The 288,358-nt window shown below is 47.1% G+C and overlaps 1 protein-coding gene across 2 annotated transcripts; it reads left to right on the plus strand.

The window, feature by feature from the left end:
• The first annotated feature begins 4,699 nt into the window (after positions 1 to 4,699).
• Positions 4,700 to 214,373, plus strand: PYCR1 (pyrroline-5-carboxylate reductase 1). Of its 2 annotated transcripts, none has more exons than XM_069655308.1 (8): positions 4,700 to 4,738; positions 93,227 to 93,343; positions 121,928 to 121,998; positions 122,328 to 122,507; positions 146,513 to 146,734; positions 195,037 to 195,129; positions 195,225 to 195,388; positions 213,210 to 214,373. In XM_069655308.1, the coding sequence occupies exons 2-8, from the start codon at positions 93,277 to 93,279 to the stop codon at positions 213,370 to 213,372; spliced, it is 960 nt and encodes a 319-aa protein (XP_069511409.1). In that variant the 5' UTR covers positions 4,700 to 4,738; positions 93,227 to 93,276; the 3' UTR covers positions 213,373 to 214,373. The 2 variants fall into 2 exon arrangements, with proteins under 2 accessions (XP_069511409.1, XP_069511408.1); XM_069655307.1 differs by lacking the exon at positions 4,700 to 4,738 and adding an exon at positions 30,469 to 30,597.
• Positions 214,374 to 288,358: the final 73,985 nt, after the last annotated feature.

The following is a 288,358-nucleotide window of genomic DNA, read 5'->3' on the forward strand; positions in this document are numbered from 1 at the left end:
GCGCACAATCAAAGGTCTTCGATGTTGATACAGTAAAGAACGTTTATGGCAAAGTTGATAAATTGGTCCGAGCCTGGCAGAGAGATACTGATTGCAGATTTTGAATTAAAGTGTATATGAGCCTGGCGAAGGGGGATCCGGGGTGAACAGTGAATCACCCGAGAAATTGGATACGTGAAAATCCTGAGAACATTAAGCTAAAGTGGATCTGAACCCGGCGTAGGGGGATCCGAGGTGGATAGTAAGTCACCCAAGAAAATTGTGTATATGTGAAACCTAAGGAGCAAGGAACTTTGTTGTTTGTCGTTTTGCATCAGGCCCTCTGGAAAAGAGACTTTTAATGGCAGAGAGACTTTGGCACAGAAGGCCATGAGGTTGAAGTTTTGAACTGCACTCTCGTGCTAGAGAAGTCAGAGACTGTGCTAAGCTCAAGTGTGCCACCTTGTCCCGTGCTGAAAATGTGGGGAAGAGAAGCCAACAGCTTGAATATCTGACATATCATTTCTTGCATAACATTGTTTGCCACGCTATTTGTATTTAGAGGTAAGGATTGGAAATAGGTTTATTAGTATAGGCCCTTTTCTTTGACAAGACCCCACTAGGACTGTGTTATTATTTGATGATTGTAGCTTGCGCCTATCTTTAGATTTAGGATTAGATAGGTGTTTTTCAAACCCAATTGAAGTTCAATAAACACTATTGAACTGTGGTCACTTGTGGCTGTCTTACTGTTGATACCATGCCTTCCTTGCAGTAAGCAGGACCTAACGCTGGGAAACCAGGAGAGAGTACACAGTGAACTGTAAATGTAACTCCCACATGAGACGTGAACTTTCAGCATCCCCTCAAATTGGACATGGGAAAGGAACAGCCTCAAAAATAGTTTTGAAATCCCTGATTGTGACTCCTAACTATACCTTTAAAATTGCCTCACCTTCATCTACAGCACAATACAGTTGTTTTAAAAAAAAGGCATCCTTAACTTCGGCAAGTCCTGCTACAGATGTCAGGATTTTTGATGGTGCCACTGCTGCTCAAAACTTTGCTGTCCTAGATGGGATGACAGAGACAATTTGTGTTCCTGCAATCGAAAAAGTACCATATAAAATATTATAGACCTACCAAATGGACCTTACCAATATTTGCGCACTACACTCCGCCAGTCCACGCACATCCTCCCCTGCACACAAAAGGGACCTAGGGTGCATAGTCGTACAGGCAAATCTCCAAAGTTCACTATAGGCCTGGCCCCCCCAGCTGGCAGAGAGAACATAGAGCAGTCAGAGCACATACCTGAAAATGTGACTCATACTCAGTCACAGAGACAAAAAATTATGGAGAGAGCTAGAGAGAGGGAGAGCATCAGCTTTTTATATTTTACCTTTTCTATTCCCTGCCTACAATAGTTGAGAATTCCAGCCTACTGGCCTTCCTATCATTCATCTACATATCTTACATAGAATCTGAAACGGTTGCTCTTAACCCACCGAGCTAACGTTCATTTACATTGAGCAATAGCCATGCGCTTTTACTGGAGTTCGGCGACCGCGTTGAAGTAGCAACAGACCCTGCCGCGGCTGCCGTGTCAGACATGAGGCCCCTGGCTTCTTTGCAGCATATGGTGCCCCATGCAGGCAAAGGCCTGGCACCCACAGCAGGAAGATATACTGAATTCCACTTTAAATCCCTTCTATGGCAGCGGTGCACCCAAAGTACTGTTGGTAATTCAGGGATTTTTAGTACATCAAGGGATGCATTAACTCGCTCTATAGTAGATGGCTACCGGAGTAGCTCAGCAGATTGATAGACCGTTGCTGAGATGTTATGTGCAAAACTTGTTAATCGAATTACTTTTTGCAATTACTTATAAAAAATAAAGTGATATGAAATGTGTTTGGCCAGCGGATGGGTTGGACTGGGCAATGGATTGGGGTATTTCTGCCTCTGTAGTGAAGGTTTGCACCCGTGAACCCACAGTTTAATTTCGTAGGAACTGCTGTCAGCACAGCAGAAACATTTATTTGTGATGACTAGTTTGACAAACATAACATCTTTATAAATATGACCTGTGATAAAACACAAATCAAGGGACACACAAATTACAGAGTATTGGTGTAGTGTTCCGACAAAAAAAAATAACATTTCAAAGAAAACTAGTGAACTAGTGAATGCAAGTTTCAGCAGCATTTTTGAGTTTGGAATTTACTTTTTTTCCCTATGAACGTGTAAAATGCACATTTGAACAACAATAATGTGCCTGTTTTCGAGAGTGATTCCCCACCCCCCCAGTGATGTTCATGGCCCATTTATTCCCGTGGTTTCCCTTTCAGGACAGAAGAAAACAAACAGGATAAGCAAATAGAGCCAGGCAATGCGCTGGGGAATGGAGCACTTCGAAGATTAGGTCACCAAGTCCCCAGCTTCCTTCGGCGAAGCTAGGGGCTTGGTAAAGTCAGGTCACGGCTGAGGCAGGACGGGTCCCGAGATCCGGCCAGACATCTGATGCCCGTTCTCGGACCCCGGGCCAGTGCCGGCCCATGGACCAGAAGGACAGCGAGGTTGCCCTTACCGGGCAAGAAAACGCTGGTGGCAGCAGCAGGAAGCAACAATGCAGCCTGGACACACGATTACATTACAGGAAAGCGCGCATCCAGACTCCATTTATTTGCTGATTTAAGAGGACACACCCCCATCACGTCGCAATGACTGAGCATGTGCATGGGGGGCCAGTAGCTTGCCATGCACAGTTAAATACTGCAAAAAATGTGTTTCTATTTTCTCGCCATCTTGGATCGCTTACCCCCGCCGAATGAAGACCTCTGCCTAAAGTTTGGCTAGTTTTAAGGCGAAATACTCAATTGTTGTTATCTTGCTGGCAAGACTATGCAGCAGTCTACATTTACACTGTGTACTTGCATAGTATACATGAACATGCAGGCATCTAGTCAGTGAGAAAACACAGGGAAATGAAGGAACTCTGTCCTATACAGAAAGACAGCAGAAGAAATGCCGGGGGGGAATCAAGAAAGACATCTTGTGGTACATACAAACTCTGGGGTATCACTACATATTATCCCCACCAAAAATATTGCTGTATATATGGTCGTCTGGAACGGCCATATGCGATATTTTTTGGGGGTTTGGGTTTGGGAGCGGGGGTGTCCCCGCTCCTTTAAAAATAATGCAGGGGTTGCGGGGGTGTCCCCCGTAGGTTCCATGCCTTAATATCGCCGCAAAAATAGGGCGATATTTATGCGGGGATATTCACACATGGAACCGACTCTGACCGGTACAGCTCAATGCACTGCCTGGCAACACTGAGCGGTAAAGTTAGGCACATCTCTCCCCAATGTTCAAATCAGAACCCCTCAGCTCGTAAAGGCAGTAAAGTTACGGCAATCATGGCAAGGGAACTTCATGCTGTAGCGCATTCCGCCTCCCGCTCCAGCCGTCGCAGCTGCTGCTCTTTATCCAGAGCCCCGGGCTGCCGCCGCACTTTTCCCAGCTCCAGTGGCGGCATATATATCACCCCTGGCGCGGGAGGGCTCGGTAGCCCCGGAGGTATCCAATCCTGCGTGAGCCTGTGCAGCAGTGAAGAAAAAGAAGCAAGCATGCACAAGCAGCTGTGGTAAAAATGGGATCCACATGGGGCTCATACCTGCCTAAACTCCGGGTGTTTATGCTCTTCTCCAGGGGAGAGCATGGAGTCTCCGGGTTTCTGGACATGCAGGACACCACGATATAAATGAGCTGTAAATGAGCCATAAACATTCCTGCATTAGCTGTCTGAGTGCGAACAACATGCAATAATGCACGTTTCTGCGATATGGTTTATGATATTTTGCACTGAACATTTTCCACACACTCGGCCAACATGCCCAGGCACCCTCGCAGACGTGTATTGTTTCTATACATTCTATAACTTGACAGGAAATACCACTGGATTTTCAGGGACAGTCGTGTTAATGTCCCTGAAAATCCAGTGGTCTCTCCTGTCAAGTTATAGAATGTATATAAACAATGCACGTCTGCGAGGGTGCCTGGGTTTGTTGGCAGAGTGTGTGGAAAATTGTGTATAACGTTGCATTCCCCTTTCAGAGGGAAATAAATGCTTTGTGAAGTCTGGCGAGGAAGAAAACAAAAGTTGACTCATTTACCAGGTTTCCCTGCATCTAATGCAATTGTTATCTTCGAGAAAAACTGCCCTGTTTTCTTCGCTTGGTAGTAGTGTTTTTTTTAAAATATATATATATGGTCGTGGGCGGTGGACAGAGCTTTGTTGTGTCGTGGACGTGGCTCGGGTGACGTAATTCTCCAGGGTTTTTGTTTCTCTAATATGTAGGCAGCTGTGATGGGCTTAATTTCCAACTGGGTGAGTTCATTGCTGTTCAAACAGCGAACTCCTCGTTGCACAGACTAGGTTGAAGAACATGGCGTATACATTGTACAGTTTTGTAGAAATCCCGTGATGCAAGCTCGCGAATACAGCAAAAAGCCACTGCCATTTGGCGGTGGAAAACATGCAAGTATGCTTATGCAAATAATAAATCCGCCTTGCTGGCAGCCGATTTAACGGCATTTCAGAAACACGTCATGACGCTTTAAAGGCATTTAATAAAGTGTCGGCAAACTTTAAACCAACACTATGCTATTGGGTCTCATAGAGACTTTAAAATTCTGTTTCAATTGATAATGAAAGCACCATAAGGCCTCTTTTTCAGTTTGCAGGCAGCATCAGGTGAGTGCGTGCGATCCAGCTCCTATAGTGAAATGTATATGAATTTCTTTTAGCATCCATCAACTTAGATCGTTCTGTTATATTGACGTTGAGGTAAGATACTCCAGCTGAAACTGTAATTCGTTGTATTGTACTCATCACATGTTGAAATTAAACATTGTAAGTACATGACTTTCTAAAAATCTGGTTTTGAAATTACACGGGGCAGCCTGGTTTTGTTGTTGGTATTGGTAGACACAGTAGCTGCTCCTGCTCCGAAGCTCATTCACGGTGCAGTTCAGGTTCTGGAATGCTCGCAGACGCAGTAACTGCTGTGCAGCTACTACACAGACCCTACTCTGGTGTAAGTGACTACATATCTAATAATACCTGAAGACTAATGCTCGCAGAGGCAGTAACTGCTGTGCAGCTACTACACAGACCCTGCTCTGGTGTAAGTGACTGCATATCTAATATCTGCAGACTCATAACTGCTGTGCAGCTACTACACAGATCCTGCTCTGTTGTAACTGACTACATATCTAATAATACCTGCAGACTAATGCTCGACGCAGTAACTGCTGTGCAGCTACTACACAGACCCTGCTCTGGTGTAAGTGACTACATATCTAATATCTGCAGACTCATGCTCGCAGACGCAGTAACTGCTGTGCAGCTACTACACAGACCCTGCTCTGGTGTAAGTGACTACATATCTAATATCTGCAGACTAATGCTCGCAGAGGCAGTAACTGCTGTGCAGCTACTACACAGACCCTGCTCTGGTGTAAGTGACTACATATCTAATAATACCTGCTGACGCAGTAACTGCTGTGCAGCTACTACACAGATCCTGCTCTGGTGTAAATGACTACATATCTAATAATACCTGCAGACTCATGCTCGCAGACGCAGTAACTGCTGTGCAGCTACTACACAGATCCTGATCTGGTGTAAGTGACTACATATCTAATAATACCTGCAGACTCCTGCTCGCAGACGCAGTAACTGCTGTGCAGCTACTACACAGACCCTACTCTGGTGTAAGTGACTATATATGCATATACCTGCTGCAGCTAATCATTGCAGACGTGTACTGTCTCCAGTTCCAGTACCTGCTCTGAAAGTAATGATTCCCCTGGGACAATGGGGAATGAGTGCAGACCCAATACCTGCTTTGGAGTTAATGACTAAATACAGTACGTACCTGTTCATCGGCTACATCTGACAATCCCTTCGCTGGGGCAACTAATTATAGACACAGTACTGGATCTGGGATAGTGATTCCAGACAGAGCACCTGCCCTGGAACTAATGACGTTTGATACAGTATCTGCTAGTCCGTTACCTATGACAATACCTGCCCTAGGGCTTACAACCACAGACCCAATACCTAGTCTGCGAGAATGATGTCATGCACAGTACGTACTCAGGCTAACTTCCAGTCACAGTATCTGCTCTGGAGCTAATGGTATTTAACACAATACCTGCTCATGATCAAATCTGGGGTTAATGACTGCAGAAACAGTCATAAAAATCCCATGCACCTTTTCCTTCTGGTGTGTCCTTTCCCATTCTTAATTCCCCTCTAACGCCTCGAACCACACCCTCTGAAATGAACGTACAGCATAAAGAAGTGATCTGTTGGGATAAGCCATCGTGCCACGATTTTCAAAATGTGTTTAGTGCAAATGATGGGGTGCTCATTCACTTGACTTACGCCAAAACGGTGGTGAACCATGCACAAAGTACATTTAAATGTGTGTATCATAGTTGTGCACATTGAGGTGCTCTTTTCCCACCAAATGCACAACTGCACAAGGCAGAGGGTGGAAAGAGTGTTCTGGGCATTTTCAAGTAAATCCCGATTTTCAAAAGAGATGCACTTTTCAAAGCACAGGGAACAAAAAACATTTCCCCATGCCTATTTGGAACAGGTGCAGGGGGGTATCAAATGTATGGGAAGGTCACCTCTGATCCTTCATGAAATGAGTGAGTGAATGTTGAGTCAAAGAATGTGCGTGTGTTGGTGCTGGGCCAGGGAGCTGATTTTAGCTGGTTAAGGCAGCACAGTAACAATGCATTAAAAGATTTTTTTTAATTTCATTTGCATTTTCAACAGTAAGAGCACATCTAACCACCCTCTCCATCTCTTCTCCCCTTCCCCCTGAGTCCATAAACTCTGTAGATGGCTCCCGGTCTCAAGTTTCTGTGAGTGGCCAGCTCTCTTGGCAGCCGGAGGTCAGGCCCTTGCACCATTTGAGAACCCCCCCATAGTCCTCTCCTCCCCTAGAAACTTCAGCCATATCTCCTCCCAACTTCCCGTGAAGACACTCTCCCCAAGTGAAGCGAGTACTCACACCAGCCCCAGCAATCTCATTTTCCTTGGGCACCAAGCAGCCCGCGGGTTTCGCTGCAGGTGATGCAGGACAATGTCCCAGTCCGAGAGAAACTTTTGGTGATCCTCTTGAATCGAATAGGTCCCCCACTCCAGTACCACAAAGTTCCAGATTTTACTAACCCTTCGTGTTCTGTGGGGACAGCTTTTTGTTTCAATTTGCGTGCCACCACAAGCATTGCTGCCACGATCAGGATGACATATGTCTTTCTTTGAACTTTCGAGGGTAGATTTGTCAGAACACGGCCCATTCGCAGGATGGCCATCCCTATGTTGTCCGGCATCTGACTCCCAAATATACAATTCATTGCTGCACGGATCATATCCCAATAAGGCTGTATGACTGGGCATTCCCACCAGATATGCTTCCACAATCCCAGTTCTCCACATCCCTCCAGCAGAGCGCTGACGCAGTTGGGTAGAATTTGTCATTTTTCTGGGGTGAGATGTCATTCGGCAGCTATCTTAACCCACACCTCCTGAATCTGTATGGCCTGCGTGAGCTTGGGGATATCTGCCGATAACTGAGTCTAAAGTTCCCCCTCCAGTGGCTGCCCCACTGCAGTTTCCCACTGCTCCATATAGTGCCATGCCTGGCTCCTTGCCCCTTCTGGTATAATCTCATTTAATGCTCCTACCAAATGCCTGTCTCCTGTGTCCATCGTTGCGAACCGTTCAAAGGTTGTGAGATTCCTGGTGGGCGCTGACCTGACCACTGGGTTCGTAAGCCAGTGCCTCAGTTGTCGGTAGCGATACCTCTGCCCCCTCATTTAGCCTAAAGTCCTACTTGCACTGTGCAAAGGATTTAATGTCTGGACCCGAGAACATGTCATGTAGTTTGTGGCCCACTGCCGCCTCCGACCCATTGAAGGCCCTCCTTTCCATACCCAATGTGAACGGGGATTCCTAAACAGATGTCAACGGGGAGGGGAAGGTGGTCAAGTTCACCCTCTGCACCAGGTCATCCCATGAGTCCCCCACTAGGGTCCCTATTCTGCTACAGTACATGTTTGCAAGTCTATCCCTCTTGGGTCGTCGCAACACCATGTCTAGCGGCGAGCCCACCACCGATTTATCCATTCGACACCAGACCTTTCCGCCATCACCCCTGAACCAATCGCGGATCACTCTGATTTGAGCAGCAAGGAAATGGATGTGGAAGTTTAGTGCTCCCTTGCTTCTGTCAGACATTAGCATCTGGATAGCTACCCTAGGTCTCTTGCGGTTCCAAATAAATTACCCCACATGTTTTTTAAGGGTCCTGAAGAAACCTTGGGGAACCCCCACTGGCAGGGCTGTGAAATAGCACAGGAATTTTGGCAAAATCACCATTTTAAGGGCATTTATCCTCCCCATCCAGGATATTGACAAGGGCACTCATTCCGCCAGCAGCTGGTGCAGCTTTTCCGTTTAAGTCGGGTAGTTAGCACAGTAAAGAGCACCCAGAGAACCAGTAATTTGAACCCCCAAATATCTAATGCCGGATTCCACCCATCTATTAGTGTACCCCGCAATTCCTAAACCTTTTCTGAAGGGGCGGTCATGTTTAATAGCTCTGACTTATTTATTTTTAAACGCTGCCACCTCCCTAAAGAGAAGTTCCCGTGAGATTCCTGGGAATGAGATTAGTGGTTCTGTGATCAAGACGAGCTTGTCATCAGCAAACACTGTGACTCTATGCTCCTCACGCCCAAAGAGAGTTCCCCTAATATCCCGGTGGGCCATAATGCTGGCCAAGCCCGGCTCCAGGTGGATGGTGTATAAGAGTGGGCAACCCTGTTTAGTGCGTCGTGAGACCTTGATCCTCTGGGGAAAGTTGCCCTTTGATTGCCAGGTGCTAGGAGGGAGTTGGGTAGTTAGCTCTTACCATTTAAAGGAATTCTGAATCGAATCCCATAACCTCCATGGTATGGAAGAGGAATGGCCAATCAACCTGGTCCAATGCCTTCTAGACATCCAACGCTAGTATGATTGCAGGGGTTCTAGATTTATTTACCTTTTCAATCAGATGACAAACCCACCAAATGTTATGCATGGTCTGCATATGCCTGATAAATCCTGACTGGTCAGGATCAATCAGTTTGGGGAGGAGCTTATCCAGGCATGAAGCCAGAACCTTGGTGTAGATCTTTGTGTCTAGATTAATAAGGGCAATAGGCCGTTTCGAACCGCATAGATTGACATCCTTACCCCGCTTTGCGAGCAGCACAACCTTGGCTTCTTCCATTGTTGGGGTGATGCATTCTGCACCCCCCTCCCCAAGAGTTGGAGAGCTGGACTAAGAGCAGTAACAGTGCCGCTCTAAAGGTTTTGTAGAAACACGCTGGAAAACCGTCCGGGCCAGGGGCATTTCCTGATGGCAAGGCAGCTATAGCTGTCCTTACTTCTTCAGCTGTAAGGTCTCCCTCAAGTTCCGGGACAGGTATTTCCTTTGGGCTTCATCCTCAAGGGAATCTGATGTGTACAGGGATGAATAATATTCAGAGAAGACCGAAATGATGTCAGGTAAAGCAATACGTTCTTGCCCCCCCTGCCTATATTTTAAGGATTGACCTCAACACTTCTTTTTTCCTAATCAACCTCGCTAACCGTCGATCCGCCTTATTGGCTTTGACATAAGACCTTTGTTGGAGGTAGAGCAATGAACGCTCTGCAGCTCTAGTCTGCAGACTATCTAATTGCCCCCTAATCAACCGAAATGTCCTTTGCAGCATACTCCCCGCATTATTTGCCATTTGAGCCATTATTTGTTTAAGTTAAGCTTCCAGTTCCTCCTGTAAGAGACCTAGTTGTTTGTCTCTCTGGCACTTCATCGCGATAAGCTCCCCCCTCAGTGTACCCTTAAACGTGTCCCACACCACGGGTCGCGTACACCCTCTGATACGTTAAGTGCAAAGTAATCCAAGATGTTATTCTTTATGTCCTCAAATAGGACTCCATCCTTAAGGATGTTGCAAGGCAGCTTCCACCGCCATACACCTGACCTGGTTTGTTCTGCCCCATATTTAAGGTAATCGTTACGGGCGCATGGTCTGTCAGGGTGATCACTCCTAGCTCTATCCCCGTGACCCTACCCAATAGGGACCTCGAAATCCAGGAGTATCTATCCTTGAAGGATCTATGAACGTGGGAATAACAGGTGTAGCCCCCGCCCCCTCAGATTCCATCCAGCCATCTACCATCTTCAATTTGGGCCATGTGTTCGTTCTAGCAGGCAGATGACGTCACCTGGTTTTGGAACACCCTTGCGCTCCATTCTTCTCTTGGGTCCCACGCCAGATTGAAGTCGCCTCCCAATATAATCTGCACTTCGTCAAAAGCCTCCAATTTGGTCATTGTCGCCCGCAAGAACCCATCTTGCCCAGTATTGAGGGCGTTGATTGCTTCCACTGTATATATCCCACTCTCCCATTGTAAAGAGGATGCCAAATAACTACCCTCTGTGTCCCCTTTGTAGCTATGCTATGACGTGGAAGCCTGGGATGTCCCGAATAGCGATTAAACCCCCGTCTTCCTTGGGGCGTTGGATTGGAATAGATGGTGGTACCCATTGATTTTCAGTTTATACCTGTCTCGCCTCTGAACGTGCATCTCTTGGAGGGCTATAGTTCCCGACTTCCACCTGCCCCAAGAACTGTTCCACCTTCCCTGCTCTTAACTGGGGAAATAAGCCCCCTTTTTGTGAGCGGTCACCCGAAGCACTTCCCTCTTTCCCATGGTCTTCTTACCGTGCAGCTGGCACTAATGATGGGTGGCTGCTGTTGGGATCTCCCTCCACCCCCTCCACTCTGGGTGGGCTCAACCAGCCTCTAGCTCCCCTGACCCTTCTTCTCTGGAATTGAGCCCTTGCAACAACCCAGAGTAAACCCGTGCAGGTCCCCCTAGACCCATGTAGAGAAACCAAGACATCCTGTACCACCCACATCCCCCGATACTTGCCCCCCAGGTGGGCTACAACATTAATTCCTGTAACCTCCCTTTTCCCTCAGCGTGGCGCTGATCTGGACTAGGTCCTGGAATAGCTGAAGTTCCGAACTATTGTAGCAGATTGATCTGGCTCTCCAGGCAGCCACATTCCTTCCTGTAACCATTCCTTCCAGCACCTTCTCCTTCTGCCCGTACTTGTGTAAGGCCACCACTACATCTCTAGGTCTGGCCCCTGGCTCTCCCTTCTTTGGCCCCACTCTGTGTATGCGCTCCAGCCCTATTCCTGACCAGTCTTCCACCCCCAGCAGGTCCGCAAACACTTACTGCGCCATCGTGTATAGATCCTTGTCTGCCACCTCATCAACAAGGCCTTTTATTCTGAAGTTAGGTATTCTCGAGCGGTTTTCAAGGTCTTTGCTCTGGGTCTCAAGGTTCTGTATGACCCTTGCTAATTGCTCTGCCATCCTCTTGTATGGTGCGCTCTGCTGCATCAGGCCGTTCCTTTAGTTTCGTTATGTCCCCCTGCACATCTTGCAACTATTGGGACAGTTCCGCTCGCATCATGCTGAACTGCGATTGAATGATGTTCGCTATCTTGCCCCCAAAATCCTGTAAGCATTGGCAAAGGACCTCCTGGGTGACCACTTCATCTTTTGCAGTGCCTGCCAGCTCCCCCAAACCTTGTCCTGCCCGGGCCCCTGACATCCCCCAGCCGGTACCTCTCTGTCTCTGCACCAAAGTCTCTGCAGATTGCCCCCTTGTGGACATAGTGCGCAGGCAGGTCTGATGGGGGAGCCCTGACCCCCTCCTCTTCTCCCTGATATCATGTCGCAACCTTCGTACCTCTTGCCACTTTTTCAGGGTGTAGGAACCTCCTCCCTCTGACGCTTTGTGGGTCCGCCCTTGACTGTGCAGGCAGCGGGGTTGGAACTCCCCTTTAACTGTGCGCTGGTGAGCCACTGTTTGACCTCCTCAGGTTTCAAATGACCCTCCTCCTGGCCCTGGTGCCAGGATCACTCTGCCCTGTGCCCCTCCAAATGGCCTCTCTCTCATTTTTCCTTGCCCACCACGCATGTAGATGGACTCTTTAGCCCTCTATTCGGCTTCCAGATTGGCCCAGGAGGGCCTCACCGGTCACTGTCTCCTATGCGTAGTGCACCTCTTGCTCCATTGCTATGCTTCTGGATGGGGGTGCGCTGGCCCCAAAATCCTAAACTTATCTTAAATGGGCCCCCAGCCGCCCCGGCTATAACACCACAGGGCCTCCCCTGGTCTTCTGCAAAGTACTGGTTTCAAAGCTCTCCCCCACTCCTCACTTTCACTCTGCTCAAAGCTGCTGATCACTGCTTGCACTGGCCACCCACGGCCTGCTTTCACCCATTCCTTGGGCCAGGGCACACGCTGACCTGTGATGGTTGTTCCACAAGGGGTGGAGGGGGGAATCAAGCCCCTCAGGGTCGCCGCCTTTCTGCCTCTTGACTTTAGCTGTGCGGCCCCTCCTGTGCCCCTTGGCTGCTCCGGGTGCTCTTCTCCCCTGCACAGCTCTCAGCAGTGGGTTTATGGGTATGGCCCCTCCAAATCCTCCTGATCTCTACGATGAGACGCTGCTTCTCTGGCGCAGGGTCGGTTCTGTCCCGCCTCAGTCTTTTCACTGGTGCTCTGCGGCAGGGGATCCCCCGCTCCATGAATCCAGGCCCGGTGGGCCTCCAGTATTGCAGGCAGGACCTTCCTGAAAGGTGCCTCTTACGTCTGACAGCGGATGCTTTCGTCCACCCCACTTAACAGCCGCACTGGGTCCTCAGCTGCCCTGGGTCCCCCAAGTAGTTCTTGCTCGCGTTCTGCAAGTGTGTCTCTCAGCTCGGCCTGCACCTGCTGCGGGCACAGTGCCTCCGCACCACAGACAAGGCAGAGATGAAGCCCGCACACCCGCCACTGCTGAAGTCTCCCAGCGATCCGGGCTGCTGCACTCCACTGCAGCCTACATTGATAAATCCCTGTCTGGGCAAGGCTCTTTTAATCTATCTTTATTGTCTTTGGCCCTGGGGTGAGAGCGCCAAAATCACGCTGCTCTCCCCTCGGCAGCCATCTTAGAATCCCATTCGCAATGCACTTTTTAATGGGTATCCATCATAGATGCCAGTACAAAATGCTGTTTTTTTATTTTGTTGAAAGGATGTGATGTGCTTTTATGTGGCTGCACTGGCATTTTGGGGCACTCACTCTACCCATTCTTTGCTGTGGCTTTTACTGGGATTCTATGACAAAGCCAGCATAAGTGTTATTTTGTGTCTAGAATGGCATTTAGGGCAGGCAGCCAGTCAAGCCATTTCTTACTGTGGTGTGGCTTTTTTCACTGGGCATCAAGGGTAAAGCAAACCTGATGAGCATTATTTGGCATCTCATCTCGCCTGCATTGTGCATCCAGTTTGGACATGTTTTCTTGTTGTGACCAGACATTTTTAAATGCAAAGCCAACAGGAGTGTGTGGCAGAGCCATGTTGGGCATATTTTCTTATAGTATCATTACTGGCATTATGTTATGTTAATTTGATTTGTACCACGCACCGCTACCACCAAGGGGCAGTCTTGAGGCGCTCGCATGGCTCTGCAAGAAAAGGAGTGTGGGGGGTTAGTGGGGAAAAGGTTGAGAGGATAAGTTCAGAACCAGGAGGAACTGGCATCTGTGAGTGTTGTTGTGGTCATTTGTGAGCAGCCTTGCGCAATACAACCGTATGGGTGGGATTCCGTGCCTCGGGTGTGTGGTGGTGTTTTGTGTTGGTGTTAGGTTTGTGTGGTTACGATGGGTTGGTTGTGTGCACTGGTTAGATAGTGTCCATAAAGGATCCAGAGTCACAGATGGTCATAGCTGTGAGGTAGTCCGGTATCTTGGTGTTTTGCATTTTAGATGGTATTGTGCTATGTGGGTGGTTCACTCTGGATGTCGGCATAGTAATGGTTCTCTGTATGTTTAGGAGTGTGGCTAGTCCAAGATCTGGTGTTAGAGGTGTCAGTTATGTAGGAGTAGCAGGAAGGGAAGAGGGTTAGTAAAGTCGGTCAGTTCTTTGTGGTCTCTCTCGGGGACGGCCCTTTTGATGCTGCTTGAAGGTATTTAGCCAGGTTCTTGTTTGTGGTTCTTTGACCCCTCTCGTTTCCTCTCTAATTTGTCTGCGGTGTTGTTGTTGCTGGTGTCCATTCCAGGTTGTCATTGTCTGCTGACTAGCCAGGTGTTGAGTAGTTTCCTGTAGGTGATGTGGTCTTCTGTTGTTCTAATTACTTTGGGCATGTTGTTCCAGGTGTTAGCAATTAGATGTGAGAACGCTGTTCCACTGAATTTCCCTTTTTCATAGTGTTTTGCCTCTATTTGTTGATCGTTGCTGGATCTTTGTTCCCTTCCTGGGCGATACTATCTAATCTTGTCTTGGAGGAATTTCGCTCCTAGTCTGTGCAAGGCTTTGCGGGCGATGCATGCTTTGAATTTGATGTGTTTTTTTTTACTGGCAACCAGTGTAGACTTTTCAGTGCTGGGGTGATGTGGTCCCTCTGTTTAGTCCTAGTAGGGCCATTGCTGCTTTGTTTTGCACCCTTTGGAGTTTCTTGGTGAGTCTTTCTGGCATTCATAGGTAGAGGCTGTTTGCGTAGTCAATTCTTGTGAGTATCAGGGATATGATTGTGAGGGTTATGTGGCGGAAGGAGAGGTAGTGGAGCAATCCTCTGAGAAGTCAAAGAAGGAAGAAGCATTTTTTGGCGATTGCGTGAGTTGCGTTTCCATGGTAAGTCTCTGGTTGCGTTCCCATGCCATTTGGTCAATCCAGTTGTGGGTTCCCTCCGTCGAATCCTGCGGGTGAGTTCATTAATTACGTTTTTGCCGGATTCCGTTTGAGGTTGTCTTTTGTCATCTAGTTGTACATGTCTGTAAGGCAGTTGAGGTTGGTATTTTGTTCCTGTGTTCTGTTTGTTTTCACAATCAGTTGTGTGCTGTCTGCGTAGTTTTTAGGTAGTAAGCCCATGGGAGCGAATGATATTCATCAGTGGGCACATGTAATGTTGAAAAGTAGAGGGGAGATGCTGGAACCCTGTGGGACTCTGCAGGTATATTTTTGCTGTTTGAGGTGAACAGTGGTAGGTAGGTTCTTTCAGTTCGGTTTGTTAAGAATGAGGTAAGCCACTTTAGTGCAGATTCTTGTATGCCACATTCAATCAATCTTTTTATTAATGTTGCATGGCTGATTGTGTCAAAAGCCGCTGATATTTCCAATAAAATGAGGGCCAATTGGGTGTCGTCGACTGCGTTTATTTAGAGCTCTATCGATCGTCCCATATCTATAGAAGGGCTCATTCTCTTCCCTTCATCAGTCAGAAGCAACTTGTGATTGGTCAAGTATTCTGTATGTTTCAATGTTCTTATGAAGGATTTTGTAGATGTGGTTCTCCAGAATCTTTCGCTGGGTAGGGCAGGTTGAATATTGGTCTGTAGTTGCTTAGGTCTTCTGTGCTTTCTGATTCCTTTTTTATCATTGGTTTGATGCATGCTGATTTGAAGGAGGATGGTACTATTACTCTTTTGAGTGATAGATTATTTAGGTTCCGGAAGCGTGTCCCTGGGGTTCTGTGGTTGAGGATTCCTTTGAAGATGTCCAGGGGCAGGGTCTGGCCCCCGGAGATCCTGCCCCTGGTTGGTGCCCTTGATCAGTATCGCAAAACTTTCCTCTGTGAATGGTTCTAGGCTTTTCTGTTTTGTTGTAATCTGTACTTCGTCTGGCATCTGTTGTCCGGAGGTCGCAGTTGTATTTGCCCCGCTTAGATTGATTGTCTCCTGAATCGTGTCTATTTTTGCTCTCAGATGGTTGGTGATGTTGTCACAAGGTGTTTGTGGCGGGGTTATGGAATTTTTCCAGGAATAGTTTTTTTTTAAATCTCCGATTTTGAAGAGCTCTTTCTGTGGATTGTTTGCGTATTCTTGACGTAGTTGAGGTTTTATTATTTTTTTTAGTTGTTTTTGCTTTTAGGAGTGTGGCTTTGTAGAGTTTGAGTTGTCTTTGGAATTTAATTTTGTCTTGTCTGGTGTATTGTTCTCTCCATTTTGTTTCCATGTTGTGGTTGTTTTTTGTTGAGGTTTTTCAGTTCTTCTGTGAACCCTTTTGCTGGCAGGTTTTTTTGTGTTTTGGTATTGCTTTGAAATCTTTAGCTGGTGCTATTTGGGCAAGGGCCTTGGTGATCCAATTGTCGAGTGTGCATTCTGTTGTATCTGTTTGTATTGGTGGTATCTCTTTCGCTTGGGACGGTTGCTTCTAGAAGGTTTGTTAGGGCCTATAGGAACAATTATTCACTCAGAGTGGGTACTCTGAATCCAGGCCCAGATCCCTGCCCACCCAGCTGCATACCCGCACTGCCTCCTGGCAACCCTTGCACTTGGGTCTGTATATGCAACTGTACAGTCCCATTACCTGCACTTATTAGACACCCTGCGCTTAATTCTTGTACCTGCCACCTGATGGCCGTGCTACCTGTTGTTGTTTGATCATGTGTTCAGCACTTTCCACTCCTCCCCAGCCCCTTGCACTTTCCCCTTCCCTCTTCCCTGCACTTGCGTGTTCTCAATGGCACCAGGCCTAGTAAGATCGTTGTCCTCCCTTATACCCCTCCCTTGCCTTGAAACACTTGTGTGTGGGTGCGCTATAAATAGAATATCCTATCATAAGTTCTTCCAGTTTCTTTTCTTGCTAGTGTGGAGTAAGCCCGTCCTGGCCGGTAAGCTGGTTTGGGGTGTGATGTAGAATGATATCAAGTAGTGGTCACTCCACACCATTGCTGTAGGTGGCGCTGATGCGCACAGTCCTTCCCTGCATAAAACTGCATCCAGGGTGTGTCCGGAGTCGTGGGTGGATCCATTTACTATTTCCTTGAACTGCAAGGTTTCCAGGAGTTTGCTGTGTACTCGTTTTCTTTTTCGAACCATATGTTGAAATCTCCCAGTATGACTAGGTTGTTGTGGTGGGTATGGCGGCCTTGTCCGCTAGTTTTGTTGCAAAGTTGGAGTTGTAAGAAGGTGATCTGTAGATCAGGAGGAATACTACTTTGGATTGGTCGTTGAGTTCCCTCTTGATGAGGAGGGATTCATAGTCTTCCACATTGGATGTGATGATTCGAGATGCTTGGACGTGTTCTTTGTGTATAATTGCGATTCCGCCTCCTCTTCGGTTTCTTCTGTTGGTGTGTGTTAATTTATAATTGTCGCATATTGCTTAGTTCGCGATGGCTTTATAGTTGTCTTATAGCCAGGTTTCTGTAAGAAAGAGCACGTCTATGCCTCTTTCGATTAATAGGTCATGGATTTCTGTTGAGTGTTTTGCCATGGATCGAACATTGAGGAGGCCGCAGTGTAGCTTGCTTGATTTCCCTTTCGGGTTGCTGTTAGTATTCTTTGTTCTAACCGGTGTGGTGTTGGTTGGGTTTCCGTTCCAGGTGGGTTTTCCCCGGTTGAGTCTGTTGGGTGGAGTGGTTCCTTGTTGGTCAATCTCTTTGTCGAGTAGACCAATAAGGTCTCTTGGGGAGATTGGTTGCTTCCGGTTTGTTCCGGGTGGTAAATAGGATAGCTACCCCTCTGTTGTTCCAGTGTTGGTGATGTATGGGGTGTAGAGTGTGATGGATTTCAACTTGTCCCTTGTTCTGGTTGGGGTATTGTCCATGGTGGAGACTGGGTTGCGATGGTTTATTAGTTGTGTTCAGTTTGGTGTCCTTGATGGGTCTGTATTTGTGACGCTTTGTTGGCCGTCAGCTCGTTGTTGCAATGCAGTTTTTGTTTACCACGTTGTCATACGTGGACAGGTAGCGAGCAGTGTAATATTTTTGCTGTTATTTGTATGTCACTTGGGCCATCTGGGATGTTTATTGTCAGGTTTTGTGAGGTTGTGGGATCATGCTGGTCAGTGCCTTCCCTAGTGGTCTGAGTTTTCTTATTATATCTGTTGTCTGTTCTGACTTCTTTGTCTTTCTTGCGGCGAGGCATGATATGTGTGTTGCGTTCCTTTGAGTGGCCGTCCTCCTCTTTCGATCAGTGTTTTTCCTGGTCTTTTCGCTTTAGTCTTTGCTGTTTGTGGTTTGTATTGGTAGGATGTGGGTAGTTGAAACCTCGGTTGATGGGACTTTGTGGTTCCGTTTGTTTATTGCTTTTTTTATTTTTGATCCTATGTGTCTTTTGGTTTTGTTTTAATCCTGGAGGTTCTTTTGGTTATGTTTGTTGAATTGATTGTTGGATTATGCGCAAAGCAAATATGAATGCTGTGCAAATGAATATATGGGAATACTGGCATATATTGGTGCAGTCAGCAAGGAAATGTATTTATTGTGAGGGTGCTGGGTTCCTGCTTTTGACTGCGATGGCAAATTATTCAAACATAGGGGGTGCATGCTATGTTTAGGCCTCTGTCTTCCACATTAGCCCAACATAGGATCTCAAGCTTTACCCATGCCTCAATGGGGATTGTGAGGGTGCTGGGTGCGTGCCTGTTTTTGGCGGAGATGGCAAATGATTCTCACCCCGGGGTTGCATGCTATGTTTAGGCCTATGACTTCCGCTTTGACCCAAAATAGCTCAAGCTTTACCCTTGCCACATTGGGGGTGATTCAGCGCAAGTGCAACTAAGCAAAAGCGGTATGACAATCTGTATTAACTCTGCATGTCATCCTACAAACTCTGTTCTGAAGTAATCTTCAGGTTATCCCAGAATCAGCCCCAAATCATCAGGAACAAACGTAGAATCTCTTGAAGTGATCAGCAGGTCATCCTAAGCTCATCCCCAAATCATCACCCACCATTCTGAGACGTTTTCACATGACTTTAACAGCGTGATGACGTCTGATGTGGGAATGACTTCTAGTGCAGTTCGATGATCATCAGGTGACTCCAGGATGGTCTCTAAAGTCATCCTTTTAGACCAGGGGCCCTATAAATGTCAGTGAGCAGGAACACTTCAGATTCTGCACAAGAGGAAGCCATTGTCCTAGTGGACCCCGACTGCACTGGGACTTCTGGTTTGGCTTATTATTATTAATATAGTAGTTGAGTGCAGACCTCACTTCAGGAAGCAACAGAACGCTTTATAAGTCATAGGGGCAAGTACACAGTGAGGGAAGCGGAGCTACAAGGGAGCGTGGAGCTAAACAACGGGGGAGGGCGAGCAATTTGTCAGCAAACAAAGGGATGAACCGGGGGGACGTGGGTAGTGGCATATCGGTAAAGGGGGAGTGAAGTGTGTGGGGGTCTAGGTGTTATATCCACTGGAAATGGTGCCATCAATGAACCTGCTAAAAGAAGAAGCTGCCTTTTTGTCCTAACCTGTATGCCCATAGGTGACCAGTCGTTTACTAGACATATGTAATTCATATTCCTATTGTTAGTACAACAGTGCTGCTCACTCTACGTTTAGAAGGTGAAGAGAGTGCCCCCGCGCCCTTACTTGCGCATGAAGGCTGAAAAGTTATTAGTATGACCTCAAACTATGAAAAAAGGGAAATCCCTTTGGTTTAAAACCTAGTTCTGACTAGAAGGGCCTCAGATTTAACTTTAAGGAATGTGCTCCAGCCCCCAATTCTGTGCGTTGACGTAATAGCAAGCAAAATAAAAGTTTTGAAGGTTACATATTTCAGATCTACTGACTTGAGGCACTTGGAGAACCCTCAATACCAATGGAAGATCCCAAAGAGGAAATGGCGACGTGGCTCTAGGCATGAATAAGTGAAAACCTTTTAGCAGCCTGCGCATGCTCCCCGAGGCAGCTGGACACCCACCCTGCCTCCGAGTCCCTGAAATCCAGAATGGCGACCCACTGTGGCTTCTCAGTCTAGAACCTGATCATCCCGTGGTGTAGCCAACTTGTAGGACCAGAAGGATCCTAGAAGTTGGACACTCAGGGCGGGATAGTAGGTAGTGCGGTGAACACCAGGGTGAAAGTGCCATTGAATTCTTAGAATTTGCTTGCAAGGTAGAGGGTTGACTTGATTTTGGCATGGAAGTTGGCTTAGCCGAGAAAACCGGACCTCCTGTCCCAGAACATAACTAAGATCTTTTAGCACTTTTCCTTCCTTGCTAGAAGCTTTTTTGGTATCTTTGGGGAGGTGCGGGGGGGGTGAAGAGCATATAGTGGTTGTTTCAGGCACAGTATCGAATGTGCATCCATCCCCCACACCGGAGAATTGGCATACCGGGAGCAGAATTTGTCAACTGAGGAGGCACCCTTGAGAAAAATAAATTGTAACAGCTGACCAAACTTTATGTATATCATCCTTCTGAGGGGGTGGATGTTCTGAGGAAGAGAATGCTCCGCTCAATTAGTCTGCTCTTGTGTTGTCCATGCCATGGATATTGGAGACTTGCAGTGATAGGAAGTGACAAGTCACCAGTGGTATTTCCAGTTCTGACATGGTGCAATATCTTGTTCTTCAATTGCGTTTATGTAGTCCATGGATTCCTAAGTTTCTGTCCTTACTCAGGTAGTGTGATTATTTGTAGAAAATGAAGACTGTGTCGCAGATCTTTGAGATTTCAGCCAATTCCAGTTTGAGGACATGTTCAGCACTGTTGACCCTGAACATCCAGGTCACCCCACTCAGTCTTTCCTATGGAGCTTGTGTCTCTTGGTATGTGCTGAGGGTTGGTAGGAAGGAAACATGCACCCTTGATTAGATTGGCCTTCTCCATCCAACATTGCAGTGCCATGTGTACCTCCTGTTTTTAGTCGCCTGGTTTTGAATCCCAATGGCTGTGGAAATGTTCATGTAGAAGATAAAGAGGAAATCTGTCGCAGTGGTCTATAAATACACAGCAAGCCACGTGGCCCGGAGCGCTCAACTACTGGCTGCCATGTATTTCCCCAGGAGAAGGTTAAGGCAAAGGGTGACTGGCAGCATCTGTGCTCTGTCCTTCAGCTGCCTCCATTGACTGTGAAGAATCCATGCTTCAGTGAATTGCAAGTCTTGGATCCGGTATAGGTGACATTTAACCCAGTTGATTCTCAGTCTGTGAATAGTCAGTACTTTGCAGACTCGCTGTATTTGTGTGCGGAACACGTTCGCTGATGGCATCCTACTATCAGATTGTCTAGCTATGAGAATACCTCAATCTATTTCTCATGTGTTATTTCTATAATGGGTGCCAGAACCATTCAATTTATGAGAGTACACTCCTCTGTACCTTTGGGGCTCAGGGAGAGAGGAAGTTGTTTTCGTTTAGCAGGACCCTGATGTCCCTTTTGTCTCTTTCTTTGATCCAGAGACCACATGGAAGACCTAATTCTCGAGCCCAGTGTTGAGATTTCCAGTTTGTAGCCTTGTGACCCCACCGCTCTTTCACCCATTTGTCTTTGAGGCTTCCCAGATGTGGGTGAATGTAGCAGGTGGAGTCCCACTGGTACCTCTGGCCTGTTAAAGTGATAATTGGGAGGGAAGGCGTCTTTGGATCTTGGGTCCTACTACCATGTGATTCTTCCCTGGGCTCTGTGAACAGTCTTTTCTGGTATTGCCCTCAGCTGATTTTCTTGTGGAATAGTTTGAAGACTCATCTTTGACGATCATTTTTGGGTTGGATCTCAGTTGTGGCCACTTTCTTTCTTTATACACTGGTCATAGTATGACTTCTCCTCGTTTCCTGAAAGGGTATGTTTCATGGTTTTACCTTCTGGGTAAAATCTGGTTGCCACTCATGAATGTGCCTAACACCGAGCACATTTCTTGTTGTTGTAAATGCTGCTGCCCTTATTATCGTACAAAATGTCAGACAAACATTCAGTTTCTAGGCATTCTGAGCATTCTTCACCCAATTCTCTAGTTTGATCCATCCATGTGCTACTACCTACTTTTGCCTAATGGAAATTGCATCAATTTGTTTTGCTGAATGTTTTACCCAAAACTTAGCGATTGTAAGTTATGTAGTAAGACGGGGTGAAAGAGTGGGGCAGTACTGCCGTTCTCCGCCTACAGTTTGTGGCAAAAAAAAGGCACATTCGGCAAAGGAATTGGATGAAAAAGCCATTCAGCAAAAGAAAATTGACAAACGTTCATAGATCGATCTGTGACTTTACCAGAGAAAGTCTATCTAGTAGTCTGTCTTCATATCTACAAAGTGTGAAGGCATCATGAAGTAGGACACGGACAACAGATTCAATTTTCTAAAATAAAACAGTTGATTTTCTTTGTCAGGATGGAGTACCGCCTAACTTGCCCTATGCTAAGGTGGGATTTCCCTACTTAAAGAAACTATAAGGATAGTCTGTCGTTATGTTCAACTGAAGTCTGTCTGTGTCCAAAACCTATACTTGCCCTCACAGCTAAAGATACACAATGTGTAGGGATGTCAGCAACAAGAATCAGTGTTCCAAATAAAGTTTTGAGCTTCTTCCAGCTCCTGGCTCTCTTTTCAGCTCCCCCTTCCCCAAGTTCAAAACGGTTCCAAAAAGGCCTCTGGTTTCCCTTCCCCCGGATTCTGAACACTGTTTCAAAAGGGCCTTGGGTGTCCTTCCCCAAGTTCTCAACACAGTTCCAAAAGGGCCTCGGGGTCCCTTCCCCAATAAGTCAGCTCTTCCAGCTTCAAAACTACAATCAGTTCAAAGTCTTTTGGCTTTCAATAAGAATTCCAGTTCAGCTTTGTGACCATCCAGGCTTTTAAAAAAAAAAAACTTTCTTTATTGAATTTCAACAAATAAGTACACATAACACCCCATGTAACATATATTAACAAGAGCCCAGTTAACCTCTCACTTAGCCAGGAGGAAAAAAGGAAAACACAATTCTATAAAGAGTAAATACATTTGCATTATTACAATCAGGATCATGCGTGCTCCACAGTTGCCAGCCTGTTTCTCTCTCAGCAGGGGAGAATTCCAAATAGGACCAGTTCAGGTAGTCCTGCTAACCACCACTGAAATACCCGTGGGGCCAAAAAGAATAGTGGCGATCCCTCTTACACACGCTCTGGAGTGGATGTGGGGGTTTGGGAAGTCGAGGCATTGTCTATCAGATATTGTCAGAAAGGAGGCCAGTAGTCGAATGGGCGGCAGATGGGGAGGGGTGGGAGGATAGAGGCAAAATCTAGTTTGTCACTGTTCAGACTGACTCATGACTTCGAGCCACTTTGGCAATGTGGGGGGGTTGGATTTCCCCCATGTTTCGGCTACTAAGTATCTGGCCACTACTGAAGCCATACCCAGCAGCCTTTTCTCAGAACGGTTGCTCCCCTCAGTCAGGGCTAGGAGCCACAGCTTCGGAGAGTATTCCCCCTGCAAGGACAGCATACTTATCATTGCATCTTCCACCCCTTTCCAAAAAGGTCTAATGCGGGGGCAACACCAGGCAACATGATAAAAGGTAGCAGCTCGCATCCCGCACCTCTTACAGCTCGGGGAGCTATCAGGGAAGAATTTACTAAGGGCAGCGGGAGAGTAGTAAATCTGATGAAGAAATTTGTAGTGAATCATCCTATAGCGCGAGTTTATGGATGTGTAGCGAGACTGAATACAAATAGTTTTCCACCGTTTCCCATATTTCTTTATACCTGTGGGTCGGAATACTCTTCCCGTTTCTAAGCAGTTTATAAATTGTGGAAACTAGCTTCCGGGGGGATGGAGGTTGCACAATGTAGCACTTGGCATGGTGGAGGCTGGGAGCACGTGGGAACTCGGGCCATTTATTTTTCAAAATACCCCTTAAGCCTGTAGTAGTACAGTAGAGTCAGGGCATTGTGCTCACCATTTATCCTAAGTTCCTCCCAGGTCACAAAAAGGGGTTATAGCCAATGGTTGAACCTCACCCCTGGGGATGGTCTCGCAAGTACTCCATAACAGGCCCATCAGGTCATCCGGTGCGCTAATAGATCTAGCCAAATGTGAATGAGGCGATTCAGGATTAGGGGCAACCCACCCTGCAATATATTGTGTCTGGGCGGCTAGATAGTAAAGATACATGTCTGGATACTCCAGGCCGCCTTGTTTGTAGGGCTTTATAAGAGTGGTGTAAGCTAGCCTTGGCTGTTTCCCAGCCCAGACCAACCTCGTCAGCATCTTCGGATCCGGGACCAGTATTGCGCAGGGGGCCAGACGGGCACATTGCTGTATATATACAAATGTTTAGGGAGAATTACCATCTTCGCTAATGTGATGCGAGCTGCCTGAGATATAGGGAGTAGTAACCATGCCTTTACCCTCCGCTCTAGAGTCTCCAATACATGCACATAGTTGTCCCTGTACAGGATGTCTTGTATGGTGGATATTATGATACCTAAATATCGTATCTTCTGGGGGCACCAACAGAACTCATCACCTATATCGGCCTGCTGTACACTGAGTTATGCAAAGTACTTCGGACCTGGACCAATTGATCCTGAGTCCCGACAGCTCCCCGAACCTAATCACCTTATGTACCAGGGGAGTGAGATTCTGCCGCGGGTGCTCAACGTACAACAGTATGTTGTCTGCGTATAGGGACACGATGGCGAGGTGGGCACCGAGGCGAACACCTCTATGTGCGTGTAGGTCGCGGTAATGACAAGCAAGGGGCTCCATGGCCAGAGCAAATAAGACTGGGGAGAAGGGACAGCCCTGACGTGTGCCACGGGAGGGATAAATGTGTTCAGACATCACCCCGTTAGTGTATATAGCCACTCTAGGGGCAGTATAAAGGTGTTTAACCCACTGTAAATACGCTAAGCCAAACCCGGATTGCCTAAGGATTTCAAAGAGAAAGGGCCAGTCAACCGAATCAAAGGCCTTCTCCGCATCGAGAGCGGCCACCGCTATTGGTACAGTAGGGTTTTACATTGTGCATGAGGGTGAAGAGATGCCGTAAATTATGTTGGGTAGAACGACCGGGTATGAACCCGTCTTCGTCTGGAAGAACCAGAGCCGACATGTGGGGTAGGATACGTGCAGTGAGAATTATGGCTAATATCGTATTGTAGGTGTTAATGTGGGATAACTGCCTATAAGAGGATAATTGCTAGGGGTCTTTCCCTGGTTTAAGGAGCACAGACACAAGAGCCGATCTGGTAGTCTCTGGGAGAGAGCCGTTGGAGAAGGCATGCTCGCTCATAGCCAGGAGATGGAGTATTACCATTTCCTCATACGCCTTATAGAATTCGGCTGTTATCCCGTCTGGGCCGGGTGCTTTCCCATTGGGGAGCAATTTTATAGCTTCCCTTATTTCCTCTTCAGTGATAGGGACATTCAGGGAGCCTCCCTGGTCCGGGTCCAACCAGCCCAGGGCAACCTCATCAAGGTACTGAATTAATTTGTCGTGTCCAGGGCCGGGGCGGGACGTATACAATCGCCTATAGTATGCTCGGAATTCATCGTTAATCCCCTGCAACTAACTAGGGTCCCATCAGGGCGTTCAATCTCAGCAATGCTCGATGGGTGCTGCTCTTTCTTTATAGCCCATGCTAGGGTTCTGCTTGGGCGGTACCCCTCCCCATATCGCACCGTCACGATTGGGTCTCCCATATATCGCTCCTCACTCATGGCCAATTGATAGAGCTCCGCTCTTAGAGATTGCAATTCGCACCGAAGCGTATCGCTATCAACAGAGCCCTGCTTATTTTCACCGTCCTGGATCTTATCCTCCAGAATGCGCATCGACCTGCGGATAGTTTTAAGCACCCCACCCTCTCTAGAGATACAGCACCCCCTCAGATAGGCCTTAAATGCCTCCCATATCGTGCCCTGGTCTGGAACCGAGTCATCATTGATGTTAAAGTAGGTCTGTATGTCCTGACATATCTCCGACCTAAAGTCCACATCTTCTAGGGCAGCCGCTCTAAATCTCCAGCGGAGAGAAGTTTGAGGGCTTTCCACAGGCATGAATCGGAGGAGAACAGGGGAATGATCTGACAGTGTACGGGGGGGAATATAGTTGTCTCTGTTCCAGCTCGGATTATAGAGGGGACGCCATAATGTAATCAATTCTAGATGAGCTGCCATGTACACCCGAGAAAAAAGTATATTCCCGGACCCCAGGGTGTTGAGAGCGCCATGTATCGCTCAGATCATGATACCGAGATATGGAAGACCAGGCCCTTGCCGCGGCCGGTAAGGATAATTGACAGGTAGTGGATCTGTCCTCATCAAGCGTAAGGGCCATGTTAAAATCCCCGGACCATATAACCCCATACCCGGGGAACGTGTATATGCCTGGCACATTGGTGAAAAAACTCAGGAGAATCGGTGTTGGGAGCATAAACATTTATCAGAAGGAGCTTAGCACCAAGCGGTTCCCCTGCTTGCAGTATGTATCTGCCCTCCCTATCTGCAATTTGTTGGTGCAGTCTGTAGTGTAGAGAGCTATGTATATATGTAGCCACGCCTCTTGAGTGTGAAGTATAAGATGATTCATATCTATGTACCCCCATCCCGCAAGTTTAGGTAAGGCGGCTCCTTTCGCAAGGTGCGTCTCTTGCAAGCATAACATGTTTACCCCATGGTTTCTACAATAATTTGTAATTAGACGTGCTTTCTTGGCATTAGTGAACCCTCTAATGTTCCACGACATTAAAGCTATTGTTTTCCCCCGCTGATCACCTAACTGATGTGCAGTCATGGCATTTGTGATAGTTTAGTGGCAGTGAGAGTATTCAGGTATGTACCAGCACGTGGCAGAGGCTGTGGTGCAACTGTGAGAGTTGGCCAGCTCCCAACTGTGTATATTGACCTGGATTCTTGGGGCATCTGCATAGTAGATAACATCAAACAGAACAACCCCCTACTTAGTAACCCCCCATCCCAAACCCACCCATGCCAGAAACTACAACCTACTGGCTCCCCCAGCCCACCCCCATACCCACCCAGATCCATAACCTCAAGAAAACAATCCGCAACGTCTGAGGAACCAGAGCCGACATGTGGGGTAGGATACGTGCAGTGAGAATTATGGATAGTATCGTATTGTAGGTGTTAATGTGGGATAACTGCCTATAAGAGGATAATTGCTAGGGGTCTTTCCCTGGTTTAAGGAGCACAGACACAAGAGCCGATCTGGTAGTCTCTGGGAGAGAGCCGTTGGAGAAGGCATGCTCGTTCATAGCCAGGAGATGGGGTATTACCATTTCCTCATACGCCTTATAGAATTCGGCTGTTATCCCGTCTGGGCCGGGTGCTTTCCCATTGGGGAGCAATTTTATAGTTTCCCTTATTTCCTCTTCAGTGATAGGGACATTCAGGGAGCCTCCCTGGTCCGGGTCCAACCAGCCCAGTGCAACCTCATCAAGGTACTGAATTAATTTGTCGTGTCCAGGGCCGGGGCGGGACGTATACAATCGCCTATAGTATGCTCGGAATTCGTCGTTAATCCCCTGCAAGTCTCTAACTAGGGTCTCGTCGGGGCGTTCAATCTCAGCAATGCTCGACGGGTGCTACTCTTTCTTTACAGCCCATGCTAGTGGTATTACCATTTCCTCATACGCCTTATAGAATTCGGCTGTTATCCCGTCTGGGCCGGGTGCTTTCCCATTGGGGAGCAATTTTATAGCTTCCCTTATTTCCTCTTCAGTGATAGGGACATTCAGGGAGCCTCCCTGGTCCGGGTCGAACCAGCCCAGTATGTATCTGCCCTCCCTATCTGCAATTTGTTGATGCAGTCTGTAGTGTAGAGATCTATGTATATATGTAGCCACGCCTCTTGAGTGTGAAGTATAAGATGATTCATATCTATGTACCCCCCATCCCGCAAGTTTAGGTAAGGCGGCTCCTTTAGCAAGGTGCGTCTCTTGCAAACATAATATGTTTACCCCATGGTTTCTACAATAATTTGTAATTAGACGTGCTTTCTTGGCATTAGTGAACCCTCTAATGTTCCACGACATTAAAGCTATTGTTTTCCCCCGCTGATCACCTAACTGATGTGCAGTCATGGCATTTGTGATAGTTTAGTGGCAGTGAGAGTATTCAGGTATGTACCAGCACGTGGCAGAGGCTGTGGTGCAACTGTGAGAGTTGGCCAGCTCCCAACTGTGTATATTGACCTGGACTCTTGGGGCATCTGTATAGTAGGTAACATCAAACAGAACAACCCCCTACTTAGTAACCCCCCATCCCAAACCCACCCATGCCAGAAACTACAACCTACTGGCTCCCCCAGCCCACCCCCATACCCAACCAGATCCATAACCTCAAGAAAACAATCTGCAACGTCTGCGGAACCTGGAGCGCTAGCGGCGGCCAGGCTGCTCCTAGTGTTCGAGGCCACATAATATTTTCTCTCTGAAGCACATTCTAAAATCTGGGTTTACTGTCGCAGATTTGCATAATCGTAACCGCTGAGGTTATCAGGCTGCGAGGACTTTAAGGGTGACGCGGTGAGCACCTTTGGGGAGTTCTCAGGATCCGGAAGGTTCGGGACAAAGCCCTCCGCAGCCTCCGGCGAGGTGAAGAAGACAGTGGATACGTTGTGTTGCACTCAGAGCTTGGCCGGATAGAGCATGGCATACTTAACCCCTTTCTTTCTAAGGCTTTGTTTGACAGATTGAAATGTTTTTCGCTGCTCCTGAATTGCTGGGCTGAAGTCGGGGCACAGGCGGGTGATAGAGGATCCCCATCGTAGCCCTCCCCTCTCCCTGACGGCACGGAGAATAGTGCCCCAACCCCGGTAATTAGAAATCTTGGCAATAATCGGGCACTCAGCGGCCCCGGGAGGGGGCCTCGGGCCCAATGCACGATGGGCCCTTTCCACCATAAACATAGCTGTTACTGGAGGTTGTTCCAGGATCAGGAGGGACTTTGTAAACTTCGCCATGTTCTCTATAGCTGTCGATTCCGGAACCCCAAGTATTCGAATATTGTTCCTCCTGGACCACCCCTCCAACTCATCATTTTTAGCCATTACATTTTTCACTGCTTGCTGAAGCTCTGCCATCTCCCGCTGCAATATGGCGACCTTGTTCTCGCCCTCTCCGATTCGCTGCTCCACCTCAGCCATGCGGCCACATAGTTTATCAGTTTGTATAGCTGAGGTGTCAACTTTACATGTCAGTGCATCTATCTTAACCCCGGGGATGTCAGTACTACTTTTTAGGGCTAGTAGCATTTGATTCAGAGCAGCTGCATCAACCTGGACGATCTCTTGGCCAGAAGGAGGGGGTGATGAGGACTGGTCTGTTCGGGCAAATTGATCCATCTTGGCTTGCTTTTTTTGGTTCCCCATGTTGAGGACGATGTGCGAGTAAGGAGCAGCATTACTCGTGTGAGCCAGAGTCAGAGAAGCAGTACACCACTCTGAGGTGAGTCTCGCCAATATAGAAGTTGGCAGGTCTGCGCCCAAAGCCAGACCTGCATGAGAGTTAGCTGAGTAAACCTCCTAGCAGGGGTGGCAGGAATGCCTTTACATTTCGGACCGGTGCCGGCAGCAGCAGGGGCAACGTGGGCCCGGTATAGGATCAGACAAAATGTACTGCAATTGTGAATCATAACAGGTTGGCGGGAGATATTGTGGCATACTGGTGAGTAGTTCAGGCGCATCACATTGATCCAGGGGGAATAAGGAGAACTGAAGTGCAGGCTCAAGAAGGGCTAGGGGTGGTCTCCCACCTACCAGCCCAGGGGTAACAGACAGATCACACCCGTAGTGAAGTTGGGAGTCCCAGCCCGCCGCACCGCCCCTCAGTGGGGACCAGTAAGGCATATATAAGGGACCCTGGATTCGCAATGTCGCGTGGCCACAGAGGAGTATGCAAATGAGCACTGCAGGCAGCAGAAGAGGAGATAATCCGCAGGAGCCTCGAGACTCAGTCCGGGTCCACGACGTGTAGGTCAGCGCAACAATAGCTTATACAGAATGAAGAAAAGAACAATCACTTCAGCACTTGTTCTACAATACTGCTTCTGTATCTTGACTTTCTTTGGATATTTCCAAGTAGGGGTTACTCGGTGTAGGCACAGTTGTCGACCACACGGTCCATCCATCACAGGTCACGCAACCAATAACCCTTAGCACTTTGTTTTCCTTATTTGTTCTCTTTGGACTTTCTTGCCAACACAGGTTTTCTTTCTCTCAACCTGTGTCATAAATCAACTTTCATTGTTGTTTCTCCTTGGCAGTCTCTTGGCTTTGCCACAATTTGTATTTCACACAATTCACTCTGTGGTGTTCCTCCTTTTCCACCATGTTGCTTTCACATTGCCCATTAGTGCTCATCACTTGCTTTTCACTCTGGTCATAAGTATTCTTTTATTTGCTTTCACTCTAACTATAAATGCTCATTGCTTGCTTTCACTTTGTAAGCGCTCATCACTTTGCTTTAATTCGTGCTGTATTGTCATACATTTTTCATAACTTTCTTTCAGTTTGGTATTCAATAGTTTTTGTTGCATTCTTAAAATTACTTTGCAGTTTGTTCAGTATTCAAAATTCCTCAATTCAGTTTCCAAACACCATTAACATCAGTTTCAGTTCATTCCGATAGCACAGCGAGAAGAGCGCTCGCTTTGACATCCATGCAGAGCCTACTGACGCAGGTTCGAATCCCAGCAGGGCCAAACTCAGCCTTTCATCCTTCCGAGGTCGATAAATGAGCACCACACACCGTGAGTAATAATAAGCAGCGCTCAGATACCTGAAGTTTCTCAACGCTATGTAAACGCTAAATTATTATTATTTTTCAGTATTTTCATATGCCCCTTTGCAGCCTCTGGAGCGCCCTGGAATTAGTGTCCACAGTCCTCTTCCTTGTCCCAGTACTAAAGTGGTGTGAGTGAATGGAAGTGTGCACAACTCCCAGTTGCCTCCTCCTTGTCCCAGTCTTAAAGGGAAATTATTGTGGGACAGATTGTATGTATGAAAGGGGTAAAGGCGGATGATAACCTACAAAGGCAGGGGGAAGGTAGGGTAGGGTAGGGTAGGGTGCAGACTAACAAGGGAAAGGGGTATACCATGTCTCGACCAAAGACCGCCTTTCCCCACTCCCAAAGGTACTTCCACAGAGGTGATCCTTCCTCGCATATCTACACCCCAGGGTCAGGGTCCAAGAGCTATGGCCTTTCCCTCACATCAGTTTTTAAAACATTTCCCTTACACCTTTTGGAGCATTAAATGAGAATAATCAAAACAAATTAAACATAAAACCATTTGATGGATACACTCAACAAACTGACATACTTCATTAACGACAAAGAACATAAAACAGATATCTGTAACACTTTTGTTTTTTAACCCCACCCCTTTACGAAACTTGTTAGACACCCCCCTCCCCCCATTCATCTTCACATTCACCCCTTCCTGGGCCGACATCTGAGAAAGTTGTTCATATAAGAAAAAGAGTTTGCTAATATCTCTTGAGTCTACTCAATATACAAGACTCTTACGTATTTCCTTTTTATTTTCACTTCTATCCCTGCACTGGTCGAGACAGTACTACGCGGTGCCGCCTTCCACCCCCTTTCAGAGCTAGTTTCCCATATTCTCCTCTTATTCCGTTATCTCTGTAACAAAATCCTAATGGCCATATAAAGAAAAGAAGAAAAATGCACTAGTCAACACTCACACCAGCCCATGCACCCTTAATCTGACTCCCAGACTGTTAACTCACAGTTACACTTTCTTTTACCCCTTTTACTTGCCCTTTCGATAATTTTCTTGCAACCAATACTCACATGTCCGAGGTGATCCGAGAGCCTCCGTTCACAGTCTATCCGTAATCAGGGTGTTGCCCCCCTCCCCCCAATCAAGCCGTGCCCGACTCCGGCGAGCAGTCGGGTAATTTCAAATGCTGGGACCCTTGGAACCTCTCTGGCGTGTATGCTCTACTGGTCAGCCGTAGATGGTGGTGGTCTTGATGGGAACGTCCCGGATCTCACAGCACGGCACAGGGGTATTTCTCGGGGCACCTGCAATCACGTAGCTGGGGTCACCAAGTGAAGGTGGTCATTCCCAAAAATACAAACATATACTCATAGTAAAATGACACACCCCAGTAGGGAATGAAGCCAAGAGAAAGGTTGCACGTAAAACAAAGATTTATAAAGATAATGCATGCAGAGGACTATGCTGCCTTGAGAGCCGTCTGCCAAACAATACAAGGGCAGTGCATTATAATCTTTGGAAACGTCACTCTTGACGTTTCCCTATAGGTACATCAAGCTGCATTGTTATTGGTGGACAACATAGATACAGTATGGCAGTATATGGGCCGGTTCCACATGATTGGCTGGTGCAGGGCTGTGGCTTCAAGCGGCACGTTGTCAGCTGGGCTCATCTGGGTGGTGTGGAGGTCGGGTCTTTTCCACAAGGAGCATCCGTGAGAAATTAGTCTGGGCGGCACAGACACGGGAGGAGGAGGTGGGGGCTGTCAATGTGCGTGGTGCGTGGCGCTGCAAAGGGGAGAGAAGCTTCCCAGGGCTCGGGATGAGGCCTAGTCCAAAAATGGAGTCTGGGAGTACACAAAATGGAGTCCTAATGTGTCTTGCAGTAGCCCCTCTTCCGCTGTAGGGAAGGGCAAGGAGGACGTCTCCCCAGTATTGCATGAGTATTAGGTTTCCTTTGCTCTGAATGTACGGGGGTGGCAAACAACCTTTCCTCCCTTATACCCTCTTCTTGCTCCTACCTGTGAGGCTAAGAACCTTGGGGTCGTCTTCGACTCCACCCTCTCCTTCTCTCCTCACATCTCTGATGTCTCTAAGAAGTCAACCAATGAACTGCACCTCATCAGAGGTATTCCTCCTTTCCTCACTTTCCCCCAGACGCTCACTGTCTCCAGAGCTCTGGTCCTATCGAGGCTGAATTATTGCAACAGCCTCTTTCTAAATCTTCCTGCCTCTACTCTCCGACCTCTTCAACTTATCCAGAACAGGACTGAGAGACTTGTCCTTGGCCTCAAGCCCAGGGACCGTATCTCTCCAGCTCTGAAATTTCTTTATTGACTCCTAGTGGCAGCAAGGATCAAGTTCAAGACCCTATGCATTGTTCACAAGGCATTCTGGGGTCTGGGACCGCACTACCTCCAACTCTCTCTTCCTAAACATCTCCCTTCTCGAGCTGTCCGCTCATCCACTTCCAACTCTCTGAGGGTCAGTCGCTTTTCCAAGCAGAAAGTTGGGGGCAAATCTCTATCCTCGGCTGGGGCCTCCCTGCCTCTCTCAAACTTGGGCAGAACCATCTCTGGTTCCGTAAGCAACTCAAGACCTTCCTCTTCGCTTCTGCTTTCTCTCTTCCTCTCACTTGCTGATTCCTGACTGCTTCACGCACTGGCCACCTGGCTACCCTCTGAACTTGGGCCCAGGCTCTTGCATGTCCAGTTAAACCTTGCACTGCCTTGCAGCTCCCCTAGCACTTGTGGTCTGTATCTGCAACCCTACTGTCCCTTCTCTCTGCACTTTCGAGCCACACAGTGGCTGCATTTTGGTGTTACGTGCACTTCTCCCCTTCTCCTTCCCTGCTCTTGCGCAATCTGAATGACACCGGGCCTAGTAAGATTGTTGTTTTGCCCTCCCTATGTTTCCCCCTCCTTGTCGTGCCTAGAAACACTGGTTTACAGGCACATTATAAATGCCATATCATATCTCAGAGCTGCCATGTATTTACATTACCTTGAGCCTGGACTGTTGGTTAATGAGTGGTCTAGCAAAGCGCACCACTTCTGTGTCTGTCTGTTTACCTGTATGCATGCTAAGTGTTGGTATAGTATTGAGGATGCTGGGGTCCCTGTGCCTCTTGCGGTTAACCCAGTATCACCATCCGCTTTGTCCCATTGCTTAATTTAGAGGAGGACTCCACAGTGAACAGTTTGCCTAGTTGGTAAGCCAGAAAGGCCACAGGAAGAACCCAGATCCCGGTGTGGAACAGCGCAACCTCAAGCCAGTCAGGGTAGGTGCTTCACCAGTAAATCATCACAGCTCACCGACCCAGAGCAATATGGTTCAACGTGTTTGGTTGAGACAGGAAGGAAAAAGGGCCACCTCTATAGGTATCCCTTATACAGAGAAACGTTTCTGTTTGAAAAGATAGCTTAAAAACTGTTCCTGGGGAGAGGTTGAGCATTATTTAGTTCAGGGCTCAAAATTTGCACTAGCCAATGGTGAGTGATATTGGTTTTTGGTGAGTGGGAAATAGTGCTTGTGGAGACTGGTGGCAAGAGATTTTTCTTTTTTTTACGCCTCGGTAGTGGTTATAGGTGAAATGCTCGAATGCATTTGATCGAATGACAATATGCTCGAGTCAATTTGACAGAAAAAAAGGGTTGAATTATTTATTTATTTATTTTGGGGGGTTACCCCTCAAACTCCCGTTTTTGGTGTTAAAACACCTTTTTTTAACCTATACTAGAGCAAAAAAAAGATATATACTTTAAAAAAAAAAAGCAACCTTTTTGTTTTCGGTCAAATTGACTCGAGCATTTTGTCATTCGATCAAATGCATTTGAACATTTGACCTGACACCCTTGGTAGTGCTTTCCAACTTGGAAAGGAAAGGTTTATCCCCTCCCCCTGACATAGTTTATGCCTTGGAAGAGGAATGTGGGTGCAATAATTGCAACCCAGTTTCTTCAGTATTGGAGCTATCTGTGTGGTAAACTGGAGGCTGTTTGCACGTTTAAAGCTTTCAGTGGTTTCTATGGGTGCCTTCTGTACTGTTGGCTCCCAGGTTTCTCCCTGTGTCCCCCTCTACATGTCCTTTGCATGCACTTTCAGTGGTATAGAATCTCCACCTATCCCATGTGTGATACCTTGCGCATATCAATGAGCCGGATCAGGAAGCTTGCAAGAGAAGAAAGATTGGAGCAGTTACAAGAATCTTTTACTGATTGCTTAAAGAAGTGGTGCCAGTGGCGTTGTGTGTGGATTGGTAGGTCACTGATAATTTTAACATTGAATAAATAATGCTGCAGTTTTAGCGAGGTTGTAGCACCACTGATTTTCTAGAGGCAAGAATGTCCAGTGGAAAACTATATAACTTCCAGACAATTACAATGTATCTTGGGAGACTTAGTTTCTAGCTTCATTGTATCCCCCCCCCAAAGGAAGGGTTGAAGGGTGCTAATTTACTGGTCTATTGCTTCTACTCGTTCAGCATAGTTTCTCGACTCACCCCTAACCACACCAACCCGGTCCCCCATTGGGTGAGGTATTTGGGCCAGTTCCAGTAGAGTTGTAGAAGTACCAACTTGCAGATGGAGGTTGTTCTTGAGGAAGAACCTTACTGCTAACCTAGCTGCTAAGCGACCCCATATCATGTACACGGCCATCAGCCAGTCCTTGCTTTGGCAGCTGAGACCTGCTGGACCATATTTGTAATGGCGGGTGGGGGGGTGGGGGAATGTCCCAAAGTCACTTGCTAGCTGTGTGCTGCCAGCGTGTAACTTCCAAATGTGTAGAACATCTGTTGAAGTATGTGGCAGCGTTTTGGCACTTCCAAGCTCATTGGATGTGTTTTTATTTTTGTTTTCATGTACAGTAGCACTGACATAGAGCAAACATTCTATTCAGATGTAAAACATGGAGTTTATAAAGGCAAAGGAGACGCATTTGCTTTGTTAATTTCTATTTATGTGTTAGGATCTGTTGGAAGGGAACATGTGAGGAAGCCGCAAGCTTATTTGCTTGATGAACCTTCTCTTGTCCTCTACCGTATCTGAGATTTTCATGTCTTCGATAGGGAGGGGGTTTGGGGTGGACAGTGAAATAAAGCTGGTTCCTGGAGGCAGCAGGCAGGTTAATACGCTTCTTTATTAAGTTACAGTAGTAATTGGGTATCATCATGACATTAGGTCATTAGGAGCAGGAGAGCAGATCTTCAGGGAAGCCCACTGGCCTCCACAACCCAGGCTACATAACTCCAACTGCCTGGCGTGGAACACTCACTCCACCACAAACATTCCATGAATTCCAGAACATTCTCTCATGACATCGGACCATTAAGACAGATTTCTGAACTCTGACCTGGTGGGCAGAGGTATCAGAAAACCAGCCTAGTTTCTTGGAACAGGGTAACCTCTGGACAAGCCAGACCAATCAAGGTAGCTAGGGCATGCGGTCAAGTCTAAGTCTCAGGAGGGGTGAGGGTGACTGAAGGACCTCAATGAGCACACAGAGCAAGGACACTTACAAATTACTCCCAACCGCTGTATATATCAAAATTATAAACACATTTATTACATGGCCTTTGTAACTCAACACACAGTAAAAGAATCACAGCAATACTACTAAACCAACACAACACAATCAATACAAAATATATACAAGACCATTGGGGTCTAAAGGATTAAAGGCACGAAATATATTCACAACTTAGAGGGGAAGGAAAATATGCAGTGCAGATAGTCTTTAGTCCCCTTCAACATCAAACACACACCTAACTAAGAGGCAGTCCAAACCCTAAGAAGAGGGGAGCCTTATGCTCAATAGTACATGTAGTGCAGGTGCACGCGGTTGTTCCAATGGGCAAACGGGGTCTCTTCAGGGGTCTCTAGCAGCTCGGGAAGGTGGGTGAGGCGATGAAGAATAGATACCCACTCACTATTCGGCGAGGGCCTCCACTTGAAGGCAGAGGTGATTCCAAGGTTCGGGAATAGGTCGCTAGTTCACACTGGCAGTGGAAAGGAGAGGGACTCCCAGGGGCCACTCGTGCGTTAAAACAGATGGAGGTGCTCGGGGCCACCGGTTAAGGTTAGGGTTACTCACTGGCCGTAGGCGCACTCTGGACCAAACTTGGCCAGTTGACTCCACTGCGGCTGCAGGTTCAAATGCGACAAAGGACGTCTGCGGCTTTCAGTTCCGGCGATACAGTTATGATTCCCAAACGCGACCGTGGTGATTTCTCCGCTCCTGATGGATGGATCAGGCCAGTTTCACTGCAGCAGGATTCAGGGGCAAGAGGGTCACAAATGCAGCACCCCTGAAAAGATAGTTGCTGCGGCTGGGCAACACAGTAACCGCATTTACTCCGGTCCTGGCGCACTCGGCTCACTTCAGACCTGGGAATGCCAAGTTTTCGAAATTCGGTTGGAGGGTGCCGGGGACACAGCTAGCAGTATACCAAGTCTCCTCGAAATGACGGCGGAGATAGAGCAAAGGTCCTGTGTAAGCTGGTGTCAGGGATGGCACTCTATTAAGAGTGGCACAGGACACCCAAAAAGGGTTTGGGTGGTTGTGCCTAAATAAAGTGGACAGAGAAGCACACACACAGCTGAAAGGAAAGAGAATGAAGAGTAGGCAAGAGTAGCAAGGAAAGGTACAGAATGAATTCCCTCTTGGGGTGTATGCAGATATAGGAAAAGAGTATTCCACGAACCTTAGGAAATACTCAAACCTTCTGCACAGTTTGCTATAACAGAGGCCCACGCTGTTTGCTCATGACTTGGAACAGCAGCTATGGGTGTCTGTAATGTAGAAACGAGACAAGGGAAGGGGCAGAGGTTGACTGATGGGAACCAACAGACAAGCTCTGTACAAAAGGGTCTACAAAACAGGACAAGAGAAGATACTTACAGACAAATCCAGGAAAAGGAGGTTGATGGCAAACTAGCAGAAGCAAATGGAGGGAAAGTCGTGTAACAGGATAGGATAGCAGAGGACAGTAAGGAACAAGGTTGAGAGCTCAGAGGAGCAGGAAATCAATGTGCAAGCCCACAGGAGCTAGGCTGTAAGGTAGAGAGCCCAGAGGGAAAGGGCTTAGGGCAGAAGAGTAAAGCAGGCTGCACGGCAAGCAACCCAGAAGGACCGGGCAGCAAGGAGTGAGCCCTGAGGGGCAGGGCCGCTGACCGTAGAAGGTTGCAGAGGACTGTAGAGGGCGCTAGGCCGAGAACCCAGCGGAAAAAAGGTAGGTAGTAAGCAGCGGAGCGTGATCAGCTGCAAAGTAGGAAGCCCAGAGGACAAGAGCTGTAGGCAGCCGGAGTGAGGCAGGCTGCAGAGCAGGGAGCCCAGAGGACAAGGGCTGAGACTGGAAAGCAGCAGAGCGTGATCAGCTGCAATGTATAAAAGCCCGGTAGGGCAAGGGCGGAGGCTGGAAGGCAGCAGAGCGTGATCGGCTGCAATGTGGAGAGCCCGGCAGGGTAAGGGCGGAGGCTGGAAGGCAGCAGAGCGTGATCAGCTGCAATGTAGAAAGCCCGGTAGGGCAAAGGCGGAGGCTGGAAGGCAGCAGAGCGTGATCGGCTGCAATGTGGAGAGCCCGGCAGGGCAAGGGCGGAGGCTGGAAGGCAGCAGAACGTGATCAGCTGCAATGTAGAAAGCCCAGTCAGGCAAGGGCGGAGGCTGGAAGGCAGCAGAGCGTGATTGGCTGCAATGTGGAGAGCCCGGAGGAGCAGGGCTGTGAGGAAGAGAGCCTGGAAGGCTATGGCTGTAGGCAGCGAAGAGTAACAGGCTGCAAGGCAGGAAGCCCAGAGGAGCTGGACTGAGGCAGGGAACCCAGAAGGCTAGGGCTGTAGGCAGCAGGGTGTAGCAATCTGCAAGGCAGGGTCCAAGCAGGAGTGATGGTAAACAGCATACAAAGATCCGTAGAAAGACACGAAAGGTGGAGGAAGGTCTCTCAATGCAAGAGGCTGAGCCACTGCAGGCAGCAGCCTTTTATACTGCCTAGCCCAGCACAGAGGCAGGCTAATTGGTTGCACCTGGCTAAGCACACCTGCAGACAATCGGCCACCTCCTTCTCTGTTCCTGAGTTGGTGGAAGCAGAGCCAATCCCTAGGGCTTCTGAGGGGTGTAGTTCCTTTGATGACCAATAGGAACAGCCAGGAATCGATGCTTATAGCCAAGTGCATTGTGGTATGCGTAGTTTGTTGGAAAAAATAATAAAGCACCAAAGTCTCGCAAATGGGAAATAAAGTCCCCAAAGTAAATATAGATTGATCCAAGAGTCTGTTGTAAATAAATGATAAACAAATAGTCCATATTGAGCGCAAATGGATGCGCCCATGGCGCAGGCATGACAGCTGGTCAGCCCACTGGTTGTTCCAGGGACACTTTGAGAAGGCTTACTTGCAGGTTTTGTTGAAGGTGCCGAGAATAGTTGATCCCACTATTCGAATGGGTCGAGGCATCTTTGCAGACCTTCTAGGACGATCAGATGCAGAGGGGTCCCACGGGACAACAGCGGGCTCAGGGTGCGAAACCTTCCAGCGGTTCCTCGACTCTGCTTCTTAGTTTCAGGATACTTGGATCCTATCCTTCGTTCAGTGAGAACTCCAGAGATCAAAATGGTATGGGTGTTTGGAGCCTCCTCCTATCCAAAGTTCCCTTTGCGCCAAAACGGAGAGGACCCAATGGGAGATCTGCTCAAACACACACTCCATACGTGGACCAATCACGGACGGACCACTGTGGTCACAGGCATTCACAGCACTCTAGACTCTCTGGCACCCAGGATGTGTATTGGTGACAGACACCCCAGCCAACATCCTGGAGGCACACACACAAGGCATGCAGAAGCCTGCGAAAGCTTGGCATTTCGCGGGAAACTGCATGACCAAATAAGGTCTGATCCGGGTCGGCTCACCCTGGGGAAGGCAAAGGGGCAAGATGGCCGAAGGACAGGACAAAGAACCTCGTGGCATGAGCATTTTGGAGCCAGGCCACCTATTCATGCCAAACGCGGTAAGCGCGGTTAAAATGGCAGGAAAGGGTTGAAAATACATGAAAATATAAGCTGCCACCAGCCCTGTCCATGACACATCTGCACATCTCCCAAAAAGTCCTACGTGAGTATCTCTGGTCTTTGGAAATGACTGAGACCCACGTGCACTTATATGTTGCAGAAAAGTTGCAATATTGGAAAAGGAGTAAGGGAAAAACAAGTCTCCCAGTACTGACTGTCTTAAGGGCATGTCAGTTTCCTCATAAAAAGTGAGTGAAAGCCCAGAGGAGTGCAGCAGAAGGCTGTGCTCCCCTGGCAAAGTCAGACTAAGGTGTATAAACAGCAGCAAAATGTTTGGGGGTGTACAACTGGAGGGAAAACAACCATCCATGCAGGAAGGGAGACCTGATATAACACACCCTCCCTCCCTTCCTTCAACATACCACAGAGGAAACACAAACCCACAGGAAGGACGGAACACAACGCACCTCCCAACATACAACCAAAGAGTATACACGCACACGGGGAGGGCAACCACCACACAAACCCATTCACACACCACCACCTGCGGCATCAAGAGATGCAGTGGTCTCAACCATGCATAACTAACTTTCAGCAGAAAGGCTGCATCACAAATCCACATTCACAACTACTAACAAATGCAAGTACATCCTTATATACTCACCATTGCCATCAGTGGGTCTCAAGCCTGCCACGCTTGGGCGCAAACCTGCCCATTTTGGGCCTACAACCTACCACCACAAACCTCCATACGACGACTGAACACCTCCCATTCACCACTGCCTCGCCCGAGAACAGACTGCTCAGCTTGGGCTGGCATGCAAACCTTCTGCAACAGACACGTACGTACTAACATCCAAGGAACTCATCTCATCCTGGAAATCACCAGATGCACGGATGTAACAATTGGCAAAATCATGCCTTCATGCAAACTACAACATAAAATCACTCACTCCACACCATACAGCCACATAGCAACACGGCAAGTAATGGAATCCCACAAAAGATAAACAACTCTACAAGCAACATGCTGGCCAGGCACAGTGGGCACCAACAACCGACTCCGAAGAGGTTACACTTACACCCCAATCCACTGAATCTGCAAGAAGAATGGAGAAAAGTTACCAAATTGACCAACCTTAGCTAGAATCGCAACGATCCAACTTGAAAGAAAAATCATTAGATGTTGAGGTTAGCCAAATGTAAGCACAATCAATGTTGGGACCGGGCTCTCAAACTCCTAACATGGGGCCTCAGCCCACCCATGTATCACACACAAATCCTGGGCCTCCATCATCATCAATACACCTAGCCACAGAACTATCAGGTCAGCCATGACCACTAGCTAAGGTGTAGTTCTACCAGATATATATTACAGACCACCTGTCCCCATCATCACAGTACCAATCCAAATCATGTGATCAGAAAACAATAACAACGGACAAAACCATCAAACTGTGATAATGAATGGGACCGCCTTTCACACAATTGACAACCAATTGAAATCTCTTCACACCACTACACAACTTTAACCTCACTATATACCACTGCTGAGGGCAGGCGTCCCCATCTGACCCAGCAGGGACATCATCACTGGCATGTTAGGAGTGCCTCACCCCCCACCTGCCCCCCAGCAACATCACACATTGCCAACACATACATTTTTCATCCACACTGCTGACAACAATAAAGCCTCAATGGCAATACAGTCATTACATATAGTGCCTAGCCTATGTTGTGGTCCGGGTTAACCACTACTACACATCAAAACTCAGACCTGAGAGTAAAATCACTGTACTCAAATTAACAGCAACACACTTCACCAGCAAACTTGATCACATTGCCATTTGTTTTAACAGCAAAGTAGATTAGTAAAGCTAAAAGCCTGCGCTGCTTATCTGCAGGTATAACCTTGAAAATCCGCCAAGATTTTAAACATTTTTCTTATTGATATAGTTGTTACACAACTTTTCAATATAATTATTATAAAAAGAGAAAAACAGTTCATTATATACAATTTAGATGGAAAAGGGAACGTCATTTAAGTGCTTGAATCTCAAATACAAATACGAATAAGCATCATTCATTTGCGAGACTCCTGTTACAACTTTTCTCTAAATAGGGCAACCCGATTTTAGGACTGGTAAATGTTACAATATTGGAGATCTCTCAAACAATGTTACAAGTTACTCAAATAAATCAGAAAGAAACAGACAAACTATACCATACTTGGAGAAGGAACCGCATCTCATAATTACATTTGGGTTTAGTCATTAACCCACCCTACACAAGACAATACTAGTGTCTATGACAAGTTCACGAGATGGATTTCCTTGATTTCTTGGCCTTTCATTACATAGGAGTTATGCCGACCATAGGGATCACATATTAAGCACTAGTATCTATGTAATGTTTCAACTCTACTTTTATTGTCACAAAAGCAATTCTGCTTCTAAGTCGAGTAGCTGTATATATTTTACAATTGCTATTTGCAAGCGGGCTGAATTTGCATGGAAAAGTCTCTTGCATAATTCCTCAGAAGTGAGGATTGTCTGATCTTGAAGATGTGGTTTGAGTAGAAGAATTCACTGGTTTAGTAAGGCCGGGCATTCGCTCACAAGATGTTGCATAGTTTCATTAATCAAACTATTAGAGCAGAATCTACAGAAATTCTCTTGACTATCCAACAGTTTTCTAGAAGCCCAAAGGTCTCTGGTTAGACACAAATTTAATCGAAATCGTAAGAAAGTATTTCGTAGCTTTGGTTGTGGGAATTTTAATAGATATGTTTCAGTTGTTTTAAGTTTCCATCCTCCAAACGGATTTTCTCGAAAGATTTTATAATTTTATAGTAAGCCATGTTGGTACTCCAATCTAGCCACCATAGCTTTCATTTTGCATGGGTAGGATTTTGTTTCAAGAGAGTTTCTGAGATATTTGCTGAAACCATCAGTGAGTTTACAAGACTACGCCATGATCGTGGTCATATATGAGAAGACTCCAGCATGTACTTCGCAAGTTTTGACTGTAATGCTCACCTGACTCCCACGGAGGCGCTGGTCTAGTCTGGGTTGCTGTGGCCTCTTCGAGCGTGATGCGCAGAACTCGGAACACCGACTGAACAGGACCCTTAAATCTTGCTTGTCTGGCCCGTAGGAATATCCTTCTGCAGATGAGAAAGGGGATTAACAGTCTGCAGAATAGTGTGCTTGCTCCCCCCTTCCCTCCTTCGTTCTTCTCTAACTTCCCCCGAAATCCCCGGTTGAAACTCACCTTATGGTTTGAAAGGATGAACTCTCATTCCTGCTTCTGGTGCAGGGGCGCGTGTTTGTCCAGTTACTTCACTGGTTTTCAGAATGGCGCTGGCAAAATCCACTTGACTTTTCCAAGCGGAATGCCGTAAGTATGAAGATTACAAAAGTTCAAGTGTTGAGCCTCCTTTTCTGTTGCCTTCCTAACCTGTGATCTGTCCTTTATTTCAGGTGCAGAATGAAGGCGATGCGTTGAGGGATTGACTTGCCGATGGTAAACTCAGGTGAGTTAGCGATGGGGGCGATCCCTCTTAATGTCTTTATATTCCTCCAATAATGTCTTTTGTCCTTTCCCCATAGGGGCCGGGGTACAGTACCTGCCAACGTAGCGGCGCCGACCCGAAATGAGGTAATATCCACCAACAGAAGACCGGTAAGTGTTATGGCAGAAAATTAGGCTTTCCTCATATGTTCCTTCTGCTCACCTTTTGTCTCTTCTTCTCTCCCCTCGGCGCAGAGATGTGGCGACCGGTGCAGACAGTCGCGGTGGAGCCAGAAGAACTCCCGAGGACAGGTGAGTGAAGCGCGGCGCTGCAGAGAGCAACGCAGTGCTTTTAAATGAAAGTCTTTTCTCAGGAACGCTGGCGTGAAGGTTCCGGATGCAGGTAAGAAGTTTGATAAAATTCTTGGTTTTCACCTTTCTCATCTCTTCTTTCCTTACAGGTTTTCCAGGATCAAGGCGGGCGTGGCTGGAGACCAGATGCTGGAGCATACACGGTGAGCATTCAGCTGCTTGGATGCAGAACAACGCGAAGCGTGAGCTACTGTCTGGGCGTGGCTTAAATAGCCCCCAAAGTAGTTCCAGGTAAGTATCCTTCCCTGGCCACGCCCGAGTGGTAAAATAGTCCCAATGAAAAAATAGTCCCTTTCAGGTCTCAGGGAGGCCTGAATCTTGCAGCATGATTTGCATCAGGTAAGTGCACAAAACACCTTCCTTTATGAGCCTGGCGCCTATGGCGCCAGGACTGATGTCCAACATGAGCCTGGCGCCAAAGGCGCCAGGACAGAGTCCAAAGAGCCCCTATAAGGGGCCGCTGGGCTTTTACCCGGGGGCATGATGCCTGCTCCCGGGGGTGCTGGGCCTGGCCTGGTGCTCCGGGGGTAGGCATCATGACAGCGACATTATAGAAACAGGGTTAAGGTCAGGTAAGACGATAAACTTGCAATATAGCGCAAGTAATTTCCAATTGGCCATAACATGTAATGATGGAAGGCCTAATTCGTGTCTTAAGAGACACGTTGGTAAACTAATCGGCAGATTTAATACTCTCTTCCAGTAAAGACCTTCAAGTTTGGTCCAAAAAGTAAAGTTCTTTATTGGTTTAGTTTTGCTTCCGTACAAAATTATGGCAGACACCTTTTGCATATAAAAGGTGATAGCTGGTTGGCAAGAAAATTTCCCACGTTTTCCCTGTATATGAATCGCTTGCGAAGCACATGCAAACGTTCTTCTTTTTAGCTCAGAGACATATGGGTCGTCCTTCGGGTCATTGTTGATACTTACGCCTAGATATCTATATTAATTTATGGTCTCCAATATGTTAGTGTCTAGGTGCCATTTGAAACTAGTAGATCTAGATGTTTTTTTTATTTTGTAAGCATAGTACCTTAGTTTTATTTGTATTGATTTCTAAGTCATTTATGCGGGCGTATTGCTCTAAAGTAGTCAGTAATTTTTGAAGGCCAACCAGTGTCTTGTATAGCAGGACGAGATTGTCCATGTAAAGGAGCCAAGAAACACCCTTGTTACCTAAACGCGGGGGATCAGTAATTGGATCTGAAAAATTCTTTCGTAAATCATGGATAAAAAAATGAAATAAAATTGCCGCCAAGATGCAGCCTTGTTTAAGGGCGCGGAATGTCCAGATAGGGGCGGACAGAAGGCCTTGCATATTCAGTCTTACACAAATTGACGTATCAAAATGAAATTGGGAGATTAGGTTGACCAGAGATAGCGGACATTGCGCCGCTAAAAGCTTATTCAGCAAAAGTTTGCGACTGACTAAGGCAAACACGGATTTAAAATCCACAAAGGCAAGGTATATGTTCTGTTTCGAGGACTGAGCCTGCTGAAGTATTGCAGTTATTGATGTTAAGTTTATAGCAGTCCCACCTGTTTGATGTGGATCGTTCAATTCGTTTTGCACTAACCACTGAGTAAAGTCCCGTAGAATAAGTCTAGAGAATAGCATCCCTGGTACGTCCAACAGCGTAATTGGGCGATAACTATGAGGTTGCTTTCGATCCCCTTTTCTAAAAATGGGGACAAACACCGATTTTCGCCAAGATGGGGGATTTTACAAGAATTAAGGACATCGTTAAAGATGATGGACAGAATCTGAGCCCACAGTTTAGGAGTTTATTTAATTATTAATTTTGACAGGCCATCAGGGCCCGGGGCCCTTGATCTTTTAAGCTTAGATATATGGAATTCAATTTCTTCTTGGTCAAATTTTAAATCTAAACTGGGTGTGGGAATCCACCTCTCCTTTATTGATGCGAGAGTAGTATTGGGATACGCATATAGTTTTAGAAGATGGGCTATCCATTTTTGCTCGCTTACCGGGTTAATTTGTAAGGCAATCTGAGAAGGGTGAGTAGGTTTGTTTAGAAGCAACCATATACCTCATAGGTTTTTAGAAGAGAGTGTTCTGAGCATATCTTCACTATCTTTTTGGAAGAGGAAGGATTTCCTCGCAATTATCCAGTTTGTATATGTTGTTCCTAAAAGTGTGATCTTATTCTGCTACCCAAATAATTTGGACTTTTGATGGATTCTTATTTCCTTCCGCAGAATGGACTTTCACAATTTCAACTCGTGGTCAAAGACGTGTTTGTGTTGGAAATATATTTTATTTTTACAATTGTCAATTTCTGAAAATAAATAATTGGAGTGCATCAACATACGAGCCCTCCGCTGCCATTATAAGTCGAGATTGCGCAACGTTAAATTTCAAACAATACAGAAGACTATGTAAGGAGTCCTCTTTTAAGAGTATAGCATATGACGTTTTAGATATTCAGATTGCATGACAGGAATGTCGTGAGACCATGTAAAAATCAGTCGGTTGTGGTCACTTACATTTTGTGCTTGTAATTCAAGCTTTTTCTCCCACTACCAAGGTTTAGCATATTGTATTATCCAAGGCAATCAAATTGAGGAGGAGCTCAATATCAGCAAGGAAGTCAATAGGTCGCACTGCAGCCCAGGTGCAATAGTATGTGAACTAGTGTGTATTTTGACTAAGTGCATATAATCATTGGTAGTAGCCCATTCAGTAATTGCAAGGCCAGATGACTTCCTTACTGCTATGAGCAGGCCAGCCTTAGGTCTACCTTTGGCTTGTTTAATTGCCTTCAGTAATACAAGTTAAAAATTGTCCCAAACAGGGTTGTCTGTTAGCCAAGTCTCCTGAATAGCTATAATATTGTAAAGATGTAGACTAGATAGCTGATTGTTTAAAAGGGAGGCAAAGCCTTGTGAATTCCAACTAAGTCGGATACAGTTTCAGGGTGTAGCAATCATGATCATGGCTCGTTACAGGATTTCCTAGAGGTCATTTCGGCTGAACCCATAGGTTTAGGGTGTCTTTGATACAAATTTGAATGTGATTTCTGACTTGCCAGTTCTTTCTGAAAGGTTTCATACATCATTGTAAAACCCAGGTCAAAGATGTCATGTCTTGTTTGCCAGATCAGATTTAAAATTACCCCTGATATGATCCACAACCTTGCACTAGTGATTGTTGATTCATCTTGAAATTCCACTCTGTCAATATCAAGCGAGGTCAAATCTTCAAGTGAGGGAATGTCCGCAAAATTATTCAGAACAGATGAATGGTTGAAGTCAAAGATATCATACGGACCAGGTCTGCACTTCATAATCGGGGTGTGATAGCTAGGTCCAGTAGCTGCGGCCTTGCCCTTTGTAGAAGTTATAAACTTGTTGTTGTTATTTGAGAGGGATTGAGAGGGTGTTTCGTTGTGTGAAGGTGGTTTTACTTGAGGTTGCTGTGTCGAGATAGTTTGAAACTTCAATCGATTCTCTATCTGTAGTAGCCTATTGTGTAAGGACTGATCCTCAGGCAAATCTGATGGTAAGTGTGGCAGTACCTGTGCATTCGCGCCATAGGACATTTGGGTTTGTGGTATTTCAAATGATCTTGTGTCAGTGACCCTAGGGTGGGTTTGCTGAAGACCTGCTGTACAAGTTGAATGAGCAGTCTTGGAGTGCAAAGGTAGAAAGAGAGATTGGTTTGGAGATTTGTGATATCATCGATTTTTCTAATTGCGTGAGAAGTCTTTTCTATGTCAGACGGAGTATTATTTAATGTTCCGTTTATTGATGTTTGTGGTAGTGCATGAGAGGAAGGTGCAGAATATTTATCTAGTATATGTGCATCGATTTCGTTCACAAGATCATCTAATGGTTGATGGTTAGTCACACATTTCGCTTTCTGAATTAGGCTTCTCGAAATAGCAGGTACTTTAGTTAACTTAGCGTATTTCTTTGAGATAGCAGCCAATATTTCTTGTAAGCCTTTGTTTGATTTGTTAGTTTTTTTAAAAAATGTTTTTGTAGCAGCTTGCTCAGTTGATTTATTGTTTTTCAGGTTTAGATTTTTTTTTTGCTGCATAATTGTTGCAAAAGATACTGTTTTTTTTAACAACTGGCTTACAGAATTTGGCAATGTCCTGCACCAAGATTGGTTCATCAGAGTTTTTTTTCCTTTATTTTGAATTTGCTTGGGATTTCTTTTCTTTTTCTGGCACAGTGAGATCAATTACCACTTTTTCGATCAACAGGTCATCAGTCACAGGGTTTTGGTGTGAGATGGCGTTTACAGTCTTGTCAGGGTGCCTGGCAGAACTGCATCTAGTGGGAGCTGTAAATGTAATTTTAGCTCCATTAAAATCTCAGACACACAAGTTTGAACTAAAGAGGGATGCAAGGAACTATTGGACATAGGCGCTAATTGATCCCAAGGTAACTGATGTCTATTTAGTAAAAGAGAAGCTAGCGAGTCAGAACTCAACGATTGTTGATGCAGTAAGTTACTTATAAGATCATTTTGGCGTTTTAAGCGCGCATCTAATGTTTCATATAGTTTCAGTAACATTGAAGTTGCCAGATTTAAGGAGTCCAATGTAGTTTGTAGTAAAGGGGGTATTACCAGTGTTGGAGGTACTGGTACAGTTAAAGGTGATAAAGTTGAATTCGGGGTGCAGGGACAAGGAGAGCCGAGGCAAGAGGGTAAGCAGGGTTGAGTTGGATTTGAAAACCACCCAGGAGATTGGGATAGATCGAAAGGAGGGACCTCTTGATTTTTAAAGCTTCTTTTCTGAGGATTGCTTTGGGTAGAAGCTTGGAAAGAGGAGCCCGCCTGCATTGAAATTTTAGCATAGTGTATGTCCTCAGCTAAGGCATCAAAACGTTTTGCTTTTTCAGAGGGTCAATGTTTATTTGGGATAAAGTAGGGTTACTTGGCATGTCAATATCGCAGCTAACAAGGACTTCAGATGCAGATTTTTCTTGACCTGAGATGTCTTGCATGGCATAAATTACTTACCAAAAATTGATTAGTAGAGTTTGCTAATTAAATCTTTTTTGAATAGCAAACAGACCCATCTGATTAGCAATTTTGTACCAGTAGTTATTTGCACCCAAGACATGAAATGAACAACAATAAAGCAGTTTTGAGTACCGCTGAAATAAGACATCAGTGAGAGGAGTTAGGCATTGCAAATTCTTTAAACTTCAGCTAGACCTGCAGCTTGAGTAATTTAGTTTACATATTCAACCTAAGAGAAATGCACTCTACCCATAGCAATGGAGGACAACTTTAAAATGAGATTTCTGTAAAATGGTGCAAGTCACTACACACCCACTTGATGTTTGGAACACTGCTGCCACCCAGAGGGCAGCCATGCACAGTAAAACTTGTATTTGACATTTAATGCAAAGTAAATGTTAAATAAAAGTTTCAAACATCTCTTGCAAATGCTACTTACCCTTCATAAAATCTACTCTGTGAGTGGGCGAAAAGTCTTGGCGAGCCATTGATGATTGTCTGTAAAATGTAGAAGGTTAGCTACATGAATGGACACAAATGCATAAGATAAAAAGGCTTTGAACACAGTTTGGCCAGCTGTCTCCTGCAGGTGGTAATGTATAATCCAATCACAATCATAGAGCAAAGCGAGCTCTGGAGGTTAACTACAGTGTTCAGTATTACAGTAGTTGTACAGACTGGATGGTACTATTGATCACTACTTTGCATAAGCATCTAGTTCGCTTTGTGTATTCGTTATGTAAAAGGCAAGAAAGAGACTAAGCAGAGTGGATTGCGTAGCAGGCAGAGAACTGGGCAAACTAGGTAGATTATTGTAGTTTGTGATCATCTCACTTTCAGAGTACATGGTATAAAGCAACAGGGTGATAATATAGAATATCAAGGAGTATGGGTTTGCTCATGGGAGCACCAGTTGCAAGATGTATGCAACCTGTAAATTACAGAACTAGTTTGCCATCAAAAGCATTTGATCATGTGATCATGTACATATTAAAAAGTGTTCACTCGTCAATATGATGCATCTTCCTCAACAAAATGAAATTTAGTTGACACTATGAAATGTAGACACACTAACCTAAACTTAACTGTAAAGCATGGAGGTGATGCAGTGTTTTACAGTATCAATACTGTAATTATGCATTATGTAAAAGCTTACATTTTAGTAATGGAACTGTATGATTGTCTTTTAAAAAAAATATAAAGTTGACACATAGTGGTGTTTGCCAGACAGGATATTGAAAGTTTAATAAAAACATCATCCCGATTACTTTTGGTTTGCCGTTATTTGAATAGGAAATCCTTGCCTAGCACTCCCACACATGCCTTTGGCACTTAAGAGTGGAGGAGGTAATTACTGCTGCACTTTCTCACCTTTAGCCCTTGAAGTGAACAGAGAAAAGAGGGTGAAGAGAGCACCGAGGACACGAGAGGAATGTAGGGCGAGCAGTGCTTTAATTGAAGAGGGCAACTTAAATAGATAACGTTGCTACAGAAGTGCCCATTTGATTAGCAAACCTACGGAATTGCATGGCAAATTGCTATGCGACACTGCTTATTTTATGCCTTGTCTTGTAATTTATTTAGTTGTGAAATGCTATGAGACGCTATCAGTGAATCACTAATAGGCGGAACAGAAGCCATCCTAGTATCACTGATAAAGGAAATTAGAGGGGCAACAGGGAGCGCCTGGCAGGACGCCATTGCAGAGTCGCTGGCTTCGTTGGTTGAGGTTGCTACCACAACTGCTACGGGGGCATAAAGCGTGCAAATGTCAACCGGACAAGGATGTCCACGGGAGCGTTCTGATACTGACACGATTTTATGTGAAGATAATGATTTATTTTGGCTGCCGTGTTCTTAAGGCGTTGCACAAGTTTCAAAATTTGGCATTTAGGTGGCATATCAGTAGTTAACCTGTACGGTTCCATGAAGTTAAGTACTTAAATACAATATTCAGTATTACTCGGGGTTAATAAATAAATAATAAATACTGTATTTTCGGAGTACGATAGGATCCTGTAGATAAAAGATAAGCGTGTATCCTGAGGGTAAAAGTACAAAATGCTTGGACAGTAGGGCCTACACAGCCCACAGCTCTTGTAAAAAAAAGCTCTTCGCTGAAAAAGCATGCCCGCAAAAGCGCATGTCCCGTGAGGATATTGGTATGTGGTAATGAGGGAGGGGCTTCAAGAAACGCATACAAGTTCAACGTTTCTTGCGCCCTACCAAAGTTTTCTTTCGCCAAGTCCTTCCACACACGTAGCGTAGGTCTGGGAGCGGTACAGCCACAACAGCTCTTGTCAAAAAAGTTCTTCGCTGAAAAAGCGTGGCAAAATTGTTTACTCTAGCCTAATGTATCTTACAGGTCATACCACAGTCACAACAAACCTACACGCATCTGTTGAACAATCCGGGTGGTAGCAAATACTAAATGTCCATGTTGCTTAAGAACATTACTTACTGCATCCCGTACACACACACCATATTACTGCACTGCTAAAAAAGTACAAAACATGCCAGATCTACACAATCGCCACTACCAACACTTCGCCCTCTTAAAAAACTCTAAAATTCTAAGTAATACGCTACGAATAAGTGCTGGTGCGACACAACTCTTCCACTACATGTTCTGAAAAAAAACATTCAGCATTAACTTTGCATGGTACAGCTGTAAAATATAATGCCAAAACTTGGCAAGGCTACACAGCAAGCCAACAAAATAGCACAGCTCATATATCCCTTTGCACCCTCTGGTGACAGCAGGTCAGCCTCCCACCCAGAAGAGAGCACAATAGCACTGACACTGTTTGAGCAATAATTAGGACCTTATGTGCTCCGTCCCACATTGCTGTCGCACCAATGCTGCTCCTGTTGCGCTAACACCATTTTGGCCCTTAGAGCTCTGAAAAGGTTCATGACGGACACAGGAGCTGACAGATGTCCTCCTTTTGGGTAATCACGAATTGCACACCTCATTAGAACGTAAGGACAAGTCCAAAGGTCCTTTCTTTTAATGTTGCACTTGTCTGTCGAAGTCCTCATGGAAACTCCAACTTCACTGAAGCAGCATTCTATGCTTCGCCTACTCCCTGGTGAAATCAGTGAGGTCACCATTTGCTCTCAGAGTGGATAGCTGAAATAAGCGCAGCACAACGGCCGCCTTCCATCAGCGGCACTCGGACCCAGGTAAGTGCAGTCAGCCGCTCGGCACACAGTGCCTGACAGAATACTCGGCTCTGCTTGGCCAACTGCACAGGTGCCTCTCTTCTTCACAGGGTGTTCTCAAGGGCTAAGCAAGCTCGGTTAATGCTGTACATGACAAGTACCCATGTTGGCGGAGTAGCTGGTCTCCGGCTCCTAATGACCTAATGTCATGATACCCGATTACTCCTGTAACTTAATAAAGAAGCTTATTAGCCTACCTACTGCCTCCAGGAACCTGCTTTATTTCACTCAACCACTAACATTCCATGCACTCCAGAACTTTCTCTCATGACACACCATCCATGCAGGAAGTGAGACCGGATAGAACAGATATCCATGATTTAAACCGAGGAACATTTCATTTTTGTTTGTCTCTGGGTTTCTCCTGTGTTTCCACTGTGGGACCTGCTAAATGCCATTGTTTTTTCCTTTGTTTGATCCATTGGTATATTCTGTCTGGGAGTCAACGTCTTGAGTGGAACTGGTTCCATCTGTGTGAGACATTCCTTGTGGAAGACCTGTTTTTTTAAAAGCTCTGCCAACAATGCTAGTGAATCTATGACTTACACAAAGCATTATTGAAACACTTCTATCAGAAAGGCTGAGATTTAAAGACCTTTAGGCTATATCCTCTGTTTGCTGTTGGTGGTGTGGTTTACAGTATTCAGTGTTTCGGCATAATAGCATAATCACTTATTGCCTTCTTAGTGTGTCTGTGTTGTGATTATAAACAAGCTTCATTTCTGTGTTTACTCCCCTAGTGGTTCTGGGTTTGGGAGTGCTGTAAGCTTGGTTGGTAAGGTTTAAGTTTCAATCAAATAATTATGTCTTATAAATGAGGTCTGTGATTGTTTTTTTTTATAAATTAGGCCCCTTTTCTTCCCTGTTGGGCCTATTAACAGCGCGTAAGGTATTCTAGTCGTGAGCTACTGTCTGTGCCATCTTGGAATCGGGGAAACACACCTTTATAGCGCTGCAGTAACCTGAAGATTGCAGGCTAATGAGGGAAGCTTTTCCATCCAGCCGTGCAGTAAGTGAGCAGCGTGTTTTCTTGCAGCTTTGACGTGATCGAGCTGGTGGGTGACCAGTCTTTCAGCGATACTCTTGGAAAAGTTGTCTCTACCACAGTTTTCTGGTCTCTGCTCTCCCATGAATGTGGGATATGATATAATACAGGGTTGTTGGTAAGATGTGCTTGAAAACATCTGGAATCCAGTGCCATGCACCCTCAGGTGGGCAATTTGGATAGCACCCCCCACCTTCCCCAGTTCACTAGAGCGCTAGCCCATCACACAAGGATGGGGAGTGGCTTCAACTTGTCACAGCGCCAAGCCAACGTAGGGTGGAAAAGTCTAATACAAGACAACTCCCAACAGAGCCAAAGGAGCCTCCAGCATGCCTGCAACACTGCCGTGCAGGAGAGCTGATGTGGGCAGGAATATGCATTATAAGGCTATCCACTGTGTTACTTCACCAGGCACGCTGCTCCTATGGCTCGCTACCTCAAAGGCCCAGGTAGTAGTGTCACCCATTCACCTGTGTTGGATATTACTTCTCCCCATCATGGTGCACCACGGCAGAACTTCCTTGATCTCCCTGGCCGTTCCATCATGCTCTTAATGTTGCTTCCAGTAGATCCACCTCCAATCTCGGTCTACTGCTTTCTGCTTAGCACCTTCATTTCGACAGGGTTCATTGATTCAATACATCTTTGCCGCTATATACATGCCTGGAGATATGATGCTCACATGGACTGGCAACAATAGCCAACGTCACCCAAGAGGTCACGCTGTTTCTGGGCATCTAGTACTGGACCTCTGTTTGGGATGGTGCAGTAGCACAATGGGCACAGTGCACATTGGTGTACTTGTGGAATATAGTTAGAGTGTCACTATATATATGCATGGTTTTGTTAATGGTACACTAGATTTGTTTGTTCAAAAGATGCTGAGTGTTGGGGGATCACTCATCACGCGAAAGCATTTTCATTATAGTTGATGCACCCTCTCCATATTCTTCTTAAACTTTGGTTGACGGGAAGGGAACAAACTGGCCTCTGTGCTCCAATGTTAAGTGTAGGAGTTGGAGGCAGTTAAGAACCTGACTAGATGAAAGATAGTACGCCAAAGTGATTGCGCCGTGGGGACGGTATGTTTCCATGTAGTTGGCGCATAATGTGCAATGGCCTGTTTGCTGGTCTTGGCTTATTTCTTCATGATTGTTCACTGACCCCAGTGCTGTGGAGGGTTTGCCTGAGAGGGGTAGTCTCGCCTCTAGATTTAGGTGTAAAAGTAGCAGGGATTGGATGGCTCCCATAAAGTCAGAGGGTGGTTAGGGAATATATTCTTCCCGCAACAACGCTGATTGGTTCCACAAGGGTGCACACCTTTTTTGAAATAAAATGCTTAGCTGGATCCTCGAAAAAAGGTATGTTGTATGTCTGGAGTTATAAAAATCGACAGTTGAGTCCAAGGATGCTGTGTGGTAGCTGAGAAGTGAGCTGGTCAGTCCACCTTGTGGTACAGGGACACTTCTGAAGGCTCAGCAGACATGAATCCCTGAGCAGGAGCCAAGCTTTCCAGGGGTTGTAGCTCCAAAAAGGGCCTTCTTGAGATCAGGACAGAGGAGCAGAGCTTTACCTGAACTGAACTGGACTGGAGTTGATGCTGCTCAGATGCAACTGTCGTCTTTGGCTCTTCAGCAGACTGCACCTCGTTGTAGGGGTATTTTTTCTCCAATGATCTGGCGAATGGCTGCAGGAAACCTCAGTTCTTCCAAGAGCTGGACTGGAAGCGCGCCCGGATTCACTAATGGCAAGGCTCTGCGCCATTCAAACTGGCAGTGGCTATTGTGGTGACTCACAGAATTCAGTCACTTCTCTCCAGGTGGGGTGGGATTCTTTCCGTATGAGGCTAGGGAGGTGAACCAGCTGTGTGATACCCTCACTAGGGGTAGAGGCAAGCGGGACCTCACTGGTAGAGACACCCCCCCCACAGTGCCCCTGGGGACAAGGACACCATTAACAGCTACAACAAAAAGGAGATAAGATTAATGCACTACTGTTTGTTACAGTGCTATAGAACCATTGTTTCACCATGAGGAGCAGTACTCTTGTACTGCTCCTGATGCAGGCTCGGCTGGGGAAGACCCAGCAATGCGTCGTAAAAGCAGAATGAGGAGTCCTATTGGAGAGAGAAGCCCAGGAGTTTACAGTCAGCTGTGCAGCAAGAGCTGAGAGTGACCAGGACACCTAGTGTTTGAACCTGGATAATGGCTGATGTGTGAAGCTGAGAAAAGATGAGCTGTAAGCGGAAGAAGCTGGGGAAAGAGAACCCCAATGAATATACCAATCCTTAAGTGGTGGTGTGATTGAGAGTCTGTGCACTAAGTTATGCATAGACTGCCACTTTGCCTGAAAAGCTGAAGGTTTTCCTGCGAAAGGGCACCCAATGTATGCCAATTTGAGACCCAAGAGGACAGGAAAACATGGCCATTAAGCACTATGCTCCGGAATGTTCACCTCAGGTATCGCACTACACCCCTACCTGTCCATGAAAACTACGAACCAACATCTACCCACGACATCAGTTCCAACACACAACAGAACCAGATCCATGGTGTCCTGCTCAATGCCAGACCTGTTGTTGCTCATGCCTCAGATATTCTAGACCTCCCCACACTCAATAAACTTGACATCCTTGCAATCACTGAAACCTGGCTAACGCCTTCATCCGGGTCGGCATTATCCATCGCTGTTCCCACTGGCTTCTCCATCCTCTGCAATGATAGACTAGACCGAAAAGGTGGAGGCATAGCCCTCATCTACAAAGATAAGTTTCCATTGTTCCCAACTAGCCCTCCCGAGCTTCCTCACTGCGAAGCACTCTCTGCCAAACTGACCTGTATATCACCCTCAACCTAATTTACTGCCCACCAGGCCCCACCATCAACTCCGAAGACCACGTAAGCCAACTAATCTCTACCAACCTTAAACCTACCTCTTAGCTCATCACTTTAGGGGACTTCAATCTTGGCTTTGGTGACCAATCTGACAGTGATGCTTGTACACTCCCGAAATCCACAGCAGACTTAAGCTGTACAAGCATTCTCCAATCCACGCACACCCAAGTGCGTATTCTTGATTGGGTCCTAGATCACAGATGTAATATATCCTCTCTCTCTCTCATGTGCCGGTCTGACCACCACATCATCACCTTCACCATTCCTTTTCCTAGCAATAAACACAACGCTGACAAAACTGCCAACCAGGCCTCTGGTCCGACCTACTGGGTGCGCAGCATCCGTAACCTTACCAGTGCTCTGGTCCTCCTCATGCTCAGCATACCTTCTGCCCCCCCCTCCACCCAGGACGCAGACCACCAAGTTGACCACTACAACACTATCCTAACCAACACTATGGATACCCCAGCACCCATCAAAGCCGCCAAGATCATACCCCCCAAAACTCCTGGTACACCTCAGACCTCCGCGTCCCTCTCACCCTGAAAAGAGCAGCTGAAGCTGCCTGGTCAAAAATGCCAACTAACACCCATAAAGCTGCATTCTCTAAGGCTGTAGAGGAGCAGCTGGACGCCTCTGCAGGACATCCTGCCACCCCCCTACTTCCTATATGTTGGAAGCCTGAAACTGCACCATGCTTGACACCAGTAGTTATGACCATACAGCGACGAGTGTTCGAGAAAAGGTATCCATTTAGAAAGCCATACCAGATGTATGCACGAAAAGATGGAAGAGGTCCCTGAAGGAATATGAAAAGAGAGAGAAGCTGGTGACTTCCCAAGAAGTGAGGGTGACACACTAAGAAGAAGAGGAGAAGAGGAACGCACTGCAGAAAATGCAAATCGTTCAATGAATGTAGAAACGCAGCAACTAAGTAGACCAAGTGATCATAGAAGCTGGATATATGTAGTGAATAGACTGCAGGCGAAGCCGCCATTGTATAGTGTCTGGACATCGGTGCCACACAATTTAGGGAGTTCAAACCCATGGAGAAAGAAGATCAAGACCTGTGTGTGTCACAGCAAAGAATTAGCTGGAGATCACAGACTTGGAGGCCAAAGCTGTTTGGCCTGGTATCAAAACTGGAGCAAGCCAAGGCCGAGTATCTATCCATGAACAGTGAACACGAGAAGCTGAAGTATCCCTCATTAAGGTGCAAGGAAGGAACACCACGAGTGCCAAGTTTATTAATTCAAGACAATTAAATGCTATAAATAGGTCGAATTGCGGTCTCCTGTCCCGTGAGCCAAGGATGGAAATAGGAGTTGGGCATGCAGACCAGAACTGTGATAAGCGTGTACCCATACTCCCTTTTATTCCTAAGAGAATCTACTGCAAGGCCAAGTTCAAAGACGTTCTGCATGGCAGAAAGCATGAGAGATGTGGGGCTAATTGGGTAGGAAGCAAAGTCATGTCAACCTCCTGGCACCTGAGTATGAGCTTACGTGCTGCTAAGGAGCTGAATGTTCCAGACAAGGCACAAATGTGCCAACCAATTGTGGAGGGCCATATAACAAAGGGCATTATGGTTTAAGAACCAATAGTATTTTGTGTACACAATAAGTGTTGAGGATGACTTGCACTAGAGGCATGCTCAAGTTGTCCACCTGACAGTAGAAGCTCTATCACAACCCGCCCTAGTATAGAACATTTCTGCTTGTTGTTAATCTGCTTGGAATCACATGCTGTGCATATGGTCCGACATCCAGTGGTAACCGCAGAGTATTGCATCTTGTCTTTCGGGGACTGAAAGGGGACGTTGGCACAGGCGTGTCTGTAACACTATCCCTATCGTGACGTGTAGTGTACCCAAAATCCCTCACACGCCGATGTCCCTCAGATTGTTTTTTTCCGACCAGATACCCAGTCTCCCTATAGCAGAGCTCTTTATAAGGGACATTGGTTATCTTTATACAGACTTTGTCGGTTATTTCTCCATAAGTCATTTCAACAGCGATTCAAGCAACTTCGACGACTGCGGGAAGTTTCTACAGCGGTGGATTTCGACGCCTAAAATCCGGCGGCTGAGCCATCCACGTGGCCGGGCCCTCTGGCCGGCCTACACAGTAAAGAGAGTGGGGTTGGGGTGGCCATATCTTACGTTGTCTCACCTCTTTCCCCTTCTTTGCCCTTTAAGTCTGGTCATCTTTGTCTATACCTTTCGCTATGGGAAGGACACCATTTAGGTTCTGCCCTAAGTGTAGGGTCAGGTACCCGTGGAAAGACGAACACAGGACGTGTAATTCTTGTCTACCCCTAGATCACTACGAGAAGCGGTGTGCGGCTTGTAGGCTCTTTTGGCCTAAGACCCTTAAGGAGCGCCGTGTAAAGCGGTGGGCCGCGTATGGTATATCGCGTGCTGAACCCTCTTCACCCACCGCCACACCAGCCGTAAGTGACGGGGCACTGATGATGACCTGACATGCGTGTCGGATGTCATTGACCTTGAGGCGGACGCTTCTAGGTTCGCCATGCCTGTCGCCGACCCCTCTAGGCCTGACGTAAGTCTTGCTTCGGGGACAACACCCAGTGACAAGGGCATGCAGAAACCAAAACGCACTAAGCACACAACCCCACCTCCGATTTCGACGGTTCTGTTGAAAAAGGTGAAAGCGGCAACAGGATCGCCGAAAATTTCGACGGAATCCTCTGATCTGGTAGATCAGCAGCCTTCCCCGCATCCGCAGCAGCGTCTTGCGACTGGGCACTCCAAAGCTAAGGTTGCTGCCTCTAAATCTGGTTTGGATGCCGAAGCACGATCATCCGGCATCCCTTATGCCCCGGTTGGCCCGAAACCTACTCCTAGGCCTCATAGCCTTTCCGCAGGTGAAAAATCTACCGCTAGGCCCTCTGGCGCCGTGGTAGGCGGTGGATCTACCGCTCACCCGCTAACTCACGCCGATTCGGCAGAGATTGAGGACGTATCTCGAGGATTACTTTGGTGGTTGGGCTCACGTCTAAGACACAGTCGAAACGCATGGATCATGCCGCAGACAAGTCTAAAGACACGCCCTGGTGCCCCAGTACTCGCAAAACCTACGAGGACAGTCAGGAGCCTCTGTCCAACACCTTTGGACAAATTTCAACGCCAACGAGAAGAAGGCGACGCTTTTGCGCCTTCTGGTTCATTTAAGTGGACCAGGGAAAAGTTCGAAGGATGCATGGACGGTCTAGAAAGGATTCAGAGCATCCTTCCCCTAAGAGATCTCGTATAGACCCTCTTTTGGTGTCAGCTTCACATTTTCATGAAGGTCTTGACTCTCAAGACCCTTCTGCTTCTGTCCACCATGAAGATGTGGTCCAAATGGACACTTACCTAGACATCTGTGATGAGGAAGAAGAACCTTCCTTCCTGCAAGACTACCCTGATGACCAGGCGGTGGAGAGCCAGCAAGTGGAGATGGAGCCATGGACGCTCCCTATGCAAGATCAGGACACTGATGTCCTATGCCTGTATTCCCCTCCCATCACTCCTGCCTGTCAGGCCTCGCCTGTGGACGATCAAATGGCTTTTCAAAGCCATCTTAAGAAAGGCAGCAGAGCACTTTTAAGATCACCACCCAGGAGGTGGTACCCGAACAAGATTTTGTGGAGGACATTCTCAAAGAGAAACCCCCCTCAAGCCAAGCCATTCCTCTCCTAAACTCTGTTAAAAGAAGGTTGGCCCCCTCCCTGGCCATGCCAGCACAGACCCGGGAAGTGAATCCAAGAGTGGAGAAACTATTTTGGCCATCACCCACTGACCCTCAATATATTAAAGGCCACGCTACCCCCGACTCCTTGGTAGTCACTACCACCCGGAAATGGGCAGGGGTACCCATTGCTACGGGGGACGCCCCTCCGGATAAGGAATCTAAAAGGTTGTACGCCTTAGGTAAATATGTTACCTCGGCAGCTGCATACACCACATGCATAGCGAATAACACTACGCTGCCTGCCAGTTATGCAGACGAACAATGGAACCTTGTACAAGAAGGTCTCCAGGAGGTTCCTGAACCAGCTAGGTCCAGACTACTCCCCATTGTGGCCCAGGGCAGGCAGGTCAATCAAAATATAATTAAAAACACTCTGGACACTGCTGAGACGGCAGGCAGGTCCCTGGCCTAGGGCACATTACTTGAGCGGCACACTTGGCTCTGCAACTCGGGTTCAAGCCTGAAACACAGGCCACTCTTATTAACAAACGCATAGAAGAGAACAGTCTCTTCGGTAAAGACTCTTAGGTTCTTACAACAAATAACTCAGAAGCCTCCCCCCGCCCCAGTGGGGAGGCGGTTCTCGTCGGTCCTTTTGAGGCCAATCCTGTTCCAAGTCAAAATAACTACAATACGGGAAACTGGAACTCTGGACAAGAATCCTGAAGCCCCACCAACTACCCACCTACGGGTCAATGACGCAACAAAGGCAGAGACCCCAACCCCAGAGGAGCCGCAGCCTCTGCTCAGAAATGAGAGAGGGTTCAGAACATGCTTTTTCAGATACCTCAATATGTAGCCCGTCGGGAGGTGATGGTACGCAAAGCCATGCGGCTGCTAGGTATGATGGCGTCATGTATATACTTGGTTCCACACGCGCGCCTGTGCATGCTTCCCATGCAAGAGTGGCTCAACAGCCAGTGGTGTCAGGCCAGCGGACAATGGCAAGATCTCGCCAGCCCTCATTCTTTCTCTGCAGTGGCGTAGCCACTCTCACGACAGATGCATCTCTCACAGGGTGGGGGTGTTTGGGGCGGCGCCTCACCTGCTTCAGCAGACAGCGCATGGAGTGTGGTCCCCACAAGTAGCTTCCAGCCATATAAATCTGCTAGAGCTATTAGCAGTGTTCAAGGCACTAAAAGACTTTCAAACTCAATTACAAGGGAAGACAGTTCTGGTTCTGAAAGTCAGCACCACAGCCATGTATTACCTAAACAAACAAGGGGGCACACACTCTCCAGGGCTATCCAAGCTGTCCCAAAACATTTGGGTGTGGGCTCTCAAACACAAAATGTTTCTGTTGTCCCAACACATTCCAGGGGAACTCAATCTTCTGGCTGATGTGCTCAGCAGAGATTTCCCACTGCCCGTAGAATACGAATGGCGTCTGCATGAAGACATCGCTGTCACGACCCTCGCCCAAAACCCCCTTTGGCAAACCCATTGGCCAGGTGGAGTCAAGACTCGGGCCTCTAGAGCCTGGCATCCTCTTCAAAAGCCCTCATGGGGCCAGTCCTAGCGCCTATGGCGCCAGGCTCATACACTATGAACAACAATGTGCTTGGGAACTACTTTATTGTATTGTCAGCCAACATGTAGGCATCCACATAGCTTGGTGCCTAAGAACCAAGCTATGCAGTCTAGTGTTTTGGGTGTGGCAGGCCTGGAACTACTTTCCCTGGTACTACTTTACCTGGGCTATATAAACCACACCCTGACTGCAGAACATGCTTCGTGTTACTTTTCAGCTTGCAACTTGACGCTCACCGTGTCCAGCTAGTCCCTCGAACCTCGGAGAAGCAGAACCTGCAAGGAGACAAAAGGAACATCATTAGCAGCAGCATCTTACCTGCAGTCTTCATCTTTAAACACTTGCAGCTACTGAGAACAGCTTCCTCGAATCTGCACGCCTCCTGGACAGAACGACCTGAAAGAGGAAGATAGAGGCATCATTAAAGAAAGCTGTAGAGACATTTACAAATTACGAACTGCTCAAAAGGCTTACCTGGCTGGTCGCCTCTCGGCTGGCACCACTCCGGACATTCCACTCGCGCTGAAGAACAACGCGACCTGCAAGGAAGGAAACCACAGGTTAGCAAAGGCAAGACTTTGCAGCGCTGCGCATAGTGCTTACTTACTGCATCTTAATGCGCCATCATTTACCAGCGGGGCTCAACAAAGCCAGTTCGCCGCGCTGAAGCTCTGCATACCTAAGGGCAAAAAAGAGACATAAAAACAAAGAAAGGCATGCAGGATAGCAACAAAACTAAAGAACAGCAATAAGACCTACCTGAACAATATCAAACGGGCCGGCGTCAGTGAAGTAACTGGACCGCACTCACCCATGAAAGTCAACGCGCCCCTGCAAAGAAGGCAGGACGGAGAGCACGCCTAATTGTACCACAAGGCAGAACTTTCCCCGCAGACCATATCGGGGCAAAGCTGAGAAGCATACCAGCGAGTACCCCAGCTGGGTGACGTCCCTGTGGATACCAGGTGAGCGTAACAATCATCTCCAACGTCTTCGCAGAATGGGGCTTCCCAGAGATCGACCTGTTCACAACTCAGGAGAACGCCCAATGCTAAGACTACGCCTCCAAATACCTCCAGAACTAATACCTCCAGAACCGCTCCAAGGGGAACGGACTCTGGATAACAGGGTCAGGAAATTTGTCTATGCTTTTCCCCCGAATCCCCTACTCAACAAGATAGTGCACAAGATGCACCAGGAACCAGTCACCATGATATTGGTGGCCCCCATGTGGGCCCCCCAACCCTGGTTCGCTCATCTAATGGAAATGTCTCTCTCCACACCAGTAAAACTACCTTGCCCGTACAACATGTTGTCTCAGGACAGGGGGGGGTGGAGACCCTACACCCATGCCCACAAATTCTGAACTTAGCAGCCTGGCTCCTGAGGTCATAGAGTTTGGACACCTACAACTCCCTCAGAGATGCATGGACATACTCAGGGAAGCTAGGAAACCGAACACCCGAAATTGCTATTCCAGTAAATGGAAACGCTTTGTCATCTGGTGTAATACCAAGGGTGTCAATCCATTGCTTGCTCACCCACACACACACATTGTGCTGTACCTAACCCATTTGTTAGACGCAGGACTGGTCTTCAAGTCCCTAAAGGTTGATCTTGCTGCTTTCTCAATCTACACCACGTCACAACAGAAAGTGTCATGGTGGAAAATACTGGTTATCCCAGCTCCTGGGTGGGATCTAAATGTGGTTTTAACCAGCCTCATGGGATCTCCCTTTGAGCCAATGCATAAAGTAAGTCTAAAAGATCTTACAAGACGGCCTTCTTAGTGGCTATCACTTCTAATAGAAGGGTTAGCGAACTACAGGCCCCCTCTGTCCTAGACCCCTTTGTTACAGTCCACAGGGATAAGGTAGTTCTGCGCACTCATCCCAGATTTGTGCCTAAATTCATCTCGACGTTCCATGTGAACCAATCGATCGAACTACCCACTTTCTTCCAGAATCCCACGAGCATGTCCGAAAGAAGCCTGCACACACTAGATGTGCGCAGGGCAGTCATGTTCTACCTGGAAAGAACGAAACCACTGAGCAAAACAAACCAATTTTTCATTTCAGTGGCAGCTAGCAGAGAAGGGGATCCTGTCTCTAAATCGGCTATCTCAAGGTGGATTTTCAAATGCATCACACTGTGTTACACTCTTGCTAAAAGAGTACTGCCCTTCAAGCCTAGAGCACACTCAACCTGGGGCACTGGGGCTTCCATAGCATTCATTTCAAATGTTCCCCTCGAGTCCATTTGCAAAGCGGCAACCTGGAGTTCGGTACACACCTTTTTTAATACACTATTGCCAAGACACTCATTCTAAATCTGACTGTCAGGTGGGACAAGCAGTATTAAAACATAGTTTCTCTAGTGTTCCTTCTCATAACCCGCCTCCAACTCCGGGTACTGCTCGCTAGTGTATGAACAGCATGTGATTCTAAGCAGATTAACAAGCATCAGAAGACATGCATTACTCACCGTAATAGCATTTCTGATGATTGTATCTGCTTCCATTCACATGCGTCCTCCCTGCCTCCCCGCTCGGGGTGGAAGGAACATAGACGTCTTACTACTTTCTCTCTTAAAGTACTCGCTCACAATAGCCTGGGGCTCCCTCATAGCAGAAAAAATACAATCGGAGGGACCTCGGCGCGTGAGGGATTTTGGGTACATTACACGTCACGATAGGGATAGTGTTACAGACACGCCTATGCTGAGGTCCCCTTTCGGTCCCCGAAAGACAAGATGCAATACTCAGCGGTTACCACTGGATGTCAGACCATATGCACAGCATGTGACTCTAAGCAGATAAAATCATCAGAAATGCTATTACGGTGAGTAATGCATGTCATACTTGGATGTTCCCCTTCATCCCGATTCCCCTTGTAGGTTTTTCTTATTCATCATGTATGACGAATATGTGCTATATAAATGTGTTTTTACGTGATTTGCACTGAGAGCACGATCAAACGTCCTTTGATGTCTGTTATAACTCCCTGCATAGAGTAATTGATTAGAGGCAAAGAGAAGAATTGGTGATCACAGGATATTTTTTAAGTATATGTGCAAAGTCGACTAGTTTGTCTGTTGAAGTAGAAATATTGAAGAGGCAGTAGAAGCTGTGAAATTATGTTGAGAAGAATTGAGAAGTTATAAGCAGATACTGTAGTGGAGAAATTGGTACCAATTTAGAGACAGACAGATATTATTGAAAAAGAGTAGAGGTTTGAGCAGCGATTGTTGGAGCGTGCTCATATTTGTTGTGAAAGCTGTGATGAGTCAATACTTAAGTCAATTGAGACTCGTCACAATGGGAGATGTCACCCCTCTGATGTATTTATGTAAAACATTGCCAAAGCACATGCCCATGCTCAAACAGTATAGTGCGGAATGGGTGAAAGGCATGGCAGATAAGATGTTCATGCCGCGGTTACCAGGGGATCACTGTCAAAAGCGGCATTGCAACACATGACCACATACTTGCACGCTGCTTACAAGAGGAAGAAATTAGAGAAGAGGCTAACTATTTTAGAGCTTTGGGAGATGTACCGGAAGAGATGGAAGATCCGCCACCCGAGGAGTGGATGCTTAAACAGCATAAGGAAGAAGGTGTCGAGCCTTCTGCTCCCCTTGCCTCGCCTAAAGTGAAAGGCATTGATATAGAAGGCATAGGGTTGTATCTGTTAAAGGAACTGAAGGCGGCGCAGGGTATAGTAATCTGATATACGAACTGCCCCCTTGTAGCAGTGATGATAGTCCAGAAGAGAGTAAGAGAAAAGAGGAGATCTTTAAGATCATACAAGATAAAGAAGAGAAGAGTGAGCAATCGAATATATCGACAGAAATGGAACGAGAGATTAAGAGATGGAAAGTAGAAAAGATGAAGCTGACGAGAACACTTGTGCAGAAAGAATGGATGGGAGGACAGATATTACTCAAGCTAGATGGGGAGAAGCATCGAGGAAGTAAGGCAAAGATGAACAGGATAGAAAATACAGGAAATGTGAAAAAAGATTAAAGGAGGACGAACACAAAAGAAAGCAAAGCGTGGCGAGAACAGATGTATCGGGAGGAGCAACACAAGAAAGAAGGGCAGAAGAGCAAAGAAAATATGATAATAGAGAGGGTGATGGAAGAGAAGGATAGAAGAGAGAAGAGAAACGAGTGCAGAAATTAAGGGATAAAAGAATACAGAGATGAAGAAATGAGTGAGGAGAGAAGAGATAAGACGAGAGGAGGAGAGAATCAGACGGGAGGCAAGAAAAAGAGCATTAGATGAAGAATTAGGACGAAAAAGGAGACAGCGGGATTCTGAATCTAGCTTTGCTCAACAGGAGCCATTAGGGCCAAGTCCAGCAATGGGATAGAACAGGATAGAACATTTTCTTCCGATGAAGGAAGTAACGCCAGGGGCATCTAGAGTTGCATTAGAAGAAGAAAACTTTGACATATGAAGTTTTGCGATAGGATTGATAAGGCCTATCAGGAATTAAAGGGAAATAGCAGTTATGAAAGTCAAGGCAAAGGGGGTGCATCCCCAGAATTTAAACCACAAAACGAAGAAGAAAATGTGTTTCATTTTGTGCATAGAGCCTTGTTCTTTAGACTGAACCTAGAACAGGGTGAAGGGGCGAGTAGTCATATTTCTTGGGGACAAGATATGTCAGACGAAGGAAGAGAATGTCTCCTTTGGGAGGAGGAAGGAAGTGCATGTGCCCCAGAAAATAGTCTGCAGACAGACCAGGAAGTAAGATGGTCAGATCTGGAACAACCTAAGGATTGGACGCCAGATCCCATACCATATCCAGAACGTCCCAGAGGACGATCATATAGTGAGAAGGGAGAATCACTGCCATATGTGAGCAGGTTAAGATCGTTACCAGATAGAAGACAGTCAGGAATGGTCGTCCCTGCCATGGATAGGCAGACGATGGGAGCTGACTGCAAGTTAGGGTTTACGCAGTTTCCCTTATTGGAAAAAGGGGAGCAAAACCACAGTATATTCCATGGCCGCAGATGGACATTGATAATTTAAGGTGTAAGCTTCTGAGTTTGACATTGGGTGCTGGGAAATGGATATATGAGTTAGTAAAAATGACAGAGGGAAATACGTTGGCCGTAGGGGACATTAAGGGTCTCTTGGCAGCCATTATTGGAGAGAGAGAGGACATTTGGAAGAGAGCAGGATATGCAAGTGTGACAGCACAAAATACAGCGCATGATGGAGCGCCGTTTACTAATTGCAGAGCAGACGTGTGGAGGGCTCTCAGGGTGCAGATTCTGACACATCAGATATGGGTGCAATTATGACACGTAAAATGAAAGAAGATGAAGACCCTATTGCATACATTCAGGATATTCAAGAGCGGTGGCAAATTGAAACGAAAGTGCCATGGGAAAAAAAGATGGCATTATTTTACCACATTTTATGTCCAGGGTTGCCTAAGCCAGTTCAGAGACAAATTAAGAAATTGGTGGGAAGGGCAGCCAAACCATAGGCTGGAATACAGTTGACAATAGTGCATCATGTCGGCTATTACAGGAGAAAAATGAGAAGGATGAGACTAGGAAAACTGAGGAAACTAAATTAGTTCAGAAGAAAATGTCAAAATACACCATAGAAGGGGCAGTATTGACAAGCGGAGAAGGATTCGGAGCGCAGCAACCAGTGGGTGCATCGCAGGCAAATGGTCCACGCCCGATGGACCAAGGAGGGAATGGGTTCATGCCACAAGGCAGAAGTATGGGATATAGAGGAAGGGGTGGATTCCAAAACAATCAAGGTGGGTTCAGAATGCGCAAATTGAGAATAAAAATGTGCAAGGAGGATTCAATGAAGGGGGACTAATTAGACTATCTCCCCCGTATGTTGGACTTGTGGGATGATGGGACACATTGCGCGATTATGTGGGAACCAAGGGAATGTACACATTCACAAGTGGGAGCAGTGGGCGGGCATCTTATCCTCCACCATATAGCACACAACCTAGGAAAGGGTGTGCCCAAGATCAGACAGTATATCGGATGCAAGTGCCACGAATGCAACAGACACCACTTCCAGTCAAGTACAAGAATCCACCATAAGGGCAAAATGCAACATGCCCCCATGCAGACACAGCAGTATGCAAACACAGGACAATTATTGACGCCTCAATAGGAGGTGCCACTGGGGTGGGAGGGAATCCTTTCACAGGTACAGGTGTATGCATATACCCACAATAGGACAGCTCCCAGGGAGACTTAATGTGTTCAGTACTATCTGTGACACCAGACCCCCAAGAGGAACCAAGGGTCGATGTGACAATAGGAAGCAAATCTTTTTAGTAGACACAGGGGCTACTCGTTTGTGTATACGAGAAGGAAACTATCCAATGTCGGAAATTGCCATAAATGCTCAAGGGTTCTCTGGAGCTACAAGTAGAGTTCCTTTTACTGATAAATTACCAGTCTCTATAGGAGAGTGATATGTCTGATTCGTTGTTGTATTCACGACAGACACCAGTTAACATTTTGGGAAGAGATTTGATGACAAAACTTGACGGTTTCATTTACTGATGAAGGAATAGTGTTCCACTCCTGATATACACTATATAAACGTGGGTGAGTTTATACTGACGTTCACAGGGCAAGTGGCTCTGCAAGGCGTTCCAGTTGAGCGAGAGGTTTTCCTTTTATGGGGTGAGCATTCTATTAACATGGCTACCTGGCTTAGTGGGGAAGACTGTGAGAATACCTGACCAATTCTTGTTTAGACCACAGATACCTATGGGCGAATAGAGGTGGGGGACAGACTATCCGTATAGAGTTAGAAGCAGCCACCGTACGAAGGGAAATGGCAACGCTCAAAGGAACTGATGACAAGGGTAGACCATGGAGGACAGTGATGGCTCTCGAAGAAGGGTACAGGTTGACTGGCATTACTGACTATGACCTGTTTAGCGATGACCCAATATACGATGAAGTAGGGTTCTTTGTGAGCGTTTACTGGATAAGAATAGAGAAAAGGGAAGTCCCAGAGCGAATGGCAATAATGCGGCAGCGTTCAGAATTTTTTGAAGAAGACTTGGTCAAGGTGCCAAGCATCCTTTGGACTCCAGGCCCCTATGACGTTGGTCTGTTGAAGGGGATAGGGGAAGTCCAAATAAAGTTGAAGCCAGGGGCAATTTTACCTCGAGCAAAACAGTATCCCATGTCTCGAGAGGCCGATGAGGGTATATTTAAGGCCATTTCAGCACTGATGGAACAAGGCATTCTGGTACCCTCTGAATCATTGTGTAATATTGCAGGGTATTGTGAAAAAAATCAAAGGGAGGGTGTCATGATGCCCGCTCCCAGGAAGCCGGTTCAAGCCCTGCGTCCCCGAAAGCGGACATCCAGTCACCAAGGAAGGACCCAGCAACCCCATATAGGGGCCCTTTGGACAGTGTCCTGGCGCCTATGGCGCCAGGCTCATAAAAGACATCAGTCCTGGCGCCATAGGCGCCAGGCTCATTATGGGAGTGCTTGGGTGCACTTACCTGATGCAGACCATGCTGCAGGATCCCGGCCTCCTTGAGGCCTGAAAGGCACTACTTTACCTGTGGGACTAATTTACCATCCAGGCGTGGTCGGGGAAGGATACATACCTGATTGGAGGAAGGATACATACCTGGAACTTCTTCCAAGGCTATTTAAACCCCACCCGAACAGCCACACGTGCTTCGCGTTGTTCTGCATCTAGCAGCTGGACGCTCACCGTGTCTGCTCCTGCATCCTGACTTCTGCCACGCCTGCCAGCATCCTGGATCACCTGCAAAGGAAGAGAAGAAGAGAACAGAAGAAGGAAAAGTCCTTACCTGCTAAATCCGCATCCCGGAGACATCTCGCCGACAATCCTGAAAAGGAAAACTTTTATTTAAAAGCTCATTGCGTCGATCGCTGCAGCGCCGCATTCCACTCACCTTTACAGGGCGCCTCCATGTTCAGCAGCGATCATCCGGATTCGCAGTCACGCCCCAGCGCCTAGGGAGAAAAAGACCAGAACAAAAGGTGAGAGAGAGAAGGGAATAAGGAAAGCTAAATCTCCATGTTAAGACTTACCTGTTGATTCATTCCCTCTTCATTTCGGGTCCGCGCCGCATCCTGGCATTTCCGGACCCCGGCCCCTAAGGGGAAAAAGAGACATCAGCGTTAATGAGCGAATGAAAAGACATTACCAAAAAAAACTCATTAAAGACTTACCTGATTTCTACAAGGATTTCACCTCTCATCTCGGGTCGGTGCCTGTTCCCCGGCACTCCGTACCCCGGCCCCTATGGGGAAAAAGACACTAGCATTAGTACATTAATGCATGGACACAAGGGGAACCTCTTATCAAAAAACTTACCTGGAAGCCAAGCAAGTTTGGTTCTCACCAATCCGAAAATCCAGTGAAGTAACTGGATACCAACGCGCCCCTGCATCAGAAGCAGGATGGAGAGCTCGTCCTTCCAGACCCTAAGGTGAGACGCTACGAGGAATCACAGAAGGGTTTCGAGGAGGGTGAGAGGGGAAAGTGGGAGGCCGATTGCATTACCCCGCAGACAGTTAATCCCCTATTTTCGCCTACAGAAGGATACTTCTGCGAGCCAGACAAGCCAGATTTGGGGGCCCGGTCCAGTCCGTCTTCCGAACCCTGCGCATCACCTTAGAAGAGGTCACAGCAGCGCGAACCAGGCCAGCGCCTCTGTGGGAGTCAGGTGAGCGTAACAGAGGGTCATGGAGATTTATGCAAGACATGAGACCGATTAACCAGATTGTAGACACTGAGTTTCCTATAGTTCCTAACCCGGCAACAATACTATACAGTATTGCAGTAGAAGCATATTTCACAGTGGTTGATTTTTGAAAAAGGCATTTTTCTCAATCCCATTGCACAAGGACTCACAAGACTTCACTTAATTTACGTTTCGCCAGACTCGTCTGAAACATACATGACTGGCCCAAAGGTATTGTGAGTCTCCATCGATCTTTAACAGGGTCCTCCAGATGGACCTAGGCAATATTGATTGGAAAAGTACGGTGATGCAATACTTAGTCGATATTTTAATTTGTAGCCCTACAGAAGAAGAGTGCAGACAAGACTCGATTCAGTTGAGGATTATCCTAGAAGACAAGGGCTACAAAGTGGACAAGGAAAAATGTCAGTATTTCCAAGAAGAGGTGTTCTACATAGGACAGATGATTTCACATGAGGGAAAGAAGGTGACGCCTGAAAGGGCTGAGGCAATTTTGAAAACTGCAGAACCGCAGACAGTAAAACAGATGCAGCAGTTTTTGGGACTATGTAATTATGTTAGAGCCTGGGTGTTTGATTACAGTTCATACACAAGACCCCTTTTGCAGGCTTTAAAAAAGGCACAAGTGGACAAAGTTACAATAGAATGGATTGAGGAGATGGAGGAGGGATTTGAGGAGTTGATAAAAGCAATTTGCACAGCTCCTGTTTTGGGGATTCCCAATTATGCTGAGGAATTGTATTTATTCTCGCATACAAATGGGACAGCCATGACTGCAGTGCTTGGAGGACCCCACTGGGGTACAAGCCTTTAGCATATTATAGTGGGATTTTAGACCCAGCTATGAAAGGACACTTTCCTTGCGAACAGTCATTGGCAGCCGGCAGGTTCGCAATTGACAAGTCTTCAAGCATTCACCATCTTAGAGAAACCTAAGGGCACATTGATATCTCGGAGAGCTTCTGTCTATTAAGTTATCATTTCAAACCTAGCGATCAAAACTGTCAGGTGTAAAATAGTGAACCTTGCCACATTTATAGCTGAGCCAGTGACAGAGGGTGACCATGTAAACGACTGTGCAAAATATGTTGAATTTTATTATATACCCTGCGTAAAAGAAAATGCATTGCCAGGTGGGGAAATTCTCTTTATTGATGGTTCTTCGAAAATGTATCAAACAAGTGGAAAGGCATTCTGGCGCAGCTGTACTGAGGCATACAGCAAATTGAGAATTTGAAGTGGTAGCAAGTGTAAGACTACCGTCTCACTTTTTGGCGCAAGCAGCAGAATTGGTAGCACTCATTGTCGCGCTCGAGAAACACGAAGGGCAGGAAGTGACGGTGTACATTGACTCCGCCTATGTGATGTCAACTGTACATGCAGGGCTAGCGCGTTGGCAAAGGAGGGGCTACCTCCGTACAGACGGCAGTCCAGTGCAGCACGCATCTTTATTGGACAGGCTTATCAAGACACTACAACTCCCAGTAGCCATAGCGGTCGTTAAATGCGCCGCTCACACTAAGCAAACAGACTTTATTGATTGCGGGAACAAAGCCGCAGATGTAGAAGCCAAGAGGGTTGCATATTTTCCAGAAAAAGTTTTAATACACCGAATGTCAAAGAAAAAATGGTCACGGCTATGGTGATGCAAGGAGGGTTTAATAAATTACTGTTGACCCAATTAATAGAGATTCAAGGAAGTGCACCACAGGAAGAGCAAGAATTATGGAAGCGAAGGGGGTGTTCCTTATCCAGCACTGGAAAGACAGTGATGCCAGTAGCATTATTAAAGGTCACGCTTGAACAGCTGCATTACCCTGCGCATGTAACTAGAGAAAGTCTTGCTGCAACAATTTTGGAATACTGGTTTATTCCAAATATGTTAGAACATGCTGCATTTTATGCAGTATACTACAATGCATGTCAGGTTTACAGCTGGGCATACACTGAGAACAATTAGAGGAGTAATTCCTCGACCGGATGGTCCTTTTCAGCATTTACGCATTGACTATGTTGATATGCTGCAGGCGTGTAGTGGATACATGTATCTGGTAGTGGTTGTTTCCCTTCTGCAGGTGTATCGAGCCAGGTCCATGTACACACCCTAACGCCAATTGCGCAGCAAAGATTTTAGTACACAAAGTCTTTCAAAGATGGAAGGTGTGTGAAGTGCTGAGATCCGACAATCGGCCACATTTTGTCAATTAAGTATTTGAAAGGTGTTTATTAAATAGTAAGCATACTTTTTCTTCTGATTATCACCCGCAAGCGAATGGAATATGTGAGAGACTCAACAAGCCTCCTTAAAGGATTGCCAAGATCAAGCTAACTTTGAAAAAGGGAATGCTATATTGCCCGTCCTTAGCTCTGTATGCTCTAAGGAATCAGCCTGGTTCGGACCATCACCTCACCCCCCATGAACTAGTAACAGGTAGGTGAATAAGAACGCCTCTTACACCTCCATCGAGGAGTAGAACTGATGCCCAGAGGACAGCAAAAATGTTAGGAAATCAATTAAAGGAATATTTGACATGTATGACGTCTAGCATCGCTCTCATTTCAGATCAACTCAAGTGCCAGCGGGTTTGGTCTCAGAACACAGATGAAAACCTTTTAGCAACCGGATCAATTGAACTATTATTGGCACGTAAACTATTTGTTGGTGATAGTGTTAATCAGAAATGTTACCAGAAAGTGGCACGAGTCACAATTTAATTGTGTTGAAAATGCCACTCGCTCAGCAGTAAAGGTCCAAGGCAGACAAGCTTGGCTTCAATTGAATGATGTAAAATTGTATACCGGCGAGACTTAACCACCCCCAGCTGCCAGTTTAGAAGCAAGACAAGAAGAAGAATGTCAGCGTGTGCAGACTCGATCGATGGCAAAAGGACGATAAAGCTAGTAGCTGATGAATGCAGATTTGAATTTGGACTGTGACATCCCTTGGACACTCCTTATGGATATTATAGCATAACAAGATGGAAGACGAGACAGAGGATGTTGCAGACGACAGTTGGTTTGCATCCATCTTCTCATGGGCCCCACAGTGAATGGCGAATATCTTCAAGCTTCTTGGAGCAATATTGGTGTTGATGATATTCGGATTCTGTGTGATCAGGATAATAATTGCACAGTGCAAGAAAACATCCAAGAAAGCAGTAGGAATGAGAATCGTGATTGATGTTGAATCAGGATTTGAACCTAAGTCATTGACTGATGAAGAAATCAGAGGATACATAAAGGCCAGCATTGTAGCACCTGAGGGAACAAAGTTCCTGTATCCAAAGTATCACAAGAAGTACGTGGGATGATGGGTCTATTTTAATCCAAATGGACAGTGCAGTTACATGACCTGGAGTGTGGAATGCCGGTTCCTTGAAGGGAGTGATGAAGATCTGGACTTCTTCAAGAAAAAGTATCAAGATGTGGAGACTGATGAAGGTGTGGTCGATGACTCGACCAGAGGGGGATTGTAGAGGAGCAGCCGAATGCCTGTGCAGGAAATCCCACCCCCTATTGCTTATATATTGAAATCCTGAAACTGCACCATGCTTGATACCAGTAGTTGTGACCATACCGCGACGAGTGTTCGAGAAAAGGTATCCATTAAGAAAGCCACATCAGATGTATGCACAAAGAAATGATGGTCTCTTGGAAGAGGTCCACGAAGGAATATGAAAACAAGAGAAATATAAGCTTTTGACCTCACAAGAATGGAGGGTGACGCACGAAAGAGATAAGATGATGTATGGACCTTATAGAAACTGATGACGAAATAAGGAATCAAGCAAACATCCTTATGAAGTGTGTGTGTGTGACGCACTACAGAAAATGCAAACATCGTTCAATGAATGTACAGACGCAGCAATGAAGTAGACCAAGGGATCATAGAAGCTGGCTATACGTAGTGAATAGACTTCAGGCGAAGCCGCCATTGTATAGTGTCTGGACATCGGTGCCACACATTTTAGTGAGTTCAAACTCACGGAGAAAGAAGGATCAAGAGCTGTGTGTGCCGCAGCAAAGAATTAGCTGGATATCACATGCTTGGAGGGCAAAGCTGTTTGGCTTGGTATCAAAGCTGGAGCAAGCCAAGGCCGGTTATCTATCTACGAAGAACAGTGAACGTGAGAAGCTGAATTATACCTCTTTAAGGTGCAAGGAAGGAACACCATGTGTGCCAAGTTTATTAATTCAAGACATATTAATGCTATAAAATGGGTGAAATTGCACTCTCCTGTCATGTAAGCCAAGGATGAAAATAGGAGTTGGGCATGCAGACCAGAACTGTGATAAGAGTGTACCCATACTCCCTTTTATTCCCAATAGAAGATAATCTACTGCAAGGCCAGGTTCAATGGCAGTCTGCATGGCAGAAGGCATGGGCAATGAGAGATGTGGGGTTAATTGGTTGGGAAGCAAAGTCATGTCCACTTCCTGGCACCTGGGTATGAGCTTACGTGCTGCTAAGGAGCCGAATGTTCCAGACAAGGCACGAGTGTGCCAACCAATTGTGGAGGGCTATACAACGAAGGGGCTAATAGTTTAAGAACCAATAGTGTTTTATCTACTTAAAAGGTGTTGAGGATGACTTGCACCCGAGGCAGGCTTAAGTTGTCCACCTGACAGTAGATGTCCTATCAAAACCCACCCCAGTATGGAAAATATACTTTGATGTTCCCCTTAATACAATCCCGATTCCCCCGTAGGTTTTTCTTATTTGCCACGTAGTATGACGTCATGTATGACACATTTTTGCTATATAAATGTATTTTTATTTGCTTTGCCCTGAGCGCACAAGCTAATGTCCGTTGTAACTCCCTGTTTGAGACAATTGATATTAAAACAGTTGGATGAGGCTTTGCCAACTTCCTGAGTCGGTCTGATTATTTTATGTAAGAGTTACTTTGCATCCCATCCTTTCCATGACATGTTACTGATTAAGGACGCAGTCAAAGCAGCTAGTCTTAACAAAAGAATAACCAAAGCCTCGTCCAGTACATGTGAACTTTTCTGCATCTTGAGATAACTAGAAATGGCTAACCTTCCACCGGTACTAATAACTAAGGACTGTGCCTGGTGTGACAGTGTCCAAAACACTCTCATTGGTAAGATCATCCAACTCCATAACAAAATCAACTCCAAGCGCTCTCTCATAACAGCTCTGGCACACTCTCCCACACTCACAGAACCAAACCTGAACATCACTCACTTCAAATTCAAATCTGTTTCGGTCACTGACCTAGATACATCATCAAAGTCCTTACACCTGATTCCAAGATGGCGGCCGAGCCGGGTAGACGTGCGCGAGTGTAGCTCTGTCTCCCAGTTCCGGGCCGCGACCCTGGAGGCCATCACTAAAGCAGATAATCGGCTCAGATTCAGGCCCAGATCCCCTTAGAGGGTAATATCAGAGATGCAGCGGGGCAGTTAACAATCAGCAGGGAGAGCCCGGAGAAGAACGCCAACTACATAGCCAGGTGACGTGGGAATCCCTTGTGGGGACAGGCAACAGCAGCAGCGTCTGGGCAGGCGTGGGGCGCTATCGGCAACTGACTCTGCAGTCCGCTGTCCGTTGCGGAGTCGGGACTCCAGCAGAGGGGGAGAACACACACATGAGTGAACTCGAATACCAGCGGGAGACCCTTCCGGCTGGTGGGGAGAAGCGAGACCTAGTGGGGAAGCGCCGCGAGGGCCGATCCGAAGACAGGGAGATAAGACTGCCTCCAAAAGCCCAGCACCCACGTTCATAGTACCCAACATAAGAGGGCGAGTATAGGGTTGTACAGGAAGCAAAGCGCATCCGGCCGGGAGACCCAGTGCTCCGCCCGTGAGACAGCACAGCACCGGATCCGTCACAACAGAGGGAGGAGTGGACCTCAGACCCAGACAGGGAGGGCAGGACGCAAACGCCACCGTCAACATTGCAGGCATAGAAGCTCAACCAGCGACACTACCATCCCCCCCACCGGGGAGAGGCGTGGAGCAGTCGGAGAGGACCGTAACGTAATGCACCCATAGCCCAGCCGGGATAACTCCAACTGAGGACAAAGCAAGCAATCACAGGCCGAGGGACCCCCCGGCATAGCACGAACCCGCCCACGGTCCCCTTCTACGCTGACGCCACGGCCGCACGGTGTGGACGTAGAGCAGGAACAGAGGTCGGAGGCCTGAATGACCGCTCCCCCAGAGGCGCCGGTCGGCCAAAGGAGTTGGAGGATATCCGCACAGCGAGGATTGAAGCGAGCCCTCTTCCCCAAAGGCTCCTGAAAATCCAGCGGGGAGAAACTCACAGCCTGCCCAATCACTGCTACAAGATAATCTCGACCGGTAAGAAGGCCTCACAAAGGGAGTAGATCCTCCTCCCCTCCCAGCAATAACTGCTTCCCACACCTCGAGAGGCAGCTCAGATACCAACCCGGCAGGGGGAACAACCCAGATCCAAATGCATATACGGGGACATAACCACGGCCTACTAACAGCAGGGAGATACCATTTGGAAGCCCCAACGGAGAAGAGAAACACTGCATGGCTATCCCTACTGGTGCCCCACGCACGTAGGCTACGCCAATAGTGGGGGGCAAACCGGCCGCATAGAGGATGAAAGAAGCAATGAACAAATAGGTATGCCAAGGGACCCCCACAGGAGATATACACAACTGGCACCACACTGGAACATAGAAGATCACTAGGATTCCACTGACCCCTAGGACAAACAGCAAAATCGGGTGAAGGGGAAGCCGATAAGAGACGACGAAATCGGGAGCAGATGACACCTCACGGCCCCGACACAAATGGTTGTACCACTCCCAGGCAGACGAGAACCCGGAGATCCTGCACCCCTCCAAAACTTTATACATCGACTGGCCAAACCAGAGAGGCACACACGTCAAAATCTACGGGACGACAAACACAGACAGTGACACAAGCATCAAACCAAAAGCAAAACATGACCAGAACCTGGTGCAACTCTGGGGAACAGACATTCCGACTTCCACAAAGGGCAAAACGCAGAAGGATAAAGATGCAAAGACTAGCCCGGTATAGAGAGGGCAGAGATGGCCACAAAAGAGAATATGAAAACCTGGTTCTGTGAATTCCAAGAACAGTTCGTGGCCTCCATGCACACATTATTTGAAACGATGAAGGGCAAGATGAAACGGGCAGTAGATGAGCTGAAAACGGAAATAGGAGAAAGAACCAACACCCTAGAAGAAATCTTCCAAAGCCTGGATGAGGAAGCGCAGCAATACGCAGAGTCCCAGAAAAGGTTGGTCCGCCTTACCCACAACGTAGAGCTCCAATGTGAGGACTCCCGGATATCAAATATAAGGATAAAAAATATGGTGCAATCTGTCGAAGAAAAAGACCTCAAAACCACAGTACAGCAAGTCTTCAAGGACCTCCTCGCAGACGAAGAGGACACGGAGGTCCCAATAGACAGAATACACAGGGTAGGCCCACGTAGGACCGGGGAGCTGGGTGCTCGTTCAAGGGATGTTCTAGTAGCAATGACATCATATACACAGAAGGAGCAGATACTCTTCAAAGCCAGAACGATGGATCATATCAGGATGAACGGGGTGGACATATACCTCTATCAAGACCTAGCACAATCAATGCTCAAAAACGCCTGGAAATGGCCCCCATAATAATAGAACTTGTCTCATAGCAAATCAGATCTAAGTGGACATTTCCATTTGGATTGCTCTTTACTTGAGAAGGGAAGCAACAGAGAATTACCACATGAGAGGAGGTCTGCGCATAATGAACCTACAAGACCAGGAAAGCGACCAAGGTAACAGCAGAGGGAACCACCCCCCCTGACCCCCCCGGGCGGAGTACTCCTTGGGAATGGACAATCATAAACAAGAGGCCCAGATACTCCACAAAGAAGTACAAGAGAACACTGCTACCAGCCCAGATTGCCTCGTTAAGAACTACGGATGAACCCTCCAGGGACGAAAGCATGAAACTAATGGGTAACGGACCAGGACCGATGATGCTACACTCGGGTACGGCTGGCGCTAGGGGTCAGACTGGGAATCTACCGTGGAATCCAAGTGGGGTTTAGGACTCTCTACAAAGTTACTAACCCGGAGTATATTGAGGGCATGGTGCAGAAGGCTACACGCCCGAGCGATCATCTGGCCCAGAGCCCTCCTCGGGGCAGTTATGGGGGAGGGAGGGAGAGGGTGGCAAGTTGGGGGGTGCCAAAAGAACATTTGGAGGGGGAAAGTGGGAGGGAGGGGAGATGGAACAGGAAAGAGGGTCCGAGAGAGACAATCAATGTCTGACCCGTCCATGAAAGAATGTGGCTGAAACTACTAACATTTAACGTCAGAGGGCTGAATTCCCCGGTTAAAAAAAAAAGGTGGAACACTTTCTTCATACAGGGAAATATAACATAATAATGTTACAGGAAACCCATATAAAAAGGCAAGACTGTGGAAGGCTGCGATTGAAAGGATACAACCCACTCCTCCAAGCAAACGAGTGGGAGAAAAAGGGGGGAATTCTAATAGCATTCCACAAATCACTCAACCCGCAAATCCATGACGTCCAAGCGGACAAACAAGGGAGATACCTATTTGTAAACACTCATATAGACGGGTACCCTCTAACTCTAGCAACGATCTACTCCCCGAACACGGGGCAAGACGGCTTCATAAAGGACTACCTGAATAAGCTGCAAACCATTGCGGAAATGGTGCTAGGTGGGGATTTCAACATGGCTTTGGACCCCAAAGTAGACCGCTCAAACACCAGACCATCTGGCCAAGGAACGCTGTTCGAAAGCCCTGAAGCAGATCATGGAGAGGATGGCGATGGAAGATACCTTGTGGAGGGTCTGGCGGCAGACCCCGGTGTTTACTCACTTCTTGCATGTTCACAAATCCAGATCCAGAATCGACTACATCTGGGCCTCCTCAGGCCTCCTAGGGAAGATTCAACAAGCAGAATCTGGTCCAATCTCACTTTCCGACCACGCTCCGCTGTGGGTGTCCATCCTCTTGACCCTCTGTCAGACGGGGCTGTGGCTATGGAGACTACCGGTGGAAATTATACAGGACCCAGTAATGCGGGAATCGATCAGAGCTCACATAGCAGACTAGTTTGCGAACAACAACTCACCAGAGATCTCATAGGCTATCCTCTGGGAGGCCTTTAAGGCAGTGACACGCAGACACCTCATAGCACTTAAGGCACAGAGGGAGAAATCGCCAATGGGAAGCAGAGCTGGAATCCAAGCTGGAAGAGATACAAGCGGATATGACCTGAAACCAGTTGTCGAAACTGAAGAGAGCCTAAAGGCATGTTCAGGGGCAATTGGAATACATCCGCACCAAGCGGGCGGAGAAGAGCCTACTCCATATGAAACATTGGTACTTTATGAAAGTGAATAAGGCGGACAAACAGAACCAAACCGTCAAAGCATTGAAGGACGAGCATGGACAAGCAAGGACATTAACGACGGAAATCGGGGACGTATTTGAAGACTTTTACCAAAACCTTTAAACCTCAGACAACCCCAGGGAGGTGGAACAAACCAGCTACCTGGATGGAGTCACGCTCCCTTCAATCACGGAAGAAGAAGAAACACCAGCTAGACTGCCCAATCACTGTCGGAGGTATCTAGAGTAATCCAAGAACTCCCCAACAACAAAGCCCCAGGCCCAGATGGCTACACTGCAATATTCTACAAAATATATAAAGGAAGCTTGGCCCCAATCCTGGCAGAACTTTTCAACACGTTTAAGGACGCAGCTAACATAACAGTCCATAAATGAGGTGAAGATCCTCTTTTTCCACAAACGGGGGGGAAAGACCCAAAGCTCCTGAGCTCATACCGCCCTATCGCATTGATAAATCTGGATGCAGAATTGTACACCAAAATCTTAGTAAACAGACTTTCACAGGTCTTCCCAAAATTGATCCACCAAGACCAGTCAGGGTTTATCCCCAACAGACAGACCCACAACAACACAAGAAGGATAATCCACCTGATCAAAAAATAGGGATTACACACACACCGGCTATATTAGCGCTACACGCGGAAAAAGCGTTTTACCGTGTAGAGTGGTCCCTGCTATTCCGCATCCTGGAGAAAATGGGTTTAGGAGAGGAATTTATCAACATGATACGGGCCAACTATAACTCACCGAATGCTCGGATAGCTGTAAACGGCGAGCTGTCGGGCACAATCAAGATTGGAAGGGGCACCAAACAGGGGTGCCCTCTCTCGCTGCTCTTATACACAATATTCCTAGAACCCCTCCTGGTGTGAATCAGAGGTGCCCCAGACATTAATGGCATAGACATGGGAGGGAAATCGCCGCTTACGCAGACGATATGCTGTTGGCCCTTTCTTACCCGCTGAGGTCAATGCCGCTTCTTCTACATGAAATAGAGGCCTATGGTACCGTCTCGGGACTGAAAATCAACAGACAAAAGTCTGAAATGTTGATACTGGCAGGAAACAGAGACGACATCCAAAGGCAAGCAGTGGAGCTACAACCGAGAGTGGCAGCATGTGGGGTCAAATACATCGGAGTCACACTGACCAGCAGTATAAAGGAGTTCTATGCTGGGAACTACCCCCAACTTCTTGAAAGGACCAAAAGAGACCTGGAAAAGTGGAACCCTCTGTCAATCTCATGGTGGGGCCGGATTACGCTGATAAAGATGACCGTACTGCCCAGAATTATGTACACTTTTCAGGCGCTCCCCATCAGGCTTCCCACCTCCTTTTTCAAAACACTAACCAAAACAGTTTCAGCATATGTCTGGCATAAAAAGCCCCCTAGACTCTCCAACATGGTCCTTACATCGCAGAGAAAAAAAAGGGGGTCTGGCCCTCCCCCACTTCCGGAAATACTATGAGGCTGCCCAGCTGTGGGTCCTGAAGCAGTGGATCCCGGATACTTCCCAGAAATTATGGGTAGCCCAAAATAAGGCAGTGGCCACGACCCGACACCTCCTATGGACAAAAATTGAACACGGTCACCTGAATGTACAAATAAGCGAAGTCATGAAAGCAACACTGGAGATATAGAACAGAGCAACCAGAGAAGACATGCTGCCAATGGACCCGGCCCCCTTCATACCATTGTTTAAAAACCCGGAATTCCAGCAGGGCAAGGAGAAAGGTGCATTTCAAAAATGGGAAGAGGCGGGCTGTACAAAGATGGGGTGACATGTTCCAGGGCCAGCAGATCAGAACCTTCGCTGAGTGCCAAGCTCAATTCGGCCTCACTGCCAAAGACAGATTCAAATATGAACAACTCTATCACTGGCTGTCCTCCCCATGCAACACATAGGCGGCGTCCAGATCACTAACCCTGTTTGAAACATATATCACGACACATGCCGGGATGAAGAGGTTTGTCTCAGACATCTACCAATTCCTCAACGCCCAAACCGAAGAGACCAAATGGCAATACATGAAGAGATGGAATATTATGCTGAGGGGGCAGGGTCACAAAAGAACACTGGGAATACATATGGCGTGCCATCCCCAAATTAATGAGAGCAGTCCAGACAAGGGAAATGTGGATGAAGATCCTGGTTCAATTGCACTACACACCAGAAAGACTAAATACAATGTACAAAACCGCCCAAAACCAGTGCGGGAGGGAGTGTGGGGCAGAGGACAACTGGAGACCTGTCTGGTGGGACTGCCCGAAACTCCACCAGTTCTGGAAAGACGTGAAAACCCAAATGCAGCTAATGTTCAGGGGAACAGAAGACCCAGGGGAGGAGGTATGGATGTGCAGCCTGTGGAACCCCTGTGATAAAACACTGACAACGATACAGAAAAGAAACTTCATGGAGCTTCTAACTAATGGGATAAACCATCTAAGACCTTCATCTATACCTGATTTCCCTCCTATTATTTTTTCTGGCGTCTAACTGCAGCCTGGTTAGCCATAGCTCATAAATGGAAGCAGAAAACCCCACTGACAAATTTTGAATGGCTGCAAAGGGTTTGGTCTAACATTCAAGGAGACCGCCAGAAATGTAAAACTGACTGGGCGGCGACCCTGGAATATCTTCAGAACGACTATATGGAACAATGGTGGCCTCACAAAATAAGAATCTTGGACATGTTCGCTTAGCTCTAATAACGCACCTAAGCATATACGGACACGATAACTGAGACCTTCCGGTGGGGGGGGTGACGGGGTGGGGAGGGAGGGAATTGGAATGGGGTTGGGACCGGGCATCCCTGTGTTGTTGTTTAATAAAAATGCAATAAGCAAGTTTTAAAAAAAAAAAAGTCCTTACACCCTCCTGCTGTAAAGGAGACATTTGCCCTGCCTCCATCATCAAAAACTGTGCAGAACCTCTAATCCCACTCATCGCAGCCATCAACTCGTCCTGTGCTCACCACCCTTAAAGAATCGTGGATTTCCCCCTTTCTAAAAAGAACATCATTGGACCCCACCATTCCCACCAACTACCAACCCATCACAACCGTCCCCTTCCTACTGAAAATCATCAACGGCGTTGCCTACCTTCAGATCCGTGACTTCCTTGAATCCAATAATATCCTAGGATTCTGTCAATCAGGTTTCCGCCCCAGACATGGCACCGAGACAGCCCTCCTTGACCTAAAAACCAACTGTACAAGGCCATTGACTCTGGCATGCTCTTTTTCCTCCTCCTACTTGACTTTTCTGCAGCCTTCACCTGGTCGACCACACCATGCTTGTCATCACCTCACTGCTTCAGCGCATTTCACCCCAGAAGCATCTACATGGATTCATCCTTCCTGTCCAACAGAACTTCGAGAGTATTCGCAGATGACCCAGCAGCCACCCCATCTAGCAGCCACCCCATCTCCCATCACGTGTGGTGTACCCCAAGGCTCCTGCATCTCTCCAACCTTGTACACCATCTACACCAAGCCTCTCTTTGACCACCTTGACTCCATCGGCACCTCTTACACTAACTACGCCCAAATCCTCATCCCTCTATCTGGTAACCACTCCCATGACTCAGCCAAAGTTAGTCCCATCTAGAAAATCATTCAAATATGGATGGCTAAACCCAGCCTTTGTTTGAACGATGATAAGACTGAACTTCTAATCATTGGCTCCGCAGCATCCCTTGCCAAACTTGACAATTCCTTCAAGTCTTTCACCATTGACGGCCAAAACATCCCTGTTCCTTCTGCAGTAAAAACTCTGGTAGTCTACTTTGATGCCACCCTCAATATGTTCAGGGAAGAGAACCACATTGCATCCACCTCCGCTTACGCCACTAAGTTGATCAATGCCACCAAACCCTTCCTTTCCTCTGATAACCAAACCAATATCGACCATGCACTCATCTGATCCAAATTGGACTTTCGTAACTCTCTACGGTGTGGCATCTCCGAGAAAAATTTAAATAAGCTGCAAGTTGTTCAAGTAATACCCTCCGAGCAGCCACTGACCTGGGGAAGCAACACCACATCTCAGAAACAAGGAGAGCTCTCCACTGGCTCCCCATCAGGGAAAGAATAAAATTCAAATTTCTGTCAATCAGGCATCAATGTCTCACCAGCTATGCACCTACTTGCCTCATCCAAAAGATTAAAAGGCAGGCCCCTAGGAGACCACAGCCTTCGGCTTACACACACTGCCTGGCGCCTCCCAGATACCACTGTGAAAGAGCGGGGGAGCAGTTTCTCAGTCCGTGCTGCCACCTTTTGGAACATGCTCCCACGCCACCTGCGGGCCGAGCCCTCCTACTAGTTCTTCAGAAAGAAGCTGAAAAGCCACCTGGTCACCTGGCTGTGTCTTTACCAACATCATTCTGTATCTGCTTGTCTGTAACTAGTGCATAGATGCCCCAGGGCTATGTATGCTGCTATAAATGCATAAATACATGTATTTGAAGAGGTTGCATTGCAGTAGCAATTAACTGTGCATGTACTCTGCAGGTCGTGCTCCCACTGTTATGCTATTCCTTTTCCATGTGAGAGGAGATTGATTTGCTTAGCCCCTGTTGGGCAAGTGCATTTGTGATGGGGAATCTTGGACTGCTGATGCCTATGCTGTTCCATTTTCTATGCAAGTGTAGCATGCATTGCTGTGTTAAGTGTGGAGGTGCTTGCACTGCTCCCATCCCATGCAGTCCCTTCTCTATGCACATGGAAATTGTAATGCTGTGACCTGCGACTTCTCTGTGATCATTTTGTACTGTTGGGACCTAGAACGTTCCTGTTCCATGTGAGGAAAGAATGGTCAACCGAGGTCTATGGCATGCCTTTCTATATTAGGAGGGAAGTGTGCATTTCTGAAGCCTATGTTACATCTGTTCTGTGAGGGGAGCGTCTGCTGAGACCCATTCCTTATCTGTTCTCTGTGTGGGTATCCTCTAACTATGATTTAACTCACTGAGCCACTCCACTTGTTATATATGATGAAGGCTTGTATTGTTGCTGCCTTGATTTGCCTTTTTTGTGTGTTTGAGGGAAACCTGAACAGCTCCTATATTAGCTGACCTGTTCTGCATGAGCTCAGTGTTTAACAGCTTATGCTGCTGTTGTACCTATTTTTTGCATGCAGAGAAAGCTCAAAGTGTCGGAACATTATATGTTCATTGTGAGAGTGATATCCGTTGTAGTTTTAACTTTTGCATGCATCGGTTGAATGACACAGACCTATTGCTCTTGTGAAGGAGAAAACTCATTTGCCCTCCTTTGAAATCATGTATACTCTCAAAGTAAAAAAATGAGGAGTATAATACTTCCACATCAAATTCTGATTTGGAGCACTACTGTTCCCTGTTGTAATTATTTCCTTAATACTCTAGTGATTCTACTACACTCTCATCGCACGAATGAGCTGATAATATCATTGTACCTCGCAGAAGGATGCATGTTTATTATATTCTTGCTCTTGCGGTTGGTGACCTAGTAACAGATTTCATCACTCTTACAGGGAGTTAAGTACATATTTACCAATTGCTGGTTCTAAGGTCACTCATAGTCTTGCGTTTCTGTGGATACAGAGTATGAAATAGAATGCACCCATTTGCCTGCCTACCAAATGATTTTACATGCAGAATTCCTGCACAATTTGTGCAGATAATTGGAGGTGAGACAGTATGACTGGACTTTCTTCTAAAATCGTGACCTGAATGCACAATATGTGGCGACACACTTTTGTTTCTCACCCTGACTGGTCTCTGTTGACAACCAGCCCTGACGCCTGTTAGAACGTTGTGGAACAGATCATCTCTGAGCGGTAAGCAAGCTAAAATGGGTGTATATGCACACCCTAAAGGCAAAGCCAGCAACTCCTCCGGTGCCACTCAACTGGTCACACAGGAGCCTCTCCTGTTCTGGGCGTCGGACATGATCTTAATGCTGAGATCTTTAACCTGCTGGACCGGAACTAGGACAGAACACAGAGGCTGGCCAGAATTCCGAAGTGAAGGGGGGGCCAATCCCCAACACCTCTTTCTTATCCCAATGAAGTATAAGCCCATTCACTCATCAGCGGCTTCCAGGTAAGCCCTAAGGCGAGCAGCACTTCCCTTGTGCTCCAGGTCGAGCCTAAAAAGCAGGTGGGTGTCATCATATGAATAGAAACAGAAACCATGGGAATGGATCAGGCCGACCAGAGGCTGAATATTGATATTAAAAACCAATGGGAAGAGAGCCAATCCTTGTGGGATCCCACAGGCAATGGGAACAGGGGGTAGATTTAAAAGGAAATGGGGAAACAGATTGGGAACGAAATGCAAGGAATGCATGAAAAAAGTCTAATACAGAGCCTGAGGTACCGGCCTCCCACATCCTGGCCATGAGGGTGGTGTGGTCGATGGTATCAAAAGCAGTGTAGAGATCCAGCTAGATTAGGCCAGCCACCCCACCCTGATCCCGGATAGTGGTGAGGTCATTAATCACTGTCACCATGTCTGATTCCGTGCCCTTTTGAGGACGAAAAAATCAAATTGTAATGGGTCCAGAATATTTGAAGCTACCTTAACTGAGGTGTGACCAGGGCCTCCAAAAGCTTCATAGGAAACTGGAGAAGAGAGAGAAGACGGTGATTTGAAGGAAGAGAAGCCTTGAGTGAAGATTTTTCTTTTTTTTGGAGCAGGACACCAATGCACCTTTTAATGAATCTGGAATCTGACCAGAAACCAGAGAATTTTTTATTGCCTGAACAAGAATCTCGTCAATGCGGCCAACATCGATTTGAGATGACAAAGTGGAACTGCACACATAGGAGAGGCTGATTTAAGACCGAGTTGCCTGCGTGACTTCCAGGCAGTCAACGAGCTAAAAAGTTTTAAAGTAACTTCAGGGTGGGTGAGGCATACAATATTGGCTCTTATAAATTAGAAAATGTGAGAGGCCTGAAGTGAGAGTGGAAGTCTGGGAGAGCGAAGATCTCTCACAGTCTGAAATAAAATGTGGGTGTATTTGCGGCTGACAAGATCATCTCTGTGTAATGAGCGTTTGACTGCTTTTATAGCTTCATGGTAGGTGGACTGCTTTAAAAAAAAATGACCTTAGACAAAGGACCATAATTTAAATGCCATTTTCGTTCACATTGGTTTAATTGTGATCGAAAAATAGAATGATGTGATGTAAACCATGGAGCTGAAGGGCAGGACGGTTTCCGCACCACTTTCAGTAGTGCTGAAGTGTCAGCAGCTTCCAAAAAGGCTTTGACCAGGCTAGTCAAAGCTGAGGATGGAGAATTTACCAAAGAATGCGAGTAATTGTCTCAGCCAGAGTTGAGGAGTCAGCAGACTTCCAATCTCTCCAGCGATTTAGGTTGAAAGAGTGGAGTACCTGGTGCTTGTAAAATCATTTCAAAATGGATCAAAAAAGGATCAGACCAGGTCACAGGCAAAGCAGGGAACACATGTACCAATGAAAGTGGGGTACATATAAGACCCAGAGTATGCCCCTATAATAATGCGAAGTAACGCTTCTTTATTCTGAAATAACACGCTGTACCCAAGTCGTCTGAAGAGTAAACCCAGACATTAAAATCACCTACAATACACAGATTAATAGGTTGAAGCCAAATCAGAAATAAGAGAAGAGAAGGATTTTAGAAATGGAGAATCAGATGGCAGGGAACGAAAAGCTTTTCGTAAATGGAGTGTAAAAGATGGTGAAACATTCCACCAGACTAATAAGGCTTCAATTTTTGCATCAGATTTAAATGGGGGGGAAGTAAGCAAAGCAAATTAGCTTTTATATATTATTGCCACACCCCGTAAGGGAGAAACCATATCCCGATCGACATGCAAGATGGAATAGTCAGCTGGCAAAATGTGACCTATGTCTAGGGTGAATGCAGCAGAGAGCTAGGGCTCAGTAACGTAGATCAGGGTCATGCTCTTGAAGAATATAGAACATGTCAAATTTATGTGCCGCTAGGGAACAAGTGTTAATCAGGATTGCACGTAAACAGGTGATACTGATGAAGTTTGAGGGGGTGGGGTATAGGCGGCACAGAGGAGGAAACCTAACCATTGGGATAAATTGGTATCCGAAGCAGCAAGAGAAAGTAGGGTAGCACGGGAAAGAGACAATGAAATGTAGGGTAGTGCTCAAAGTGCAGACAGGCTTGACTTTGCCGTGACTCAGGCTTGACTTTGGCATGACTTTGGCATATGCTTGTCCATTGCACGCCCAAAAGCGATGTCCTGTATACCTGCAAATCCTATTGCCTAAAACTAATCTGAGTACAAGCTCTGTGTAGAGAGCGAGAAAAGACTCTCCGCTCCAGCCAGGTGATCGCTTGTGGGTGAGAAAGGAAACTGAGCGGAACAACCCTCAGGCACGAGCCACTAGATGTCCTACCTGAGGCCAGGCACCCTCAGCGCCATCAAGTGGTTAGAAGGAAAAGATATAATAATTAAAATAAAAATTTAAAACTGGACTTAAAAGTGACAAACGGATTGTAAGAGAAGAGGGAGCTGTATGCAGGGGAAGCCCTCTGACGTAGGTACGTCTTCGAGGGACGGAGCAGTGTGGAGCTGCGGACCCGGGGCAGCCTGCAAGAGTGTGAACGGCAGAAGAGGATGCTGATGGCCCGGCCTAGCAAACGGTGGGGAAGCCACAGTAAGGACAGAGTGCCAGAAGCCATCCAGCTTGGTGGCGTGGCCAAGGAAAAGGCGTGGCAGGCCTGGGACCCGATCAACAATGCTAAAACCAGAAATACAGGGAGGAACAAAACCTCCCGTCGGCAGGCCTGTACCTATAGTTTGTCTCACTATATGAGAGAGGATATGCCCAGATGTCGGTCTATTGCTTGCTGTGCCATAGGGAACCAAGCTACACCTCACTGTGGAGGACCAGAAAGGCCGAAACATGTCTGGGGTAGCTTGTGTTTCTGTGATGAGGGGTGCTGACCTAGCAGTTGGGGCTGGGCTGCTACCATTGGTGGCAGTACCTGACAGATTTGCATATGACTGAACCCCTTCTGCAATGGCGCAGACAGGCTAAAGAACAGTGGTGTGGAAGGCTGCCCAGAGCATTGCCAGTGGCTCAGATTCATTCAAAACCTTCCACCCATTACTTGTTTGGTTATAGTCCTATCAGTCCTGCACACTTGGACTTGCTGGTACAATTCAACCATTCAGGCTTGGCCTTCAAGCTTCTGGTAGTTCAATCACTTCCTTAGGCTTCATTCGCCTTGGCAACAATTCTACTTTTGACCTTTACTTTCCCACAATTAAACACAAGCTTCCCTCTGCTGGGTTCGAGCCTGCCTCTTTTCACATTCACTTTCTCACTTTATCACAGTTCAGCACAGGCTTCCACTTGTCTTTCTTCGTGGGGGTTCCTTTCCCCACGTTTTGTTTTATGTGTCTTTGCAATGTTGCAGACTTTCGAAACAGCAAGGATTTTACGTAGACCTCTGCATGACTACGATCTCTCTTTAACCCCTTAAGTGCCAAGGACAAGGTAGCTCGTCCTTGGGATTACCTCCAGGTTGCCAAGGACGAGATAGCTCGTCCTTTTAGGCACTGTGATTTGTGTGATCCCTGCAAAGCAGGGATCACACAACTGTAATCCAACCCCCGGGTTATGTGAGGGGGAGGTCCCTCCTCACGGCGCAGGGGCTGAATTACCTTCAGTTTCACGTCGGCGTGTGTAATGCATGCCGACATGAAAGTAATTTCACTACGCCAGCCATTTCGGGCTGCCGCAGTGAAAGAGATAAGGTGAGTGCCCTTCTCCCTCGATCTCCAGCTGTATTTCAAGCCGGAGATCGAGGGAGGTGTCATCGGAAAGGGAGATTATCCCCTTTCCAACTACACCTTTTGTGAAAGCATTGCCGGGCGCGGAGGGAGCGCAGAGCGCTCTATCTGCGCCCAGCAATGCCCACTAGACCACCAGGGATTTGTTTTGAAAGCGGGGGGAGTAAGCAGCCTTCTCCTCCCTCAACCCCTCAGCCCCCAAAGCATGGGGGCACATATATGGATAACCCTGGGGGCAGATGGCTGATCATCTGCCCCCAGGGAAGGAGACAAATTGAAAAAAACAAAGAATAATTAAAAAAAAAGCAAAGGGAGATTTGGGTGGGGGGCCACTAGCCACCAGGGATTCATTTTACATAAAAGGGGGTGGCCCTCACCCCAAGGGGAAATGGGGGCAGCCCTTGTAGCCCTCCCTGGGGGCAGTGTCTGCCCCCAGGCAGGATTACATGAGGTGCCTCAGCCTCCAATTTCCCACCAGGAAAGTGTGGGCAGGCTCCCAAAGGATAGGGCCTGCCGGTTAGGGCCCCCCTGGGGCAGATGGGTGACCATCCGCTGTAGGGAATGGGCCCAAGGGGGGACAAAAAATAAAAATATGAATTGATGGTTTTGGGCGGAGTACCCCCCACTCACCCATTAGACCACCAGGGAATTGGGTGGGGGTGTCCCTTCCACCCCCACCCAAAATGGACTGGGGGCCATGTTATGCAGCCTTCGCTGGGGGCAGTTATCTGCTCCTAGGAAGGGGCATCTGACCCCAGGGAGGGCTGCATGAGATACCCCCCTTGCATTTGGTGTTGGGGGGAGGGTCACCCCCTTTACACCTCCCCTGAGGTTTAGGGTGCCTCTCAGCCCCCACTAAAGTGTAGTGTACCATTTTCAGTTTTGTTCTTTGTTTACCAAACTTCCCTTGGCACAGATGGGCACATTGGTGTGCCAATCTGCCCCCAGGATGCCCAAACCTTACAAACCTTACTGCCCCACCCACGGGGGTGCCTGTTCAATGTTTTTTGGTGGGTAGGTGCACCCACACATGTGAGGTACTGTTTCGTTGGGACACCTGTGGGAACGCAGGACGGTAGGCCATGTGTTGTTGGTGGTGTGTTTCGGTGGGTGACCAGAGTAAAATGTGCGGAAATTGTGTTTTTTTTTGCGCAAGTCAGACTTCTGTGGATTCCCACGGGTGTCCTCTTTTGGGAAATGCATTGGGTTCCCTGTTTTCCTTGCTGGCTTTGACACCCTAGGCCTAAATCTGTAGGTTACCCACATGAACAAAATGTGCTGTGCCGAAAGGCTTGGGGTTACCAGTGGTTTAGCCTTTTCCTTTTGTGCCCAGGAAGGTGCACCCACACATGTAAGGTACCGTTTCGTTGGGACACCTGTGGGAACGTGGGAAGGTATGACACCTGTTGTTGGCAACGTGTTTTGGTGAGTGGACAGAGGGAAATGTCTCTGGGCCGATTTGCGCAAGTCAGACCTCTGCGGATTCCCACGGGTGTCCTCTTTTTGGAAATGCATGGTTTTCTTTGGTGGCTTGGACACCTTAGGCCCATATCTGTATGGTGTGTGTTTGACCAGAATTCCACAAATTCTGCTGTCCGAAAAGACTTGGGGTTGGCTGCGTTTTTTCTGGCTTTCCCAATAGTGCCCAGGTAGCTGCACCCACACATGTGAGGTAGGGTTTTTCTCGGGACACCTGTGGGAACGTAGGATGGTATGACATTTGTTGTGTTTGCGTTGTTTTCATAACGTTTCGACCCATTTGCTGGTGCCCTTTGTCACACAACCCTTTCATTCCCCAAATGTGCCCTACATTTAGTCGCTGCTTTAGGCACCATACACTTTTGTAACCTGCACAAGTCACCTACCCTTGAAAAGGGCTGCCTGTGCCCTTTCAAAAAATGTATGCTTGCCGTTCCTCACCACATTGGTTTTCCTGATTTACACATGCTAAGTACGTCTGGTCAGGCCGTAAGCATAAAACTCCTGTGTACCATGGCTCAGTGTTTGGTTTGTGGTATTGCTTGTTTTGGGAAACACTACAAAAAATGTGTGATTTCCTAACTGCAAGAATCGGGAATGTAGCGAAGCATTGTTTTTCTCAAAATTCATAGAAGCCATTGCCGTACCAAGCCAACCATGTCCACCCCATACCTTTTTTTTCTGTCATTTTCCTGTTTTTTTCCCCCAAACTATGGAATTTTCCCATACGTAGTTGTTGCCTGACCTGTACAAATCACCCCTTCCTAAACTTGGAATTTTGTCTACTTTTCAGAAATGTATGCCTTTCTGTCCTCGAATTCGGCTTTTATTCCATTCTGTCCACGCATGTCCAATTGGCAAAAATTGCCAAAATCGCCTACCTCTCACAAAACGGTTGATAACCACAATAAAATATTATTTTTTTCGTTTCCAATCAACCTGTTCTTGAAAGCCAGGAAATTGGGGAATTCAGCACAGCAAACCGTTTGGTCCTAGCTCGTACAAGGAAAAAAACCACAGGCTTCTTTGTACATCATTTTATTGGCATTTTTTTTTAAAAAACCCAACATTTTCGCCCTTTTTGGTTATTTTCTCTCACCCCCCCCTACAGCAACCTAGGATTCCTGGGTGGCGTTACAACCGCCTACATGTGGGGGAAAAAAAGTGGCCAAATTTGGCAGAGGTATCTCATGTAACAAAAAGGTTAAAAGGCATTGAATGGCAACATACCAAAATCACCAAAAAAGGCCATGACACTTAAAGGGTTAAACAATTCCACAATCTTCCTCATTTTGCAACACTTGGTACTTGTAGTTTCATATTCTCTTTACTTTGCCCTCTTGGCCTCTTTCACGGTTAATATAATTTGCCCTCTTGGCATATTCAGAGTTCAAATACTTTTGCTTTTTGATTATTCAATTTTCTTTCGGGATCGCAGTTACCTTCTTGCCTTTGTTTCCCGTTGTAATACACTTCAACTCAGAAAATTTCACAGAGACTTTTGAATGTGCAATTTCGTCTGGCAGGACCACTCTGTTACTTCGTATCCTTTCCTTTTACAATTCTGTAATTGTCCTTTCCATTACGCGTTTACCGGCACACGCGCAGCTTTCAACTTTTGGGTTACTTTTACTTTTGCTTTTAACACAAACCAGGCTTTTGTTGCCTTCGATAACTCACTGGCCGTGTTAATTGTTCTTCTTTCATCAACGTTCTTCATGCAGCAGATAAGGCTGTTACCAACACCTCCTCTGCTCCTCCCTAACTCTGCCGTTCTCCAGGTTGCGGGCCGCTTCCAAGTACCTTGAAGGTTTATCTCTTCCATTCACTTGGTTTCAATCTTGGAATGGCTATGGCTTCCCGAAATTGTGGAATTCTCACCTGGCTCTCTCTCTCGTTCTTTGCAACTGCCGATCAGACCCGTTGCCTTCCAACTTTCATAGCCTGGTTCGCATCAGCCCTGAAAGAGCTGTTCCTGCTCGTTCCCAGCCCCGCTCTCAGTGTAATTGCATGCCACCTTTTATCCTGACGGGGAGTGTTAACAAGTGGCAGGTGTGTATAGTTCGGATTACGTGCCTGACTTTGCCTGGCCTCATTACAGGGACAGAGCCTTTGCGAGTCAGTAAAGGTAATCTTTCGGGCCTCATTCCTCATCTTCCTCGGCTCAGTATTGTTGTCAATGTAAAGTGGGGAGGAGGAATTATGGGAGCTGTGGTTTCCCATAAAATAAGCCGGTATATGGGTTGTGGAAAAAGGGATTCCGTGTCTCACCATCGGGTGCTTCTCCCTCATTCCTTGAATACCCTCTACCCAGGGGATCCTCCCTCACTTGTCCATCCCCAGGGTCGGGGTCCAAAAGCGATGGCATTTGCCTGGCCACCTTAGTACATGATCCCCAGAGACTAGGTTGTGAAACACCCTCTAGTTTTTCAGTCCCTTTTTGCTACGTCAGAGGCCATCTTTTTTTCTTTTTTGTTTATTCCCTCAGGACTTTGGATGAACCCCTGGGTGCGAATGGCTCTCACCATATTCCACCCCCGGCAAAGTTATCCTTTACTGTTTTCCATGCAAAAGCTTGCAATAAACTGCTGGGCCGTAAATAAAAGCTGTGTTAAGATGCTGTCTTTTCTTGTGAGCTGCCGCCTTATGCTGCAGTGCTTTGAAGCTGAAGCCATGGGTGGACATTCCGACTGGTTGAACTCTATATCTATGATACCTAAAGTAAGGACAGCAGATGTAAATAATCAATTTAGTAATTGTGATTAAATAATCCTTTTAGTAGTACGAATGACTTGCTCCATGCTCACCTCTTGCTGTGTTGTCCCTTTGCAGTGCAGCTGTTTTATTGCGGTTTGAAACTACCCTGTACCTATCTGCTCACCATGAGTGTCGGCTTTATCGGAGCAGGACAGCTGACTTATGCCCTTGTGAGGGGCTTCACTGCCGCAGGTATTTCTATTACTTATTCTAGCCAAGCGTTTCTCTTACAAACCACGCCTAGAGGTGTCTGAAAAAAGTAATGCTTTTTAACCATGGGGGTAATGAAACAATACTACATGTTAATATAAATTAGTGGTTTTGTGTTGATGAGACATTCACTACAAACTACTTCATAATTTGTTTAACTCAGAAAAAAGCATGGGACCCGTTAGGACCATTTTTTAATAAATGTTTGTGGTTAGGCTGTTTTACCGTAAAGTATGATGTGTATTGTCTTTTTATATTTTGACACTGTTCTGCCCTAATATGTATACGTGGGTGGTTACTCCCCCCCACTCTTTTAAATCCTGCCGCTACAAATTATTAGCATTCCTATAGGCGTCAATTTTTGTTGGCCTTGGAAATAGTTGGCCCTATGCAAATGATGTGCAATCTGAAGGGCTGGAAATCACGTGGATACGCTTACAGCAGCTGTTGGCTTCTGCTGGCTGATTATTTTTAACATTTTGACTTGGCAACTGTTATACGATATGACATTTATAACGCGCCTGTACACGAGTGTTTCTAGGCGCAACAAGGGAGGGAAGACAGAGGGAGAACAAGACCAAACGATCTTACTAGGCCGTGTGACATTTCCAATATATAAGGGGTGAGGGCCCTCTTTTTGTATATGAGGGGCCTATGTCATGAGGGTATACAACAATGTATAGAACACGAGGACATAGGCTACCCCACATGTAGTGTTTATAGCACAAAATAACCGATCATAGCATTTGATCTGTACACAAATTAGAGAGCACCAAATTTAGATTTGCACATTTAACAAATTTTATTACCTAGTGTGGCATAAAAAGGCCTAATGAGGCCGTTATACATACATGATCATTTTCAACCCCATCTTTTATGGGAGTTTGTACAAATTATATCATATTAAATATGCATATAATATACAATTTGCAATTGATATTTTGTACTGTGGGGGTTAGTACAGGTTGTGACTTAGAATGTGGTTGTTATAACCAAAACATCTGTCTAGTCCCGGTGCCAGACAGGCGGCGTAGCCTATGTCCCTGTGTTCTGTAAGTAGGCCTTACGACATTCAGATTGTGCAAGGGGAGAGCGAGGGGGGGGCAGTGCAAGGGAAGAGCGAGGGGGGTCAGTGCAAAGAGAGGGGAATAAAGGGCAGCGTGGCTCTGGGTAGTGCAGGAGCGAGGGACTGTACGATTACAGTTACAGCCTGTAAGTGCATGGTAGGCCCAGAGGAAGTGCAATGGTGACTGATCAAGAAGAGCCTGGTACCCAGTGAGACTCTGAGGGTAGCCAAGCAACCAATCGGAACAGCAGACAGGTAGGTCAGGTAGGTAATTAGGGGAGGAAGAGAGAAAGCAGAGAAGAGGAACGTTTTTGAGTTGCTTCTGGAACTTCAGGTGGTCCAGCTCTTGAGAGGGGCAGGGAGGCCATTCCAGAGGCAGGCACCTGCAGAGCAGAGAGATCTACTCCCCCACCCCTACTCTCTGCCTGGTGAAGCGTCTAACCCTTAGAGAGGTGAAGGTAGCTGAGCGAAGAACTTGAGAAGGAAGGTATTTTGGAAGAGAGCGTTGGATGTAGTAAAGGCCCCGGCCCCAGAAAGCCTTGTTCACAATGTAAAGGGTCTTGAACTCGATTCTTGCAGCAACCAGGAGACAGTGGAGAGATTTCAAGACGGGAGAGATAGAGTCCCTGGGCTTGAGGCCAAGGATAAGTCTTACAGTCCTGTTCCGGATTAGTTGCAGAAGGGCAGAGAGTAGAGGAAGGCAGATTGAGAAGGAGGCTGTTGCAGTAGTCCAGCCTCGAGAGAACCAGGGCTCTGGAGACAGTGAGCTTCTGGGGGAAAGTGAGAAAGGGAAGAGTCCCTTTGAGGAGGTGCAGTCCCACTTCGAAGATGACACCAAGGTTTTTTTGCATCACAGGAAGGAAGAGGGCGCAAGGCGTGCGGCCAGAATGAGAGAGGGAAAGCAGGTGCATTGGTCCCAATGAGAAGGATCTCCGTCTTACTGGCATTAAGGCAGAGATCGTTGGAGGTGCAACAATCCTGATAGACCGTCAGGAATGAGAGAGAGGAGAGGAGGCTGAGAGGAGCCTACAAGGGAGTGGAGTCATCTGCATAGCACAAAGTTAGAGAAGGTAGGGACCAGGTAGGCAAAAGGGCCAAGTAGAGGTTGAAAAACCAGGGCGAGAGGATAGAGCCCTGGGTGACACCACAGGCAGAGAGAGAGGTGGCGGGGTGAAAGGGACCAAGTTGGACCTAGTATGGGCGGTCCATCCAAAAGGAAGGAGTTCAACCACTCAGGGCCTGATCAGTGATGCCCAGGTTTACACTGAGTTGATGATCAGGGTGGCATGGTTGACCATGTCGAAAGCAGACGAAAGATCAAGGAGCATGAGGAAAGAAGGAATGCTGGAATCAGGGTTGGAGAGCAGATCTTTACTGGTGTTCAGGAGAGCAGTTTCCGTGCCTCTGGAAGCTCTGAAGCCAGACTGATGGTCATGGAGACAACCAACAGATTTAGTGTGGAGTGTGAGCTGGGAGATGGCCAGCTTTTCCAAGAGTTGCCAGGGACAGGGGTGATGGAGATCGGGCGATTTTGCCGGGCAGGTCGGATCGGCAGACCGCTTCTTGAGTAGGGGGTGTACAAGGGAGTTCTTAAGAGGAGAGGGGAAAGTTCCAGTGATGAAAGAGTGATTACAGAAATTGGCCAAGGCTGTCAATATAGTCCTTAATGGTTCTGGAGGAGCAGTGTAGCACCTGTTAAGATGACACGTTCATAGATCAGACTTGTCTATAAACCTCGTCAGGTGATGTCAGAGAGAAAGAGGAGAAAGGAGAATGAGAGGGAGAGATGAACAAAGTGGGGCCTAGAGGGGAAGAGGAAGAGGGCGAGGAGATAGAGGACAGGATGTCCTGAGTTTTAGTGGCAAAGTGAGAGGCCAGCAAGAAGGGGAGAAGGATGGGTGCACACCACTATTAATCAATATTTTGAGGATATAATCTTACAAAAACCAGAAGCCTGGTGTTGATGGATTCAAGGTGTGGGGAAGGAATGAAGGTCTTGGCACAAAACCCTATTGTATAAACGAAAAAAAGAAAGGACCCATAGTTGGGGTCCCACCGTCCCCTGCACACTTTGAGAACGCCACAAGGGAGTTAAATGATCTTGAGTAATCAATAGTTATTCAATAAGTGTTTTCAAAGTTCATTGTTTCTTCAAGTAGAGCACATCAACAAGTAATTCTAAAAGAAAACAACAATGATTTAATCATGAACAGTTATTGAAGCAAAAATACACATCAAATAGTTCAATATTGTAGGCTGACGCATTCCGAGGGTGTTCCTCTTCTTCCAGAGCCTAATAGGACTGTAGTTGCGTCACATATATAGAAAAAGAAAAAAGAAAAACATAGTAGATTCTGTTATAAAGCCCGCTCAAAAAAGCTGCTGAGTCAATACAATCTACATATAGTCGTGCAAGAGATCATCACGTGGTTAAGTAGACCAAGACATGAGCATCAGACATGAAGTTCCCAAAAGCAACCATGAAGGGATGTAAATAATGGTATGCACATGTAAGTGAGAGGCCAGCGCCATACAGAGGGCCTGGGAGGGAACAGGAAAGGTAGAGACTGCAACATGATTGTCCAATTCCTTGCAGATCTTAAACAATTCAGCCATGTTGTTAAAGGCCGCAGAGGCGCAGGCTTGAATGTGTGCTCTCTTCTTGGACAGGACAGAGTCTGTATTGTCTTTAGAGCAGGCGGCTGGCCCGTTTTTCCGAGGATGCGCCCAATGCGATCCACTTCTTCTCAGCAACCCTGCACTTACTTTTTCAGGACGGCGAGGTCGTAATCTTACCAAGAGTTGCACTTGGATTCTCATGACGGGGGCACAGATGTCCAGGGTGTTGGAAATAGAAAGATGCAGATTAGAAAGGGCTGTGTCAATAGTGTGAGTCAGCCGCAGGAGTAAGAGGCTCAGAGAAAGTAGAGGCATCCACTGACACACGCTACATGGGCTGAATGACCGAGAAGGTAGGTGGCAATGCTAGGGAGTGGGGAGGGGCTTTGCCTGAGAGTTAGAGTTTCAGATGAGTGGAGAGTAGAAAGTGGTCAGTTCTAGATGGAGAAGGGGTTAGAGGGGGGGATGTCTGAGGTAATGAGAACATCCAGAGTATGTCAGACAGAGTGTGTCAGGCCAGAGGGCAGAACGGAAAGAGAGAGAGGTTGCGGAAAAGCCCAGAGGAGGGATTGGAAGCATAAAGGTGGAGGTTGAGATCTCAGAGGAGAAGCTGAGAGGTAGAGCTAATGAGAGAAGGGGAGAGGTTAGCCCATTCAGATAGGAAGAGGGCGACCTGGCCAGGTGCCCTGTAGATGGTGGCCACAGTTGGAGAGAGCCAGAAGAGAAAGAGACCCTGCAGAGCAGGCATTCAAAGGGGGAGTAGGCCTGCGTAGGGATGAGAGGGCCGGGACCCACTCTGGTAAGATCAGGGCTACCCCACCTCCCGGACGGTTGGTTCTGGGTTCGGAGAGGATCTTGTAGCCCACAGGAAGGAGAGTGTCACTCTCATGACGGAACTGGCCGTAAACCATGTCTTGGTGAGGTGCAAGGATATCTAGGTTGAGTTCTTCGAGGAGGTGACAGATGTCAGAGCAGTGAGTTCAGGGTAGCAGAACGAGAGTTGAGAGTAGCGACGTGGAGCTGGTTGCCACATTTGAAAGACTTCTGTAGAGGGGTGCAGGCTTGAGGTACACCCTGGGGAGGTGGTAGAGGGGCCAGAGGGTGGGCAGAGGAGGAAAAGGAGGGTGCCAGAGAGGTGGCTGAAGGGGTAACCAGAGAAGGGAGGACGTTGATGAGATGTGGGAAGCGCCTATTGAAAAGGAAGAGATTGGGCAGAGGGCACTGATCCAAGACAGTGCCATTCCAATAGACATTAATGATGATCTTGGAGGAGTGGAAGGGGGCCCAAGCGGACCTCCCCACCTAATGCCACCATTAATGGGAGAGGAAGAGAATGGAGAGAGAACAGAGACCATATGAAGGGTCCATGGGTCTGGAGAGGGGATGGCAGTGACAGTTTGTCTGGAGGAAGCACTGGTGTAGGTATCGGCGATCAGAAGGCCTGGGTTGGGAGACCAGGATGTCCCTCTTGAACTTCTTCCTTCCAGTGGGATAGGGTAGGAGCTAGAGTAGCAGTTAGAGTATATTGGAGGTACATAGAGTACCATAGGGGGTGCGAAAGCGATAGGTGGAGGAGAAAGACGTGAGAGAAGGGACGGACGCACAACCCTGTGCCACACAAACTCTAAGCGCAGGGGGAGTAGGAAGAAGGAGTGGCCGGGGTCACAATAGAAGACACAGGAGGCAAACACATAACTCGCAACAATTCGACTTTCCTAGAAGGGGGGGAAAAAGATTTTGGAGCACAGCACAAAGTACAACACTCTGATTTAATTTATCAGGACATTTGCAGCAGTTTGACAGCTGTAGGCCTAAATGCTACCACGGTGGACACTGGCAGACACCACTGGAGCTGCAGGCACTGGAGCTTCCCTTAGGCTAAGGCCCTTCGCCGTAGTAATGCAATGGGCAGTGGGGTGCCCTAGGAACAGGAAACGAGAAGGGCCTAGTGCCAAATCAGGGCTGGGGGAGAGAGGAGGAGGAGGAGGAGGAGGAGGACTGACGAGGGAAGGGGAAGGAAGGAGAGCAGGGCTGCGAGGCAGCAAGGGGGACAGTCTTCAAATGAATGCAATTTAGGTTGTAATTATGCTGTTTTTTTATATTTAAAAGGACATAGAACAAATCATGGAGTAATATATCCCCAGCACTCTCGAGGAGAAATGCTCCACCAACACCTCACTGTACGCCAGCCAGCAGATTGGAAATGACACAAAGCCTGCACATTGCACTACCTACTGCAGAGGTGCATAAAATGCTTTTGATTTCTGTACAATCCAGCATGGTATCAGTATTCTATGCCCGAATTACCCATGGACTCTCTCTTGCTGCGTGATCTTCGAGAGGGGCAGTGGGACAAGTAAGCAGACAGACTTTTCCCCAGAAGGAGAGTCTGAGGAGTACAAGGCGGAATTGGACTCCGTGAACTCCGTAAGTATATCAGATGTAGCTACACTGTATTCCCCTGATGCCTTCCTCATTCTAAGTATTGTCCTTCATTCCTCCTTCTTTCTAACCTGATGAGCTAGGAGGCAGTGTGCCTTGTTTGCCTTTACTTCTGTTGGAGGTATAATAATTCCCGTTCTGCCTCTCTGGTTTTTAGGACGTCAAGCTGGCCTCTCAGCTGCCTGTATTCCTTCATCAGCCCACTTCCTGCTTGTTCTACCATTAAGTCTGGGTTCCAGTTCCTTCTGCATTTGGCCCATCTGTTTGTCCCTTTGGGATTTCCTAGCGATCAGCTCCCCCCACATAGTTGCCTCTCAATCCCCTCCAGCAATCTAGCAGAGCAAGATGGGCCATTCGCTCCTTTAACTTTCCCGACTGCGTCCGCTGGTTGTGGTATCTCCTTGCACTCCGGTCAACCCTTGGGTCCCTTGCCAAATTGAAGTCCCCTAATAGGATTACCTGCCCATGACAATCCTCTCTAATTTGGTCAGTCCAGACTGCAAAAACCCATCTTGACCTGTTAGGGGCGTATACAGTTGCCATAGTGTAGGACCCTCCCTCCCACTGAGATCTACCTGCATCGTCCCATTTGTGGCCGTCACCCTGAAGCCCGGCATATCCTTGTCAGCTATTGGAAGCCCCCACTCCCACCCCACGTCTTAACTTGGGTGTTAGCTTGGTGTAAGTGGCTGTAACCATTACTTTTTACTTTGTGCCTATTCCTCCAGGATGTGTATTTCCTGGAAGGCCACAATCCCGGGGTTCTCTATCCCCAAGAACTTCTCCACCTTCCTCTTAATTGGGGAACTAAGCCCCCTGACGTTGAGGTCGAGGATGCAGAGCTACACCTCTCTATCCATGGACTTTGTAATTGGAAATGCCTCGCCAGCCCGAAGAATCCCTGTAGCTGTCCTTCACCCTTCCGACCTGCATCCCTCCATTGTCTCCCCATGCCCCTCCACTCTGGTCAGGCTCAACCTGCCTCTAGCCCCCCAGCCTTTCTTCCTGGGTGTTGAGCCCTGTTATTAAACCAGAGTTAACAAGAGCGGGTCTCTCCCAACCCATCTGAGTAACCAAGATGGTAACAGCCCCCACCCACACCACTTGTGCTTCCTCCAAAATCCCCCTTCCCAGGCGGACAGTTTCATAAGGTTAAATGAGGCCCCCCGGCCCCTCAGGTAGCCAGAACAGTGTTAGCAGCCGAAAGCGAGTCTTCGGGACCACCCCCCCAAGTCTGGGGCTCTGTTTGGGCCTTTTGTTCTTCGCTTTTTGGGAACCTTTGTCCATTCACACACCTTCCGTTTGATGGCTTCTCTCACTGGTCTTTGTTCCTGCCGGGCGTTTTCCTCCTCTTCGATCTTGAGTACCCTCGACCGTCTTCGCAGGGCTGCAACCCAATGTTGCCTCCCTTCCCATTTGAATAAGAGGCGGACGGGCAAGGTCCACTTGTATCGCACCTCAGCTTTTGTCACTGCCTACACCACTGGGCCCATCAGCCACTGCTTCTCCAGGGTTGTCTGAGCCAGGTCCTGAAAAAGCTGCAGCTCTGAGCCATTGTATTTGATCGACTTGGCCTTTCTTGCGTCCGCTAGTACCCTCTCCTTTTGGCTGTATTGATGCAAGGCCCCGGCTCTCCCCTCCGCGGACTTGCTCTGTGAATGCAGTCCAATTGAATCCTGGCCCAGTCCTCTACTTCCAGCAGATCTGCAAACACATGTTGCGCCATTTCTCAGAGATCCTTGTCTGCTACTGCTTCCGCCAAACCTTTTTTCCTAATGTAGAAACTCCTTGATCGATTTTCCAAATCTTTGCTTTGGATTTCAAGGTTCTGGGTCATCGCCGCCAACAGATCCACCAGTACGTCTCTTTTCCTGGTGTCTTCTGAAATTTTTTGGATGGCATTCTCCGCCGTGTCAGTTAGTTCCTCGAGGTTGGCTATGTCCCCTTTCACCTCCTGTAAGGACTGGGCGAGCTCCGATCATATCAGGCTCAGCTATGATTTTATGGTCGCTGAGATATTTTCCCCCAAGTCATGAAAACATTGGCGAAGAACCTCTTTGGTTACCACCTGGTCATTCCTCGGGCTCTCTGAGTCGTCTGCTTCACACTCTGATGCTGGGTCCAGCTCATTGTCAGCAGCGTTGTCATCCCCTGTCCGCCACATTTTTTGGAGGGTACTCTCCTGGGCCTTCTGGGCTGACTTTGCAGTTACTTGCATGTCCTTATTCTTGTGCTTAGACGTTGGTAATTCTGTAGTCTGCAGGCAAGGGCCAATAACCCTCCACTCTTGTGTCTCCCTGCCGCTTCTTTCAACAGGGCCTTCAGGAAGGGGTTGTGGGAAGGGGGCTGTCTTCCTGATATAATTGCACCTGCACTGTGCTTGTACGCATGGTGTAAGAAAAGCAGATGGAAAGGCGGGAGTCACTGTCTGTTATTTGCAGGCTGTAAAGAAAAGAAAACCGACCATGATTAAAACCATGTATCCCTCACTCTTCTCCCCCCGAATCTGACATCTTACTGGAAAAGAGATGAGCTTGAGCGAAGAACCTGCATGGTTTCTCCTACCACCAATATACCAATATTTCATTCCATAGGTCAGAACACCGACCAAGGTTGGTTACCAAGATGCAAAGTCCATATAACAAAGTTTGCAAAGGACCTGACCCGGGCGGCACATGGATGCAAAACTGAGGTAGAACATTGCGAAAGAATAATATAAGAAGGAAGAACACCCACAATCCTGGGGTCCAAATCACCAATTGCCAAGGAGAAAAGAGGGCCCAAAACCAAATTCCAAGTAGGACACAAAAGAGCAAGCGGCGCAGTACTTCCAGAGAGCACCAAGGTCCAGGAAAATCCCAGCACAGCAAATCCAGAAAAACCATAGCAAAGAAAGTAGAAAAGCATGATCCATGTAGAAAATAAACAAGTCAGACGGGATAATGCAAGAATGAGTTCAGAAGGAAAAGGCCAAGGGTCAAAAAAGTCAATCGAATCCAAGAATGGAGCCAAAGAAGCCAGTGTGAAGTTTCAGGAAGGAGACTTGGACACAGGGGATTCATGGTTTCAGCCATAGAGTTTTATTCAACACAAAAGGGTTGGAAAATGCCTATGTCCCTGCTCTAAGAGGTATTTCCCTACATAAAGCAAAACTAATGGGTATGTCCTTTGTCAAGATGCTGAAAGCAAACTGTCCTGTGTCCAAAGTACTGTTCTGACCCTCACGTTCTAAAACCTAACTCTAAGCTAAAAAAGGGCAATGTCTTTGGCCTTGAAGTGTTCACATTTTCAAAAAGTAAAATGTGTAATTTCATAATAAGTTTCAAAGGTTCACAATTCCAAGGGGGGGCATCCCTTCCCCTTGAATTCTACTCACTCCGCTTAATATCAGTTCTTTGAATCTGTCATATCAAACGCAACTGGTATGCACAATATCTTGGATGGCAGTCTGAACCTTGATGGAATACCGGCATTCTCTACTGCCAGGTTCCTTTCGCTCCTTGATATATATCAACACAGTCTATGATATGATGTGTTATTTATAACGCACCTGTACACAAGTGTTTCTAGGTGAGACAAGACAAGGTAGGGAGACATAAGGAGGACGAAAACAAACTATCTTACTAGGCCTTGTGTCATGCAGATTGTGGAAGTGCCAGGGGGAGGGGAAGGAGGAGGAGAGGTTCCAGGGGGAGGGAGAAGGGGGAAGTGCGGTCAGGCAGGACAGCAATTGCTCTGAGTAAGTGCAGCCAGGGGAGCCAGCTATGGGAAGTGCAAAAAAGGGTGGAGGGACCTGTAGGGTTACAGGGACAGCCCCTACGTGCGCAGATGCCCGGGGGCAGTGCAGGTGCTTGCAGGTTGTGTAGGAAGCCTGGTACTCGTTGAGGGTAGCCAGGTGACCAGATAGCGTGGCAGACAGGATGGCAAGGGAGAGAAAGCAAAAGCGAAAAGGAAGGTCTTGAGCTGCTTCTGGAACCTGAGGCGACCCTGCTCGAGTTTGAGAGGGGAGGGCAGGCCATTCCAGAGGGAGGCCCCTACAGAGGAGAGATATCTCCCTCCAACTCTCTGCCTGGAGAAGTGAGGGTCTTGAACTGGATCCTTGCGACCACTGGGAGCCAGTGGAGAGATTTCAGGGCTGGAGAGATACGAGTCCTATTCTGGATTAGTTGCAGAGTGCAGAGGGTAGAGGAAGGCAGGTTGAGGTAGAGGCTGTTGCAGTAGTCCAGCCTAGAGTGAACCCGAGCTCTAGAGACATTCAGCTTCTGGGGAAAGTGAGAAAAGGAAGAATACCTCTGAAAAGGTGCAGCCGATAGTGGGACTTCTTCAAGATGTCTGTGATGTGATGTGAGCAGAGGAGAGAGTGGAGTTGAAGATGACCCCATGTTTTTTGCCTCAAGGGGAGGTTGCATGGAGGGCACCAAAGTGAAAGGCAGAAAGCGGGGGCAGGGGCCTCAATGAGCAGGATCTGTCTTTGCTGGCACTGAGGCAGGGAACGGTGCAGGCGCACCATTCCTGAATCGCGGATAGCCAGGCAGGAATGAGCAAGAGAGGAGAGCCTAAAGGAGAGCTGAGTGTCATCCACATAACACTGAAAGTTAAAGGAGAAGGAAGAGAAAAGGTTGGCCAAAGGGGCCACAGAGAGGTTGAAAAGCAAGGGAGCAAGGTTGTAGCCCTGGGGGACACCACATGTGGAGAGAGAGAGGTGGTGGAGAGAAATGACCACAGTTGGACCTAAGAGGGACTGGACTGGCCAGGAGGAAGGAAGTCTACCAGACGAGTGCCTGATCCTTGATGCCCAGGTTCTCACAGAGACCATTGATCACGATGGCATGGTTGACCATGTCGAAAGCAGAGGAAAGGTCAAGTAGGACGAGGACAGAAGGAAGACTAGAATCAAGATTAGTGAGCAGGTCTTCACGGGTGTACAGGAGAGCAGTTTCTGTACCTCTGGCTGCTGTGTATCCAGACTGATGGTCATGGAGATTCAATGTGGAAAGTGAGCTGGGAGATGGCCAGCTTTGCCAAGTGTTTGCCCAATAAGGGAGTGATAGAGATCAGGCGGTAGTTACCCAGACAGGAAAGATTAGCAGAAGGTTTCTTCAAGAGGGGGGATGCACAAGGGAGTGCTTAAGCGGAAGGGGAAAGTTCCAGAGGCAAAAGAATGATTGCAGACATCAGTCAAGGCTGAAGCAAGGGTGTCAATGTGGTCCTTGATGGTTCTGGAGGAGCAGGGGAGCACCTGCCTGGATGATACTTCATAGATCGGACTTGTCTAGAGAAGTCATCAGGAGTGATCACAGAGAAAGAGAAGAAGGGAGGCGGTGGGGGAGAGGCAGCCAGAGAAGGGCCAGGGGAGGGAGAGGGAAGAATAGGAGAGGGAGAGAGTGAGGACAGAATGTCCTAGGTTTTAGTAGAGAAGTCATATCCGTGCAGAGGGCCTGGGAGGGAACAGGCGAGGTGGAGACTGCAGCAGGATTGGCCAGTTTGACCGCGTTGGAGGCCGCAGAGATGCGGCCTTGGATGCAGGCTATCTTCTTGAACAGCAGTGTCTGTATTGCCTTTGGAGCAGACGACAGGCCGGTTTGTCAGAGGATGTGCCAGATTCCCTAGACTTCCTCTCAGCCACCCTACACTTGTGTTTAGGGTGGCGAGGTCGGAGTCATACCAAGAGTTGCACTTGGAGGTAGGCTTCAGGTGTATTCTCATGACAGGAGCAAGGACATAGAGAGTGTTGGTAATAGGAAGATGCAAGCTAGAGAGGGCTGTGTCAGAGTGGGAGTCGGAGGAGGAGGAGAGAAAGTAGCAGCAAAAGCCTCCACTGACACACGCTTCATGGGCTGGATGATAGAGAAGGTTGGTGGCAGTGCTGGGCTAGGCTTCACCTGGGGGAAAGATGGTTGGATGGGAGGAGAGCAGAAAGTGGTCAGTCCAAGAGAGGAGTGGTGAGAGGGTTGGAGAGGGGGATGTCAGGAGAGGAGGACATCCAAGGTGTGCCCAGGAGAGGAGAGGAGAGGAGAGGAGAGGAGATGAGAGGAGAGGTCCGCCCATTCAGAAAGGAAGAGGGTGACCTGGCCAGGTGGCCTGTAGATGGTGGCCATAGTTGGAGAGAGGCCCAGAGAGATGGAGAGCCTGCATACCAGGCATTCAAAAGGAGGAGTAGGCCTGCGTAGGGATGACCCTGAGGGAGCCTTTCCGGATCGATAAGGGCTACTCCACCTCCAGGATGGTTGGTTCTGTGTTCGTAGAGGATGCAAAATAACGTGCACACAATTTGATTACGTCCTGATATAGCCTGATCAGGACACTTTCATATAATGTACTTTGTATGCTCTCCAACTTGACTTTGCCTGGTCCTCTCCTGCCAGGGCTTTTCTCATAAACTTGGATCTTGGGTCCGCCTGGCATTTCTCATATGCGTACTGTGCACACTTGCAAACTTGCCAGTCTTACATTTATTCTGGTTTGTTCTTTTAAGGAATATTTTCTTTTTTTCCTTCTAACTGACTTGGTTTACTTCTTCTTACTGACTTGGTTTACTTCTGTTTTGCTTCAATACTGCTGATGTAATGCCCCGGCTTCCCCGCTTCTCTTAGGTGGACTCACTGGTTCTATGTGGCTGGGATTGCTTCTCTTGCAGCAGACCTGTAGAAACTCCTCAGTGTCCTGCTTCCTTTCTCTGAGTTCTCCGCCTCGAGGCTTCTGGGCTTCCCACTGCGCTCGCTCTGCATTCATCTTGGCTTAAGGGGAGTGGGAGCTGCTTTCTGGTGTAACTGAACGCGGAGGCCGTCCTTCTCATTTTGGCTTTTGCGCGCTGTTCCGTTCTCTGCAGCCTGCCTCCCTCGGTTTCTCCTGTGAGCGTGTTGGTTCCCTCGGCTGGCACAGAGAGGACAAGACTTCTCCATCCCGCTTCCTTCTGTTAGCAGACAGTTTAAATGACACGCTGCCCGTTAAATACTTACAACCCGAGTGTGTCTTGCATTCCTGTTCTTCATTGATCCTCATCACCTGGCTCGGCTTCCTCGTTGCAGTATTTTAATTGTTATGAAAAGAGAAGTTGGTTCTTGATAATTTGTAGGTGGAGTTTGAAAAAGTATTCTTAATGGTCTTGGAAGGCAGGTTAGCTTTTGAATAACTTGGAGGAAATGGTACTGAGTTCCTCAGGGAGTGATCTTCACTATTCCCTGCTTCTTCCTCGTCTCAGTTTCTAGTACATTATTTCTAATGGGAGTTTGGCAATTGGATACACCAACTTTAGAAAAAGATGTGGAATGGGAGTACCAATATGCCATTAAGGCAAGTGAAATGAAAGGAGTATCCTCAGCAAGAAAATGGGATACCATGTCTCGTCCGATGGCAAGACATTCCCCTGTGGGTTGCCTCCCCCAATGTGTCACTTCCTCATATAGCTGCCCCCCAGGGTCAAGATCAGTTAGCGGCTAACGTCACCTGGCCAAATGGGGAGAAGTCACCACGGGGAAGGAGTGATGACACCATCGTTTTCATCAGACTGCTCACCATTGGGGAAAAATGGAATGCATGTTTAAGAAGCAGTCCCTGATGGTTCATTCCAGGCAGCGTGACGTCATTCTGAAATGTTTCCTTGCCTGGTAACCTGTGCAACGCTATGCTGCCACCACCACCAAGGGAGACGCCAGCCTACACACTGTTCCTGAGCGCAGAATCTGACAACGGAGGAGGATGGAGGACTGAGTACTGTGGGGCTAGGAAGAGAAGGAGGGAAATGGGGATTACTGGGACAGTGGAGGACTGGGACAAACAGGAGAGAACTGGGACAATTGATAATTGGATCATTAGGATGACTGGGATGAGGTAGTGGTGGTGAGGGACTGAAGTGGACCAAAGAGGAAGAGGAAACTGGGATAGATGATGAGGAGGAGGTGGTGGCGGGATGGACAAGGGGGCAGTATTGGCGATGGAGGAGAAAGGTGATTGAATTGGTGAGTGGAAATACCACAAAAAATAACAAACCTCTGTAGCTAGTCTATGCCGATAGCTTTGCAAGTTGACACGCTAACAAAATATTCTGCTTCTCAAAACATTTTCTGTTCTTTTGTCCCTCTAGAGCAATGTTTCGGCAGCACCTTCTTATGTGGCAAACTCAAGAAAGTAAACAAACCAGTAAGGATGTCCTTGCTAAGTCAAGTTATAAAAAGCATTGCCCTTTTGAAAGCATTTTTTGCCAACAACATAAGAGGAGGCATAAAGTGGTCTTAAAGAGCTCTATGCAGTCAGTGACACTAAAATAAAATAAAGCTTTAAATGGTATTGTGGCAAGTTCACTGGAGTGTTGTGTATTTTTTTTAAATGCAGTGCAATGCCTGGGGTTTCCACATATTGGTCTGTAGTAGGAAGAAGAGGAAAAGGGGTAGAAAGTGCAGGGATGTGATAGCGGAAACCTGCAAACCCCAAGGAGAGGTATTTGTGTAGTATTGGGGAACTGGAGAGGTTAGTGAATGACTCTGCTGTAGTTCATGCGCTCTCGACCTTCCTGGTTTGAGCCAGAGATAGGCTGTAGATGGGAGGCTGAGGCATAAAGTTAAAGGGATATGTTCTTGGTAGTTTATGTTCTTACTTGTAAATGGGTCTGCTTGGTATGTACTGAATCAGTCCTATGTGGGTTTGGATGTATTATTTATGTCTACCTCTATTTTGTATGCTTAAACTTCAAATCGGGCCCAATATGTGAGGTCCTCCTGGCACTCCTGAGGCTCATGTTTTCTTCAGTCAAAAGCCAGGGAGAAAGCCTCCGCACTGGGAGACCATTGTGGTGTCAATGGGTGCAGTATAAACTACCTGTTATACTATATTGCTATGTTTTGAATGGTGTATGCTGGGTCCAATGTTGCATTGCCAAAGGCAAGCTGAACCGATGTGGGCTGGGTGTAGGCGTATTGTGCATGTCTGTGTGCGACTGACCTGCCAGCAGCACTAGTTGCAGTGAAAGAAACAGCGCAAATGCATGTTAAATGTTGCATACAAATGCCACTAAAATAAATACTCCACATAGGTACTTGCCAGCAGGAGGAATTGTTCTGTTCTTGGGTTTGGTTTTTTTTAAATAATTTTTATTGGTTTTCCACAAAAGTCAACTTTTCCAAAACCAAGCAACATAGCCCCCCACCCGTGCCAAGCCCCTGCCCAATTCCCTCCCCGTCTCCCTTTCCCCAACAACCCACTCCACCCTCCTCATCTTCACAATATCCCATTGTCTGCAGATGCTCTACCATTCCTCCAGGCGAGTTACATGTCACTGTGTGCTTTCCATTATTTAATTATTTAAGACTCCTATCCATTTCCCTTCCATTCCAGTTCACAGGGCTTTCAAGTCCTCTGTGGAAGCCAAATTGTTCAATTATTTCCAGGTCCTTCTCCCCCTCAGGGTCCCTATATTTGCATAGTTGTTCCACTTCTGCCCACCCCCACTTGTGTATATCCTATATCCAGTGTTTCGACAGCGGGCCCAACGCCCCTTTCCATGTCATTGCTATCCGTCTTTTAGCTAGGACTAATAGGAACTTGGTAATTTTATACCTTACTCTGTATTTCTTCGTCCCCAGCAGAAGTCCCCACAAACACACCCCATGTCCGCTCTCATAATTACTCTCGAGCAGCATTTTACTGCTTCCTAACTCCTCTCCCCAATATCGCACAATCACTTGGCAGCTCCACAACATACACCAGAAATCGGCATGACCTTGCCTGCTTCGTGGGCACTCATGAGTCACTGAGTCTATAGCATGCATCCTATCTGGCGTCATATACGCCCTATGCAAGTAGAAGAACTGAACAAGTTGGAAGTGTGCATTCCTGGAGGTTTTTCGCACCTGCGCCCTTATCTTCGTCCATGTTTTATCTTGATGGATAGCCCTATATCCCTCTCCCACTTTGCCTTCACTGCTAATGTCCTGCCCACCCTTACTGCCTGCAGTGCCGCATACACCCCTGATATTCGCCCCTTGCTCCCTACACGTCTTGGCAGCATTCGCATGAGTGGGCTCGCTCCAGTATGTCAACCCACAGTTCCGCTTTGTTCTATTCTGGTTGATTCGACTTTCTACCTCGAAGCATCTTCTGTTAGGGTCGTGCCACAAGAGCCCCACAGCGACTATTCATCTGTGTCTCTGCAGCAACTGGCTTTGCTCAAAATTGGGCAAGTCCCTCCTTGCCCTCACTAACCCAATACCGTCATCCAACGTGGGGACCCATCTGAAATTACACCCATTTACACTTGCCTCCCCCATCTCTGTATGCCAATGAAGAGTGTGGTCCCAGCCTCTACTATAATTGTGAGGGGTCGGAAATGTGAGGTGGACAACTTTTGGATGATTTTTCAAAATATGCCATTTTATTAAATCCTAGGTTTCAACAAACGCCTCACTATCCCTACTCTGAGGATTTCCCTATGTATCAAAAACTAAAGGAAACACTCTAACAAAGGATATCTGGCCCTCACACTTGAGCATAAACTACACAAGAACATATATGGCAATTCACAACAAACATTAACACCAGTATTTCTCATATGCTCAGTTTCTCTTTGTTACCTGGCTGAGCTCCCCTTCCCCAGGTTTCAAGTTGGGTTCAAGTCCAATGGTCAACATAAAGAAACCAGGAAATCCGGCTTTACAGCAAAGTTTCAATTCAGTTCTTGGCTCCTTCACTGTGTCACAAAGTCGAATGTTCAACCAACAAAGAATTCTGTTTCCTTAATTTGCACTTCATCAAATAGCATCAATTATGTTCTGGGCCACAATGCTTTACCACAACTTTGGAAATGTCAAGCGGAAATACAGTTCTGATGTTTGTCAATCTGCTTAGAATCATATGCTGGGCATAGTCTGACATCCAGTGGTAACCGCAGAGTATTGTATCTTGTCTATCGAGAATTGAAAGGGGACGTTGACATGGGCGTGCCTGTAACACTATCCCTATGTGACGTGTAGTGTACCCAAGAACCCTCGTGTATCAAGGTCCCTCAGATTTGTTTTTTTCCGCCCAGATAACTGGTCGCCATTATGCATAGTTCGTAAAGAACGTTGCTATTGTCAAATGACCTTTGGTCGATTTATTCTATAGAAATATTCAATTTCACCCCTTCCATCCCTTGTCTCGGCGGCTGTTCTAGTTTCCGCCGAAGACCTGAGAGATTCGACAGAAGGTGATCCTGTCGGCGCTGCCGACAACGTGGCCGGGCCTTCGCCGGCCTATACAGTAGGGAGAGTGGAGTCGGGGTGGACATTTCGTTTCAAAACTGAAAATGCCTTTTGTTAGGGAGAATTCTCTGTTTAGGCTGAATTTCCTAACCTAGTGAGTCCCCCAGCAGCTTTTCTGGATTTCTGGAGTTTTTTTTTTTTTCCTCCTGCCAAGAGTGAGACTCTTTTTCTCCCACTCTTGGACATGATTTATGGTATTCCTTTGACTGGTAATGTGTTTTATGGGCTATGGGGTCCTTTACTCCATAGGGTCTCATGTGTTTTTCCTATGTGTGTTAAACAGCACCCTCCGTGCAGTGACACAGGGGTGTCATAGTGACACCTCACCATAGACTCCATACCCTGGGACTGACTACTGTCTCCCAGGAGGGCATGTAAAGTCACCATTGGCTTTACTAGTCCCAAATTATTAACAGAAACCAGTACAAACCATCATATTGTGGACGTACTGGTCGGGACAATTCGATTGCCCCGGGGTCTGTTAGTCGAGGGGGCACGTCTCCGTCCCCCCTGATCAAGTTTTGGCTGGTGGCAGTGGAAACTACTTTTTATATTCGACCGCAAATATTTTCCTATGGGATTTTCCCATTGTTCGAGGCTACCAACTTTAATGATTTAATTCTCATAGCCTCGAACATACCGCCGGTTTATTTAATTAATATTAATTTGCCGGTTGGTATTTTTTGCCAAGACTCGATTCTAAAATGGAGTTTGTGTTCTCTTCTGTGACTCCAACCCAAGTAGAGCCCTTTGTTCCACTTTTTGGCGGGCTTCTCCACAGAAGCCTCCAAAAGTGGTGCCACTCTGTCTGGGTACCACAGGGGGTGTGGGAGGGGGTTTAGGCACCCTGGACCGAGTTAACTTGGTAACTCAGGTCGCACTCTTGTGTGATTGGCCCAAGTGGTGAGTCGGCCGGCTCACCACTTAGCATGTTTGAGTGACAGCTAGGCTGAGTGAATGGGGGTTTTCTGCATAAAAGCAGGGCTTTGGGGACTGGAACTTCAGAAGTCGCCACAGGACCTGAGAATCCGACGAGGGAGAAGCTGAGCCTACCTACCACGACAACACCACCGGTGGAGCCCTGCAGAACCGACTCACCACTTCCCGACGACAGAGAAGATCTCCCGGCGGGAGAGGCTTCTTCCCCTGACTGGTGGGCACAACCAGTTTTCCTTTCTTTCTTCGCACCCCAGCCCGGTTTGTGGTCGAACTGCCCGTGCCAAGCACCCCGGCAGCCGGATAGCCACTCCCCACTGAACCGCGAATCACCAGACCGCTCCTTGTACCTGAGAAACTGCACGGCTGGTTTCTTCCCTGGCAATGCAACAGACTCCTGTCTTCTTCCATGACAAGATCCTCTCTTCCCCCGGACGAAGCACCGACTTGCACCCGCTGCCAGGAACAACTGCCCCCGCTGGAGCGTTCTCACCACTTTAAGGTACCGTGTCCGCTAGGCCTCCCTTTCTAAAGATTGCTACAAGGTAATAATAACCCCTTAACCTTCTGGACTGGGCTGGCCGCCTTGACCCTCTAACTGGTCCCTTTCTTTGGTCCAACTCCTTTTTGAACCGTTGCAAGACTTTTGTGCACTGCAACCGTGTGACCTTGGACACATTTCGTTTTGATACTCTTAAAGCGGATCCGGCCTACTGACTCTGAATTCACGGTGTTACTTTGCCTTCCTTTCTTGTTGTGTTTGTGAAAAAGTGTTGGGATCTGTTTCAATTTATTCTCTGTTTTCCTCTCCCTTTTAAACCGAATTATTAGAGTGCCATCTACGTTAAGCGCTCACCGCTGTCTGAAAATAAGTGGGGCTTTACTTAAGACTTGTCTAATATCCTTTTAAGGGAGTGTATATCTTTTAGTGACCGTGTTTTTGAATTGCTTACTATTAGTGCCTGTGTGTTTTTCTAGATTGTTGATGGTTTTAAATAAATAATTATATCTTTTTTACACCGAGCCCTGGTCAGTGTTTACTTGTTCTATTGTGTTCTCTTGACCTATTGTGAATACTCTGTATACTGCCTAACTCTTCTTGAGGGAAGACTGACTGCTCAGCCACAGCTACCAAGTGAATCTGTGTGGTACAGACTGCTACCAAGTGGATTTACTGCCAAACACCTGTAGTCTTAAATCTTTTGCAGTGGTCCCAGAGGGAACTGCACAGGTTTCTGCCTAACACCTTTCCCTTTCTTCCATCTTTCCCAGTTGGTCTTAGTCACTCTGTGTTACCTCAGCTATGGAGAGGACTCAATTTAGATTTTGCCCTATTTGTAAGGGCAAATTCCCATGGAAGGACAAGCACAGACTGTGTAACCGGTGCTTGCCGCTCGATCATAAAGAGGAAGGGTGTGCGGCCTGTAAGCTCCTCCGACCCAAGACTTTGAAGGAGCGTAGAGTAAAACGGTGGACGGCCTACGGTATGTCCAAGGCCGGGACTTCTCCCACTGCTGCTACCACTGAATGTGACGACGGCGAGAGTGACTATCAGCCCTCCGAATCAGAGGTTGTGTACCTTTCCTTTTGAAGGAACCCTTGCGTTCCGTATCGTCTGTCCCTGGCCCCGCTAAGCACGGTGTAAGCTCTGCTATGGGGAAGTCACAACCCGGCGACAAAGACAGACATGTGCATGACACTAAGCACACACTAAGCACACAACCCCTAGCCTATTTCGACTACGTCAAAAAATACTTTGGCGCCAGCGGGTGCGCCGGTCCTTCCAGTGATACCCGCCGATCAACGATTTCGGCAGCCCTCCCGTAGCCGCATGCATACCTAGCGACTGGCAATCCAAGACAAAGAGCGCTACCCCCAAAACACATAGTTCTGTCAACACGCATCATGGGAAAGCGTACATCGATGAAAAACCTAAGACGCCAAAAGTTACGCCAAAAGGCAGCCGATAAATTCTGCCGTAACAGACTCCCTTACAACCATCAGATGTACCTGCGCATCTCCCAACGGGTGAGGACGTCTAGGTAAGCCTGGCATGGATTGTGGCCGCCGATTCCCATAAACGGCAGGCTAGGCACTCTCAGAAAGTCTCAGAAAGATCCACCAAGATCTAAGGATAGTGTTCAGAAGTCGAGGGAAGGGCACAGGGATACCCCACCTTCGTTGGTCCCACCAGAGGATTTCTCTGAGGGAGAGGAAGGACTTTCTTTGACGCTAAGGCACAGAGCTCTGTTGTTCAACGGAAGAGGGTGCTGGGGGCACTTTTTCAACGGAAGACTATGAGAGACACCTTTCCACCCCTAGACCATTCTAGATTGTCAGTCTGGACTAGGGAAATGTTTGAGAACTGTTTCACGTGCAGAACAACCTACACCACGAAGGCTAAGGGATGAAAGCCCTGCTAACCCAAGATCTAAATTTCCAAGGCTTTTTGACCCCTCTTTAGAAGAGGACATATATAATTATGACCTTACTGAAGAAAACATTCTACCAGTTAAGGTACAGGATGATGCTTTTTATGAGGAGGAACATGAGCCCATTGGAGATGAGCCCATTGAGGATGATCCTATTGAAGGCTGGGGGGAGGAGCCATATGTGGGTGACCATCAACCATGGCAATCCCCAGAGCCACAAGAGCCAGACCCAGTTATTCTGGCCTTGGACTCTCCTCAGAATACCCCTACGAGGAATCCTTCTCCTATTGATGATCAACTAACATTTAATGTAATGCTACGTAAAGCGGCTGATCACTTTAGAATTGCCAAGGAAGAGGCAGCACCTGAAGCCGACTTTGTTGAGGATATACTCAAAGAGAAGCCGCGACCCAGCCAAGCCATCCATCTACTCAATTAGATTAAAAAACTTCTTGCTCCATCTTTGTCTACTCCGGTTCTTCCGAGGGGTGTAAACCCAAGAATTGAAAAACTCTTCCGCCCCTCTCCGTCAGACCCTCTATATATTAGAGGTAATTCCACTCCAGATTCTTTGGTAGTCAATGCCACAAGGAAAAGAGCAGGGGTCCCTTTTTCAACAGGCAAGGCTCCCTCTGACAAAGAAGGGATAAATACTTTATTCCCTGGGTAAGAGGGTTACCACAGCGGCAGCAGTACTCCACGCATATCGCCAATAACACCACTCTATTGGCTAGTTACGCAGATGCGCAATCAGCTTTAATACAAGAAGGCCTACAGAGGAGGCTCCAGAACCTCTATGGACCCGCCTACTTTCCACAGTCTCTGAAGGTAAGCAGGTTAACCAAAGTATTGTAAAGAACACTTTGTATTCTTCCGAGACAGCCAGCCGAGCCTTCACTCAAGGCATTCTCCTCAAAAGACACTCGTGGCTTCGTAATTCAGGGTTTAAACCTGAAACACAAGCGTCTCTTCTAAACAAACCAGTGGAGGAATCCAATTTGTTTGGGAAGGCAGTCGATGAAGCCTTAGAGACCGCGAAAAAACATGAAACCCTAAAGAGCTTGGACCAAAGAGACCTGCCACAAGGCGAGGATTTGGAAACAGAAGGTTTTTTTCATGGCCCACGCTCCACTCACCAACAATACCCTTCACAGGGAGCCAATACATGCAATAACCCGTACCCACAAAGGGGACAGCGGTGTGGTAAGGGAAGAGGCAGGAACCCGACCCCGAGAGGTTCTCCTGCCTCAGGCTCCAAATGACTCAAAGATTCGGGTCCCCTCCCGTGCCTCTCCGGTCAGGGGCCGGTTGACATCATTCCTGAAAGCATGGGAGGGAATAACCACGGACCAGTGGGTGCTAAAGACCATAGCCCACGGGTACTATGCAGAGTTCAACCAATTCCCAAAATACAGACCTCCATGTCAATGAAGACTAACACCAGAACATCTTTGCATACTTCTTCAAGAAGTCGAGATACTGGAACAAAAAGGAACCATAGAGATCGCACCTCTATCACAGGTAAAGGAGGGTATTTATTCAGTGTACTTCCTTGTACCCAAAAAGGATCTAACCATGCGCCCTGTTCTAGATTTGCGCCCAGCGAACAAGTTTGTAAAACCACAGAAATTTCACATGGTTACCCTGCAGGAAGTAATTCCTCTGCTCACACAGGGAGATTACATGGCAACTCCGGAATACTTTAATATTTCGATGTTGCCAGCGCACAGAAAGTACCTCAGGTTTATGATAGAGAACAAACATTATCAGTTCAAGGTACTACCCTTCGGCATAGCATCTGCGCCAAGGGTATTTACAAAGGTACTAGCAGTAGCGAAAGCACACCTGCGCAGGCAGTCCATTCCAGTTTATCCTTACCTAGACGACTGGCTCATAACAGGGGACTCCTACGAAACATGCCTGTCAAATACCTAAAAGACGATGTATCTTTTATTCAACATGGGCTTCTCCATCAATGAGAAAAATCCAGCTTAGACCCCAGTCAAGTCAAACAATTCCTAGGGGCTCTAATTCGAACAAAGGACAGCCTCGTCTCCCTCATTCTCCAGGGCTGTCCAAACTGTCCCAGAACATTTGGAAGTGGGCTCTCAAACGCAACATGTTCCTGTTATCACAACATGTTCCAGGGGAACTCAATCTTCTGACAGACGTACTCAGCAGAGACTTTCCGTTGCACAGGGAGTATGAATGGCGACATTGTTGTCAACGTTTTCGCACAATGGGGTTTTCCAGAGATCTATCTGTTTGCGACCCTGGAAAACGCCTAATGCCAGGATTACGCCTCCAGATACCCCCAGAACGGATCCAAGGGGAACGGACTCTGGATAACATGGTCAGGGAAATGTGTCTACGCTCCCCCCCCCCCGACTCTCCTCCTCAACAAGATCATGCACAAGATGCACCAGGCAGTTACAATGATATTGGTAGCTCCCATGTGGGCCGGCCAACCCTGTTTCGCTCATTTGATGGAGATGTCCCTATCTCCTCCAGTCAAACTGCCTTGCCCTGTACAACATGTTGTTGCAAGACAAAGAGGAGACGCTTCACCCATGCCCGCAGACATTGAACTTGGTTGCCTGGCTCCTGAGGTCATAGAATTCGGACACCTGCAGTTCACTCAAAGATGTATGGACATCCTCAGGGAGGCAAGGAAACCTAACACTAGATATTGCTATTCTAGTAAATGGAAACGGTTTGTCATCTGGTGTAACTCAAAAAGCATCAACCCAATCGACTGCTCTCCCACTCACATTGTCCTATACCTAACTCACTTACTTGATTCAGGTCTTCAACTCAATAAAGGTGCACCTAGCGGCACTTTCAGCATATACAACATCACAACAGAAGGTGTCGTGGTGGAAAATACCAGTGATTAAGGCTTTCATGGAAGGGGTAAAAAGAATTCACCCTCCCATTTCTAACCCGGCTTCCGGATGGGACCTAAATGTGGTGTTAACTAGGCTTATAGGAGCTCCTTTCGAGCCCATGCACAAAGCAAGTCTTAAGAACCTAACCCTCAAGACTGCTTTTTTAATAGCAATCACCTCCATTAGGAGGGTAAGTGAACTGCAGGCACTCTATTCTAGATCCCTTTGTAACAGTTCACAAAGACAAGGTGGTTTTGCGCACTCACCCTAGATTTGCGCCTAAATTCATTTACAAGTTCCATGTGAACCAGTCAATAGAGCTACCAACGTTCTTTCAAAATCCCTCAAGCCTGGGGGAAAGAACCCTGCACACACTGGATGTACGCAGAGCTATCATGTTCTATATGGAAAGAACTCACCCACTAAGGAAGACTAATCTGTTTTTCGTGTCTGTGGCCACAGGAAAAGGAGATTCAGTCTCCAAATCCACTATTTCTAGATGGATGGTCAATTGTATTACACTCTGCTAGTACCTTGCAAAGAGAGAACTGCCCTTCAAGCCTAGAGCACATTCCACTCGAGGCACTGGGGCGTCCATAGCATTCATTGCAAATGTTCCCCTTGAGTCCATTTGCAAAGCAGCAACCTGGACTTCTGTACACACCTTTACAAAACACTATTGCCTAGACACTCATTCTAGGTCTGATTCTCAGGTGGGACAGGCAGTACTAAGACATCTTTTCACTACTGTTCCTTCTCACAACCCACCTCCAACTCCGGGTACTGCTTGCTAGTCTATGTGCACAATGTGATTCTAAGCAGATTGACACACATCAGAAGACATGCATTACTTACTGTAAAAGCATTTCTGATGGTTGTATCTGCTTAGATTATCATGCGCCCACCCTTCCTCCCCGCTCGGATGGAAGGAACATAGACGTCTTACTACTTTCTCTCTTTTCTGTACTCACTCGCCATAGTCATAAGGCCCCTCTTGGCAGAGAAAATACAATCGGAGGGACCTCGACGCGTGAGGGATCTTGGGTACACTACACTACACGTCACGTAGGGATAGTGTTACAGGCACGCCCATGTCGACGTCCCCTTTCGATTCTCGAAAGACAAGATTCAATACTCTGCGGTTACCACTGGATGTCGGACTATGCACAGCATGTGAATCTAAGCAGATACAACCATCAGAAATGCTTTTTCGGTAAGTAATGCATGTCTTTCTTGTCAGATTCACACAAAAAAACACACTGCTTGCCAAGGCAAAAGGACACAGATTCTTGATCTTTTCACAGCATTAAGTAGCATAGTTTATAACTGTCAGGATGACTTCACAGCACCACTGCTTTTACCTGGGTAACTCTCATGCCAGGTTAGATTCACCAGATAGGTCTGCTCTCCTGCCCCACGGTGTTCTGCATTCAACTGGGCTTTGAAGTTTCAAATTTACTGACAACCAAAGGTTTTAACCACTGCTTTAACAGTTTAAAACTTTATGACTAGTAGCATTTTTCAATAAAAGACACTGTTCACATTAGTGCTCCTGAGCTTCTTCATGTTGGCAAGGCACTCTTCCTCTGAACATTCACCTTTCAGAAGGAACAACTCTTTGCCACTCTCGTCTTTCTGCCAGATCAACATATACTACAGCTTCAATAGTTTTGGTGCCTTTTGAACAACTTTACAAAGAAGACAAGATCCAAATGTCCAAATGTAGGTTTCAAATGTAGTAGGCTTCATCATATAATGGACAAAGAAGGAGGCTAAACCTAGATTTGAGAATCTTGCATGGTGGGAGGGAGGCCTAGGCTTCACAGGGCTGTATTTTAGAGCATGTAATACAGTGGGTTTCCGCAATGTCGCAGTCATCGATGGTTTGTTATACCTAGTTTGGGACTACATCTGTAGTGGGAGACTGCTATTATTTAGAATTCCCTGAGTGAGGGATGCAGATTAGCAATTGCAATGATTCCTTAGTGAGGAGATTGTGCTTCCCTGGGCTACTTATCTCATTGTTTGTGGTCTCTCATTTGGACTGGCGGGCGTGGGGCGCGGTGAGAGTTGAGAGTGTTGTGGGTGTGCCACAGTGAAGGCTGCTGGTTTAACTTGAGTGCTTGTAAGCAAGACACTCTTCCTCTGAACATTCGCCTTTTACAGGGGCAGCCTCGTTGCCACTCTAGTCTTCCTGCTGCATTAACAACCAAAATGCCCTTAAGACCATCAAATGGAGAAGAGCGTTTTTAGGTCCTCTATTAAAACCCTTTTCACAGTATGATGAAGAAGTGTGGTGGTCCCGTTTAATGAGTGGCTCACGGACCACGTGGTCTATAGCAACAGCCAAAATTCTTAATGCCGCGCTGGACGAATGCGCAAAGAAAGGTTTGGTCAACGTCAGTGAATAGTACTGAATCGAACTGAAACGAACTGTTAACTGAAAATACCCACAAACGGACGGGCTAACAAGAAATAAACAATCGAAAAAAAGGAAATTAAGTGAAAAGAAATGAAACGTAACAACAATTTTGCAAAATCATAAAAATGATAAAAGCAAAAAACAAAAAAAAATGCCCTTAAGGATATAATTGCAGCTATTCCTTATTGCTTTAGCAATGTGAGTTACACCAACCTTAAGGGAAAAATCTTTGACCAGTTCTTGCCTCTGGCAATGCTTGCACCACTCTTTGGGTTTGGGAAATACTCTCTACACTCTTGAATGGGCAATGCTTGTTCCCTGAATTTACAATTAATAATGTTCAGTCACTTAACTTCAGTGCAACATTGTTTTCTACTACTTGACAATTGATTCTCTGCCTTTAACTTGGAATCACTTTTAGGCACACGCAACCATTCTTTTGTCTTTTTTCAAGAGTTTTAGTATTCAATCAACATATTCAAACGCTTTTTACTCTTACGCAAGTGAATTAAATGTTTGCTTATACGCGAATGCTACTTATCAGGCTTCTCATTGTCTGCCAATCAACGGTCGCTTGAATACATGCATACAAGTGCTTTTTCTTGGATACAGCTGCCTGCCTTTGTTCGCGCAAAGGGATCAGAACGCTTGGTAACACTCACCAGCTTCTTTTTTCCTTCCTTTGCATGCTGCTTGGCTTGGACTACTTCAGGTCTCGTCTGGGCACATACCCTTCCTCGATGAAGGTGTCTTCCATCCTGCCACGCAGTCAAGGAGCTCCTCTCGCTCCTGGTACCCTCGGCTGCACAACACTCTCCAGCCACGATCTCCGGCACGCCTCTTACTGCGCAATCACTGCAGATAGGTTCACATGTGGAAAAGCAGTCTTCCTTCACGCCTTCCCTCGTGCAACCTCTGCACCTCAGATTTTGGGGAAACGTGAGTCTCTCAGGATTCGCATCTGAAATCTGAAATCAGCTTGATCAAAGTCCCAGCGTCCCTCTGTCTCACCCAATTCTGCCTAGATTGACAACACCATTGTCTGCTTCTGCTACTGCTGCAACCACTCTTGCTGCCTTCTTGTCATCTTTTTAATTTGTACGGTAGATTTATTTATTTTATATACTTATTTTTATGAAAACCTCACAGGAGTTTAATTGAAAAGGACCAGGCTGTTCACTCAAGCCATTATGTATTTGCTACATGTCATAGTAGAGACAAAGAGGGATTTTTTAACCTTGGAAGGCACCAATGGTCTTTCCTTCCTTGGTGTTTTTAAAAATGTCACACCCGTTTGCCCACATCAAAAGGCTTAATGTGGGGTTCAACTACATCATAACGACAATAAGCCATTACATGTCTTGATACCTCTTAAAAGGTTGGTTCTTCCCTTCCAAGGATAAATACTGTGTCTCATCCCATGGAATCTCCTCACCACCCTGGGCCCTGTCTCCTTCAAGGTGATCTTCCCGCAGTACACCACCCCCAAGGTCAGGGATCAGGAAACGTCTGCCTTTCCCTGGCCACCTAGAAGGGTTTCAGTGAGGGATCTGCAGGATTCATCACAAAACCCTAAGCTATGTTATTGTTCATTCTTCAGCCATCTGTCCCACCCCTCCTTACTCCACTGTAGGGTCGGGTGAAGGGTTGCTCAAGTGCGGAGCCTGATGTGACTCCATTCTTAGTGAATGATCAGTTCCTTGCCCCTACCCATGCCACGATACTCTTGTTTAGCACCTTCCTAAATGGCGCGTTCACTAGCGGTTCTACTTTGGAATGAACAAGTGAACTTTTTTTTGGGCCTCAGCCTTTGGTTTCCGATAGGACACCATGAACCTTGCTACTTGACAGCCCATCTGAGTACATCTACAATCCTTAAGGGGATTGCTACATGCTGTGGTGCATGAGCCTTACACAGGCCCTGCTGTGCCTTTAAGACAACCCTCTGCGCAGCCCACTTTTTCCTTTCTGGTTCAGTTCCATAATCTATATGCACAAGGCCATGAATATCTCAATATTGGGATATACTCTAGACATAGTAGTACTTTATTTATTTATTCATTCTAGTATAGGGACAGACCCAACTGGCTGCTTTTGAGAATTTGAGTGCAGGGTACTGATTTTGGTATGCCGTTGTTTCATCGTCAGGCATGTTTTTGATTGCCTTTTTTATGTGGACATTATTTTGAAAAACTCATCAACATTTTTGGGGAGGTGGGAAAGGCCAGATAAGGGGTTGGGGGGGGGGTCAGAGGGACAATTCCCCCTGAGCCCTCCAGCCCCCACCCCAAGAAGATAATACAAATTTGATGTCTTTTTTTCGTAATAGTACATGTAGAAAAAGGCAGTCGTAAAAATGCCTGTCATCGAAATCACATGGAACCCTGGTTGTATTCAGGGTGCACATCACTGGATTATGTTGCCATTGGATGATCTGTAGTGGGTCCAGAGATGACGTGAAGACCTATGTCAGTCTGTAAATTCAAGCATGAGGGAATGTCTCATATCAAATTCATTTTCTTCCTAGGGGTCCTCGCATCGCACAAGATTCTGGCAAGTTCTCCAGATACAGATCTCCCCACTGTGACAGGTCTCCGGGTAAGAAAGCTAGCTACTGGTTGTTGTGAGTAAGATGGGGCTACTTCAAACATGCATTAATATCTTGGTTACCTGGACAAGGCAGAATAGTACAAAAGATTAGCTTCGGAAAGATGAGCTGAGTGGATGCAGAAAAGGGCAGAACACTGCATCACAGTTTAGGGAGAATGCAAAGATGCAGAGCTGGAACATTTGCTAATGCTGGAGGGAAAGCAAGAGTGGGAGTTTATGGGTACTTATCAAATGCTGGATTTGGGGGAGGTGACGGAAAGCTGTTTTTTTTTGTCTTTTTTTTTAATGCCTTATTTCATTTTTCTCTTCCTTCTCAGAAAATTGGTATAAACTTTACCACAAGCAACAAGGACACTGTGAAAAACAGCGATGTGCTCTTCCTGGCAGTGAAACCTCACATTATCCCCTTTGTGCTGGATGAGATCGGCTCTGACATTGAGGACCGGCACGTGGTGGTGTCCTGTGCAGCTGGAGTCACTATAGGCTCCATAGAAAAGGTACCGCAAAACATGGCTGGCGACTTGGGCAGAAGGAGGGACTATGGGATTTCACTGATATGTCACTTGCTGTGCTAAGTTATATCTTCAATAAGAATTTACTTGTGCAACACAAATATTCCCAGAGACAAAATAAAGGCCGGGTGAGGGTGGTAATTCGCAGTGACTGCTGAATTATTTTTTTAAACTTTATTTCAGCGTGGTAGACAATACAACACATTGACATACATATTCCAGTCTTGATATGGTCATACATCACAGCAACTTGACTCTTCCGAACTCACCTTACAGCCAATTCTAATTACCCTTTAGTTACCCTCTGTCTTTTCTCCTGAGTTAGGCCCCTTTTCAGCTTCTCTCACTGCTCCCCCATCAGATGCCATATAGGCACGTGGTGGGCTACAAATATCTTTAGGTCTACATGTAGTGTTCACACTGGCAATGCAGGTTTCTCCCTATTGTTGGTATACACCAACTCCATTCACTCAGCGTGGGGGCAGTTTTAGACTTCCAGTACTTTAGTATCCATTTTTCTGATGCTTGTTAATCTGCTTAGAATCACATGCTGTGCATAGGTCCGACATCCAGTGGTCACTGCGGAGTATTGCATTTTGTTTTTCGTAGTCGAAAAGGGACGTCGACAAGGCGTGTCTGAAATACTATCCCTATAGTGACGTGTGTTGTACCCACAATCCCTCACGCGTCGAGGTCCCTCCGATTGTTTTTTTCCGCCCAGCTACTGGTCGCCTTTACGCCAAGCTCCTCGAGAGACATTGCAGATTCCATCTCCTCGACCTTTGGTCGTTTTTTCCTGTTTAAGGATTTAATATATCGATCCCTCCCTTGACGCAGTTGTGAAGCCTATCTCCGCCAAGCAAGATCTTCGACGGAGGCGACGAGCGGAGGAGATCCTTCGGCGTTGCCGAACACGTGGCCTGGCCTCGCAGGCCTAATACAGTAGGGAGAGTGGGGTCGTGGGACATCTCAGATTCTTTTTCTGAGAATGCCTTTCCTTTTCCCCTTCCTTTCCCTGGGGGTAGTTATCACGGTTTATTGCCTCGGCTATGGAGAGGACACCCTTTAGGTTTTGCCCACTTTGTAAGGGCAAGTTTACTTGGAAGGACAAGCATTCACGGTGTAACCGCTGCTTGCCCCTCGATCACAAAGAGGAGGGTTGCTCGGCTTGTCGGCTTCTAAAGCCAAAGACTCTAAAAGACTGTAGGGTCAAGAGGTGGGCGGCCTACGCGATGTCGAAGGCCGGGTCTTCACCCGCCGCTGCTACCACCGACAGTGACGAGGAACGTGATAACACGACCTCCGCTTCGGAAGTCGTACACCCCTCTAAAGAGCGCTCGCGCTCTTCGTCGTCTGTCCCCGGCCCCGACGGGCTCGGCTCACGCTCTGCTTATGGGGATGAACACCCCGGCGACACTGACGCACACGATACAACACATAAACACACAACCCATAGCTCTTCTTCGTCGAAGACGAAGAAAGCATCAGCGCCCAAGGAGACGCAGGTTACACCGGCGGCCTCCTCGGACCGTTCGGGTTCGAAGCCCCTCTCGCAACCGCAGCCGCGACCAGCGACTGGGCTTTCGGCAAATAAGGGCGCCGCCCCCAAACCATCAGCCGGCGCGCACCAGCAGAGAGCGCACGCCGCCGTAGAACGATCGACACCCGTAACGTCGAAAACACAGCCCTCCGCTGACAAACGAGTCACAGAGAGCTTGGCGAGGATCGTTGTAGCCGACGCCCAGAAGCGTACGCCGAAAGACTCGTCGAGCGCTACGCAAAGGTCGAAAGACACGCCGAAAAAGCCCGAAGAAAGGCAGGGACTACCCCCTTCAGTCGGGGGGACCCCCAGCACACCGGAAGGCTTTTCGGAAGGCGACGGGACACTTTCCTCGACGTTGTGGGAGAGGTCGAGCCCTTTTCAGCAAGATGACACTAATTTTCCCCCGCTAGACCGCTCAGGGGTACCCCATGAAACCATGGAAAGGCTCCATCTCTGCATGGAGAGAATGGAGAGGTTTATGAACACCCAGAACCCTCCCACTCTCAAGAGAATAAGAGAAGGGCCTCAGGAGGACCCCAGGGCCAAATACCCGAGGCAGGACACAGCCCTAGACTTCCATAATGTGTATGACCTCACTGGTGAGGAACAATACTTAGAAGAGGAGGATGATTTTGTGGACAATGAAGAGGGACAGAACCAAGAGGAAGGTCTGGAAGACAGCCCAGACATGGTAGGAGAAGGCTTCGGAGAAAATCCAGAAGAAGGACCTTCTCATCCCTGGCAATCCCCATCAGTATATTCGGACACTGACGTCCTGAACCTAAATCCTCCTGACAGTTCACCTGTTAGAAACACGTCTCCCATTGACGATCAGCCCACATTCAATGCCCTGTTGCGCAGAGCAGCAGCACATTTTGAACTGGACACTGGGGAGATCTCTCCGGAATTAGACTTTGTGGAAAGAGTAATTAAGGAGAAACCCCCAGTCAGCCAGACCATTCCCCTCCTCGCTTCAGTGAAGAGAAGAATCATCCCTTCGCTATCCACACCCGCACTAATCAGAGGAGTTAATCCAAGGATTGAAAAACTTTTCACTCCTTCACTCTCAGACCCGCTGTACATCAGGGGACATTCCATTCCGGATTCCCTTGTAGTAACTAATACAAGGAAGAGGGCAGGGGTGCCGCTGTCCACCAGTGAGGCACCACCTGACAAGGAGGGCAAGAGGTTATATGCCCTTGCTAAAAGAGTAACATCCTCGGCTGCCTTTTCGGCAAGAATTGCGAACAACAATTCTTTGCTAGCTAGCTACGCAGACGCGCAGTGGGCCAAACTGCGCAAGGACGCCGAAGAAGCGCCGGAACCACTACGTACACGCCTGCTATCAACTATTGGCGAAGGAACCCAGGTCAACCAGAGTATTGTAAAGAACTCTCTGGATGCTGCTGAGACAGCGGGACGTTCTCTGGTTCAGGGAATACTCCTAAAACGCCATGTATGGCTGCGCAACTCAGGGTTCAAACCGGAGACACAGGCGTCTTTAATAAATAAACCTGTTGATGACTCAAACCTCTTCGGGAAAGCGGTGGATGAGGCTCTGGAAATGGCTGAAAAAGAGTTTGATACTATCAAAACTCTGACCAGATCTCTAAGCCCACTACCAGACGCGGCTATGGCAACAAACGCGTTTTTCATGGCCAACGCCAACAGCAGAATCAGCAGCAACAGTACCCTGCCACCAGTTACCAGACCAATAGTGGGCAGTACAGCCAAAGAGGCCAGCGCAGGGGCAAAGGGAGAGGTCGGGGGTCCACCCCTAGAGGCTCCCAAGCCCCCAGCAACACCAAGTGACGCGAAGATTCGCGTCCCCTCCCATGCAACACCGGTCGGGGGCCGGATAACATCCTTTCTTCCAGCATGGGAGGGAATAACGTCAGACCGCTGGGTACTTTCCACCGTAGCCCACGGATACTGCATCGAATTCAACAGTTCCCCAACATACAGACCCCCGAGGGGACGACGCATGACACCGGAACACCTTGCCATCCTTCTCCAAGAAGTACAACAACTACTGGAAAAAGGAGCCATAGAGGTCGTGCCTCTATCTCAGGTAACGGAAGGTATTTATTCAGTGTACTTCCTTTTACCCAAAAAAGATCTAACCATGCGCCCTGTATTAGATCTGCGCCCAGCGAACAAGTTTATCAAACCCCAGAAGTTTCGTATGGTGACCTTACAGGAAGTGATCCCACTGCTATCACAGGGAGATTACATGACAACATTGGACATGAAAGATGCATACTTCCATATTTTAATGTTGCCAGCGCACAGAAGATACCTCAGGTTCATGATAGAGGCCAAACACTACCAGTTCAGAGTGCTACCCTTCGGCATAGCATCAGCACCAAGGGTATTCACGAAGGTACTGGCAGTGGCAGCGGCCCACCTGCGCAGGTTGTCCATCCCACGGTAGACCTTTTGTTCCAGTTGGGCTTCTCCATCAACGAAAAGAAGTCCAGCCTAGACCCCAGCCAAATCAAACAATTCCTAGGGGCTCTAATTCAAACAAAGGACGGCCTCGTCTTCCCCTCAAGCGAGAGGGTCCAAAACATGCTGTTTCAGATCCCTCAATATGTGACCGGTCGAGAGGTGACGGTACGCAAAGCAATGCGCTTGCTAGGCATGATGGCGTCGTGTATTTATTTGGTACCTCACGCGCGCCTGCGCATGCGCCCTATGCAAGAGTGGCTCAACAGCCAGTGGTGTCAGGCCAGCGGATTATGGGACGATCCATTGGTGGTCTCGCAGGCCTTGGTTCTCTCGCTACGATGGTGGACAAAGGAAAACCTGGAAAAAGGGAAACCCTTTGCCACACCCGCGGCAGAAGCCACTCTAACCACAGACGCATCCCTAACAGGATGGGGGGCCCACCTATCCCATCAGACTGCTCACGGAGTGTGGACTCCGAACGTAGCATCCAAACACATAAATCTACTAGAGCTACTAGCTGTGTTCAAGGCGCTAAAAGCCTTCCAGGAACACCTACAAGGCAAAACTGTGTTGGTCCATACAGACAGCACCAAAGCCATGTACTACATCAACAAGCAGGGGGGCACCCACTCTCCAGGACTGTCCAAACTGGCCCAAAATATATGGAAGTGGGCTCTCAAACAAAACATGTTCCTACTGTCAGAACATGTACCAGGGGAACTCAATCTGCTGGCAGACAAACTCAGCAGAGATTTCCCCCTGCCCGAAGAGTACGAATGGCGACTGCACGAAGACATCGTCTTCGACGTCTTCACACAATGGGGATTCCCAGAAATAGACCTATTCGCAACCCTGGAGAACTCACAATGCCTAAGTTACGCCTCCAGATACCCCCAGAACCAATCCAAGGGGAACGGTCTGTCGATGCAATGGTCAGGGAAATTTGTTTATGCTTTTCCCCCCGACTCCCCTTCTCAACAAGGTGGTGCACAAGATGCACCAGGAACAAGTAACCATGATACTGGTGGCCCCAATGTGGGCCCGACAGCCATGGTTCGCTCACTTGATGGAGATGTCTCTATCTCCCCCAGTGAAACTCCCCTGCCCGTACAACATGCTGTCACAAGACAAGGGCAGGACTCTGCATCCATGCCCCCAGAACATGAACTTAGCAGCTTGGCTCCTGAGATCATAGAATTCGGACATCTACTGCTTCCGCAGAGATGTATGGACATTCTCAGGGAAGCCAGAAAACCTAACACTCGCCACTGCTACTCTAGCAAGTGGAAGAGATTTGTCATCTGGTGCAGAGGGAAAGGCATCAACCCAATTGACTGCTCTCCCACACATATTGTTCTATACCTGACCCACTTATTGGATTCAGGTCTAGTGTTCAATTCCATTAAGGTCCACCTAGCGGCACTTTCTGCATACACCACTTCCCAACTCAAGGTGTCGTGGTGGAAGATCCCTGTTATAAAGGCCTTCATGGAGGGAATAAAGAGAACACACCCCCCGATAGCTGACCCAGCTCCCGGATGGGACCTTAACGTGGTACTTACCAGACTCATGGGCTCACCTTTCGAACCCATGCACAAAGCATCTCTTAAAGACCTCACTCTTAAGACTGCTTTTTTAATAGCTATTACCTCCATCAGGAGGGTAAGTGAACTACAGGCTCTTTCTGTTCTAGACCCCTTTGTTACAGTTCACAAAGATAAGGTGGTTCTACGCACGCACCCAAGGTTTGCTCCGAAGTTCATATCGAAATTCCACGTAAACCAGTCTATAGAACTGCCAACGTTCTTTCAAAATCCTTCCAACTTGGGAGAAAAAACTCTGCACACACTAGATGTGCGCAGAGCGGTCATGTTCTACATGGAAAGAACCAGACCACTGAGGAAGACTAATCAGTTCTTCGTCTCGGTGGCAGCAGGAAGAGAAGGGGATGCAGTTTCAAAGTCCACTATTTCTAGATGGATTGTTCAATGCATCACTCTCTGCTATACTCTTGCTAAGAGAGAACTGCCCTTTAAGCCTAGAGCACACTCTACTCGAGGCACGGGGGCGTCCATAGCATTCATTGCAAATGTTCCCCTTGAGTCCATCTGCAAAGCGGCTACCTGGAGTTCTGTGCACACCTTTACAAAACACTACTGTCTAGATGCATACTCGAGATCTGACTCCCAGGTGGGTCAGGCAGTATTAAGACATCTTTTCTCTACTGTTCCTTCTCATAACCCACCGCCAACTCCGGGTCCTGCTCGCTAGTCTATGCACAGCATGTGATTCTAAGCAGATTAACAAGCATCAGAAGACAATGCATTACTTACCGTAAAAGCATTTCTGATGATTGTATCTGCTTAGATTCACATGCGCCCACCCTTCCTCCCCGCTCGGATGTAAGGAACATAGACTTCCTTTTATATCTCTCTTTTCTGTACTCACTCACGTCTAGAAGGCTCCCTCAGGGCAGAAAAATACAAACAGAGGGACCTCGACGCGTGAGGGATTGTGGGTACAACACACGTCACTATAGGGATAGTATTTCAGACACGCCTTGTCGACGTCCCTTTTCGACTACGAAAAACAAAATGCAATACTCCGCAGTGACCACTGGATGTCGGACCTATGCACAGCATGTGAATCTAAGCAGATACAATCATCAGAAATGCTTTTACGGTAAGTAATGCATTGTCATACTCCACTATAAACACTACGTTGAAAGTCTACGAGTGACAATGGAAGTTTTGCCTATATCCCCAAGTAGATATTCGATCGGGACCAAGGAGGACGGAATATTGTTACTTTCTGCAAGTATTCCTGCAACCTCCGACAGAAGCGTGCAATGTGCGGACATAACAAAATCATATGTATGAAATCTGCTAGCGATGCCCCACATTTCAAACCACTGTCGCTTGAGTCCGGTGCCAATCTTGCTATATTAGTCGGGGTATAGTGTAGTCGGTTTAGAATCTTAAATTGAATCAACCTTTACCAAGTGTTCAGGGACACCTCTTTAGTAAGGTGACGGCATTTCCTTCTGACGGCTCGAATGCCAGATCCCACTCCCACTTGGAACAAACTTGGCTAGTGGTGGGCTGATGTCTCTGGGAGAGATTATAGAGTTTTGAGACCATTCTAATGCATTCCCCCGCTGAGGCAATTAGATCAATACATGTATAGGAGTCCGGTCCATAGGCAAAGGACAGCCATCTTTGCCTGAACGCCACTCTCATCCACAAGGCCATATCTGTCACTGACGATGACGGATTTCAAGTCGTATGGCGCTGCACCATACCTTTCCAGTCACATGCACTTCAGGCCCGGAGGAATTATACCAACACCCTGCAATCTCTGCTTGGGCAATGTGATGAATCCAGCAATGTCATAAATCCATCTCCGGGTAAACTCTTCCCATATGGCATTAGAAGGGCAGCCGCTACCTGATCCTGACCCAGACGGTGGCTGCACGAGTGAGAATCGTTGGTAGAATTATGGTATCCCCCTTTCCCCTCTGGGTATGACAACTCATTGACTTCCCAAACATCTATGGTCCATTGTAATATAGATCCTGTCCAACCACTTTATACTGACTATCTGGCTCTACTGAAACCGGTTTGTGAAACTACTGGAACGAGGAAGAGCCAAGGAGTAATGCAGAGCACTGGAACTGTCGAGCTAGATGCGTGCTCTAGTGGTTGGCCGAAACAAAAGGATGCAGGGTCATTTAAATTCCTGGCACCGCCAAGGAGAGCGAGAGACTACTTCCTCCTACCCGTGGCTGGGAGTTTGGCGAATGGTGAGAGCACTGCAGCGGCCCTGGCGAGAGCAGCAGGTGGAGAGAAATCGGTGTAGAGACCCGCAATGTGTCACTGAGAGCTCCGAGGCCGTGGCAGAAGGTGGGCCGACTAGGGGAGCCAGTGCAGGTGTTACCTGCACGGGCAGCTGGAGAGGCAAGAAGACACTGATGGGCTGCTGAGACGCCCTGCTGGTGAAGCACCAAGCCGTAAGAACTGGTAGGAGACCCACAGATGAGCAGGGGGAGGCGAGAAAAGTTGCATGACTGGTGAGCCAACTGTGAAGGGTTTGGGATGCCTGGCGAAGTGCCGGACAGTTTGAAAGGGAACAGGCGGGAGAATGAGAGCCCTTTGCCGTGCTGCAAGCTATAAAGTCCCAATGATGTGTTGGATGGGAAAGTAACAAATGAACATTACAAACTTTGGTGTGACACTATAAGGCAAGTACAATACCCCTTTATGGTGCAGTTGTATGTTGAAGGAGAAGTATACTATGCAGTGTAATAGCTAGTCAGAGACCTGCACCCTGAAGACAAAGTGAATTGTACGAAAGACTTTGCAGGAGATTACACCAGGCAATTTGCTGCGAGCCTGGACCCTCACCCAAATCTTTAAGTGACCTTTGGCAACGTCCTGGCAGAATACTATACCAGGCAAGGTAGTTGCAAGAAGGGGACTGCAAAGCTTGTATGCAGTACCCTTTGGGTGCATTATATCAACCCTGACCTCCTGGCAATAGGAACTCAACCTTTGGTATAAGCTTGTACTAAACAGGTTGGTAGCTCTTAGGAAAGATTTCATATTGTATGTCATTTTCCCTCCATGTGTCTACCCCTCCAATCGTTTTGCTGCTGTTTAAACATCATTGACTGACTTTGCCAGAGGAGCACAGCCGTCAGCTGCACTCTTCTGGCCTTTGGTTCACGTTTTATGGGGAAACTGACATGCCCTTAAGACAGTCGGTATTGGGAGACTTTGTTTCCATTAGTCCTTTCCTCATGTTGCAAATTTTGTGCAACATGTATCTTACCATACAACACACTTGGGTCTATAGTCATTCCCAAAGGCCCTAGATACTCTCGCTGGACTTTTTATGAACTGTGCAGATGTGTCATGGACAGGACTGGTGGCAGCTATCGTTTCGCATTCTTTTTAACCCTTTCCTGCCATGTTAACCGCGTTAACGGCGTTTGGCACAAATAGGTGGCCTGGCTCCAAAATGGCCATGCCACGAGGTTCTTTGTCCTGTCCTTTGGCCATCTTGCCCCTCACCTTCCCCAGGTCGAGTTGACCCAGGCCAGTCCTTAATTGGTCATGCAGTTTCCTGCGAAACCCAATGCTTTAGCTGGCTTCTGCATGCCTTGTGTGTGTGCCTCCAGGGTGTGTGCTGGAACGTCTGGTTTCAATACACATCCTGGGTGCCAGAGAGTCTGGAATGCCATGAATGACTGGGACCACCGTGGTCCATGATTGGTCCACGTATGGAGTGAGTGTTTGTCAGCAGATCTCCCATTGGGTCCCCTTCGTTTTGGCGCGAAGGGAACTTTATAAGAGGAGGCCAAAAACACCCATACCATGTCGATCTCCTGAGTTCTCACTGAACAACGGATAGGATCCAAGTATCCTGCAACTACGAAGCTGAGTCAAGGAACCGCTGGAAGGTTTCGTACCCTGAGCCCGCTGTTGTCCCGTGGGACCCCTCTGCATCTGGTCGTCCTAGAAGGTCTGCGAAGATGCCTCGACCCATTCGAATAGTGGGATCAACTATTCTCGGCACCTTCTTCAAACCCTGCAAGTAAGCTTTCTCTGAATTGTCCCTGGACCAACCAGGGGACTGACCAGCTTACCCAGTTGCTTTGCTCTGTCACCGCCGCCGTTTCGAGGAGGCCCTCGAACCTTGGTATACTGCTAACTCTGTGTCCACGGCACCCTCACACCGAATTTCGTACACTTGGCGTTCCCAGGTCTGAAGTGATACGAGTGCACCAGGACCGGAGTAAACGCGGTTACCGTGTTGTCCTGCCGCGGCAACGACCTGTGCAAGTTCGCTGCATTTGTGACCCTCTTGCCCCTGAATCCTGCTGCAATGAAACTGGACCGATTCCTCCACCCGGAGCGGAGAAATCGCCACTGTCCCGTTTGGGAATCATCGCTGTATCTTAGGAACTGAAAGGTGCTGAGACGTCCTTTTTACCGCATTCGACCTGCCAGCGAAGTGGACTGAACTGGCGAAGTTTGGGTCTGCTTGCGCGAGGGACCGGTGAGTACTCCTGACCCCAACGGGAGGCCCCTAGCGCAAGAGCCAATTTTTACACACGAGTGGCCCCTGGGGACCCCTCTCCTTTCCACAGCTATTGCGAAATAACGGCTCCATCCCGCACTCTCTAACTGCCACTGCCTTCAAGTGGAGGTCCTTCTTGAATAGTGGGAACTTGTTCTGCATCGCCTCATCCACCTTCCTGAGCTGCTAGAGACCCTTGAAGAGACCCTATTCCGCCCATCCGCACAAGCGTGTGCATGCACTCTTGAGCACAAGGCTCCTCTCTTCGTAGGGCTTGGACTGCCTCTTAGTTGGGTGAATTATTGATGTTGAACTGGGCCTAAAGATTAACTGCACTGCCTGTTTCCTTACCATCTAGGTTGTCGACATTTTTTTCGTGCAGTCACCCCTTTTGACCCTCCTGGTCTTGTGTATATATATTGTATTGAGTGTGATGTATTGATTTACTTAGTGTTACTGTGATTCTTTTGCTATGGTCTATGTTACAAAGGCCTTGTAATAAATGTGTATATATTTTTGATATAACACTTGTCTGAAGTAATTTGTAAGTGTTCTTGATCTGTGTGCTCATTGAGGTCCTTCAGTCACCCTCACCCCTCCTGATACTTAGTCTTGACCGCCTGCCTTAGCTACCCTGATTGGTCTGGCTTGTCCAGAGGTTACCCTGTTCCAAGAAACTAGGCTGGCCTTCTGAACCTCAGGCCCTCCTGGTCAGAGTTCAGAAATCCATCTTAACAGTAGCGTGTTGAGCAGCCAGTCTTATCTCAAGAGGGGTCAATGTGAGCTGTAGGGGAGTTACACAGAGATTCACAGTGACAAGTATTCAAATAAACACGTATACACAAGGTTTCTTGAATAAACAATTATTAATGTATTCATCAGTCAGTTAGAATAAGCCTTCCTCAGAAGGGAGCAATATAAAAGCAACACACAAATACACTTCAAAACTACACACTCTTAGTTTCTAAATCAGTAAAGACCCTTTTGGGATGGTCCACAGTCACAACCTACACCCTCATGTGACTTCAATAGCGAGGGTTCTGGGGACATTAATATCGTACTGTTCGTAAGCAGGCAAATACTTTTCGATCCCCTAAGCAGAGTCATTCAGTATATCGGGTTAAGCCAAAGTCAATGGGCAAAAGTCTTATATGGACTGAAGCACTTCTGGTAGGTAAGTAGAAAAAGTCTTTGCACAATGTTTTAGAAGTCTTTGAAGAAAAGAAGAATCAATGGAGGGCCACAAGCTGTTTAGACTTGTGAGTAGTAGAAGATGCAAGCAACTCTACAATAAGAGGTACGTTCTCTCAGACTTTACAGTACCTTTGTATTGAAGAATAAGTGCAGCAGATGACTTCTGTTCCTGTGCAACTCTGCAGATCTCACTGTTCCTGGGCCTCAGTCGCACGGACAAGAGGGAGGACCTCTGGGGACTCCTGCACTGCAATGGGATTGTCACCGCTCGCAACCAGCAATCTTGCCAACAAGTGGAACTGCAGTGTTACAGCTCCTCGCGACTATAGCAAATAGCAACACTGCGGTTTCTGGCTGTCGAGATGGGCTTTCCTTGCTTCTGGGGTCCCGCACTCTGTTGGGGCTCAGGCTTGGTCAGTCCTGCTTCCTGGGAGTCCGGAGGATCTTCCTGGAGCTCTTGGTCAACTTAAAAGCAACGCATGCAATCTGGTGTTCATCTCCCGGGCATTTCGGTTTCCAGCAGCAACTCAGTGGAAATGCAACCAGCTCTGAGATAATGTCCAGGTGGCTTACTTGATTGGTCCCACCAACTCAACGGGAGAAGTCGCCCTTGCAGGGGCTTCTCTGTCGATAAGAATTTGAAGTTTCAGCACAGCAGCAGGGCTTCACCGGCAAACCAACGGTCCAGGAGTTGCAGCAGGCTTTCTCTTCAAGTTCTTCTTCGGTTCCTTCGACCTAGCCTAGATGGCTATACCATGTACATTAACCCAGCCAAAGTGGCAGCTAGGGGAAGATCTTCTGCGGGACTCTTATTTGCCCTACGGAATGGGGTGGGTCTGGTAGTGACAAATTTGGGAAACCCAAACCCTTTTATACAGAAGGTGGTCTTACGTTGGCAGCCCAACAGCTCAGCTCAAACAAAAAGGGGAGAGAGCCAACTGACAATTATAAATGTCTGTTGGAAACCAGCAGAGCTGGTTGTTTTGGAATTTATAGAATAAAATGAGCAACCTCAGTGACGAAATCTATGTGAGTGAAGAGACATCATCTTTAATAGTTTGTGGGGATCTTAAAATCACGTGCCTAAAATAAAAAGGGCTCTATAAATCTAACTGAGAGCCTTAACCTAACGTCATCAGAAAAGAGGAGGCTAGCATAGGGACAGTAGCAATGGATCAAAAGAACCACCAAGTCTTGAATGGCTGTTTTGAGAGTGATATCCCCTGCTAGCCTACCTGGTCTAGAGGTTCCCAAACAACAATAAATGATTACATCTTTGTCTTTAGGGACCTAATCCAGAGAATTGAATCATTTGAGGTGGTGAATACAGAGGCCAGCGATCACAATTTGCTAAAATTTGAGGATGAGAGCCATGAACAGGAAGGAGGAAGTGGGGATGAGTGTGGCAGTGCAAGTAGTAAATGGAGGCTGTGTGTTAAAGCTTTCCCGCAAGAATATAAAGAGCCTGTCTGACCAAGAGTCAACCGAAAGGAATCAATGGAATTGGCCAACCACTTGGACTACACCGCACAATCTTGCAGGTGTTTATGACCCCAAAACATGGCTATAGGAGTGGTGCGGGAAAGCATTGGCACGCTTACAACAGTGCTCTGGTAGCCAAAAGAAGGGTGCTAAGAAAAGCATTAAGACGCCTAAAAGGATTTGATAAGGAATCACTAACCTTTGCTTACCAAGGGTTTAAAAAAAGGTTACAAGTATTGGATATGGGGACACGAAGCCGCCATGCTACGAGCATTAAGCAAAAAGAGCCTGGGCGAGGTTTGGGCCCTAATGAAGAACAAGAACACTACCCAATATGCGTATCAAGTAAATGGGGTCTCAGAAGCTGCCTGGCTGGCCCACTTCAAATCCCTCTACTCCTCCCTGACTCCTGGAGACTGGCTGTCATCATCCCAAAAGGGCAGTAGGGACGACCCAGGGAACTACCGGCCTATTGCCCTTGTGGATGTCATGGGGAAAATCATTGGATCATGCTTACTGGTACGGCTGAACAAATGGGCCGAAAGTGAGGGTCACATGGACACCCTCAAGTCTGGCTTCGTTAAAGGGCTTGGAACCAGCCTGAACATCGCCCTAATCCCCCTCCTGAAGAGTAGGGCCTTGGAGGGTGTCAGGCAAGATTTGGAGTAGTACCCTTTGGGTGCACTACAGCAACCTTGACCTCCTGGCAATAGGAACCCAACTTTTGTTATAAGTTTGTACTACACAGGTTAGTAGCATGATTGAGCAGCCAGGCTTATCTCAAGAGGGTTCAATGTGAGCAGTGGGGGAGTTACACAGAGATTCACAGTGACAAGTATCTAAATAAGCACTTAAACTCAAGGTTTTATGATTAAACAATTATTAATTTATTTAACAGTCCGTTTGAATAAACCTTCTTCAGAAGGGGCAATGTAATAGTAACACACAAATACACTTCAAAATGCACACTCTTAGTTTCTCTGAATCAGCAAATACCCATTTGGGATGGCACACAGACACGTCCTACACCCTCAAGTGACTTAAATAGCTAGGACACTGTGGACCTTAATATATCACTGTTGCATTTAGAGCAATACTTAGGAGTATGCCAAAGAAAAAGATCATAAGAATAAAACAAGAGATCACACAAATATTCTGAAGCAGTTTAGTACTTTTGAACCCCCCTGGCCCCCAATGCAGAGCAAGTTAAGTATTTCCTGGTATGAAGGTAAAACCACACAATCAGAGGAGAGAAGAGTCATTCAGGGAGGTCAAAGTCAATTGGGCAAAAGTCTAGGTGAGCTGAAGCACTTCGTGCAGGTTGGTAAAAGTCTTGCACAATGTTTTTAGAAGTCTTTGTAGTAAAAGAAGAATCAATGTAGGGCCACAAGCTGATTAGGCTTGTGAGGTTAAGAAGCTGTTAGCAACTCTACAGAAGCAACCAAGACAAGACTCAACTGAGATCAAGTAAGGCTAAACACAAGGTAAGTTCTCTGACTGTACAGTACCTTTGGTTAGAAGAAATGGTTCCAGCTGGCTTCTGTCCCTGTGTGGGTCTGCAGATCCTGTTGTTCCTGTGCCTCAGTCATGGGGACAAGAGGGAGGAGTTATGGGGACTCCTGCAACTCAACGGGACGGTTGGCGACAGAAAAGGCCAAACTTCTATTCAATGGTACTTTGTGGTTTCAGCTCCTTGCATTTCAGAAAACAGCATCACTGCGTATTCTCGGATACCACTTCGGACTTTCCTCACATCTGGGGTCCCGCACTCTGTTGAGGTGGCTCAGGCTTCGGCAGTCCTGCTTACTAGAGGTATGTAGGATCTTCCAGCAGCTCGGGTCTGACTTAAAAGTTATGCATTTCAATCTGGTGTTCCTCTCCCTGGCACTTTGGTTCCTGAAGCAGCAAGGAAGTACAGCCAGCTCTGAGAGGATGTCCAGACGAGTTCACTTTGGAGTTGATTGGTCCCATCAACTCAAGGGGAGAAGTCGTCCTTGCAGGGCTTCTCTAGTCGAGGCGAATTCAGAGTTTCAGCACAGCAGCAAGCTTCACCGGGCAAACCAACGGTCCAGGAGTTGCAGCAGGCGTCTCTTCCAAGTCCTTCGGATTCCTTCGTCCAGTGGTCGACTCTGCCTTCCAAGCCAAAAAGCCTCGCCTTTAATGCAGGTTTCTCCCATTCATTCCAACCTAGCCGTCCATCACAGAGCAGGATTAGCTGTCCTTGCCGGACAGCCAGCCGACTAATCACCTTTTGGGTGCATTCCTGTAACCAAGGGGATTAAGCAAAAGGAGTTTTAGGCACCTCCCTCACTTCCAGCCCCTTCCAGACATACTGGAGCCAGAGGCGGGCTTCACTCGTAAATCCTGCCAAAGACAAACAAAGGGGTCAAACCTGGTTTGGCGCGCAGAGTAAATCTCAAGAAGGACCTTTCAAACAAGAAATTGCGAAAAAAGACTGGGGCCATTTTGACAAAATGGGCACCCATGGCTGCTTTACCAAGGCGGCTATTGTGGCCTGCAGTAAAAACACACAATGGTACTAAAAAGTAAACGGTTTATAGTGATGGCATCAAATGCAAAAGTATCGAAAAAAATACATTTTTTTCTTCATTTTTTCATTTCTTTTTTTAATGGCGGGGGTCCCCCTCCCCAACCCCCGTTTTTTTACCCCATAAAACCCATTATAATAAAAATAAAACGTTTACCTTTAAAAAAAAATGCATTTTTTTGATGCTTTTGCATTCGATGCTTTGTATTCGATGGAATCACTGGAGACCAAAGTTAACAACTGCCACCAGCCATTAATTGTAGAAAGGGTAACATAAAATTGTTACATGAGAAACTAGACAAAGGTGATACTAAGTAACCCCTCCAGCACCCTATTGTAAGATTGTGTGTGCTGGGTCTAGAAAGTTACAATGTAAGTAAAGTCAATTTCACTTCACTGCTCTTGGAAACAGTAGTTTATCCAAGAGAAGGTATTTAAACCTTTGGGAAATCTGAAAGACCTCCCTGTGTCACTGCGCTGAAGGTGCTGTGTGTCACAATGTAAAAGATGATGCCTATGGAGTTTGTCAGACTCCACAACCAAAAAAGAAACCGAGTTCAAATCACATTAAAACACATGAGAGTGTGGGGATAAAAGAGTCTCGCTCTCTCCAGGTTAAAAATGAAAGGTCCTTAAATCCAGCAAAGTTGCTGGGGGTCTCTAGGGTAGAGAGGAATTGGCACATTTCTGAGAATTCTCCCTAACAGAGCGGAAATCTAAAACTTAGGTTTACTTGTTGCAGGCGTTCGGCAGCGTAAGTAGACCAAGGCTGTGGAAGAAGTTATCAAAGTGGGCTGCCCGAAGGACATCTTGCAACAGCTAAAGGCACTGCATATTGGGACAACCCTGACCGCGAGGCTGAACGGAGCGGGTTTACACTCCGATGAAATACACACTTCTAGGGGTCTTAAACAAGGCTGGCACCTGCCCTTTTCAACTTATTCATCTCGGACATAGGGGAGTTTCTAAAACAGGCAAGATCGTTCTCCCCCCCAAAGATAGGTGGAATTCCAACTTGCCACCTATTATATGCAGACAACCTAGTCCTAAGTGACCAAAGCATGACTGGACTCAGACAGCTTAAAAAGCTAGAGGAATATGTGGAACAAAAGGAACTAGCAGTAAATACTGTAAATACTACGAAAATGAAAATCATGGTCCTTGGTTCAAACCTGAAGCAACCTCTGAAGTTTAAGTGGTACCTAGGCCGCTCTGAGATAGAACTAGTCGAATCATTTAAGTACCTGGGAGTCTCAAACATGAGTAAAATTGAAGAAGCGACACTCAAAAACAAAGCAAAAACCTTGGCAATTCAGGCAAGATTGCTTAACAAGAAATTCTGTCGGTTCTCGTTAATACCATTATTGGATTTCTATAAGATGAAAACTACGACAGCCTTATCTTCCTGAGCTGAGACCTTGTTTTCTGGCTGCCACTCTTTGTGGCCGGTGGCAGAGGGAATCTTTTGGAAAGGTTTTAGGATTACCTAAATCTATACCAATACAAGTTTTCCGCTGCAAATGTAGGCTGATTTCCTTTAATTCCATAGGAGAGTGGAGAACTCTGGCCTTCCATGGGAAACGTATCCAGAAATCTCCTCCTGTGCTCTTTATCATGCTGAAAAAAGAACTGGACGTGAGCACCGATCTGACTTTCAGGAAATGGGATTTACATTGCAAATTACTGCTTGAAATACTCTCGGCATCTGAGGAACTATGCACAAACCCAAACAAGGTTAAGATGAGCTTGTGGAGAGCGGACTGGGTAGTGACCTTGGTAGAAACAAATGGGTAGAAGTTATACAGCCAGTTGAAGTGCGAAGTAAAAGCCTATGGCTCTTTCCCAAGGTCCTGATTAAATTTACAAATGGCTTCTACACAGCACAACTCATGAGTATCCGCTTCAATCTGTGTACTACTCGAGGTGCTTTCCGTAAGGGCCGGTTCTGGACACAGAGCCATACACTGCAGATTCTGTAATCAACTGGACATGTAGCAAAACATGAGACATCTGCTGATCTTTTGTAGAGCGTTTAGCAGTCTACGAACAAAACTCTTTTTGAGTATCTTTAACAACTTTACCTCAATGTCTCCAGACGATTGGAACTTGCTACTGTGTGGGGATTGGCCGACCTTGGTATTTGTGGCAGTTCAGTTTCTAGAAGCCGTATTTAAATTCTAGATGCCTGGTGGGGCAAAGTGAACACGGGAGGGTGGATATCTATAACTGAAAGTGACAATGCATAACAGCCTAAGGATTAAAAATAAGACTAAGTGTTCTTGATGAGGACTTGTGCGGGACCACTCAATTCTTTTTTCATTTCCTCCTCTTCTCTTTTCTGTTTTCCTTTAAGAGTCCAGATTAATATTTGATGCTGGATAACAATTGATTTATCTTTTTCGATTTGCTAAAAAGTTTGTAATAAACTAAAAATGCAAAATAAAAAAGGTGAAACCAAACTGGTGGGGGAATGTCTCCCTTCCCTTGTTGACAGACGTGGTGCCAGGCACTGTGCCGAGGAATGCTGATTGTACTTCTCTCCCTATTTGGTTGTGTGTCCCAGATACCTATGTTATCTTCCGAATCTTGTTCACCTTGTTCACTACCCTGCCAGGTATTCTCTTGGCTCACTTTCTTAAAGACCGTCTCTGCCCTTGGATTTTTCCTGCTTTCCCTAATGACCCTGTTACCTTCGGGTTCGTTGTTGGGTCTTCATTGCAGGTGTGGAGCACTCCTGCAGCTCTGGTCAGTTTCCTGCAACTTCTCTCTCACGGTCTGCTCTTTGTGCGGCAGCGCCGGAGTAATGGGTCGTTAGGCAGAATTGCATGTAGTACCCTCTGGGACCACCACATACAATTGGGACTACAGGTGTAAGCAAAACCAGCCTTTGGCATAAGTCTGTACTACACAGTTTTGTGGTAGCGAGCTGAGCAGTCAGGCTTATCTCAAGAGGAAATGTGAGCAGTACAAGAGGTTACACAGAGGTCTTACAATCACAGTGGTTCAAGTAGACACTTATACTCAAGGTTTCTTGGTGAAACACTTACTTATTTATTACACAATCATTTAGAAAACATTCACTAGAAGAGCCAACTTAATATTATACACAAACACACTTCAATAACAAACCAATAAGTTTCTGAACAAATTGGACTCCCCTGAAATGGGAGCAACATGGCAGTTCAGTTACTTTCAATGGGAATAAAAAGGCACAAGTTAGCAGAATAGATCACAAATACTTTTTTAGGCAGTGCAAATAGATTTATGTCATGAGATGACTCGATTCCGTTCAATAGGCCTAGGCCAAAGTCAATGGATTAGTGTCTTAGATAGGAAAGAGCAGTTCTTGAAGTAAACGGTTAAGTCTTTGCAAAAGTTCTTAGAAGTAGTTTTTACGAAAAATAATCATATGTTGGGTCACAAGCTGATTAGGCCTGCAAGTTGGAAAAGTTTCACAAACTTTCACCGCGAGAGAGGCGTTCTCTCAGTCGGGTTGGCACAGTACCTTTAGTATGAAGCAAAAGATGCAGCTGACGACGTTAGTTCCTGCAGATCTCACTGTTCCTGAGTCTCAGTCGTGGGGACAAGAGGGAGGATGTCAGGGGACTCCTGCATGGGATCGTCAGAAAACACGGACAAAATGGAGTCACTTCAGTTCGATTAGCTGTAATTCAGGCACACAAGCTGGTGTCCTTCCCCCTGGTTAATCCTAACCAGCTTTGAGAATGGTATCCAGGTGGCTTACGAGTTGATTGGTCCCACCAACTTAAAGGAAGAAGTCGTCCTTGAAGGGGCTTCTCTGTCGAGATGAACTTGGCAATTCGGAACTGCAGCAGGGCTTCACTGGGCAAACCAACGGTCCAGGAGTTGCAGCATCTGTCCTCTTCCTGCTCGTCTTCGGTTCTTTCGTTCCAGTGGTCGACTCTGCTTTCCAGTCCAAGAGACTTGCCTTTTTAAACAGTTTTCTTCCATTCATTCCAGCCTACCTGCCACTTACCCAGCTGGGTGGCTGTCCTTGCCGGACAGTCAGCCAGCCAATCATGCCAGAGTGCATTTGGGTCTCCTAGGAGACTAAGCATAGGGAGTTTCGGGCACCTCCCTAACTTCCTGCCCACCCCAGACACTCAGACGCCAGAGGCGGTCTTCAGTCCTGAAACCCGCCAAAGGCATAGAAACAAAGGGACCAAACCTGGTTTGGCGCACAGAGACAAACACTAGAAGGACCTTTCCAAAAAGAAATGGTGAAAAAAGAAGACCGGGACCGGTTTAAATAAAGGGGCATAAGGCGCCATCTTGAAAAACATGGCTCCCACGATTTTTAGCTACCGGTGTACGCGGTCGGGAAAAATCATGGTAGTTTGTTGTAAAACCACTGCCACCAGTCATTCCGATAGAAAAGGGTAGCATTTGACTGCTACATGAGTTTTTAGACACAGGGGATACTAGATATCTCCTCCAGCACTCAGTGTGTGCTGTGTCTAGAAATTTAAAAAGACTAGTAAAGTCAATGTAACCTTACATTCTCTGAGAAACAGTAGTTTATCCCAGAGAAGGTATTTAAACCTTTGGGAAGTCTAAAAAGACATCCCTGTGTCATTGCACCGAGGGTGCTGTGTAACACACATGAAAAGATCCCTATGGAGTTATCTTAAAACTCCATAATCAAAGAACACAAGAGTAAAACATACATCAAAATACATGAGAGTGGGAAAAAAAGGCTCACACTCTTTCCAGGTAAACCAATCAAGTCCTCAAAATCTAGCACAGTTGCTGGGGGTCTCTAAGGTGAAGGGAATTAGCACATTTGTGAGAATTCTCCCTAACATGGGTCCCCGACCCTGGTTAACGGTTTTATCGCCACGCAAGGAGCGTTGCTGTTGGTCCGTTCTGTTTCCCGCGTTCTCCCTCCCTCTCACAGGCTCTTCTCTCACCAGCGCCTGCGCAGAGATAGACTGGGCAGTTAGAGTCTCTCTCCACAGCCGCGTGGTTCGAGGGCTTGCTTCAGCTCTGCTCCCATTCCTCCAGCTCTCTTTTCGGGCTGCCAACTGCAAACCAAAAAGGGACGTTGCCTCTGCGTCCCATTTGGCGTTGTCCTCTTTTCCCCAAGCTGGACGGTTTACAGGCACTCTGCTCCTCCTGGGAGGATCTACCCTTCTGGTAGTCCTTCCTTCCTTTTTTTTTTATCACTAGACTTGTCTTACTTTGCTCCAGTTGTCTAGATCTCTCAGGTTGGTTCAGCAGTCCATTCGGTTGGACTCTTAGGGGAGTTTTCCTAAAGTCAACTGTGAGGTAAGACTTTATAAAACTATCCCAATGGTTTTAGATCCCTCATCTTTTATTATCAGTATGTACTACTCATGGAACCTTAGTAGAGTGGCAGAGTAGTCCGGCTTATCATAAGAGGAAGATGTGAGCTGTAGGTAAATCCACTGAACCTAGTTAGTAATGCAATTCAATTAAACACTTAATGCATGTATATTAAAATATAGATTTATTATATTTACACAAGAATTACATTTAAGTACTTAGCACATTAAACCAAAATACTTTAGAATACTTTTCAAAGGCCAATGCTTAGTTGCTCACGGTTACAATTGTTACAGTTGTTGACACTAACAGTTCTACCGTATTAACGCAGTAATATGGTAATTGTATTTAGTTAACAAAACCACATAAGATAATGACTTTAGGAAGCAAAACGTTGGTTAGTGTAAGTTCGAGAGGTAGTTTCTTCGCACAGCAAGTCCAAAACGTAACGCTAGCTAAAGGCAGTTTGGAGAGGTCTTAAAGTGTTGACAAGTAGCAGAACAATGAAAACTCCTGTGGATTTGTTCTTGTCTCCAAGATGCATGAAGATAAAACCAACATTGGAGACCCTATTAAAGGACTCGCTAAAGGGACACAAGCCGCAGCTTGGCTCACAGGGGGTTGCCCTGGACACTTCTGCGTGCACTCCAACGCTTTGGAGTGACTTTTTGGAATAAGGTAAGCAATACCTTTTTCCCCACAGTACCTTGTGGTTTGAAGAAATGTTTGTGGTTGGATTCTCTTCGATGTGGCAGCGCTGGATCCGACCTCCAGATTCCTTGGTCTGATGAGGAAAATGCAAGACAATGGACGGGATCTCTCAGCAGAAGTCTCGAGGGAGGACCTCTGGCACGGATTTCAGCAACTCTCTGGCCACTCTGTGGTGTTGGCGCCTTTTTCTGCAGCACCAACAAAGGACGCAATTCGCCAGGTCAATCTCCTTTGATTCCTCGAGTTCTGCACTCTAGTGTGGGTACTTGGACGAGTTGGAGTGTGTCTCTAGAGGGTCACCTGGAGCTCAGCAAAGACTTGAACGAATTCGGCCTTGGTAAGATGATGCACTGCGTTTTGGGTTGGAGGTCACCTGGTATTCGCGGTTTGCTGCTCTAGAACGCCACATCACCTTAGGTAATGGCTCAGATTCTAGTTTGTCTCGGGGCTGGTTGGTCCCACCTGCCAAAGGAAAGGAGTCATCCTCTTAGGAGTTCCTCTGTCCCATAGAAAACATGGTCAGGACAGCAGTGGTCGCTTCATGCAGGCGTCTCTGGTCATCTTCTTCGGTTACGTCACTGTCCAGTGTTCAACTTGCTTTTCACCTCAGGAACCTCCCGTTTTATTCAGTACCAGCACACACTCCTCTGCAATCTCGCGGAGCGGTTTACAGAAAGGGGTGGGTGGCAGTCCAATCAGGACAACTAGACCCCCAGTGTGAATTGGTTCCTTTTAGGCACTCAGGCAGACACAGAGCAGGGGAGTGAAAAACGTGTCCCCCCACTTCCTGCCTGCCCAGACACATTGGGGCCTAGGAGGGGAAAGCCAAGGGTTCCCGCCAAAAGCAAAACACTCACACAGACCTCCCTCTCCCAGAATGGTACAAGAAGGGCTACCAAAGAACAACCACACTAGATATGGCGAAAAAAGAATTAAGGCCCAAGTTAGTACTTCAGTGCCCCTATTGTGCATAACTAAGACTGTGGGTACAGTCTGTGGTAAATAAAATTTAAAAAAATAGTACAATGGTGAGTAGAACACGTCCACTGCCATCAGCCATAACTAGAAGTTGGTCTGTGACTAAAAGGTCACAGGAGCAGAGAGGAGGGGGATACTAGGTATCGCCTTGACACTCCACATAAGGTGGTGTGTGCCAATCTCTCAGAATATAACATTTTAGGAGAGATGCAAAATATCGCTCTATCCTTAAGCACAGCAGAAAATAAGGATAAGTAAATAGTCTTAAAAGGATAACCCAAAGGGTTCCCAGCAACACTGCCCATAAGGATCTGCAATGGTAAAATACAGATGCCTTAAAAGAGATATGGAGAAAGTCTTCACTCATTCAGGATATAAAGAAAATGGTCCAGAAGTCCAGTAAAAGGTGCTGGTGGTATCACTAGGAGAGGGGATGAAGCATAAAAATGAGAAATCTCCCGAACAGGCTCTGCAGCTCTTCCTCATCTGAGCGGGGGGTGTACCTGTTTTTATAACCTCCGTTTTATTGCGAACCTTAAGAATCCTTTTTCCTTAGCAAGCTGTGAATCAAGAGTCTTACTCTTTTTCTTGCTAGATCTGTCTGGAGATCAGAGGCTGACTGCTTCCATTCTGAGTATTAATTTCCTCTCCTTCCTTTGTTAGTTGAATTTTGTGCAGCTTTCTAAATTCAGTGCCTGAATTTTCTGTTAGTGTTCAATGTCCTATGTACCATGTTGCTCATTAACACAAACTCCTAAACTAGATAAAGGTTTAAGTTGATGTGTCATAATGAAGTGAATCCACTCCTCCTCCTTTCTGGAGTAGACTTACCATTTTGTGTGCTTGCTCACCTTAAAGGTATTAGGCTGGGGTCCTTACCCGCCACTCACAAGCAGATCCCCTGTTGAACCTATTTCCTTGTAAAGCCTCTATCCCATTCAGGCTGAGGTTCTTCCCATCTCTTGTTCTCAACGTGTACCGTCTCTGCACACCTGTTGTGGCTCTGGTAGCTGCCGGGTTTGATGATGCCTGGGTCCTTCAGTAAAGCAAGGCTTCCATTGCCGATTTGTTTGTCTCCAGCTTGTCTGTTTCGACCCCACCGCCTTCGATGTGGTCCCACATACCAGGACCACTAATCTTGTGACCACTTCACTCATGTACCAATGTTTTTCCCTTCTGCGGGGCTTCAGCAATTTCTCTGGTGTTTCTCATGTAAACAACCAGAGCTGTGAAAGGAGGGTAAAATACAACAAGGGTCGGGAAAGTTAAATTAATTTCCACTATTCCTCCCCACCCGGATACAGATTAGATTTAAATTGCCATCCTCCATCAAAGTTCTCCTATACACCCAGCCAGCTCCTAACCTTCCCTCCGACTTGCGGGCTCACCTGCTCACCATCTTGCCTCCCCTACCCCCTTATCCCCCCGCCACTGAAGCGATGAAAATAGATTTTGATGTAAAGATCTTCAGTAATGCTGGCTTGTTTACAGCAGGATGAGATGCATTCGGTATAGCCCTTGTGTTTTGATATATTGGCTGAGGTAAAACTGTGGTGGAAGAGCTCAGTACTGGTCTCATTATAGAGTAGTGTTTGTCATAGTAATGACATCATGGGTAGATCTAGCGCTGCTGCTGCCATGTAGATTTTATTCTGTCTTTATGCTCTGTGAATCCATTGTTCTCTTGTCTTTTAGAAACTCAGCCAGTTCCACCCTGCCCCAAAGGTGATCCGATGCATGACAAATACTCCAGTGATTGTCCGTGAGGGTGCAACCGTCTATGCCACAGGGACACATGCAGATGTGGAGGATGGACATCTTTTAGAGCAGCTCATGGCCAGTGTAGGCTTCTGCACTGAAGTGGAAGAGGATTTAATTGATGCTGTTACTGGGCTGAGTGGGAGTGGACCTGCTTACGTGAGTATCTCTTATATTCTGTAATAGGGGAAGTGGTGGTAATGATGGTCCAGATAAGTGGGTTTTAGAAAGTGGTGGTGGCAGGCAGGTGCTTATTAGAGAGGTGTTTGCTGCTGGTGGATGTTATGTGAGGGAGGGTATGCAGGTTTTTTGATCAGTGTGAAGACTGGTGTGTGTATAGTAAGAGGATGATAACTGGATGGTGGGAATAATGTAAGCATAGTCGAGGAGAAAAAGTGTGGAAGAGGGAGTTTTCACAGCGTCTGTCTATTTTTTGTATTAACCTTCTAGGCATAGTCTGGCAAGTAGTGGTTGTGCTGATTACATCTTCTGCACTATCATGTAGAACGGATGCAGAAGAGAAGGACGTTAAAATCATTGCACTTGAAACACCTTGGGTGGATGCAAGGAGGTGGGGGGAGAAGCAGAAAATATTGCTGAAATACGGCAGCGTTTATGAAAATGCGACTCCTGTTTTTTGGTATTTGGGAGGTTCCTGTGTCTTGGGTTTCAGGCCTAGGGTCAAAACTCATTGTTTTTGCTCTAGTTTTAATCATGGTTTCAGATGGGTAGTCAAGCACTGTATGTGTAATTGTCTTTCACAGGATACATGTGTCTGCAGATGCAAGGCTTTTGGAGGTTTAGGCCAAAAAGATGAAAAACAAGAAAGCAAAGACCATTGAGATCGACAGATCCATGGCTTCCACATCTGTCCAAAACTCCCATGGAGGAGGAACTGGAATATACAAATTTAAACAGACACTAGGCTTTTTGTTTTAACAATTTTTGCATTTTACAACATACTAAACAAACCATATACAGTCAATATGTCTTAATAAATCCCGTCCCTCCCCCCAAACCGTGAATGTACATGGAGCTAGTACATGTCAAGCAATATATTCCATATTTTCTCAAAAAAGATTTTAAAAGAATTCGGACAATAAATCATTCTTTCCATGTCAGCCAATTTTAACATTTCGTCCATCCAAACATGCAGATCTGGAGATAATTTCGTCTTCCACCCTCTTAAAATTAATTTTTGAGTTAATGAGCTACCTCCTAAATAGCCATTTTTGATTTGAGGTACTAAGATCAGTCAGTATTTCGTCATCACCAAGAATTAATGTATTGAAATCATAATCCAAGATCAGTCCTAACACATTGTTGACTACCCAGCTCATTTTCAGGCTACCCTCTGCCTCCTCCTCTCCTTCCCTCATCGCTTATTGTCTGTCTGCTATCCAGGAGTGGTGTGCTGCCATTGACCACTGCCTTAATGCCAGTAAGACTGAGAATATCCTCATCGGCACACCCGCTCCCTCCTTTCCTGTTGCTCTATGGCCGGCCTCACTTGGTCCTCTTCCCATTCCCACCTGCAAAGCCAAAAACCTCGGGGTCATCTTCGACTCCACACTCTTTCTCTCCTCACATCTCTGACGTCTTCAAGAAGTCCCACTACCAGTTGCATCTCCTCAGAGGTATTCTGCTTTTCCTCTCCTTCCCCCAAAAGAAAAGCTCACTGTCTCCCTAGAGAAGAGCTCTGGTTCTCTCTAGGCTGGACTATTGCAACAGCCTTTTTCTAAATCTGCCTGCTTCTACTCTCTGCCCTCTGCAACTCATCCAGAACAGGACTGCGAGACTTGTTCTTGGCCTCAAGCCCATGTATCGTATCTCTCCAGGACTGATTCTCTGCACAGGCTCCCAGTGGCTGCGAAGATTAAGTTCAAAACCCTCTGCATCATCCACGAGGCCGCGTGGGGTCTGGGGCCTCAATACTTTCAACTTGCTCTTCCTAAGTATCTTACTTCTCGAGCTCTTTGCTCATCTGCCTCCAACTCCCTCAGGGTCAGTTGCTTCTCCAAGCAACGAGTTGGTGGTATATCTCTCTCGTCGGCTGGTGCATCCCTCTGGAACTTGCCTCCCTTGAACCTAAGGAGACACCTCAAAACCTTTCTCTTTGCTTCTGCTTTCTCTCCTCCTCTCCTCTGCTGACCTCCTGGCTGATACTGGCACTGCACTGGCTACCTGGACACCCTCTGATCCCGGGCCCATGTCCCTCTCCCACCAGCGTCACACACTTGCACTGCCCACCTGGCAACCCCCTGCACTTGGAGACTGTCCTGTATCCCTACAGTCCCCCACCAGACCTAGATAGCTGATGTCCTCACTTACTCATGTACTTGCCACATGCTGGGCGCTATTTTACTTATTTCTATTATCTATTCCCATGTACTGTACTTTCCTTCCTCCCTTCCCACTCACTTGCGCGATCTGAATGACACCTGGCCTAGTAGGACCGTTGTTTGTTCCCCTCCCCTCCCTTGCCTCGTCGCGCCTTGAAACACTTGTGTATAGGTGCGTTATAAATGCCATATCATATCATACTGTTAAAAATGATGCAAAGTTTCCTCCAGAAGTCCCTCACTCTCCCACACTCCCAAAGCATGTGTTCTAGAGTGCCCACTTTGTGAACACAGCCCCAACAATAATTTGTATCATAAAGACCTCTTATGCAATCTCTCAGGCGTCCAATACACCCTATTTAGGATTTGAATCTGACGCAATCTTTCACCCAAGTTTACAGAAGATAGGCAAACATTCTTGAGATTACCACCCATCGTTCCAGACTCATCTCACATGTTAATCTCCTTGTCCATTCTGCTATTATTGTACTGTTCCTTGATCTAGAAGCAACCAGTTTGTAATATTTCCTCGCTAGCCCACCTTCCATCTAGCATTAAGGGTTCTCAAGTCAGTTCCCTCCTCAGACTCAATGTTTGTTTGTGCATTTATATAGCGCTACAAACCCTCAGGTATCTGAGCGTTGCTTATTTCCCATGGTGTGTGGTGCTCATTTATCGACCTTGGAAGGATGAAAGGCTGAGTTTGGCCCTGCTGGGATTCAAACCTGCATCAGCAGGCTCTGCACGGATGTCAAAGCGAGCGCTTTACTTGCTGTGCTATCTTATTTTATGTCCCCAATTGCCTTTTTTAGCCTTGTATAATCATATTCTGTAAAATGTGTATTTGCCCCTTCCCCTTTACCTGATTCAGGGTTATCCACCTGCCATTACTTCTCAAATCTCCAATCCACTGTACGCCACCCAAAAAACAATCTGCCCAGAAAAATGTTTTCCCCTTTCCTTTAATTTTAGGATTACCATATGGATGATTCAAGACTCTTGAAGGAGTTTTCCACTAGAAGATTCACCACCTCCTTCCAAGAACTTCTTAGAAATTGCATTGTGGGTTCCACCTTAATTCCTTGACCTGATTTGAATTTTGAGGCATTTATAAACGCGCGCACAACGAACTAAATCATATCCTGGCGCAGATTGAACGAAACAGTAAAACAAGGGGCCGAGAGGACCAACTGGATTGTATTGTACACAACACAAACTGAGGAGTAATCCAAGATCTTGAGTTTATTTAAAAAGATAGGTTTTGAGACCTGCTCTAAAACTCATCAAGGAGTTAGCTTGTCTCAGGTATAACGAGAGACTATTCCACAATCTGGGTCCGGTCACTGAGAAGCACCGGTCTCCTCTAGAACTGCACTTCATCCTAGGAATTACAAGGAGGAGTTGGTCCTCCGACCTAAGGGTGCGGGTGGGTTGGTATTGTTTCAGTTTATTTATCAGATATACTGGTGCCATCCCATGCAAGCATCTATAGACCAGGCAACCAGTCTTAATTTTAATCCAATCTTCCACCGTCAACCAATGTAGTGATCGGCGGAAACTAGATGTGAGTGTTTTTGGCTACCTCAAAAACCAATCTCACTCCAGATGTGGTTGTCCATATAGTTCTTGGGGATAATGGCCCCAATAGACATGCCTCTGCCTTGGACTACTTATCTTGCTCATTTTCCATTAAAGGTGCATAATATCTGCCCATAAATGCCAGGTGGTATGCATAAATGTTTGGGACCCCTAATCCACCTCTCTCCTGAGGCAATTGCAATTTCCATAATTTTTATCTCAGAGGTTTGTTATCCCATAAACTCTGTAGAAGTGCATCTAGTTCTTTCCAGAATCGCTTTCCAACAGCCAACGGAAGCATGCTCAATACGCAAGTTATTCTTGGAGTTGAAATCATTTAAAGTGCATTGACTTTACCCCATAAAGATAAATGTAGTAATTTCCACCTCTCCAAATCCTGCTTAAGTCCTGCGCTTAATACCCTCATGTTCTCCTGTGCCATTCCATCTAATCTATTTGTCATCCAAACACCTAAGTATTTTATTTTCTTCTGGCACCATTTGAATCCTAGAGAATTAATCGCTTGCTTATTATAACACCTTGTTAGCGGCATGGCCTCTGACCAGTTAATCTTGTAGCCAGAGCATATATTAAAATCTGATATAAGCCCCAATAGAGTTGGTAATGAATTTCTCAGGTTCCTCAGCAATAGTCTTCTAGTCTTGTTGCCAGAGTTTGACAACATTTTATTGTCTGTATTTAATAGGCTTATTGAGCGATAACTCACAGGTAATGTTAGATCTTTATCTTTCTTTTTAATTAGTGTGATTGTTGCATGTCACGTTGTTTGGGGGTAACATCCCTTCAGACAGATAAATCACATACATGTCACGTAAGAGTTTTAAGTACTCAATCTGGCTATAATCTTATAGAATCCTGCAGCTAGCCCATCTGGTCAGGAGACTTCCCTGAATTCAAAGATGTAATTGATTTTCGTAATTCAACCGTTATTTCTCCTTCCATATTGTTTCTCTCATTAATTTTGGCAACTCTAGCTCGGTTCTAAAACTTCTTAAGTCACCAGTTATTACACTCTTGTTGGATTACAGTTGTTTATAGTACTCTTTCAAGACATTATTAATCTTTTTTGGGTTGAAAGTAATGGATCCATCCAATTTAGACACTAGGTTTTGTGAGAAACCTGACTGTCTCACCCGCCAGTCCCCGGAGATCTGTCGTCTAGGTGGGCAGTACACAGCCATCGCTATTGGATCCAGTTCCTGGGGGTGGACCAGTGAGGGAGGATCACCTGGGCGAGGGGTCTTCGGGACTGGAAGTGGCACACTGAGGGTTGAGACGCGGTATCCGCTTCCCTGTAACACCTTTTCCCCATCCTACCCTGTAGCATATTTGAAAGCTCCACCACTCCCCGCCCCCTTTTCCCACACACTTTGTTACACTGTTAACAGACAACGGATTAACACCAGAGCCGTTTACCTGACATGTCCCAACACGAGGGTTAGGCAGAGTCAGGCAATTGACAATAACCACACACACCTGAAGGTCCTTTACCTTCCCCACAGGGATAAAAGGCGGAGCTCGAAAGCACGTAAAATCCCTTGTACAATCGAAAGTCTCTGACCCGTTGCCAGTGGAAACTGAGGCGAAGGGAACCCCACTTGCCAATAAGATTGTGAATTGTGGAATGTGGGAAGTGTGAACCCGACAGAGGGATGCCGAAAGAAAGCTAGGAGAAGGAAAACCCTGCTTTTTGATGAAAATGAGAAATACATGAACTGTGTTAAAGAAAGGCTGTAGTGAACCCGACGGATGGAGGCCCAAACTGCAAGGATGATCCGAGCCCGGCGGAGGGAGTTCCTAGGGGTGAAGAGCAAATAACCAAGGTGCAATATCACAGAAAGAACTTTTGTTTGTTTGTCATTCTCATCAGCAGGCCTTCTAAGGAAAGAGACTTAGCCTCTGAAAGTCTTTGATATCGTTGAACTGGAACATTAAACCTCGTGCTGATAAGGCCAAAGAGTGTGCTCTGCTCCGAAGTCCCGACTTCTCCCGTGCTTAAAACGGGGGGGAAGGAAGACCCAATCATATCATCCTGACTTATCATTTTGTGAACACTTTCTTTTCTGGTGAACACTATCCCACACTCTTGTTGGTAATTTAGCTGTAAGGATTGGCAATAGTGTTTTTTATTTTATTTTTTAGTATAGGCCCTTTTTTTTTGACAAGACGCCACTAGGAAGGCCTTATTATTATTTGATGGTCGTAGCCTGCTCCCATGTTAGATTTAGATTAGGCCTTTATCTCACCCTAGGCTGGACTATTGCAACAGCCTCTTTCTAAATCTGCCTGCTTCTACTCTCCGTCCTCTGCAACTCATCCAGAACAGGGCTGCAAGACTTGACTTGGCCTCAAGGGGTCGCATCTCTCTGGTACTGAAATCTCTGCACTGCCTCCCAGTGGCTGCGAGGATGAAGTTCAAAACCCTTTGCATTGTCCACAAGGCCTTCTGGGGCCCGGGGCCTGAATACTTTCAACTCTCTCATCCTAAATATCTTCCTTCCCAAGCTCTTCGCTCATCCGCCTCCAACTTCCTCAGTGTCAGTCGCTTCTCCAAGCAACAAGTTGGTGGTAGATCTCTTTCTTCGGCTGGGGCCTCCCTCTGGGACAGCCTCCCTGAAACTTGAGAAGGACCATCTCCGGTTCTGGAAGCACCTCAAAACCTTCCTCTTTGCTTGTGCTTTCTCTCATCCTCTCTCCTGCTGAACTCATGGCTGAAACTGCACTGGTTACCTGGCCTCCCACTGGTCTCGGGCCCGGGTCCCCTCCCCCACCAGTTGCACAGCTGCACTGCCTCCCTGGCAACTCCCATACTTGGGGACTGTTTTCTGCATCCCTACAGTCCCCTACCAGCACTTGACACCTGATCTCTGCACTTACCCTTGCACTTGCCTCCAGCTGGCCGTACCTGTACTTATTGTTTTATTTATTCTATTTATCCCATGTACTGCACTGTTCCCACCCCTTGCCCCCTGCACTTTTCCTTCCCCCTTCCCATGCATTTGGCGATCTGAATGACACCTGTCCTAGTAGGATCGTTGTCTCTGTCTTCCTCTGTTCCCCCTCCCTTGCCGCAACGCGCCTGGAAACACTTGTGTATAGGTGCGTTATAGATGCCATATCCTATCATATCTTATCCTTTATGAAGTTCAATAAACACCCCTGAACTGTGATCACGTGTCTGTCTTTACTGTTGCCACCATGAGTTCCTTAAAGTTTACTCTGACTCACGCTTCTTCTGATTCACAGAAATGTACTCCAAAAGATACCAAAGGCACTGGGACAGGATAACAAATACATTTTCTGTGTGCATCCACACCAAAGAGTAAAACCATGTGAAAACCTTCAGGCTCCCGTCAGCCCGAAAGCTATGGCTTCAAAAGGCCACATCCTATTTAATCCTCGCTGGAGCTTGGCAGCTACTTTTCCGACAGTCTCATCACACATGACGCTGAAAGAATTACCGTGGTAAGGTTTAGGATGAGGCACGATTGCTCTCCATTGAGGTTGAAGAAGACTTACCATGCAGTCATCCTCCAGAAAGGTTATAAAATGATTATATGGCCTGAATGTTCCAATAGAAACTCTAAACCATCCGCATGCACAAACTCTACTTCTGATGGTATAGCAAAAACAAATGAAACCATGCTTGGCTTCGTGCCTTGTAAACTGTTAATTCATGCATCGAGAATAAATATAACCTCTGTTCTGGTGCTTGTTAATCTGCTTAGAATCACATGCTGTGCATATGGTCCAACATCCAGTGGTAACCGCAGAGTATTGCATCTTGTCTTTCGCGGACCGAAAGGGGACATCGGCATAGGTGTGTCTGTAACACTATTCCTATCGTGACGTGTAGTGTACCCAAAATCCCTCACGCGTCGAGGTTCCTCAGATTGTTTTTTTCAGCCCAGATAACTGGTCGCCCTATTGCAGAGCTCTTCATAAGCGACATTGGGCCTCATTACGGGTCGGGTGGTCCGGAATTAACAGTGGCGGTAAACCCGCCACCACTGTTAATTCCGGACCGCCCGATCCCGACCCCTGCAGGCGGAAGGTGATCTTCCCGCCAGGTCTGACCTGGCGAGTTGAACACCTCCCGCCTGCAGGCGGACGTGGAAACACCAGCACCATCACGAGATGGTGCCGGTGTTTCCACTTCCCCATTCCCATTGAGTCCTATAGGACTATAGGACTCAATGGGAATGGGGATTAACACCATTCCACCTCCGTGACTCCCGGGACACTGGGGCTGTAATGCCCTGGTAATTCCGGGAGTCACAGAGGCGGAATGGTAATATGAGTCCGGCGGTAACCAGGCGGTTTTACCGCCGCGGTTATCGCCGGGCTCGTAATGAGGCCCATTGTTAATCCTTGTTTACCGACCTTGTCGGTTATTCCCCCTAAAGTCACTTCGACGGTGTTCAGATACTACGACGAAGACTGCAGGAACTTTCGACGGCGGTGGACTTCAGTGCCTAAGATCCGGCGGCAGAGCCATCCACGTGGCCGGGCCCTCTTGCCGGCCTACACAGTAGGGAGAGTGGGGTCGGGGTGGTCATATCTTCCGCTATGTCTCTCCTCTTTCCCCCTCTTTACCCTCTGTCTGGTCATCACCTTCATTACCTTTTGCTGTGGAAAGGATACCATTTAGGTTTTGCCTCTTTTGCAGATTACCGTGGAAGGACGAGCACAATCAGTGCAATAACTGTCTGCCCCTTGACCACGACAAAGCGTGGTGCACGACCTGTAGACTCCTTCAACCTAAAACACTTAAGGAGCGCCGCGTTAAGGGGTGGGATGCCTAAGGCATGTCGCGGACTGGATCTTGCCGCACCCGCCAAAAGTGACGGGGGCACAAGTGATGACCAAGCATCCGTGCCGGATGCCATCGACCTTACAACGGACCCTTCTAGGTCCGCCATGCCCGTCCCTGACCTCCGCTAGGCCTGACGCAGGTCACACTATGGGGACTAAGTCCGGCGACCGGTGCGTACAAAAAAGCCACACTAAACACACAACCCCAACCCCGGTTTCGAACTTTCAGTCGAAATGGGTGAAAGCACCGACGGGACCGCCGAAGATTTCGACGGATTCCTCTGATCTTGAAGATCAACAGCCTTCCCTGCATCCGCAGCAGCGTCTTGCGACTGGGCCTTTCAAAATAAAGGGCACTACCTCAAAAACACATTTGGCCGCGAAGCGCGCTCAGTTGACGTTCCGATGCCCCCTAAGGCCCCAGTAGGAGAAAAATCTACTGTTAGGCCTTCTAGCCTCTCAGTAGGCAAAAGATCTACTGCTAGGCCTCCTAGACATCGCCAAAAGCATCGTGAGAATGACTTCGACAGTGGGGCTGAAGCCTAAAGAGTCGACGAAGCGCAAGGAGCGTGCCGCTGACACGTCGAAAGATGCGCCACAGCACCCGATGCTCGCGAGGTCTACGAAGACAATCATGAGCCTTTGTCTAGCGCTATTTGTAACAAATTTCGGCGCCATAGGGAGTAAAATGAAGATTTTCCACCCATTGACCCTTCTGGTTCGTCTAAATGGAGCAGGGAAAGGTTTGAAGGGTACATGGGCCGTTTGGAAAGGTTTGTCTCCCTTTCAGAGTACCCTACTGCCAAGAGACCTTGGGAGGAGACCCCTTCTGTGTCAACTTTGAGATTTCTGGGAAATATAGGACCTTCTCAAGAACATTACGCTTCCATCCACACTGAAGATGAAATCTAGATGGACATTTACAATGAGGAAGAGGATACTACCTTCCTACAGGACTACACTGAGGATGACCAGGCGGACGCCAACGAAAACTGGGAGGACACTCATCAAGTTGTGACGGAGCCATGGGCGCTCCCTATTCACGATCACAACACAGATGTCCTATGTTTGGATTCCCTTCCTTCCACTCGGGCACGTCAGGCTTCACCAGTAGATGATCAGATGGCTTTCAATGCTATCTTAAGGAAGGCAGCCGATCATTTTCAGATTTCGTGGAGGACATTCTTAAAGAGAAACCCCTCTCCAGCCAAGTCATTCCTCTGCTATGTTCCATTAAAAGGAGACTGGCTCCTTCCCTGCTCATACAAGCCCAGACCAGGGCAGTGAATCCAAGGTGGAGAAATTATTTCGGATATCGCCTACCAACCCTCAATATATTAAAAGCCACACCACCCCCGATTCCCTAGTGGTTACCACCACCCGGAAACGGGCAGGAGTACCCCTTGCTACAGGAGAGTCACCTCCCGATTAAGGAGTCGAAAAGACTGGACGCCTTGGGTAAACGAATTACCACGGCAACTGCTTTTACCACGTGCATAGCAAACAACACTACGTTGCTTGCTAGTTATGCCAATGCACAGTGGAACCTGATGCAAGAAGGTCTCCAGGAAGTGCCTGAATCTGCAAGAACCAAATTACTCGCTATCGTGGCCGAGGGCAGGCAGGTCAACACAAATGTAATAAAAAACACCCTGGATACTGCAGAGATGGCAGGAAGGTCCCTAGCTCAGGGCATCCTGCTGAAACGGCACGCTTGGCTCTGAAACTCTGGTTTCGAGCCGGAGACCCAAGCAGCCCTTATAAATAAACCTATCAGGGAATTAAACCTCCTCGGTAAAGCAGTCGACGAGGCTCTAGAGACTGCCAAAAAAGAGAATGAGACTCTTAAGTCTGTTCAAGAAATCACTCAAAAGCCCTCTCCCCAGAGGGGAAACAGTTCCCGCCGGTCCTTTCGAGGCCAATCCTGTTCCTCACAGAACATGTACAATACGGGAAACAACTGGAACTCAGGGTAAGCATCCGGCACCCCCGCTAACTATCTACTTGGGGGTCAGCGGCACAGGAAGGGTAGAGGCTGAGGCCCAAACTCCAGGGGAGCCACAGCCTCTGGTCAGAAATGACTTACGGATTCAGGTCCATTCCCATGCCACACCGGTCGAGGGGCGCTTAACATCTTTCCTTTTGGCATGGGAGGGAATTACATCAGACCAGTGGGTTCTATAAACTGTCGCCCATGGGTACTGTGTGGAATTCGCCCGACCCCCACAATTCAGACCGCCCAAAGCAAGATGCCTGACGCCAGACAATCTGCAAATCCTAATACAAGAAGTAGAGGCACTTCTGGAAAAGGACGCCATAGAAGCCGTCCCTATTCTTCAGGTAAATGAGGGTATCTATTCAGTGTACTTCCTTGTACCCCAATAAGGACCTCACCATTTGCCCTGTTTTAGACTTGTGCCCAGCGAACAAATTTGTCAAACCTCAAAAGTTTTGTATGGTAACCCTACAGGAAGTAATCCCACTGTTGAAACGGGGGGATTACATGGCAACATTGGACATGAAAGATGCAAACTTTCCTATTTCAATATTGGCAGCGCACAGTAAATATCTAAGGTTCATGATAGAGGACAGGCATTATCAATTCAAAGTACTTCCCTTCAGCATTGCCTCCGCGCCAAGGGTGTTTATGAAGGTCCTGGCAGTAGCAGCAGCACACCTGCGCAGACTATCCGTCCCAGTTTAACCTTACCTCGATGACTGGCTCATAACAGGGGAATCTTACGAAACATGCCTATTAAATACTCAGAAGACAATAGATCTCCCGTTCAGTCTGGGATTCTCCATCAACGAGAAGAAATCCAGCCTAGGCCCCAGTCAAGTCAAGCAATTTCTAGGGGCTCTGATTCGGACAAAGGACGGCCTCGTTTTCCCCTCCAACGAGAGGGTTCAGAACATGCTTGCTCAGATCCCTCAATATATAGCCAGTCTGGAAGTGACGGTATGCAAGGCCATGCACTTGCTAGATATGATGACATCATGCATTTACTTAGTTCCCCACGCGCAGCTGCACATGCTACCCATGCAAGAGTGGCTCAACAGCCAGTGGTGTCAGGCAAGCGGACAATTGGAAGATCTGGTTCTCGTTCTCTCTCTGTAGTGGTGATCGAGTGAAAACCTCTTGAAGGGGATAACCTTCACCACCCCTGCAGTAGAAGCCACTCTCACAACAGACGCATCTCTCACGGGGTGGGGGGCTCACCTGCTTCAGCAGACAGCGCATGCAGAGTGGTCTCCACAAGTAGCGTCCAACCATATAAATCTGTTGGAGCTGCTAGTGGTATTCTATGCACTGAAGGTCTTTCAGACACAGCTACAGGACAGACAGCACCACGGCCATGTATTACCTACACAAACAGGGGGCACACACTCTCCAGGGCTATCCAAGCTGTCCCAGAACATTTGGATGTGGTCTCTCAAACACTAGATGTTCCTACTGTCACAACACGTTCCAGGAGAACTCAATCTTCTAGCGGATGTGCTCAGCAGAGAATTCCCACTGCCCGTAGAATACGAATGGCATCTGCACGAAGACGTCGTCTCCAACGTCTTCGCAGAATGGGAATTCCCAGAGATTGACCTGTTCGCAACTCAGTAGAACGCCCAATGCCAAGACTACGTATCCAGGTACCCCCAGAACCGCTCCAAGGGGAACAGACTCTGGATAAACTGGTCAGAGAAATGTGTCTACGCTTTTCACCCCGACTCCCCTACTCAACATGATAGTGCACAAGATGCACCAGTTACCATGATTTTGGTGGCCCCCATGTGGGCCCAACAACCCTGGTTCGCTCATCTAATGGAAATGAACCGTCTCCACCACCCCCACCCCCCTGTGAAATACCCTGCCTGTACAACATGTTGTCTCAGGACAGAGGGGAGACACTACACCCATGCCCCCAAACTCTGAATTTAACGGCCTGACTCCTGAGGTCATAGAGTTTGGACACCTTCAACTCCCTCAGAGATGCATGGACATACTCAGGGAGGCTAGAAAACCTAACACTTGTTATTGCTATTCTAATAAGTGGAAACGCTTTGTAATCTGGTGTAAAACCAAGGGCGTCAATCCCATTGACTGCTCGACTACCCTCATTGTGTTGTACCTAACTCATTTGTTAGACTCCCGTCTGGTTTTTAATTCCCTAAAGGTTCATCTAGCTGCGCTATCAGCCTACACTACATCACAACAGAAAGTGGTGTGGTGGAAAATACCTGTTATTAAGGCTTTTATGGAAGGGGTTAAGAGAATTTACCCCCTCCCACCCATTTCTAACCCAGCTCCCGGATGGGATCTAAATGTGGTTTTGACCAGACTCATGGGGTCTCGGTTTCAACCAATGCATAAAGCAAGTCTAAAAGACCTTACTTATGAGACAGCCTTCCTATCGAACTACCCACTTTCTTCCAGAATCCCGTCAGCATGGCCGAAAGAAGCCTACACCCACTAGATGTGCGCAGGGCAGTCATGTTTTACCTGGAAAGAACAAAACCACTAAGGAAGACGAACCAGTGTTTTCGTTTAAGTGGCAGCTGGTAGAGAAGGGGATCCTGTCTCTAAATCGGCTATCTCAAGGTGGATTGTCAAATGCATCACACTGTTATACTCTTGCTAAGCGAGAACTGCCCTTCAAGCCTGGAGCACACTCTACTCGGGGTACTGGGGCTTCCATAGGATTCATTGCAAATGTTCCCCTTGAGTCCATTTGCAAAGTGGCAACCTGGAGTTCTGTACACACCTTTACAAAAAACACTATTGCCTAGACACTCATTCTAGATCTGATTCTCAGGTGGGACAAGCAGTATTAAGACCTCTTTTCATTACTGTTCCTTCTCATAACTCACCTCCAACTTCGGGTACTGCTCGCTGGTCTATGCACAGCATGTGATTCTAAGCAGATTAACAAGCATCAGAAGACATGCATTACTCACCGTAATGGCATTTCTGATGATTGTATCTGCTTAGATTCACATGCGCCCACCCTGCATCCCCGCTCCGGTGGAAAGAACATAGACGTCTTACTACTTTCTCTCTTTATGTACTCGCTCACAATAGCCTTGGGCTCCCTCATGGCAGAAAAAATACAATTGGAGGGACCTCGGCACGTGAGGGATTTTGGGTATACTACACGTCACAATAGGCATAGTGTTACAGACATGCCTATGCCGACGTCCCCTTTCGGTCCCCAAAAGACGAGATGCATTACTCTGCGGATACCACTGGATGTCGGACCATATGCACAGCATGTGAATCTAAGCAGATACAATCATCAGAAATGCTATTGCAGTGAGTAATGCATGACTTATTGGAGCCCACCCAACACCATATTCATAGTTGCTACTAAGGCAGGAAAATAAAATATCACTCTCAAGCCTCAATATCCAATGAAATGGAAGGCAACGTTGCAAATTAGGGTACCACTTCTGCAGCAAACCAAATAGAAACTTCCACTTCTTTACTGGCCCAATACAACTGGATTTAATGGGATGTGAGGGAACCATTTATAAAGATGCTTCTAGAGGCAGAGGATGTTCAGGCAATAACACTGTCTGTTAAATGAAGGCCAAATCATCTCTAATGCAATGAGCAAGACTATCCTGTATGCTGATTAACTGGCAGGCGGACCAACAACAATGGGTTTATTTGTTAAGAGACACTTATGGTGGATTTACACCTGAAATACATACATTCTTGATATGCCTTAAGATGCACAAGCACTGTTTTGAAAGCAGGTGGATAAAACCTTGAAGGAAAATTAAACCGCCGGAGCCATGGGTTCCTTCAGGGGTCTCCAACCGTACGTTGGCAAGAGCTACTTCTAATTAATGGCCAATAGGCGGCAGCTACTGGTGTGGGGATGTCCATGAGTATGAGAATTTGTACCAAGGATGTTTTGGTGGCCTTCCTTCCTTCCCTCCCTCCCAAGGGGCATTGTTGATCCTGCATGCTCTTCAAACCTAAGACTCTTAAAGCACGAAGAACCAAGCGGTGGGCCCTTCACGCAATGCAGGCCTATGCCACCATTGACGTGAGGGAAGCTTCCAGTGACAGCAGTGTCGCCGTCTTTTCGGACGGCGAGGGCGATAGGGAACAGCCAAGTTCCCAAGTGCAAATCCCTGACCCCAAGAGACAGGCTGGTGGCTCTGTTACGGGGACGACACCATATTTTGGCGTATATATTGAATTATTTCTGTCTTATGAAATTGAATTTTTAATTGTATGTGAAAAGTTTATACATAAACTAAATCACATTGAATTAAATAAAAATAAATAAAAAGGCCAAGTATGGCTGCAATTGCTTAAGATTACGTGGGCTTTGCAAGTGTGCAAATTTATCTGGGAATTGTGGAGCAAGTCCCTTTCCCTCATTAGATAAGGAAACCCCCAGAATTATGATTTCTCAATGCGCTAACTTAGAGAAAGTGGACTTGATAAATAGGACACTAGCAGCTAAAGGCTACGTATTCAATTTCAAGCTAAGTGTTCATCTAAGTCATCATCTGTTTAGTATATGTCATCTACATATGTCCAGCATGTCTGTATGCCTTCTAAGAGGGATTGTGTTCTGCTAGAGAAAAGCTCATGACTGTTGCTACTACCCCTGTGGGTGTCAAGTGTACCATATTGTTTCCCCTAGGTTATAGCTGTGTATGTATACGTCTATGAATCCAAAGGTTATGTAAATTGACACGGTGTGCAATAAATCCATCCCAAGTTCCAATACAGTATTATATTTGTATCTATGAATGTTACCCAGAAGGCCTGAACTATGCATGTTCTGTACAGCCTCTGTGCGTCTACTATTTATTTCATTTATTGTATTTGAAAGTACACACGTACATGAAGTATAAAAACAGTTTAGTATTACAAAGTATCATTGGGTAACACAATAAAATTGTCTATGTACACACACGCACACGCACACACACACACACACACACACACACACACACACACCCCCACCCCCCATATACAGGAGACCTGAGTTGTTTGTCGATCTAACTAGTCAGGTTAGAATCTGTTGAATAGACAAATTTTTAAAAGTTTCTTAAATTGGTTGTGAGAGATCTTGTTACTAATGTTTGACGGGGCTGCTACAGTGAAACAAGATTTTCCAGTTATTGAGTTTTTGAAACAGGGAAGAGTTAGAGTGTTGATGTTGGACTTCATTTAATGCAATAATTCAGGTATGTAGGGGTACTTTGGGTAATACATTTATGTGTGGTCGTGAATGTTTTATGGAGGATTCTCGCTTGTGTGGGGAGCCAGTGAGCCCCTCTCCTCACTTGTGAAATGTGGTCACTTTTTTATACCTAGGGCTGCTCTAAAGGCTTTTTTTTGCAGTACTTGTAGTTTGTAGATTTCTCTTAGTAGTACCTAGTAGGAGTATATTACAATAGTCTAGTTTAGGCATACGAGCTCTGGCAAGGGTGATACAGTTCTGTGTGGATAAAAATTGCCGGCTAAAGGTAATAGGTTTGGCTGTGTAGGCTTTGGAGGATGCTAAGGAGTTTGTGTTTGTTCATAGTGAGGCTGGAGTCTAAATGGACCGCTAGGGTTTTTACATGGTTGGAGATGTGGATGGGAGTACCTTCTATGAAGATGGAGGTATAGTCTTTAGGTAATTTGTTTAGTTGTGCTGGTGATCCGACAATCAGGATTTCTGTCTTTTCACCGTTAAGGCAAAGACAGCTTGTGGTCATCCAGTTTTGGATGATGGCATTGATGTTATTTATAGATGGAATTTTTAAGATTCTAAAATCTATTACCAATCAATATGAACCATCTGGTGTGGATACTGAAATTAAAGCTGTATTGTCAGGGCTTGCCTGTTGTATCAGAGCGCCTTCTTCCAATAACTGACAATTACTGACAATTACTTTCAAATATGGTATAGCCTGTGCTTTGATTGTGAGGCTTTGGTGTTGCAAACACTTGGCATTATATATGGAGGGTAATTATTGACATGTCCTGCATGATTTTTGTATAACTGTACTGCACCTAAAACGGCCCATGAGGCTGCCTGAAGCTCATTACTTTTTCCACAACTTTATCTGGAAAACTTGGGTATAATTACCCCCCCCCCCCCTAGGGCTTTCCCTAACCTATAACCGGGGCCACTTATGTTCTGCTAAAAGGCCATCTTGTGTAATATTCGAATTAGACCAAAATAGTGCCTCTATTTCCTTTGGATGTTCCACCTCAAGGTGAATTGTAACTATATACACATTATTCTCCTCAACCACTTTGTTTGTGTGAGTAATAACCTCTACTGTTTTATTAGTAGGTATATAATGTAAAAGCTTTTTGTATCTTTCTTTGAACATGGAAACCTGTATGCCAGAGTCCAATTGTACCACTAACCAATCCCTTGGATCTTTAGTCCCTGGTATTATCCTATGAGTCTGCTTTAAAAGTTCTACCATTATTGCCATTGCCCATTCTCAAAGCTGCAGTTTGCTTCCTTTCTCCTTTCTTCTTCCTTGCGGACCTCTACTCTCCCTTGGATGCACAGCCCCTTTTCGTCTCTTTCTGTGAAGTAGAAGCAGGACAGTCCTCCTTTTTGTGGCTGCCTAAGCTGTACCCGATATCTTAACTGATAGGTGATTTTTGTTACCACTTCCCAACTAGTTTCTTGCCTGGGGCTGGTGCAATCTCTTTCTCCAGATAGCGTTCTGCTACGTAAGGTCTCCCTTTCTTCTTTGGTAGGGGCATACTGGAAGCCCTTGTCCTTCCTTTCTACCTCTAACTGAAAAGGTATGAATGCTTGGTCCCTGTCTGGTAACAGTGGTACTATTCGGTGGTGCTCTATTAGAGTGCTTATTCTCACTTTATTCCTTCCTTTGCCCTTCCCCGAGGGGTCTACCTAGGTGATCTCTGCCTAGGGACCTATACTTAGCTGTTACAATGTGGCCAAACTGGGTTTTCCTTTCTTGTTCACTGGGCAATACTGCTAGGGATCTGCTGTCTTCTAGGCTTACTGATTCACCTTTTATTAGGGGCATAAGTACTCGTTCTACCATAGAATAATTGCCCCAAGCTAAACTTGTTGCTGCTTCTGCTCCCTTGGAGCTTAATATCTTTCAGAATGGAGGTTAGTGCTGTAATTGAAGGAGTCCCAATTAAATGAAGGCACAACCAAGTACACACTGAAACCAAACTGTCCCAGTGTTTCATGGGTGGATTACAACCTGTTGGTGTTCTGATTGCCAACGGCCTCTGCTGAGGAGTGACTGAGGATAAGCTGCCTCTAGCTGGCTCAGTTTACTGGAATACCATCTAGGTATGTCCTCCTGCCTTGTGGGGCAAGGGCCCAGGTAGACTTTAAGGGTCTGGGATGGAAGTGTTCCTTCCTCCCCTGCTTCTATCGGTCTGGGAGCTGCTGGGGCAGCTCCCAAAACTATATTCTACAGCGTGAGCGCAGACAGTGTCTTAATGCCTCGCCATAATAGCATAGTACTCCCTAGTAAATGGGGCATTTGCTCCCCCTGTTTGGGTGGAACCTAAGGATGTGTTCTAAAGTTTACCCTTCCATAGCAAAAGGACAATTTCTAGCCCTTGTGGTGGGGTTTGTCAAGCCCCCTTGAAACCGGTTCTGGTGGTCTACCTGCTGCATGACTGCTTCAGGATACCCATATGGTGTGTAGTGTATTTGATCTAGATCAATCTTAATGTGTAGGGTCTAAAACACGTCTCCTGGCTTGCTACCAAGTGGATTCATGTATGTGAACAGGGGTTACCTTGGCAATCCTGCAGGCACTGTCACTGTGAAGTTGGTGCCAACATCTGGAACACCTCTAACTACCTGGTTACTGCACAGGTGCAGTTCACAGGTATAGGGACATCATCATGTGGGTTAGACATTCTAACACCTTTTAGCTAGATAGTTGTAAAGCATATTTGCTTGCACCCTGCTCTTCATTTGAGTGCTTTAAGCTATTTTTTAAGACACCCTGCTCTTCACTAGAGTGCGTTAAGCTTTGATTTACACTCTGCTCTTCACTAGAGTGTATTTTATTCTTTGTATCAGAAGGCCTGTAGCAACCCCCCCTCACCCCTTCTTCAGTAGCCTGGTGGAGACAATATTTTTAAGGTGTAGGAAAGGTGAGCAGTGTCTCATCTGGGGTGCCAAAGTGACGTGAATTTTATCACCCCACTTCCAGAGCCTCAACCCCCAGGGGAGTGGCTTTACCGCCCTCCCGAGCAGGGGCTCTGGTATGAGTTGGGGTAGGGAAAGGCATGTACCAGTCACTGTGCAGCAGTAAAGAGCACAGGCAACAACCCCTGCAGTAGGTGGCTGCTCTCAATTGCCAACACAGGAGAGGTTTACCAATGAAGCATATATTTTTGATAGTCCACGTCTCACACCATCCAGCAACCCTTCATATATTAAAAAACATGTACCGGAGGAGCCACCAGGGGGCACCGAGATGCCTGAAGCATCTGTCGGTTTCCTCCCTAGGGCATGTTAAAAGGGACTTGAGCCCACCCCTAACCTCCCCCAGAAGAGAAGAGCTGTACGAACCCCCCTGGCATCAGATGAGAGTAAACCCGGTCTTCTGAGGTGGCGCGAGTCCGGAGACCCGATCCTGTTTATTGCAGAGGGAGTGTGTGGGTCTCGTTCCCGCCCGTGGCTCCACGGCTGTCGGGCTGACCCCATGGAGGGAGAGGGGTCTGTGGCCTCCATTTTGCTAAAGCCTGCCGAACCCTCCTTTCCCCTTTGTGGAGGCTGAGAGGTCCTACATCTGTCCCGCCGCCCCTCTCCGAGGTTCTTCCCTGCTTTTTGCCCAGCAGATCCGGAGAAGTGGTGGTTGGGCGAGGCAGAGCTGCTGCGGTTGTGTTCAGCTCTGCACCCCACTGCACACGTGTCAATCAGAGAGGTGAACAGCGAGGTAATCCTCCTGATCTCTTGCTGTGCCGTGAGGGGACCCGCCTTCCACCTACTTGTGAGGAACTGGCCTGCAATCTTGAGCTGGGAGCGTCAGGGGCGGGGGGGATGGTGGAGCAACTTTGGTGGCCGTTGCTCTGCGATGCCGGAGCCTTCCGCCGGAGCCTCGTGGGGGTTTGTGCCCGCCTTGAGGGAGAGCTTCCCCCCACCCCCACTGATTTGGACGACACCTGAGGCAGACCCTGCAGAGGAGAGAGACGTTGCATCGCAGGGCCGTGGGTCCTCATTAGACATATGGTTAGTGCTCCGGGCCCCCTCCCCCACCCTGCATCGGTGCTCCGGGCCCCCTCACCCACCCTGCATCGGTAGCTAGCAAGAACAGTTAAGAACATGAGGGCATGCTTTGCCCCAACAGGGGGGAAATCAGGGCAAACATATTGTGGGATGAGGAACAAGCACATGGCATTGAGGTGGATCAGTACCAGAAGAGTAGCGATGTTGTGCAGAGGGTAAACGGAAAGTGATGAGGCCCTCTTAAACCTAGCACTTGCAAATTGCTGGCTGCACTACCACTGTTTGTTGCCTGTATTATTTATTTATTTATTTATTTATTTATTATTGATCTGTTTCTCCTTTGCTTCACACTTTCCACTTCTCCCCCTTCCATGCACTTTTCCCCTCCCCCTTGCGCGTTCTCAATGTCACTGGGCCTGGTAAGATCACCCGTTTTGTTCTCCCCTGTTCCCCTCCCTTGCCTTGTCGCGCTCTGAAACACTTGTGTACGAGCGCAATAGAAATAAAATATCAATATCAATAAGCGCCTGTGTGGAAAGGGGCAGGTAACTCCAGTTGGCTCTGTCTGTAAGTGGAAGAGAAACTCCAGCTGTATCTACTGTTATCGTATCCTTCCTTCAACAGGAGAACAATTGTAAGACATTTTAAGAAAGAACCAAAGAGTGAGTGACAGGGAGATACACCAAAACCATGTGAACTGTCCTGACACTATGCGTTTGTCCATGGAGAGGAGTTTTTTTTGTGTTAAATAAAACAATTAAAAAAAAAATTAAAAAATCAAATATCGTGTCCAGACTCTGGACTCTGCTTGGCTATATGACAACATAGTCCATATCCACCTTCAGGATGGTGGTGTTGCAGAAATCCCATGCCTGCCAGATGTAAAATGGAAATAGGGTAGTTTTTCAGAAATAACACTGGTGGATCGGGCAATTTCATCCGGTGGCATTTCATTCTGAAAATCCACCCAACTTGTAATGACTTGCTTAAACTCTCTCCCTATCAAACTGTCAGACGTCACAGAATTACAAACCAACTGGCTTGGATTTTCCACCAATCAGTTGAAATAGCTTCTCAATCAGCCGCCAGCGGGAAGAAGCAACTTTGTTCTTTTAAGAGCACTTCAGAGATGCGCATAACTAACATCAACGCTCAGACAAGAAACAGGGCAGAATAGTACAATTATTTATGTATTTGTGTTACGGTTTAATACAACCTTTCACAATATACAAGCATACATCACAATGAATGCAATAATCGTACGTGTTAAAACCAAATGTCGAAATAATTTAATTCATCCTTTCTAAGACTCTCCTTTAACAGCGTTCTCTATAAATGACATTACTCCAATACCCAGTGAAAGATACACCACTTCTAATTGTACGCCAAATGATCTCGCGTGGCATGTACCTAAATCGCATTAAAAATAATTCTCAAAATAGCTTGCTTAGATTGTAGAGAGGCAATGCATTATTGGGTGTTCAATAGTTTCTATTTCAGTGGGCTCGTCATAAAAGCAACAGAAAAGGTCTTGAACTAAAAACGTATTTCATATAGTGTGTTCGTTAATGTCAAGCTTCTTTAATATGATTAATACTTTTTTTCTCCAATTATTTAAAACTAGGCAAGTTTGGTGAACTTTTAATTTGCAAAGTTTATCAAAAAAGGGAGTTTCGTGGAGGAATGGACACCTTATGAAATATGAGCAGTACTTTCCAATCCATGTGAGCCATCAGCGATTGGAGACCCAGTTCATAACCTAAGGCATGGGCTGATACTCTGGGCATGTGTCCATAAATGGCCTTCAACTCTCTGCATTTCAATTTTTGACCATCTGGTTTCAGCACCAACGCTTAGACTGGACACAATCTTTCCTTTGTAAAAGCGAACAAGTGAGAGGAAGGAAAACGTTCCATATTTGGCAGTAATTTTCCTCATTTGTGAGGCAAAAATTAGGAATTTAGATTGGAGTTCCAAGTGTTGTCATTCGGTGGTTATTACATTCAATAGTAACCCCTAATGTTTCCAGCCATCCACCAAATGTACTCATTCACTAATAATATAGCACTTGGATTTGATCTTTTCACCAAATTCAAAATACATATTTTATTTTGTGAGGTGTTCATGTTTAAGTTGTACAAGGATGCAAGTGTGACATTGTCCGTGTAGACCAGGTGGCGGATGGAAAACTGGCCAAGGTTCAGAGGATGAGAAATGGAACAAGCCAGAGCAGGGTCTAGATCAGCCAAGTACAAATTAAAGTGTTCTAGCGAACATGACATGTATTCCCCATGGCTGCCCATATTAGCCATGCTTAAAACAGCACGTGGCCTGTGCTGCAGACAAGGCCTTCTTGCTAAATGCTCAGCGCGACGAAAACACTTTCATATTTAGTGAAATGCAGGCCGCAAGATTTGCTTTTGCATGTTGCAATATTAATGTACAGTACAATAGGTTTTTTTCCAACAGCCTAGGCTGCGCACCAATGGCCTTGAGCCTGGTACATCGCACTATTATTGTGTAAACAATGCCGTTCATGGGGTTAATGGCTAGGCAGGATTCTTCTGGGCCAAGCCCCAAGGTTCTAGTAAACGGAAAACAAGGAAAACCCAGGAAAACTACAAATCCCTGTCCGAATTGTAGTTTTTGTCCGCTGACATTTTTATTGAAAAAATGCCTAGTGCTGAATGATGAAAGCCATCCTTGGCTATTATTTAGACAAGAAAGGTGCTGTCCACTGTACACATTTGTTGGAAAACGGGTTAGTGGCGAATGACGCTTGTGTCCTTTATATTTTTGTTCAGAACAATTTTCAGTGTTAGACGGATTTTGGTGATTGTTGGCGTGACATTGGGACGGCCAAAAAAAGCTCAACTCCTTCACACAGCTTTTTGGGGCAGCGGAGCAGGAGGCAGATGGCTGGAAAGAGAGGAAGAGTGGCGAGGCTTTCCAGATAAGGGTGTCAACTGCCTCCCAATTCTTTTCATGGATTTCTGAAGCCCCAAGCTGGATTCTGGCTCTTTTGAAAAATTCTTTTGCCGAGCTTGAATTCTTTTTGGGCTGCTTGGGAAGGATCTTTGTCCCCACTACTCCACAAGGCACTCCAGCACACAGCCTACACCTGCAAGAGCAGACACCTTTCCTGGATTGGCTATATGCTGGCACCATTAAGTCCAATGGACATTTGACCTTTTTTGAAGCATCCTACCCTATATTTTATACTTTTTGATGCAAAGATCATAGTGCATTAACATGTGGCTTTATAATACTTTTTCTTTGAATTTTTCCTTGAATTGTGGATAATTCCAGGCACAGAGTTCACTCCGGCCCTCTTCAACTCTCTACGTTCTACAGTTGAGTATGAAGAGGCCTTTTACCCTTCATTTGATATCACATTGAGAAAGGTATTGAGGCAGATGCCTCTAGGATTACCTATCAAGATTTGGTGAGGCTTTTAAGGCGACTGATTTCTTAGAGATGGTTGATCAGTTTTAGTCTTGATTTGAGGTTGAGGCATTGACAATGGTTCAACTTTTCCATTCATGATTTATTGCAATTTAAGTGCGTGTATAGTGATGATAATTATGGTAATGTTTCTGTATTACACATTTCCCATAATTAAAAGTTTCATTTTTTACACAAGGGTGTAACAAGCATTCATGGAGTGTTCATTACTGAGAGTTAAGTATTTTAACATGAACGGGAGTGGGCATCTATCTAAATGCATTGTGTATAGAAATGTTATAATTGGTACATGTTTTATTTTAAAACTTTGTTTTTATTGAGTATTATAACACATACAAGGGACGCCAGGAGAGTCCTGGCAACAACCATAAGAAGCACTGAAGGAAAATGCTTAAAATTAATTCCCAACCCCAATACCCTCTTCCTCACCTCCCCCCTGCACATAACACTACCAAGCCCAACTGAATGTTGGGTGTAAATAAAAACGAAAGACCACCATGGGGCAAGACAATCTGGTACCACTAACATAGTGAGGTTGACAAGCGAATCAAGGTAAAAAAACAGGTTACAAGTGCTAAAAAAATTAAAAAAAGACGTTAAGCTCTGTGAGCCCTTCAGGCCAGGGAGTTACAGTTTCAAAGCGTCACATTCCTCACTCATGAGGACCACAGACCAGTTGTTATGCAATCAGAAATACTACTAGAACACCAATAAAAGGATACAAGTAAGTATTCAGAGGATACACGTGGAGTCTTCCTAGATGACTCGGAGTAGAGCGTTGTCCGTCGAATTCAGACCTTCCAACTAATGTCAATCTTTGACTATTTCAATTCAACAGTCAAAGGGGGTAATTAGTGGAAAGGGCATGTAAAGGAAGAAGAACCACCAGACTGTTGAAGGAAATGCAAGAAGGACTTTAGGAACTGACCCAGAATCAGTGGATCAAGTATTAGTCTTACTGAAATACACTAACCTGCTCAATAGGACAGTCCCCCAGGATCATCCAAGGAATAACAAGAACCAACGACAGGGATAGGAAGTTAGTAAGGGAACTAACCTGAAAGGAATGAGGGCCACACTTGATTCGGGTTGGTGCACACAGGGTAGCGTCCATGAAGTCCAGTGCACTGAATCCTGAAGCCTTGACCAAAGAGAGTGGAGGTAGAGACTAAAGATCCGGGTATAGTAACCAATGTCTTGCCCTTGTGTAGTCCGTGGATCATTTAGGTGTAATGGAATATGGGTTGGCTTTAGCAAACAAAACAAGGAATCTCGGGACACAACAGCAGAATCCGCTCTCACCTTCGAAATGCAGAGTTAAACACCCAGCTGTGGGTACAGAGGGACATGAGCGGCTGAAGGCAGGAGAGTGGCACAGCAAGGAAACGCATTAATGTAGCACTGGAGATGAAGCTGCTCCGGGTGTTTGCTGGAACAGCTTACCAGCTGAAAGAAAGCACCGCAGAGGAATGCAGTATGGCTCTGGCTGCTCGAACGTGGCGAGAAGTTGACCATAACCAGAAAGAAGCACCGCTAAGGAACGCGGTAAGAGGCTTGAATAATTCCAAGCTCCGGAATGTAGGCAATAACCAACAATAATCAGAAGCGTTGTATCCCAGAATGCTGTGATTTAAATACTAATCAGGTGACACTCGCGCATAACGTGGAATGACATCTAGTCAGGTGAAACTCGCGTATCACGCAGAATTACATCACGTGACCGGAACTATAATGATATACGAACGCGCATATAGGATGGAACGTTCCATTCAATGCAGGTAGGGAATGAAAGTATTGCGCTGTGTCACAAAACATAAACATAAAATGTAAGGCAAACGTTGGAAGCATTAACGTAACCACTTGCCAGGAAGTTTCCCCAACAGCCGCCAATGAGTATAAAACAGCCTGGCTGTTCTCTGGGCTGTGTGGGTAGGGGGTCACCCACTGTTTAGAGGTAATGCCGGGCTTGATGGGGCTGACAGGCATGACACCAGTTCAACAGGAAGGAGTACATATTGTTATTGGTTGTAGCTGAGAGTTTGTCGTACGTAAAAATGGCCTATAACTTCAAGAGCATTATTGGGCGAGGGTTAGTCTTCCGGCTCTCAGCATCGCCTCCACCAGCTTTGGAAAGGAGTTAGTATCAGAGTCTGGAGTTGGCGTGCCCAGGAGAATCTCCAAGGGATGTATAGAGGGCCGAGTGACCACGATCTCCGTGATCCAACTGAGTAGTTCAGCCCAATAGATCTGGACTACCGGACACTCCCACAACATGTGGTACCAAATTCCCTGCTGCGGGCACTTTCTGGGACAATGGGGAGACGTCCCCTCAAACATCCTGGACATGATAGCTGGCGGGCAGTGCCAAGAGTGCAACATCTTGATGTTATGTTCTATAGCCGAGGTGTATTAGCGCTAATCTAAAAATCGCTCCCCATGTTTGCTCCTCGAGAACCATCCCCAACCTCTCCTCCCAAACTCGTTTGAAGGGCTGCCTACCCTCTAGATTCGCCACAATTAGAGTTTTATAAATCCTAGCGAGAGAGCTCCTCCTTGTAAGTGATTCCACCATAATTTTCTCAAAGAGTTTAAGGGGGTGGGTCAGATCAGCAATCCATCTGGGATGGGTAAAGATCCCCTTAAGGCAGATATTCAAATACCGTGGGCGGATTATCCACCATTGCAGCGGCCAGTTGGTCATATTCAATGAAGGCCTTCTGGCGGAAGAGTTGGGCTGCTCTCTCCAGGCCCATGTCTGACCAGGACTGGGTATCTCAGAAGCCCTTGGTTCCCAGGTTAAAAGGGGGGGCCCACAGGGAGGTCAGGGGAGACGGCCAGGAGGATAGTAGCTTGTTGTCCTTGTCCCTTTTCCCGGATGCCCATAGCACAGCCAGAGACAGGTGCATTCTGAGTTGGGCGGGAGGTATTTGGGAGAGGCCCACAGGAGATCCCTGAATTTCTTAGGGTGGGCGTGACTGTCTTCAATATAAATACAATATATGCCCATGTCGTCCCTCATGTGCTCCAACATCACACAACGCTGGGCCACCTTGGATTTTATAACCTAAAGTCAGGGAGCCCCCACACGATTTTAGTAAGGTTAAGGTTGAGTGGCTTTTTACCACCCAAGATGAAGCGCTGAACGCGAGCATGTAGTGTTGCAAAAAAAGCGTCTGCGATTACAATTGGGATGGCCGAAGAGAGGTAGAGGAGATGGGGCAAGATATTCATTTTGATTGTGACCATGCGGCCAAACCAAGAGAGAGTTAGAAGAGCCCATCGTAAGAGATCTTTAGTTATCTTTGCCAGCATCAGGTAAAAGTTTGATACAAACAGCGTTCCTATGTCCCTAGGTATGGATACTCCCAAGTACGGGGTGGCCGCACATTCTATCCTCATTTCTTCCAGATTTTCCTCTGACCTCGTAATTCCCCATAGGCATTATGCATGGCTTGGTTAAGTTAATCTTTAGACAGGAGAAAACCCCAAAGTTATAGATCAGATCTAGCAGGCGTGGGAGGGAGTTACGGAGGTTGGTCAAATAAGGCAAAATGTCGTCAGCAAATAGCAACATTTTGAAGTCATAATCACCGCACTGAACTCAGTAATTCCGTGGTCTGACCTGATCGCAATGGCCAGGGCCTCCATCGCTAAAGCATATAGGAGGGGAGAGATAGGGAACCCCTGGCGGGTACCTCTATAGAGGGTTAGGGGTGCTCAAATAGTGCCATTGACTGATACCCTAGCCGAGGGGCCATTGTACAAGGTCGCAATCCAACCACAGAATTTATCTCCCAGACCCATTTTTTTTTAAGGTTCTTACCCATAAAGGGCCAGAATCTTATCCACCTTTTCCCCCTTTCTCCATATATTTTTGTTTAAGGAAGGCCAGTTTCCTTTCCGTCTGGCCCACAAGGAGGGCTGCCAGTTTCGCCCTAAGCTGTTGAAGCTCCTCCCACTTGCCCGGGAACATTTGAGATCTTAATTTCCCCTCTGGTTGGATAGCTCTTATTTTCTCTCTTAACTTTTTCTCCTCCCTTTCCCTCTTCTTCCTCGAACCCATCTCCATGAGAGTACCCCTTATTGTGGCCTTGAACGCGTCCCAGACCCCCATTACGCCCACTTCCCCATTATCGTTAATAACAAAGTACTCTTTTATGGCAGCTAAGAGGGTCTGGGACAGTTCCTTATCTTGAAAGATGGGGTTGTTACATGACCAGCGAGACCCATTGGGGGGGGGTGGAGGAACTCCTATGCAGGTCTTCAGCATATCATGGTCCGACCACGGGATAGATTCAACGTTGAAGAGAGAAAGGCGCTCTCGGAGCGGGGTGTCGACCAAGATATAATCTATCCTCGAGAAGGTTGCATGGGTTCTAGAGAAGAACGTGAAGTATGGGTCATACCCCTGTTTAGGTGTGCGAGAGTCGGTCAGGCCCAATTCCTCGTTACCCCTTGGAAGGTGACAGCCAGCTTCCTCTGTAAGCACGTATCAGTGTATGGGTTCGCCACCCTATCAGTCACCGGGTTAAGAACCATGTTAACATCCCCACCCACCAGTAGGGTACCCTCAGTAAAGGCCATAATTTTCTCTTTTATTTCCTCCCAGCAGAGATCCTGGGCCTCCTTTGGGGCATATACAGAAATAGCTGTTACGATACTCCCTATAACTTCCCCCTTAACCATAATATATCGCCCTTCTGGGTCGGCACGCTGGGCTTTTGGTGAGAAATGAGCTTTGGGAGATACTAAGAGTGCAACCCCAAGCTTCTTTGCTATGCAAGATGAGTAGAAAATATGCTGAAGTGACTGAGCTCCAAGCTTTGGCTCTTTCCCCCTGACCCAGTGGGTCTCCTGTATAAATAGGAAGTGCAACTGCAGCCTGTTGAATTCTCCAACCACCATTGACGTTTTGGTTGGCGAATGTAACCCACACACGTTTAACGACCCCAAAGTCAGTGTATGGAGCGAGTCATCCATAGGAGAGATGAGAACCTCCTAAGGCTCCACTTAAGGAGCACATCACATCTATCTCCCCGTTTTGCTTCCATGGATGTTGGTTGCATTTCGAAAAACCTGAACCCTTAAAACACCAACTAGCTTTTGACAGTAGAAGCCCATAACCAGAAAGAACAAACCAAAACTGAATCACCCACCCCCACCCTCCCCTTCCCTGAGCACCTGGGCTTCCAGCGACATAGGAACTGCTGTTAGGCCAGGCCACCTGTGTCACCCCCCTGCGGGCTTCCAAACTCCACATCACAATCGATGAGAGGCCCCCCGCCCCGTCAACACAACTTAATACAGTAGGCATTATCGGACCCCTCTAACCATTCCGGCCTAGGCCGAGAATGGAGAAGGAAAATGCAAAAATAAAAGCAACATTTCATCAACAAGACTGCTCGAATGAACAAGATTGCAAGAACCTTCCCTGGAATAGTGTATTAACCAGAACCGGGTCAGATTCTTCCAACCCAGAAAAGTAAGTCAGGTCGTGGCACAAGCTTCATCAGGGGTTGGAAGATCTCGGGGAGGCAGGGGCGACCCTTCTGAACTCTGTGACCTCGGACCTTGCGTCTCTCCCTGGAATCATTACAGGGTAATTCATAGAATTTCGCAGAAAAGTGTCGCAAGCGGCTGGCGCAGAGTGTCCGCGTGCGATTGACTGCGCCAGGCACGTGCGATAAAACCGATTTCCGCGCACAGCGTATTCATGGATTTCATGCTCCCAAACCAGCCGTGGCGCAGAGTATCGCAGCGACCCTGCAGCAGCGCCAGTAACGCCCCCAAGAACGCCCTCGCGCAAGGAAAAGCCAGCAAAATCGCTAAATCATCGCAAAGGGCTGCGCTAACTCTGGACCAGTTTACAGGGCAGCCAAACAAGGAACGCAAAGCGGGTAACGTGCATATCAGGGGTACACGTGAAGTCATACACGCGATTAGCCAGGGTACGTGTATTACAGGGGTACGCGGGAAGTTTAACACGCGATTGGCCAGGGTACGTGCATTACAGGGGTACGCGGGAAGTTTAACACGCGATTAGCCAGGGTAAGTGTATTACAGGGGTACACGTGAAGTCATACACGCGATTAGCCAGGGTACGTGTATTACATGGGTACGCGGGAAGTTTAACACGCGATTGGCCAGGGTACGTGTATTACAGGGGTACGCGGGAAGTTCAACACGCAATTAGCCAGGGTACGTGTATTACAGGGGTACGCGGGAAGTTTAACACGCGATTGGCCAGGGTAAGTGTATTACAGGGGTACACGTGAAGTCATACACGCGATTAGCCAGGGTACGTGTATTACATGGGTACGCGGGAAGTTTAACACGCGATTGGCCAGGGTAAGTGTATTACAGGGGTACGCGGGAAGTTTAACACGCGATTAGCCAGGGTAAGTGTATTACAGGGGTACGCGGGAAGTTCAACACGCAATTAGCCAGGGTACGTGTATTACAGGGGTACGCGGGAAGTTTAACACGCGAATGGCCAGGGTACGTGTATTACAGGGGTACGCGGGAAGTTTAACACGCGATTGGCCAGGGTACGTGTATTACAGGGGTACGCGGGAAGTTATACACGCGATTAGCCAGGGTACGTGTATTACAGGGGTACGCGGGAAGTTTAACACGCGATTAGCCAGAGTAAGTGTATTACAGGGGTACACGTGAAGTCATACACGCGATTAGCCAGGGTACGTGTATTACATGGGTACGCGGGAAGTTTAACACGCGATTGACCAGGGTACGTGTATTACAGGGGTACGCGGGAAGTTTAACACGCGATTAGCCAGGGTAAGTGTATTACAGGGGTACGCGGGAAGTTCAACACGCAATTAGCCAGGGTACGTGTATTACAGGGGTACGCGGGAAGTTTAACACGCGATTAGCCAGGGTAAGTGTATTACAGGGGTACGCGGGAAGTTCAACACGCAATTAGCCAGGGTACGTGTATTACAGGGGTACGCGGGAAGTTTAACACGCGATTGGCCAGGGTACGTGTATTACAGGGGTACGCGGGAAGTTTAACACGCGATTGGCCAGGGTACGTGTATTACAGGGGTACGCGGGAAGTTTAACACGCGATTAGCCAGGGTAAGTGTATTACAGGGGTACACGTGAAGTCATACACGCGATTAGCCAGGGTACGTGTATTACATGGGTACGCGGGAAGTTTAACACGCGATTGGCCAGGGTACGTGTATTACAGGGGTACGCGGGAAGTTTAACACGCGATTAGCCAGGGTAAGTGTATTACAGGGGTACGCGGGAAGTTCAACACGCAATTAGCCAGGGTACGTGTATTACAGGGGTACGCGGGAAGTTTAACACGCGATTAGCCAGGGTAAGTGTATTACAGGGGTACGCGGGAAGTTCAACACGCAATTAGCCAGGGTACGTGTATTACAGGGGTACGCGGGAAGTTTAACACGCGATTGGCCAGGGTACGTGTATTACAGGGGTACGCGGGAAGTTTAACACGCGATTGGCCAGGGTACGTGTATTACAGGGGTACGCGGGAAGTTTAACACGTGATTGGCCAGGGTACGTGTATTACAGGGGTACGCGGGAAGTTTAACACGCGATTGGCCAGGGTACGTGTATTACAGGGGTACGCGGGAAGTTATACACGCGATTAGCCAGGGTACGTGTATTACAGGGGTACGCGGGAAGTTATACACGCGATTAGCCAGGGTACGTGTATTACAGGGGTACGCGGGAAGTTTAACACGCGATTAGGCTGGGTGGGTCCTCACAGGTGTTCCCTGTACACCCTCCACGGCCCCTGCAGGCAGCCTACAAAACAGGGGACTACCCTGCACACCTGCTCATGTCCCCCTGCACCCCCACCCCCCCAGCAGTGCAGGGGCAGCCTCCACCAGGCCCCCACTCATGTCTCCCACCACCCCCACCCTCCCGCCACCAGGGGCAGCCTCCACCAGGCCCCCACCCATGTCTCCCACCACCCCCCGCCACCAGGGGCACTCTCCACCAAGCCCCCACCCATGTCTCCCACCACCCCCACCAGTGCATGGGCACCCTCCACCAGGCCCCCACCCATGTCTCCCAACACCCCCACCCACCAGCACTGTGGGGCACGTGGCCAGCAGGCAGTCAGGCAGCAGCAGATGGCAGGTGGGAGCGTGCTCAGGGCTCTGGGGGGGCAGTAATTTCGCCTCCTGGCCAGGAGCGTGGTCTCTCGTGTGTGAACGCGTGGACAGCCTGATAGGTAGTGAAATCCCACACGTCAGCAAAGGCCCTTAGCGCGTAAACCCGTCAACAGCATATGCGCGCCTATCGTCACCTGCACGTGCAGGAAATTGTTGCGTGACACGTCCCAGTGTCAAAGCGTGTGATTGGTGAAAATGGATGTACACGTAGAAGTGACAAAGCGTGTGATAGGTGAAAATGGATCTACACGCAGGAGTGACAAAGCGTGTGATTGGTGAACGTACACGCCGCGTAAGTGACGCTGTACGTGTGGGCCTGTAAATAAGGTACATGTAGAACACCATTTCCTTGTACGTGCTTTTCGTGGAGAGCGAGTGGGTGAAATCTGTACTTCTTGTCGTTTCACACGCGATTTACTTCACGGCGTTTCCAGTTCGTATTCCCTGTTACCTCTGACAGCTTTTTCTCTTTTTTCTCTATTACTGGTTTACCTGGGCCTGTTCCCTCAAACAGTGTCCCCTTCTACTGTTGTCCTGTCTTCTCAGACAGCGTACACATCTTCTTTTGGCGGGGGTTTAGCCAGCCAAACGCGCTCATTCTTCACGCTCTTTTACCTGGCAGACGGTGAGTCACGCACGTATCCAACTTCTGTGCTTGCCCCGTGTGTTGCCTACCCCTTCAGAGGTCATTCTAGGCTGCGTGTGACACGCATACGTTCATTCTTGTGTTACTGGGTGCCACAGCGTAGTGCAGGTTTTTCTTTCTGCACACGTGGTCTAGGAGGGGTTGCGTGCACGTCATCTCCCTTTTTTGGGCCTCCTGTGCGTTGCGTGACCCGTCATCTTTCCCCAGGGGTTACAATCAGCCGTGCTAGAGCACTAGGGTACAATTACCATCTGGTACCCAACCCCTTTGACCCCCAATCGCCCAGGACAATTGTCTACAGCCACTCCCATACGCACATTAATATCAGTGCCATGGCTGGGAGGCGAGGATTCCGTAAGGGTGGCAAAGGTGGAAGAGCCACAAGTGGTGGCCGTGGTGGATCCGGTAGGGGACGTGGTCGTAACTTGCAGGGTGAGCCTGTCCCCCCATGTGTGGAGGACCAGTCAAGGGCACCCATCATCCTCCCCCCCCTCCCCCCCTCCCGTTGAGGCTGAAGTGGCTGACACCATCCATGCTCAGCCCTTGTTGGACCAGCCCATTGTGGCACCAGACCTGGCTGACTCCATGGCTGACTTCCAGGTCAGCAGGGCTACGACACGTGCGCTGGTGCACGTTGATGCCATCATGCCACGTGGATCTGGGGCAGCAAGGTCATCTGCTGCACCAAGGAGGCAGGGCGGAGTGGCTGCAGGGGCAGCTGCGGCTCCATCCACCCCAGCCCTCACACACCCAGCCAGGACAGTGTCGGTCCTAGTCCATGCTGCTGACATTCCCCCTGACACCATCACACTAGAGCCAATGCCTGCACCAACTCCCATGCTGAGTGTGCAATCCCACACTCCTGATACAGAGTCCACCAGGGCTCCTGCCCCTAGTGTCCAGAGCGGCGCAGGACACTCAGGATCACCACCACCTTCCAAGCGGAAGAGGAAGAGTGCTCGTCCGGCACAGGCTGATGCCCCAGACACGGCTACACAGTCCGGCCCGTCCAGGAAGCCCAGCTTCACGGATGACGAACTGAATGCACTTGTCGAGTATGTGTCCGGACATGACAACGAGATGGTCATTGTTGCAGGATCCAAGACCACACCTGCACAACGCCAGGCACACTGGCAGACCGTTGCGGACATCGTAAGTGCCCTTGGAATCGTGAGGCGCACAGCCAATGATTGCTATAAGCGCTGGAATGACCTAAAGCGCAGGGCAAAGAGTAAGCTGGCCTCAAGTCATGCCGCAACTCTAGTGACTGGAGGTGGGTCTCCAGTAGTAGACATGGAACTCACTCCACATGAGTCAGTCGCTGGGACCTACGTCACGGAGGAACAGATCCAAGGCGTGGGAGATCTGGCTGATTACGAGGCATTGTCCGGTGAGTGCACATGCATGTGTGTGTCATACATGTGCATGGTGTGTGTGTGAGGGCTTCTGTTTGGGTGGCAGGAGAGAGTGTGTGCGCCTCAGTCGTATGGGTCAGCCATGTGCTTCATGCAATACTTCCTGCGCAGCTGCATTTGGCCATAGCAGTATCCCTTCTGCCAACAGTAGACATCTAGCACAACTGCACGCCAGTTGCCCTTGAAGTGTCACCTTGACACAACAGATTTGCTTATTTTTCACTGTTCATTCAGTCAGTTTGTTTGCATTCCACCACTTTCACTAGGCATGTCGCTGTCCACTAGTCACATGTCTGACATGGGTATGGTAAAGGGGAGTGACTTTGTTACCTGGATATCATTTGTACACACATGTCCCTGTGCAATTTGACCATTACAGACTGGCAGCTCCAGGTGAAAAATCTGACCTGTTAGAATCAGAAAAGCTATTACATGCGGGAACTGGACTGAATGAATAGGTGCTGCCCTCCTCTCCATCTTCACTCAATAGCAATGGTACATGCCATCTGTGTGATGGCATGTGTGTTTCACCTGCCAATCACAGGCCAATGTGTGATGCCACTGCCAGGCAGCATGCAGAAAATTTGTTCATCTTCCATCTTGGTGTCATCAGTGTGTGCCGTTTGCCTGCACTTCATACGCAGTGTGGGTGCATGCATGGGAGGGTTTTAGTCATGTGGGACATGTCAATCAAGTACTGGTTCTCTTGCTTCTCAGCCCTCAATGTGTGCCATGGTGCTAATGCCTGTTTCCATTACTCTGTTTTCATGTCTTTGCAGGGGAAGACGCACCTGATACTGCTGGGGTTGTGGAGATGGTGCAGATCCAGGAGGTGTCCCAGGGCCGACCAACCACCAGTGAGGGACGTGGTGTGGTGGTGGGGGAGAACCCACAAGTGCTGCAGGTCGTGCTCTCAAGGGGTGTCTCTGGCTGCACCTCCCCCGAGCTGTACTCAGGTGTTGATTCGGATGAGACCTACGTGCCGTCGCAGGTGAGTGTTCCAGGGAGGGATTCTGTTCTGTCTCACCCACCTGCACCAGGGTCAGTACCCTCCATGGGGATGTCAGTGTTGGCAGCTACGCCTTCGGTGGTTACGGATGCAGGGTCACACTCCGCGACATCTGATCCTGTTCCTGGGCCAGCAGATCAGAGGGGGAATGCAGTCCTGCAGCCTCAGGCAGTGCCGGCACAGCAAGGCGCAGTTCGCCTTGCCCCAGACAGGTGTGGTGCCCGCCGACGTGGTGGCCGTACGCCACCTGGCAATACCGCATGGGAGCAATCCATTTACGGTATGGCTACCCAACAGGCTGCATCATCCGAGATGATGGCTCAGGCCATGGATAGGGTGGCCACTTCCATTGTCCCCCCAGAAAGGCTGATGGAGCGACTAGAGCAGGCAACTGACTCCATCTGCCAGTCACACAGGGAGGACATGTTGGGGTCCAACAGGGACAGGCGGGCGGCACTGGCGACTCTGCAGGAGGCCATCTCCATTGAGTCCCAGGGCCACAGGGAAGCCCTGAGGCAGGAGCTCCTACACCTCAGGACGACTCTTGTTGAGCTTGAGGCTTCAACACACCAAAGGACAGAACAGCAGCTGGAGCGTCTCACCCGTACGCTCTCAGCTGAGATGCAGGCAACGAGGGCGGAGGTCCGGGCATCCCGTGAGTTGTTGCATGGGGACCTCCGCACACTCATCCTCCAGAACCAGACCTACCACACCCGCATGCTTGCAGCCATGGAGGAGCAGACTAGGGCCTTGCGTGGGCTGCCTCCCATAGTGCAACCACCTCCGGATGCAGCTGCACAGGGTGATAATAGCGACAGCAGTGACACTCCCACAATAGGGTAGCCGTGTGGGCCATGAGCCCATGGAGGTGTTTTATTTTCCCAGGATCCACGCAGGTGGGTTCTGGTGTGCATCCTGTCCTCGGACCTCCTGGGTGGCCTCCCCAACCCCCCCGGGCCCATCAATGGCCATTTTTGATTGTTTCTTATTTTTATTTTGATTTTGATTTCTTTTATTCCCAATTTTTTTGGGAGGATCTGTTGGCTCCGATCTGTTGGCTCCGATCTGTTGGCTCCGATCTGTTGGCTCCGTTCTGTTGGCTCCGATCTGTTGGCTCCGATCTGTTGGCTCCGATCTGTTGGCTTCCGTGGTTCCTGTGGGCATACGCTGCATTGTGGCTGGGCACATGCAGGCTTGTAATGTATTTGGTTCAGATGCTTGGGTTTGAGTCACACACACCCCTCCTGCTTCCCGTTTCCATGGGCTTGCAAAGGGTGTGCCCAAGTGACAGTGAATTACACAGTGACGTTGGACTCCCATGAGCTGTGTGGCCAGTCTGTAGTCAATACTGTGTATACATTCCTAGTGCATATTGCTGTTGTGTTGTACACTGCATGTTGCATTGATGTGTAACTCTTCTTCTGTGTCTACCTCCCAATTTGCAGGTCCCTTCCTCAAGTCCACACAAGGACCTCTAGTCTGGCGATGGGGACCATGTTGGCAGCAGTGCACCTACAACTCTACATGGCGCCAACACTGCACAGTTGGTAGTGGTGGGAGTGCAGGCATTTCCAGGTGGTGAGACTACTAATATGTTACATTTTTGATGTCATGTTAATGGTACTACGTGCTCAAGTATGTTGTTGGTCCGGCATTGCTGTGAGCATTTCAGGTGTTGCAGGTTTCTAATAGTGCCACTGTACATAGTGAGAGTGATGTCATGTTGTGGGGATTACTTTGTTTACCTGCAATTAGCATGACATGGCACGGTGTGTCGTGTGGCAGTGCTGGGGTTGGGTTGGCTGACATGGCACTGTCCTCTTGTTGCATTTTGCAAGTGGGTATTCATTTTAGCTGCTTCAATGTGTAACTTCACAAAACTGCATTGGTGGTGTCTGTGTGGGTAGGGATGCACACATTGTGACACTTCCAGGTGAACAATCTCAGGCTGACATGGAATTCCCGGTTCATTCTCCACACATTCAGGATCAGTGTCAGGTTGAGTCATCATTGATTGTCAGATGGAATGTGCCAGGGCAGTGTGCACTCCACAGGGGTGTGATTTCTATGTGAAGTAATTAGCCACTAGCTGTGTACGGGCTGCCTCCCCCCGTGCCCTTTCCCCTCCCATGCGCAGCGGCTGTGCATGTGGTTGGGGATGTGGGGCCACCACCATGTCCACGGCCAGGCCCCGGCGTGTTGCAACGTTGTGCAGGACACATGCTGCCACTATGATCCTGCACACTACTGGGGGAGCGTATAACAGCTGCCCGCCAGAACGGTCAAGGGAGCGAAAGCGTGACTTCAGCACTCCGAATGTGCGCTCCACTATGCCCCTGGTTGTAATGTGGGCTGTGTTAAATCTTACCTGGGGTGGCGTGGTGGGGTTCCGAATTGGCGTCATCATGTGGGGGCTGAGAGGGTAGGCACTGTCCCCTGTGGAGGTGGGGATTGGTATCATTGGTGAGGTTGTGACCTTGCTCAGTATCCAACATGCATGCATGTGCAGTGGCATACATACTCACCAAGCAGCCATGTATCGCCATGCCGCCCAGCTTCTAGGTCCCGGCTTAGGGTGGACATTCGGTAAATGAAGCTGTCGTGGGTGGAGCCGGGGTAGTTGGCATATACTGAGGTGATGATTCCCTTGGCATTACATGCTACCTGCACGTTGATGGAATGCCAGTGCTTGCGGTTCCTATAGATGTGCTCAGATGCCCTGGGGGGACGTAGAGCCACATGGGTGCAGTCGATGGCACCTAGCACTTTGGGGAATCGTGCCACTGCGTAAAAATCCAGGGCGGCAGCATGCCTTTCTGCAGGTGTTCTGGGCAGGTATATGTGCCTGCGGACTGATGGGCGTGCAGTCATGATGTTCAAGACCTGGTGTAGGCAGCGTGACTGGGTGGCCTGTGACACCCCACCCACTATGGCACTTGTCCGCTGAAATGATCCAGTGGCTAAGAAGTGCAGTACATTGAGGACCTTCTCCAGGGGGCTGAGTGCTTGGGAGCACAGGGTGGGTGATGTGAGGTCATCCTCCCACTCAGTCACCAGGTCCAGTATGATGTGTGGTGGAAACCTGTACCTCCCATACACCTGGTCATCAGGCATCCCGAAAAGGCTGGTTCTGGGTGTGAATATTCTGGCCCTGACTATCCTCCTCCTCCTCCTTTGGTAGCCCACTGCCACTGCCACTGCTGCTAGGAACGGTATGTTCATCCTGGCGTCTGAGCTTGTTATTGTTAAAGTCCGCAATTTATGCTTAGCGCGTGTTCTAGGCGAGCGTGTGACCCGCGCAGCCCTGGAATCCTGTTCCCAGTCCAATAGCGTGTGGAAATTCACACGCACCACGGGATACAGCGTGTGACCCGCGCAGCCCTGGAATCCTGTTCCCAGTCCAATAGCGTGTGGAAATTCACACGCACCACGGGATACAGCGTGTGACCCGCGCAGCCCTGGAATCCTGTTCCCAGTCCAATAGCGTGTGGAAATTCACACGCACCACGGGATACAGCGTGTGACCCGCGCAGCCCTGGAATCCTGTTCCCAGTCCAATAGCGTGTGGAAATTCACACGCACCACGGGATACAGGTTCGCTGACGTACTTGCGTGTGTAAGTGGCCGCGCACCCATTAAATACACGTACATAGGCCAATCGCGTGTACGCGCACTTTTGTCCAATTACACGCGATGACACTCTGACGTGCAGTATCTCCACGTGTGCCCCGTCATCACGTCCTGAGTGGGGAACACCCGTGCGGGTCACGTCACAGACGCGCTTACGCGCTGAGGGACTCTGGTCCAATAGAATCGCGTATGCGTGCTGACGCGCTTACGCGCTAAGGGCCTTTCCTCGGATTTCACGCTGACGTGCAGGATTTTCACGTGCCAAATCACTCCGTATCAAGCTGGCCACGCGAAAACACACGGAAGCCCACGCTCCTGCCCAGAAGGCCGAGTTACTGCCCCCCAGTGCCCCGAGCAGCCTCCCACGTGCCATCTGCTGCTGCCTGCCTGCCTGCCTGCTGCCACCGTGCCCTGCCATTTGGTGCCTGCACATCAGCCATCTGCAGGGGTCCAGTTGCTGTGTCCACCCCTGCTGGAACTGAAGACTCCCGACTGGTATTACATCGCTCCACAGCCCAGCCCCAGGACCCAGTTGCCCACCCACACCTGCCTCTGGGGTTGCCATGTCGGGCACTTCCACATCTGGCACCAGTGGCAACCCCAGGCCAGAGGGGCAGAGGGGCACCAGCTTCACTGTCACCGAAGTTGGTGTCCTGGTGGAGCATGTCCTGGGGCAGTATGATGCCCTCTTTGGATCGTCCCGCGCCAGCAAGGAAGGACGGCAGAGGATCTGGGCCGACTGTGTGGTTGCCATCAACGCGGAGGGGGTGGCAACCCGCGACGTCCTGAAGATCAAGAAGCGCTGGGAGGACTTGAGGTCCAGGACCCTTGTGAAGGCCCGGCGCCTCGTGGAGGGGGGCCGGGGCCGCATGAGTACCATCCAGATGAGGGTCCTGGAACGCGTACGCCCAGCGCTCCACGCCCAGATCCTTGAGAGGGAGGCCCGTCTGGAGTTGAGCGGTAAGTGTCCATGCATTACTGTGTGAGACAGGGCATGTTGCGGTGTGCTGGTTCTATGATACTTGCCTGTATGTGTGCCATAGCCCATGTATGCATGTATGTGTGCAGGGACATCATGGTAATGCATGTGCGACCAGTGATGTGTGATGCACATGGTTGTTGCATGTGTTGATATGCCGCATGGGGAGCCCTAATCAGATTATGAACATGAGAGCATGCCAGTCTCTGTACCTGAACATGGGTGGGGGTGAGGGATGGGTGCTGATGCCAGGTACATATATGGTAGCCATGTCTGTGTGCCTGACCTGCGTGTCTGTGACTTGTGCATGCCATGGATGCATGACACATGTGTGTGACAATGCAGAGATTCAGTAAAGCAGCAAAATTACCCTTGTATCCGCTGTGTTTGGTGTGTTTGGGGCCAGATGGATGTGACTGAGGTGATGTGTGTGCATGTGATGGGCATGAGGCATGATGCATGTGAGTTACATATCATTGAATGTTTCAAGAGTCCATTGGACATGCATGGAAATGTCCATGGCATGCACCATGCCTGTTACTGTGTGTGTTTTGCCTGGACTGGCCCATGTGTTGTGGAGGGACATGATGGAAGTGTACTTTGACAGTGGTGCTCATCTGCTATTGCTTCCTGTCTAGGGGACCATTGTACAGTGCCCTGATGCTTGTGTTCTTTGTCTCCCTCTACGCAGCGGCTAGTGAAGAAGAGGGCGGAGACGGCGCTGTGGAGCAAGGCGGCGGGGATGCCCCCACGGCTGCAGCGGAAGGGGTGGGTGAGCCCCCACAGGGGCCTGCTACGGTGGGAGACGGTGAGGAGCCATCCAGGTTGGTGGTTTGCACAGAGGAGGAGGAGGCCGCCACTGGGGCACACATGGGGCCTGGTGGGGGCATCCCTGCTGGTGCAAGTGGTGCAGTCCAGGGCCAGGGGCAGGAGGCAGCACAGGTCACCGTGGAGGGGCCTGTGCATGTCGCTGTCCCTGACCCTGTGAGTGCACCACCATGCACCAGCAGGGATGCCCCGTCCCAGGCCTGTCCGCAGGTAGAGGGGATGTCCATGTCACCTGACTCCCCTCCACCTGCGGACGTGGGAACCCCTGGCCGTGCGGAGAAGGTCCTGATTGGGGTCGCGTTGCGCACGGCTGCGATTCGTGATGCCGTGCGTGCTTCCCGGGAGGAGCACGCACGTCATCACGAAGTGCACCGTGCCGACGTGGCCCAATTGGGATCGGCCATGTTCGGGGGTTTCCTGCATGTGTTGGCCAATGTGGCGGCCCTCTCCTCCTCTGTGCAGGCTATCCACCAGTCGTTCTCCTTGCCGTCTTCCAGCCCAGATGCCACCAGGGCCCCCTGTGGACCTGCCCCGACCAATGCAGCCAGCTCGGTGGGGATCCCATCCCTGCCACAGTCGGGAGTCAGAGATCCAGCAGGGGTGGACACCAGAGCAACTGGACCCCAGCAGATGGAGGATGTGACGGCATCATCGGGCAGGGCACGTGCACGACGGCGTCGGTGGTTTCCATCAGCCTGGATGCCGTCGTGCTGGCACAGGCAGTTGCGTCGGAGGCAGCAGCAGGCTCAACGTGGGAGGCATCATGGCTCGGGGCCATCAACATCAGGGGTGCAGGCATCGGCCGGAGGGCAGGAGAACCCTGGAATGGGAGTGGCTTCCGTGTGGGAGAGGTTGTGCCAGCGGATAGGTGCGGAGCGGCAGCGGGCAGAGGAGGAACGGCTCACGATGGTCAGGGCGGAGGACTCCATGCGGAGGGCGCTGAGGCGGGCTGAGTGCCTCGAGGGTCTTCGCAGGGAGTTTGAGCTTGACACTGCGTTATCCCTGCGGGACCTCAGGGCCAGGGAACATGCCCGCCTCCAAGCCATTGACCAGGAGTTCGAGGATGCCCTGGCCCATGACGACAACCAGTGAGCCGTCCGAATAGCCCGCTGCCTTTGTATATAGTTGTATAGTTAGGGTTAGGTTTCCTTTGTTTTTTTGAATTTTTTTTGGGTTGCGATTGGACAATGCACCACTTTTTTGTATATAGTTCCCTTTTTAGTTAGTAGTCAGTTAGGTTTAATTTGGTAGGGCTCATGGACCCAGGATTATCTTCTTGATTGGGTTATTTTAATTTTTCATAATTTTTTCTTGGACATTCATCTTGTTTTGTTTGATTTGCTTTGTGTTTTTTCTTATTTGCTGTTCAATACATATTATTTTTTTAATCTTCAATGTGTCGTATCATCTCATTGCTTTCAGGCATGTCATGTTGGGTGTTTTGTCATTCACTTGCAGCCATTGTGTGTGACAGACATGTGTTAAATTGCATTATTTACATTGGGGGTGTAACATGTAATTGGCTTTGATATGTGGGTGGGTGTGATAGTTGGTTGGGCCTTTTGGCAGGGGAGGATGGGCATTACGGACATGATTGGGGAATGTTGGGACCCAGGTGCAGGGGGGCATGGATTGGACATGGGTGGGGGCCTGCTGGCAGGTGCCCCACAGTGCTGGGGGGTGGGGGTGGTGAGAGACATGAGTTGGACATGGGTGGGGGCCTGCTGGCAGGTGCCCCACAGTGCTGGGGGGTGGGGGCCTGCTAGCAGGTGCCCCACAGTGCTGGGGGGTGGGGGGGTGGGAGACATGGGTGGGGGCCTGCTAGCAGGTGCCCCACAGTGCTGGGGGGTGGGGGGGTGGGGAACATGGGTGGGGGCCTGCTGGCAGGTGCCCCTGCACTGCTGGGGGGTGGGGGTGGTGGGAGACATGGGTGGGGCCTGGTGGAGGGTGCCCCTGCACTGCTGGGGGGTGGGAGGGTGGCAGACATGGGTGGGGGCCTGGTGGAGGGTGCCCCTGCACTGCTGTGGGGTGGGAGACATGGGTGGGGGCCTGGTGGAGGGTGCCCCTGCACTGCTGGGGGGTGGGGGGGTGGGGAACATGAGTTGGACATGGGTGGGGGCCTGCTGGCAGGTGCCCCACAGTGCTGGGGGGTGGGGGGGTGAGGAACATGAGTTGGATATGGGTGGGGGCCTGGTGGTGGGTGCCCCTGCACTGCTGGGGGGTGGGGGGGTGGGAGACATGGGTGGGGGCCTGCTGGCAGGTGCCCCACAGTGCTGGGGGGTGGGAGGGGTGGGGAACATGAGTTGGACATGGGTGGGGGCCTGGTGGTGGGTGCCCCTGCACTGCTGGGGGGTGGGGGGTGGGAGACATGGGTGGGGGCCTGCTGGCAGGTGCCCCACAGTGCTGGGGGGTTGGGGGGGTGGGGAACATGAGTTGGACATGGGTGGGAGCCTGCTGGCAGGTGCCCCACAGTGCTGGGGGGTGGGGGGGTGGGAGACATGGGTGGGGGCCTGCTAGCAGGTGCCCCACAGTGCTGGGGGGTGGGGGGGTGGGGAACATGGGTGGGGGCCTGCTGGCAGGTGCCCCTGCACTGCTGGGGGGTGGGGGTGGTGGGAGACATGGGTGGGGCCTGGTGGAGGGTGCCCCTGCACTGCTGGGGGGTGGGAGGGTGGCAGACATGGGTGGGGGCCTGGTGGAGGGTGCCCCTGCACTGCTGTGGGGTGGGAGACATGGGTGGGGGCCTGGTGGAGGGTGCCCCTGCACTGCTGGGGGGTGGGGGGGTGGGGAACATGAGTTGGACATGGGTGGGGGCCTGCTGGCAGGTGCCCCACAGTGCTGGGGGGTGGGGGTGGTGGGAGACATGAGTGGGGCCCTGGTGGAGGGTGACCCTGGTGGCTGGGGTTTGGGGGTGGTGGGAGACATGAGTTGGACATGGGTGGGGGCCTGCTGGCAGGTGCCCCACAGTGCTGGGGGGTGGGGGTGGTGGGAGACATGAGTGGGGCCCTGGTGGAGGGTGACCCTGGTGGCTGGGGTTTGGGGGTGGTGGGAGACATGAGTTGGACATGGGTGGGGGCCTGCTGGCAGGTGCCCCACAGTGCTGGGGGGTGGGGGTGGTGGGAGACATGAGTGGGGCCCTGGTGGAGGGTGACCCTGGTGGCTGGGGTTTGGGGGTGGTGGGAGACATGAGTTGGACATGGGTGGGGGCCTGCTGGCAGGTGCCCCACAGTGCTGGGGGGTGGGGGTGCAAGGGGACATGTGTTGGTGTTCATTAGTTCAAGGAGACATGTGCCTTTGCTGGGGGGCATGCCCATGTTGGGTGGGCTGCCTGCGGGACATGACCAGGGATGCAGGGTAGTCCCCTGTGGTGTGGGCTGCCTGCAGGGGCCGTGGAGGGTGTACAGGGTACACCTGGGAGGAGCCACACTGTCAAATCACATGTGGAACTTCCCGCGCACCCCTGAAATACACGCGCCCAGGCTATTCGCGTGTGGAACTTCCCGCGCACCCCTCAAATTCACGCGCCCAGGCTATTTGCGTGTGGAACTTCCCGCGAACCCCTGAAATACACGCGCCCAGGCTATTCGCGTGTGGAACTTCCCGCGAACCCCTGAAATACACGCGCCCAGGCTATTCGCGTGTGGAACTTCCCGCGCACCCCTCAAATTCACGCGCCCAGGCTGTTCGCGTGTGGAACTTCCCGCGCACCCCTGAAATACACGCGCCCAGGCTATTCGCGTGTGGAACTTCCCGCGAACCCCTGTAATACACGTAGCCCGCTCCCCCAGGCCCGATCGCGTGAGGAACTTCCCGCGCACCCCTCAAATTCACGCGCCCAGGCTATTCGCGTGTGGAACTTCCCGCGCACCCCTGAAATACACGCGCCCAGGCTATTCGCGTGTGGAACTTCCCGCGAACCCCTGAAATACACGCGGCCAGGCTATTCGCGTGTGGAACTTCCCGCGAACCCCAGAAATACACGCGCCCAGGCTATTCGCGTGTGGAACTTCCCGCGCACCCCTGAAATACACGCGCCCAGGCTATTCGCGTGTGGAACTTCCCGCGAACCCCTGTAATACACGTAGCCCGCTCCCCCACCCCTGAAATACACGCGCCCAGGCTATTCGCGTGTGGAACTTCCCGCGAACCCCTGAAATACACGCGGCCAAGCTATTCGCGTGTGGAACTTCCCGCGAACCCCAGAAATACACGCGCCCAGGCTATTCGCGTGTGGAACTTCCCGCGCACCCCTGAAATACACGCGCCCAGGCTATTCGCGTGTGGAACTTCCCGCGAACCCCTGAAATACACGCGCCCAGGCTATTCGCGTGTGGAACTTCCCGCGAACCCCTGAAATACACGCGCCCAGGCTATTCGCGTGTGGAACTTCCCGCGCACCCCTCAAATTCACGCGCCCAGGCTGTTCGCGTGTGGAACTTCCCGCGCACCCCTGAAATACACGCGCCCAGGCTATTCGCGTGTGGAACTTCCCGCGAACCCCTGAAATACACGCGCCCAGGCTATTCGCGTGTGGAACTTCCCGCGCACCCCTCAAATTCACGCGCCCAGGCTGTTCGCGTGTGGAACTTCCCGCGCACCCCTGAAATACACGCGCCCAGGCTATTCGCGTGTGGAACTTCCCGCGAACCCCTGTAATACACGTAGCCCGCTCCCCCAGGCCCGATCGCGTGAGGAACTTCCCGCGCACCCCTCAAATTCACGCGCCCAGGCTATTCGCGTGTGGAACTTCCCGCGCACCCCTGAAATACACGCGCCCAGGCTATTCGCGTGTGGAACTTCCCGCGAACCCCTGAAATACACGCGCCCAGGCTATTCGCGTGTGGAACTTCCCGCGAACCCCTGAAATACACGCGCCCAGGCTATTCGCGTGTGGAACTTCCCGCGCACCCCTCAAATTCACGCGCCCAGGCTGTTCGCGTGTGGAACTTCCCGCGCACCCCTGAAATACACGCGCCCAGGCTATTCGCGTGTGGAACTTCCCGCGAACCCCTGTAATACACGTAGCCCGCTCCCCCAGGCCCGATCGCGTGAGGAACTTCCCGCGCACCCCTCAAATTCACGCGCCCAGGCTATTCGCGTGTGAAACTTCACGCGAACCCCTGAAATATACGTAGCACGCTCCCCCAGGCCCGATCGCGTGTGGAACTTCACGCGAACCCCTGTAATACACGAAGCCCGCTCCCCCAGGCCCGATCGCGTGAGGAACTTCACGCGAACCCCTGTAATACACGTAGCCCGCTCCCCCAGGCCCGATCGCGTGAGGAACTTCACGCGAACCCCTGTTATACACGTAGCCCGCTCCCCGAGGCCCGATCGCGTGAGGAACTTCACGCGAACCCCTGTAATACACGAAGCCCGCTCCCCCAGGCCCGATCGCGTGTGGAACTTCACGCGAACCCCTGTAATACACGTAGCCCGCTCCCCCAGGCCCGATCGCGTGAATAACTTCACGCGAACCCCTGTGATGCACGTACCCTGCAAATCGCGTGTGACACTTCCCGCGCACCCCGGTATACATGCACACGTATTTTTTGTCAGCGGGTGTCCGTGTTTGTGGGTACCCCTTTGCACGTCATTTTTCCTGGAGGGCCACAGTATGGGACATTCATCATGGCAGTATATAGGTGCTATTTGTTGGCGCACCTTTTGGCGCACATTTCTTACAGCCGCAGAGACGCTACCGCCTCCTTTCTTGTGGCGGTCTGTGCGCTGGTTTGAGCGTGCGCTTTTTTCCCCTATTCTATTCCATGAATACGTGTTGTAGGCGAGCGTGTGGGCGTTCCGCGCACTTGTGCCCTGTACTTCCCCCGTGACGCCCACGTTTTGGCAAGTTGTTCCCCATTCCGAGTGTTACGCCCGTGTTCCGCCTACTTTTATTGCGTGCGCCGCGCTATGTGCGATTTTCGCTGTGGCCTGTGCGATTTTCGCTGTGACCTGGCGCACGCTGTTAGATGGCCTGTGCGCTAACGTGCGCCGCGCACTTTTTATCGCACATCCGCTGGTTTTCTCGCGCACGGCCTTCCATGAATCGACGTGCGCTGCTTTTCGTGCGATTTTCGCACGTTCACTGCGATTTTCGCTATTCCACTGCGATTCGCACGTTTATGCCCACTTGCGCCGCGCTAATTATTCCATGAATCGGCCTCATTAGTCTTTCGGGGCCCGGTTAGTTCTTTCCCCCGATTCGCCTCAACGGACCCCGCATTGGGGTCACCCAGGAACTCCTGAGAAACTCTGTGTATGTCACCCTTGGGGACCAGGGCGTTTTTGTAACCCTCGAGTTCAAAAGACTGAGAAAAAGGATATACCCACCTGTACCGCACCCGCTTTGATTGAAGCATTTTTGTCAGGGGGGCACAAAGTCGGCACCTTGCTAGGGTAAGGGCTGACAGGTCCTGGTAGATTGAGATTTGCACATTTTTCCAGCTAATCGGGCCCTTCCTCCGTGCTAATTCCAAAATTTTACTCTTCGCAGAGAAGTAGTGAAACCTCACCAGGACAGATCTGGGACCACTGCTGGAAGCACCTGCCCTATGTGCTCTGTCTATCGTTGGTTCATTAGTATTGGCCTCATCGAAAATTGACCTAATGACAGCCTTGACACCTTTGATGATGATGCCCGACTGCGCCTCGCCTTCTCGCTCCGGAAAGCCAAGGAATCGTAGGTTACAGCTGCGCTCCCTATTCTCTAAGTCATCATGCTTCAGAGTGGACTTCTCTTCCCTCCTTTCCAATTCCGCCAGACGCATGTCAAACTGGGTCTCAAGCAGGTCGATTGTTGTTGTGTTTGCTTCCAGAGCTTGAACCCGGTCATCCAAGGTATCAATCTTTTTGTCCATTTGCTCCCCGCCACACCAGCTCAGGGGAGTCTTTCAAGGGCTGCCCTGAGCTGGCGTAGTGTGAGAGAAGGCACGGCAGGTGCCCTTTTGTTACTAAATGCATCCGCGGGGCTGGGCTAGGCTAATGTAATAACAATAGGGTGCTTTGCATCAGCACCCTATTCAGGTGATTACCTTCCCGCTCCGAGTGCCCTATTCCAGTGATTAAGGCGTCGGAACGGGGAGTAAGAAAAAGAAAATTGTGGTGTCCCCCCCACCCCCCATACCCTCCGAATTGGCGAGGGGGGTGGAGGGGGCGCCACCATTTCTTTTAAACAGCCCTGGCCGCTGCCACCGCTAAGGCCAGCCCTGCTTGCTGTGCGAAGGTATTTGTATTTGTTGTCAGCGCTGGTCATTGGGCCGGCTCTCGCCGGATCCGAGATCCGGCACCAGATGTGTAGCCGGATCTCGGGATCCGGCCAGAGTCAGCCCCCAAACCCATGCTCTGCGCTGGGTTAATAAAAAAAAAAAAAGAGAGAAAGAGAGAGCGCCCGTGACATGGGGGGGATACGGGGGGGGGGCAGAGCAGCTTCTTGCCAAAGCCCGATCTAATCTGCACTGTACTCTGTGCACAGTGCTCGCACAGGGCAGATTAGATCTCTGAGCCCCACCTTGGTGGTCTCGGATTCTAATCTGCCCCACGATACAATCGGACTGTGCACACTGCACAGAACATTTTTGTTATTTTGTGCTCTCCGCTCGGGTGCTTTTTTTTCATTGTGCACCCGTTTCCTTTGTCTCTCTGGTGTTTGTTCTTATGCAAATAAGTATAACCAACTAAGAATAAACAGAGACACACGGAGGCAGCACACATTCAAATCTGACCTCTATAAAATGCAGCACATCAGATACGTTATATATTATGTGGTGTGCTGCATTTTTCAAAGGCCAGGTTTTAATGTGTGCTGACTCCGGTGACCCTGTGTAATTTTTCTTGTTTAGGTTCGTGCACGGAGCAAAAGCGTGGTTTGTAAGTGATGCTGTGGGCAAATGTTATGCATCTGCATACTGGCTGCCAGGGTTGGACTGGGGCAAATTGTCTCGGCTCCAATGCAAAAGTGGCCCACAGTTGCACATGGACATTTATTCCTTTTGTGCCAGAATGTTTGTTATTGCTCTTTAAAATATTATTTTGGACATTTCCTTTGATCGGTGGTGAACTGCCAGCACCGCCCCCTCTAATCCCCGTCTGCTCGGACAACATCCCCCCCCCCCCCAAACTCCACGCCCACCCTGGCCTTTGTGGGATTCCCCTACCAACTTTTTCCCATTTCCACCACTGTTTGTTGTGCAACAACCATGCCCCCTTACGTTGCTTTGCTGGGGCAACTTGCCTCTCCCGCCCCCTCCCATCTGTTTCAGTGCTGGTGCCACCTGTCGTTTGTGTAAAGCCTGCTCTCTCATGTAAGCGCTATCCACATGCTCGCCCTTTTTGCTGAGATTATACTACATTTCCTTGCAGGCTTTCACGGCCCTCGATGCACTCGCTGACGGAGGGGTGAAGATGGGCCTACCGCGAAGGCTAGCCGTGCGCCTCGGTGCCCAGGCCTTGCTGGTCAGTGACTGGAAGCCTGTTGACATTCCTCCCTGTCCCCTCTGCCCCCTTATCAGCCGGGATTCTAAGCAAGGTCTCGCCTTCTTTCCACACAGGGGGCAGCAAAAATGCTGCTGGAATCTGAGCAGCACCCGGGCCAGCTGAAGGACAACGTTTGCTCCCCAGGCGGCGCCACCATTCACGCGCTGCACGTGCTGGAAAGTGGAGGCTTCCGCTCCCTGCTCATCAACGCCGTGGAGGCTTCCTGCATCCGTACCAAGTGAGTAGTCTGGAAAGAACCTCTGTAGCCTGGCACACAACCCAGGCTTACTGCAACACATTGCATGCTTTAATGTGCATCTATTTTCCATACATGCCAACATTCTGTGACCAAAAATCTGTAGGAATCTTAAAGTTTCAAAAATAGTCAGGCGAGTAGGTAATGATAGGAATAGGGCGCGTCAGCAGCCCATTGTCATTGAATGAGCCCGCCTCCGTGGTGCATTCAATGACAATGAGGTGCCTGCCATGCCTTCTGCCACCACGCCAGCTCGGGGGAGCCCTCGAAAGACTCCCTCGAGCTGGCGTGGTGGGGGGCTAATGGCGCCTTTTGTCAAAGGCACCCGTGGCGGAGGAGCGCACCTAGCCCACCGCCGCGGGTGCCTTTTGATATCAAAAGCCTGCATGCCGCGCCTTTTCCCGCTACGCCTGCTCGGGGGAGCCCTTGAAAGACTCCCCCAAGCTGACGTGGGCAAAACATGTTTTTTTTTTAAAAATCGGTATTTGTTGCCAATAAAGCGGTAGGTGCTTAAAAAGTTGTACCGCCTAAATCGGTAGGGTTGGCAAGTATGATTTTCACTAGAAATGCATACTCTCAAGTCATCAAATGAATAGCTCAAGAGGCTACAAAACATTGAAGTTGGCCATTGTTAAAAGTCCATAGCAGGACCCCTGACTGAGTATGCTTTGGCCATATTTGGCCAATGTCTCATGTTAGTTTGGCAGCAGCACCCTCTGGTGGAGCTGTGAATGCGCCCAAGAATAACATTAAAAACGGTCCATTTGGATGCTTATTTTCCTGTTGCTGTTTAATTCATAGATTGATTTAATCAACCACTATTTTATTGTTTAAGCCACTTCAGTATTTTATAATAAAAGGCTGTGTTTAGAAAAAGCCCATGCTGGTTAAATATTCAGTAACAAAATATTAGCAAATAAGAAACGTTCAAAATTCTATACAAAAATATGAATGAGCACCTAAAGAAGTAGCTATCTCCTAATCCTATTGTGTAACGCTACAAAAAAAGGAAGCAGGCGCCCCCCTCTAGAAAGAACATTGCATGATAACCTGTTCTGTGCTTTTTCCCCACTTTGAGAGTCCATAGCCATTGCTTTTTGCTCACTGTACTTTTCACAAAGGAGGAATCCCCATTTGCATATCAGTCTTTGTCCTCCCCAGAAGGGCAGTCCAGTACCGAAATGCCAGGCAAACCTTCTTTGAACACGAGTACCAACAACCCCAGACACGTGTTTCAGCCTTGTTGGGCCTCATCAGTGAGGTGAAGCTGTGCCTCTCTGAGCAGAGCGAGTAAGGGGTCCACACATGGGTTCCCCCAGGTAACTTAGGGTAACCAACCCTAAATTCCTTACAAAAAAAGGTAGCAGGCGCCCCTCTCTAGAAAGAACATGGCATGATAACCTGTTCTGTGGTTTGTGGTTTACGTTCCTACTGCTCCTTCCCACTCCCATTAGCTTCCGCACACAGTCTCCATTTTCAACTCTGACCAGTCTTCAGTGGCATAAGTCATGTTACACCCTATATTATTCAGTTATCCAGTTGTTCTACCTCTTAATCCGAATACATCTTCACTTCCATGCCTTCCTCAGTACCACCATTCTACAGTTCTGGAAGATCCTCCTCTTAAAGGAATAGCTCCTCCCCAACACCTGGACCCACTCGCCATCCACCTGAACAGGAGGATCTGCTCCCCACTGTTTCCTCCCCTGGTTGCTTTTAGATGCCCTGCTGCCAAATTGCCCACGCTCCTTCTCCCCTATTAGCTCCCTGCTTCCTTGTTTCTCTGCTTCCCTCACTGTGTTCTTTCTCCCTGTGATTGTAAAGTGCTCTGTTGCTTCCCAAAGCTAGGTCTGCACTCTATAAATACCCCAACAATAATTTAAAAAAGCACAATATGCATTTATACTAGCTTTGCTCTGGACTTGAACCAATCCTGTGAAAGCATGGTCTGCCATATTTATTTTGTCAGATGCACATGCATGGTAGTGTAGCTGCTGTGCGCCCCGCTAGCGCAGCCAGCTTCTATTCTCGGCTTGTAGTGGTGAGCGCTGCTTGTTTACAGTTTTTAGCTCCTACTTCCCATACATAGACCTGTTTCAGTCATAGCAAATCCATGAATGTCCAGCATGCCAACATCACATGTCATTTGCCTCTCATCAAGGAGATGCAGCAGCTAGCAATTGTCAACATTTGTTGCCACTTTGAATAGAATTCTGGTGAATGCCATAACTATAAATCATGGTCCCTGAAGAAGGACATTTGTCCGAAATGCATTGGACCTGCTTTCTATTGCCACTGTCTGTAGAATAAATTTGCTATCATTTTTAAGAAACAACATTGACATTGAATTATTATCTATTGAAATGTGTTGGACTCGTGCTTTCAAGGAATTTTCGATACAGTATAAGAAATGTAGTTTAGCTCCAAGAAACCGTGTAAACGTGCTCACTTCAAGTGCAAGGGGAGCCTCTATTGGCGACAGGACCAAACACTCTACACAGCTTATTTAATAGTGATAAAACTGCCCAGTAGCTTCCATAGAGCCCATATAAACAGTTTTCTTCATACCCCGGTATGTATAAACTTCCATGCTCAAGTATGCCCACCTTAACATGCCCACCCATCAGTTGTCTAGTCCTTCTTTTTGCCCCAGTGCTTACCCTTTCGCAGAAGTTTCCTTCCGTGACACCTATCCCCAATCAGCACACCAAACCCCTGATCGGGTTCTTGTTGGCTGCTGTGACAAATCTAGTCTATCGCCACCGATTCTCTGGAAGCGGAAGCTTCTCTTATGTGGCCAGGGAAAGGCAGAAGCAACCTGACTTTAACCATGGGTGTGGCTATCAGCGGGAGGACCACATGGGGAAGACCAACTCCAGAGAAGTAGGAAAACGATAGAGCAAAATAATTTGACAACCTTAATTCCACATCCCATACACATGTACAACATACTTGTATAGCATATTGTATAGCATATTGTGCCACAGAGGAAGACAGCCCAGGTTTTTCCCAGCCAAATGCCTTGTTTTCCTTCCTCCCCCATGAGAGTACTGAGACGAGGAAGAGAGATGGAGCAATGACGATGCCTAGAAGTGGTAAGCCAACGCTTCGTTCTAGTCTTTGGAAACCTTTGACTGACACCGGAAAGTTTAAAATTAGCACAGCAGATAGCAATGAGAGAATGTGGCAGAGTCCGAGTCCATCGGCAACCGTTGCGAATGCTCACAAGGACTACAGAAACCAGGAGATTCTGTCCCAACGCGCGGGGCTACAAGGACAGTGTGGGGAGGAACCGAAATGAAAGCAGCCTAGTGACCAGGAGCACCCGGTGTGATAGAAACCAAAGCGAAGACGGACCAGCTGACAGGACGTATGCCTTGTCAGCTGACCGAATGAGAAGCCAAAGGGATTGACGTGAGGACCGCCAGAGATCCCCGGTAAGCTCAGGGAGACTAAATGGCTTACCGGGGCTCATAACAGCGAATGCTGCATCGCGCTGAGCATGTGAGAGAAAGTCATTGAAAATAGTAAAGAAACTGATATAAACGCGTGTTAAGACAGTTTTCCTGAAGTCCAACTAAGGGCTTAGTAAAACCATTCAACTGAGACAGTACAAGCCTACGCTCTTAGAATAGGGCTGTACCACCTGACTATATAGTAGCGTAGACCGAGCAGCCAGACATATCTTAGAAGGGAGAGAGGGCTATAGGAAAGTACACTGAACCTGTTGTTAACCAAGGATTCAGTAGAAACACTTACAACCAGAAGTATTACAAAAAATAAAGGTATATTATAAATACAAGTAGGCCAAGTTAAGTCTTGGGGTAAGTACTGGTCATAGAGTCATAAGTCATTATAAAAATGCAACACAATGCTTAAAGGTACACAGACCCAAGCCTAGGACCTTCTTCAGAATACCGAACAGTGATTCTAGGGCAGTCAGACCTTCCCATACACATTAAGTATAGGCCACACCTATTCATGGGGAGCAAAAACATATGTCACTTTATGATCACTTTACAGTAAGTCAAGGGTAGTATACCCTGTCAGTTATGCAATGACACTCAGCAAAGAAATCACACAATCAACCAACCTTGTGACCAGGATAGATTTCTAAATAGTGGAACACAGATTAAAGGAACAGTATATACCTATAACTACTTTGAAGATAGACTAATTGTGCAAAGATTCGCAAAGTCAAATGTATTTGTGCCATTGATTTAATATCTTGATGACAGCCCACACGTGTTTCGACACTTGTTCATCCTCAAGGTAACTGTTTATGGTTTTGATTACCCACGTGTTCTGTTGATCAAACACTCTGTGTTCCTAGTTAATCCAAATGTTCATCTACTTGATTTCTTACAGTATGTTATATTCTTAATGCTAAAGGTGTATTATGATGTTCTGCACTGATCAGGAATATTAGTAGAAATTGGTTTGCTTCGGTAACGTCTAAATCCTCAATAGGTGTGAGTCAGTTAATTGGGAGAGATCCCGCGTGCTGCGGCAGTATTGGGCCAAATCTCTGGGTCGAGGTCTCCTTTTCAGGATCCCCAGGTCGATTGGAAGAAAGGGTAACAGCAGGCTCCGGTTACACAGCAGGCTCTCCAGTCGCTGGAAATCGCTACGGCCATCGTTTCTTCATCTTCCTCTTCTGTTTCAGCTCCAGTGTTCGACTTGTCATCAGTTCCAGGTTCAGAGTATTTATCAGGAACTACAGCACAATTTCTGTATTCCCTCCCTGCATTTTACAGCAAGGGGGCGATCTGGCTATCCAATCAGGACAGCCAGCGCCCCACTGGGAGATTTTTCCTTTGACGCAAGGTGATAGACAAAGGGCTGCAGAGTTTTGGACTCCTCCCTTGCTTTCGCCTTTCCAGATACTCGGGAGCTTTGGCAAACAGCCACTGAGGTCGTTCCCACCTAGAATGGCAGGGGAAGACCTCAGCAACATCAAGCACACAAGAAGTGACGAAGAAAAGAGCCCACAATTTTAGCAAAATGGTGGCACTTCCGTGCATGTGCATTGCCAGGGCTGAAATAACAGCCTGCGAGTAAAGAAAACTAAAGTCATAAAAGTAATTACACTGCCTCCAGCCATTCAAGGAAACGTGCAATTGTAACAAAATGTTACTGTGTAAGTAAAATGGAATATATTTTAACCCCCGAGCACTCCACATAAGGTGGGGTGTGCTGGCTCCCTGTATAAATTCTAAAAGGGGGGATGAAAATCCCGCTTTACTACCTGGGACCTGTACTTCACCCAAGTACATGAAAGGGAAGTTAACATGGGAGCCCATAGGGGCAACCCAGCCTAAGCCCAAACGTTGTAGGAAACTATAACCTCAACCATACACTATGCTGAGACATATAAAAAGGTAACCCATAAAGAGTAAAATATTAGGTGAGAGGGGAAAAAGATTCCCTTTCACCTAGGGACAAGGTAAAATAATTACCTAGTCAAAGCATAAGGTTCTGAGGTTGACACAGGTCAGGAAGATTTATCATAGATATGGAAATCTTACCCAACAATGAGAACATTGCTAAATATTGGTCAGCGATCCAGTATTAAAAAGGAGGAAATTAAGTGTATGTGAATATTGTTGATAGTGAGACGGAAGCTCAAAACTTTAAAAGAGAAAATGTTATACAAACGGACAGAGTTGGAAAGGGGATATGATATGATATGATATGGTATTTGTAACGCGCCTATACACAAGTGTTTCAAGGCGCGACGAGGCAGGGAGGGAGGGAAACAAGGGGAAGACAGACAAACGATCCTACTAGGCCAGGTGTCATTCAGATCGCACAAGTGCAGAGGTAAGGGGAAAAGGAGAAAGTGCAGGGGGAGGAGGTGGGGGGAAAGTGCAGTACAAGGTAAGTAGCGTAATAAAAAATAAATAATAAATGATAAATAAAAAGGGCCAGCTGGTGGCAAGTGCGAGGTAAGTGCAGAGCAAGTGCTGGGAAGGGGGCTGTAGGGATACAGTGACAGTCCCACAGTGCAGGGGGAGCCAGGGAGGCAGTGCAAGTGGAGAGTGGCTGGGCCCTGGACCGAGGTCGCTGAGAGTGGCCCAGATGCAGGTTTAGTGCAGAATTCAGTGGGGAGTTAAGAAGGTTTAGCAGGGGAGAGGGAGAGAGAAGGCAGAAGCGAAGAGGAAGGTTTTGAGGTGCTTCCGGAACCGGAGATGGTTCTCCTCAAGTTTCAGGGAGGCAGGAAGGCTGTTCCAGAGGGAGGCCCCTGCTGCGGAGAGAGATCTACCCCCAGCTCGTTGCTTAGAGAAGCGGCTGACCATGAGGGAGTTGGAGACGGATGAGCGAAGGGCTCGTGAAGGAAGATATTTAGGAAGAGAGAGTTGAAGGTATTTAGGCCCCAGGCCCCAGAAGGCCTTGTGGACAATGCAGAGGGTTTTGAACTTAATCCTCGCAGCCACTGGGAGCCAGTGAAGAGATTTCAGTCCTGGAGAGATACGGTCCCTGGGCTTGAGGCCAAGGACAAGTCTCGCAGTTCTGTTCTGGATAAGTTGCAGAGGGCGGAGAGTGGAGGCAGGCAGATTAAGATAGAGGCTGTTGCAGTTGTCCAGCCTTGAGAGAACCAGGGCTCGGGAGACAGTGAGCTTCTGGGGGAAGGAGAGGAAGGGAAGAATACCTCTGAGGAGGTGCAGCTGGTAGTGTGACTTCTTAGAGACGTCAGATATATGAGGAGAGAAGGAGAGTGTGGAGTCGAAGATGACCCTGAGGTTTTTAGCCTTGCAGGTAGGGGCCGGAAGGGGGCCAAGGGAGGCCGGCCAGAGAGCTGCAGGGAAGGAGGGAGTGGGTGCGCCGATGAGTAGAATCTCAGTCTTACTGGCGTTAAGGCAGAGGTCATTGGCGGAACACCATTCCTGGATAGCAGACAGACAGTCAGAGATGAGGGAAGGAGAGGAGGAGGCCGAGGGTAGCCTGAAAATGAGCTGGGTATCGTCCGCATAGCACTGGAAGTGGGGGCAGAGAGCGGCGATGCGGTGGGCAAGGAGTGCCAGATACTGGTTGAAAAGCCAGGGAGAGAGGTTGGATCCCTGGGGGACACCACAGGTGGAGAAAAAGATGTCAGAGAGGAAGGAGCCCATTTGGACCTGGGAGGGTCGACCGGAAAGGAAAGAGGTCAGCCATGCCAGAGCCTGACCAGTGATACCCAGGTTATCACGGAGACGGTTGAGCAGGATGGCATGGTTGACAGTGTCAAAGGCAGAGGAGAGATCGAGCAGAATGAGAACACAGGGAGTGTTGGAATCGAGGTTCAGGAGCAGGTCCTCACGGATGTTCAGGAGAGCAGTTTCCGTGCTTCTGGCCGCTCTGAAGCCGGATTGATGGTCATGAAGATTACCAACAGATTCAGCATGGAGGTTAAGCTGGGAGATGGCCAGTTTCTCCAGGAGCTTGCCCAGGAAGGGAGTAATGGAGATTGGGCGATAGTTGGCCGGGCAGGAGGGGTCGGAAGAGGGTTTCTTGAGGAGGGGGTGCACAAGGGAGTGCTTGAGGGGGGATGGGAAGACTCCAGAGGCGAATGAGTGGTTGCAAAAGTCAGCCAGGGCAGGAGCCAGGGAGTCGATGTGGTCCTTGATGGTTTTGGAGGAACAGGGGTGAACCTGTTTAGACGAGGCTTTCATAGATCGGACTTGTCTGGAAACCTCATCAGCAGAAAAAGGTGGAAAAGCAGAGAAGGAGGGCGGAGGGGCGGCTGCAAGAGAGCAAGAGGAAGAGCCGGGAAGAGAGGGAGGGAGGAGAGAGGAGGAGAGCGAGGACAGGATGTCCTGAGTTTTTGAGATGAAGTGCGAGGCCAGTGCAGTGCAGAGGGCCTGGGAGGGGACAGGAGAGGTAGAGACTGCAGCAGGGTTGGCCAGCTCCTTGCAGATTTTAAAGAGTTCGGCCGAGTTGTTAGATGCCTCAGAGATGCGGGCTTGGATAAGGGCTCTCTTCTTGGTGAGAACGGAGAGCCGGTATTGCCTTTGGAGCAGGCGGCAGGCCAGTTTGTCAGAGGATGAACATGAAGCACGCCATTTCCTCTCTGCCACCCTGCACTTGCGTTTTAGGGTGACGAGATCCGAGTCATACCAGGAGTTACATTTGGCTTTGGGCTTCAGGCGGATTCTCATGACGGGGGCAAGGATATCGAGAGTATCAGATATAGAGGAATAGAGCATGGAGAGGGCTGTGTCAGGGTGGGAGTCAGCCGAGGGGGGAGGAGGGGGCGAGAAGGTAGCAGCGAAAGCCTCAACTGACACGCGCTTCATGGGTCGGATGACCGAGAAGGTGGGTGGCAGTGAAGAGGGTGGCTTTGCCTGTGGGGTAGGGAGGGAGAGGTGGGAGGATAGGAGAAAGTGATCGCTCCAGGAGAGAGGAGTGGAGAGAGGGAGGGAGAGGGGAAGGTCAGAAGAGATCAGAGCATCAAGAGTGTGCCCTGCAGAGTGAGTAGGCCCAGACGGGAGAATAGAGAGTGAGAGAGAGTTGCAGAGTTCGCGAAAGAGACCAGTGAGGGGACAGGAGGCATCGAGGTGGATGTTGAAGTCACCGAGAAAGAGGAGTTGGGTGGTTGAGGACAGGAGTGAGGAGGAGAGGTCAGCCCACTCAGAGAGGAAGGAGGAAATTTGACCAGGTGGCCGATAGATAGTAGCCACGGTAAGGGAATGGCTAGGAGAGAGAGAGAGTCGGCAGACAAGACATTCAAAAGAGGAGTAGGTCTGCGTAGGAGTGACAGTGGCAGGAATCCACTCAGGGAAGATAAGGGCAACACCACCCCCTGAACGGTTGGGCCTGGGCACGGAGAGGATCTTGTAGCCGTCAGGTAGGAGTGTGTCGAAGCTGGTGGCAGAGTTGGCAGTGAACCAAGTCTCAGTGAGACCGAGGACGTCGAGGTCCAGTTCCTCAAGAAGGCGACAGATATCAGAGGAGTGCTTGATGGCAGAGCGAGAATTTAGAGTGGCAATGTGGAGAAGGTTGCCACCCTTGAAAAACTTCCGGGGAGGGGTACAGATCAGAGGTACGCCCTGCGGAGGTGTTAGAGAAGGTAATTACAAACTCTGTAAGAAAGGAGTCAGTGGCCCAACTGTGGAAAGCTATTGTGACTTGGACGAAAGAAAGGGTGAATAAAGAAAGAGAAAGCCCTGGCAGGTTAGTGCACCAGGCAAACAGGGAGTCTTAAAACTCCTACCCAGGAGGGGCAGATGAGAAGCAAAGTGATATCCTAGCAGGAGAGTAAACCAGGAATGAGAAGTGATGTGGTATCCTGGCAGGAGAGTGAACCAGGTGTGAGAAGCGAAGTGATATCCAGGCATGGAGGTGTAAAGCAAGTGTGATAAGTGAAGCAATTGCCTGGCAGGAGAGTAAACCAGAAGTGAAACACTATCCCGGTAATGAAGACCAGAAGCGAGCAGAGAAGTCAAGTGATATCCTGGCAAGGTACCAAACCAGAAGTGTGCCGAGAAGGAAAGTGATATCCTGGCAAGGGATTAGACCAGGAATGCAAAGGCAAATGAACTTGAAGTTGTGGAAACAAAAGGGAAGACTCGTACCCCTTTTTAAGGATTGAAGAGAATGTCACAAGTTCCCCCGGGAGGAGAGCACACCAGGGGTAAAAATTGGACAAAATGTAACATTGTAGAGAAACCACATCCTTGAAGGAACTGCCTTTGTGAATACTGTTAAAACTTGAGAAAGAGAAGAAATTAATCTAACAAAATAACTGTGTGTTTAAGAGAAATGCAAGGGAGGAATCCTATCACTGGAGTAAAGTTGAATTATAATGAAGTATAATAAGCAAAGGAACTGAAAGAGAAAATTAATTTGCGTGGTACGAAGTGGAATGATTTTAAAGTATTAAATATGGAAAGGGAACTCTGTAAAGGAAAAGGAGTATTTTCCCAGAAACTGTGGAATTGTAAGAAAAGAAGTAGATCAAGGGATAAGGAGATCCCCCTTGAATTGTGAAGTGAAATAGTTTTAGAAGAGATGTACATAGTGGAGGCACCAAACCCCCTGCACAAGCTCACCATTTGCGTGAAACATTGATCTTCATCCAGGGGTGCTGGATAAACTCCTAAATTACCAGTGAAAACATGGGCGAAGGGTAGATCCCTTTCTCTGTCAAAACATATACATCCTTTTTCTGTTCTGCACCTTGAAACTTTCTGTTGAGAACATTTGAAACAAGCTACAAGGATTTAGTTTACCAGAGCTTCCTTGTAAACATATTGAGTTTAGAGTGTAAGGATCAGATTAGGATTTTTGGACACAGGACGATCTTTTGTTTACACCCTGACACAGACGTTCCTTAGTTTTGTTGAGGCAGGGAATTCTCTACTAGATTTAGGGACAGGTAGGATTTTCCCAACACCTCTTATTTTCTGATCAACAAAATCTCAGAATTGTATCCAAACTGGTTACTGTGTCCGAGTCTTACTCTTGACCCCTTATACTGTCCTGCCCTCCATGTCCCCATTTTCAAGTCTCCCAGACAGGACACTGGTGTTTTCCGGCCCCTCCAAGTTTCACAGCACCCAACATGCTGCATCAATTTCACTAGGCCCCTAACCTTGCAGTTTCTAGTAAATAGTTTAAAATGAGCCACGCCTTTATAAGGCCAGGGCAATACATCCTACCTTTCCTCCTTCTTGTCCCTATGCAACCTTAACTCTGTTCCTATCAGTGCCTCCTTCCCTGGCGCTTAGCTCATGCCATCGCACTAAACTATTTTTATAGGATATTCATTTGTTCATAATGTGTTCCCAGAGAATAGGGAAGAATTTCTGGAAGGAATATCGATAAGAGTGCTGCTTACATTGTATAGAGCAGCAAAGTGGGTAAAGAATTGTATGTGAAGAATACAAAGGGAATAGTTTCAGTTGAAGCAACAACAAAAGTGCCTGTGTCGAGTACATAGGGTTCTTATTAGTCTTAAAAAGATGTGTAGACATGCCACATGGTTACCTTGTAGCTTCATTTTTACCTAGGTAGTGAAATGTGTCTGAGGACACTGGTAAACTACACTGTGTGTGAGATACTTTGGTGCCGGGAGCGCACATGGTGGCACTACAGGGGTGGTTCTATGTGTATTGAACATTTGATCAATTTATTTCTCTAATTATTTTTAATAGAAAGCAGTCAGTCGGAGACCCCCTGCATTCACTTCATCCCCACAAATATTACCTAACCCCAACTCACCATCTACGTTTTTGGGAAGAATTCTAGCAACATGGTTTGGGCATTTCTTGGGTGATCAATAGAACTGGATTGTGTGTAGACTATACAAAAACCTGGAATGTGGGTGTTGTGTTTTGTTTATGTTTTATTTTATTTAATTAATATATATATTTCTGAGGCTTGTGGAATCTGCTTAGTTGATATGCTATGCATAGGCCGGTGTCTAGTCAAAGGATCGAAAAAAAAGGGTCCACAGGACAAAGGATCGACACCAAAGGGTCCACAGGACAAAGGATCGAATTTTCTTTTTTAATTAAATATATTTTTTTAGGTTTTGGAAAAAAAAGTGATTTTTAGCAAAAAAAAGGGGATTGGGGGCCCCACCCCCCCAAAAAAAAATGTGTAAAAAAAAAAAGAATTCGATCCTTTGTCCTGTCGACCCTTTGGTTTCGATCCTTTGTCCTGTCGACCCTTTCACTCTCGATCCTTTGACTGGCAACCGCATAGGCCGACATCTAGAGGAAGCTGCATAATAATACAGTTGTTTTTTATTTTTCAACACTCAAATAGGGACGTCGACAGGGCATGCCAGTAAAACTATCCCTAGTGTGACATCCAATGTACCCATGGTGCTTCACACGTTGAGGTCCTTCAGATCGTTTTTTCCACCATCATTGTTGGACACTGAAAGCAGAGTTCCCTCTGGCTATCACCATTTTATTAATAATAATTAGAGCTAGTTAGTCTAACTGTACTTTCTTAGCCATTCCCCTACAATTCCTTCAGCGACGGTTTTGAGGACCACCTATGTCGACTGCAGAAATCGCCTCGACAAACCTTTACAGGCGGCCTTGGAAGGCCGCTCTGGGCCTCGGCTCTCACAGTAGGGAGAGTGTGGGTGGTACATTTCTCAGTTCCCTAAGAGAATGCATATTTCCCCTTCTTCCCACTTTATTCGCCAAGCTGCCTTCCCCACACAAAATGGAAAATACCCCATTTAAATGTTATCCTTCTTGCAATCGAAAATTTCCCTGGAAGGACTTGCACCAGGTGTGCAACCTTTGTCTTCCAAGCGACCGTAACAAGGGCCACTGCAAATCATGCAAGCTCTTCAAGCCCAGGATTTTAAAGACCATAAAACAAAGTTCTGGGCCCACCGCGCCATTCAGACTGAGGCTGCCATGGATGTTGAGGGTGCCTCCAGTGACGGCAGCGTTAGCGTCTTCAGTGACGACGATGGCGAACGGGATCCATCGGATGCCCGCGTGCAAGCTCCCTATCCCATCAGGCAGGCCGGCGCCTCTGTTACTGGGATGACACCCAGCGGCACTGGCACAGACAAACATACCCACACCAAATACACAACCCACGGCCACAAGTCAACTTCAACACCCACCAGAAGGCCACACACAGTGTCAAGGGAGAGATCCGACAGTTTGCTGTCCCTCTGTGCAAGCGTGTTCGCCTCACGTCAAGCCCCGAAAATCTGACGCTGTGTCCAAAACTACCAAATCCACGCACGCCAACGACGCCCGTACGCATGCAGAGAAATGACAGTCGAAAGACATGTCGAAGGACTCTGTGAAATCCCCTCAGAGTTCGAAAATGTCTGAGTTCCTCAAAAAACATGTCCCGGACACGCTACTTAAGGGTCGGACTTTGAAACACCACAAGTCCAAAGTCCACAAGTCATCTAGTCAAAAGGGGACTATGACCCGGGGGGGACCATTTCAGGGGCTATGAGGCACAAGAAGCACCTTGCACCTGAGCCAGATCCCACTCCTCCTACTCCAGCTGTTGTCCCATTACCTGTTGTCCCAGGTTCTTACCCGTGGTCGGCAGAGGAATTAGATGGGATCATGAGACGCATGTCCTCTTTGGCCAATTTCTTTGACAGCCACCCAGAGGTTTTCCAAAGCACACCACCTGCTACATCATACAGTTGCCGGATACTACAGACCCACCAGTGGCATACTCAATGGTCGACAACCAAATCCAGTATAATAATATGCTCCTAAAGGCAGCAGAACATTTCTAAATAGAAACACAGAAGACCCAGATAGACAAAGACTTTGGGCCTCATTACAACTCAGGCGGTAAGGGGTTTACGGCGCCGTAAACAGCGCCGACCCTTACCGCCTGAGTACGAGGTCCCTTAGCGCCATGGAGATCTTAACGGCTGATTTTTGCAGCCGTTAAGATCCATGGCGCTAAGGGACCATGGAGTTAATTACGCCACCGTGATTTACGGTGGCGTAATTAACGCCTTCCTCACTCCCATTATGCCCTATGGGGCAAAAATGGGAATGGGGAAGGGTAAATGGGGATTGGGGACTTACCGCCCCGCCAAGGTCGGAATGGGGCGGTAAGTCCGCCAACCACCATGGCGTAAACGTAGTTTACGCCATGGTGGTAAAGTCACGGCCCAGGCGGTAACTTACCGCCTGGGTCGTAATGAGGCCCTTTGTCGAGAACATCTTGGGAGACAAAAAATCTGCAACCCAATTTATCCCTATCTTCCAGTCTGGACAGAGGCGAATACAACCCTCTTTGGTAACCCCAAACTTAACATGCGCTGTAAACCCGCATATTTGACCCGCTCCCTCAGACCCCCTTTACATCAGGGGTCAGTTAAAGCCAGACTCGTTGGTTGGTACCTACACGAGAAAAAGAGCAGGTACACCTCTAGCCTCGTCAGAGGCATCCCCTGACAAAGAAAGGAAAGTCGCCATCTCAGTAGCCTACGAGGCGAGGATTGCCAATAATAGTAACTTGCTGGCCAGTTATAACTGCCAAACATGGGACGAGGTAGCCAAATTAATGGCCTCAGCCCCAGAGCCTTTTAAATCCCAACTCTCTCTCGCCGTGTCAGAAGAGAAAGCTGTTGCTAACTGCATTCTAAAAAATAATCTAGATGCATCTGATAATGCGGGTAGGATAATTGCTGTAGTCACGATTATCAAACGCCACCCATGGCTACGCCAGTCTAGCTTTAAACTCGAGACACAGCCGACTCACCTCAACATGCAGATAGAACCAAATGTCTTGTTCGGCAAAGCAGTAGATGCCCTCAAAAGTGCCAAGGAAGAATACGACAGCTTAGTCACTGGGCCAGCTTACCAATAAAACCTTTGGTCAGAGAGGGGGCTATCATTTTCATCGCTTTAGGGGACAAAATTCACAAAGAGGGTCTGTGTACAACTAGGGTTGTCTTGGGGCTTACCAAAGGGTCAGTCCTCAAAGAGTTTCCAGAGGCCAGAGAAGATCTCGCGGCAGGGGCAGATCCACCTCTTCCATTAGAGGATCCACAACCACAAAACAATGATCACCTACTACCAGTTCCCACCCATGCCACTCCAGTAGGAGGACGCATAACACACTTTACCCACGTGTGGGAGGGAATCCACTCTGACAAGTAGGTGCTTTCAACCGTGGCGGGCAGTTATTGTATGGAGCTGCTACAGCAACCCGCCTACCATCCCCCGAGACAAAGAACCACCTCATAGGAAGCATGTATCCTACTGGAAGAGGTGGCAGCACTGCTATTAAAGGACGCTGTCGAAATCATCCCGGCAAAAAAAGTAAACAAGGGTATCTATTCAATGTACTACCCTGTGCCCAAAAAAGATCTCACTATGCGGCCTGTATTAGCTCTGCGTCCTGCAAACACTTATGTCAAGCCACAAAAATTCTGCATGACAACGCTACAACAAGTAATCCCACTGCTAAAGCGGGGGGACTACATGGCAACCTTGGATATGAAAGATGCTTATTTTCATATTTCAATGTTCCCAGCGCACAGAAAATTCTTGTGTTTCAAGATGGCAAACCAGCGCTAGCAATTCAAGGTGCTACCCTTCAGCATTGCATCCGCTCCAAGGGTATTCGGAAGGAACTGGCAGTGGTGGCGGCGCATCTACACAGGGAGACCATCCCAGTGTACCCTTACCTGGACGACTAGCTGATCACAAGGGAAACATTCCAAATTTGCAAGCAAAATACCCAAAGAACGATCAACCTTCTTTTCCAATTGGGTTTCTCTATCAATCAGAAAAAGTCACGTCTTGTACAAAACAAGACAAAACAGTTCTTAGGAGCTGTCATAAAAAAGAAGGTGGTCTAGTCTTTCCATCAAAGGATAGAGTACAAAACATACTGCGGCAAATACCTCAGTATCTAGCATTTGCCAGATAACCGTACACATAGCAATTTGCTTGCTCGGAATGATGGCATCATGCATTTACGATTTTAAGATTGCGCATGTGCCTGATGCAGGTGCGGTTGGTGAAACAGTGGTTTCGGACAAGCAATCAGTGGGACGATCTAGCGGTCGTTTCGCCAACACTAGTACACGCTCTACGTTGGTGGACAAAGGAGAATCTGTTGAAGGGGAAAACCCTTTCGCGACCAAGCGTTGCAAACGATCGTTACAACAGACGCATCCATCACCGGGTGGGGAGCCCATCACCTTCATCTCACAGCACATGGTATGTGGACTCAATAGGGATACCCCTCACTAGACTCGTTCGCAACAAGAGAAAAGAAACAATGCCCAGACTTCGCCTCTGGGTTTCCCCAACCTGACTCCAAGGGGAATGCCCCGTGGATGAGTTGGTCGGGGAAATCTGCCTACGCTTTTCCGCCAACTCCACTAATGAGCAAAGTGGTGAACAAGATTCACAAGGAACAAATGATATTAATCCTAGTTGCTCCTATGTGGACAAGACAACCTTGGTATCCACATCTCTGCGAACTGGCGATGTGTGATCCGATCAAGCTCCCGTGACAGTTCAACTTGCACTCCCAGCACGGGGGGACAACATTATACCCTCAACCTCACTCTATGAACTTGGCAGCTTGGCTCCTGAAGTCAGAGTTTGGACATCTAAATCTACCTCAAAGGTGTATGGAACCAGATATTGTTATTTTGAGAAGTGGAGAAGATTTGTAATTTGGTGCCACTCAAAACAAATCAACCCAATATAATGTACTCGATCTCACATTCTTCATTACATGCTTCACTTATTAGACTCAGAGTTAGTATTTAACTCAATAAAGGTTCACCTAGCGGCTCTATCCGCATACACCACCTCTCAGAGTAAGGTGTCATGGTAGAAAATCCCTGTCATTAATGCATTCATGGAGGGAGTGAAGAGACTCTGCCCTCCTATTTCAAACCCGCCGCCAGGCTGGGACCTCATTGTAGTACTGCAAAACTCATGGAACCCGCCCCCTTTGAGCCTATGTATAAGTCAAGCCTTAAACACCTTGCGTATAAAACGGCTTTCTTGGTGGCTATCACCTCCATAAGGTGAGTCAGTGAACTGCAAGCTTTGTCAGTGCAATCCCTTTCTTTGTGATCCTCAAAGACAAATTGGTATTGAGAACAAAACCTAGGTTTTCACCTAAGTTAATATCCAAGTTTCATGTCAATCAGGTAATCGAACTACTGGCTTTTTTTCAAAACCCAACAAGCTCAGCGGAGGAAAAACTCCATACATTAGATGTAAGGAGGGCGGTCCTCTACTATGTAGACAAGAACAGACCGCTAAGGAAAACGGACCAACTGTTTGTCTCGGTAGCTCCAGGCAGAGAAGGAGACTGCATTTTCCAAAAACGTCATCTCCAGAAGGAAAGTCGGATGCATACAGCTCTGCTACTCTCTATCAAGAAATACACTGCCTTTACACCAAGAGCTCACTCCACTAGAGGTACAGGAGCTACTTTGGCTTTTATCACAAACTCCTGCTGGACACAATTTGCAAATCACCTACATTGAATTCAGTACATACCTTCACTCAGCACTACTGTATTGACACACACTCTAAAGCAGATTCTCAGGTGGGATAAGCGGTGCTAAAACATCTATTTGCCGATGTACCTTCTCACAACCTACCACCTTCTCCAAACACTGCTCGCCAATCTATGCATAGCATGTGATGTAAGCAGATTCCACAAGCCTCAGAAGGGATACATTATTCACCGTAATCATATTTCTGATGCTTGTATCTGCTTAGATTCACATGCTATGCATAGACCGACATCTAGTGGAAGCTGTGGAGTATTGCAGTTGTTTTCGAAACTCGAAAAGGGATGTATCTGCTTAGATTAACATGCGCCCACCCTTCCTCCCCTTGGAGTAGAATGTGCATAGATGTTTTCTGGGCTTTATTTGATACATAATCTGCTTTACTACACCTGATCCTATATCGAACTCCCAAAAATGTGTTTATATTTTCCTACACCTGTACTCACGCTACACTTCATGCAACCTCATGTCAGAAACAAAACAATCTGAGGGACCTCAACATGTGAAGCACCATGGGTACAGTGTACGTCACACTAGGGATAGTATTACTGGCACGCTCTGTCGACATCCCTTTTTGAGTTTCGAAAACAACTGCCATACTCCACAGCTTCCACTAGATGTCAGTCTATGCATAGCATGTGAATCTAAGCAGATAGAAGCATCAGAAATACGATTACTGTGAGTAATGTATCCCATATATTATTCTTTTGGCTAACCTTACCAGGTGTTTGATCACCTCAGTCTGTCATTGGTTGAGATCTAGAATGTGGGCCTTGGTCAATAACCTGCAACGTTTATTTTTGTATTTTTTAGGGAGCTGCAGTACATGGCAGACCAAGAGAAGGTCCCTGCAGCTGCCATTAAGAAGACTACCCTAAGCAAAGTGCAGCAGGAGTCTCCCTCCATCTCCACGGCACCAGCGGGTGCCAAGGTCAGCCTGTTCAACAATAGGTACCCTGGCATCAAGAGAAACTAAGCCACCCAGGACCGACGAGCAGACGAAGACAGGGTCTGAAAGCAGAACCATCCTCCAGCTCCAGGGCAGAGTGGTTCTTTATTTGCGGTTTCCTTTTAAAAAAACACTTAGCATTCTTGAATATTGAGATTTACCTCACTTTGTACTGGAGGGAAGGTGAAATTCTCAGTTTGCGGGCTCCGCTGATTTACAGAAGGAACACTATTCTGAACATGAGGCAGACAGAATTGTTTTCTCGCTGTCCCCTCCCCCCACTGATGAAGGAAGGCAAGTCAAACTGCCCTTGCCCTAAATTAACCTATTCTGGGTCAGAACTAGAAATGTCTACTTTTCTAAATGTGGAGTTTGTGACGACATCTTTGAACAACTGTTCTCTGCTTCAGACACCTGCACTTTTAGGGGGCATACGTAGATGGTGGGACTGTTCTCTGACTAATGTGAGTCAGATAGCAGAAGATGGACACAGTGCTTGCTTGATATAGCCCTGGATTGGACCACCTGTGCCTTCTCTTCTAGAGCTTTGCATGCTTTGGGAAAATGTTGTTCTGCAAAGCATACATGAATAGCCATTTAAAGAGTGACCGATCATGCAGCCACAAAAAGAATTGGTGTTCAACGAATTGCTATGGAATCATTTACATTTGGAACTTTTTATATTGTATGTTTTATATTCCTAAATTTCTATTTATCTGCTGCGGATAGTGTTTTGTAATTTTTTTTTAACCATTGGCATAAATTATTGGACTGTTACATTAGGTCTTTTACAGAACCCAACGTGGTAAGGACATTCACTTTGTGTTTATTGTGATGAAAATATAATTTGTCCTTGTCCCAGAATCACGGCTCTTGTCTAATCCAAGCATTTATTGGACCCTTTTTGAATCTGGTTTGGTCCATTTTGAGAAAGCTGTGCACAAGGTCATAGTTGCACATTTGGCCCACTGTTTGTTCTGAGTATGTTACCTTCTTTCTTGCCTCTGGAATAAAATGGACAACTGCCACTTTTGTTTGTATGAGATCAAAATCATTTTTTTTTTAAAAAGAAAAGACGTACCAATCTGAATTCTAAACACCTTGTTTTCCTACAGCACAGGATCCAGTGTTTAGAACGTATAGGTCAGGGTATTGAAACCCTGTTACTGTAGATCCTGGATAGTTTATTATTGGAAGTAGTATCAATAGTATACTGTCTCACAGTAGGGGTTAGAAATAGTACTCCAGCAGATCATAATGAAAATAATATATATCGCTTTCTGACGCTTGTGTGCCAGGTTGTCAGATAATACCTGAATATAGTGATGGTTCCTGCACTGCAGTGTGGAGAGTTGGACAAGTTATAATGGAGCTTTAGTAGTGTCATGGTTCTGGCCTTAGTAACTTTGTGAAGTAATGGGTTCTGCTCTTCCGCAGAGAGTTGGATACATTGGCCCTAATCCAGTAATAGAGCTATGACTAACTCCATTTGTAAGGCATACTCCAGTAGAACCGCCTGCCACAAAGTGCTGGACTTCAGACCAATAACTTTACACGCTGATACTGCAGATAGGTCTTTGTGATAGGTGAGAATAGTACAATTCATTTGAGCGGCTTGATGAAGGCTATTCTTCTGTTAAGGGGCGTCTTTGCTCCAGAACCCTCTGTTCTCGCCTGTATTTCTCCATTTTATTTTCAATTTTCCTAATTAAATGAACATTCTCACATGAACAAACTGCACATTATGCATTTCAAATCGGTGTACGCGGATGAGTCAACCATCTGGATACAGCAACCATGTAGACCTTACTTTTACCCACACATTGGTACAATTAAAAACATATGGCATATAGCATGTCACTTACATACTGTGTGCCTATTTCAGAAAGGTATTATTGGGGTCTTTCGATGGCACTTGCTGGAGGTAGTTCAGTGAATAGTGAAACAAATTGTTGTGCATTTGTGGAATTGGTTGATTTCAAGGGCAGCTATCTTTTCTATGCCTATGATGTCTCCCATGTGCCTCATGCCCTGCATTTCTTAATTATAGGATCGACATGGGACTTCCAATCTAGGGACCACATCGGTGAGCTAAAACGAAGGTGTGAGTTATAGACTGCACTAAGGCATCAGTTATAGGATATACACCACTCCAACTATGTCCTCCAGCCGCATCACCAAGGAACCCATAGGCAATGAGATGCTTCACATGTGACATGCCCTTAATTTCTGGGGTCCACTGGTAGTATTTCTCTAGAGTCTATGTTCCAGAAAGACCAATGTAGACCTGTTGCAGGATGTCTCTGAAATAATAAAGTGGGGAAAATGTGGCAGTGTCATGCATGCTGGACGTGGTTCTACCTCTTACGCTCATAGAACAGCTAGACCATTCTATTCCAAATGGCGGTTGTTCGATGCATTGCCGGGAAAACGACGTCTGCACTTTTCACGTCGCTAAATTCACGTGAATTCTGCTTCGTCACGTGAACTACGGCATTACGTATATAAGTAGCGTGGAAACATCACTCGCTGCTTCTGATCGAATCATTTGGCGTTGTGTAGCTGAACCTCCGATCTGCGTCCTTGCAGTTCTTCAGCTGCTTCTTGGGCCTTCTATAGCGTGTTTTCCGCCACACGCTGATTCCTGGAGCTGTTTGTTTGCGTGTAATTCCACACGCGCACGTGGTCTTCAAACGCTGCTGTCCTGGGCTGCGTGTATCCTGTTCGCGTGCAATTCCACAAGCGCACGCTGTCTTCAAACGCGGCTGGCCTGGACTACGTGAATCCTGTTCGCGTGTAATTCCACACGCACACGTTGTCTTCAAGCGCTGCTGGCCTGGGCTGCGTGAATCCTGTTCGCGTGCAATTCCACAAGCGCACGCTGTCTTCAAACGCTGCTGTCCTGGGCTGCGTGTATCCTGTTCTAGTGCAATTCCACAAGCGCACGCTGTCTTCAAACGCGGCTGGCCTGGACTGCGTGAATCCTGTTCGCGTGTAATTCCACACGCACACGTTGTCTTCAAGCGCTGCTGGCCTGGGCTGCGTGAATCCCATTCGCGTGCAATTCCACAAGCGCACGCTGTCTTCAAACGCTGCTGTCCTGGGCTGCGTGTATCCTGTTCGCGTGCAATTCCACAAGCGCACGCTGTCTTCAAACGCGGCTGGCCTGGACTGCGTGAATCCTGTTCGCGTGTAATTCCACACGCACACGTTGTCTTCAAGCGCTGCTGGCCTGGGCTGCGTGAATCCCGTTCGCGTGCAATTCCACAAGCGCACGCTGTCTTCAAACGCGGCTGGCCTGGACTGCATGAATCCTGTTCGCGTGTAATTCCACACGCACACGTTGTCTTCAAGCGCTGCTGGCCTGGGCTGCGTGAATCCTGTTCGCGTGCAATTCCACAAGCGCACGCTGTCTTCAAACGCGGCTGGCCTGGACTGCGTGAATCCTGTTCGCGTGCAATTCCACAAGCGCATGCTGTCTTCAAACGCGGCTGGCCTGGACTGCGTGAATCCTGTTCGCGTGTGATTCCACACGCACACGTTGTTTTCAAGCGCCGCTTCGAAGACTGCGTGAATCCTATTCGCGTGTAATTCCACACGCGCACACTATTTTCTTCGCGGCTGTTCAGAACCGCGTGTACTTTGTTTATTCCACAAAAGGGCGCTATTTCCAACTACTGGCACCTGTGATATTAACAGGTGGATTTATTCATTTCTATACTTTTCTCTACGTGGGAAGGAAGCTTTTCAAGGACTGTTGGAAGGTGATAATGCACAGTACTTATCTCCCTTACTAATCTTCCCTTCCTTGTCGTTTGTTCTATTTCTGGATTCTTCCTCAAGAGACTTCTGCTGGATTCTTCTACCCGAGTCATAAGGTCAGTGTGTGAATTAATGCCAAATACTGTTCTATCATAGAGGGTCGAATTGGGACAGTTTCTTATGATACTTTATTTTGTTCTAGGCTGACTTCCTATTCTTTACCCACGCCCTTTCCAGTGATCCATCTCTCTGCCTGTTTCATCAGTCAGAGAGTTGTATCATTTGGAAGTTCTAAACTTGAATTCACAACTATCAAATCGTGTGAACAGGGATCCGGAAGACCCTACCACCTGTATCCTTTTGAGTACCGTATCCTTTTTCAGTCAATACTTTGGTGCTTTATGACAGAATCAGAAGCCATGGAGGGTACGGATCCTTTAACTGTTCTGACTCAGTTGATCAGCGATTTGAGAAATGAAATGGTTACGGCACAGGACATGTTACGGCACCGTATGGACGTTATGCAAGACGCCATGCACGCTAGTCCTCAGGGAGCACAGATTCCAATGGCCACTGCATCTGGATCTGGGACTACGACACCCCCACAGGAAACTATTAATGTGGTTATGCCCACTCAGTTTCCCTTGGCTCCTCCGGAACGGTTCACAGGCGACCCCAAAACCTATAGAACCTTCGTTAATCAGTGCCGACTACATTTTCTTTGCCGTCCTACATCGTTTCCTGACCTAACCACAAAAGCAGCATTTGTGCTTTCCCATTTAGGGGGTACAGCTGCTGCTTGGGCTAACCCTTTGTTGGAATCAAATAGCCCTTTGTTATACGACTGTGATGATCTTTTGGCTGCTATGAGTAAAGTCTTTGACATGCGTTATGCTACTCAAGCCATGGATCTGGAGTTACTTAATCTACAACAAGGCAGTCAACCTCTTTTGCCTTACATTGCCCGATTCAATCAACTAACAGCCGAAACTCAATGGCCTGAAGGCAAGAAAACGGCTGTTTTCTACAAGGGCCTTTCAGAAGAACTGAAAGATGCCTTATCCATGGTTCCGGTGGTTCCTACGGGATTCACAGAGCTGCTCGATTTGGGTCTACAAATCGATGCCCGAAGAAATGCTCAGAAAGGAGAGAAAAAACCATTCTTACAAGCATCGGTTCGTTCAGAGGCACCGGCAGTTCCCTCGAACAACCCTGAACCAATGCAGATTGGCGCTGTGAGAGGCCGGTTGTCCAATGCAGAAAGAGAGAACCGAAGAAAGAACAACTTATGTATGTATTGCGGTTCATCCGAGCATTTATTAGCGACATGTCCTAAGAAACCAGTCAAGCGTTCGGGAAACGCCAAAACTCGACAGTAGCAGGAGTCCCTGTGTCGAGTGTTTCATCGGACTCCCGTACCATTCCTAATCACGCACCTATAGCTGTCGAGGTGACGTTACGTTGTGATGACCAAGAATTGGTTTCCAAGGCCATGGTTGATTCCGGAGCCACTAACAATTACATAGACATCCCATATGCCAAGAATTGTTCCATACCCCTTGTAAACAAGAACAAACCTGAAACGGTTAATACCGTGGACGGATCTGTTTTGATTTCTGGTATGGTAACCCAGGAGACGGTACCTATTCGGATGACATTATCGAATAGTCATTCGGAAGAAATCGTCTTCGATGTCATAGCTGCTCCGCAGTACAAAATAATACTCGGTCTTGCCTGGTTGACCCTTCATAATCTCGCCATTGACTGGGTTTCGGGATTGCTCCAGTATCCCTCAATTTTTTGCAATGAACATTGCTTTACCAGTCAGGAGGTGTCAAACGATTCACGTATATTGGCCTCTATGGGAGGAGCTTCAACTATTAGTGTGGTACATCAAAGCGATACAACTATACCATGCGAATACACTGAGTACGCTGATGTGTTTGATAAAGGCCAGGCAGAACAACTACCTCCACATCGACAGTATGACTGTCCGATTGAACTGATAACTGGAGCTAAGATTCCTACAGGTCGTGTATATTCATTGACTCCAAAAGAAGACGTTGTGTTGAAAGAATACATCGATAAAGCTCTAGCGATGAGATTCATACGGCCATCTCAATCACCTGCTGCATCTCCTCTATTCTTTGTTCCGAAGAAAGAGGGAGATCTAAGGCCTTGCATTGATTACAGGGCACTTAACGACATCACCATAAAAAATCAGTATCCTTTACCGCTGATAAAAGTTCTATTGGACCAATTAGGTACTTCCAGGTACTTCACTAAATTGGACTTGCGAGGAGCATACAATTTAGTTCGTATTCGTGAGGGCGTTGAATGGAAGACCGCTTTCAAGACGCGGTATGGTCTTTACGAATATTTGGTGATGCCTTTTGGTCTGTGCAACGCTCCCGCTACTTTTCAGTTCTTCATGAACGATATTTTCAGGGATATAATGGACCAATTCGTGGTGATTTATTTGGATGATATTCTGATTTATTCATCATCTTTTTCTGAACACGTCAAACACGTTTCTACAGTCTTACAAAGACTCAGGGAGAACCGTCTTTTTGTGAAAGCCGAGAAATGCGTCTTTCATTCACAGGAAGTGGAATTCCTGGGTTACGACATTACCAATCTAGGTGCTCGAATGAGTCGTTCCAAAGTGAAGGCCATATTGAATTGGCCTATTCCGCACAATGTCAAGTCATTACAGTCTTTCCTAGGCTTTGCGAATTTTTATCACAGGTTTATTCGTTCCTTCTCCAAAACAGTGGCTCCTTTGACGGCTTTAACTAGTACCAAAGTTCCTTTCTGTTGGAACCAGAATGCCCAAGCATCTTTCGAGATGTTAAAGGAAGCATTTACCACCGCACCCGTGCTTCAACATCCAGACTTTTCTCTACGTGGGAAGGAAGCTTTTCAAGGACTGTTGGAAGGTGATAATGCACAGTACTTTGGACGCTATCCTGTGGTGCATCAACCTGGTATCTAGCGTGAGCCTCGTGCCGTTCGGGATAAGTCTCCCTTACTAATCTTCCCTTCCTTGTCGTTTGTTCTATTTCTGGATTCTTCCTCAAGAGACTTCTGCTGGATTTTTCTACCCGAGTCATAAGGTCAGTGTGTGAATTAATGCCAAATACTGTTCTATCATAGAGAGTCGAATTGGGGCAGTTTCTTATGATACTTTATTTTGTTCTAGGCTGACTTCCTATTCTTTACCCACGCCCTTTCCAGTGATCCATCTCTCTGCCTGTTTCATCAGTCAGAGAGTTGTATCATTTGGAAGGTCTAAACTTGACTTCACAACTATCAAATCGTGTGAACAGGGATCCGGAAGACCCTACCACCTGTATCCTTTTGAGTACCGTATCCTTTTTCAGTCAATACTTTGGTGCTTTATGACAGGCAATGAAAAGGACTGTTCCATGTACTTTTTGTTTTATTTGTTGTATTTGTAGATGCAATCGACAGTGTGTGTGTGTGTGTGTGTCCTTGAAAATGTTTTAAGTAGGGTTGTGATATAACCTGATGTGATACTGTTTAATTAAAATAAGTGTTGAGGCAGCCTTCTCACTATTTTAGAAGTCAAGCACATAGTGCCCAGCATCTTCAGTGTTCATTCAGCCACTAGCAATTAGATGCACTGACTATTATTGCACTTTCCAGAGAGGACTTGTTTCAAGTCAAGTGTGGCAGTAAGGTATCCAAACTCAGAGCATCTTTAGAAATAACATGGATGTGTATCAACGATGGAATATACATGATGCTAACGCGGCCCAATATGGTTGGTGCAAGTAGATGGACACCGATCTATAGTAAGATAAGACTACATTTAAGTATTAAACTCCCACATGGTAGAAGGGGAATGTAGAGAAGGAGCCAAGTACCCCCACCGCAACCACTTCGCCCATATTGCCCATATGTTGGGAACCAGAGTGTGAGACACGTGCGGTACCAGTGAAAATACTGATACCGAAGAGAATCCTGGAAGCAAGGTTCCCATTGAGAAAGCCATACCTGCAAACGAGACAGTATGATGGCCATTTGAATGAAATCCCAGAAGCATAACCAATGAATAAAAGAGCAGATTGGTGACGTCACATGAAGCAAGCTGATATAAATGGAAGAGATGCAGAGACAAGAGAATGAAGCTATTCTATAAGGCATCAAGAAAGTATCAAAGATAAGTGACATCTTGGGATCAAGCTGAAGAAACGTATGCTACAGAAATTATGAAGATATCAAGTTATTATATACGTGTACAGATGCAGCGAAACGCAAGCAGACAAAGTATTCTTGAGGCTAGTTTTATAGTGAATAGATTGCGTCATGCACCAACATATACATATTTTGAAGTGAGTAAAGAATGGATGTTTGCAATACATATTATAGCGGAGCTGGAACAGAGAAGGAAGGCCTCTTTTCCATTGTCACATTTGAAAAAAGTAATTGAATTACAGAAGAAGATCTCATAAAGGCAAGGCTGGACAAGCCCCAAGAAGCCAAGGTCTTATAAGGCTGGGGTGAGCAGACATTGGATACCAATTGTTTGAAAGAACGAAACTCCTGTTCAGAAGATATGGACAAAAACAAGGAAGACGTTAGAGGTCTATTAGAAAGTAGTATTTTAGATGCACTAGCGCTCGATTTTGTGGTCTTCAGTCATGTGGAAGGATGAAGGTGGATGAACATGACAGTCACATCTACGCATGAGGTCAGAGCGTGCCTTCACTCCCCTGAATTCTCCGGAGCAAAAGAACACTCCCAAGGACAAGTTCAAATCCTTAATTGACAGCAGACCACTGAGGTGATGATAGATGAATATGCTAATTGGTGGGAAGCTATGGTTAAGACTAGCTCACCAGCACATGGAAGACCGGCCTGCGTGCTTCTAACGTAGGTGAAAAAGTACTGACAGAGGTTAGAGTGCCAACCAATTGTAGGGTGCCCCGTGATTAAGGGTCCTATAGTTTGTGTAACCAATGGGACGTTGTGTATTTAGTGACATTCATAGTGACCTGTTTAACGGGAGGGCTTAGTTACCCCAACTGATGTTAAGAAACCAATCACTTTCTCTCGCTCTGAGACTAGTATGGATCGCATGCTTAGATGTTCCCTTAGAACCTATCACAATAGCCATTAGGTTTTTGTAGTTTGCCACGTAGGATGACGTTAGTAAATACGTAGGTTGACGTCATCAATAATTTTTTTTTGCTATAAAAGAATGATTTTTTTTAAAGATGCATTTAGAGACCTTATGCTGAGACGTCTGTTGATTTCCGTTGTATTCCCTGTTTTAGATAATTGATATTAAAACAGTTACCTTTTTGCCAGCTACTTGAGACGTTTCATTTATTGATGTTTGAGTAACTTCTGCATCCCCATCCATCTCAAGGGTATTGCTACCTCATTTTAAAGGGCTGTGGTCTCCCAGTTCACGTGGTAGCAGAGAGGATGGTTAAAAATCCATCAAGATATTAGGCTTTGGGGTCCCTGAAATATCGCACGACCTGTGCCATTTGGCTGAAAGGATGTGAAGCTCCCTGTAGATAGCAGAAACTTTTAATTATCAGACTTGCAAGCTAGGTGAAACGGGTACCTTGTTTTCAGGCAGAATCACCTCCCGGCATCTACAGGAAGCTGAACGAACGGTAAGTTGAAGAGGCTGCTAAAGAGGTGGACGATCCTGCGAGTCGGAAGTTGAAAAAGCAAATGGTGAGTAAAAACTCAGTGAGGTGGGCAGTGAGTGAAGAAAGTGATGAGGGAAAAACAAGTAACAAAGGGAGGTTGGGATAAAGTGACTTGAGAACAATGAGCGTTGAATATTAAGTAATTGACTTGAGGAGAGGCCAAGCAATTGAGAGGTATCGTCAAGGAAGGTGCCACGGTAAAGAATATGCCCATATTCTTGCGTCGTAAAGACGTAACAGAAGGAATTGTTTCTAGAGCCCTATTTACGGGTGACGTAGGCACGAACTTGGTTAAAGACAAGTTTAATGAGTATGATTCACATCCCAATCAGGTATATTTAGGGGTAGGAAAACGTCAGTCTCGAGGAGAAAACTGAAATATATGTGACCGGTCAAGTATGTCCGTTTGTTTCTTTTATGTGACTATATCTGGTGAAAAAACAATAGAGGAATCGATACATGTAAAGAGAAAACACGAGATTTGAGAATTAATTATTTATTTAGTGGAAATTGAATTGATGGTGTTTAGTGAAAAAGTAGATTAAAGTAAAAAAAAAGTGATATAGAGAGTTGAAGCCTGCGACAATTTGGTGCACGCTCATATTATTTTGTTTTTCTGAAACGTATTATTGAAATCTGCAAAGAGTACGGGTGAGTATTGACTGTCAAGTGTGACGAGTCAAAATGGAGGATATTACTCCACTTATACACCTTTGCAAACAGCTCCCAAAACACGCACCCAAACTTAAGCAATACATTGCGGAAGGGGTTAAAGGAACAGCAGACAAAATGTTCATGCCATGGCCACAAGGAGGATCATTATCGAAGACAGTTTTGCAGCTTATGACGACATATTTGCATGCAACATATACGGGAAAAAAGTTAGATAAACGATTAGTGAGTTTAGAGCCTTGGAAAATGTACCAGGAGGAAAGAAGACTGGATATTGAATATATGCAATGAGGGGGGTGAGGAGCCTTCTGCTCCACCCGTCGTGCCGGAAGCAGACGGCGATATTAAGGAAGTTGATGGGTTATACCCGTTAAGGGAGCTTAAGGCAGCGGCAGGGTACAGCAATCCGCCATATGAGTCACCTGTGCGAAACAGCAACTAGTGCCCAGAGAACATTTCTGAGAAAGATGTAATCTCTTTAGGTCCTGAGGGACAAGGAGAAACGCGATAAAGAGTGAAGTGATAGACAAAGTACATCCTTAGATATAGGACGAGAAATAAAGAGATGGAAAGAGATGAGACTGATGAGTTAGCACTTATACAGAACGAACGAATGGATGGGTGGTCAGATTTTGCTCAAACTCGATGGTAAGAGCATCAACGACGTAAGACGCAGAAGACAAAAAGGATAGAGAGAGGAATTGAAAGAAGATGGAACAAAAAGGAAGGATAAACAAAGATGGGAACAGTTGTATCAAGAGGAGCAACTGAAAAAGCAGGAAAGAGCAGAGGAGCAGAGTAAGTATGACAATAGACAGAGGGCAATCGAAGAACGAGAAAGACAAGAGAAGCGAGTGAGAGGAAGAGGAGGAACAGAAATTAAGGGATAAAAGAATACAAAGACGAAAAGATACGAAGGGCAAATGAGAGGAGGGATATGAAAAGAAAAGAGGAAGCAAGAGTAAGAGTGGAAGCAAGGAAACAAAGAGAGTTTGATGATGAACTAGAAAGAAAAAGCAGGCAGAGAGCACGCAATCTTGAATGTATGGAAGAGGAAGCAGTACAAAAGCAGCTCAAGAAATTAGTGGGCATGGAAGCAACGCCGTGGTCAGAGATTCAGCTGACCATCACGCATTATTGCAGGCTGTTGTAAGAGAAGAATCGAAATTGACAAAGTACGCCATTGAAGATGCGATTTTGACTAGTGGAGATGGATAGGGTTCACAGCAGACAGCAAGCATGCCACAGGTGATTAACCAAAGGAAGTTCGATCAAGGTAATGATGGATTTGCACCAAGGAGAAGGGGAGGCTTTCGAGGTAGAGGCTTCCAGAATAATCAGGGAAACTTCCAGAAATCAAAGTGTGTTTCAAAACATGCAGAGCGATAGTCAAGGCATGCAGGAGGGGCAAATTGGGAGAACTCTTCCTATACATTGGACATGTGGTATGTTAGGGCATTATGCTCACACATGTAGAAGTCACAGATTTGTGTAGAAGGGGCAATTCTCAAGAGGGGGGACCGCAAACTCGCCTGCATATTCGCAGCAGAATGGAGATGGGGTTGCTCAGAATCAGACAGTGCAGCAAACACAAGTGCCGGGAATGCAACAAGATTTACAAACACAGCATGTAACATTGAATCCGCCATAATGGCAGTCACAGCAGTCACCTATGCAGATACAGCAAAGCCCAAGCACAGGACAGTTAATGACTTCTAGAATAGGGGCTGTTACTGTTGAGGGAGGGAATCCTTTCACAGGTATGGGGATGAGAATGTATCCACAATAGGATAGCTCACTGGGAGACTTGATCTGTTCGATACGATCTTTGACACCCAATCCTCAAGAGGAACCGAGGGTTGACGTCAATATAGGAGGCAAATCTTTTTCGTTTTTAGTAGACACGGGTGCAACACGTTCATTTATACGAGAGGGGAAATTCTCGAGTTCTGGAAATGCCATAAATAATCAAGGTTTTACAGGAGCTACAAGTAGAGTTCCTTTTACTGAAGAATTGCCAGTCTCTATATGAGAGTGTGACATGTTTGTACCATTGTTATATTCAAGGCAGACACCTATCAATATATTAGGTCGAGATTTAATTACCAAATTGAACATGACAATAGTGTTCACTAATAAAGTTATAGTATGGTCAACACCAGGAATGCATTATTTGAACAGGAGTGAATTATGGCATTTGCAGGACAAATGGCCATACAAGGAGTACTATTAGAACCAGAAGTCTTTCACTATGGGGTACGTATTCTGTTTAACATGGCTGCCAGATTTAGTGGGCGGAACTATGAGAATACCTGATGAATTTTTATTCAGACCAATGATCCCTATGGATGAAGAGGAAGGGCGAGTCTTCCCTTTAGAATTACATGCAGCCATAGCGCGGGGAGAAATGGCTTTGCTTGATGGATTATGAAGGCAGACGATGGTGCACAGTGATTGCCATTGGGGAAGGTTACGGATTGACTGACGTCACTGATGAGGATAATATGTTTGGATCATCAGATGACTATGTAGTATTTGAGATGAGCATTACTTATTGGGTGACAGCAATTAAACGTGAGGTTCCTCAGAAAATGATGCTAGCACAGAAACACCCCAAGTATTCCGATGAAGATATGGCGAGCGTGCGAGTTTAATTACGGACAACAGGCCCCTATGACGTAGGCCTACAAAAGGGGGTTGGAGAAGTGAAGATTAAATTGAAACCAGGAGCAATTGTACCTCGAGCATGACAGTATCCTATGTCTCGAGAGGCAGATGAAGGTATTTTTAAGACGATATCTGCTATAATAGAACAGGGCATCCTAGTGACGTTGGTGTCACTGTGTAATACCGCAATTTATCCTGTCAAAAAAAAGGAAAGTGGGGCCGTGGGGTTTACTGCAAGACCTTCGCCCGATTAACCAGATTGTAGAGGCTGAGTTCCCTCTTGTTCCTAATCTTGCGACAATCATATGTAATACCCCTGTTAAGGCACGATATTTCACTGTGATTGACTTGGAAAATGCGTTTATCTCAATCCCATTGCATAAAAACTCAGAAGATCTGACGTCATTTACGTTCAGACAAACTCGTCTGAAAAGTACTCGCCTACCCCAGGGGTTCTGTGAGTCTCCATTGATTTTCAATAGAGTCCTGCAGATGGACTTAAGCAATATTGATTTGGAAAGTGTTGTGTTGCAGTACGTGGATGACGTGTTGGTCTGTAGCACCTCAGTGGAAGAGGGCAGACGCGATTCAGTTCAACTGATGATTATTCTTGCAGACAAAGGATATAAAGTAGACAAGGAGAAATTGAAGTATTGTCAAAAGGAAGTACTGTACATAGGCCAGTTAATTTCGCATAAGGGAAATAAAGTTACTCCTGAGAGGGCTGAGGCTATTTTGAAAACAGTAAAGCCACTCACGATAAAGCACATGCAGAGATTTTTGGGACTATGTAATTGTGTGAGAGTATGGGTCTTTGATTACAGTTCATACATAAGACCCTTGTTGCAAGCTCTAAAGAAAGCACGGGCAAATCAGGAAAAAATGGGTACAGATCCAGTTTTAGGGATTCCCAATTATGCTGAGGAATTATTTTTGTTCTCGCAAATGAATGGCACTTTTATGACAGCTGTACTCACACAGAACCACGTTGGGGTACAAGCCCTTTGCATATTAGTGGGATTTTAGATCCAGTAATGAGGGTTCACTTCCCATGCGAACAATCGTTCGCAGCCGCCCTGTTCGCCATTGAGAAGGCTGCTAGTATATTAATGAGTTGTTCCATGACGTTATTTGTTGAACATGCATTGTTTGCTATTTTGGAAAAGCCTAAAGGCACTTTGACTTCTCAAAGGGCTTCTGCATACAAGGTACTCCTATCTAATCCAGCGATTTAAAATAGTCTGATGCAAAATAGTGAATCCTGCCATGTTTGTAGCAGAACCACTGGCAGAGGACGAGCATGCACATGATTGCTCGAACTATGAGGAGTTCTATGATGAACTCCTGAGGGTGAAGGAAAATGCGTTGGCAGCTGGGGAGATTCTCTTTATTGACGGTTCTTATAGATTCGATCAGAAGGATGGACAAAGATATACAGGTGCCGCTGTGGTAAAGCACATGGCCAATGGCGTGCTTGAAGTATTGGTACATGCACGACTACTGTCTCACTTTTCGGTACAGGCTGCAGAATTAGTGGTGCTGATTATCACACTCGAGAGACACGCAGCCCAGGAAGTAACAGTGTACAGTGACTCTGCCTATGTAACGCCAACAGTGCACGCAGGGCTAGCACATTGGAAAAGGAGGAGCTACCTCTGAGAGGACGCCACTCCAGTGCAGCATGCAGCCTTATTGGACAGACTTATTAAAGCACTACAACTCCCATAGCCATTGCTGTAGTTATGTGTGCAGCACACACTAAAAGAGCAGACTTTATCTCGCGTGGGAATCAAAAGTCAGATTCGGAAGCAAAACGAGTTGCATGTTCAGATATTATTTTGTTTGATATGCCTGATGTGCATGAAAGCATGGTGGTGATGATTGTGTCTGAGTGTTATAATAATTTTTCGAGGACTCAGTTGTTAGAGATTCAAGGGAAAGCGCCTAAAGATAAGAAAGACTTGTGGATGTAGAGAGGGTGTTCTTTAAATCTCTCTGAAGCATTGTGCCGAGAAGATAGCACTGGTAACCTTGTTAAGGGTGGCGTTGGAACAGCTACACTACCCTGCGCACGTCACTAGAGAGAGCCTCTCCGCAACTATTGTGGAGGATTGGTTTGTTCCAAATATAGTAGTACATGTTGCATTTTATGTAGTAAATTGTATTGCATGTCAAAAGTTTACTGCTGGCCATACACTGCGCACAATTAGAGGAGTTATTCCAAGACCTAATGGCCCCTTTCAGCATTTGCATATCGACTATGTCGACATGCTGCAAGTATGTAATGGATATAGATATATGATTGTAGTGGTATGTCCCTTTTCGAGGTGGATTGAGGCTGGTCCATGTACACACCCAGACTCCAACTGTGCAGCAACATTTTTAGCATGAGAAGTATTTCCTAGATGGGGGAGATGTGAAGTATTAAGATCAGATAATGGCCCTCATTTTGTTAACAAAGTCTTTGAACAGATAAGCTTGTTGCTTAGTATAAAGCACAAGTTTTCATCGGCTTATCACTGCAAGCGAAAAGGGTCTGTGAGAGACTCAACTGTTAGTTTCCAAAAAATCTACCTTTGGCCTACCCCACATAGGCGACCAATTTGGTGAAACTGCAACTCTACCTCAGGGGGGGTGGACCACTCTGGCCCCCCTGTAAATGTATCTCAGAGCAATTGTGCACTGTGTTACTTTGTTACTGCAAATAGGACATACACAACAAACCAAACACAACACTAAGAAATGACATGAGAAATAAGATAACAATGGACTCAAATGAAAACACAAGTCAGTCTCAATTATAACAATGTAATACATTTATTCATACACAGCAATGCATGGTAAACACTTCTAGCAAAACCGAATTTTGCACCCCTTATGCTTGGGTGCAAACTGCAATAAATGTAAGCCTTTCAGGCTTATGATGCAAACATTCTAATCACTAATGCATTGCAGCCTAATAACAACAAATGCGGCCTAATAACAATTTGCAAGCATCAGCATTCCTCTCCAGTCCACACATCACACTCTCTATGTGTGTGCCTATCTCCCCTTCTACCAGTATGTCAACAACCCATCTCTAGTGTGTGCAAATCTCAACAACACAGCTTCCCACTCATCAGGCCTTTACTCCCCTTTTCTGCATGAACTGCAGGCAGCCCCCACAGATCTGCATCGGGCTAATCTCAAGCCTCGCAACGGGCCCCTTTCTCCTTTCCAGCTCCCTCTGCCAGATCTGCTCACTCGAACTGCCTCAAGCCTCTGCAAAGCTCATCTGATCTCCTGCCAACTACTCCAACATCCAAATGCCTCTCTCATACATCTACTGCTCATTTCAGGCTCCCAGTTATAGTGTCAATTCATGTCACTCTTTCTCCATGGTTACATGTCAAAACTCTCTTAGCAAGCATTTCTCTAAAACCAAGCGCCTAAAGGATTGTTAAATCAATCTTGTCTCCAGTCACAGCGAAATTTCATTTCAGAGCATATCTTGTACATCCTATGGCCTCCCCCTGTCTGTTACTAAACACCATCCTATGCTCCCATTTCTCCATTCATTGTCAGCTCTTAGCTTCACTGAAATCCCTCTCTCTGTGTCTGTCTGTGCTCTGCGAACACAAGGCCCAAGGATGCATTCTTTCTGCTGTGCTAAAAGCTATGGCCTTATCTGTCTGTCTGCCAGCCATTGTTTACACATTCCATGTACCAGTGTAACTCAAAACAATGTCAGTGGAACAAACAGCTTCCAGTGTCTCTTCAGAATGGCTTAGGAGCCAGCTACATGCTCTATAGAGATTCACTCATTCTCTCGCAAACCAAGTGCTATACCATGACTCAATGCATACTTCTAAGTGCACACTCATGCGTGTCTAAATGCATACATAATACATAATAACATATGTCTAAACATGTATAAGCAAGACACTTCATATAACAGGGCCTCTCTCTCTAGCAAACCAAATGGCTGAATAATATGGATAGTGGATATATCTGTCTCTGAAATTGGCTCATGACAACATACAACAGGCCATTAATATATCCTGTTCGACACAACGGCTTGCTTAAAGAGAGAATAGCCAAATTGAAGCTAACCTTAAAGAAAGGATGGTTGTATTGTCTACCACTGGCATTGTATGCGTTGAGAAATCAACCAGGTTCAGACCACCATATTACCCCCTTGAAATAGTGACAGGGAGGTGAATGACATCTCTCACACCTCCGTCTAGAACTAGAAGTGATGCCCAGACAACAGCAGAATTGTTAGGAAAGGAGTTATGTGATAACTTAACATGCATGACCTCAAGTATATGTCATTTCAGATCAGCTCAAGCGGAAGGGGTGTGGGGCGGCTCAGAACACAGAAGGAGATGCTACAACAACCAGAGCTGAAAACTATGTCTTCCCAAACTTTTCCCCGGTGATTCGATCCTAATCTGTAATTTCCTGAGGGAGTGGCACAAGCCGCGTTTTAACCGCCCCTTCGTAGTGGAAGATGTGACACCATCTGCAGTCAAGTCCAAGGCAGACGTGCTTGGATATTTCTCAGAGACGTGAAAATCTATGCTGGAGAACCCGCTTCACCCCTACCCCTGTCGGAAGCAAGCATCTGGGAAGAAGCACAGCACATGCAGACTAGGTCTATGATGAGGAAGAAGGATGCAAAGTAAACCGACAAAGAGTATATTGGACGTTTTTTTTCCAGTTTATTTTCATCAGATTTTTCAAATTAATTTGACAAAGTTACGTTTAAAATAGGCTTTTCGAGTCCATAATAATGTGAAATCTTAGACTTCATTATGTTTCTTATTTCAAAGGTTCTTCTTTTGCAGAATTCATGATCTTAATCCAGAATTGGGTGACAATATATACCAGCTTTTTGTACTGTCCCAGGAGTATGTGCACATCTTGCTTCAGCACAGAGTATTGTATTACTAGTTTTAAAAAGTTCCTGCAAAGTGCTCTATGTTGTAGCTCAGGACATTTCATGATTAGATGGTGGAGTGTCTCAATACTTTCCTCGTTTTTACAAAATCTGCAGTATTGAAGTGTGGGATCTTGTTTGATTCGTACCAATCTAGCTCTTGTGGGCAAAATGTTGAGTCGTAGTTTCATGAACCAGGTCCTGATTGATTTATCTGGAAAGATCCTCAAATATGCAGGCAATTGATTGACTGATCTGACCTCCAATTCACATGTTAAATTCTCTTGATATTTTGCTTTATCTTTCATTGTGAATGTCCAGTTGTTACGCATGATTTTTCTCTTTGCGTCTTGAGGTCGATAAATTAGCATTTCTGCTGTTATTTCCTCTTGTTCGAGGATTTTGATCATCTGTTGCTTTCATTCCGTCAATAGTTTAGCGTGTATGGGGTTTATTTTTGACCTCAAGCTGTAAATCGCTGGAGTCTTCTCTTTTGAGATAATCTTACGATAGAGATCCAGTCTCTTCCAGGTTACAATTGAAGCCAATGATTGTATAGCTATCTCAAAACGAATTCTTGTAACAGGAAATGACGATGGTAGCATCATGATTTTCCTCCAAACAATTGCCTCTAGTTTGGGCCAGATAGTTGCGGGAAGATTTATCAAAGTTTCACTTCCGTACTCTATACATGGAATCACTTTGTTACTATAGAATGTTACAATAGGCGTAAAGGAAAATGTTTCCATATTTTCTGTGCAAGACATATCCTTGGCGAGCAAGGGAATGTGTTTTTTTTTAAAGTTGTCGTATCTATTCTTTTTCATCATTCCTTTGATTTATCAAAATACCTAAGTATTTGAAAGTTGATACTACAGTTAGTGGAAGTCTGTTGATGTATAGCACTGGAATATTGACTTTTTGATTAATTTTTGTTACAGGCATTTTTGTTTTGGCAATATTAATTTTTAGCTCCTTTCGATCCATGAAGGCTCCCATCATGTCAGACTATGTCATAGTCCTTGTGGTGTTTTATCGAGTAGGATGATGTCATCCGCATACATCATCAGTGGCAATGGCGTAGATTTGTTATGTTCGATATCATTTCCTGTTCTAAATCCGCAGTGAACAAATTAAAAAGCGTTTAGCAAGTGGACAGCCTTGCTTGAGACCGTTCCATGTCTCAATAAAGGCAGTTTGCATGCCTTCTTTAGTTAGCCTTACCCGTATCTTAGTGCATGAATAGAGTAGGGTAATTGGTTCGAGTATTTGTAACAGGCATTTCCATTTTTCTAATTTGTTCCAAAGTAGTTGGTCGATTTACTGTATTAAAAGCTAAATGAAGGCTGACAAATGCAGTCCAAACTGTTAGCTTTTTTGAGGTAGCTTCCTGTTTGATGAGCTTGAGGAGGAGGAGATTTATGTTTGTCCCCACTTTCTGAACAAATCCTGTTTGTCTCTAAGCAAACTGGTTTTCAGCTATCTTCCAGGCAGATAAATCCCTCAACAACATTGTTGCATAAAATTCCCCTAGTGGGCCGGGTGGCAAAGGGCTATTGGCCTATAGTTCACCGGATTTTCTTTATCGCCCTGCTTAAATATGGGAATCAAGGTCGCCGTTTTCCATGTAGATGGGATTTGATTAAATTGATTAATTAGCCTGAGGATTTGGATCATGATGTCAGCCCATATCTCAAGTACCTTTTTTATGATTTCATTCGACAATCCATAGGGACCAGCGTGAGCTATTCAGATTGTTAGTAATTTGTAGAATGCCCTATTTTGTCCTGGTTACTTTCCATTTCTTTTCAGTTGGTCGATTTTCAACCCATGAGCCCGGTCTTTTACTATACAGATCGGAGAAGTAGTCTCTCCATTTTTGTTCTGTTACATTTTGTATCAGCCGGTGCTCTCTCGTGTACTTTGGATTCAGGAGACTCCACAGGTCACGGTTGTTTCTGTTCTTGAGACATTGTAAAAAAGAATCTGCATCCCTTTGGTTCAGAGTGCTTCTGTACATCTTTGTCCAATTTCTATATCTCTGTTTAGCCACTTTATTAAGGTTTGATTTTCTTCAGTATTGTTCTTCTGAAGTTCCCTACAGAGTTTGCTCAATTTCTCAATTTATTTATTTTTTCCTTAATTTGCAGATTGAAATGATGATTGAGTCTGCATGTAGTTTAGGGAGCATTTCATTGAATGATGTTAGGGGTCCAGTAACCATTCATAATTTAATTTGGAGAGACCTTCTTTCTCAGTTTGCTGATATTTCTCTGACAGCTAAGCTATCTGTTCTGGTTTAATTCGTAGCCTAGTTAATGAAGCGTTAAGTTCCATTAGTGGCAATCGTTGCTTTTTACGGTGGCCTCCATTTCCTGCCCACGACAGGGTCAATATGTGGTGATCACTCTTCGTAGTTTGAATAATGTCCGTGTTTTGTGTTGCATTCAAAATGCCTGGGGACACATAGATATAATCTAAGATGGCCTTCGAGGATCCATGTGTCCAAGTTGGAATCATTTGTTTGTCTTTGTTCTGAGAATTTCCGACACGTGTTAGATTTCTTATCTCCATTTCTTTAAGCCGAGTTTTTGCTCTTATGGTAGGATCAGATTATTTCTTCAAGTTGCCCATAGTGTCAAAGATGTGAATATTCAAATCTCCACAAATGATATCGATGTGGCTATAGTTCGCTATAGTGGAATCTATTTCAGTGAGAAGGGTGTTGATTCATTTTGTCTCACTGATAGCAGATTCCAGTATAGGTTGAATACGGCTAAACTTGGAATATCTTTGGATGCCAACATGCAAGATCTTGTGTAACCGCCTTCTGCATTATTGGACCCATGTGTTCAGGTTTATTGATTTATCCATTAAGAATCTATTTTTACCAATGTTAGCTGGCCTGAAGAGGGTCTACCTTTTGTCTGGTGCAAAGCTGGGATTGTGTAGCCCTTCAAACCTTCACATATTGGGGGCTGTAACAACCACGTCTCTTGGAGGCATATTATATGACAGTTAGCAATTTTCGCGGGTGTCTGAAAGAACAGATGCCTGTGGCCCCTTGTATTCCATGAGGCCAGAGTTACATCAAAGTTTCTCTGGACCTCTGATTGTTATAATTTTTGCGGAGCACAACTTATTCCTTCATCCATTTGATCATATAGTTCCCTTCTTATATACTGAGTAACATAATTCTCATTGGTATTAGCATATTGCAGTTTTTCGGTCGTTTGTTGTTCCCTATAAGACCGTGAATCATCACTGACCAGTGATTCTGTATATGAACTTATATCACGTGATTCACGGTAGCAGGTCTTTAGTTTTCTTCTGCTCTTAAGAGGTGGAGAGTTTTGTTGTCTTGGACAGTGCACTTGTCCTTTACTGCATTTAAATCCTATATATTCAAGTTGTTTAGCTGTTTTCAGGATTTCGTGCATTGTCGTTTGGTTGCACAATTCAACTTCTACTGTGTCAAGATATTCTTCATCAACAAATTTGACCAGTTTTAAATCATGTGAACCAATATGTTTTAAGTCCGGAATTGCATTTGGTAATCGTAAGATGTTGGCTCGGTTTAAAATCACAGTAACCTTTGTATTTTTAACTTGTGATGAAGTTGGAACAATTTTTTCTTAAGCTTTTGGGGGGTCTATGAAGATTGGTGTTATCAGATGTGGATAGGCCAATTGTCTATCTTCATGGTTTGATGAGCAAAAACTCCTGACACTTGATCTTTTTTCTCGTAAGAATGGAGTTTGACTCGTCTTTGGTTGAGTTTGGCTGTTTTCACTAGAGGGTAACTTCGCAGGACTCATGACATTTTCAAGTTCGTCATCAGAAATCTCTTTGCAGGAAAGATCGATGTTCTGCAACGATGCAGAGTGTACATCTGGGTATTGATCCAGTATGATCATAGCTGTAACATTGGAATCTTGATCTTGGGTCGACTCATCTGAAGCGATTTCCTCTGTATAGTCCATTAGTTCAGCTTGTTGTCTCGCTTCGTCATCTTGTTGAGGTTGTTGTGGTGCTATCTGTAGGTCAGGCATTTTTGTCAGTAGCATCGATTTTGACCTCTTAGAGGCTTACGTTTTTTGATTTATAGATTGGACTGGTATCGCATGGATCGTGCCTTGTGGCAGGGATAAATTCCTTAAAAAGGCACTTGATGCTGTCTGGCGTTTCCTTGTTTTTTTTCTTTCCCTTTGGGACCTTTTAGGTTCCCCATGGCGTTATGTTGCGTAAATATCTCAAAGTTCTGGAGCTCGATTGCCAACCTGTGCATGAGGCTGAGATTGTGTTACAGCCATCAGTTTAGGTTCCAGTGGCAGATTCTTCATCTTTTCTGTATGCTCTTGTTGCTTATTCATGTATATCTGCGATTGGACCATCACTTGAATTTGTGTTTCAGTGATTTTCATTGTTCTCCAGCATGGGGTCTGGCATGGATTCACATGCTCATGAATATTCCCCGTCGTCAGGCTGGGAATCCTCGGTAAAGAAAAAACCAGTATCAGTTTCGTTTCTGATCTGTCTTTCGTAGTAATAACCAATCACTGGTCTCTGCGTCATACTGACCACAGCCAATGACTGCCCTCTACCTAAGCACCGCCTCTGGCAGCCATCTTCAGATTTTTACCGCACGTTCATGTGTTGGGATCCTCGTGCTATTGCTCTCGAGCGTTAGTGCTATTTTTTCGCGCTTTTTCACAAAAAACTTCGATTCTTTCGGTCAAAAGAGCCTCAAGCTCCACCGATCCTACATCCGATCAACGGGGACCCGTGTCGGATTCATCTGTGCCCCTCAAGGGTGAAGATTTCGTCGAGCTACGCTTCGGAGGACTCCAGAAGCTTCTCAGGCCCGGTCTCGGAGATGGCCCAGGAGAAGGGAAGCTCGACGCCCGGAAAGCTGTTCAGGGTCTGCCCTGGATGCCAGCTGCAGAACGTCTTCAAGGAGGACGAACACTCTTTCTGCCTTTACTGCCTTCATGAGGACAAGACGCACGTGGAGAAGGACTGTGCGTTTTGCGGCAACATGTCGGAACGGACCATGAAGGACCGCCATCAACGTCTCGCCAACTGGCTGGAGGGTAAGAGCCCGTCTGGCGAGAAGAAGAAGAAATCCGAGCGGTCTTCTAAGACCTTTGAGGGCGCCCCGGCGACGGGGGCCCAACATAAGGCCAAGCACCGCGAGTCCGCTGGCACCGGGAGCGCCGAACGGTCGGGCTCTACGGGCGCCAGGCAGGGCGCACCCTCCCCGGCACCATCAACCACGAGCCAACACTCTGGGTCGGGTAAGAGGAAGGCCGAGCACCCGGCGAAGCTCCTGGAGAGGCCCCGGTCGAGCTCTAAGGCAGAGGAGGAGCGTGGCAGTGCCCCCTCCCTCAAGGATAAGGCGGTGAGCGCACCTAAGGTGGTGAAGGCCTTGATCCATCCGACCAAGCCCTCTATCGAAACGGTCGCGGCGGCCCTGGCTCAGCCTGTGGTGGCTACACCAGTGGTGGCGACCTCAGGGCCCAGAATCTCCCTGCCTCCGCGGAGGGAGTCTTCCTTTGTGCCCATCGATAGGACCCCCGTGAAACCCTCCGTGGGGAAGAAGAAGGGGGGGCAGGGCGTCGTCGTAGATTCGGCCTCAACCTCAGAAGAAGAGCTGATCGAGGTCTTAAGCCACGGCCTAGGCGTGGAAGAAGGCCAGCCCGTCGGAATGGACCCCGACGCTGAACTTGCAGGCCTGGCTCCTGCAGCGCTAGAGTTTGGAGGATACGACATACCGGCCGATTGCAGAGAGGTTCTTGCAAAGGCCAGGGCGTCCTCGACTCTTAAATGCTACGGACACAAATGGAAGAGGTTCTCTGTCTGGTGCCACGCACAGAAGATTAACCCTCTACGGATTACGGCTCCCCAAGTACTGCCGTACCTGCTGACGCTGGCCAAAGCTGGTCTGGCACACGCGTCCATCAAGATTCATCTTGCTGCGATCTCCCGATACACCAGAACCACGGGGCGGACGTCCTTGTGGTCTCATCGTCTGGTGAAAGAGTTCATGAAGGGACTGTTCAGATCGTTCCCGCCGGTGAAGGCTCCGGCCCCGGCGTGGGAGCTCAACGTGGTGCTGACCAAGCTCATGGGACCTCCGTTCGAGCCTCTACACTCGGCCCCGTTGAAGTTTCTATCGTGGAAAACAGCTTTTCTTGTGGCCATCACCTCCGCACGACGAGTGGGAGAGATCCAGGCCCTTTCCTGCAAGGCCCCGTACTTGACTTTCCACGACACGAGGGTAGTGCTCAGGACGCACCCCTCCTTCATGCCCAAGGTGCCGTCGGACTTCCATCTCAACGAACCCTTGGTGTTGCCTGTGTTCTTCCCGTCGCCTTCGTCGCCGGCTGAGAGGACTTTGCACTCGCTGGATGTGGCTAGAGCGCTGAAGTTCTACGTAGACCGCACGAAGTGTTTTCGGAAGACGTCACAACTTTTTGTGAACTTTGGACCTGTCAATCAGGGGAAGGCTCTCTCGAAGGCTTCCATTTCCAGATGTATCTCCGGCTGTATCATGTACTGTCATCGGTTGGCAAACCGACCGCTGCCTGGCCGTCCGAGAGCCCATTCCACCAGAGCGATCGCAGCTACCACGGCGTTCCTATCTGGTGTGCCCCTGCTGGACATATGCAGGGCTGCTACGTGGAGGTCGACGCACACCTTCACGAAATTCTACTGCGTCGACCGGGATTCCAGGGAGGAGTCCAGGGTCGGCCAAGCAGTGCTGCGCAACCTGTTCGCCTGAGGTGAGCCTGGTGAGGAGGTAAGATGCTTAATGTTGAGTTTATGTGATGCGTAATGTTGAGCCTTTGCCACCTCCCGTGGTTGTGCATGTGTGTACTGCTATGTATTCTTTATTCATGAGCATGTGAATCCATGCCAGACCCCATGCTGGAGAAGGAACAAGTTACTTACCTGTAACTGTTGTTCTCCAGCATGGGTCTGGCATGGATTCACATGCGAACCCTCCCGCCTACCCCTCTGCGGCTCTTCACTTGGTCATACTGCCACTTCACGTGCTTCCAAATCTGAAGATGGCTGCCAGAGGCGGTGCTTAGGTAGAGGGCAGTCATTGGCTGTGGTCAGTATGACGCAGAGACCAGTGATTGGTTATTACTACGAAAGACAGATCAGAAACGAAACTGATACTGGTTTTTTCTTTACCGAGGATTCCCAGCCTGACGACGGGGAATATTCATGAGCATGTGAATCCATGCCAGACCCATGCTGGAGAACAACAGTTACAGGTAAGTAACTTGTTCCTTATTTTTGACATCTCCTTCATCAATGTCATCGAGGCCACTGTTGAGTGCATTCTCTCTGCGCTGGCTATGTCTGCCAATCTCGTTTACCATTGGCGACTTATCTCCGCCTCTTGATCCAAACATTGTTATATTTGCACAATAACATTTTCTATATGGATTTGTTTTGTGTGCATGAGAGCTATAAGTGTGGCCTGATCTTTAATTGCATCCACATTTGCCTCATGCAATTTGAGAAAAGGTATTAATGATTGTGAGGTAGTTCTCAGAAGATTTTGGATGTCAAACATCTTTGTGGGTATTCGTGCAAGACTTGATTTTTCAGGATGGGCAACCTGTGTTTTAATTTCAGACGAGTTATTTGAACTTTGATGTGATCTCTCAGACTTAAGCTGGGGATTTACCTTATTTCTTCTGTCTGGTTCAACTCCTTTGTCTTGCATCTTTGCTGGCCATTCTTTTTGTCAGAAAAGAGATTTCTCTTCCATCTGCTTATAAGACGGAGTTGATGTGAAACAAGGTATTTTCTTCATAAACGCTTCACTTCGATTTTCATGCGGGCTTATAATTGAATCTAGCTCCATGATGTCAAGAGACAACTGGGGAGTTCGATGATTGGTATGTTGTTCAGCATCATATGTTTGCGGCTCTCATTTTCTTTTGGATGGGAGCTGGAGCCAAAGAGTCCTTGCTCGCAAAGCTTTTTCTTTCCTTTTGGTCGTCCTCTCGTTCATTGCTTCATCTTTATCATGGGAGTCATGGCTTTGCGAGATGTCATTTACTTCATCTTTTTTATCTTCATGAAGTATTTGGCTTTGGCCACATGCACCTGGTAAGATATTTAAGTTTTCCTCTACATTGGGACAAGTCTCCAATCTGTGATCTTTGTTGTATTGGCTGGTTTGTCTGGACAGCCCTCTTTAGTCATCTCAAAGTTTATTTGTTGGTTTAGTGGCATGTGTTGTAGTCGGCCAGCAGGGGCAAGCAGATCCAAGTCCTCCTCTGCCGCACGATCACAACACCACCGCTGGGACTCCTCCCGCGGTCCAATCGCCACTGCAGGATCCCAGAGAAACGACTGCCGTGCCTCATCGGCATCGGCATTGGCAAGACGCTCCGTGGGCAGGTCTACTTCAGGTAAGTGTATTTGTGATAGTTCCGATGTCAGTGGGCGAGACAACACAGGTTCGGATGTACTGTGTCCCTCTATCGCCATATTTGAGAACTGAGTCTGCTGCGATGTATTTGTGTTATTCGTCGCAGGGTTTGAGTTGCTTTTAGGATCTTTCTGACTACTATGGCAGGGCATTATTTCAGAGATATCACATGCGGTTTTCGCAGGAACTGGAGTCGATACCACTTTTAAGCTTACCTCTGTGGATTGAAGAGTTTCCTCATTTGGCTCGTTGGGATGTGGTGGCTTCTTCTTTGTTGATTTGGATAGTGCTTGTGTGATGGAAGGTTGTCGCCCGTTCTTTAGGACTGTTAACACTATGGTTGCATCTATGTCTGTTTTTCCTCGCTGTCGGGTCCGGGGACCCACTGCGTTCAGCATGAAAGTTCTAGGAAGTCGTATCGAACACCTAAGCATATTCTCACCGGTGTTCTCAAGTTCCGGCAGGGGTATCTCTCGCTCACTCGTGTAGAGATTGATGAAAAGACTGGTGAAAGCTAGTCGGGTCTGTAATTCAATGAGTAGGTTATACGCGGTACGCAGAGTCTGTGCCATCCACTGAGCCCAAAGAGCCAAAGACTCAGCTTCCGCTGCTGCTACCTGGGTAATTGGAGGTTTTAGTTGAAAGTGAAAATGTCCACAGACAGTTGACTGTGGTTTATTGTCAGGACACTCTTTTCAGTCACTAAAGAAGGAGTTAAAGGAAGCTATTTGTTCCAGAGCCACAGGAGTTTGTTGACATTGGACTGAGACTGTTTAAGTCTTGATCATAAAGGAGAGCATGCCAGATTTGGAGTTCCTTTTCGATGACTGGAAGAGGGAACAGTAGCCCGATTCCTTTCTCACTAAATTTCTTTTCGGAGGTGCCCATGGTGGTGCTCAATGACAACGTTTCACGGAGCGTTCTTGCAGTTTTCTTGTTTATTATGCGCGCATACTCTACGCTTTTGTGGAGAACTACTAGCGTTCATCTGTTCCTGCAAGATCCTTAGAATGGTCCAATCGTGAGGAGATTGCTCACAGCTATTATTGAACAAATCCTCCAGCTTCCTGAGTACAGCAGGGAAAACATAAATGCCCCTATCAGAGGATAATGCACATAGATTGGTCAGCTTGTTATTCTACTATCTGATTGAGGAATGCCCGATCTTATTGGGAGACAAAGTGATGTTCAAATGTTCCTGAGGGATCTGAGGAATAATACAGCACTTAATGAAATACTGAGAGACATAATTACGCAGTTGAACCTTTCCTCTGAGAGAACACTGAGAACTGAATGAGACGTTCGAAGAAGAAGATTCAAAAATCTTCTGGTTAAAGTGCTTTGTTTCATGCTGAAGGAGAATCTTCATGTCTTCTGGTAAAAGGCCAATTCGTGGTCTTCACTGGGAACTTTTGTTCATCATCGTATAGTCAGCCAGATGTATTTGATCGAGGGAACTTGTGGCGCAGACTCAGCAACTTCCAGTGTAGTGTATTACATAATGTTGCACGATTAAAGTTTATTTTTTCCTTCCTTAAAAAAAGAGTAAAAATGGGCAGCATCAATAGTAATATCATTATGGCAGATCATGAGAGACGTCCACAATGTGCAAGAAGCTATTGTTGTAAATGGTCTAACTTATGTGTAATTTACACTTGCATTTTATTCATACTGATACTGCTCTCACTTACAATACGCACTGCTTATTACTTAGATCCAAAGAGAGTAAATATTCCTGTGTATTCTGTGGCAACTACTAAGCAACCAAGACCCTGTGTAATCATCCAGTAGATGGTATAAAATTGCCTGGGTCAATGATGAATGTCACCAGACATCTTTCTTTAGATAAAAGTGCTGTGGAGATTGTTCTTGAGCACAGTAAACCGGCTCGAAAAGAGAGACAACGGAAGAGATTGTCTAGGAGTGAACCTACAAAGGTAGCACATGTAAAAATACCCAGTCCACTGACAAATGTTCCTATGATTGGTCCAGTAAGGAAGAGTTATGCTGATGATAATTATAGAAGCTCATAAGAAAAGAACAAGACCTAAGATAAATACTAGGGAGGATGATCATGAGCTAAATGATTACCTGGACAGTACAGCACACTTGGGGATAGCATATGGTATCAGCATATGAAAGAAGTAGGAAGGAGAACCTCAAAGGAGGAATGGTTTGTGTGTGCACTCCTGCCTTTTAGCATGGGGAAGTCTAAGATTTTCATAGCTATTGAAGTAGATGTCCTGACTGCACACTGCATATCGCACCTGGCATTCTGTCGTACAATAGGCCATTTCATGGGTCGAACAGCCTTTCATAAATGGGCAACAGAATGGGCAGATCCAGACGAAGAGGACTATGTCCAAGATACAAAGACAAGGCTAAGAGTTCATACTAAGAATCGCATGATGAGATACGAACAGCCTGGAGTGAATGGAGCTGGAATCAGATAGGAAGTAAATAAAAGACTTGAGAGTCCAGGGAAATCTGCAGAAGACCTTCGCAAATGGAAAAACAGAGGCCAGTTGCATATTTGGGGAACAGTGTTCTCACCAAATGGTTGGGAAGAAGGTGCAGTGATCTGCAGAGACTGGATAATAATGGGTCACTACCAGCCAACTATTGTGAATGCACAAATGCTGTGTAAGCCTTTATGGTTGAAACTTGCTAAACTACTGACCTGGGCTGAAGACCGAGGAGGATCCTTGCAAATAGTGCCTTTGGAGAGTGCAAAGCTGTGCTTCAGAAATAATGGCACAAGAAAAGTTGGGGAGAATCAGAACTGTGATCGAATCTTTGAGCCACAAGGAATGAACATTGGGACAGCAGTGATCATGGATCACTATTGGGCTTGTGGATCCAAAGCGTATATGAAGTTACCCAAGGATTGGGATGGAGTATGCTCACTAGTGAATGTTCATGTTCCAGCGTTGGTGATTCCTAAAAGTGATTTGAAACTTGACAGCTTCCCGATAGCAGATACTCACCTCTGTTGGGCTGATTAATCTGAATGAAGAGGGAGAACTATTTCTCTGCCAAGACATAGAAGCTTTTGACTCTATTCCGTATGAGCACAGATTGTTCAGCCAGACTTCGTCGGTATTCACATTGATCTTCATGCCGAGAATCCATGTTGGAGCAAATACCAAATGCGAATTCCTGCAGACAATCAACACTACCATAAAGGGATTCAACGCTATCAGAGAAGAGATGAGAGCCATACGACTGATGACCCTTCAGAATAGATATGTCCTAGACATGATTACAGCTATGGATGGAGGTGTTTGTGCAAAAATCGGAGAATCATGTTGCACGATCATACCTTCTCATGACGACGAGAATAGCACCTTGACAGAAGCCATAGAAATGCTGACGAAACTACACGTCCAGGTGATAGACGAAGTAGAAGACATTGCTGATGACAGCTGGTTTGGATTGCTCTTTTATTGGGTTCCACATTGGATGGCAGACATGTTCAAGTTCCTTGGAGTCGTGATCATGTTGGTATTGCTTGGATTTTGTGTGATCAAGATAATAATCATACAATGCAAGAAGACAGCAAAGAAAGCCATAGGGATGAAAATTATGATTGATGTTGAATCAGGATGGAAGGCCAGAGACTTGACAGATGAAGAAATCAGAGACTTTGTGAAGGCCAGTATCCATGCACCTGAAGGAACGAAGTTACTGTATCCAAAGAATCATAAGAAGTATATGGGAAAGTGGGTCTATTGCAGCCCAAGTGGGCATTGCATGCCTATGACTTGGAATAAGGATGAGCATGTGAAATCAGCTGGATGCCTGAAGGGAGTCATAAAGATATGGATCCCAAAGAAGCATTTCTTCAGACAAGAATGTTTAGATATGAAGGATGATGGGAGAGTGGTCGATGACTCGCCCATAGGGTGGAGTGTAGAGAAGGAGCCAAGTACCCCCACCTCAACCACTTCACCCATATTGCCTATATGTTGAGAACCAGAGTGTAAGACACGTGTGGTACCAGTGAAAATATTGATACCAAAGAGAATCCTGGTGGCAAAGGTTCCCATTGAGAAAGCCATACCTGCATACGAGACAGTATGATGGCCATTTGAATGAAATCTCAGAAGAAGCAGGACCAATCAATGAAAGAGCAGATTGGTGACTCCACATGCAGCAAGCTGATATACATGGAAGAGATGCAGAGACAAGAGAATGAAGATATTCTATAAGGCATTAAGAAAGTATAAAAGATAAGTGACATCTTGGGATCAAGATGAAGAAACGTATGCTACAGAAACGATGAAGATATTAAGTTATTTTATACATGTACAGATGCAAAGAAACACAAGCAGGCAAAGTATTCATGAAGCTATCTGTGAAGTGAGTAAAGAATGGATGTTTCCACTACGTATTATAGCCGAGCTGCACCAGAGACGGAAGGCCTCTTTTCCAGTGTGTCGCAGTTGAAAAAAGCAATTGAATCACAGAAACAGATCTCAGAAAGGCAAGGCTGGACAAGGCTCAAGAAGCCAAGGTCTTATCAGGCTGGGGTGAGCAGATATTGGATACAAATCGTGTGAAAGAACGAAACTCCTGTTCAGAAGATATGGACAAAAACAAGGAAGACGTCAGAGGTCTATTATAAAATAGTATTTTAAATGCACTAGAGCTCGATTTTGTGGTCTTCAGTCATGTGGAAGGATGAAGTTGGACGAACATGACAGTCACACCTATGCATGAGGGCAGAGCGTGCCTACACTCCCCTAAATTTTCCAGAGCAAAAGAACACTCCCAAGTACAAGTTCAAAGCCTTAATTGACAGCAGACCACTCAGGTGATGATAGATGAATATACTAATTGGTGGGAAGCTATGGTTAAGACTAGCTCACCAGAACCTGGAAGACCATCCTGCGTGCTGCTAACGTAGGGGGAAAAGTACTAACGAAGGTTAGAGTGCCAACCAATTTTAGGGGGCCGCATTATTAAGGGTCCTATAGCTTGTGTAACCAATGGGACGTTGTTTATTTAGTGACATTCATAGTGACCTGTTTAAGGGGAGGGCTTAGTTTCCCCCCTGATGTTAAGAAACCAATCACTTTCTTTCACTCTCTGAGACTAGTATGGATCGTATGCTAAGATGTTCTCTTAGAACCACAATAACCACTAGGTTTTTATAGTCTGCCACGTAGGATGCCGTCATCAATGACAGTTCTTTGCTATAAAAGAATACTTTTTTGTAAGATGCATTAATCAACCTTACGCTGAGACGTCTGTTGATGTCCGTTGTACTCCCTGTTTTAGATCATTGATATTAAAACAGTTACCTTTTTGCCAACTACCTGGTCGTTTAGATTATTGATGTTTGAGCAACTTCTGCATCCCCATCTATCTCAAGGGTATTGCTACCTCATCTGAAAGGGCTGGGGTCTCCCAGTTCAGGAAGATTCGGTAATTGGATAAACAGTGATTTCTATATTCGGTAACCAATTACAATGCTTGGCAAATGTGAACTAGTTTAAAGCCAGGATTTGTGTAAGACCTAATGTTCCCTAAATATGAAACTGCTTAATAGACAACTTAAAATATTGTTTCTGAGGCTTGTGAATCTGCTTAGATTTACATGCTTTGCATAGGCCACTTGGCTCAGATTATTACATCTGTTTTTATCAAATTCGAAAGAGGGGTATCGACACGGGCATTCCTGTAACACTAGCCGTATTCTACGTGTGCTGGGATCCATGAGCCTTCACATGTTAATGCCATTTGTTTTTTCACCATCGGCTGGTGCATGTCAGCAGAGTAGAGAAAGGATGTTTTGTCCTATGTCATTCGGCTGCATCGTTTGATCACTAAAACCACCCTGTACTAGTCCTTGAACAGGCGGAGACAAGAGACGCAAGTTCCTCAAAACCACTCAATGGCAATTGCTGTCCACGAGATTCAGGGTACATAAATATGGTTAGGCGTATCTACAGTGCCTCTTTTTCACTCTCCCTCCCCCACCCTGGTTTCCTGGACCAGGCATTAGAAAACACTCCTTTTTAATATCCAATCCTCACAATACTGCCTTCTGTTAGGTAAGAATTGATGCAGTCCAGCTGGTGTGGGACTACACAAGACTTATCTCTTGGTATTGATATAACCCACCTTTTAATATAGGCCTTGTACTACACATGTTGGTAGTGTGACTGAGCAGCCAGGCTTATCTTAAGAGGGGCAATGTGAATTGCACAATGAAATCAGTAAATACAGGTATCCAAGCAAACAATTACACACTTAAAGTCTTAGTATAAATATGTATTTATATATATACACAAAGATATTTAAAGCTTTCTTTAAAAAGCAGCAACTAATAGTAACATCCCATGTTTTTTTTAATTTAATTTTTGTGTTTTTGTCATGATCCCAGCACAGAAATACAGATCCCAGCACAGAAATACTTGAGAGTCAGGGAACTTCATTTCTATCAGTGGGTCAACAGTGGCTTCAAGCCTGGCACAAGAGGCATTTCCCTCACTTTTAGCATTGTACCAATAGGCTCATTACACTTACATTATCTTCCCTATCTTCAACATGGCCGTCGCTAATCCCATAAGGTAACTCACAGTGCATTCTACACCTGTAGCAGAAGGAGCTACTTAAGCCACGCCTCGGCCGAAGCTCTCGCTTCGCGACTTCTCTACTGACAGCAGGTAAAGCTTGCAGCGATCTCCTGACAGAACCTGTCAACAGAAGAAAACGAGTCAAAGACATTAGTTCCATAGCAAAATCAACAGAAAAACTGTAAAGACATACCGAACCGAAGGTTTCCAGGAATTTTCCTCAGTCTGCAGTAATATTCAAAGTCTCTGAATCTCCCGTCAGAAGCTCCGTCGCAGCCTGTCATGACCACAGACCCCAGAACACAAACACCACACCATCTAGTGATGGGGGCAATGGGTCACTTGACTCACTTATGTCCCTTTGGGACCCATAAACACAGGGGCCCTGGCTGGTCTCAGTCCTGGCGCCTCTGGCGCCAGGCTCTTATAGAGATGTGAGCAGGAACACTTTATTTCAATGCAGGAGTGCTTTTATTTTACAAGAAATTTCCAGGAGCTGAACGCCTTTATTGTACCTGGTGGGCGTGGCTTCAGAAGCTCAACTATATAAGTTGCTCCATCCTTAAGGCCGGTGCTTCGCGTTACTGTGCACTGTGTGCAACGTGACGCTCACCGCCGCTTGGACTAGTTTACTTACCTTTGAAACCCGGCGTTCTCCTGCATACTCACCTCCAGGAAACCGGTGCTTCATCTGCAGATTCATCTCCTGACATCCAGTGATCTTGATCCCGATGCCGCAGCACCGCACTCTGCATCCACGAACTCTGACCCTGTGAAGAAGAAGAAAGACAAGGTTAGAACATCCGTCCTAGGGCCGTGCCGCATTTGAATCCTGCACGCCCCCTAGTTAACAAGTTACCAGCTACTGTACCGCTGCACCTTCGTTCCTCATTCCCTCAGGCTGCCGCCTCGAGCTCCGCAGCTTCTGCCGGGCCGGCAACCTCACCTGCAAGAGAAGAAAGCAAAAGAGCAAACATCTAAAGTGGAACGGACAGCAATACAAGACAAAGAACTTTACAATACAACAAAAACAGACGAGGAAAGACAAAGGCAAACAGGAACACTTACCTGAAGTATAGTGGCTTAGTCGCAGCAGGACTGGACTACCACATGCAAGAGACCAGTGAAGAAAATCGGTCCAAATCATACAAGTGCCCCTGCCAAAAGCAGCAGGACGGAATGCTCCCCAAAACTAATCAACAGGTGAGCTTTCCAAGGACAGCGCATCCCACGGGTACCACGGTTTGGGAGAAGGGGTCTGGAAGGGGATCAGGCGCACAAGCTGGCATACTCACGCCCCCTATTCTCCACGCCGGAGCAGCCCCAAGCAGCATCACCTATTACCACCAGTCACCACATAAGTGCAGAGTGCGAAGTCAGACCTGAGCGACCTCAACCCCGGGACGGCTGCAACCGTGCCCCAACGCCTCTGCAGAGACCAGGTGAGCGTAACAGGACACAAAGCCTCTTCGAATCTCTGCCTGGGCGTTATGGACACCTCTGAAACGGACCAGTTAGCCCGATTACTGGGAGAGTTACGGGCTGAAGTTCATGCCTCAAGACAGGAAACCAATGCCCTAAGGAGGGATCTAATTGTGAACCGGGAGCGGACAGATGAACTAGCAAGGCAAATGCTCCAGGCACAGGCAAGCCAGGTCCCACTGCCGGGGTATGCCCCTCCTGCTGTGCCTCCACAGCCCACACCAGTACAGGTGGTTCTTCCAGGGTGGGTTCCCCTTGCCCCACCGGAATGCTTCACAGACGATCTGAATAAGTACGCCATCTTTATGAATCAATGTCGCCTACATTTCTTGTACAGACCTGGGGCATTCCCCAACGATCAAGCAAGAGTGGCATTTGTACTCTCATATTTGGGAGGTAGTGCAGCGCACTGGTCAATACCCTTGGTAAACCAGGATGATCCTTTGCTTCGAGACTTCGGAGGTTTCCAGCATGAAATGGAGAAACTATTTGAACGGCATACTCCAGGGCGAGCTCTGGACAATGAACTGTTATCACTACGGCAGGGTAATCAAGACTTACTAACATATATCACTTCCTTCAATCGTCTGATAGCACAAACTAACTGGCCAGAGGAGAAAAGAACTACGCTCTTTTACCGAGGCGTGCGAGGGGAACTTAAGGACATATTAGCCCAATTAGTAAATCCCCCTCAAAGATGTGCTGAATACATCGACCTGACAGTGCAACTCGATCACAGATTGCAATATCAAAAGATTGATCGGGCAAAGGCTGAGGGTTGGTCGGTCTACGTGCGACCCCGTGAGAATCAAACCAAATCACACGATCAGTCCGAGCCAATGCAAATCAGAGTCTTGTGGAGCCCACTCACCAAGGAAGAAAGGGAGAAAAGGAGACAGCAGCAGCTTTGTTTGCTGTAGTAAGGCAGGTCACTATCTCCGAGAATGCCCGGTGAAACCACCCAGGAAAGCAGTTGGAGCAACTGACAAGGGTGAAGAAGAAGAACAGGACTCGGGGAAACTCCACGCCCGGCAAGCTTAGGGGTCCACTTGTCGAGCGGTGAAAAGGAACCTATACAGACCCCACATCTAGCCATCCCTGTGCTCCTGGTAAACCAAAAGCAACCATCGAAAATACATGCCTTGGAGGCATACATTGACAGTGGGGCTGTGTGAAATTACATGGACCAAGATCTGGCTACCTGGATAGGTCTTCGTCTCGGACAGAAGCAGGTTTCGGAAAACGTCACAGCAGTTGATGGAACTCAGCTATCATCTGGCTCAGTGACGCATTACGCCGAGATGGTCACGCTTCTGTGTCAGGATGGTCACCAAGAGGACATCACCTTTGATCTCATTGGCGCTCCTCAGTTCCAGATGATATTGGGAATGCCCTGGCTGGAGACCCACAATCCCAGGATTGACTGGCGTAAACAAGTTCTGACCTTTCCCCAAGACTGTGCCGACACCTGTTATAGCAAGGGATTCTCAAATGAAAGGTCTTACCAACTAAGGTTCGTCAAAGAAAGAAACCATACTGGGCCTCACCAGTTCACTACCACCTGAGTACCTGGATTACCAAGATGTCTTTCAAAAAGAGCAAGCAAACACTCTACCTCCACACAGACCGTATGACTGCCAAATTGATCTGGTACCTGGAGCTCAACTTCCCTGCAGCCGGATTTATGCCCTAACAGAACAGGAAAACCAGAATCTAAAAACCTACCTCGATCAGTATCTGGAAAATGGCTTCATTCGTCCGTCCAAGTCCCCTGCATCATCGCCCCTCTTTTTTGTGCCAAAAAAGGAGGGAGACCTGAGAACTTGCATTGACTACAGAACACTTAACCAGATCACAGTAAAAAACAGGTACCCATTACCGCTTATCCCCAAGCTTTTGGATCAAGTCAAAAATGTGCAGATATATACAAAACTAGACTTACAAGGGGCCTACCATCTAGTCAAAAAAGGAGACGAGTGGAAGACGGCCTTTCGCACAAAATGTGGCTTTATGAATATCAGGTTATGCCCTTTGGACTATGTAATGCCCTGGCGGTGTTCCAATTTTTCATGAATGACGTGCTCCGTGAACTGTTGGATGTCTGCGCTCTTGTCTATATTGATGACATTCTTATCTATTCGACCACCAAGGAGGACCACGTCAACCATATCCGGGCAGTTTTGGAGAAACGTCGGCAACACCGGCTATGTGCCAAATTGGAGAAATGCTTCTTTCATGTCACAGAGGTTGAATTCCTCAGCTTTATTCTCACACCACGGGGCATACGCATGGACACGCGCAAGGTAGACGCTATCCTTAACTGACCCTCACCAACATCCATAAAGGGAGTACAGAGTGTACTCTGGTTCGCCAAATTATATCGCCGGTTCATTCCCGGGTTCTCCCACATCGTCCACCCAATCACCTCTTTACTACGGAAAAATAAACAATTTAATTGGTCCGCAGAGGAAGAGAAAGCCTTCCAGGAGCTAAAACAAGCATTTACCACAGCACCAATTCTACGGTATCCTCGACCAGAACTACCATATGTTGTCAAAACTGATGCTTCCAACATAGTAATGGGAGCAGTCCTGTCACAACGAGACCCCGAAAGAGGTCAGTTGCATCCTGTGGCGTTCTGGTCTCGCAAGTTTTCAGCCACTGAATTGAATTATACAATCACTGATAAAGAACTGCTAGCAATTAAGGCAGCGTTCAAAGCATGGAGACATCTTCTTGGAGCTAGACATACAGTCGCCGTCGTCACGGATCATCGCAATCTGCAATATCTGAAGACCGCTAAAGCGCAATCATCACGCCAACTCCGCTGGGCTCTCTTCTTTGTGGAATACGACTTCGTCATCACCTATAGACCCGGAGTACGCAATGGAAAAGCGGACGCCCTGTCTCACATGAGTGAGGGAGAAGAGGCATTCACTACACCAGACCCCGTGGCCATCATCCCTGAAGGACGAATCCAAGGCATGATTGCCGCAACCACCACTCTAGACAACTTAAAATCTGACCTGTAACACTTGATGAGTCCACCAGCGCAACAGGTATGGCTAGGGAAGGGAGATCGGTATAGATCGTGGACAACCTACCATACTACCAAGGATGATTGTACATCCCGGATAAGAAATTACAGAATCAAATCATCGCAAACTATCACGATTCATTAGTAGAAGGGCATCCGGGAATAGCCAAAACCCTAGCTAAAATAAAGAAAAATTACTGGTGGCCAACTTGGCGAAAGGACATTGTCCAGTTCATCGGAACCTTTGGCACCTGTGCACAACACAAGTCCCAAAAACAAAGTCCTGCAGGTCTGCTATGTCCTTTAGAGGTAACCCCAGCACTTTGGCATACGCTATCAATGGATTTTATTACAGACCTTCCCTCCTGTAACGGATACAATACCATCTTAGTCGTTGTAGAACTGTTTTCCAAAATGGCCCACTTTATTCTCCTGAAAGGTCTCCCAACTGCTTCTGCTCTGGCTACCATGTTTTTGGAACAGATCATCCGGCTACACGGGTTCCCATCAATTTTGCTATCTGACCGAGGAACTCAGTTTGTCTCTGCATTCTGGAAAAGGTGTTGTAAAATCGACCTCCAGTTATCTACAAGCCATCACCCCCAAACCGACGTCCAGACCAAACAGACTGACCAGACCCTCGAGCAATACATAAGGTGTATGCTGCAACAAACTGAGGATACCTGTAAGGACATACTTTGGTTAACAGAATACGCATATAACAACTCCATTCACACCAGTACGGGACAAAGCCCATTCTACATAGTGTACGGTCGACATCCACGGACATCCGTTTTTGACCCACTCAAATCATTAGAAATGCTCGCTGTAACAACCTTACACAAAACCATCACCCAGATTTTTAAGGAAGCATCACAGCATTTTGCCAGAGCCAAAGAGAAACAGAAGCAGTTTGCGGATCAACACCGAAGAGAAGCTCCCAACTACGAAGTCTGAGACCAGGTTTGGTTAGCATCCAAAAACATCCCCCTGAAAGGACCACCGGCGTTCCGTCCCAGATATCTGGGACCCTACGCTATCAGGGCTGTGATCAACCCTGCAGCCATGAAATTAGAATTACCGGCCCACATACGGATCCACCCAGTGTTTCATGTCTCCCTCCTAAAAACATTGAGACCAGGTACGCGGATCGATACTCCACCGGTTCCCAAAATAGTTGAAGGAGAACCAGAATACGAAGTTAAAAGGATCCTAGACTCTAAGATGGTCCGGTCCAAGTTATACTACCTTATAGACTGGAAAGGTTATGGACCGCAAGATCGGACCTGGGAACCCAGTAAGCATGTCCACGCTCCACGATTAATCAGGCAGTTCCACCGCAATAACCCCACTAAACCAGGGCCAGGGGGGAAACCACCCATGAGAGGGGCCTTGAGGGGGAGTGCTGTCATGGCCACAGGCCCCATAACACAAAAACCACACCATCTAGTGATGGGGACAATGGGTCACTTGACTCACTTATGTCCCTTTGGGACCCATAAACACAGGGGCCCTGGCTGGGCTCAGTCCTGGCGCCTTTGGCGCCAGTCTCATATAGAGATGTGAGCAGGAACACTTTATTTCACTGCAGGAGTGCTTTTACTTTATTTCAGTGCAGGAGTACTTTTATTTTACAAGAACTTTCCAGTAGCTGAAAGCCTTTATTCCAGAGAACATCCTCATGTGCTGACTCATCAGGTGTGGCACGCTAGGCCTGGTCTTCATGTGCTGACTCATCGGGTGTGGCAGGCAGGCTGAACCTGGTGGGCATGGCTTCAGAAGCTCAGCTATATAACCTGCTCCATCCTTAAGGCCGGTGCTTCGCGTTACTGTGCACTCGCATGCAACGTGACCCTCACTGCCGTTGGGACCAGTTTACTTACCTTTGAAACTAGGCTTTCTCCTACATACTCACCTCCAGGAAACCGGTGCTTCATCTGCAGACTCATCTCCTGACATCCAGTGACCTTGACCCTGACGCCGCAGTACCGCACTGCGCATCCAGGAACTCAGACCCTGTGAAGAAAAAGAAAGATAAGGTTAGAACATACTTCCTGGGGCTGCACCGCGTTTGAATCCCGCGCGCCCCTTAGTTAACAACTTACCAGCTACTGTACCACTGCAGCTTCGTTCCTCATTCCCTCCAGCTGCTGCCTCGAGCTCCGCAGCTTCTGCCGGGCCGGCAACATCACCTGCAAGGGAAGAAAGCAACAGAGCAAACATCAAAAGTGGAACGGACAGCAATACAAGACAACAAACTTTACAATACAACAAAAACAGACGAGGAAAGACAAAGGCATAGAGGAACACTTACCTGAAGTATAGTGGCTTAGTCGCAGCAGGACTGGACTACCACGTGCAAGGGACCAGTGAAGGAACTCGGTCCAGATCATACAAGTGCCCCTGCCAGAAGCAGCAGGAGGGAATGCTCGCCAAAACTAATCAACAGGTGAGCTTTCCAAGGACAGCGCATCCAATGGGTACCACCGTTTTGGGAGAAGGGGTCTGGAAAGGGATCAGGCGCACAAGCTGGCATACTCACGCCCCCTATTCTCCACACAGGAACAGTCCCGAGCAGCATCACCTATTACCACCAGTCACCACATAAGCGCAGAGGGTGAAGACGGACCCGACTGACCTCACCCCCGGGAGGGCTGTAACCGTGCCCCAATGCCTCCGCAGAGACCAGGTGAGCGTAACACAGCCGCAGCATTTCTTCTCTCAGAAGCCTTTGTCCGCGATTGCAGCATATTCTTCCGAAAGTTTCCACAGCAGTTCCCTGCATGGTCCGAAGATATTTTCTTACAGTTTCTCCGAAGACCAGCCAAACAAAGGTATTTAATGAATGAATGAACGTGTTAAAAGAATAGAAAGAAGAAGTTTAATATATGCTTACCTGAAGTCTCAGCAAGGCTTTTCTTTGCTTATTTTTACCACGCTTGTTTCTGAAAGCAGCTATTACTCCGTTTCTTTTTTGACAAACTCACATAATTTAATTTTTCCTTAAAAACGAGTATAGCTGCACCCTTACCACAGCCTAAGCCCTTGTTAGGGAACCACGAACCTGCAAAAGATAAAAAGAGAATATAGCAAGAGAGATCTCTCCAACGTAGAGAACCATTTCTAATTTGATGAACTATAAACAATTATTATTTTTACCAACAGACTTTCCCTTGATACTTTAAAAGACACTTCGGACGCTATACAGATAAAAGGCTTTCGACACCATTACCCCATCAGAATAAGTCACCTACCCAGCGCTCCCCTTTACAATACAGGATGGAGAGCTCCACAAAACAAAAGCACAGGTGAGAAGGGAGGTTCATTTTCAAAGCACACTGTATCACAGTTATCAGTTTGTGACTGCGGATTACAATAGTTGTTTTGTTATAATTGTTGTTTCCACAGAACTAGTGCCCAGACCACAGGTCCTCAGCTGAAAAAGCATTCCGGTCCCGTGGAGACTTAAGGTAAGCGTTAGTTTAAGTTTATTCAACTTTTCACATATTACAAAAAAGAACATTCACTAGTCATAAAACCCCAACTAAAATATGTGGGGCAGCACCATCCTGCTTCCCCATCATAATAAAACTTCCATGATTTTTTCAATTTTCCTCCAAAACAGACTAAAGAACACAGTGCAAGCGTGGTCATTTCCCCTCATAAATCTATCCCACTACCACTCCTCGGGTGGATCCTGTCCCCATCCAATGGCTGACCGGCCTCTGTTCTCAAGACCCCTAACGCTTTGCATTGACATAGCAGGTGTCTAGCTAACTCCAATGCACCATCCCCACACAAGCGGCATTCCCTCTCTGATCATGTGCCAGGCTCCCTCGGTTTCCCTTGTTCTGACCACATTACACTTAATAATCGCAGATCAGATGATTTTCCAGAAATTCCTGTATATATGTTGCAGGGTGGATTCTTTGTTGACGATGGAGCACAAACTCTGCAGCACTATTCATCAGTGCCTGCTCAAATCATAGCATAAAGATATTTAAAGCATTCTTTAAAAAGCACCAAATAATAGTAACATTAATCCCAAGTTAGGATTCAATTCAAAAAGAGAACAATAAAGCAGGTGAGTAATTCTTCCATATGTTAAACATTTTCCAGCAAATTGAGGGATGTCATTTGAGGTCAGTAATAATACTTATTTTGTATCACCTTTGCAGTATTGAGTTGTAAGGGAGGGAAAGGTTATAGTTAGATCAGAACATAGTGGTTTTATACAAAAATAGTTATATTCTCCCAGAGGGATGCAGGCAGTCTTTTATCCCAGCAATAATAGTGTTCAACGGTTAAAATCTGTAGGGGAACAAGCACAGCCAAAGCCATTAGGTTCAGAAGGGGGCCTTTAGCCAAGTTCTGAAGTTCTCTTCTTAGAAAATGTTTTTAAATAGTCAGTAGTTCAAATGGAAAATCACAGCAACTCAAGAGGAGTCGCCTTGAAGAAGCACAAGCTGAAAGGTCAGTGCAAGTGAGTTGAGGTCAACTCCAAAGGGTAATGTACCACAATGTCGCCCTCATTTGTGCACCCCCGCAGTCACTGCGACTTTGGAGGCGCACAAAATGAGAGTGACATCTACTGCGCCCAAGCAGAGCGGGGGATGCGGGGGTGTCCCCCGCTCCACCTGGGTGCAGTAACAGGGGCCGGGGGTTGCAAGGGTGTTCCCCACTTTCCATTTCAGAAAGCGGGGGACATGTAAGAAAAAAAAAAGAAAAAACAGAAAGCACCCTGTGGAGTCAGCTCCAACCCACATATGTGGGAGGAGCTGACACCGCAGGAATGGCAGAGTGCGGGCGGCACACTTGTAAGTGGAGTGGGGGGGTAGGAAGGGGTAATGCAGGCCAGGGGAAGCAGGCACAGTGATCCATATGATCACTGCGCTGCGCCGTAACTGGCGTGAGCATTTTTCAGCCGTCGCAGTTACCGGCGGCGCAGTGATCATATGGATAACTGTGCCCGCTTCCCATGGCCTGCATACAAACGGTGAAAAAAGGGTAAAAAATTGGGTAAAAACTTCCCCAAGGTAGGAAGTACCCCAAATGGCAAAAGGTTGATGTACCCCAAGCCCCAGAGTACCTGTGAACTGAAGAATTTGTTCCAGCTGGATGCCTTCTGGTTGCAGTGCAGCTGACCCTTGTTCCTGGTCCTTGGTCCTGGTGATGAAAGGGAGGACGTCTGGTGGGCTCCTGCGGCAGCATTCGAGAGAGGGACTCAGCAGCAATGGATTGTCCTTGATTCAGCAGCTTTGTGGTTTTGGAGCCTTTTTCTCAGCGCAATGAAGAACGAACAGCTCTGGTTAGAAGTTACTTGATCCCTCAGTCCTGGACTCTGCTGAGGGGACACTGGATGCCCACAAAGTTTTGGTCGGATTTGCACTTCGGAAAACAATGCACTCAATATGGTCAGGGGTCCCCGGGTATTGGGATTCTTCAGCCTTGGAAAGTCACAGTAAGTTGGGGGTTGCGCCAAAATGGATTTTGTTTTGAGTCTAGTTGGTCCCACCAGTCCAATGGAGGAAGTCATCCTGTGCGGACCTACCCAGTCGAAACAAAAACTAGGTCTGCACAGCTGCAGGGCTTCACCGGGCACTTTGCGATCCAGGACGGTGCTGCTGGGGTCTCTTCACATCTTCTTCGTTGATGTTGTCCTCCCGTGGTCGACTCTGCCTCTAGTCCCAAACCTTGCCTTTTAAGCAAGTTCCCAATCGTTCACAGCCCTAGGCTCTCAATCACCCAGCAGGGTGACGTCTCTGTGGTCCATCTGGCCAACAAGGAGAACAGTCTAGTGGATGCAGTTAGGAGGCAGTCTACAGCCTCCCACGAGTGGGAGGTCTGCCAGAAAGGTTCTGTAGGAGATTTTAGCCCTCTGGGGTTACTCCCCAGGTGGACCTCTTTGCTTCCAGTGTAAACCCTAAGTGCAGGTGGTTCTGCTCTAGAGGGAATTTCCTTGTCCGGGTGCTCTGGGGGATGCCTTGATGGTCGAATGCGATCGAACTGCGATCCCGGTCATCCCTCTGGTTCGGATTAGGACCATGATGATGTTGATCACTCCAGACTGGCCCCCGGGAACGTGGTACCGGAGTTGATGACATGGCCATCTGCCCTTCCTAGCGCCTTCCACAGAGAACGGACCTCCTCTCCCACTTGGAGGAGAGGGTCCTAAAATTAGTACATTGAAGCGGTATCTTGCGGCCACTTTGTTCTTCAAGAGGACCCCAGAACAGTGCTCCTTTTTCAGATACCCACAGTTATTAAATTACTGTGAGAGGGGTCTTTCCAATATGTTTCCCCTATGCCAGTTTGTTGTTCCTGCGTGGGATTTGAATTTAGTGTTGACATTTCCAATGGGTGCTCCGTTTGAGCCCCTTCATTCTTGTTCTTTAAGACTGCTCACCCTTAAGGTGATTTTCCTGGTTTGACATACATTTCGAGTGAGTGAGCTCCATGCTCTATCTGTTAACCCTCCCTACTTGGTTTTCTCCAAGGAGAAGGTTACATTGAGAATCAGACCCTTGTTCCTTCAGAAAGTGGTCTCGGATTTCCATCTCCCTCTTTTAAAAGGTACATCTACCAGTCTTCTTTTCTGTGCCTCACCCTTCCAAGGCAGAGGGACTGTTCCATTGGTTAGTTCCAATGCGGGCCCTCAATTTGTACGTCTCAAGAACTTGTGAGAACAGGACTGATGACAAGCTTTTCATTGGTTACACAGTAGCCTGTGCTGGTATGGCTGTTAGAAAGCAGACCCAGTCTCGTTGGATCATTCTCTGCATCTCGGAATGCTATGATTTGGCCGGCAAGGAGTTCCATGACGGTCGTACGGTGCACTCCACCAGAGGGTTGGCCACCACTTCGGCTCTGCAACGCGGAGTACCTGTTCTGAATATTTGCTAAGTAGCCACGTGGGCTTTCTTGCACACATTTGCTAGGCATTACTGCTTGGATTCTATGTCTGAACAAGAACCTAGTGTCCTTATTGGTGGACACTCCTGTCCCCTGCACACCAAAGATGTCTGAGCTAACTCAGTCAAGATTTAAACATGTTCGCATATAATTAGACAGTCTATCCATTTGTGCTGACACAAGTCGAAATTTAATACACAATATACATAGGGTAATAAATATTGTTAAACAAAAATCTTGAGCTCTACGTGTTTCGGGATTAATGTCCCTTCTTCAGGAGCAATACTTATTAAATAAAGTGACAATTTATCTTCAAGCTTCAGGTTTCAATAAATCTACAAAAAGGTAAATAAGAGAAGAATACTTTCAGTTCAAGGACCTCTTAACAGAGAGAATATATTACATTTAGAAGTGTTCATTTCGAGTGTGATGTTGAGTAAGTGCAATATGACATCACCTTTGTGATTTCTTGCGATTCAATCAACTTGTCAATTCCTCCAGTGGAAAGTACTCTGTATGAGTTTTGACATAAGGTAAGGGTTGTAGTTCCACCTATATTAAAATATGTGGAAGGTACAATGTATAAGGTGTATCTTTAAACTGTAAGGGCAGAGTCGTATAACTGAGTAGCGACTACCTTTTACAATAAGTAGCCAATTGACAAGTGATTGGAAGGTGGCAGATTCTCTCTTGGGCTTCTTGAGACTTGTGATTCACCTCAAATGTTCTGAAAACATAGCTATCAACACTTGTATGTGCTTTGATGGCCTTAAGTTGTCTTGGGAAAATTGAATATCACTTGATCACTCTTTGAATTTACAAAATTATTATTTGCTACTCATGACTTTTCAAGAGGGCCAAGAGGACGTGGTACCCGGACCTTCTGGACATGTCCATCTGCCCTCCAATACATCTTCCAGAAAGAGAGGATCTTCTCTTGCAAGAGGAAGGTCGGGTTCTCTATCCAGCGGTCAAGACATTCAACCTTCACGCATGGTTTCTGAGAGGCTGAGATATAAGGATTGGGACCTCCCGGACGACGTAATGGAGATTTTGCTTTCGGCCAGAAAGCCAGCAACAAAATCCTTTTATTGGTGTTGTTGGAATAAGTTCAGTAACTGGTGCAAGGATAAGACATGGGGGAAGCACTGAGGCAATACTATCAAACTCTCTACCCCACAGAATTCCCTGATGCAAACGCCCAAGTCTCATGCTTAGAAGCCCTAAAGCTCCTAAAAATTTCAGAAGAGGACAAACAGTCGCTAGAGACCCCTATCAGTGAAGAGGAAGTCAGTAAAGCTATAAAAGGACTTCCGAGTAATAAAGCACCAGGCTGAGATGGGTATACGGCCCCATTTTATAAAAAATATGCAGACATTTTTACCCCGATCCTAACGAGGCTCCTGAACTCCTTCAAGGATAGCGGTAACGTGACCCCCACTATGAATGAAGCAAAGGTACTGCTGTTCCACAAACCAGGTAAAGATCCAATTAACCCAGCATCATATAGACCAATCTCCCTAATTAACCTAGATGCAAAAATGTATACGAAAATTCTGGCAACAAGGTTATCCCCGCTTCTCCCAAAACTGATTAGTGAAGATCAATCAGGCTTTATTCCCGGCAGGAAGACCCACGACAACACAAGGAGGCTAGCCCGTCTAGTGGAAAAAATAGGTATAACCCTCACCCCAGCGATACTACTGTCGGTAGACGCTGAGAAGGCTTTTGACAGGGTGGAGTGGTCAATTCTGTTCAAAATTCTGTAGCGCATGGGGTTTGGGGACCAGTATATTGCAAGCATTAGAGCGAACTACAATACCCCATCCAGTAGAATAGTCATTAATGGCGAGGTTACGAACATGGTGAAGATATCGAGAAGAACGAAACAGGGATGCCCCCTTTCACCACTGCTGTATGCTCTGTTCTTAGAACCCCTCCTAATTAAAATACAGGAATCAATACACATTAAAGGGATAGAAATGGCAGGTCAGCAACACAAAGTGATTGCGTATGCGGATGATATGTTAATAACCCTAGAGGACCCAGAATCCACGTTATCAGCTGCAGTGAGAGAACTGGAAAATTACGGGGCCATCTCTGGCCTAAAAATTTATAGGAAAAAATCAGAGATCCTGATTCTGGCAGGGGATAGAGCAAACATAGAAAGGGAAGCAAAACTACTGGACCTTAAGATCGTACAGAAAGGTATAAAGTATCTGGGAATAATTGTACCCCAAGAAATAGAGCAATTCTATGGGGAAAACTACCCGCCACTAATTACAAACATCCGAAGGGAATTAGGCAGATGGAACCCACTACAGATATCCTGGTGGGGTAGAATGCAATCTGTCAAGATGACCATCCTCCCAAGGGTACTTTATTATTTTTAGGCTCTCCCGGTGGGTGTCCCAGACACGTTCTTCAAAACATTAACAAAAGTGGTATCGTCCTTTGTATGGAAGGGGAAAACGCCTAGAATAGCCAGGATGGTCCTCACAGCCCCAACCAGAGAAGGAGGGATGGCGCTCCCCCATTTTAAAAAATTCTACCAGGCAGCACAGCTTAAAGTCCTGAGGGAATGGGTGGGGGAGAATCCGGAGCAGATATGGGCCAAACAAGACAGAGCAGTAGCGAGGACCCCACTGGTAGAACTCCTCTGGAAACAGAGGCAACACAGACATGAAAACTTAGGAATAAGCGAAATTATGAAGACAACTTTGGAAGCATGGGACTGCCAAACACGAAAAGGCATAATGACCACGGCATTAGGACCCTTTACGCCCATCTGCAGAAATCCACAATTTCCACCGGGGATGGAACAAGGGGCATACGATAGCTGGGAGAAGGGGGGCATTACTAAAAATGGCGAGATGTTTGCAGATAAGGAAATCATTTCCCTAGAATCCTGCTTTGTAGGCATGAATATCCCCAAAAGTGATAGATATAGATACGAACAGCTAAAACACTGGCTAAACTCCCCGATAATCACTGAGGCAGCAACCAGGGACCTTACAGGATTCGAGACATACATCATCTCCAACACGGGGGAAAAAAAGTGGGTATCAACTCTGTACAAATACATAAACTCACAAGGGGAAAGCATTAAATGGTCGTACAAAATTAAATGGGGCAAAACATTGGGGGAGGAACCAACGAATGGACAATGGGAAGACCTATGGAAGCAGATCCCCAGAATGACCCGATCGGCACAAACCAGGGAGATGTGGATCAAAATTATGACACAGTGGCATTACACTCCAGAGAGGCTCCACTCGATGTACCCAAACACGCCAAACCACTGCTGGAGAGGTTGTGACGAAGTGGGAACATGGAGACACATATGGTGGGACTGTAAAGGCATAATAACCTTTTGGGAAGAAGTGAAAAGCGAATTGGGCAAAATGTTCCCGGATGTGGGGTTGATGGGGGAGGAGGTGTGGCTCTGCGGAATAAGAGATGATACAGCAAGGCTATACAGCAAATCACAATGGAGAAGCTTTATGGGACTACTCATAGCGGCATGGACCACCATAGCACAAAATTGGAAAAATAAGAATACCCCACTGATCTATACATGGCTACAGAAGGTTTGGGCCCATATAACAATGGAGAAAATCACCCACAAAATTCAAGGCACAGGAGACAAATTTGTAAAAGAGTGGGGAGGGACCTTGCAATATCTCCAGTCAGACTTTATGGAACAATGGTGCCCCCATAATATCGAAGTATCAGACCTTTTCAACGCATAATAAGAACACGGGACAATATGATTCATCCGATCCGAAGGGAGGGAGGGAGGAGGGGGAAGGGAAAGTTATAAGTTTCAATGTTGTATTTTCTATGTTATTTATGTAAAACTAATAAATACAAGTTACAAAAAAAAAACAAAACAAAAAAAAACTGGTGGGTAACAAACCCCCAGAGGGGCTAAGAGCTCACTCTACTAGGAGCATGGCAACTTCGACAGCTCTTCAAAAGGGGTGGCCCAGTGCAAGACATCTGTGCAGCAGCCACCTGTCTGTCTATGCATACTTTTGTGAACACTATTGTTTAGATTCCACGTCATCCCAAAGAGGTCTATTTGCCAAGGCCGTTCTTCATACGGTTCATGATGATACTCCATCCTCCAAATGTTTTACTGCTTTGCGAGTCTATCAAAGATGAGGAATATGTGGGAGGACACAATCCATTCTTAGAAGAAGTTACTTACCAACTGTAACGTTCTTTCGACTGGATGTTCCTCCCACATATTCCTCATCGGCCCTCCCAACCTACCCCGCCGTACAATTTACGTGATTTACACTCTGAGTTCCTTGAGAGCTTGCGGTCTTCGGTAAGCCTACTCAACTATTCATTTGGGGACATCGAAAAAACAGAATTTAAGCCAACAGGCGCGGCTCGAGCTATTTATACCATGGATGACTTTGACACAGCACAGCAGCCCTCGAGGGACATCAACGCCATGATATCGAGCACAGCGCCCTTTGGTGTGAAAAGAATGTAAATTAATTCCAAAGCAGCAAAGCTGATGATACGAATATCAAAGATGAAGAATAGGTGGGAGGAACCTCCAGTCGAAAGAACGTTACAGTTGGTAAGTAACTTGTTCTTCTCAAGGACGCCATAGAGATCGTCCAACGAGGTAAACAAGGGTATTTATTCAACCTACTTTCTTGTGCCAAAGAAAGATCTATATATGTACCCAGTATTAGACCTATGCCCTGCAAACACTTACCTAAAGCCACAAAAATTCTGCATGACAACGCTACAAGAGGTAATCCCCTGCTAAACCGGGGAGTTTACATGCCAACACTGGATATGAAAGATGCCAATTTTCATATTTCAATGTTCCCAGCGCACAGAAAACTCTTGCGTTTCAAGATAGCAGGTCAGCCAATTCAAGGTGCTAACCTTCGGAATAGCGTCTGCTCCAAGGGTATTCACCAAGGTACTGGCGGTGGTGGGAGTGCACATGCGCAGGGAGGCAATCCCAGTGTACTCCTACCTGGACGACTAGCTGATCATAGAGGAATTACCACATCTTTGCAGACTAAACACGCAAAGAACCATAAACCTTCTCTTCCAATTGGGTTTCTCAATAAGCGAGAAAAAGTCAAGTCTTGTACCAAACACATCAAAACAGTTCCTAGGAGCTGTCTTAGACACAAGAGCAGGCTTGGCCTTTCCATCCATGGAAAGAGTTCAAAACATGCTTTGGAAAATACCCCAGTATCCAGCCAATCGCCAGATAAGCGTACGCAAAGCAATGCGTTTACTAGGCATGATGGCCTTGTGAATATACCTTGTCCCACATGCACGTCTACGCATGCGCCCCATGCAGGAGTGGTTGGCGAAACAGTGGTCTCGGCCAAGCAGTCAATGGGACGATCTAGGGGTCGTTTCACCAACACTAGTTCAAAACCTATGCTGATGGAAAAGGAAAATCTGTTAAAGGGAAAATCCTTCCAAGATCCAGAGGCACAAGCGATCGTTCAACAGATGCATCACTCTCCGGGTGGGGGGGGGCTCATTACCTTCACCACACAGCACATGGTCTGTGGGCTGACATCACGGCACATAACCACATCAACCTGCTGGAACTACTAGCAGTATTCAAAGCTCTTCACCACCTCCCACAATAAAATATCGTGGTGGAAGGTGCCGGTCATCAAGGCCTTCATGGAGGGAGTAAAGAGACTCCACCCTCCAATTTCGAACCCACCACCAGGATGGGATCTCAATGTAGTACTTGCAAAGCTCGTGGTACCCCCTTTCAAGCCGATGCACAAGTCTTAAACACCTGACTTACAAGACTGCCTTCTTAGCGGCTATTACTTCCATAAGAAGAGTTAGTGAATTGCTAGTATTGTTCTCTCCTAGGTTCATCACTAAATTTCATGTAAACAAGTCAAATGAGCTTCCGCTTTCTTCCGGCACCCAAAAAGCTCAGCTGAGGTAAATCTCCACGCACTAGATGTAAGGAGGGTGGTCCTTTACTATGTAAACAAGACCAGACCACTAAGAAAAACAGACCAACTGTTTGTTGCCGTAGCCCCAGGCAGAGAAGGAGACCACATTTCCAAACATGCTATATCCAGATGGATAGTCCGATGCATACAACTGTGCTATTCTCTGTCAGACAAGACACTGCCTTTCATGCCAAGAGCTGACTCCACAAGGAGCACAGGAGCTACTCTAGCATTTATTGCAAATGTCCCCTTAGACAGCATTTGCAAAGCAGCTACATGGAGCTCAGTAAACACTTTCACTCAGCACTACTGGATTGAAACCCATTCAAGAGAGTGTGACAATGTGCTGGTTTGCCCATGCCTCTACATATGTTTCTGTACAGTGGGGAAGCCTATTAGAGCCTGGATAGATACAGGAAGTAACACCTGTATGGATTTTCCTCTAATCAGATCTGTGTTTTGGTATCCTAGGAAACCAGGGCTGACGAGGAGGGGGTCGAGCCCAATGGTTACAGCTGGGCGTATTGAGAACAGCTGATGAAGAGTATAGGTTTTTGCTGGATTAAGCCTACGTCGTTGCGCAGACTTCAGTTGGTGATGTTTATATTTCGTTTTTCGTTAAAGATGTGACGATTGAATTTGTCGAGTTGAAGTAGATGAAGCAGCGCCCTTGAAAGCGCCGTGACGCTTCGGCACAGGGGAGCGGAGCGTCCTGGAAACGGAGACCGAAGACGGCAACCCGAACCGGAGGAGAAGAAGTGCAAGCTCCGGGAATTAGTCATCGAGAGAAGGCAGGGGCGGAGCCGAATCACTGACTGCCGTCTGCCTTGAGAAGTAAACGAGACACCCGCAGCCCGGAAACTATAAGGTATATGCGGCTTGAGTGAAAAGAGCAAGGGCGTTTTATGAAAAGACACCCGCAGCCCGGAAACTATAAGGTAGATGCGGCTTGAGTGAAAAGGGGAAGGGCGTTTTATGAAATGCGATTGTGGAGGGGAGAGAGCAGTTCAGGTGATCTCGGATCCCAGGGGAGCATGAGAGGCTGATTGAAGCGAACCAAAATACGTCTTTGACCGAAGCGGCGAAGCTGTGTCTGTGACGAGGGGAATGACTGCTCAAGAGTGAATGTAGAGGCGGTGCACAAAAGAGAGTGAGATGTATCCTTCAAAGAAGGGGAATGCAGAGAAACCTCTCAATCTCGCCAAGACAGCCGATAGTGAAGATTCCTTAACAGAGCCGTTCACAAACCTACGGTGTAAACGAAAAAGCACTGTTTCAATTGAACTCGAGGTGAAGCAGCATAAAGGTGTAAACGAACTCCGTGATCAAGGCCATTTAAGGCAGGGAGAGAAGAACAACAAACTTAAAGGTGGCTGCAAACAGAGAGGACAGACAAAAGACAAATAAAAGAAGAACTAAGGAGTACAAAAGGGGAGATAAAGACAGTAAAGGGGATGAAATAAAACTGAATGAACATTCTTCCTAGAAGAACTTACCTGTTTGGCGTTCCCTCACTGACACAAACCTGTTCTTGAAGACTGGGAGTCCTGGAGAAGATGTATCCTTTTCTGGTTTACCTAAAGAGAGAGAAATGAGAGTTGATTAATAAAAGAATTGGGCTCTCTTTTAGCCCAAACAACCTACCTGTTGGCTGAGACCTCATTTTTATAGAACCACATACTTGAAGTATCACAGAGAGATACACTGGTGGGGCAAACGGTTCTAAAACATCTGTTTGCCAAAGAGACGTCTCCAGACACTGCCTGCTAATCTATGCATAGCATGTGATCTAAGCAGATCCACAAGCCTCAGAAGGGATACATTACTCACCGTAATCATATTTCTAATGCGTGTAGCTGCTTAGACTCACATGCACCCACCCTTACTCCCCTGTGGAGTAGAAGGTGCATAGATGTTTCTCTGGCTTTATCTACTCTCATCTGCTTTATCACATCTGTACTCACACTACAATTCATGCTACCTCATGTCAGAAACAAAACAATCTGAGGGACCTCGACGCATTAAGGACCATGGGTACAGTACACGTCACACTAGGGATAGTATTACTGGTAAGCCCTGTCGATCTCCCTTTTTGAGTTTTGAAAACAAATCATTTAATACTCTGTGAATGCCACTAGATGTCGGCCTATGGATAACTTGTAAATCTACTGCACAATATGTATAAACCCAAGGGTGTATAGCGACTCTCATAGAATTCCATAATTATTTAATTGTCATAGCAATCTTCTTTCATAGAAACCCTGTATGATTATGATTAGCAAAAAATATCTTTATTTTATGTCATACATGAACATCTAATAAAAAGACAGTGTATAAAATTGCTTCCATTCATTTAAAAAGTACATATATTAAATCTCTGACAATTAATTATATTTTTGAAACAACACACATTATAACCAACAACAACCCATATGGTACTGCATACAACTCATATCATTCTTTCACATTCATAATACTCTTACACTGTGCAAGATTGGCAAAGTAAACCAGTAAGTAAGCAAAATTCATAAGAAAAACAGGTCTTACAACTTGACCCCAAAGTGCAAAGTGAATTTTTACACAATCAATGCACCCATTTAATACAATATGGACACATATCAGTTATCTGGTTTTGATATGAACAGTGTCCCTCGCAGTCAAGATGACAGCCCCAATTTCCAGTAGTCCGAGTGTGACTTTAGACAAAAGGTGTCGACTCGAGTTTCGGCTTTAGTACTGTTTGTGTTCTGTACCAAAGCCATCTTCAGGACATACAGTACCCCATTTGGGGTCGCGTTGGTGTGTGTCGTCAATTGGCAATTGGATGTCTAGATAAACAAAACAGAAACGACAAAGCAAGGATAAGAGGATGGGGTAAAGGTAAGGAGAAAGAAAACCAATAGAGAAGAAAGCCAGAATAGGGAGAGAAGCATATGAATCTAAGCAGATACACGCATCAGAAATACGATCACCGTGAGTAATGTATCATTTATACATTTCTTTTTACTCCCCTTTGGTGTAGTGGGACACAAGGATAACTCTGAGCCGCTACATTACAGCCCCTGTCTGACCCTGAGGATAGTGCTCAGACCTATTTTTCTCCTGAACAATGGTCACAGGTAAAAGCTAACCTTTCTAAGTAGTTGAATTTGTGTAATAACTTTTCTGATTTCTGTATTTGAGTAGACTTATTGGGCAAATTTGTGGAGAAACATCATCTGATTAACACGGATAAATCCTGCCAAACAGATCCTTTAACTAACTAAGGGGATCTTCAATACGTGTGTAAAGTGGATAGCTACTGTCAGACAGTTTGTCAAGTTGGGAAATCTGACCAGTTTTTTTCGAACTACACAAGAATCATCCGCTGGTCCGCGTCCCGAAGTTACATCTTATCCCATGGTTATGCTATCATCTTTATTTTCAGAACCAAGTGTGTTATCGCTGGTGTCCAATATCTCACCTCCTGTTGCTGCAAGTAAAGCTAAGTCAGGCCGTGTAGGTTCACACAGATCTGTGAATGCTCAAACATTTTCAACTATTTCTAGAAGTCTGCAAATAACATTGTTAATGCTGTCGCTTGTGGAGAAGAACACACAAGATTTTGTCATGGACCACAGGAACTTCATTATCACTAACATTGAGAAAACATGTGGGAAAGGGCCGAGAGAGGCCTTATGGAATAAGGTATTAGCTTGGCTACACCAAAGAACTGGTCCAGGAGTGTTTCGAAGCTCAGATGTGAAGATCTTACGTAAGCTTGAGATATTTTATTTATTTATTTCACTCACTTATAAAGCGTGCAGCAGCCCAGGGGCATCGAGGTGCTGTTACAACCAGTTACTCATGATAATTTGACAATTTCTGAGGAGGAAAGAGCAGTTGATACAAGGTAGTCAGGCACATTATTCAAATAGTAAAGTTTTCAGTGCTTTGCGGATGATTGGTGTGCCCAAGAGAACAGGGACTGTGTGCTGGTAGGATGGGGGACCAGTAATCTGCCATATTTCCTTAGTATTTGGCATTATTTGCCCAAAGGTTCTTTGAATTTAAATCTTATAATTGAATCTTTTTCCTGGAATTATCCTTATTATGGTCATCTGCTGTTTTTGCTGTCTTTGTGGCTTCCGCCTTTGTTCTTCTTTATGCTTATCTTATTTTTGTAAGTTGTTTTGATATAGCGCTCTGATGCCTGCGGGCTGCAGCGCTTTATACATATATATAATCACTTTAATACAGCTATGGGGGAAATTTTTCCTTCAGGGAGCATGTGGAATTACGACTCAGGAGACGGGGATGCTGAAATAATATTTAATTCCGATAGGGAAGAGGTCCTTAAATGTCAATAAAGAATAAAAGTTCAACCGGTTTTCTTCACCGGTGCTTCTTCCTTCCAAAGTATCCTATCTCGAGGTGTCCGGATAGGCCCACCACTCCGTTCTTTCTCCACTTCTCTCGTGCGTGTCCTGTAAAAAAAAATGAACCCCTCAGCCGGGTTTGGCGCACTTTTGTTGTTTTCCCTAATTACAAATCCCCACCAATCATCATGGGACCTGCATAGCCCTCCACTCATTGGTTCCTGAGGCTTTGTCCCGCCTCCCTCAAAGGCTGCCGTCCCGCCCTGCAGCACTTTCTGCCTGCGGAGTGTAATGGAGTTCCCAACCTATATATATGTTGAATCAATAGCTGAATGAAGTGGACACCCTCCCCCCACTTAAACCTAACCAGAGAAATTCAAAGGGACTTATGTGGTGTCGAATTATGCGAAAATGGCTTTATGATGTTGCAACATACTAACATTCAAATGCATTGTGTTTATAAAGTTGAAAATGGCATTACCATGTTGTAGTATGGTGGCAAAGCACAGAATGGACAATGAGATATTCTATATGCAGACAGAAAATCGCCTGGGCTTAATGCCTTTAACAAAAATGCATGTACTTAAATTGTAACTAAAAGATGAAGAACTGAGTAGTGCTCAAAGTATGTACTAATGAGCTCATTTTAAAAGTTGAGACGTTCAGGGACATAAGCCGTCAGCAACTTGATTAAGGAGCAGAAACCTGACAGGCCTGGTCGAAACTCTTATCCGAAAAGTCCAGCTGCACAATTATAAGTTGAACCGAGCACTGAGACAGAGTGAGGAATGTATGTTAGAACGTAATTCATTGTTGAAGGGTTTAGTCCAATTAAAATTAATTGGACAATGAGCTAATGTAACAATATAGTTGCTTAAGATGTGCAGGGAGAGGTGGGGGCATTTTGCTGCCTCCCATTTTGCTATAAATGTGTCTGTGTAATGCTGGGAGGGGAGTTCTCGTGGAAGGCAGGGAACTTGGTCACAGTTGTTCGGGCTGCACTGTGTCAAGCTATGGTGAATAAGCCCTTATGAACTAAACAGTCTTTGTGCTGATCCATTTGAGTGGTCCTTATTGAATTGTGATGGAGTATGTGAATCCTGCACCCTAACCTCCTCGAGGTGCAGCTACTTTGTCTTAAGGTATTAGAGGGCCAGCCCTGATCCCATGGGCCCGTCAGAGGTCACTAGGTCCTCGTTTACATTTGGTAGCAAGAGGACGGTTTCTGACCATCGATTATAGATTAAAAGAATGTCACCTAATGGCCGTTGACAAAGTAACTTTAGGTCTTCGGCAATATCACGAGTCCTTCGCCATTTCGAGCTGAGTGGACTGTGAAGCTCCCCATAGTCGATGATCGCAGGCGGGGCCTGAACGGACCCGGCACATCCCGGCGGACCAGCGGACCAGACAGTAACCTGAAAAAGGCGGTGATCGAGAGGGGGGAGTACAGAAGGTGAGTGAAAAACTTCCATAGCCAAAAGAGACAGGTAATGGCAACCAAGATACGGGAACAAAACAAATACGTTAACTGCATTTAAAAATTAAATAATAAGAGTAAAATATTAATGAGGACATGCATGCAAGTGTTCAGGGTTTGTGTACATGTCACTCTATGTATGTGTCTAAATTTGTATGTTGAGGCATGTGGCTCGCTTCGTGGCATAACTATTTGCGTGCGCAGTTAAAACAGTGGAATTAGTATAAAAATTATATTTTAAGCTGAACAAAAAATTGGCGTCAAGCCAAGGTTTTGAAAATTGCAAAAAATTGTATCAAAAGAAGTGGTCAGATATTGTAGTTTAGAACACACAAATTTGTGGTGATTGCAGCCCAAAAAGAGTTAAGACAACCTGTCAAAAGTGAAAAATGCTAGTACGAAAATATTGTGTTTCAAACCAGCAGCTATGGAGTTAAAGTTGTATTTTTTTGTAGCAGGCAAGATAGCTGATAAGATCGTGCTAAGGAGATGGATTTTCGCATTAAAATAACTGAGTTGTAAATGATTAAGGGGAGCGCTGTTCTCAGGTGTTAAGAGCGCAGCAATAGAAACAAAAACAAGCTTGCTTTATGGCCCACGAAAGTGAGCAGGGATCTGTCAAGTGAGGAATGTGCACAGATATTTTGAGATAAGACACTGACCGGCAAATGATCCTGCTTTGCAAAGCCGTATATTGTGAATGATGGAATAAAATGTACACATTTAAAGATCTGGCTGGATCACCACATTTTTGTTATTCTTAACTCGTGGTAGACATGCCAACAGCCAATGTAATTGTGAAGTTATTTCAGTGAACTGGAGAATGTTTGGGTGTATGTGTGTTAGATATTGCATTTAATTTCGAAGACACAGTGCATTGCATGCATAAGAAAACAGCACAGTAATGCAAGGGATCCTAGATGTGTTGACCAGGATCACAGTACCGTCTGCTGGCATAGCCAAGATACAAGCATTAACACAGTTGCGGCACAGTCTCGAATTTGCATACTTGTTTGCTGCCACAGATATTCTATGCACATCTTCCAAGGGATTTCTTAGGTTTTAAGAAATGCCCAGCTGAGCAAGCCAATTTTAACCCCTATCTGGTGCAGGTACAGTGCTGCCAATCGTGCTGCTGTGCTGCAAACCCAAGTAATTGTGCAGGTATATTTGTGAACTTCAGATTTAAAAACGGTTCAGCCAGCCTCACTGGGATGTGCCCTTCTGATCCTTCACATGAACACATATCCCTACAATAAGCGCTTAACACACTGAGCTGAGACAACTTCTGAACCCCCGTGGATGAATATGGATTTCCACTTTGGCTAGTGCACACGATCAGCAACATTCCCACAGAGGGAAAGAACGCTGCAAAGATTGTGTTACCCAGACCATGTGTTCCACAATGAAAACGAAAGAAATTGATTAAGGTAGAATGTACTTGTCAAAACCGACAGGAAATGGGTTTTGGAACCTCAGCAGCATGCAATCAAATTTTCCTGGCATGTGCTATTTTTGCCTAAGGTAAACTGGAATATTATGAATGGGCTGCATGTTGGGCTCACACTGGGTGGAGTATGTTGCGTAAGGGCACAGCATAGTGGTTAAGTTAGCAAAAGGGGAATGAGTGCAGAAAACTGCTGGGAGAAAAAATGGAGGTAGATAACCAAGGCAGGGTTGACAATTGTGCGAGAAATAAGAAGGAATGCTTCTGCGCCAAATCCACTAGAAAAAGCATTCCATGATTTGGGGATGAGACAGGGGAGCTTAGCCCTGTGGCATTAGTCCTTTTGGTGAATCGGGACAGCAGAGGGTTACAAGGTGTCCATGAGCAAGAGCACTGGGGAGCATTGCAGGATTCAAGAAATGCTTGCTTCTCGCATTGCATGTCGAAAAAGCTTCTCACCTAGGCAGGCCCTGCAGTGACGCATGTGTATGTGTTTATGTATGGTTAAGTGCTGTATGGAAATAGAATGCTAGCGGTAGTGGTGATTTTTACCATTTATGTTGCAGAGTGAGCGCGCACAAATTAATTGTTAAATGAGAATTTTTGTCCTTGTATAAGAAGGGGGAATTCAAAGCTGCGTGATCATCCTGCGCACCTAATGGGGAAACCAATGATGACAATGAAACAGGTCTTGGCCCCATTTCGATTCCTTTACATTGTGGGGTGGCAAGCAGCCTAGTGCAGGTAGCCAATCTGGCCCTGGCCGAGCATCGCAGAAAATATTGGCTGGGTCATTGCGCCAGCAGTCAGAGTGACACATACATACAGGACTGCCAGCAATTTAGGCAAATAGAATATGGCAGTCAGTGTATGAATGTCGCTTTCTATAGCATGCGTGGCTCTGAAGGAGCCAGAGAATGGAGGTCATAGCTTAATTTAGCTGTCTCCTCATGCTCAACCCCTTTCGGGGCTAGCAGAGATTCTGTAAAGGGTAGAGTCTGTGTCTGTGCATATCTGTGAATGCCACCAGCCACATACATGTCACTCAATGGGGTGCTGTTGTAAAAACAAGGAAAAGATATTGAGACTGATTACCCCAAAAGGAAATACACCAAACGCAGGTTACAATGGAACATACAAAGATCTTTATATTACACTGAACAGTTTCAAAGGACAATCTAACCGATAAGCTATCAGGCCCTCAGTACAACACCGTGAACTCCAGCATGGTTCAGTGTGCTCATTGAGTGGGACCGTACATTACAATAGTCTCGCTTTATATACCTTTGAAAACAGGATGTTCAACCCTTTTATGAGTTAATATTGGTTGATACATTACAGATCTAGGGTTTGCGCCGAGTTCACGTGTCTGTACATTTAGGGTTTGCCTTTAATACATTCGCCAACACGCCTCAATGGCAATAGTGTATTTTCTTGCAGAGCCTTCTCAAACAGTTGTTATACAAGGTAGTCAAACAAGTGTCCACAGTTCAGTATTTGGATACATTGTGTTTGACATATGCTCGCAGATTAGCTTCATTTGATCTAGTAGACCACCAACTGCTACAGTCAGCATTGGATACACTTGTAGGGTGCTCAACTAAAGCACAGGCCTGGTTGGCCTCTTTCCTGAAAGACAGGATGGCACGAATACATTGGGGCGAAAACTTCTCCGAAGCAACCCCGATACTGTTTGGAGTTCCCCAAGGTGCCAGTGTGTCCCCTCTCCTGTTAAACCTTTATATAAGAAGCCTCTGCTCGCTGTTAGAAAAAATTGGTGTGATTTTCACCAATTACGCTGATGATACCCAGCTAATATTTGGGTTAACAGGAGACCATGCTGTGGACAGCGCGAAGATCGAGAAAGTTTATAATACTATTGACATCTGGATGCAGAAGCACTAGATGTGCCTAAACAACACCAAAACGGAATTAATGATATTCGGATTGAATCAAGCCATGTCCAAGTTAAATCCTCAATATAAGAATTTCCGTATTAAAGATGCAGTCATAACAGTGGTACCTAAGGTAAAAACCCTAATAAGATGGTCGAAGCCTCACTGGGATCAGGTGCACAGGTTAGTTACTTATATAAAAACAATCTGTACTACCTGCGTCTCCTAAGAGCTATCAGACCATACATTAATGAGACCAACGCAACCTCCGTTGCCAGAGCTATTCTGCTATCACGCCTGGACTACGGAAATGCGCTGTTATTGGGAGCTTCAAAAAGGGAGCTAGCTAAATGCCAGGTCCTGCAAAATGATGCCGTTCGCATCATTAAAAGGAAGAAACAAAAGGACCATATATCAGACAGTAGGAGGGACTTACACTGGCTCAGAATCGAGGACAGAGTTAAGTTTAAAGCGCTAACGATTGTCCATCGATGCCTTTTTGGAAAGGCGCCAGCCTATTTTAAAAAGCACTTCTCCTGGTATGCCCCCCATAGAGGCCTAAGATCTGCTGATACTGGCCTCTTAAACATCCCAGAAGCCAAACGGGCATCAGGAAGGGGCAAATCCTTCCCCGTCAAGGCATCCAAATATTGGAATGAGCTCCCCATGCACTTAAGACAACAAGAAAATTATGCTACTTTCAGAAAAGCTCTGAAAACTAGACTTTTCCAATAAACTTAGCGTAGCCTTGTTTTTTCGTTCACCCCAGCGTAGTCCAGTTTCAAGCGAATTATTGAGAGATATAAATTGCAAGTGACCATAATTGCGCTTCACCGCGCTCTGATGCCTGCAGGCTTTCGGCACGTAACAAGCATAAAGTAAAGTAAAGTATTGACATAGGTAATCCTCTACACACAGGTCAGCGAAGGACAAGGTCTCAGTTCATGACCCCCACATGTGGCTTGCGGGCAAAATACACATTAGAGTGTACACGGAGGTCAAGACGGCCATGTTACATTCGGAATGACACTGTCCACCATTTTAGAGACAGGGTGACTTTACAGAGAGAACCTAAAATGGCGGATAGACCTAAAATGGCAGTTTACATTAACCCTGAGGTCAAGACCTTGCGACGCGGATTTCCTTGCAAATGGCTTATAAGCAACTTGGCGTAGGCCAGTACACGTATATTCATCAAATAGGAGGCACAATATAATTTCCTGTTCGACACTGTTTGGACACGTGGCCGTTATACCCTTTGGTTGCAGACACTTTTGGCTCAGATATGGCTGTAAATCTGATATGTGGACCTTTAGTTAAGTTTATTGTGTATGTGTGCGTTGTATGGCAGAGGCGCAGTGATCCCAGTTTTGTGAACTGCCTTTGGGGTTGTTGATAGGGGTTTTATTTTAGAAAATTATATTCTTGTGCATTATTTGTTGATGCTCTCACATTCGTCCAGACCAGGAGTCCGCGAGCGGGGAAGAACTATTGCAGACATTTCAGTGGATTCCAGGCTGTTTAAGACTCATAATTAGACCAAGATTTGCGATGTCATATGTCTGTGGTCGCGGACAGTAAATGGCACATCTTGGAAGCCATTTCTTCCAAAATGCCTTGCAGAGGGAGAAGCCACCAGCACACTGAGTGGTATAAGGTAGCCTAGCTCGCTCCCAAACTCCCGCCAAGATATGTACGCCCCACCAACTTCCAAGTCACCAGCCGCCACTGGGCTGAACTGGCCCTAGCAGCAGCATCAATTGAATGAACCTGCGCTGTTTAAAACTTACAATTATGACTTTGGAGGAGTAGCCTTTCCTCCAGGGCTGGCCGGTGAGCAGCTCATCTGGCACAAAGTCATGTGTATTCGTTCAAACGCTGAGAGTTGCATACTGCGGCACTTTGGACTTTTAAAGCCTGTGAGGATTTTGTGAAATGCCTGCAAGGATGGCGGTGTAGTAATACAATTAACACTGATAATGACGAGAAATGAATGAGCAGGTAGTGTAAGTATGACGGGGAAAGGAAAGGGCCGAAGGCCTTAGCGAATGAGATCGTGAAAGGGAAGTAATGACACAGGGGCGTCACTCCACCAGAATGATAGAGGTAGCGGAAGCGACATCTCAATGACCCCTGGCGACCCCCAAATGACGTCCCTGAATGGGCAATCCAACGATAAAGTGCAACAAACAGAATGTAGCATGTAACCAGGCATGATATGAGCAAGGGTTATTTTAAAGCTACAATAGTAGTGTTAGAATTAAAAAGAGATAGTGATAAACTTCATGAGATGAGGAGCGAGTGATTTTTAATGGGCTTTTAAAATCAACGTGCAGACAGGGGCAGGCACTGCCCTATAGCTGAATGGTCTATTGCCATTCATGCGTTATATCATTTTTTTTTATTAGAATACCCCCTGAAATTAAAAGAGGTAACTGGATCACCTGCGACCTGTTTTTGGGAAATTTGGGGATAGCACACATGTAGTGAAGGTAGTTTTTGAGGTGCTCTTAAAGAATTCCATCGTGACTGGTAGGACAGTCTGCATGGAGTCATACCAGGAGTGGTAGTTTACAATTTTGAGGCCTTGTCAGCCGGAGTGGAGAACATTTTTATTAAATAGGGAAAAACCTTCGGTTTGAGACGAGCGGTATAGATTCTGGAACCATAGGAATTAGATGAATGAAGAAAGACTTGAATGACAAAGCGTGAAAGCCTGATGACAGTGTTGTGGTTACCAAGGAAAGCATGATTACTTGGGGCCTGCCTTAGTTGAACACAAGCAAGTGTGAAGGCATGAACGCGGCAGAAGGCCAATGAGATTGGGTGAGTGAGAAGTAAAAGAATTATAGTATTTTTGCAAATGAACATAGCCAGCGGTATGACCTGGCAAAGAAATAATGACATATTTTGGAAATCCAGGCGCAGGCTGCGAGTTATGAAAATTCACAAACATGAGGTAGAAACAGTTGGCCTCCAGGAAAATGAACGCAGCCATAAAATAGGGGATTATGGCAAATAAATAAAAGAGCGAGCAGGATGAAATAAGAATGAAGGACAGTAGTGGTTAACGTAAGGATACCGGGAAGGCGCCCGAGAGAAAAACGGTAAGATACCGGGAGGGCATCGAGAGAAAACGGTAAGATACCGGGAGGGCACCCGAGAGAAAAACGGTAAAATACCGGGAGGGCACCCGAGATATAAAGTAAGGATACCGGGAGGACACCCGAGAGAAAAAGTAAGGATTACCAGGGGGGCACCTGAGACAAAAACGTAAGGAATACCGGGGGGGCACCCGAGATAAAACAGTAAGGATTTGCCTTGTTCCTGCGCTTTAAAGAGCGGTCAGAAGAAACGTGAATCCAGAGCCCACATAATTGGGGACGATAGGCTACGGTGACGATTAAAGACAGCACAAATGGGGTTCGTTTGAACCCCATGTCGGGGTACTCATTAGAAGGCAGGTATATTTGTGTCCAGCTGGTGTTTGTTTAGTCTGTCAAGTGTCTGTTATACATGTCCTGTTGTATGTCAATTGTAAGGAATTTTGTCTCCTTGTTGGTTGAAATCAAGCAAAACGTTAATGCGATTCTACAGTTGAGAAGGAATGGCATATAGATTAATGATCTCAAGTAAATTGGTGAAGAAAAAAAAATAATAATAATAATTTGCGGGAAGGGGCTGGATTGGAGCTCGCTGTATTTGATGCTCGCCCATAGTAATGGGAGGTTTGGACTCACATAAGGATATCAATAAAAACAGAGATAAGCCCGGGAAACATACTCCAATTGGAGGAGTGGGTTAAAGGTACCGCCCACAAGATGTTATGGCGCGGCCACAAATTGAGTCTTAATCTAAAGCCATTTTACCACGGATGGCAACTTACTTGCATGCCACATATACAAACAAAAATTTAGGAAAACGCTATGCTACTCTCGAATTGTAAAAATATAAGAGCAAGGAAAGGAGGTAGAGCCTCCAGCAGCTTGGTTGAAATATGCACTGAGGGGGGGGGTTAAGACACCTCCAGCAACGCCTGCCCCGCCCGAAACAAGAGCCGAGGGAAGTAAGCCTAAGGGACTTTGCCCATTAAAGAGAGCTAAAAGCAACCTCATTTTATAGTAACCCCACTCATGAGTAACCTTCATACAGTAGTAGCGAAAATCAAGAGAAGGTTAAGGACGAGAATCTCGCATCCCTAGCCAAGGGACAAGGGGAGACATAAAGATGCGTTAATGAAGGAGGGGATCAAGCACTGACAAGGGCATCTCTCAACAAGGGAATGAAGAGGAAAGAAGGTGAAGACAGAACTGATGAGATAGCATTTACAAAGGACAAATGGATGGGAGGACAAATCTCATTGAAACTCGATGGGAAATGCAGTGATGATGGGAGGCCTAAGGAGGAGTTATATGAGGCACAGAGGAAGAAGAAAGAGAAGGATTTAAGGGACGGAAGGATAAGAAGGAAAGTTAGGCTAAGACGAGAACAGCTTTATCGCGAAGAGCAAGGAAAGCAGCTCGATCGCAAACCATAGAGCAGCCTATGAACGTGACAGACAGAAACAGCAAAGGTTAGAAGAAAAGCAATGGTACGTGAAAGAAGGGATGAGGGAAGTCAAAGGAAAAAGGAGTATAGAGATAAGAAGAACGGGAGAAGATAGGGTCAGAGAAGAGGCGAGGAAGCGCAAAAGGAGTGGTCACAGAAATAAGTAAACAATTAAATAAATAAATCAGGAAACACCGAACACGAGTGGTTATTTTGAGTAAAAAATTGAATAAAAGGATAAAGGATACGCTCAGAAGCATGAAGAAAAAGTGGAAAACAAATAGCACTTATGAGGGGTCCTAGCAAACAAGAAAAGGAGTATGGCTGATAAAATTGGGTCAATTAAACAAAGGAAAAGGCGCACAAACAATTTTAAAGTAAATATGGTGAAGTAAGCAAAACAACTTGTGGATGCCAGTAACAATGTTGATTTATTTTACAGACAAGCTATGGACCTCTTGCGCGGAAACACAAAAAATCGTCTGCATGGCCTTAAATTAGGGAGAAAAGAGAAAAAGGTAAGTACTGGTTCACGCCAAAAGGGTGTGAACACGCAATTGATCAACACTGAAGGTAAGAGGATCCAGGTGAGTAACAGGAAAAGGTAGCAAGAGACATAAGGTCTTCACAAGTTAGCTGTTTTCCCAAGATAGGTATTATCAGGTGTGGAAAGAGTAGAGAAATAGATAAACAGCATGGCCATTCAGACCACCTCAGAAAACAGAAGTAAAATTGAAGGTGAGTAATTATTTTTATGTTCATAATGTCAAAAAGAGTGCTATGATAGAGGTATGCAAACAATAATGGGAACAATAAAGGTGGAGGCACCTAGTTAGAATTGGTGCCATAGTTTTAGAAGACAGGGGTAGGCTAGATCAAGTTAGACAGGGACGGTGTGCAGCGAAACACCTCTGTTTTATCTCCCTAGGACGAACACAAAGCACAAGCATAGACCATGGTCCAACTAACGGAAAAAAGAATAGGAAGATTGGCTGCTGAGCTGAGGAAGAATTTACTGCTAACCAGGAAGAATTTTCTGCTAACCTGGAAGAATACAGCTAAGCTGAGCAAAGAACCCAGCAAAACTAAGAATCCCCGCTGGGTGGTTTGGGAATTAATCATTTATGTGCACCAACGAATAGGGGAGAATGACCCAGAGAGTATTTTTGATAACAGAAAGGGAGGAAAGGGGCTTAAAGTCCGTACGAAAACCTGACCCCTTGCAAATGCCCAAATGACTTTTTCCTTATTTCTTGACTTTCTACAGACGACGGGGATCCCCAAAGACGTTCCTGTCATCTACTACGGACGTGCCTAGAAGACCAGGAAAGAAGACGACGTCTTTCTTTAATTGTTTTGTCTCCTTAGGGTTGCATGTGGCACCCGGAAGGGAGAATGTGTCCCATGATGGACATAATGTGGTATTGTAAACAAAAATCATTGTCTAAGCCAGCTGACACAGTGCTAGGAATGGGGGGTATTTTAGTTATGGTGTGAAAATGACCCACAAAGGGAAATGTTTAAAAGGAAATGCTTTGTAGCTTGTCTAGGAGGCAGGGGTGTCAAATAAGAGGGAATGTCTCAATTTTAGGGAATAAGTAATAATAGCCAATGCGAAAAGAGGTTTATAAGGAAATGTGTTAGATAAGTAGAGACCCGGTTATTTACAAAAGAAACTCATTCCATTTTATATTACAGGTATACGTCGAGGTACCTGTATGCCTCGGGATATTGACATTGAACTGCGTGAGGAGAGAGGAAGGTCGTAGAGGAACCCAGTGAAAGCCTGACGCTGAATTATGTCTGCAAAGAGACTCCCCCAACCCTGCATCCCCATGCTGAACTGTCCCCTCTTATGGACCTAATGAATAATGAACCCTTTTTGAAAAGAGACACTCTTGAAAAAACACTGAACCTTACGTGATAAAGAAAAACAATGGACTTCTGATCTAAGCATCAAAAGAACCTGGGAAGCCGACGGTGAAAACAGCACATGGAAAAGAAAAGGCGACAGGACACAGACGGTCCACTAACGCCAAACTCATGACAACTACAAAGGAAGATAAAGAAAAGGAAAGAGTGTGGACAAAAGGAAGGGACGAAGTGAAATGACGTTCATGGGCAGGAGAAGATGCTTAAGGAAAGATTGTACTTTGTCGGGGTGGGAGTTGCAGACAAGGTTTGACATACAGAGAGACAATGGGCGAATGGGTTACCTCAAAGCTTGACCAAACCTCTTGAGTCTCACAATGGCTGTGAATGGTCCAAGGCATACAGTTAGATTAAAGGCACACAATTACAGGAAATAAGGCACATGTTTGTTTTAGTATGACAATGAGTTAGTATATGCCAAATTATAAGATCGTATTAAGAAATGTTTAGATAAATGGTAAGGTGAATGGAAATAAAATATGGTTTAAAGGGATGGTCTAGTAAAAAATTTTATTTATAAAATAGATAGGCAACATAAAAAAAAAATACTAGCATTCTCCGTTTTAAAACTTCCTATGTAAAACTTTGAGCTATTCAAGCTCAAAATTCGCAAAAGCAAGCACATGGGCGCATCCATTTTGTGAAATGGAGGCCCTCCTGTGCTGGCTTTTGCTTTTGCGGCACTAATGAAGGAAAAGCCAGCCAGCTGTAGTAAACAAAGGCTACCGCTGGGTGGCTTTCCCTTCATTAGTGCTGTAGGCGGAGGACGGGGACCGGAGACCAGAGCAGGAAAGCTGCAGCTGAATCTCGGTAAGTGCTATTTTTTTTTTTTTTTTTAAATAAGCACTAGCTGCGTTTTTTTTTTCTAAGTTTCCGAGCTGGAGGAGCCCGGAAAACTTAGAAATAAAACCGCAGCTTTAAAAACGTATTTATGTTTGCGGTCGCTTTTGAAGCGACCGCAAACATAAATACAACGTAATTGTGTTGGAAAACGCAGCGGTTTTTCTTTCCAAGTTTCTCAGGCTCCTCCGGCTCGGAGGAGCCTGAGAAACTTGGAAAGAAAAACCGCAGCGTTTTCCAACACAACCGCGTGTGTTTCTGCCTGCTGTGGCTATCACTTTGGGTCTCCGGTGCTCCCAGGGGAGCACCGGAGACCCAAAGTGAAAGCCACAGCAGGCAGAAACACAACGCGGTTATGTTTACATGCCGCGTAGTGTTTCTACCTACAGCTGATTTCCCATTTGGGGCTCTCGGGCTCCCTGTGGGGAGCCCGAGAGACCCAAATGGAAAATGCTAAATGCTGCGTTGTCTGCCTAAATCTGCTTTCCCATTTGGGGCTCTCGGGCTCCCCATGGGGAGCCCGAGAGCCCCAAATGGGAAAGCAGATTCAGGCAGAAACAACGCGGTTGTTTTCCGCAATGCCGCGTTGTTTCTGCCTGAATCTGCTTTCCCATTTGGGGCTCTCGGGCTCCCCGTGGGGAGTCCGAGAGCCCCAAATGGGAAAGCAGATTCAGGCAGAAACAACGCGGTTGTTTTCCGCAATGCCGCGTTGTTTCTGCCTGAATCTGCTTTACCATTTGGGGCTCTCGGGCTCCCCGTGGGGAGCCCGAGAACCCCAAATGGGAAAGCAGATTCAGGCAGAAACAACGCAGTTGTGTTGGAAAACGCTGCGGTTTTTTTTTCCGAGTTTCTCAGGCTCCTCCGAATAGCTCAATAGCTTGAATAGCTCAAAATTTTACATAGGAAGTTTTAAAACAGAGAATGCTAGTATTTTTTTTTATCTTGCCTATCTATTTTTTAAATACATTTTTTTACTAGACCATCCCTTTAAAGTTGTTGGTTTACAAACAACTGAACTTTAAAGACGGGGCAGTGTAATGGTGGTCCCATACTATATATATATATGTTGAATCAACAGCTGAATGAAGTGGACACCCACCTCCCCACTTAAACCTAACCAGAGAAATTCAAAGGGACTTATGTGGTGTCGAATTATGCGAAAATGGGTTTATGATATTGCAATATACTAACATTCAAAGGCATTGTGTTTATAAAGTCGAAAATGGCATTACCATGTTGTAGTATGGTGGCAAAGCACAGAATGGACAATGAGATATTCTATATGCAGACAGAAAATCGCCTGGGCTAAATGCCTTTAACAAAAATGCATGTACTTAAATTGTAACTAAAAGATGAAGAACTGAGTAGTGCTCAAAGTATGTACTAATGAGCTCATTTTAAAAGTTGAGACATTCAGGGACAGAAGCCGTCAGCAACTTGATTAAGGAGCAGAAACCAGACAGGCCTGGTCGAAACTCTTATCCGAAAAGTCCAGCTGCACAATTATAAGTTGAACCGAGCACCGAGACAGAGTGAGGAATGTATGCTAGAACGTAATTCATTGTTGAAGGGTTTAGTCCAATTAAAATTAATTGGACAATGAGCTAATGTAACGATTTAGTTGCTTAAAATGTGCAGGGAGAGGTGGGGGCATTTTGCTGCCTCCCATTTTGCTATAAATGTGTCTGTGTAATGCTGGGAGGGGAGTTCTCGTGGAAGGCAGGGAACTTGGTCACAGTTGTTAGGGCTGCACTGTGTCAAGCTATGGTGAATAAACCCTTATGAACTTAACAGTCTCTGTGCTGATCCATTTGAGTGGTCCTAATTGAATTGTGTTGGAGTATGTGAATCCTGCACCCTAACCTCCTCGAGGTGCAGCTACTTTGTCTTAAGGTATTTGAGGGCCAGCCCTGATCCCATGGGCCCGTCAGAGGTCACTAGGTCCTCGTTTACAGGAGTTCCGGGGAAAGACTGTGTCTCCCACGGGTTTGTAGCCATGATGAATATGGGCGGACCCTGGTGTCAGTGTTCCCTTCCCAGCTGCGACCAGCTCTACGGCCGCCGCAGAATGCTGAGCGGTGCCGATTCAGGTCTTCCCTCACTCCGTCTCGGAGTGGCCACGAGGGTCCCCCCCCCCTGTGTCCGGCTTGGCCCGCCTGGGAGGTAAGTAGGTTTCAGTGCTGTACGCAGCATTTCCTGACAGTACTGTATGGGTTGCATTAACTCCCACAATCAGTTGGGCTCTCTCGCTGCTCAGCCCCTTCCTGCCGTTAGTCCTATGTGTGCACTTTCCCTTCTATGGTTCCCACCTAGGTTCTTTCTTACACATCCCCACCCCAGTTCCAGGCCGATCGGGCCAGGTTGCACACCTGAAACCTGGCTGGTTTGTGCAAAGTGAGGAAGTCGAAAGGTTGGAGGGAGAGGAACCAGCGGAGGACCCTCTGATTGGTGTCCTTGTGTCGTGAGAGCCACTGCAAGGGTGCGTGGTCTGTATACAATGTGAAACGGCGACCCAACAGATAGTATTTGAGGGAGTCAATGGCCCATTTGATGGCCAAACACTCTTTCTCAATAGTGGAATACGCCGATTCATGAGGCATTAGCTTTCGGCTAATGAAGCATACATGTTGTAGGTCACCCCCTAGGTCCTGTGAGAGTACGGCACCCAAACCCCGGTTCGAAGCGTCGGTTTGCAAAAAGAAGTGTTTCTGAAAGTCCAGGCAACATAGGACAGGGTCCGATGTAATCCTTTGCTTCAGAAGATCTATGGCATTCACAGCATTTTTATTATTAGTTAGATTTGGAATCCCCTTGAGTCTTAAGGCATCGGTTAAGGGGGCGGCAACAGAGGAGAAGTCTGGTATGAACCTCCTGTAATACCAAATTAGTCCCAAAAACGCTTGGATCTGTTTCCTGTTAGTGGGGGTGGGAATATCATGTATGGCCTCGGTCTTGGACATTTGTGGTTTTGAGCCCCCACCACCCACTACGTGTCCTAAATATTTGGTTTTGTGGGTTCCCATTGTGGACTTTTTGGTGTTTATGTGCAAACCCGCCTTATGTAAATCAGCAACAACGAGTTCTAGATGGTTCAGATGTGCTTCCCAGGACCTGCCATACACCACGATGTCATCCAGGTAGGCGGCCGCATATCCGTCATGTGGTCGCAATATTATGTTTATTAACTTCTGAAACGCGGCGGGTGCCCCATGTAGTCCAAATGGCAGAACCTTGTACTGGTAGAGTCCTTGTGGTGTGGAAAAGGCGGTATTCTCCTTATCCTGGGAACATAAGGGAATCTGCCAGTAGCCCTTGGTTAGATCCAAGGTGCTTAGGAAGAGGGTGGCTCCAAGGTTTTCTAGGAGTTCATCCATTCGCGGCATTGGATAGGCCTCATATTGAGACACCGCATTTATTTGCATGTAGTCCATGCAGAAGCGAACCGAACCATCCGGTTTAGGAACTAGTACTATGGGGGATGACCATACACTGATGGATGGCTCGATAATATCCATCCGTAACATTTCGTCCACTTCTGAATTGATGACGTTTTCGTCTGGCTTCAGGTATTCGATAGGGCCTAAGCCTGATGGTCTGTCCTGCCTCTGTGTTGATCCCGTGTTCCAATATACTGGTTTGTCCCAGCAATGTAAAAAAGGCATTGGCATAGGGAACCAGTCTGTTCAACACGTCCGACTTCATGTCCGGGGATAGGGCATCTCCCCACTTGACGTTGTCCAGGGTATCGGGAACGGTGTTCACGGTCTCTTCTGGTTCTGCTTCCCCGGTATCCACAAATGCGCCTAGCAGAGGCTCGTTCCATTCCTTCAGTAGACTGATGTGATAGACTTTATCAGGAGGATTCCTATCGGGTTGATGCACCCGATAAGTCACTGGACCGAGCACATCAGTGATTTTGTACTGCCCTCTCCATCTGGCCAACAACTTGTTAGTGCTGGTAGGTAGGAGTACCAGTACCTGGTCTCCTGTGTTGAAGGTCCTCATTCGGCTCCTCTTATTGTAGTTCTTCTCTTGGGTCATTTGCGCTTGGCTAAGATTTGTTTCGGCCAGGGTACGTAAAGCTGTCAAATGTTCCCTTAACTCCTCGGTATATTCGGTTAAGGATACTTCTTCAGATGCTTCCCATTCCTCCTTAACCAAATCTAGTTTCATCCGGGGTTGTCTTCTGAATAAAAGCTCAAAGGGAGAAAATCCTGTGGATGATTGGGGGGTATCCCTTAATACCATCAACACCAGTGGTATCACCCGTTGCCAATTCTTGGCGTCTGGTCTCGTCACTCTTTTCAGCATTTTATTGATTGTCTTGTTATATCGCTCGAACAGCCCATCTGTTTGGAGATGGTACACTGAGGTTCTCAACTGTTTAATTTGGAGTCGTTCACATACTTGACGTAAGAGGGTGGACATGAAATTCGTTCCTTGGTCCGTGATGATTTCTGAAGGTAGCCCTACTTGTGTAAAAAATGGGATGAGTTGATCACACAATAGTCTGGCTGACTTTCCCTTTAAGGGAAAAGCTTCTGGGTATCGGGTGGCATAGTCGACTATCACCAGCAGGTATTTGTACCCCCGGCTTGCGGGTTCCAATGGTCAGACTATATCCATGCCGATCCTCTGGAATGGTACGGCTATGAGGGGCATCTTCTGTAGGGGTGCCTTTGCTGGTAACACCCCACTAGTCAACTGACAGGTAGGGCAGCTTTTACAGAACTGTGCCACCTGCCCATAAATGCCTGGCCAGTAAAACCTCTTCAGCAGGTTTTGCTGGGTTTTTAGCGAAGTCATATGGCCGCTACAGGGATGGTTGTGGGCTAGTTGTATTACTATAGCGCGGTTTTTCTTTGGTAACACCAGTTTTTCTTAAACGATCCCATCGTCTCCTTTATACCTTCGGTATAATAATCCCTGACGTAGTAGGAACCCTGGTCCCCGGGATACATCTGCTTCCCCTTCTTGGGTTGCCCTTTCTCTAGCTACCCAGAAGGTGGGGTTGGTTAGGGTCTCCCCCCTAATGGTGTCTTCGTTATCCTTCATATTCCAATCGATGGGTCGGGTCATATAGCTAGCCTGACACCATGCCATACAGGTTCGTCTTTTCTTTCCTTGTAGGGTTTTTAGGGAAGCAGAGTCAGTTCCTGTGTCATCGGATCCGGACGGGGTCTTCTTCCCTTCCTCTAGGGTTATCAAGGCCTATTCAAAATTAGGTAGGTCGGTCCCTATGACTACCGGGGCAGGCAGACAGGGTAGGACGGCAGCCCTCAAAGGAGTGGTGGTGGTGTTTAATTCTATCACCACGTCCTTCATTGGATAACACTTTACGTCTCCATGAATACATCTAATAGGCACAGATATATTAGTCAAGTTGGGAGTGTTACTTACGGTTGGAGATATGGCGGTCTGCCTGCTGCCGCTGTCGAGTAGAGCGTGCGATGGTCTGCCATCCACTCGGATATCCACAACGTATGGGCCTGGGATACTTTCTTCGGACACAGGGTTCAGGTATCCGATGTCCATAAGTTCGGCGGCTCTTCTCCTGGGACAAAATCGGGCGATATGGCCCCATTCGTTACAATCAAAGCATTGCAGATGCCTATATCCCGGTGCTGGCATAGAGGGTTTTTCCTCGTTTCCCGGTTTCTTGTCTTCTAGTTTCCTGGTGCTTTCTTCAGGTTGTCTCCATCTCGTAGGTAGGGCTCTGCCACCCCTAAACATGTGAGGATCGGATATAGGTATCGCTATGCGGGCTGTTATCCCTGCAGGCTGCATTTTGTGGTAGCCTGCCTTCTGGTATGCCGAGGCAATGTCCACTGCTTCAGTTAGGGTGGGTCAATGGTGTTGTCTGACCCACCTCTGCATCTGTATTAGTAGAGCCTCAATTAATTGCTCCAGGATTATTTTATCGAGCACTGGTTCACCGGTGTTGGATTCGTTAGCCATTTCTCTACCAAGTCCTTTATTCAATAGTACAACTGTTGCAGGCTTTCCCCAGCCCTGAGCTTCGTCTCTCTCAACTGGATCCTATAGGCTTCTTTGTCCAGTCCTAGGCGGTCTAGGACTGCAGCCTTAATTTCCTCATATGGAGTGCTTCCATTAGGGTTTACCGCCTGGTAGGCTCCCTGCATTATTCCAGATAGAAGGGGAGCAACATATTGGCCCCATCGTTCCGGCGGCCACTGCGCATTCCTAGCAATTCTTTCGAAACTGGTAAAAAAGAAAGCGGGATCCTCTCCATCTTTGTATTTCTGGAGCAAAGCCGATGGCACCATTGGTTGGTTTCTTGAGCTGGCTACCATATACGTGAGTCAGGAGATGGTGTCGTGTTGTTTGTCCTGGGCAGTGGTTTGCACGGTGCTCTGCAATTGAATAGCCTGTTGGAAGGCTTGTCGGACGGCTGCTGCTTGCTGGGTTTGCAGCTGTATCAATTGTTGCAATTGCTGTTGCCCTTCTGATAGGGTTTTGATCAATGTCTCCATAACGTTGTCGGAATCCCACCTTCGTTGCCACTTGTGGAATTACGACTCAGGAGACGGGGGATGCTGGAATAATATTTAATTCTGATAGGGAAGAGGTCCTTAAATGTCAATAAAGAATAAAAGCTCAACCGGTTTTCTTCACCGGTGCTTCTTCCTTCCAAAGTACACTGGGGTGATTCCCAGCTTTCTCGAGGTGTCCGGATAGGCCCACCACTCCGTTCTTTCTCCACTTCTCTCGTCCGTGTCCTGTAAAAAGAAACGACCCCATCAGCCGGGTTTGACACACTTTTGTTGTTTTCCCCAATTTCAAATCCCCACCAATCATCATGGGCCCTGCATAGCCCTCCACTCATTGGTTCCTGAGGCTTTGTCCTGCCTCCCTCAAAGGCTGCCTTCCCGGCCTGCAGCACTTTCTGCCTCCGGAGTTCCGGGGAAGGACTGCGTTTCCCACGGGTTTGTAGCCATGACGAATATGGGCGGACCCTGGTGTCAGGGTTCCCTTCCCAGCTGCGACCTGCTCTACGGCCACCGCAGAATGCTGAGCGGTGCCGATTCAGGTCTTCCCTCACTCTGTCTCAGAGTGGCCGTGAGGGTTCCCCTCCCTTTGTCCAGCTCGGCTCGCCTGGGAGGTAAGTAGGGTTCAGTGCTGTACGCTGCGTTTCCTGACAGTACTGTATGGGTTGCGTTAACTCCCGCAATCAGTCCGGCTCTCTCGCTGCTCAGCCCCTTACTGCCGTTAGTCCTAGGTGTGCACTTTCCCTTCTGTGGTTCCCACCTAGGTTCTTTCTTACAGAGCACTATAGGCAAAAGGCTATGAAATGAAAACATGAATACTCAGATGGAGGGGTGTGGCTTGCCCGATGCAGTGAGGAGCAATCTGTCGGAGCTCCCGGGATCGATCCTGCAATGATCCTTAGTACATGGCCCTGACGGCTGATATTAGAGGATAGGGTGTTGGAAGGTCAACTGCATAAACTATTGAACTCATGACCAGATTGAACCATTTGAAGGGAAGATATTTAAAAAGAACCTGCAGGCCACAACCAAGATGGCGGCCGCTTCTGATTCCAGGCCATCCTGCAAGTGAGAGTACGGCGAATCCTGCTATGGGGACAACTCTTCGCTCGACACAGAGAGAGTTGGTCTCTGTGCCTGCAGAAGCGATCATTGTTGGCGAGGGAGAGTGATACTCGGGTGATACACGCTGCCTGTCACCTGGCATTACTGGTGAATCCTGATCCTGAGGACCCTGCACGGGTCATTGGAGGGAGACTAGATGGCATGCTTGAGTTCCCTGTCTTGGGCCCAGCAATGGATCCAGCGAAGCAGCGGATGCGGAACGCTTAGAGGAGTGCGAGTTCCCAGTGGCAAGGGTCTGATGCTGCTGAGAAGGAGCGCTGCCTTACTTGACTGGTGCTTGGCCCTGAGGGGATCTAACGCTTGCTTGCTGGGATCCTGCTGCACAGTGGGTCTGTAACCTGGAAGACAGATTGTCACTTCTGGGGGTGAGCGCTGCGTGAAGCTTGCCTAGAGACCCTAGAATCTACCTCTATAGCCAATTGGTCATAATGAGATGCAGTACTCCCTAACCCTAGCCTGCAACACCTGGCCGAGGTGCCTGTGCGTGCAGGGCTGCCATTTGTGATTGGTGAAGAAGACACCCTGGTTGAAGGAACCAACATTCTGCACTATATTGTCTGAGCTGTGGTGCATGGATGCTAGGGCCTGATTGCTGGGGGGTTTCCTCCTGCCCATAGGGTTGGCGCGAAGGCTCACTCGACCACAGGGGCTCTCTTCAAATATCCTGCTTATCCTCAAGGGAAGGATCGAGCCCTCTGTGTCTACGCACCCCATGCCCC

Source organism: Ambystoma mexicanum, chromosome 3q (assembly GCF_040938575.1).
Source record: "Ambystoma mexicanum isolate Mex_15411 chromosome 3q, UKY_AmexF1_1, whole genome shotgun sequence".
NCBI classification, from domain to species: Eukaryota; Metazoa; Chordata; class Amphibia; order Caudata; family Ambystomatidae; genus Ambystoma; species Ambystoma mexicanum.

Excerpts from the sequence above, each read along its gene's own strand:
- PYCR1 (XM_069655307.1), top strand. Across the intron at positions 93,344-121,927 it reads GAGGGGCTTCACTGCCGCAG|GGGTCCTCGCATCGCACAAG; the intron begins GTATTTCTATTA and ends TTTTCTTCCTAG. Across the intron at positions 146,735-195,036 it reads GTGGGAGTGGACCTGCTTAC|GCTTTCACGGCCCTCGATGC; the intron begins GTGAGTATCTCT and ends ATTTCCTTGCAG.